The following is a 277,510-nucleotide window of genomic DNA, read 5'->3' on the forward strand; positions in this document are numbered from 1 at the left end:
TCCGGCGAGGGGTCGAAAATCTTCAAACGGTGATTTCTCCGCCGTCCGACCTCCGTTTTGCTCACCGTCGGTCCCGTTGGATTGCTCTCCTCACGATCTACAAATCTGCAAAATTTCACAGCAAACGGCCACCGTCGGAAATTACTGTTCCGGCGACGGTTGCCGGTGACGTGGCGGCCCGCCGGAAATTACTGTTCCGGCGAGTACCCCGAAAATTCCGGCCAGCTCCAGTCCGCAGTGTTCGACCTCCTGAACCCAAATCCGACTTCCGTTTCCACCAATTCGCGATGGTTTGGGAGAATTGCGGAGCCGAAACCCAAAAAGCTTCCCGATAAAATTCCGACCCCGTCGGGTACGATCATCGGAAATTAAGACCGGATCTGTGATTAGCATCACTCGAGCTTCGATTCGGTATATAATTCGTAAATTTTAGTTATCGTTTGTGTTTTGACCCCCCGGGTACCGGGTATTATTTACCCGAATAAAATATTAATTTATTTGACTGTCTGTGAATTTTGTTCTAGGAGCACCGGTGAGTCGTAGAATTGATCCCGTAGTGGATCATGGGTTAATTGCGTGCTCCAGGTGAGTGACCCACCTTCAAATTAATTTTGGGGAATTTAATTGATGAATATATTATGTGTGAATTAAATATTTGGAATTTAATTTCTATGTGCCAAATATTTATTGGATTTATTGTAGAATTATTTATGAATTTATTGGATTTAAGAAAATGTGAATTCTACAAATTTATGCCGTGTGGAATTATTTTATGGTTTTGAGGATTTTGAAATTGGTGTGGTTTTAATGGTAAATTGGGCACGATTTGATTTTCAAATATTTCAAGGAAAATATTTGGTTATGTTGGTGATTTCAATTTTTATGAAATATGCCCATAAAATATTATGGGATTTGATTATGATATTTCGAGAAATTATTTATGCTTGGAAAAAAAATGTGGATATTTGAATTGATGGATTTGGGAGTTGGTGGATTTGAAAATCATGGAATTTATGGTATGGATTATAAGGAAATTGTGGAGAATTTCCCGGTTCAAGCGGATGGATTATGCCCGCTATGCTTATGAAAAATGTGAAATTTGTTTTATGATTTAAATTTATGGATTTTATAATTTTTAGATGCACCGTGCACGTACTGGTGTTCTGATTATGTGATATGGTATATGTGATATGGTTAGTGTGCACACGGTTGTGATTAGCGCGCAGGTGGGTGTGAGTAGCGCGCGGTTGATATTATGAGGGTGTCCTGTGGATGCCATCGGAGAGGGCGGCCACCCCCCTTTGGCCGGGACACCAGGTTAGCAGCGGCGCTGTGGGACGCCACGCGACCGTATGCCGGTTTCTCTCTATAACCTCCTGTCTGGCGGTACCTTGGGACGCTGGGTACTGTTGGCGCCACTGGTATATAGTGGGTGCATCAAATGATTTTCAGAACTGTGTTTTAAAAATAAAATGTTTGGAAACTGAATTGGAATTAAAAATATAATTGTTACCGCTTCTGGTATTTAATTGATGTCTTGGTTTTCGGGGAATATGGATAAAGGGTTTTGTGAAATTGTTTTAAAAGGGGAACCTTTCCAACTGAGAGAATTGTAAGGGTTTTGAGAGAAAATATTATTTCCAAATAATTATTATTTATACTTATTACTGTGATAATATATGGTATAGTAGTAGGGTCGCTCACTGAGATGATTAGCATCTCACACTCTTAAATTCCGTTCCTCTAGGTACCAGGTTGTCGGTGTTCACTCGGAGCGGACTTGATCTTGCTCGCTGTTTTAGTTCGGCAGTACCCTGTTATTCTTTTATTGCAGTTGTAATATTTCTTTCACTCTTGTTGTATTTATTTTGCACTGGATTACTGTATTTATTTTTTTTAAGTACTGCAATTTGTGGAACCAATTTGTAGTTTGTGGGAGGAATAAGGGGATATTTTTGAAGTGTGTTTTCAGTGCAGGTAAATTTGTGGTAAGTAAATCCCTTAGGGGAGGTGCTGCCGGATTTTCCGTTGGAAGGTTCGGTGGTATTTCCTTGGGATCAGGGCTGTCTAGGGTTCCGGAGGAGGAATTCTGGACGGGTCCTGACACCATCTCTTCCCCCTTCAATTCTTCTCCCGGTCGACCAAACGCACAGCAAACACACACACAAACACACACACCCAAGACTCATAACACATGGAGTTAAAAAAAAAAAAATTTATTTGCCTTGCTAGCAAATTGACAGATGGTTAATGGTATTCAAGAAGGAAAGATCATAAACAAAAAGAGAAAAATTTAGCTAAACGGTGGTGGAATTGAACAAGTAGCACCAGGCTTCATAAACGATTGACTGCGTGCGTGAAGGGGAGATATGGGAGTAGCGTCGCTGGAATCGCTGCCTCTAGGTTTTAGATTCAGGCCCACCGACGAAGATTCATTCCGACGTCCAGGTTATCCCCGAAGTAGACGACTGCAAATGGGAGCCCTGGGTATTTCTCTTTCTCTCTGCTCTGCTCTTCTAACTTTTTAGTTTTCTTTATTTTTTCTGTATTTTTCTTCTACTATTTGGAAAATTGGATTGATTCTTTGTTTGCTGCATCAATTTCCCTTCATTCCCCCTGAACCGAATGAATTCTTCATTCCCAATCATTATTTTCTTTATTTTTTCTGTATTTTTCTTCTGCTGTTTGCTAAATTGGATTAATTCTTTGTTTGCTGCATCAATTTCCCTTTATTCCCCCCGAACCGAATGAATTCTTCATTCCCAGTCATTATTTTCTTTATTTTTTCTGTATTTTTCTTCTGCTGTTTGGTTAATTGGATTGATTCTTTGTTTGCTGCATCAATTTTCCTTTATTCCCCCCCGAACCGAATGAATTCTTCATTCCCAATCATTATTCTCATCTCATTTCATATGTAAATATAATTATCTTCGATTAGTAAAACTGTAAAGGTATGAACCAGTCCGGCCGATATATCCAGAAATTTCCACCTTTTCCCGTCGACAACCGGCCCGATCTTTCCACCTTATCCACCTAAAACCCGAAATCTTCACCGACAATGGACGATTCCGTCGACTTCCATCGATTTCGACGACAGATCGACGACACGCGTGCAAGAAACTTCTTCCCCCCCCGTCGGTGTCGGACAACATCGACAACGGAAACTGTCGTCGACATTTCCACTGTCTCGCCAATTTTTACTTCCCTGTGATTATCAACGGCACTATTATTAACATGGGTATCACTTATAAATTTTATTTAATTATGTATTAATTTTTTATTCTAAAAATCTAATTAAAAGAAAATTGAATAACTATTTAAATTGTAAAATACTTAATAATAGTTATTAAAATTGAGAAATAACATTTTTTTAAATTTTGAAGGTATTTGATTTCAATTTTATATAAAAAGTATGGACGTGTTAGTGGATACACCGTAAGTGGATATGAGCTGGTATCCATCGCTCAATCATTGAAAAATGTCTTTCAAATGTGTTGTGTTTGTATTGTTTATAAATAAAGTTTTTGAAGCTAATGAGGGCATCAAAGGAAAGTTTGTAGGTCCTAGCACTAATTTGTAACGGTCAAATTTCCCAAAAGTTGTGTAAAATGTTACAATCTTTCATTTTTACCCTAATTTGATTTCATTGTCCATGCAATTCCCATATGTGACCAAAACTAAAAATTTAGAAGAATATTAAATAAAAAAAAAAAAATGAAGCTACTTTAAATGGGCTAGCCAGACTAATTTTGGGCTAACGTTTTTCAGTCCAAGATCAAGCAAAAAATGTTGGCCAAATAAATTGGGCTCCAAATAGGCCCAATAAGGCCCACTATAAACCCTTACAGTGAGAGAGCGAACAAAACCTTACCCTATAATAGTAAAAGATAAAGTTGTGGCAATACACACACAAAACGCCTTTGCTTCTCTGAAACTCATCAAAACTTCGCTCCAAAATGTCACCGGCACCAGTCGTCGAGGCCGCCGAGGCCGAGCCTAAACTGGAGGAAATTCTTTACACCGACCAAACCCAGAAGAACCCTCCTCAGGTCTACTCCTCTATTTGCATTTCTCGCTGATTTTGTGTTTATTCAATATATATATATATATATGATTGTATATTTGGCAGGACAAAGAAGAGACTGTTGTGGTTGAGGACGTGAAGGACGACGACAAGGATGAAGACGAAGACGACGATGAAGACGATGATGAGGATGAGGACGATGATAAGGAAGAAGGGGCCCAAGGTTGTTCCCTTTTTTTTGCACTCTTCTTCATTTTTATTTATTTATTTAAATATTTTGGTATTATTTTTGTGGTTGTGGTATCAGTGTTATCTGTTTTGTGGTTTCTCTAATTATTATTGTGCTATCATTTTTTGCTTTTTATTTATTATTTATTTTTTTTTTAAAAGCCAAAAAAAATTTGTAGTTCAATATTAGGGTGATTCTAAGTGAGAATACAGAATGGAGAAAAGAATATTCCATTTTGTTCGGAAAAATAAAGAATACGAAAAGCAAGTAAAAGTAATTGAAGTTTTTTTTCATTTCCCCTTTGAATATATGAAACCAAACAAAAGGAGCACTCAAGCGCTGAAATGCTGGAAACCATCGTAATTTTCTTGAATTTGGAATAATTTCTTGGATTTGAATTTTTGTAAAAAAAAAAAAAAAAAAAAAAGAAAAAAAAAAAAAAGAAAGAATGAAAGAAAGAAAGAAAGAAGAGTGATGTTGTGTTTTAATCCATCACCTTGAAGATCATATTGTTTGATTTCTGACTTATTATCGGAAACAAATGTGATATAAGTGTCTTTCCTGATGTTTGTCAACATGCAATTGTATTCTCTTGCAATTTATGTAGTTTCTTGGTTCATGCCCTGTTGTCATGGTTGTAGCGCAACTGATGTGTCCTTAGACTCACTGGCACTTTTTCCTTGAGATGCATCATTCTGTTGAGTTGTTTGATTATGGTAAATATTCTCTATGCTGTTCTTCAGCAAGTAATGATTGAATAATGAATTGCAGGAACAAATGGGAGTTCCAAGCAGAGCAGAAGTGAGAAGAAAAGTCGCAAGGCAATGTTGAAACTGGGTATGAAACCGGTTACAGGTGTTAGCAGAGTCACCATCAAGAGAACCAAAAATGTAAGTTTTAAACGTTTAATTTTTCTGTTGACAAAACTTGGTTTTTCTTATCATTGCTGATCACCTGTTCACTGATGTATATTGTGGTATTTCAGATACTGTTTTTCATCTCGAAACCTGATGTTTTCAAGAGCCCGAATTCCGAAACCTATGTCATATTTGGAGAGGCAAAGATAGAGGATTTGAGCTCTCAGTTGCAGACACAAGCTGCCCAGCAGTTCAGGATGCCAGACATGTCTTCTGTGACAGCAAAACCTGACATTTCTGCAGCAGCTGCTGGAGTGCAGGCCGATGAAGAAGATGACGAAGTTGACGAAACAGGGGTGGAGCCTAGGGACATTGATTTGGTCATGACACAGGCTGGCGTGTCAAGGAACAAGGCTGTCAAGGCTCTTCAGACTCACAATGGGGACATTGTCAGTGCTATCATGGAGCTAACCACTTAAGTCATCCTCTACTTTGCAGTCCTGCTTTTCTGATGATGAGTTTTTTTGGTTTAGTTATCGTAGTTAAATTGTTTCCCATTTATGTGGTGGCTACAGAGTATGATTTTGATTCTGTTGGACCGAAGACTTTCAGTCACAGAGAGTATCTGTACTTTCTTCGGTTTCTTTTTCAATCCATCTTTTTCCTAGTTACAAGTCTTCTGCTACTCAGCTAGAATATCATCCTTTGCATAATTGATGAAAAGAACAAGAGTCCTATTTTTATCATGATTTTGGCTATCTAACCAATGATTGGCTCTCATGAACATTCCATCTTTTATCATTCTAGCTAGCTAAAATATTGGAACAACTATCTGCTTGTGTTTGGTAAATCCAAAGTCAATTATCAATGATAAACCTATCCACAAAAAGATGGCAGAGAGTTTTTGGATTGATGACAAATTTGGGGGTCAAATTCCCATGAAAACTAAGTGGTTTGTCTTGACTTGTTTTTCACTTCCTCAGATTATAACGTAGCAACCAATTGCAGAAGGTGACAAATTTTAGTGAAGAACAGTGAACAGAACGAGAAATGGAATGGAAGAACGTATTAAGCCATGAGCTTGAAGAATTTTATTATTATAATTCATTAACATTCCACTCTGTTATTTTAGTTGTTAATCAACCTGCAATTTGCTCGAATTTCTCTGTCATTTCCAGTAAGCACTTGAATTTGGCCCATCTTAACCATTGCAGCAGCAAAACTTCTCCGCTAAAGGAAGGAATTGCTAGCATATTGATTTAATTGGTAGGCTGTTTTTGAGCTTGTGAGGAGACTTTGATCCGATGTGAACAAGCCTCTGCTGTCTAGAACATCTAAATAGTAGCTCAGATCAAGGTAGCCAACGCTCTCTGGGTTCATTGGAACTGCCACACCTGAATCTGTTTTGCTGCCTTGAGGGCATTGCTGCTTCAACTGAGCTGCATATATGGGATATAAACTTCGATCCTGACCTGATGCTCCATTGAAGTTGTATAATCTATTACTGAAAGCACTGCAATGAGCTCGGCCGATGCTGTGTGTTCCTGTACATTATCAGTTCTATGTTAATTTTATTAAAATAGTGATAAATTAAGGTTTATGGAGCTTCTAGATTGGTTTTGTAATTAATTACCGGAAAGTGTAACCATTTCTTCTTGTGTTAAACCCTTGCTTGCAAAAGACTGAGTGAGCTGGTTGAGATTGAATGTTGGGGAAGGTATGTTTGTCAATGCCTCTGAAGCTAATGAAATCCTTTCATCTTTCCTTCCAGCAGGAACATCATAGGCAAGCCCTCCAGTGTACATGTCCATGGAGATTATGAAAACCTTCGAAAAATACTAAATAAATTAAGCAAAACGTGGGACTATTTTGGATAGTTCTTACTATTTGAACGCTATATCTTGCTGCAAATGCGACTATATCAGCACAGGAAACAACGCCTCGGCAAACAGCCTCTAGTCTTGCTTTGGCATTGTCAAGGACATCAAAACCTTTTAGACTTGGGTTATTTGGAGGAGAATCTTTCTCTGCTTTGTTTGTAGGAGTTGAGTCAATGAGCACTGATCCATCACAGCCCTATATTTTAGTAGCAAAACTTACACACTATTAATTACTCTTTGAAGCTTTCAAATATATTATACATACAATATATAAGAAGATATAGCTCCTACTAAGCTCCACAAACCCAAGCCTACTCGCTCATGAGTTTATACATGTTAGTATATCTTCATTACCATTCATTCAACTAAAATGTTTAGCAAAAAATGTCTCAGCACAACACTTAAGAGAAAAACATTGTTAAGATACTAGAAAAGCTCTATTAAAAAAAAAAAAAAAAAAGAAGGGAAAAAACTTAAAAAGAAGGGAAAAAACTTAAAAAGAAGTGAATGCATGGCCGCTTTGTATATATAAGCAGGTATAATTCGTCCAGCTCACTCTAACAAAGCAGTCATGAAAGTGCATTCTAAGAAGATCGGCCACCACTCCCTGATCCTTCCTATAAGCTTTTCGAACCTCATCTCTAACGATGAACTCAGCAAATCTGCATGAATTTCTATAGAACCCCACTTCAAGCTGAGAATGAACAGTACCATTCTGACATGAAAAAACCATGACCAGAAGTAGAGATAGGCAATAACATAGCTTCTTCAGACTCATTTTTCTTAATTTGTGCACACAAATGTATTGTTGTATTGATTCTGATCGAAGGTTTGCTTGAAGTTGTTAATATAGTATTATGCTTGAAAAGCCAAGAAGAACATCTATTTATATACAGTTGGAAGAAGCAGTACATAGCGTGCATACATGATATTCAGATATACTAAAATAATCGATATTATATTGTATAGTATGAGTATGTGAGAAAGCCACTATGCTAGAATATCTTTTTTTTGGTAGTTTTTGCAGCATTTGCTGCACTGCACTGCCACTCGAACTGGGGCAGGGAGGGGGCAGAAGCATGGACTACAACTGCACCCCTACTATGCTAGAATATCGTTGACAAAAGTAGAGGCAAAGCAAATGGAATGGTTTTGATGACGACTGAATCATAACCAATTAATCATTCTCCATATATACTGTCATTATTAATACTAAAATCTAAAGAACTTTTTTGCACGATATTTTTCAGCACTGGGACTTAATATCTAATTTGACTTGAAATCAACAATATCTGTCTGTATGTTCAATTGCATGCATGAATCCGGCGGTAGTTGCATTGAACATACAAAAACTTTTTCTTAGTGATAGAGAGCAAAGGACCTGCAAATGTATATAATATGAAGGATTCTTTAGGTTGTCAAAAAGTTCATGTACCATTCGATATCAAATGCATGAACGAGAATAACAAACACATCAAGTGTGACAATGGAAAAATCATACACAACAACGTATTGCACTTATTTTGGGTTTGAATTTTGAACCGGCTAGTTATTGAAGGCCAAGCAAACCAAGTGTTGTGGTTCTCTGACCACTTTAGAGAAGAAATATGAGAAGAAAAATAAAAAGAATTCTATTAATCTCTTAGAAATAGAATACAAAAATAAAAACTTCTCTCATGGAGGATTCTCACGTGGAACCTCTCTCTACACTCTCAAATTCTCTCTGGAATTGCTCACTCTTCTCTCAAGCTCTCTCTGGAACTTAAATACTCTCTCTCTCTCGGAGTTTTCTCTCAATATTCCTCACTTGGGATAATATTGAGCTTGCTCTCTTGGCTTGGCTTGCATACAACGGGATGGAGCCTATTTATAGGCTTACAAGGTCGGTTGCATGGCCACAATCTTCAACAGCCTCTGCAGAGCCCACAATTGTTGAACAATCCATTTTCGGTGCAGCAATGGCCATTGTCAAAAATGGTGGCTGTCGGTGCAGTGGTGTCAAAGATGGTGGCTGTGCAGTCTTCACACTGTCGGTGCAGTGGTGGTGCGGCTGGACTTCACAATTCTCCCCCTCCAGCCGCATTTAAAACTGATGGTCATCTACCATCTATTCCAGCTATGTCTCTGCATAGCTTCAGCTTCTCTTGAGCAACAACTTTTGTTAGCATATCTGCTGGATTCTCTTTTGTGTGGATCTTCATCAGTTTCAGCAACTGTTGATCTATTACTTCGCATATCCAATGATAGCGGATATCAATGTGCTTTGTATGGGAATGATACATTGAGTTTTTGCTCAAATCCATGGCACTTTGGTTATCACAATGTATCTTGTAGTCTTCTTGCTTGATGCCCAATTCTGTGAGAAAACGCTTTAACCACAACATTTCCTTACCCGCTTCTGCTGCGGCAATGTACTCTGCTTCACTAGTGGATAAAGCAACACACTTCTGCAATCTTGACTGCCATGACACAGCTCCCCCTGCAAAAGTGTAGAGATAACCTGATGTAGACTTTCTATTATCAGGGTCTCCGGCCATATCTGCATATGTATAGCCTTCTAAGATTGGATCACCTCCCCCGTAGCACAAGCACAGCTTCGATGTACCTTTAAGATACCTGAGAATCCATTTGACTGCTTCCCAGTGTTTCTTTCCAGGATTTGAAAGAAATCTGCTCACAACACCTACTGCATGAGCAATGTCTGGTTTGGTACACACCATTGCATACATCAGACTTCCTACCGCTGAAGAATATGGTACTGAAGCCATCTCCTCTATCTCTTCTTTTTATGAGGGGCACAATCTCTTACTCAACTTGAAATGATTTGCAAGTGGAATGCTGACCGGTTTGGCTTTATCCATGTTGAATCTCTTTATCACCCGTTCAACATACTTCTCTTGAGATAGCCATAACCTTCTATTCTTCCTGTCTCGGATTATTTGCATTCCCAAAATTTGTTGAGCTGGTCCTAAGTCTTTCATATCAAAGGACTTAGACAATTCTTTCTTCAGCTGACTAATCTTCATTGCATCTTGTCCAACGATCAACATGTCGTCCACATATAGCAAAAGTGCAATGAAGTTTCCACATGAAAATTTTTGAATATAAACACACTGGTCTGCTGCAGTCCTTTTATAACCTTGACTCACCATAAACGAGTCAAACTTCTTATACCATTGTCTTGGTGCTTGCTTGAGGCCATACAAGCTCTTCTTTAGCTTGCATACGAGGTTTTCTTTCCCTGAAACCTCAAATCCTTCTGGCTGCTCCATGTAGATTTCTTCATGTAAATCACCGTGAAGAAATGCTGTCTTCACATCCATCTGTTCAAGCTCTAGGTTTAGACTTGCTACTAAACCAAAAATGACTCGAATTGAAGTCATTTTTACCACTGGTGAAAAAATCTCATCAAAGTCAATTCCTTTCTTCTGAAGAAATCCTTTGACCACCAATCGGGCTTTGTGTTTCACCACCTTTCTGCTGCCATCTTTCTTGAGCTTGAACACCCATTTATTCTTTAGTGCCTTCTTTCCTGTTGGAAGCTCAACCAACTCATAAGTATGATTTTTCTGCAAGGATTCCATCTCATCTTGCATTGCTTGCAGCCACTTTTCCTTCTCTTGATGAGAAACAGCTTCCTGGAAACTCTCTGGCTCCCCCTCTTCAGTAAGCAGAATATACTCAGATTCTGGAAATCTCTTTGATGGAATTCGGCCTCGCTCAGATCTCCGAACTTGTAAACCACTGGTTTCAGGAGGTGTACCATCATCTGACCGCTGTGATGGCCCTGCAGCTGCTTGAGAGGATTGAGTCTCCCCCTGCTCAATATCCCCTTCTTCCTCCTGGTCTGCTTCTGGTATATCTTCATGCACCTCATTATCTTCTGTGGCTATTTGTGCTGGTGCTGGATTAGGACAAAAATTCTCGGCACTAGAACTACAATTAGGAGACATTTTGGGCTTTTCAATGTCTTCCATTTTCTGATTTTCATGGAATACTACATCCCTACTTCTAATAACCTTCTTTGTTTTCGGGTCCCATAACCTGTATCCGAATTCTTCATCTCCATATCCTATAAAGATGCATGGAGTAGATCTTGCATCGAGCTTCTGTCTGAGCTCCTTGGATACATGTACATAAGCTAAACAACCAAACACTCTTAAATGAGAGTAGGAGGGAATCTTACCCGACCACACTTTTTTCGGAATTTCAAAATTCAACGGTACTGACGGTGATCTGTTGATTAAATAGCATCTCCCCAGAATGGCTTTGGCAGCTTAGCCATACTGATCATACTTCTGACCTTTTCCATAATGGTTCGGTTCATTCTTTCGGCTATTCCATTATGTTGTGGGGTGCGAGGGACCGTCTTCTCATGTCGAATGCCGTGTCTTCTGCAGTAGGCATCGAACTCCTTGGAAGTATACTCGCCTCCATTATCTGAGCGGAGACATTTCAGCTTCTTTCCTGTTTCACGCTCTACCATGGTATGAAACAGTTTGAAGTAATCCAATACCTGGTCCTTTGTCTTCAAGAAATATACCTACACCTTCCGTGAAGCATCATCAATGAAGGTCAGGAAATACTTGTTGCCACCTAATGATTCCACCTCCATGGGACCACAAACATCAGAGTGCACCAGACTAAGCAACTCTGATCTTCTCGATGCAGAGGAACTGAAGGAGACTCTATGTTGCTTACCAAATAAGCAGTGACTACAAGGATCTAGTGCAGCATCCTTGCAAACAGTGATAAGTTTTTTCCTTGCCAAAGTGGACAATCCTTTTTCACTCATGTGACCGAGTCTCTGGTGCCACAGATTTTGAGACGTCTCTCCTTCTGCAATATTGAGGCTATCTGCACATATCTTCACATGAGTCTTGTACAGCGTTCCACAAATATGTCATCGGGCGACAACTATGGCACCTTTCGTCATTTTCCATGTGCCATTGCTGAAGTAGTTGTCATAGCCTTGCTTGTTTAAGGCTGCTCCCGAAAGTAGATTAAGCCGAAGGTCTGGAACATGACGGACATCCTTCAAAGTGATTGTACAACCAACATTCGTTTTTACCTGAATATCACCAGTTCCCATAATCTTTGCAAAACTGGAATTTTCCATCTTTACCGTACCAAAGTCTCCTGCTTTGTATGTTTTGAAGAAATCTCTGTGTGGAGTGACATGGTAGGATGCTGCAGTATCGACTACCCACTCAACATCTTGGGTTGATATATGAAGGCATGTCTCTTCTTCGGTGGAGCAGAGCGCCACTTCTCCTGTAACAGTGACTAGTGTCTCTCCATCCTTCTTCGGCTGATTACCTTGGAGTCTCTGCTCTCTCAACAACTTTCTTCAGTTCTTCTTCATGTGACCCTCCAGGCCACAATGATAGCACTTATATGATGATTTTCTGCCGTCTGTAGATCTGCCTCTGCTCTTGCTCCTGCCTCTCCCCCTATCTCGACTACCTCTTTGCTGTCTTCCTCTCTCTGTGACGAGCGCATGTGACTGATCCATGCCAATGTCTTTTCTCCTAGCCTCTTCATTAAATATGGCATCCTTAATCATAGACATAGTAAGTTTTCCATTCGGGGCCGAATTACTGAGAGAGACTACCAATGTCTCCCAATTGTCTGGAAGAGAACTTAGAAGTAGGAGGGCCTGATCCTCATCCCCTAGTTGGTAATCCACAGCAGATAGTTGATTTACCAAGCTCTGGAACTCACTGGTATGCTCGGCTACAGAAGTTCCACTCTGTAATTTTAGATTTACCAATCGCTTAAGCAACAGGGCTTTATTCCGAGCAGTCTTGGCCTGGTACATGTCCTCCAATTTTGTCCAGAGGGCATATGCATCCGTTTCCTTCGCTACATGATGGAAGACACTGTGATCGATCCATTGCCTGATTTGACCGATCGTTTTCTTGTTTAATTTCTTCCATTCTGCTACTTTGCTGGGATCGGGGTTTTCTCCTTTAGCTTCTATAGGATCAAACAGATCCTTACAATTGAGGAGATCTTCCATCCGAGGTCTCCAAAGTGTATAATTTGTGGCAGTGAGCTTAACCATAGCTCCCGAAGATGATTCTTCCATTGACATTATGGCTTGACCAAAAATGGAGCTGAATTTGGCAAAACGGAGTTAACCGTTGCGTCCGGAACGGCCGAAAATGGTGGACTTGACTCTTCTGGGGTCAAAATATAATTACCAGAAATTTTGGGGCAAAACTGTAATTTCACAAAATTTCTGGGTCAACCTACAAATACAGAAACTTCAGGGGTCAATCTGTAATTTCCAATAGTTCAGGGGCTGTTCCGTAATTACAAAAAATATTGATGACGTGGCAGATTGTGCTGACGTGTCAACACGTGGCAGATGACGTGTCGGCTGGCGTGGCAGATGACGTGGCAGCTTGGGCTGACGTGGTCGTCTTCAACCTCCAGACGGCGCGTGCGGCGCGTGACTTGTTGCAGAAAACTTCAGGCGGCGCGTGCGGGCGCGTGAGACGGTTTCTTTCTCTCCGGCGAACTTCGTTGTTCTCGTCTCGTCGGGTACTCTCACCTGGTATTGTAAAATTAATTATTTGAGCAACTTTTCGAAACACCAATTTGAAGAACAGTAGCTCTGTTTCTTCAAATTTTGAACCCAAGCTCTCGACCTGGAGCTCTGATACCATTTGTTGTGGTTCTCTGACCACTTTAGAGAAGAAATATGAGAAGAAAAATAAAAAGAATTCTATTAATCTCTTAGAAATAGAATACAAAAATAAAAACTTCTCTCATGGAGGATTCTCACGTGGAACCTCTCTCTACACTCTCAAATTCTCTCTGGAATTGCTCACTCTTCTCTCAAGCTCTCTCTGGAACTTAAACACTCTCTCTCTCGGAGTTTTCTCTCAATATTCCTCACTTGGGATAATATTGAGCTTGCTCTCTTGGCTTGGCTTGCATACAACGGGATGGAGCCTATTTATAGGCTTACAAGGTCGGTTGCATGGCCACAATCTTCAACAGCCTCTGCAGAGCCCACAATTGTTGAACAATCCATTTTCGGTGCAGCAATGGCCATTGTCAAAAATGGTGGCTGTCGGTGCAGTGGTGTCAAAGATGGTGGCTGTGCAGTCTTCACACTGTCGGTGCAGTGGTGGTGCGGCTGGACTTCACACCAAGCTATTTATATACACTATTGGACAAGCAGAGTAAACGAATATTGCATAATTTTAGCATTCAAAGTAAAACAAACAAATTTATAGCGCTAAGCTGGTAAGACGGTCGGCTGGAATATCTGCTCTGTAGTAGTTTCCATTTGTATATTGAGAAAGTAGAAGGAAATAATAATATAGGCCATTAGGCGTATAATAATGCCACAACCTATTAATGTAAATAAATACATTGAAAATAAAAATGCTGAATGGTTCAACATAAAACGAATTGATCGACTCCACCTTCTTCTGGAATGGATAAGATTGTTGTTTGCTTCTCCAAATTATAATCTGCCAAAGCCCAAATACATCCAAAAACTCACTAACTTGCATGGTTATATCCAAATTATAATGAATGGCTTCCATCAAATCTCTCCTCCCAAAAAGACAAAAAGAGAAGGTGTCACATCGATGTCTTGGAAAAACTTTCATTTGCAATTCTTTCTCCCATTTGTGGAATAGTGACTTAAAAACCTTAACTGGAAGCAACTATAACCATTATGGGTATTTTTAAACCTAATTAATATATCAATAATATGTTTATACAGCTTATTAACATATTCTCCCAAAAAAAGAAAAAAAGCTTTTTAACATATTCATTTGCCTATAATTACCTATATATATATATATATATATTCATTCGCCTATAATCTATTGGATAATAAAACTCACTCTTTCCACAAACATAACAAAAATTAAAAAATGACCACCCAACAAAATGCTCACATATTCCAACACCCCCCCCCCCCCCCCCCAAAAAAAAAAAAAAAACAAAACAAAAACAAAAAACACCAAAAAACAAAAAGACAAACTGCTTGCTTTTATTTTTTTATTTTTTATATTTTATATATATATATATATATATATCTGAATCATATTCCACGATATTATATTGGAACAAGCAAAATATATATGGAACTAATTTTTTATTTTTTTCTGCCTTGAGTCGTTTTAGAGCTTGTATTATAATTGCACAAATACAAGCAAAAGAAAACAAACTTAGAATTAGAAATTCCAACTATGAATATCCAGTTTGACCTTTCAATATAGCTACCATGATAATAAGAACACATAGCAATGTCAAGCCCCTTAATTCCCTCCTTTTAACTAATTAATGACCCTGCAATTTCCTCGAATCTCACCAGCACTGCCAGTGAGAACACCAAGTTGACCCATCTTAACCATTGCAGCAGCAAACTTGCTTCTCCAAAGGATAGGATTTCTAGCATTTTGATTCACTTGGTTTGCTGTTGCTGCATTTGAGAGGAGAGTTTGGTCTGATTCGAACAAGCCTCTCTTGGCTAGAATGTCAATGTAGTATCCTGTATCAGTGATAGTTGGAGAAGAAGGGTTCATCTGAACCACTAGATTTGGATTTGTGTTGCCTTGAGGGCACTGTAGCTTCAACTGAGCTGCATATATTGGATCTAAACTTGGGTCCTGATTTAATGTTGCATTGAAGTTGTACAATCTGCTGCTGAATGAAGTGCAATGTGACCTCCCAATTGTGTGTCCTCCTGCACAACAACATTGTCAACTCCTACATATTAATTTAATGATTAACATTATCAAAATCTCCATTATTCAATGTCACAATCGTAACATGATACCATATATGTATATGGATTAAGAAGACAGACCCAATATGTGAATTTTGAATTTTTAAGTCACATCAAGCAGAATTAATTACTGTTCCAAAGAACCAAACTTTCAAAAGATAGACTGGATGAGTCAATGATATATGTCTCGGTTGGTAGCCTTTGTCATCCATGTCAATTAATAAAATGACAAGAATTTGACAATGAACAGTCCATAACTAAGTCTCACCGGAGAGGGTAACCATTTCTTCTTGTGTAAAGCCCTTGTTTGCAAAAAATTGGGTGAGTTGGTTTACATTGAGTGTTGGACCAGGTAAGTTTGTATTGGCCTCCGAAGCTAATGATATTCTTCCATCTCTTCTTCCTGCAGGAACATCATAACCAAGCCCTCCAGTCTGCATTGCCATGGAGAGATTATAAGGAAGAAAATTGTATATTGAATTTGTCAAATAAATGACTTCAATAAACAAAAGTTCAAGAGCAAATATTTTTGCTTACCATCTCTATGCTATCCCTCGCTGCAAATGCAAGTATGTCAGCACACGAAACAACACCTTGACATAGAGCTTCAAGTCTAGCTTTGGCACTGTCAATGACTTCGAATCCTCGTAGACTTGGATTATTTGGAGGAGCATCTCTTTCTGCTGTGTTTGAGGCAGTGGAATCGATGAGCACTGAGGCATCACACCCCTGAAGTGGAAAACAACCAAAATTAATTATTCTCCAAAATGCAATCTTGAAGCAGCTTAACTATAATGGGAATGGAAACATTTTGTTCCAAGCCAACATGACCAATAGATTATTCTACCATAATATATACTAAGCTGTGATTGGTCGATGAAGGAATTTTATGAGAGGCTGTGATATATAAGGTAAGGACAAGAACTTCCTTACATGGAGAAAAATTTTAAAAAGCAAATCCTTACTCTAACAAAGCAGTCATGGAAGTGCATTCTCACAAGTCCAGCAGCCACTCCTGTATCCCTGATAAACCCTTTCCTAACCTCGTCTTCAACAATAAATTCAGCTAAACTACATGATCTACTATAAAAACCCACTTGAAGCTGAGAATAAACACTTTGACATGACAGAATTATCACAACCAGAACTACAGACGGACAACTTGACTTATTTGGACTCATTTTCTTTAGCTAGTTATTATTGCACTACTTTTGGTGTTTGAACTAGCTAGTTATTGCACTTGAAGGCCAAGAAAACCATGTTATTTATATACACTTGGACAAGCAGAGTTTACGAATATTTGCATAAGAATTTGTATCCGAAAGTAAAACATACAAACTTTTAGTGCTAAGTGAGAAGGCAGTTGGCTGGAATGTCTTTGTTACTTTTAATATAAGTATTTTTATATATAAATTGAGAAAGTATTAAGGAAATACAGCTGTGAAGTCGGTTTTGAAAAGACAGATTTATTTCACAATCCTATTGCATTATATTATTGGCCTCTTAGCAAGATTTACGCGTCGCCTTCCATCAATGATTTAGAATCGATCTAATTTTATTTGACTTGAGAGAGCAAGAAGATTATTCAATGCTATCCAATTGCTACATTTTTTACTTGCATGAATAAATCCAAGAAGTGGTTGTTAATAATATAACTTTTATATTGTATACCAGCATGATCGAGAGAGACAATTTATACTGTTAATCAGATTGTGCTTTTTGAAATATTGGATATTTTTAACGTGGATATCTATTAGGTCTGCTATTAATGTCATTTTCAGTATTAACTTCCATAAAGAAAGCCATCTGTTTCCAAAAAAAAACTTTGTAAAAAATAATACCATCTTTCAAGGAGCTAGAAAAGCAATAATGCAAGAACAATTTAAAAATATCTTTTTCCGACCTTCTCTTATTGTATTGATACTTCCACGGAGAAAAGCTCCCTAGACTACAAGGGTTAACCATGATGTATACTTCAGCAAGAAATATAGCTAATTTAGTAATTACCCTCCAGTTTGCAGACCGCTTCTCTAAAACCCTTTTTTTTTTTTTTTTTTTTTTTCCCTTTTGTCTGAAAATTTATATTATATATGTTGTCCAACAATATACTGGGAAAAAAAAAAAAAAAGTTCCATTTTCCAAAATTGTCTTCACATTTGTACAGAATCTGATACAGAATCAAGGGATGTATTTTACATGTCATTCGGACAATGCTATTCTGTGTTACTTGTGCTGCAGCACAGTACACGTAGGATGGATTTATCATTACGTTAAGCTTATACCTAGCTCGGAGTCTTGAACTCATGATTTTAAACTCATGATTTTCCAATCATAGATGTAAGTAATTGGTTTGATTTGTTGCCTGCACTGAACTTCTTGACTTTGATGCATGAGATATGGCATGTGAACACATACAGCAGAATAAGTAGTACGGAAAAAATATTTCCAAAATGAATCATCACCTGCATGCTATGGAGACATGGCAAAGATGACATTCGTGACAAATGAGAAGAGAGATACAACAAGAGCGATAACGGTGATATGTATAAGAAAACACTTCCAAGTTTTGGAAATCTTAAACATGTCCAAATGTACAAAAATATAGAGGTAAATATTATTTACAAGGATGGCTAATATATGTCTAGCAACAAGATAAGAGAAATTATTTCATCCCTCTGCAAGATTCAAAGTCTCAGCAACAGGTTCATCGATTCTTTCCTCCAAGCTCTTCCTTCATTACATGTTCCCAATCCCAACCTCCAAGTAGCTGATTCCCAGACCTATCGCTGCTGCTGCGAGATTGTACCAATGGATCTTCATCAACAAACAGATGGAATTCTTTCACTGTTAATTTGCCTTCGGTGCTGTTGCCAGAGTTATGCTGAATTATAGGATCCATTTTTAAATCGGACCTTCCCTCCTCTAATCTTCGGCCAATAACAGGCTTATGGTTTCTCTTACCAACATATCCAAGATCAACAACTTCTGGCACTTCTTGTGCTTCTGTACAAATGGAACTACTGTTGTCATCTCTGGATTTAAGGATATGGAATCTATCCATAACAGAAGCCTCAAAATCATTTGTGAAGTTCTTTGTGCCAAAGTTGATAGATTCCTGTATGGAACCATCAGACTTCAAGCTACCCTTTGCTTTCTGTTCTTCAAATGGTATTTTGTCAGCCTTATTGGGATCAGGAAAAATCTTTGAGCTTGATGGTTCATCCAGATTGGCAGCATTCAAGGAATCTGAGTTTTCAACCCGGCACCTCAAGATATGAAATCTGGCCATGACATCATCAGCTTGGCTAGTTATGTTTCTCATAGATGAGTACTGGGTTTCTTTGAGCAGATACTCCTCATCCTGAGGTGAGAACACGTCAACTGTGTTTGGATCAGAAGAAACCTCAGACCTAGATGACCCTGATGGTTTCTTCATAACCGTAGTATTTTCACACACATCTGGAATAGATGCAGATTAAATTGGAAAAATTCCACAATCAGATTTTGGACAAACCCTATTCTTCAGGGGAAGAAAGAAACCCAAATAAATAGTTTTCATATACAAATATTAACCTTCAGATTTGAGCAACTCAGACTTCTCCATTTCCATTTTCATGCGGTTGAAGCGAGCTTTGCAATTGATGGAACACAAGGTAGCTTCAGCTTCAAGCCATAAATTCTTATACAACAGAGTTTTAGACTCTGTTTCCTCCTCATCATAAAAATTCTCACTAAGAACCTTCTTTAAAGCCTATAAGATGAATATGTGAGACAAAAGAAGAAAGCAGAAATCCCATTACCCTTGATTATTCATTTTCTTATTTCATCAAAGAAAAAAAAAAAAAAATTGAAAAGAAACTAAACAAAGAAAGAGTACCTGAGTCATTTTCTCTTCTTTTACCATGTCAAGATCATCCCTTACAGCACAAGAATATGATTTCTTGTCATGTTTCTTACCAGAGACACAATGCCTGTTGCCCTGATGGTCACTCAGAAGATCAAGCTCATCCTGAAAGTCAATGTCCGTCATTTGGGACCCATCACTAATACTCTGAAGAAAACGTTATTCAGACTAAAGGATACTGCAGCTGAATTTAAACTACATTGCTTAGAAAGAAACATAAAAAAAATTATCCAAATTAGTATAATATAATATATGCTTGTCCATGAAGAATTATAATCAAACATCAGCATTATTGTATCTAGATCCTAGATATCCAAAAGATTTATCTTGTTCCCAGCTATTCTCAAAACCTATTCCAAAGTCCAAATTAAGTAACAGATATTGATTCAATTCAACGTATTCCAATTAGTAGTTATATGGTAGTTGGCAAGAAAGTACATGTTGCTGCAGTCAAATACACCTCTTCCAACATGATGCGAAGACTAAGATTGCTAAAGCATTTGTACACAAGGTCTAACACGAACATGAAAGAGACTTTGTTATTTACTTTTTAATTTTTTGAAAGTTACTCTTAAACTGAAAGGATCACTTTCTGATACGATTTGTAAATGCGGTCCTAAATTCCTTTCTTTCTACATACAGTATAGATATTTTTATTTGTTTGACCTATCTCCTATCAGCAGGAAAAGTCCATAAAAATTGAAATTTCTTATTTTTCAGAAAGACAAGTACTTCCAGATCGGCCATGTGAGTTTTATATAAATGGTAACTAGAACTAAAACTACCTACCTTGTGAACCTCATTTGATTCGGAAATGTTTTTCTGGGAAGAAGTTGAGTCATGTATCAGAGTTCCCTGCTCAACATTCTTTGACATGCACATACTGAGATTGTTTATCACACTCTTAACGGCCTCAAGGTCTTTTTGTTTCAATTCACACAAACCATTTGTACAATGTAACAGTAGCAACTCTGATAAGCTACACATTTTATTAACTAGCCCTGGGACATTAGTCGTTAGAGTTGGTTGTTCTCCATTTGATTTGGTAAGGTTGGTACCAGCATCTTCTACAGGAACAGAAGGGACCGTTTCCACAGCTTCATGAAAATGCAAAGGGGATGAATCATGTTCCAAGGTTCCATTGTTATTTTCTGACACCAATTCATCCTCAAGACCTTGTTGTGTAATTGGAGAATGTTTTAAGTCAGAACAACTTGACCTGCTTCCATGTCCATGGGCATCATCAGAATGTTGAAACTCTTTACCACATCTAGTTTCCAAATGGTAGCTGTTCTTCACAGTATCATCTGATATGTTGTCTTCAAATACTGAATTTGCAACTGAACGTATATTCATAGGAAATGTTGAACTATTTTCTGAACACCCAGATTCATGATACATCATGGTCTCACTTGGCTTCTGAGAGAAGACTTTATTGTCGGGACTGAGTGAGGAGACCTTTTTGGCCTGAACATTCAAACTATTGTCTAGATTCTTCATTTGTTGTGGTAAAACAGCAGGTGCCTCAAATGGAGAGAAACGAGAAAGTGAAGATCCTTTCCAGCATGGAGAATCCACAGAGGGGTTATACTGATCAACAGTTTCAGAAGAATCTTCGATAGAATTGATGGTATCAATAATATTAAGGTCCAAATTGAATCCATCAACAGTTAAATCAGAAATCTGAAGTCCAGATTTTGCTTTCAAAATATGATTCAATGAATCATTATTGATACTCTCTTTATTTACTATCTCTCTGGTTTTAGTCAAAGGCAATTCCCAAGAGACAGGATTATTTCTTTCTAGATGTATGCTGAGTTGGCTAGGATCGAAGAGAACTTTGCATTCCGAGACCATAGGGGAATGGATCTCTTTTATATTAAAGGAATTGCTTCTGTGAAGATCTGTCTCAGCATCACTTCCTAAATTCACAGTTTCAACTGGAGCAGCATTCAGTGCCAAGGAAGTGGGGACAAGAACTGGTGGCCTGACAACGGGGGCAGGGGAAGACTTTGAAATGGATATGCTATCATTTAGACTAGCATCATTTTGTCTCAAGTCTTTTTTTTCATGTAAAGTACCAAAGGGTATTTGACTATTCCTTGAACTGGGGAGGAATTCTAAAGATAGAGACTCATGGTGGGTCTCTGGAAATCCTGCAGGCGATTCCAAGAGAGATCTTGAATAGTCAACCGGGATGAAGTTGGGATCTTGCCCCAGGAAAGATTTACCTTCTAACTTTCCTGAATTCACAGGTCCACCAAGCATGCTGATGCCATGGGTTACTTCAGCACAGGTATTCAGGCTCTTCAGTGCATGAGCATCTGCATTATTAAATATTAAACAAGGAGAAGAAGTTTCAGGTTAGTATGCTATAAGCAAACAACATAAATCTGCATAATATAATATTCATGTCAGTAATGCTAAGCCAGCATGATATCCAATAAGGATAATGGAAGTTAGAAGAACCTAAAACTTAGCAAGCTAGAATGTGAAGTTTACCAAACTATTTAGAAAGTTAACTAGGAATCTGCATTTTCAAACAAAGATTTGAAAGTTTACAAACAATTCAGCATGGTCTCCATGAATTACCAAGCATATTTTGAGTTTATGCTTCTAAATTCCAAACTTTTGGCCAGGGCCAGGGTGAAGATAACCAACTTTGTAAAAGACTCATTACAGATCTGCAGAAGAATAAATTAAATCAAAAGATGCTTGGGCTAGCATCCATTTTAAAAGTTTGGATATATAAAAGCTTGCAACAGGCACAACCTGCATCAACTGACAAAAATACTAGTTGAGCCAATCATAAATATTTCAAAGAAATAACCTACTAAAAAAAAATTGGAAACTAACAAAGAGAAAAGAATAACAAGACATAATTACATCGTACTATAAGATGGAGAAGTAGCTTCAACAACAATGATTACCAAAATACACACCATCATATAAAGGTTTGAGCATAAATACCTTGGTTCATGTAATTCCTGTATACTGATGAAGCAGGTGAATCGGCACCCTTTGAGCATGCACTCCCATCAATTTCTTGCAGTTTTCCTTGGTCCCACTCCGCCAATCCATTCCACAAGCCACCCCACTGGGACACATACTTCGAACCAGATTGTCTTTGACTATAATCGTTATGAAAGGAACCATCCAAGGCGGGAACATTCGAAGAAGACAACCAATCATAAGTGGTTTGATCAGGAATCACCAGAGAACTATCATTTCTCATTGCAGGCGATAGAAAAGAGGGATAATATGGCTCTGCTTCAACGTAGCCAGTACCGACACTATCTGAGCATTGGCCATATGTAAATGCATTGGTAGCAGCTGGGGCAACTGTGTTCAAAGGAGGTAAATGGGAATTGGAGGATTCAGCGTTTCTCAATCCTCCATACTTATATGCATTTGTAGAAGGCACTGAACTAAATTCCAAGCTGGGGTTTGAAAATAGCTTGGAAGCCGAAGTGGGAGAGACAGTAGGGAGCCAATTATGCAGAGAAGAATTCAAAGGGGCAGCATAAGAGGGTTCGGTCAAATCCACAAGTGGGTTTGAAGGGGTTTTTGGAATCGACCGATCGACTGTAAAAGGTGGGGCTGAAGCCGATAAATTGGAAGAAGACGATGATGAATAAGATCCCCCATTACCATAAGCCCCAAATCCCATCATTTTGTTTCTCTAACACAAAAAAAGAGCAAATTGATCGAAACCCAGATAAATCGACATCAAATATAGCGCTTAGAAAGTGATAATCAGCTAATATATTGAAAATTGGAGTGGTAGGAATAAAGATTCATTGACAAAAATTTCATCAAAGAGCACAAATACCGTCAAAAATATGAAACCTATACAAAAGATGGAAAATTTTGCAAGGACTTATATGAAAAAGCGAAAGGAATGCGAAAATCATACCAGAAAAGCGAGCAGCAAGATTCAAACGCAGAAAGAGAGAGAGAGAGAGAGAGAGGGAGAGAGAGTGGTGGCAGTGTTTTTCTTCGTCTTCACCCGTTCACCGTCTGTGTGGGAATAAAGGAGTGGAAGAAGAAAGTCACTGTCTTTAGGCCTTCACTACGCGTTGATTTTGCATAAAAGCCCCTACGATTTGATTTAAATTATTTTTTTCCCTTATGTTTTCAGCATTTTGCTATTCACCTACAAACATCATATTTATTTTACATTTAAATTTGTTGTTATCGTTGTTGTTTTTGGTTGTTGTCGTTGTTGTTGTTTTTGTTTTTTTCTTTAAGATTTTGATGAAATTTTATTTGAATGTATTTGTCCCAAAAAAAAAAAATTGGTAATTTGATGCATTTTAATTGGATTTGAATTTTAAAAATAAATTCTGATAAGTAATACGATCACATTAAAAGATAACGTAGTTTTAGAAAATTTTAAAGATCTATTCTGGTAACACATTAATGGCAGTCAACAGTAGAGATTTTGACTGTCAAAAAAAAAAAAAAAAATAGTAGAGATTTTGTATCTACAAAAAAGGATAGAGATTTTAACCAATAAATCAAACATGGGTTTTCCTCTGTTACTTCTTTTTTTTTTTTTTTTTTAGAGTCTTCTTTTTTACTGAGATTATATATATTTCTGATTTGTGCTGTGTCTCTCTTTACATCCACTACTTTAACTAATTTTTAAATAACTCTCCGACCCACTAATGATTGATAATTATTCCATGTTTTCCAGAAAAAAATGAATTATAATAAATTGAGAAATTAGATCAGCAATATATTGTTGAAAGGAAACAATATTTTTTTAGGGAATGAGAATGAAAGAGAGAAAAGGGCCCATGCAATTTGTCACGTTGCCCAAAATGACAACAATTCAGGACATCCATCATAACTTCCCCCCATCATTGGCCTATTCACATTCACTGTATGTATCAATAATATTAATATATCTCCTCTTTCTTTTTTACTAATTGGGGTTGGTTCTTCTTGGATAAGGACATAAGGTTCAAATGAACCTCATGTCCATGATCATGAGCTACCTTTCTTGTACCTCTCTCTCTCTCTCTCTCTCTCTCTCTCTCTCTCTCTCTCTTGAATTAGGTTTAAGGAATTTCCATTTCAATATATTTAATTTCCTTCATTATAGTGTATAGGAGAGGAAATTGAAAAAGACCAAACTAGCTATAGAGGAGTTTATTTCAAAGAAAATCTTTTGCAAGTTCAATTTCTGAAAGAATAATGAATCTTACATATACATAATATTATACCCTCTCAAATATACAGCACATGATTCTTAATTTGATCACACTCAGCAAATTAACAATCAGAAAATGCAAAAACTAATTAAGAAATAATGAACAAAGGAATATATATACATATAGGACATATGAGTATATTATATAATGAAGAAATTCCAACTCCTTGATAATTCCTAGTAGTTTTAGAAGTAAAGGATAAAAGTGTCTTGAGGAGCAAAAGCAGTAGAAGAAGGCCTTGAGAAACCACGGAAACGGAAGCTACGACGTTGCCTTGGAGGTAAGAGACGCTGCGTGACCCTTGCAAGCGCTGCTGTGTATTCCCCAAGTAGCTCTGCAACAACAGCCACCATTATCATCTTCTTTCTTTCTTTTCTTAACTTTTCCCTTATTTCCTTTCTTTTCCTTTGTGTGGAAGAACAACTAGTTAGCAATGGCTTCGGAGAGATGGGTACTTGGATTTCTTCAGAAACTTGTTAAGGCTGTCGACCTTGTAAGCTTTACTTGTTGTAGCGGCAAAATGGATATCCATATTTATAAGCTAGCCAATTGTCTTCTGTTTTCTTTCTCCCTTTCAAAATAAATAAATAAATTTCTTTTTGGGGATCTATGAAGATTAGGTAGAGACAGTTTACATTTGAATATAAAAATCAACGAGGTAGAAAACGACTTATCTAGGCATATGCAGACAAGGGGTTCTTTTTTCTATGGTCATAAGCCTAATTACGCGTATGTGGTAATCATTGAAGACGAAGATAAATTTATTAAACCATGTTTCACACACGTATTTACTTTCCTTTGCCTTGTTCATGTTCTTTTACCATTTTTTTTTTTTTTCTTTTTGATCGGGTTACAATAGTATTTCTTTTAAAAAAAATGAGGGTAAACCCACAACTTAATGGAATGAATATAAAAGGTTTACCATTAATCAATCTCACTTTGTCGTGTTCAATTTTTGTAATCACATTTTAACTTTAATCACATGACAGTATGGACTTTTTGGAGGATTATGAACTTGCTTATTAATTTATATTTTCGTTTTAATGTTATATCATTGTTGTATGAATCAGAATGGATGCTTCGGAAGCATCAGACCAAATATATGAACACTTGAGAAAATGCCATGTGATCTGCCTAATTCCTGTGCATTCCACTTCGATTTTGGTAACGTGGAAAACAAAATTTCATATCATCGTATACTCTCTCTCCCTCTCCCACCGATTTTTCTTTTTCTTTATATATATATATATATAATTTGAAAAACAATAATGGTATAAAATAAATTCATCAGATAATTTATAACGTGGTATTGTCTTATTGGTTTGAATATTTAGTTACGTTTATCTTTTCAAAAGTTTAATAATTTATATCTAGATTTTTTATATTTGTTAACTAATAATATAATAACATATCATCTTTCCCACATCATTAATTAAATTATCTAGTGTACTTTTTTAGAGTCCGTTTGAAAAATATATCATCATCATCATGTACATGTATTTTGACAAAATTGAGCTTGAACATTATTTAGCCATTAGTCTAAACTAATTAATTAATGTTCTTAATACACATGACGATGAATAGAAAATAATACAGGAAAAGCTAGGCATTTTCATTTCAACCTCTCATATTTTCCTTGACTTGGGCCAGCATTTGTGCCTTTATATAGCTTGTCCTAAGAAATAATGGATGGACCCCAGAAGAATATATACAACTAGTTAACTTGTATTATCCAAACACGGAATTAGGACTTTTTGGAAGACCATATGAGTTTTCTTAACCTTGAAGCTTTTAAAGCGGCCGTAACAACCAAAACTTTATAGCATTATATCTTAGCAAGCAAAGTCTTTATATGTATGTATATATATATATATAATCAATGTTATATATATATGAACAGTATGAGGGAGTGGACTTGTGCACCAGTTATTACTGTTGAGGGTCTCATTCAAAGAATGAGGGATAAAAACTTGTTCAAATCATACCAACAAATTGCAAATATTGGGTAGAAATTGAACCGAAAGATAGGGTCATCATCAAATTTCTTTTGAAAAAACAGAGTCGAAATGCTTGAATTCCATTTAACCAAAATATTTACACTAGTACTCATTCATTCTCTGTCTAGTTCTGTATAGAATTAGGCAATTTTTTCTTCTTCATCTTCTTATTTGACATTTGGATAGACCAAACCTACATGCATGTATTCTGATCATGGTCAAAAGGAATAGGATCTGGTGAAAACCAGCTTCTTCCATGCTTTCATGCTTAATGATCGGACCTTAGTCAGAGCCAGAGAAGGCTTAGAAATGGAATAGGTGGAGAATGAATAGTCTTTTGGAGGAGGAGAAGAAGATGGCGGTTGTGATTGTTGATATGAAATGTTATCTTCAGGGTTCCAAAATCGAGCATCTTTTCTCTTGCTTCTTACGGTTGCTAATACATCATATTTGTTACATATTCCCCACACTGTTACCTTCTGTTGATGATATTCCACATTTACTGAGTATATCCCTGTCATACATACACATAAGTTAACCATGTAATATTAAAATCCCAATTTTTATTATTTTAAATTATGTTTAAGGATAAATAAAGAAAAAAAATACTATTCCTCACAAGAGAGCTATCTATGCATGAAATTCTCTCGCTCTATCTCTCTCTCTCTCTCTCTCTCTCTCTCTCTGTGTTGAAGTGCTATGCAAAACTTCATATTGGGATTTTAGTAATCATGTGGTTCCTCTGTCAAATTTTGGGTCTCATTGTTATCTATGTATATTTAAGCCCATGGCCGTGGATAATTATACCCCAGAAGTTTTGCACTTTATTTACCTGTGGACGTGGGCCTAGCTATCGTTATCCCACCACAACACAAGAGCGAAAGGAAAGTAGGAAACAAGAACTAATGGTTAAATAACAGTGAAAATGCATTTGAGTAAAGATTTAATACCTTTTAGATGGGAGAGAGTCTTCTTTACTTTCTTTTCACATCCATATGAGTATAGGGGAACCATCATTTCCACATGCTGTGCCTCCACATTTTTCCAGTTACCCGCTGGAACAATTTGCATATCCCCCATTACTAAATTCACTAAACTTATTCCCTACTTCGATCTTCTTCCTCTTCTTCTTGACAGTCTTCAACTATATGTTTATTTTGATGAAGTTGGTTTAATTTCAATTGTCATTCCGCGTTTGGATTTGTTACTAAGGCTTTATATAATATAGAGAATAAGAACAAGGCCTCCATGATCAGCTGCTATCCATTCCAAGATTCCCCAACCAAAAAGAAGACTTTTTCTTTTCTTTATCTTTACACTATCTTTGGCCAATGTCACTCATTTATGCTATGTCTTTTTATTTGCTCTTCCATTTACGGCGGATTCAATTTAATTGATTAAATATGAGAGGATTAAGTTCCTAAAGAGATTTGCTTTTGATTAAGGAAACAATATTAATCTTGGTTCTATGTATGAATATGGAGGAATATGCATATGGGCTATGACTTGGCCGAGTGCAAAGATGTGTCATCAAAATGTGTATTGGATAACCAAAAGTTCATTGAATTCTCTATTTTAGCAATTGGTTATGTAATCTTAGAATTTGGCTCCCATGTGGGTTGTTTTCCTTATCAAAGAAGTTGGCTTCTTGAAACATTGGAACTTGGAAAAATCTGGATAATATTTAAAAATTAAAGTATCATTTGATGATGTATTGATGTTTTGCTTTATTCATGTATGAAGTTTTATTAGTATTAATTAATTAATTATTATATATAAGCTGATGAAGTAGCACTCAAGGAATCATAATTTTGCTCCTCCTCATTGGCCATACAACCATGCACATGCACGCATCTTTTCCTTATTTCCACGAGACAATAATGCACCTTTATCTTTAAACAGTATACATATTCCAGTATAAGAAACACAAAATGCTTATTTTATTTTATTTTATTTTTGATTTTGCCTGCAAATAAATGATAAAGCTATCTATTTTGCAGAAACATATAGCTTTTTCTTCTTAAACTGTCATGTTCTCGAATTGGACTCAGAGTACTAACAGCAATGCATATGTAATTGGTTAATTTTCATCATGAAACAGCATACATTTAATTGAGGATTTATGCCATTAATTAAGGTTCTATATACAAAATTTTTTCCCACTTTTGGATATTAGATCAGCTCTGTTATTATTATATTACAAGAAACTAGATTCAAACTTCAAGTCTTATCGCCTCAAACAAAATTCAAGTCCTTTTTTTGGTTTTCCTCTCCCTTTTTCTTTTTCTTTACTTTGGAACTAGGCTATTAGTCAATAAAGGAGTCTGTTACTTTATTTTCCTTTGAGAATGGTCAAGAAAGTTGTATGCACGATTCGTTTTTGGTTTAAAAAAAAAAGAAAAAAAAAAGACAAAAGTTAGTGTACATAATGTACATAATCATATATTTTTTTTCCTAAAATCATTTTTGACCCTCCACAAATACTCTTTTCTTATATTGTTTGGTAAACTTGAATCCATTCAGAATATCATCATCTTATTCTTTCTACTTCTTTTCTGACTTGGATATACCATAATACATACATACATTGATACATAAGTCGGTTGTTTTTGTCGCTAATCCGAGTTTTTCTTTGGCTGATCACCTCACATTGTCTTCCACAGTTGAGAATCCAATGCTCATGGCCATATGGCGGGGTGGGTATGCCTGTGCCTGTTTTGTGGAGACAAAAAGACACGTATGATGGCAATCACACCCGCCGTTCTCTGCCACGTAATAGTGGGTCCAATTGATATGAACTTTTGATTGATCAATGACCCTTTTGGGCCTTTGGCTGATATAAGGTGACTCAGATCTCAAATACATAGGGGCCCCACCATGTGAAACCCACACCTCAAATTTTTCTCTGATCAGGGGAATCTCAATCCTCATTCAAGTGATGAAATGGTGTTCTAATGACATGTGACATGCACAGATTACATGTAAGAAAAATAGCTTTAATTGGCTTATCTTTTAATGACTATCTTTTGCCCACGTCTAAATTTTTCATAAAGCTGGATTTGTATGGGACAGAAGTATTAAAGTACATGCATGCATGGGTCAGTAATTCACCAAATAAGTGGGGTCCTTTTGGGTTTGCCTTTTTCTCTGTTTTTGTAATCCTTCTCACCGCCTAACATTATCTTATGCCACTCTTCCTTCTAATTGAAGTTCCTAGGTACCATAGAGAAAATGAAAGTAGGCGGTGTAAAAAATGAAGAAAAGGAGAAAGAAATGTTTTTGAAAACCCAACTTGAAGATCACTTTGAAAGCAGTAGATGAAAGCAAAAGGGGTGTGTGTTACATATATATTGAAATTAAGAAAAAGGGTGCTTTACAGATAGCTTAGCTAGGTCACGGTGATAATGAGGATGAAAGCAAAAGGTCAGAAACATGGGTGAAAAAATGAAGAAAAGGAGAAAGAAATGTTTTTGAAAACCCAACTTGAAAATCACTTTGAAAGCAGTAGATGAAAGCGAAAGAGGCGTGTGTTATATATATATATTGAAATTAAGAAAAAAGGGTCCTTTATAGATAGCTTAGCTAGGTCACGATGATAGTGAGTACGAAAGCAAAAGGTTAGAAACATGCATATATATATATATATGATGATGATGATGATGATGATGATGGTCTTAAATCTTAATTGATAGCTAAAATCATCAATCTGGCCTTTTTGATCCCCAATAATCCAGTGTATAACTTCACATAGATCATGGCCAAAGGGCAATAATAGTTACATTATTGAAAATGAAAAAGTTGTCCTCCTATGGAGTCCTAAAATGCACTTATAACCACTTGTCCTTTTCTCTATGTTTTTCCCTACAAATGGGCGTGAATTAAGCAAATTAAAGGATTTCTGCAAATCAGCATAGTATATATACTACTTAAAAACAGAAATGCAATGGGCATAACATCCTTTTTCATATCCATTAATTGTCGGCTTATATATATGTATACATACGCAATTAAGCAACCTTTTTTTTTTTTTTTTTTTTTGAGAATATGTAAGTAATCAACTTGATCATATTAATTTCTCTTTTCAACCGTACACCTATATTACCTGCTGGCCACAGTATTAATTGTTAATTATCTAGCTGCCCAATTAGTCTGTCGGTGAGTCTGTAACAAACTGCCTCCACACATAGAAACAAATTAAACATGCAATCGAATTAATTAATCAATATTAAATTATTCAAATGTTGTTCGTATATCTTAATCAGCAACATAATTTGCTCAACATATAATATTAAATTCCTTTGTTGTACGTAAAACATGCAAAAGAATTAAGAACAGGAATTTATATTAACAATATTACAGTAGTACTAGAAAGAAACATGTGATCATGTTTAATTACCCATATGTACATGTATGTATATATATATATATATATATATATATATATTTAATATGCAACTAATTAATTACATATATAGGATACAGAATGACTTGTATTATTAATTAACCAATCGATTTGGATGTAATTAAAATATTGCACTTTGAAAATATATGTGCAACAATTCCTCCACCAGACTTTCCTCCCTAAAATCCTTGTCACGAGTGGTGGTGGTATATATACTTTCTGAAAGGTTTAATTTTACATTAACATTTTGTTATTATCAAATATTATAACATTTTTGGATTTTTTTTTTTTTTTTTTTTTTTTTTTTTTTGGGTCTAATCATATTAGACAATGCAACAGGCATTAGGATTCTCATCGCTGAAGAGCTGTGGAGCTGGTGGGATACGTTCAATCACATATAGAGGCTGATAATTATACATCATCCTCTTCATATTTTCCTCGTCGATGGTGTTGCTGTTTCCATTTTCTCCTCCTTCTTTCTTAGCCTCTTCTTCTTTGTTTTCCTCAGCTTTCTCTTTCTTCTCACTTTCTCCACCATTACCCTCTTCTTTCTTTGGTTCCTCTGTTGGTTTTTCTTCCCCTTCTTTCTTTGGTTCTTCCACCTTTTTATCTTCTGGTTTTGCTTCTTCTGCAGCTGGTTTCTCTGCCTTTGGTTCTGGCTCTGGTTGTGGAACTATTTTGGCTTGCTTTTTGGTGCGTTTGTATACATAAGCTACTAGCTTATCTGCGTCCATGGTTCCTGTGACTGTCACTTTCTCGCTACCAAGCTCAGTCTCGACTGTTTGAACCCCTGAAATTTCAATGTCAAATAAACTATTTTCATTAATATATTACATACCCATTTTTTGGAAATATAAAAGCATCAACATGAGATTCCAATTGTATTTATATATGTAGATAATATATATATATATATATATATATATTAAATTTTCAGAGTTGAGAAATTTTTACTCAGTTTAGTTACCACCTTTTATCCCATTTATTAAACAAGATAGATATATATGATGGTTATTGAGAGGCCCCAAAAGCTACTCTGCGGTGATTCCTTCATGACTCTAAAAGTGCTCATCTGCCAAGCATTTCTTAACAAAAGTTTCTCTTTTGAGCCGATCGTTTTAGGGACAGTGCCTTTTAACTGACTGTAGCCTACATTTACAGGCATGGCATATATTTTAGGACCTCTAACCTACGAGGGAGAGACACACTAGCCTCCTTTACATGCCATTTTATCTGCATGCCACATCAGCATGGCCCGCCATCTGGTTTACTAGAAGCTGAATTGTCAAAATCTAAGTGGCCACTATAAAGTGAGCAAGAAATCCACTCCTTCTGAGATTCCGCTGTGGCAAAAATGTTATTGTTTCTGAATTTGGTCTGTCATAATCAAATAATTAAGTTGCTCCGAAATCATCTAATTTTGACAATAGAGATTACTTCCTAACTATCATATTATGGCACATGGAAGAAGAAGTTTGCAAAATATATGAACTTGAAAGCAAAGAAACTTTGTAAAAGACATTACTATAATTAGCTGTGGGTCTTAAAAAATAGTATAAAGTATATTACCTCTCATTTTGAGTATCTTTTTCTTAAGTTGCTGTGCACAAGCCTCACAGTGCATGTTAATATTGAGTTCCACAGTAACCAATCCGCTAACCTGGAATAATAACATGCCAGGTAGATTTGGGTTCAGTATTTTAACAAATTGAGATAATTTTCTTCTTGGTTAATTTAGGCTGTGAATGAGATGGACCTGTGAAGTTACTACTTCTGGAATAGGTTCACCCTCAGTTGCTGGCAATGGGGATAAGACTTTGGCTCTTCTCTTGGTCTTCTTCATGATTTTATTGCATATTGCTTGAGGCTCAATTATGCCTTTTATGGTCACTTCATTCTTAGCCATATCTATCACCACCCCTTCAACTCCTGCATTGTTTCAATCAAGTTTTGGTTAATTTTAAAAAAAATACTTCTCTCTCAAAATCATATACAAAGAGACAGAAAAAGAGAGAGAGAGAGAGAGAGAGAGAGAGAGAGACCTCTGATTGTCATAATGGACCTCTCAATTTTCTTTGCACATCCAACACAATGCAAGTCCACAAACAACACAAAAGGAGATGGTGGTTTAGGATCTTCCTTCTCCTCTGGTTTCTCTTCTTTCTTCTCCCCTGTTTTCTCTTCTTTCTTCTCTTCCTCTGTTTTCTCCTCCTTCTTCTCTTCTGGCTTAGCCTCTGCCTTAGCTTGTTCCTAACCAACAAAACGAAGACAAACAGTTAACAGGCATTCAAACTGAGAGGAAGAAAAATGATAACAATTAGAAAAACATGTTAAAAGACACTCACTTGCTTAGCTTCTTCACCCATTGTTTGTTTCAATTAGTGGTGACTGTAAAATCCAAGTTTACAACAACAAAATTATGAAAGAAGAATAAGAAGGAGAAGAAGAAGATGAAGAAAATATAAGAAAGAGGAGTTATATTATATAATGGGAGAGAAAGAGTGCAAAGGATGGACGGTGGGGTTGCTAACATATAAAGCAAAACTGTGTGATTCCTGAGCACATGCAGTGCCACTACTATACAAGTATTGCAAAGAAAGAACCTCTTCTTGTTTATTATTTCTTTTGGACTTCTTTTCAATCTCCAAGGCTAGCTCAAGAGGGAGCAAAAAAAGAGAGAGAGGGGGGAAAAACCTGTGGAGCAGGGTTGTCAGATTTATAGAAGAAGGGAGGTGAATTGGTGAGGCCAAGAAAAAAAAAAAAAAAAAAAAAAAAAAAAGCCAGATTGAAAAAGGATAATACTTCCACAACCCACCGACTTCCGATTTTCTTATGACAATATGCTTAGGTGTCGGACATGTGTAATCCTAGGTGGATACAATTTGGTCCAAAAATTTTTGTAATGAATAGGGTGCAGGAAATGTCCCATGCATCCTCACCATCTGACCCTTCAATCCTGTTAACTCATCATTGGCAATGGCACATGGCAATGCCTTAGTTAAAGATTATCAATCTTAGGTAGTTTGTGATTGTGGGTTTTGATCGTCTTGTCGATCATGATTAAATCTTCCTTAGTGGCCCTAAACTGCCATTGGAAGCTTTATCCTCTTAAAGGGATCGAAATTGAATCTAACAAAAGTTGAAAGGAAAGATAAGCCTTTTGTTTTGTGAATTACAAAAGTATGCATCTTTTAGTAAGTGATTGCAACCATGTCTACCATACACATGCTTTTTATCTTGATTTTTATTGTAAAAATTTCTTTGCTTGTTTGGTAATCAAACTTCATTAATATTATGCCTTTTGAATATCACTAAGCATTGACCTTCAACTGAACTTACACTTTCTTTTGTACTATGATATACAAAACAACTAATCTCCTCTAATTCAGTGAGTTAAAAGGGGATCATAAAACTTTCTTATATACATACATATATATATATATATAATTGCATCGTAAACAAATCACTTAGGAGGACTTTCCCTACAAGTAAAATGGATAAGCAAAGTATTTTCTCATTTTCATGACTAATGAGTTGGGATGGATGAAACGTGGGGATGTAAAAAATATACTGAGTTTTGCGTGTAAAGATCTGAAGATTAGAAAGTTGATCTCACGTGGGTATGCTGCCTCATTTCACAATTGCTTAAAACTCTCTCTCTCTCTCTCTCTTTTTTTAATTTTTCACTTTTTTCAAAAAAATTTCTTTTGCCGTTTTCCTGGGGTATCAAAAGAAAAACTCTATATTGGGGTTTGCCAATCCAGCTCTCTCTCACTTTCTCTTTTACCAAATTGCAGAAATAGGATGATATTTGGGTTTTGTTACATGTTACCTTCCATCCATCAAATCAAACCCAACCGCCCTTTTGAAAGAACCACTGAAAGATTAACCTATTTCCTCTTTGTTTTTTGTTTGCCTTTCCGAATTTTGAAGGGGAAACTTTGAGCAAAAGATTGAACTTTGTACCAAATTCAAAAAGAAGAGTAACATAGGCCCAACTTACTAAGCTTATAACACGTGGGAATGACTCAGCATGGGACACAAACACAAACCACAAAAATTGCAAAAAGAAAAAAAGGAAAAAAAAAGAAAAGGTTTTTGGTCTAAATACCATCTTTAAGTTCTCAACCACTCAGTCTGTTTCAAAGACAGACAATTTTCACCAACCAACATATAATCTGCCTGATGGCAAGGTTAGAGAGGATCCATCCAAAAAGAAGGCAGACCAAAGAAGAAAATAGGTTGACCTTGTTCATAATCTTTCTCCTTTTTCCCACTAAGAAAGAAAAATCAATGTTTTAGATTATGTGGATAAGAATTACTTAATAGTTTAAAATGTGTTGGTTTATTAGGAGATTCTAATTAAGGTTGTGGAGCCCCCTTCCTTTTGTTAGGATGGACGGTTGGAAGAATCTGGTTGATTAATTTGCCTATTGCCTCCTTGATAAAGTAATCATACTCAACCACCCATTACTTTTTAGCTTTGTTTTTCTCCTTCTCTACTAAACCACATGATTTCCTACCAAAAAAGAATATTAAGAATTAGGACACATGGTTTGCTGCTATTGGTTTTGGTGTCTCATTGTTTAGTAGGGTCTTAAGTGTTAGGACACATGGTTTACTGCTATTGGTTTTGGTGTTTCATTGTTTAGTGGGGTCTTACTTGGAAATAAAAATATAATTTTTGTTTTTCTTAAAAAAAAAAAAAGGAAAAAGAATCCGTTGTTTAGTCAAGTGTGGATGTCAAGAACTCAACCACATTCTCTGATTTCAGTTAGAAAGAGAGGAAATGATGAGAAAGCAATCAGCACTAATATGAAGCCCAACAAACTACCATTACAAGCATTATGTGTGATTTGGTTCTCTGCCAGTGATCTATTCCTTTTCATCACTAATACTTCAGTAGGAAATTGTTCTTTCATGTGGGAGATTATGACCATTTACTCATTTTGTTTCTCCATGATTTCATTAAGGAGATCTTCCAAAATCTCTTCTTTTAGTTGAGGATAAATGATTGTGCAATATACTTTGTAAGCTTGTGTTGCAGACAGATAAGCTTCAAGTAAATCTATTATATTTTTATATATAGCATAAAGATATTGGCATCAAAGAAGCAAAGGGAATATGAAGATCACAAGAGAGTATATATAAATCATTGAAAATTTTAACTCCTAGCCGTCCCTACTAACAAGCCACAAATTATTATCCTTGAAAATCAAAGAAAAACAGAACTGGGTCTTATAAAGAAGTTTTATCAAGATCTCAGAGTGGATGATGTCGTAACTTGTAACTTCTATGATATCGAAATTGTTAAAGCACCATTTTTAAGATCAAACTTGTGAAAGGCGAATGGAAAATGACTCATCTACTTTTAACAGAAGTGACTAACCGTTTTGATTTGGTTCAAGCCATAGACATAGTGGAAAAAATTACAAAAAAACAAAACTTTATTGAATGCTTCTTTCCCTCCATAAAAACTCAACTGAGAGAAAAGTTCAGCAAAATTGGAGATTTTAACTGTTATTAATTTGCCAATATAAATCCAGTCTTAATTGAAAATGCTTTTTTTTTTTTTTCCTTTGACTTGTACACTCAAACAGATACAAGATACGTTGCAGCAAATAAAAGATGAAAAATCTGAATACAAGTATGGGAGAAGGAGACAGAGAGAGAATGAACATTTAGAACATGCTTTATTATGTGTTCATGGGGTCAACATGCCTTTGATCTGTGCTGTGGGAGATCTTTATTATTATTTTTGGCCTAGGTCCTTTATTCTCTTTAATGAATGCATGCCTTGTGGTGTGTTTGTCTTTATGGTCAATTGTCTTTCTTGGTCCACATTATAGTATATTTTGACATGAAAAACATTGAAGGTTTGGGGAATATTGAAAAAGATAGCCAAAATTCTAAGGATGAAATGGATGATTAATGGTTTAGAATTTTGGTGCAATGCATGAATGGGAGGGCACATGTGAAGTGGGTCTTTTCCTCTTGTCCTATATGCAAGCTTTTCCTTACACAATGAACTAAGGATTTTTCCCTCTTCTTTTTATTTATTTATTTATTTTGTCTATGGTGGATCCAAAAAGGTAGAAGAAGAGCGATCTCCTATGGTTTTATTTCAATCTCTATCCCTTACAGATGGAGGTTTTAGTTGTAGGAAGCGAACTAGAGAATTTACAAAAGTTGTGATTGTTACCTTTTCTTTTTCTTTTTTTTTTTTCTTTTTTTTTTCTTTCCAAAACACGATTTCAATCATTAATTTAAAATTTATACCTGTATTTGTATTAAATACCATAAGTTTCCAAATTTAATTTTAGTTTAAATGTTTTTGCTAGAAAGCTTGTATGGTTTATGAAGTTTAGTTAGTTATAAATTTGGCAGCTTCTTACCTTGCATAAGAGTGGCTTTTTATCCCCTTTACCAGCATTACCGCACTAAAGTAGTAATGCTTTATGATAAATAACTCATATGTAAAAAATAAATCATTAGTTTATTTAGAAGAAAGATCTTGGCATTAAAGAAATAAAGCGAAAATGTCTCTTAAATTGTCCCCAACTATATTACAAGCCACAAAAATCAGGACGGCCAAGCAACTAGGCCTTCCAAGTACATAGTTATGAATAGCCTCCACTACTAGGAATTTGGGATTTAAGTTTTCCAGTCCTAAAGTAGGGTCATAATACCATTAAAGACCAAGAAAATCACAAAGAGATGTCCGCTAGATCAGGTTTAATCCCAAACATAGTTATTTTAGAGAACAAGGATCCTACAGTCCAGAATGACTATAACAAGCTCTAATTCTGCTTCCAATTCCCAGGATTATCTACATTTTCTGCTATTAGACATGCAGTTTTGACACAAACAGCATGCAGCATCATTTGCATTTCTCCGTAAGTCTAAAAGATTTAAACCAAAACCAATCTCTGAGATATTTATTGTACAATAATGTCGGAGTGTTGGTGTTGAGTCAGATATAACTCAGCCAGAGCAGTATGCAATGCAGCCCCAATTGGAAGCACATCCTCATCAAGGAAGAAGTGAGGAGAATGAGGTGGGTGAATGGAACCAACTTCGTCATTTCTAATTCCAATGCCAAACATTGCTCCGGGAATTTTTTCCTGATAGAAGGCAAAGTCATCGCCAGCCATAAACTTCCTGCCATCATGGACATTCTGATGACCAAGAAGAAGATTTCCAACCCTTTTCACATGCATATGCAAGCTTTCATCGTTTTCGACAGCAGGTATTGGTGGGAACTCTTCTAACTTAAAGTCTATATATGCACCGCATCTATGCACTGCAGCCTGTCCTTCAATAACCTATAAGCAGCATGTATTTGTTACTTCCTTTATATGTATCAACGAACTAAACTACTTCATTCATTTGGCTCTTTGTTCTTCCAAAACAAACAAGCTGGTAGCCTTCTATGCTAATTTCTGACTCTTGTATTTTAAGAATAAAGATTCCAGCAAGATTTTTAAGTTAAAAACCCAAAAGTCGAAAGGTCAAGGAATGGTACAAACCTCTTTTAATCTATGCATAAGTGTCTGCAAGCCTCCGGTTGTAAGGCTCCTCAAAGTTCCCCCAAATTCAACATGCGGTGGAATTATATTCATTGCATTCCCACCTTTGACATAAGTAACAGATAGGACCTTAAGGCCCCCACACCATTAAAAAAATAAATAAATAAATAAAAGAAAAATAAAAAATTAGCAAGATACTAGTGGTCAAAATTTTCGTTGGAAATGGTAAAATCTGCTATGATGTTGTTAGGTGAACCAAACAATACGGAAAAGACAAGAGAGGAAGCTAGGAGGGGTTGTGAAAAGTCTGTATATGGTTGTTTCAAAGATGTCAAGCAATTCAGTGCATAAGTTCAAGCACAAAGAGCAAGAAAATGGGAACATGAAGATAATGAAAATGGGGGTACCTGACTGTTGAGGGGATCAGTTTCTCTTGAGACGAGCTGTTGCAGTGCCAGAATGGAAAATGATGCAGCAAGTATTGGATCTATGTTATGATGGGGTGCTGCAGCGTGACCGCCTTTGCCTACTATTTTTGCTTCAAAAAAGCATACACCAGCCAACAATGGCCCTGCTCTTGATGCTATGCTACCTGTGGGTATCTCATAGGCAACATGCATTGCAAATATTGCTTCAACATTTCCAAGAGAACCTTCTTGTACCATGTGTGATGCACCAGCACCACCTTCCTCAGCAGGTTGAAAAATTAGTCTAGCAGTTCCCTTCAAAACGCAAATAAAGGAAAGAGATTTTTTTTTTCCCCCCAAATAACAGATTTGGAAATGGCTTTATCTACTTGCAAATATGTGAGTTCTATATAAACAAGTACCTAAAAGACAAAAAGAAAAGTTTGAACAACGGCTTAATTTGTTCTTCTAACTTCACACTATAATTGAAAAACAAAAATGTGCTCCTAAAGTCCATCCAAGGTTACCCATCCCTAGCTTTTTCTCTCTTTCGAAGATGCCATAAATATAAATCAAATTCCAAAACTTTTGCGGAGGCAATAAAAACAAACCTTGAGCTTATCCTTCCGTTGATTAAACAACTTGGCAGCGCCAAGAAGCATTGTGGTATGTGCATCATGACCGCATCCATGCATTTTACCATCTATCTTGCTCTTATGCTCCCAGTCAACAAGCTCCTATAAACACCATTCCACAAGCAAATCAATCATTCAGTATTTCCTACCATCTGCAAACAAACAAACTTCCCATGTATGCAACAGAGAAAACTTATTCTCATTACTTCATAAACAAAAGGGAAAAAAATTAAAATTATAACAAAATGACTTTTTTGCATTACTTGCAAAGGGAGGGCATCCATGTCAGCACGAAGAGCAACAACAGGGGGAGAACCGGTTCCAATTTGGGCAACAATGCCGGTTTTGGAAAGTGGGTATGAATAGGAGATGCCAAGTTTATCGAGTTCTCTACGGATAAGAGCACTGGTATTGTGCTCTTGAAATTTGAGTTCTGGGTTTTCATGAATTTGCCTTCTAATAGAGACCAGCCAAGCTTTCTCATGCCAGGATTCACTGAGAATCTCTTTTGCATAATGGGTCTGATCCAGATTGCAGAAAACGAAACAAACACAAAGGAGTGAAAGAATCAAAACAAGAAAAGAGTGGATGATTAGAGAAGAAGAACCCATTTTTATTTTATGGCTCAAAATTGGTAAAACATAGATTAGCCCCAGCATCACCAATATATGGAAAGGCCAAGTAGCGTGGTTGACTAAAAGTGGTCGATGCTGCTTTTGCTACGTTGACTTTCCAAGTAGGCTTAAACATATATAATAATAATAATAATAATAATAAAATGAAATTACTAGAAAATGGAAATTTCTGTATTAACGAAAAGGAAAATGGGGCAACATACCAACATTTTCCAATTTTTTTAACCACATTGGATTACTTCTTTGGAATATTAAAGCACTGCCTAAGTTGGCTTTATTACATTGTTTTCTACTTCTGATTGCAAATTTGCAAATGGCTATTGGGTAGATGATGAATGCTGTACAGAATTATCTACCATATATGCTTCTTGGAGAGCAATGGCTTTAGATGATTTTACCTCTTTTTATTGCATTTTGCAGATCACATTGGACTTTTATTTTTACCCATAAACGCAGTATTTCAAAAAAACTCACGCATTGAATAACTTATTAATTGTTAATTTCTTATTATTATCTAATGGTAGATACCTTTGAGGAAAAAAAAAATAAAAAATAAAAATCTAACACCGAAAGAAGCAAAGGAAGATTGAAGAGCCATAAAAAAAGGATTAATGAACTGCGTAGCAGAGAAAAATAGTACAGTTCATTCATTGACAAACGCTTTTTTTTTCTTTTTTCTTTTTTTATAATTATGATGGAATAATTTTTTGTCATTAGGCCATATGGCTGAACCCGAACAAAAACAAAAATAATACGTAAGAAAGTTATATCCTAACAACAACTAATAATATGTATTTTATAGGTATAAAAATAAAAATCCTAATAAATAAAATAATAAAATCCCATAAGTAAAAAGATTTCTAAACAAATATGAAACTGATTTGCGAAAGTAAGACTAAATTAGTTGATTTTTCTAAATTATTTAAAATTTATCCGGATTTGGAATGTTCAAATTGCTCCATGTAATTTGTTACCATGTGTACTGTATCATAATGGTGGGTTGTGGCAAGAAGACATTGATTGACCTGTATCCAGACTACATTGTTCGATTGGGTTATAATTGCGTCAATTGGCCCTAACACCTACAGGTCAACGCAATTTAAAGACAAATATATATATATATATTTGGCCTCAGCCTCCATGTGACAGAAGAAAGCATAGAGTGTAAAGTTGGAAAATTTTGTGCATCGAATCTATTGAAAAAAAAAATTAATAATTTTGGACAACATACCTCTGGAATGTGCCAAATTTGGTATTCCATCTCCCAAAAAAAAAAAAAAAAACTTAGACAAAATGAAATCCAAATTACTTTTGTATAACAAAGAGAGGAAATTAAAAAAAAATAAAAAAATAAAAAAAATAGTTGCAGGCATGCAAATGAAAAATATATATATATATATATATATAATAATCTGAGTATCTATAGTGGATGACATCCACATTTGAAGCTCAGATTAGAAGGTGGCCATCTATTTTGGATAACTTCCTCTAGTAATTGCAATGGCCAATGCTCATGAACTTGAGCTCCTCAATTTTAAAATGGTTGACAGACGCAAAGAAATCATGAAAAGCGTTCTTCAATCTCACAAGTCGTTAAATAAATATACAAAAAGCTTCTTCTTGACGTGTTCTTTAGTTTCAGATTAGAACATCAGTTATAAAACTGCCTGTTTGCAGTGACGGAGCCAAAAAAAATCACCCATGGGAGGCCAGGATATTTTTTTTTCCAAAAAAAAAAAAAAAAAAATTATTGAATAATACTATCTATTTATTATAAATAAGTAATATAAAATATTTATCATTTTAATATATGCACCATAAATAGATACATGCAACTCTATAGCTGCGTAACTACACCAAGTCATTAACTAAAATTAGAAGTTTACAACACAAGGAAGCAAAAGTCGACTTCTGTACAGAAATAGATATGAACACTGGTTCCTACCATAATGTACTGCTACAATTATATATATATAGATGTAGCTACGAATATTAACAAACCTAACAAAACTTATTTTATAAGCCTCGATTGAGCCCCCCCCATAGAATGTATCAGGGACTAATAATACACGCAGACAGGGACTCACAAGCATTTTTCAAAATTTAAGACATCTCCATAGGCTAGCAGAGACTGTGAACAAGACTACACACCCAACTACCCTAAACATAAATAACCAGATTGAGTAACCAGCAGGAGCCTTCCACAGTGCAGAATAGACCTTTTTGCCTGCCTTTGACATCCAGCTAGGTCTAATGGTCGTGACCAGCTCTTGAGATGTTTCACTGTTTCCTACTCTGCATTTGGAAAAAAGAGACAGCTTCTCGGGCTCATTCATACCACTTGCATGCTGTTCTGAAGCTTTTTCCTCCTGCTCTTGAGGTGTTTCGCTGTTTCCTACTCTGCATTTGGAAAAAAGAGACAGCTTCTCGGGTTCATCCATACCATTTGCATGCTGTTCTGAAGCTTTTTCCTCCTGCAATTAGAATTCAAATAATCTTCAGAATCCATGAGCTGATATCAGCAGATTTTACATGGTTGCAGTTAACAAACTTGTTACCTCTTTTACAGCTGGTTTTAATTCTTCTTCAGGTTTCCGGATCCTATGATCTCTGGCCATTGGACCGCAGCTAACTGATCCCACCTGAAGTTTACACTGGAAACGTATTCTTCTCGGTGCTTCACCCTGACGAAACACAGAGTTTTCATTGCTTGGTGGATTCGGCCATTGGCGAATCCTTCTCGTTATTCCAGTTACATTATCATCATTCAACTGATTGCCAGATGCCGCAGAAGCTTTGGGCAAAGACGAGGTTACTCCTGCTGCAGTAGAAACAAATTGGAAATCATTTTGTTTGCAAGATCCATTTTTAGCACTGAATGTACACATCTGCCATACTCTTGTTTTAACCAGAAAAAAGAAATGTATATATATATATATATATATATATGTATATATTAATGGCAGAAGAAATAGTACCATAATCTTCCAAAGTTTCCATGGAAGTAGGAGCCCTTTTGTTAATGAATCCCCAAGAATCTTGATATTCATGATCAAACTGTAAAACATGAGCAGATGGTAAGACTATAAGGGCTAATTCTCTCAAGAAATTTATGTGTTAGTACTCCAATAGACCATTATGAAAGAAGTGTACCAAAAATCACTTTTTGTGAAAAACTCAGAAGACCTAAGTAATTAAGGACTGAGGAGCTGGTACTCACCATTCCCTTGGCCACTCCACATTCTGCTTTTGCTTCAGCCTTAATACCAATTTCACCCATATTCAATTGACCATTGTCGCAGTCCTCTGGAACGTTAAGAATTGAGTCCAGGAACTTAGAAATTTCATCTGACTCATTGGTGCCATACGGAAACTGCACTCCAGTTTTACCACTGTTTGAGTCATTGACCACAGGACAATATCCAAGCTCTGCTTGCATCTGTGAGTGCAAAGGCGAAAAGATTTTGCAATCTAATTGTCCAAGTGGGGGGTCATAAAACATGTTTTCCAAGTCTTGTTGCAGCTGCAGATCAACATGCTGTAGGATGCATCAATGAAATGGAAACACTTAATTGCAATTCTTGTTTCCACAGGGGAAAAAAAAAAAAAAAAGGAGAGAGAGGATATGTAAAATAAAAGCTGAGTTATTTACTCACCTCAGCATCTGCTTCTTCCGTAGCTTGATCTTCTGCATCACAACCATACTCATGGGACACAACTACGTCAGATGCTGTTCCATCCGAATTTTCAGCTTGTCTTCCAGATGGAGATGCAGGAGGCACTACCAGCTCAGACTGTGGATCTTCAGGAGAAGATTTGGCAGGAGATGGAACAATTATTTCAGCTTCATCACAGTTTGAAATAGTGTCATCTTGTTTCTTGAACAATCGGCAAAGGACAAATGCATTCTGTAGATGGTGAGAAAAGAAAAATAATATTATAACAATAATAATCATAACCATCATGAGATAAGCACGAATGTGCACTAAGATACAAGAAATGCAACGTATGGCCTAACAAATTGAACATTAACAAAATTTCCATAAGAAAGTAGATCCTTGTCTTTATGCAAAAAGGACCAGGAGTATCAAAACAAACCGCAGCTACCACCCTGCTAATAGTGAAGATAGAAAAGTATGTTTAACAAAGCCAAATGATACGTAAATGGATGATTCTAGAAGAATATTTCTTATTAATGTAGAAAGAGGAAATTGGTAAAACTCAGGTAGGTTTATCTAAAGAAACCAAGAACAACAAAAAGAAATAAATTTCAATCCATGCTTCTTATTGCTAACCCTTGAAGGCTATGAGAAACTATATACGTTGTCAAACCAAGTCCTGTGTTTCTATATTACAACAAGAATGAAATTTGATGGCTACAATAATTTTCATGCATATAAAAACCACGATCTTCCAACCTCATAACGAATGATTTCTATCATGTTTAAACAACCTAAGAGTCTAAGACTAACCAATTCCTTCAAAAACTACACAAAATTTTGACATTCAAACTTAAAATTATTCATACACAAACAACTTATGCAGCTAAATGACAATAAATCAACATATAAGGAAGTCAGCAAAACACAAACTTGCACCAAACTAGGCCCCAAAAAACAAATTCTAGAGAAGCTAGAACATTATAAGCTTTACAAATCCAACTAAGAAGACAGTTAAGAAGCAAAAAGGAAGTGGATTACAACCTGACCAGGGTTCGTACCATCAAGCTCCTTCAAGGTAGGACGATACTCGTGCATTACCCAACTGGTCCTCTTACCCTTTGGAGCTCGTCCCGTGTAGAAGACCAGGGTCTTCTTCATTCCAATCAAGGTTGTACCAGACTTGATTTTTCGATCTTTACCCGTAGCCTTCCAATAACCTGCAGTCGTAGCCCTATTTAACCGATGCCCATTTGGGTACTTTCGGTCCTGTGGACAGAAGAAGAACCACTCCGGATCGTTTGTCTTTATCACGGATAAATCTACAACCAAATCATTAATAAAACATTGATCAGAAAATTTCGGATACCTGGGAAAATGAATTAATTTGCAGCCGAAGTAAACTCTGACATTAAACTAGCTTAAACAATTTGATCAATTACTAAATCTAAACCATGTATCAGAAAACCAATAATAAATAAATAAATACCAAATCGAATATACATAAGACATAAAAGAGCCAAAATAAAAGAATAGCCACGAATTAAACTTGCAAAGTTCCTACATTTACAACCAAAATCGAATCGATTTATTAAATTTCGCTACTTTCCATAAAAACCCATTAAAAATTAACCACGGAAAACCATAAAAACATAAACAAATTAAAGAAACAAGTAAATTTTTTACCGGGCAAATCCCAGGGCTCCCATTTACAAACATCAATTTCGCGTATAACAGTGACTTGTTTCTCATCCCCATTGATCTTCGAGCGCAAGTAATAGTCTACAAGTTCCTCATCCGTGGGTCGAAATCTAAAACCCAGAGGCAGAGAATTCAAGGACAAAACCGCTAACTCATCCACTGCCATGTCCAAGCTACAAACACCCCAGAGATTTTCAGAGAGAAATGATAGACAGAAAAAAAAAGAGAGGTTACAAGTGAGAAAGGAATAAAACCCTTTTTCCCATGAACCCTATAAAGACCCACCCCAAAGGGATCGCTGAGATTCTTGAAACCCAATTTCGTTTTTTTTTTTTTTTTTTTTCTTTTTTTTTAAAAAAGAGATGGACCCCAATGCAGAGCTCTTCTTCGAGCAGACAAAGCAAAAAGCTAAGAGTGGAAAACCAAAAAATAAAAGAAAACTAAAAGAGCTTACAGAGGGAGAGAGTGTGAGGAGCTTTGGTCCACGAGTCTATGTTTTTATGCATTTGGACCAATTCTCTGTCCCGCGTTCAAATCCCTCGTATATACCGCGTGCGGGTTTCCACCCTCATTTTAACTTCATATTTTCCAAAATACCACTCTGTTTGTTTCGTCAATAGGAAGAAGTATGTACTGTGCAAATGTGGATACGGTAATAGTGGTGGAATCGTAGGGGTATAATGGAAAGTTGAGACAGCGTCATGCCTAAGATAGAGAGAAAAGAAAATAAAAAAATAAAAAAAAGGTTGAGTTGTCTAACGAAGGAGATGTGGACACGCAAGCATATTGTGTCACCTGGAATTGTGGGACCCGCCTCTAATTATATTGTAATGAAACTGCCCGGAACCTACTACACCTTCCACCTCAGTCTCAGCGCGTTCCTTTGGGCATTTATTTTATTTTATTTATTCCTTTTTGGTAGGTATTATTATATATATATATATATATATATATGTATATATTTTGGGAAAGAATATTTATATGTTAATATTACTTTTTGCATTTTTCTTTTTAATTTTTTATGTATTATGCAATGTGGTGGATGGCCTTCTAAAGGTGAAACTGATGGTGATATATGCGACAATTTATTTACAACGTTAGGGGCTACACAGTATGTGATTGGCTTATTATTAAACCACGTTAGGTCCAAACTTTTTTTTTTCTTTTTTCTTTTTCTGCTTTTTAGTCTTTAGTACTATAAATTTAAAAAGCTTTAAGGTTAAGGAAAAAAAAAAAAAGTTTGTAACATTAGGGGTTCAAAATTAAGCAGTTGTATGAAATATAGCTGGAAAACAAAAATATAATTTTGAAAGAAACATTGAGCAAAGGGACAACACCATAACTTAACCATTTATATAATATGGTTCAGATTTTTTTTTAATTTTTTTTTTCTCTTTTACACCATGGTTTTATATTACTCTCTTTTTGGTATTTTCATTTCCTAGCAAAATATTGAATGTTTTGTAATTTTTTTTTCATCTGCGTCGCAAGCAAATTGGTACGTACACCTTTGATTTGACCCCATCCTTAACAGGTAGTGTGAATACAGAAAAAAGGTAAGCAATAAAAAAGAAAAAAAATATTGTTGAAAAGAAGAATCATAAAGCACATCAACTAAGTATCTTTATGGTTGCATATGGTTGTGGAAATTGATTTGGAAAATTTTTATAGAAAGTGACGAGCTACTACTATACACTTTTCTTTTCCCATATCCATAATACATCCACTCAAAAAAAATTTAAAAATAAATAAAACCCCATTTATTCTTAAACTCTTGTGCATATATACAATTGTTCTTTTTGAATGGCATATTGCAAAACCCAAAAGGGGTAAAAAGAAAGAAAAGGAGTGGAATTAATCATGAGAGAGAGAGAGAGAGAGAGAGAGAGAGCATGATGCAAAATTTTTATTGTATTTTTGTTATGGCAAAGCAACTTGGTATGAACTTTGGGCTTTTATTTATTTTTATTCTGAAGAAAACAAAAAGGAAAACAGGTTGAAAGTTGGCTTGACGAAATCGATCACCAACTGTATGTTAATTAGTCAGACACGCCACCTTTCATTTGGTGCATTAAATTTTTTTTTGGCAAAATATTTTCAATATGTTTCCACAATTATAGAGGTAATGGTTTTCCAAATCATCACCAAGAGTTTGCCATTGTTTTGGATCAACATCATGATGCATGTATTTTTTTGCATTACTTTTTTTCTCATTCCATCTTATTCTTCTCCAATTCTTACCCTTTCCTTCATTTTCTTTTACTGTTTTTTTCCTTAATAAATTCTAAACCTTTTAATCAAAAGAAAGCTTTATATTATATAGATTCTTGAGCTTTTGTAAAGATTAAAAGCTCCAACAAATAAAAAAAAAATCACTAGCATTAGAAGCAGCCTAAACATACTTCATTGTCTCATAGCGGTAAGAGTCAAGGTTTTAACGGAGCTTTTCACATGTTATTTGTTCGCGTTGTTCTTTTATGTGCTTTGTTTATTCCTTTTTATATGTTTTCTTTTTAACCTCATTTGACACTACTTGGACATTATCATAAATCAAGTTGAATATAATATAATTGTTGTCTTAGCTTTCCTAGTTCCACTCAAAAATCTGTGAAGCTTTAACGTTGATAAGAGGAACTTTATAAAATTAAGTAATATCTAATCCCATTTTATATCTAATTGTATTTTTTTCATGTTTTATCCATAATTCTGCTTCCACTAAGGATTTGTTCTGAGTATCCATGGACTGGTTTATAGGAACTAGAATGATAGTGTCAAAAAAGAGTCAATATGGATATTGCCATTTACTTCTCCAGTAATGCTACCTGGTTTTGTAAAGGCTCTTTCTTCTCTACTAGTCAGAAATAAGGAAACCTCCCTCTGAGAATAAAACTGTTTTCAGCATGTATTATTAATATAAGAAAGAATGCTCTAGAGACGGTCCCGGTTGTGTAATTTTTCAATTTTTTTCAATTTATTTCTATCATATTCGGTGTATATGAAGTCAAGCTGTGAGAGAAAACTTTTACAAGAAAGGTATGTAAAAAAAAGTAACCTGATTGCATTCCCAGTACAAAATCTCTAACATGGTTCATCTAAGTGATTTCACCCATGCTACAGGAAAGGTGAATTGCAGCCAGGCTACATCTATACGTGTAACTGTACAAATATATCACCTTCTTTTACCATTTTTTTCTTTTCTCCTCAATGAACAAACATGGTGGGAGGCACAACCGTACACTATGCATTGTGGAACGAATGGTATTCCACTTGTTGGCACAGATATGGGCGTTTTCACTACAAGAGCATTTACCTTTTGGTATAATTGGCCTTCTGCAGTGCAGGGCATTGACATTATTTTTTGGATGGTATAAAAGATATCATGTGGGAAAACTTAGATATCTCTCTGCCAAAGAGCATTTATTTGACACAGAAAACCAATCTGTATATCCCTCAATCTTCCTCCAATCAATCTCTCTGGTTCTTTATGTTGAACTCTTATACCTAAACCAAAAGCTGGTCAAGGTATTAGTTGAGAACATGGCATTCTGATCGGTGAGAAAACCACAGTGAGTCGTGCATGGTCTGAAAGAGAGTAATCATCAGGCCACCTTCCTTTCTCCACTTCTGGAGGGAAGAGAACCGCATTTTTAACGCTAAAACCAATTGTTTGTTGCTGACTACTCTTTGAATCACCATTTCGAACCTCATTGCCATACTCGTCTCGTTGCTCTGATCCTGTAGGATTCCAAATTCGCTGCTGCAATGCCATTTGTACACAACATGACTATCATATTTTTAACAGAGAAAATGTCTAAGGTGTTTTTATCTGTTTAACTGGATACATATGAAATGCCAAATTATAAGCAGAGACTTCGTTCATATTATTTCCAGCTAAAGCAACTATTTCATATTTATTTCTGCTCTATAACCATGAAATCATCAAATGTACGGACAATATTGACAGAGTAAGCTTTTGACTACATTCTCATCGAAAAAGCAAGATTCGAGGCATTGGGAGTGTCCTGATACTAAAGATAAAATATGACTAGGCAAGAAAGCTTTTTGTAAGAGAGTAATTTACCTGAAATTCTTTATAGTCAAGTACATTATTGCCATCTATATCTGCTTGAACCCACAAGTCCTTTGTCTCTTCGGCACTAAGTCCATGGTGATGGCCAATCAAATTAAGCTGAGAAAGTTGAGAGAACATAAGTAGGTGTATTTACTTATATATAAGATCCTTCAGTAATTCAAGCAAAAAAAAAAAAATTGATCCTTCAGTAATAAAATAAATAAAGTTTTCAACTTTTATTTGACAAGTATACCATACCTGTCGAAGTGCTCCACAGAAACCTGAGTAGGTAATGTAATCACCATGGCTATCAGCCTTGAGAAAGGCAAATGCTGATTCTTCTGTCAGTGAGGCTCTGCGTAGTAGACACTGAAAACAGAAGTTAAACTTTTAGAAACATAAACCAGAAGGCTGTTAAAACAGCATAGTTATGCTCCACAGAGCTTCTGAAGATAACCACTCACGGATTAGAACAGAGTTGGTACAAAAAATGAGAATAATCACGATATAGAATAGCACCAGTTTATAATTTTGTGAGATAAAACATAAACATATCTACACAATCAGGGTTGTAGATTATGAGATTAGGGAACATCCATAGAACAGTCAAACATATGCTGTTAGAATACTTTAGGAGAACAAGCTGACCTTGAACATAGAAAATACTGTTTCACTCCAACTTGTTTTTAGTAGTTTCCGATATCTATTAGGATTAAGAAGCCATATAAAATCAACACCACATATGTTCCCCCGATGGTTACGGTGACTAACCCACTGCGTAGAAAATATGAAAGGTATGAGTAACTGACAATAAGAAATTGAATTCTTAGTATAAAATAGCAAGTAAATTGACCTTATGTGCATCTGCATCAGTATATTGATGAGCTGTATCATAGGATGAGACAAACCCCTGCGACCTAAGGAACTTATAAACATGTCCGCGTTTGCTTCCATTCCAGTCACTGCAGAAAAGCAGAAATTGCAACACAGGCATTAAAAATGAATCATGAGGACAGTTGTATAACAGGGAATTGAAAATACAAGAAAGGGGCAAAAAAACTCTCAAATGAAGGAAATCAATGTTACCCGCAGAGTATGATAGGCATTGGATTTAATTTGTTTTCCTTTTGATACGACTCTACATGTTGCAGGATTTTGTAGACCTATAATATGACACAAACAAGCTTATTGTCAAAAAGACTCACTATGCAAAGATACACAGAGCTGCATGTAAAGATACAATAGAAAGAATGTTAAATTTTAGATGAAAAATGAAGTTACCTGATGCAACCTTACTAGACACAAAGTGGAATCGTGCGGAAATAACAAGTGTGTGTTTACAATGAGAATCTCCTGCTGAATATCTTTGTTTCGAAATTGAGAAATTGGGGTAGCTAATTCCACATGTAACAACTGAGCTACACGATCTCCGCAGTCATTGAAAAGCAACTCTCTGTAGTGAAGAACTCTAAAGTGGTCATTACGAACTGCGGTCAGTAAACCTGTGGAATCCAAATGAAACATCTTAACCTGAATAATAATGGTTTATGCTCAAAAGGATAAACAAAACGAAGATCCATTCCGCATTCCCATGTGAGTGTATAAATAAATAAATATTCTTTTTTCTTGAGAGTTTGAATATTTTAGACTCGAACACGGTTTTTAGCACATAGAACAGAAGAAAATGATATGAAAATTACGAAAACCACCATGTTGAGTTATTTCTTAAGAAAAGGGACTATCCCAGATCCTGCTCAAACTGGAAAGTTATACCGTCCCACCCATTCCCCATTTCTTCAATTCACAACTCAGCAAAATATTTTTTCCACAAAAAAAAAAAAAAAAAAAAGAAGCAAAATTTCAAGTCACACTGTAACAAAACAGAGTATTGCATCCTATTCTATCAATTCTTTTCCCAGATCTTTTTAACTGCTGAGCTACACGGTAATAGAGTTTTAACTGCTACAGAATTATAGCTTTCAGCAAGAAAAGTAATTTACGGGAGACCCTATAATCCTAAGTAATGAGTTCCCAAAATCCTTTTAGCTTTGAAATCACAAAGAAAGACGACCTACCATCACCGCGGTTGTTGGTTCGTGCAAGCTTGAAGCTGCTATAACCACCATCTTTAAGTCTCTTCTCATATATATTGACAAGCTCTTCATTTCCAACCCAGAATTCCTGTTGCCAAACAATATATACTCACCCTATGAGTACCGATTGAAACCCATTGTAGACAAGAAACAAAAGAAAGGGATGGGATTGGAAAGATTTTAACTTTGAAGCAATAACAAAAACCTGAAGGCAAATGATGGAAGATCTTTCATACAACAACCAATCCAATATCCTTTGGTTCCTGGTCAGCCAATAAGCTCTATAATCGCTTTCACGACAACTTGGATCCTGCTTCCAAACCCAATAAAATTTTTTTTAAAAAAATCAACATTAAATAGAAGAAAGTAATTGAATTTGAAGGCTGCCCAATGAAAATGATTTGACACATTATCAGAAGAGAGAAAAAGTTTGATAAAGTGAAAAAGAGTGGGTCAAGTTCTGATTGAGGAAGAAACTGAATGAGCCAAATGTTGTAGGAAAACTTTGACAAATCAAGCATTAACCAAAAACAAGAAAATGGGGAAATGGATAAGGAAATTAACCTCAAGGTTGATGCGCTTGTAGATAGGGGCAAGGATGTTGAAGGTGGTACACGTTATGCAAGGCTGTTGATGGTGGTCTCTAATGGAAGATGAAATTGCATAGCTCCCAATCCTTGATATTCTACTTCCCTTCATCTTTGTTGTCCTCCTTTCCTTTCTCATTCCTCACCACTCACCCCACCAAATTCCTATATTTATACCAATAAAACAAAAAATAAAATAGAAAAATAATAAAAAAGGACTATCTTTTTAGATGCAAAAACAATTGGCCCTGAAAACCAATGATTAAGCAGTAAGAAATGGAACAGGGAACAGATAAAAGAGAAAAAAACAAGAGACTTGCTTTATTGAAGGACAAATTGGTTTGCTTTGATTTGATTGATTTGATGAGAGAGAGAGAGAGAGATTAAATTCAAATGGGTAATGGAGTATATAAATGTATGTATATATTTATCTATATAACTGGTTGGAAAAACAAGAACAATAACGTGAAAATCTGGGGGTGCAGTTGGAAAGAGGGAAGGTTTTAACAGAAATACCGGTAGTGGTGGTGAGAATTTGTTCACCTCGAAAATCTAAAAGGAAAAAGAAGAAGAAGGAGGAGAAGAAGGTGAAGAAGAAGAAACACCACCAATACCAATACCAACGCCAAACCCAATACCACCCCCACAACCACCACCTTGTATGCAATGAAAGGACAACCTCATTTTTCTTGTCTTTCCTTTTTTTTTTTCCAACCTCTTCTTCTGCTACATCTGCTTGCACATAAACACAATATATATATATATATATATATATATAACTTTCACCCAAAAAAAAACAAATTATATAGATATATATATATATATAATATATGACAATATAGGGAATAAAAATATATACGCTTTTCTTTTGGCCATAGGTTGGCATATCTAAGAAAACACCAAATACAATTACCCTTAAAAAAAAAAAAAAAAAAAAAAAAAACACCAAATACTTAAAAAAAAAAAAATACATGCGCGATTCATTCGCACTCTCTGCAAATTGACCGTCTCTCTCCTTAATCCCCCTTAACTCCCAATTTTGGTCCTCTTTTGCTTTGCTTAAAAACCAACGCACCCTATTTTTATTTTGACTTACTAATTATCATCATAATTATTATGAATTAATTAACAAAAACCCATTACGCTGTAGACATTATTACGAACCTTCAGATGAGAATCTCTTATTTATAGGAAAAGAGAGAAAAAGTAGGAGGAGATAAAGTGAGTTGGAGATTAATTTGAGAAGTTATATATTGTCTATAAAAATATCAAAATATATACTCTCATTCGCCGAAAGTTGGAAAATTGCAATAAAGCTGAGGAATCATTGTTTGATTGAGTGAATATCTTACAAAGTATTTAGTAGTGGGTTCATGATTTTGTACCTTCTCAATTCCATGCACGCTTTATCAAAGTCAATCTTCATTGACTCTGGACCAAGCTCTTTCTCTCCTATAAATATTATGTATCTTCAATTTTGTAATTAATTTAATTAATCTTTATCTATTAAATTTTTGAAATTAACATTCTTTGGAATGGGAATCCTAATCAAGTAAAATGTAGTTTGTGGTTACATCCAAATCGAATTAGAACTCGCTCTTATTGGTTACCTATTATTAGCAGGAGTCTGTTGGATTTTAAATTGGAAAATTTTAAATTCTATTTTTTACTCTTTTTATGGGTTATTAATTTTGAGCTATTGAGAGCCGTATACATAAATATGTTGTTTGATTTCATGATGATGGAATAATTAATTTTATTTTATGTACCGAAAATCAATTTTAGTTATTCCATCACCAATTAATTTAAGGATATATTCTTTAAAAAAAGAAAAGAAAAAAGACATACATTCACCAATTAAAGGATATATTCTTTACAAAAAAAAAAAAAAAATTTGGGTAAATTCTTTACAAAAAGACTTACATATAAAATGTGTAAATCTAAATATTGTTTTCCCAGTAAAAAAAAAAAATTTAAACTTTAAATTAGAAAGAAAAAAGATAAATTACAGTCAACTTTTGTGGGGTACAGCAGCTACTTTTCAGCATGAGAGAGGCTATATACAATTCTATCAAAAAAAAGAGAGAGGCTATATACAAATATCTATGACAATACATATAAAAATCTGCACTTTACATTCATTACATATATATTTTTTTAAACAATTATAATACTTGAATGGTGTCATAAATATATATATATATATATATATATATATATATATATATTATGCGTACACATATTTAATGAAATTATTATTTTGTTAAATAAAAATATTTGAAATTGAAAGAGTCAGTGAAATATACTTTTCCCGAACATAGAACCTTCTATTAGAAAAATAAATATAAATAAGAAAACGTTGAACCTCCTGGTTTTATATTAATTACTCACAGTTAATGGACCAACACCTACATGTCTGCGAATGCGATGTGAAAATATTTGTAAACCTGGAAACTCAATTGATTGAAATATAGTCCACACACATCTTAATTTACCATAATATATACCATACAAGCTTCATTTTTTTGGCCCAACAAAAAAAAAAAAAAGAAAAAAATCAACCACTTATAATCATCTTTCTAGATGTGATAAAATGCCAAGAATATAATAATAATTTTTATAATTGTTTTTATTTTTAACGAGAATATTCGTATATGATAAAATGCAAGTTGAATGTTCTGAAATAAATAAGGGCATGGCATGGATACTCTGTCGCATTCAACTTTTTGGCCTCACACTGCCTGATGTGGAAAGCTCTTGACTCTTTTTCATTTTTTGAACCGACTTCCCCAAATAAAAATCCATCACTTTAGATTCTGTTTTCTAAACCTGACTTATAAGGATTCCAGCCTTACATTTCTCTGATTAAAAACAGTTTTTTTGTTCCCCCAGATTAGCCGCAACTAGTTTTGTGATCCACAACAATTTTATTCAGGATTCACTATTTCTGTTTTTCTTCACCCCCCACCCAAACACCAAAAAATAAAAAAAATAAAAAAATAAAAATAAAAAGAATCTAAATTCTGTTTGGTCATGTACTAATTGTTTATTTTTTAAAATCTTGTAAATCTTGTAATACGTGTAAACATAAAAGATTGAGTCTTCTGTATTTGTATTTGTATTTGGAAGCCAGATTTTGAGGCAACCCACAAACAAGGTGAGGGAGGGAAAGATTGAGAGTGGGATATAAAATGTTTAATTTGTTCATATTAATTAAAGATTGGATGTTTAACATCAAGGAGACATTAATACGTCACTCTCATCGAGCATGCTAGATATAAGAATATTATTATAATCTGGAGTAAACTTTCTAAATACATCATATATATATATATATATATAAGCCAGAGATTTATATGGAAATTGAATTCATTGAACTTTAATAATGTTGTGAAGACCCTTAACACCTATAGAGAGAAGGGGGGGAAAAAAAAAATGTTCAACAAAAAATGCCGTAATTAATATGAGAGGGCCAATGGGAGTAGGCCTGGTGTACTAAGTTGGCACAAGCTTTTTGGTCCAGGGAAATGGATGGCATAATTTTGCCTAAAACCAAATCCAGTTGCGGCTATGCAAGTTGGAAAAATTTTGTGTCATTTTCATCTGGAAAAACTAACGGCTTGGGCGGCTCACTTTATTTTTCAGATGTTATGGGCAAATGGGTTTCTACATTTTAGTGGTAGAGTATGACTTTTTTCAACCTAACATAAAGATCCTCACCGTTTTCTAAACCAGATAAATATGCTCATATTCCCCTCTATATTTATGTGGACTTCTGTAGCAACTGTTGACCGATGGATAATCTCGATTTGATTCTTGCATGATATAGACTTGGTGTTTTTTCTTGGTACCTAAGATGCCACGTAGCAGCTGTGCACTTGTACAATCTAATATGTAAATTTGTTTATTAACATAGAAATAATCCATGGTGAAAGTAATGTCGAACTTTGAATATCCATACAACTACTTCAATCATTTTTGGTATTTTAGATTTGGATAAAGTAATAATTAAAAAAAATTTAAAAGCTGTCATAAGTTTAAATAAGATTTATTAAAAACCTACCAAAAGTGCCGGGTGCCTGGCCTAAGGTCTAAACTGAGAAAAATAAATAAATGAACATTTGTGGGTCTTAGTGCTATCCTGATGCCGCTTTTCATAAAGATAATATCTTACAAATAGAATAAAGTTGATATCTCTACCTTCTTTCTAAGGTAGTTGAGGTCACGTCTAAATTTTTCCTATGTTTGATTATAATAATATAACTTTTCAGGATACCTAAAAAGAATATAAGAAAAATGATGTACTATGAGAAAACTTTTGATAAATTTTACCAATTAGGATTCTGCTTATTGTAATTGGATCTGACTACCAGTGTTAAACTATAATTGATGCATATAAAATTTTCAAATTAATCCTGTCTCAAAACTTTTTTAAGTGTTGCCAAACAGAAAAACCCATGTTTTTCCCAGGACAAGAATTTGAAAGACCCTAATCTCATTTACTAATAATAGTTGCAGGTAGTAAGTCACATGAGTCATATGGACATTCAATACTCTTTGATATCTGGATAGAAATTTGAACCCACAGTTTTTTGAATTTTGTGCCTTGCTGATCAATAAATATGATTTTAACAACCTTCACATGAACTTTCATGAGTTCCTCAAATTTATCTGTCTTCTTTGGCTGCATATTTACTATGCACTTGTTATATATGGAGAAAATTAACAGGCATAAATCTGAAGGATGAGCCATGGATGACACTAAGGAGCACTACAGGAATATCAGAGAGAAGAAAATATCAAAGAAGTGGAATAACAGAGTTAGCCTTTCAGCTAGCTTGCCTGATAATGTTTCTGGTGTATTTTCAAGCAGTATGTGCATGGTTAAATACACATCAGATCCCGTTTCAGATTTTAGAGATTCAATCATGGAGATGATCAATGATGTAGGTGTCTGTGATTGGGACCAAATGGAGGAGCTAATTTACTCTTATCTTGCTGTTAACTCACCAGAGGTTCATCAAGTTATTAGAGTTGCTTTTCTCAGTTTAAGGTCTTTTTACACATGATGGAATGCATATATTCACTAATCATTATTGTTGATTGTGCTCATTATGAAAGTTCTTTTATTAATTATGTTAAATGATTATCAATTGAAAGTTCCATGTCCATCGAATTATGTCAATTTGTTCCACTGTTCAAGTTATATCATTTTCTTATGGGGAATTTTTTTTCCATTTGGATATAAAAACCAGAAAATGATACCAACCCAAAGAGAAAAAGGCATATACATTAACAAATTTATTGGTTATATTAATTAACTGCTAGTCTTTATTACAGTAAAAAGATAAGCTAAATTTCTATAAGGTGCACCAATTAGTTGATAGATTACATGTAGCCCCTCAATAAATGGAACTGCCGACAACTATGCATGTAATCCATTAACTAATTGGTGCATCTTGCTAATAATACTTAAAAGTAATGGTTTTTACAGAAGCACTTGCCACAGCGGCAACATTCTGCTTACTTACATGGACAATCTCGAATAAAGGCGCTACTTATCCTTCCATGTTCAATCTGCTTACTCTAATTTTTGGCCTTATTAAAAGCTATCATACTAGGCCAAGCTATCAGAGTTGGAACGTATGTTTGCGTCTAATTTCCTTAGGATTCTATCCTTGCAGTTTGATAGGCATGGTTTTGATCGCAGCTGGTTTGTACTCCTACTTATGTGGCAGAACAAAGGAGCTGAAGATTTTGGCTCAGTTGAAAGTAGATGATGCAGAAAACCCAGTAAGCTCTAATGCTGACCCTGCAGGGTCACATGTACTGAAGATTTTGGCTCAGGTAGATAATGCAGAAAACCCATTAAGCTCTAATGCTGACCCTGCAGGGTCACATGTACTGAATTGAAAATACCAACCCAAAGATAATAAAAATAAATAAATAAATAAAATTATTGGTTTTATTGATTAACTGCTAGTCTTTATTACAGTAAAAAGATTAAGCTAAATTTCTACAAGGTGCACCAATTAGTAAATGGATTACATGTAACACTACTTTTCTATAACCTCGAGCCGATAACTACGTTTCTACTTTCTACCTACAGCTTTTTCAACATCAGGTGAGACACTTGGCATTACTATGGCCGTCAACTGCAACCCCGCAGGCTCAGCATTGGCACTTATTGGGTTTTCTGCATTATCTACTTTCAACTGAGCCAAAATCTCCAGCTCCTTTGTTCTGCCACATAAATAGGAGTACAACCCAGCTGCGATCAGAACCATGCCTATCAAACTGCAAGGATATTTTCAATTCAGTCCACGTGATAAAAGGGAAAGTTAGTGTTTTTTTTTTTTGTTTCTGTTTTTGTTTTTTTTTTTCCCAAAGGAAGTGAATATATTACTTATATGTAGTAGAATAACAAGGAAATTAAATGTAAACGTACGTTCCAACTCTGATAGCTTGGCCTAGTATGACAGCTTCTAATAAGGCCACAAAAATTAGAGTAAGCGGATTGAACATGGAAGGATAAGTAGCGCCTTTCTTCGAGATTGCCCATGTAAGCAAGCAGAATGTTGCAGCTGTGGCAAGTGCTCCCTGTAAAAACCATTGCGTGTTAAGCATTATAAGCAAGATGGAATAATTACTTTTTGATTGATATCTTCGAGTTTTTAACAGTTCAAATTATAAGCTTACCGAGTAAAGTATAGTAATGAGTTGCAGGTTCCATCCTAACCTCCAAACAGCTTTACGTCTGTCCAAACATAGGCCTATCGCTGCCGATTGCAAGGATGCAATAATACATGCTAACATCGTTGCAGTGTATCGAAATGGAAAGATTTTCATCAACTTAACCTGTATGTTATACAAAGAAAAGAAAATGGATCCTGTAAAAAGTCATGAAAAAATATTGGCTAGATTGATCATAGTCTTAAATCAATAATTCAATTGGATCCTTATATACTTGCACAATGAACCATGTAGCGTAGGAGATGCAGCTGCCAACCAGCATCAATGTGCCAATTACATAATTCTCATGAACTTCTTTGACATTGACAGTATTGTTAAAACTGTGATGAACAAGATGGAGTGCTTTCCCCTTGTAAAGACTAGTGGTTAGTGCTCCGGCCACACTCAATGTTGCCCCTAGAGTTTTGATTTTACCTGCCCTCGTATGCAGATTCAATTTCTCTATCCTGCAAAAGTTAAGGTTCTCTATATTCGTATGGTAATTATTAACAGAACATCGAATGCTATAATTTATATGTTTTCGTTAATATAATGTCCTATACCTGGTCACCGTGGATAATACAAAGGTGACAATGGGAATTAAGTTGAGGTAATTTGTAGCATATGTTGCTGTGGTGTCCCGGAGACCATAATAATACAGTGACATAGCCGATGTTATCCTGCATTTCATGTAACACATAAGGATTAGTTTCAAGAAGTCAGAAAGAATCTCTCAACTAAAAGTTGCAAAATCTCCCTCCCATTGAACCATGATCCTTCAGAAGGTAAGTATATATGTATATATATATATATATATAAACTAAGATGATTTTATCATTCTTAACTCTATAGCAAATCATAAAAGCATAAGATTGTTAAATCCTTTCAATTGTCGAAACTCGAATAGAATTCTTTTTGAGTACAATGCAAAACTGTTTACCCTGCATACCCTGTAGTCAGGTCCTCCATGCAAACGTGATGACATTTTCTGCCTTTCACAGTTCAATCCTTCGAAAACGGGCGATTTCATGTCATCACATTAACACTGAGCTAGGACTGATATACCAATAGCAACTTTGATGCATTTTTTACTGCTTTCAGATTTTAACATTGACAGAGTATTTTTTACATGACTTTCCTTAAACCTTTGCAAAACAACAACAGTAGGTGGGAAAATTTCCTTATTAGAATTCCACAATGTCAATTTATAAAACTCTCTTTTTGTTAAAGAGTAGCCATACGAATTAAGGTATATGGAAGGATTATAAATATCCTCCACCACGTAATTACATGCCCTTAAGTTGACAAATAAAAAGGAAAACCAAAAGGGTATTCACAACTAAACTAGTGCTAATAAAGATTCAAACATATATGAAATTTCTATCATTAAGTATGCCAGAACAAAATAATCACAACAAAGAGTAACATGCCAGAACAAAATAATCACAAGAAAGAGTAACAAGCAAGACATGCTTAGCAAAAAATGCAGAACCTGACAAACATGGCTTACCCGATTAAAGAATTGATGAAAAGCCACAGCCAAACAGTCCAACTCAATTTCTTCGGGTTCTTTCTGCAACAATGATGACAACATCACACGTATTCAACACAACGTACATAAAAAATTGTATCAAAAACCAAAACAAAATGAAAAAATGAAAAAAAAAAAAAAAGAAAGAAAAAGAAAATGAAAGGTGATTATTACCGTTCGAAAAAGAAAGCTAAAGGGGCAACACAAAGTGCTGCAACAACATGACGATAAGCCATGAGTGCAAATATAAAAGTCCCCTGTCCCAAAATCACTCTTGACAGAAGTTGAAGCCCTGTGGCAAACATCTGCACCATTAACATGGCCAACACTATCTGCGACCACTTGAACCATTTCTTCACAAATCCCATATCCATTTTTTTTTTCCTCAAACTTTTTTCTTTATTAGTTTCTACAATATAACATAAAACATATATATATATATCTATAAGAAAAAGTGGAGGAAGAAACAGTTTCTTCTCTGTTTCTCTTCTCTGTTTCTTTGTAGTATATGTGAAGGAAAAGAGAGAGAAAGAGAAAAGAGAGAAAGAAATGAATGCAGGTGTGCCTTGGCAAGTCCAACGGGGAAGAGAAGGCTATACAGATGCCATATATTTGTAGTTAGGAAATTCTCAATCTCTCTGTGTCAATCACTCAGCCCACTGCCACTCATATCTCTCCCTCCATTATGTCTCTCGCTCTCTCTCTCTCTCTCTTTTCTTTTCTATTTGACCCTATCGACTCTAATACTCTCATTAACTCTCTGTTTGCTAAATTCTTTCTCTGCTCATCTGTTTCGCAGTTGTTACTTTCTAACGCTACGAGAACCAGTTGTACCACTATTGTTGCTTAGTCTTTTTGAAAACAAAAAAACAAAAAAAAGATATACAAAGTCAAGCCCTACTTGGGACCCACTCAAAGACCACTCAAGTTAATGTCCACCATTGGAAGTTTTATTTTTTTGTTTTTGATTGGAAATCGGTGACATGATTTTGATGGACTTTTTTCTTTTTTTAAATACAACACTGAAAACCCAGCCTTTTATAGCTGAAAAAGAAAAAAAAAAAAAAAAATGAAAGAGGAAGAGTTTCGGAGGTCAAAATTTTATTCATAATTAAGCGCAAATGGAGGAAATGTAATACGTGTGAGCTTGGGAAGAATGATACGTATAATCATCCTTCTTGGACCTCTTCCAATTTGGTTTTTATTTTTATTTTCACATTTTCCAATTTTTCAGGCAATACAACATCTTTGATCTATATATATATATATATATATATAGATGCAAGAGATATTGATGTTTTCTAATACGACTCTAAAATCCTTTTTTTTTTTTTTCCTTATTGTTAGTATATATCATGTATATATATATATATATATATATATATATATCTAAATCCATTTTCAAATTAAGCTTGAAAGAAAAACAGCCTCTTTTATCTCAAACTCTTGGATTTTTTGTCCTTCTAAAAAAAACCAAAAAAAAAAAAAAAAAAAAAAAGCAGCTTCGATATTCATCACTAGTAGTACAAATGTCTTTTGGACTTGACAACTCGATTTCGATATTTCAATTACTCATGCTAATATTGTGGAAAACGACATACATACTTCATGATGCATGACAACGACTGTGCATTTTGAGGATATATATACACAAAATCCAAAAAATAAAATAAAATAAAATAAAATAAAAACAATGAATACACCTATACCTATATCATATATAATACTCTACATATAGTAGCATAGATATCCTATTTTACTAATAGGATTCATGTGTAATTCATGATAGTTTTTCTTAATATTTACTGAATTATCACATCATATTATTTATAAAAAAAAAAAAAAAAAAGGTAAAAATCCATACGGTATGTAATGGCTTAGAGCAACAATGCTCCATATTTTATTGAACATAATTCACAATATAAAGAGCGTCTTTAAAACCTTAAAAAAAAAAAAAAAAAAAGCGCTTCTTGAAAGATTTTATAAGATAGAGTACGACATTTTTTATGCTACTCCAATTTTATTTTTTATATTTATTATTTAGTTTACATTTTCTCATGAGCACTTATAATTTACCTATAATATATATGTATATATAAAAAAAAAATCCTTTTAAAAAAAATATAATTAAAAAATAAAAAATTAAATTTTGAATTACTGCATTTATGAGTTTACTCATTGTTCTTTTTCTTTTAGTGAAACTTAATATCATCATAAGTGATAAACAATTAATGTCACCAAGTGATATACGATAAAAGCTTAAGAAAACCGTTATATTATTCTCTCTATGTTTAATGTTTAAAATTATAATAATTTCTATTACTTATTTTATACCAATTGTTTTACTTAACTAACTTTGAGCGATATTTTATTAGAATTTTTCCGATCTCTTTTGAATTTAATATATGTTATTCTAATTATATAGTTCAATCTTTAAATTCTTATTTAATTTAATTAAAAATTTATTCTTCATAAGCTATTTAAACATCTCAAAATGTTGCTGCAGCTAGTAAACATTTGTAAGCAAATTAAATTATATAGTTTTTTTTAATAAACAAAACTAGGTTTCTTTTTTAATGTCATGAACTAAATTATATAGTTATTATGTAATTACTTTTTTGTTCCGTAAAACCTATGTTGTAATTGTTTTTGTATTGCCCATATTTAAATTTTATATTTTGCAAAAATTGTAATAATTTTTAATTTGCCCCCACTATTCCCAAATCCTAGCTCTGCCTTTGAGTATAAAACAAACTAAATAGAAGTATATATAATTTATATAGACATATATTGACTCTAACAAAGTTCTGTGCGTCTACAATATTACAAATATAGATCTCAAAGCAAAATACATATAAAGAAGGAAAAAAAAAAAACTTTATTAATGAAGATATTATTGAAAAGAAGCCGTACAAAAATGAAGCAAAAAACTAAACCACTTCCACAGCAAGGTCTTGTTTGATTATTCATCATATGCATATTTTTGAAGGAGGGCAAACATACCTAACGACTTTGCAAAACCATTTTCGAATCCCGCAGACTTTGCATGAATCTGTTTTGAATTTGTTGATTTACCCCCGAAGGTTATGGACAATAAGGTACATGGGATTTTCTTAAAAGTGTTTGGCTTGAGCAGGACTATACATATATATATTATAAGTAGATTTTAGAATAAAAAATCAACACTTAATTAAATGCTATTAATTAATAATATTCATATTCGCAGCAATGGTCATACGCGATGATAAAAACCCAAACTCACATATATAATACAAGCCCATGATATCAAACCCAAGTTATTCGTCAGTGGGCTTCCTACGGCCAGCAGGTCGGCCCATGACTGCCAATAGTTGGGCAGTGGCAGCGACGTAGTTTAAGACCTTGGAGATGAATTTGGTGCTGCTGTTTCCATAGGGATCCTCCCATGTCAAGCAGCCAAGTAAGCCTCATTTTCCACTACTATATATATATATATATATATATATAAGTATATATATATACAGAAATTCTATAGTGGGAACGTTCCGTATGATAACTATAGTATTAGTGATGGTTTTTTATAGTATTAACGACGGTTTTTTAGAAAATCATCACCAATACTATGAAAAATCGTCACCAATATTGTAGTCCGTATGAAAACCGTCTGCACCATAGACGAACTGTATATATATATATATATATATATAACAGTGCTCAGCTCACTGAATCACCTACTTTGCTTTCCACTCTACCTTCTTTGATTTCTAAATTAGGGTTCTGAGTTGCTGTTTTGCAACAAAACTCAAGCTTTTTAGCATTATTGCTTTGGAGTCATTGGAATTAAGGACACTGGGACAGAAGCCATATTTGCTTAAGTGTTAATGATATGTGACAGGACTCGGAAAAAGCCTTGTAAGTTTGCTTTGCAATGCCAAAACCACATATTTATAAGCATAGATTTTTTTTATTTTTTATTTTTTATTTTTTTGGGAATAAATATTTCACCTAAAGCAAATTTTCTAACTGTTTTCTAGCTATATTTATAAGCATAATTAAATCATGTGCTTCAGGTGAAATTCATTTTATAAAACCTAAAGAATACATCAATAGCATATAGATTAATACATCAATCATGAATATTTATTTTCCGATCTACATACATTTATACAACCTAAAGAAAAATGGTAATCTTAAGACAATTTTTTTTAAGTCCACCGGATATCCTAATTTGTAATTTCTCAGCACCAAATAAATAAATAAATAATAAAAACTGTACAATATATATATATATATATATATAGATATTAATGGGTTAACTACACTTTTGAGCCTTTTAATTTATTCCAATTTCAAAATGGCATATTTGTTTTAAATGTTTTAATTGTCTCTACTTTGCTTTTGATTTCAATTTAAGTAAATTAATAGCAGAGAATTAACAGATATTTTCCACATGATTCTTTCACCTCAAACTTCAACAATTATTTGCAATTTTAAGAGAAAAATACACTATGAAGAAACAACCGAGAGAGAGAGAGAGAGAGAGAGAGAGAGAGAGAGAGAGGGGGGCCTTTGAGATAGAAAGCGTATGGTGTGGTATGTTTCATTAGTTTCAATTGACAAACATTTGTTAACTGCCTGTTACTAATGAAATACCATAAAATGACAATATAAAAACATTAGTACTACAAGAATCAAAATATTAGCTTAAAATATTTACCAAATAATTATTAATATATTGATAATCAATATATTCATATAATTAAATATAAATAAATAATTTTTAAAATAGATTAAAAAAAAAAACTCATTAAATGTACAAGGAATAAAAAAATAATCAATTAAATATTATTATAATATTATTTGATAAATTATTTTAATAACTTTGACATTATAAATATAAAAACAGAAAAAGATATATAATTAATTGTTTAAAAAAAATCAAAATATGTATTTACTTTATATATATATATTAAAAAAAAATATTAATTCGTAGTTCGGTTTTTTAAATTTAAAACCCATTTATTTTGATTTTTGCCCACCGTAAATAACTCTAATATTAATATGCAACTACAAAGTGTTTATTTTTTAATTTTATTTTATTTGGTAAATAAATAAAATAATAACACAATCTTATATTTCTTTTTGTAAAAATAAACAAAAAATAAATAAATGGGCTCGGGGCAATGACTTCTAGGGTTGTTTATAAAATCATTATAAACATTTAGGGTTTTTGCGTCTCTCTGTACTCTTGGTTTCTTCAGAGGCAGCCGCTGGTCCAGTAGCACAGAGAGAAAGAGAAAGAGAGAGCGAGAAAGAGGTTCAGAAAATGAAGACAATTCTATCATCGGAGACGATGGACATCCCGGAGGGGGTGAAGATCAAGGTTAACGCCAAGATCATTGAGGTCGAAGGTCCCCGAGGTAAGCTTATCCGCAACTTCAAGCACCTCAACCTCGATTTCCAGCTCATCACCGACGAAGAAACCGGCAAACGCAAGCTCAAGATCGAAGCCTGGTTCGGTTCCCGCAAGACCAGCGCCGCCATCCGTACCGCTCTCAGCCACGTCGAGAATCTCATCACCGGCGTCACCAAGGGTTACCGCTACAAAATGAGGTTCGTCTACGCTCACTTTCCCATCAATGCCTCCATCACCAATGGCAACAAGAGCATCGAGATTCGCAACTTTTTGGGTGAAAAGAAGGTTCTTTTCTCTTTTTTTTTACTGATTTTTCTATTAGCTCTTGTTTTGATGTTTTTGGGTTATTTGTATGCTGGATTTGATCTGGGTATCTCATTTTAGTCGTGGTTTTGATTTGAAATTGTTTTTACCTATGTGATTCGGAAATATGGGATTAGTTGGAATCGATGTGTTAGGTGAGTGAGATGAAGTTTTAAATGGGATTTTGAAAACTGTTTGATGTTCAACAGATTACTGTGTAGAATTCTAAATTACTACTCTTGGAATCAGACCATGAAATTTCTTTTCACTGTTTATGCTGCTCGTGATGTGTTTTTATTTTGTGGTTTACTTTGTTTTATTATTATTATGTTCTCTAATAATTTAGTCGCTTTCTGATTAATGTTGAAATTAGTTGACTCATCCTGGTAGGCTAAATGGTTATCCTTAGGGAATGTAGTCGGGCTTGCATATAGAACAGTGTGACCATGAAAAAAGTTCATGGGATTTTGAAAACTGTTTGATATTTAACAGATTACTGTGTAGAATTCTAAATTACTACTCTTGGAATCAGACCATGCATAGATTGAGTTTTCTTTACTACTCTTGGAATCAGACCATGCATAGATTGAGTTTTCTTTTCTCTGTATATGCTGCTCGTGATGTGTTTTTCTTTTGTGGTTTACTTTGTTTTATTATGTTCTCTAATAATGTAAGTAGGAATTACATTTAGTTGCTTTCTGATTAATGTTGAAATTAGTTGACTCATCCTGGTAGGCTAAATGGTTATCCTTAGGGAATGTAGTCGGGCTTGCATATATAACAGTGTGACCATGAAAAAAATTCATCTTTTCTTGGTGAGACTAAAAAACTTGGTATAAGCCTAGGCTGTGATTTTCCTAATTACTTTAATTTTCTTGAATTTTGTGAATAAGATGGTTTTATCAATGACATATAGTATGAATATGCTATGTGTGATGGTCCGCACCTTTGGAATGGCCTAGTGGCATTTTCGTAAATATTTGAAGGTCGGGATCTTCGATCCCGGGCCGTGGGAAGTTCTTAAGAATGTCACTAGGATGGTGCATATCGAATGGCAAGCCAAGATGTGAAGGTTTGCTAGAGAAAACCCCATTATGATTCCTCGCACAAAGTGATATCTATGGGTGCCAGAAAGAAAATGGCTCAATAAGCTCTTTAGGGGGGTGGTCCGTGTTGGCTCTCCACGGCCCCCGGCTCCGGCTTCGAGCTTGGGCTAAGCGAGCTTCCCATGGGCGACGGCAAGCCATGGGGCGGACATAAAGTGCCACGGAGGTGGTCTTATGTCTCCGAGGGACAGGGAGTCCCGAGGACAGTACCGGTTGGCGCTGTGAGCTGGTATTGCGCGTCACTCCGGTGGGCGCGAGGCCATCGGGCTAGCTTGCTGAGCGACATGAGCCATGATGACTATGGGAACCTCATGAGCATACAATTGGTATCAGTTGGGTCGATATATGAACTCGGATAGTGAAAAGGCTGGCCATGACTGGAGAGTCTTGGCGCCGCACGGTCTATTCCGCTGCATAAAATGTAGGACCGTGACACTATGCATACAATTGTTGTAATTAAAGGCATGTTTATTCAAGTGATAATATGAAAACGGTTTAAGTGTAGGGTATCTAGACGTTGATGATAACAAATGTGCATTGTTTATGCTATTTCTGCTTGGTTGATAGATTGATAAATTTACCTTGTTATATTTCATAGATTGCTATTACTTTGGAGTAGTATTGTTACTGTTGATTTCAAGTGCTAAGCTTGGCTCATAATGCTTTGCCTTGTGCTATCAGGTGAGAAAGGTGGATATGCTTGAGGGAGTTACCATTCAACGGTCGGAGAAGGTTAAGGACGAACTTGCTTTGGATGGCAATGATATTGAACTCGTCTCTCGGTCCGCTGCTCTCATAAACCAGGTTTCATTCTTTTCTGTGGTTCTTTATATTCATATTTTATGTAGTGTCACCTAGTAATGGTTCAAATTTATAATCTGATGTTTTCAATTTGTTTTCTGTTTGGACAGAAATGCCATGTCAAGAACAAAGATATCCGGAAGTTCCTTGATGGTATTTATGTTAGCGAGAAGGGTACCATAGTGGAGGAAGAAAATTGATATGCTGTTACGCGAATATTCTTGGTTTTTTGAGAGTTAGTTTATTTTCTTTCTACAAGTTCGTTTGGAATGATAGATAATTTTGTATTGTGGAAGTTATCACAACTTTTTTGTTGGTTAAACTAAACGTGTTTGTCTTTTCCCTATGACTGCTTTCAAATGTTGTAGCATGCTTTACCATTAATTTTACAGACTCGATAATTTGCTCATTGCTGATCATAAACAACTTGGAACACACTAGATAAGTGATTAATTGGTTATTTAAAGGTAAATAAAGTTTTGAGTTAGCATGATGATGGTATAATGAAGAAATAAAACCAGATTTACCGATTGAAGTTCTTAATACTGATGAACTTAAACTTATTGTTTTGACTTCGTCTTCTGTTTTCCCTCATTCCTTTACCTCCATCCAAACAAAAAGAATTAAAATTCCTTAATTACTTTGTTTTGCTGGAAGAATTCATCTTCCTTTTATTCGCCCGAATAAAATAAATAAATAAAAACTTAATACGTAATTAAGCATCAACTATTTTTGTTTGATTCCAATAATGTGATGGAAGAATCGTGAAAGACATGTAAAACCTGGTGGGTAAGAAGAAATCTAAAATTTGATTCTGTGTCATTTTCCATTGGGGTTTTTGGTAAATTAGGTATTGCTTGTCGTATATCTCCACGCCGCTTGAAGCCAAAATGGTGGACCAAAGCCAACTGGTCTGGGAACTGATATGAGCCTCACCATTCTGATAATAATGCCCCAAAAAACATTTTATTAACCCAACTGTATCATAATAAGCACATGCATAGACCCACCTCCATCATTCATAAACGAATATGAGTGTGTTTCTTTCATGCTCATATGTGGACAAACCCGCCGTCTATCATCGTCATCTATCTTAATCATCCTAATATCGTTAGATTTTAAACCAGGAAATGAGTCCATGGAACCAGGAGGTTCTTCTCTGTAGCTTCCTGACATTATATTCTACAAAAACTCACAGAAAGAATTCCTTTTTCTTCTCTCAGATGGATTCCTCTTACTGGTTCATATGCTTAGTATATCTTCTGGCCCTGGTAGAACAACGAAGTCTGGTTTGTTCTTCTTCTGACAAAAAGTCTTCTAGCAATGGACCTCCAATCAACGTGACCAAGCATATCTTCTTCCCAGATTTTAGCTTCAACAACCCCAGGATCCTTGATGATGTTAAACTTCTGGGCAGTGCCATATTCTCAAAATCAAATGCTTCCCTTCAAATCCCCGATGAATCACAGGCCACTGATCTCAGACACCAAGCAGGTAGAGCCATCTATTCCTCTCCCATCCGACTCCTTGACCCTCTTGCTCAAACACCAGCTTCTTTTGAAACAACCTTCTCTTTTCAGTTCAACAATGCATCCATCGGTTTTGCTTCTGCTGATAGATTAACCGCTGGTTATGGGGCACACGGTGGCAGTGGCCTTACCTTCATCATCGTCCCCGACGAGTTCACTGTCGGTAGGCCAGGGCCATGGCTCGCCATGCTTAACGATGCATGTGAGGATGACTACAAATTTGTGGCAGTGGAGTTCGATACTCATCAGAACCCAGAATTTGGAGACCCAAATGATAACCATGTGGGGATCAATCTAGGGACCATTGTTTCCTCCGAAGCAATCAATGCTTCAGATATGGGTATCGTTCTCAGTGATGGTTCAGTTTACCGAGCTTGGATTTCCTATGATGGTCCACGCCGTTGGATGGATATTCGTCTGGGAAGAGAAGAAGCTAAGAAGTATCCATCAAAGGCAATCTTCTCTGGCCCTCTTGACCTCTCACCCTTTCTTAAAGAATATATGTTTGTGGGATTTTCAGCTTCTACAGGGAACTTCACGCAGATTCATAGGGTACTTTCCTGGAACTTCACGTCCAAAAGCCAAGCTTTTCTTCGTGTTCCTTCAAGTGAAACATGTGAGAGTAAGATCACCGTGGATAACAATGGGATCACTCATACAGAAACCCCTAGCAGTTTCTTAATCTTCATTGCAGTGGTTGTACTGGTTTTGGCTGTTATACTGAGTCTCTACTGTAATGGAAAACGAAAAGCTAATGAGAAATCTGATGCAGTTGTATTGCCGGAGAAGAAGCAAAGGCCAAGGCCTCCTAATAAGCCTCACCGCTTCACCGTTTCTGAGATTTCCTCTGCTACTAGAGGTTTCAGTGAGATAGAACTTTTGGGTAGTGATTCGAAAGGAGTTTACTTTAGAGGAAGGATCTCCAATGGTTGTCAAGTGGCTGTGAAACGATTCTCTATCCAGTATTTGAACTCCCAAGGATTAGATAGGCGGAGATTATTGAAGGAAATCGGGGCCATTAGCAGGGTTCGTCACCCGAATTTGGTTCCAATCCGTGGTTGGTGTCAGGATCGCCGCGAAACTATGGTTGTCTATGACTTTTTGCCCAATGGAAGCCTTGATAAATGGCTATTTGGGGTCGGAGTTCTTCCATGGACGCGGCGGTTCAAGGTTGTGAAAGATGTGGCTGAAGCTCTTGCTTTCTTGCATTCTAAGCAACTAGCCCATAAGAACTTGAAAACATCAAGTGTGTTTCTTGATGTTAGTTTCCGAGCAGTCCTTGGCGACTTTGGATTTATACTTTGTGTGGCAGAATCAAAGAGGTTCGAGTCAGCAGTGAGCCAAAGTGCAGATGTGTTTGAATTCGGACTCTTTGTGTTGGAAGTGGTTGCTGGGAGGAGAAGATTGGAGGCAGAAATGGTTGATTTGGATAAGAGGGATTTGTTGGATTTTGCTTGGAGAATGCATGGAAGTGATGAGAAAGTGAAAGTGGTGGATAGGAGAATGGGATCAGTGATGAACTTGGAGCAAGCAATTAGAGTTTTGGAAATTGGGTTGCTTTGCACACTGAATGAGAACAGAGGAAGGCCTTGTATGGAAGAAGTGGTTGAGTTTCTATGCATGGAGAGACCAATTCCTGAGTTGCCGCCGAGTCGACCAGTTGCTTTGTTCCCTTACAACAGCACCACAGGTCTTTGCACTGGCTATTCTTGTTCTCCCTTCAAATGAGTATAGATTCTTGAGGCTTGAGTTTAATCTTTTTCTTTGTAAGATACAGCAAGATTGGAAGCCAAGTGAAAGATCATTCCTTGTTTATAAGGTACATAAGGAATGGAATCCATGAGGAATTTGCATAAATTTTTTGTATATCTTATATCAAACTGTTTGAGAAAATTTAATGTTTAGATTAAGGGTGAGACAAATCCATATATCAAATATCAGCTGGAGTTAAAGAGTTGAGATACCATAATAAGCTTTTGGTGATTTCACACAACCACACAAATGCTTTCTGGCTCCAAAGAGTTTTAGACTTTTGAGCCACCATGTTGAGGAGAAGATATTAATAAAAAGTGGTCCACTGTTCTAATAAGCTTCTACATTTCGTTGCAGCTTTTAAGCATTAAAGGCAACAGCCATTTAGAATAGCTCTCTCTTTCTCTCCTTTTTTTTTTTTTTGGTTGAAACTGAAACAGATAAAATTTGCTGCTAATTAGTTTTGGACTTGTCCTAAGCTGAACACTAACATTTTTTTATAGAAATGTTCTACGTTGATAATCCATCTCAAATACTTTCCTAATTAAACCAAAGGAAAACCAGCAAATTGTCAAACCTCCCAAAATCCATAACTGACTCTCAATCAAAAGTCTTGAACCTTACCTACCAAAGTTAAAGAATCCAATTTTCATCATGAAAATATATGCAGACAAGAATTTGATTATTATAAAAGTATGTAGATCCAAAAATAAATCTTATTTTGTTATGTTTAACAATTATTATTTATGATATTATACTTTTACATTCAAATAAAAATATATCTTTATTAATTTTGATGTAACTATATTTGTAGATATAAAAATATTTAAAATATATTTAATTAAAAAAACTATATATATATATATATGCAAATACTTAATTTATTTGATAAATAAAATAAAATAAAATATTTTATTTATTTTAAATTTATTTCAAAATTATTATCTTATATCATTTTATTAATTGTTTGATAGTTATATTAAAAATTAATTTTATATATATATTTGACTATAAATAAATAAATAATAAATAAATTTAAAAAAATATTTTTGAAATTAATTTTAAAAAAATAATATATTGACACGTAATGCATATATTTTTTCTTTTATATGTTTATATAAACATATAGCATATAAATCACGCGATTAATATACTTCCAAATGCGTAATTATAAAAAAATGAATTGACTTTGATAGCTTATAAAAAACATATATACAATTTAAGAAATTAAAATATTATAACTTAAAACATTAAAAATAATAATAAATAAAAATTTAAACAATTACACGACAGAGGCGTGGGGTGGGGTTTAGGAAAGACCGGAATAGCGGTAAAAAAAACTAATTCTGTAAAAATAAATAAATAAATAAGATAAAAAGAAAAAAGAAAAAAAATTGCGGATCGCTTGCTTGGCAAGATAGAGAAGAAAAAACTTGTGGGAGGGGAAACGACAAAAGTCGTTTTTCAAAAATTGTAATTTAAGGAGCGCATTTTTTTTTAATCATATTTATCCAGTTTTGGAAAATTAAAAATATTTTATTAAACGAATAATTGAAAAACCCAAAACCCTCATCAGAGATAAAAGGAACGCCAAAAACCCAGAGGGAATAAAAAGCAAAGCAAAGAAGAGAGAAATAGAAAGCGGGAGAGAGAGAAAGAGAAGAAGAGTCAAAAGAGAAAAAAAAAAAAAAACCGAGAAATTTCAAAATATCTATGGCAAATCTGTTGAAACCCCATGCTCGAAATACCTTCCAATACCTCAAGCAGCACCATTCCGCCATTGCTACCAGCATCACCACAACCAACACCAGAGCTCTTTCCACTCGTCCTCTGTACTCCGCCAAAGTTGGATCGCTTGCTCCGGCCCCTCACTTCCTCACCGTCCGCAATCTTCGCACCGGTCGCGACTCTAGGTGATTTTTCTGCTTACTTTACTTGCTATAAACTATTCGTTTTTTGTTTTGTTTTTTTTGTGTTTTTTCGTTTTGTTTTCGCGAGTGGGTCAATAAGTTTGAATTTCTTGGTATGATGTTATAGAAACTATGAAATTGCGCCTCCTTTGAATTGGGGTATTCGTATTGTGCCCGAAAAGACTGCTTATGTGGTAGAGCGCTTTGGCAAGTACGTCAAGACCCTTCCATCTGGAATCCACTTTTTGATTCCATTTGTCGATCGGATTGCCTACGTGCATTCGTTGAAAGAGGAGGCCATACCAATTCCTGACCAGTCTGCTATCACTAAGGACAACGTTAGCATTGTGATTGATGGGGTGCTTTATGTCAAGGTAGATGATGGAATATTTTTTGTGGTTTTCTTGGTTGATATGTTCAAGTTTATTTGATTATTTGTTACCTGAGAGAGATTTTCTTTGATGGGTTGATGCAGATTGTGGATCCTAAGTTGGCTTCATATGGGGTTAATAATCCAATTTATGCGGTTATTCAGCTTGCCCAGACTACCATGCGTAGTGAGCTTGGGAAAATCACTCTCGACAAAACATTTGAGGAGAGAGATACCCTCAATGAAAAGATTGTTGTAAGCTTTTTGTTCGTGTTCATTCTTTTCCATGCAATGAATACCATCTGTAGACTTTATATTATTAGTTATGGTTATAGCAGAGAAAGAAACATGGGAATGTAATACATGATATGAGTAGTATTCACCTTTTGGGCTAAAGCTATCTGTCCTTGCATTTTGATGGTTTATAAGACACGGTTAGCTTGTTTGGATTTCACTATCTTTTTGTAGTTTACTCCTTAATTGGCTAATTTAAACATCTTGTTATTTGGGTTAGAAAAGCTTTAACTGTATATGGGCTACTCATTTTACCGTTTAAAAAAAATAATATTTGAAGAATGTTGAAAAGGTATGGCATCATGCTGCAGGAGTCCATCAACAAGGCTGCAAAAGAGTGGGGTCTAGAATGCCTTCGTTATGAAATAAGTAAGCCCCTCTTGGCTAATTTTCTCCTGTAGGCACTGTTATTAAATTCTCTGCTATTTTCTCTAGGGGATATATCTCCTCCTCGTGGAGTGAGGGCAGCTATGGAGTTGCAAGCAGAAGCAGAACGTAAAAGGAGAGCACAAGTTCTTGAGTCGGAAGGTATTAAAGTTTGTTCGTTATTCAATTATTTCTTCAAGGGGTAAATCTGCAATGTGGGTTATGTGGATAGTGTTTCTTCATCTGGAAACTTTCAGGGTAGGTATTTTGGGCTTTTGGATCCCTTTGTAAAATCGATGTCCTTCATCTTTTTGCAGGAGAAAGACAAGCCAATATCAATATTGCTGATGGAAAAAAGAGTTCTGTGATCTTAGCATCAGAAGCTGCAAGGATGGATCAGATTAACAGAGCTAACGGTAAGTTATGATATAGATAAGGGAGTTTGTATGCATTTCTCGACAAGAATTTGTGCTAGTTGATTGTATGTGAACTTTATGCAGCATATTTTTTAGAGGGTGCTTCTAACACTAAGCTGCATGTGACTTTGAGTTTGAGAAGACATCCTGTGGGGGAATGAAAAGCATTTCCTCATCAGAGAAAGGGGAGAATGAGTTTCAATATCTCTTCTTGGTCTTCTTACTAATTACACTGGATTACTTTTATGTTTATGCTCCTTGTTGGGGCAATTCTATCACTTCTCCAACTGACATCTTCATTTCTTCTCTCTTTACAATATATCTTCTCCAGGAGAAGCACAAGCTATTCTTGCCAAAGCAAAAGCAACTGCTGAAGGACTCGCTGTTGTGTCACAGGCTCTCAAGGATACTGGGGGAGTTGAGGTAGGTTTTCGATCCCCTTTACTGTATATTGGGTTACAATAATTTAGGTTCGTTAAAGATTATATGTTGTTCAGAAGGTTTACAGCAACCTTTTCTTTTCTATTTCCTTTGAATTTTACATCATCTCTGCTTATGCATGATATGTATGCTAGGTGCTGCCCATATTTACTGCATAAAGCTGTACCTGTATGATTGGGTTCTTCTGGGAAAAAATAGTTTTGATGATTTTGTTATTCTTCTTTGACAATAATGGCGTATGTGTCAGTTTGTTATGGCTTGTTATAACATAGTTGAATTTGCATCCTAATGCCTGAAGCCTTTTGACTTTGTGGGTATCCTAGCATTTGATATATTTTAGTGGTCCCCCTTGATAAATTCGAAATTTTAATGGCCTTGCAAGTGCTATGGCTGACTATACGGTTAGATCTTTCTCTGAGATGGTTACAATCATATAGTCTTATATTTTGTTCTTTCTCAGTAGGGAATGACAATATAATTCATATATAGATTGTTATGCATGTGAAGTTTTTTTTTTTTTTTTTTTTTTTTTTCCCCTCAAAATGTCTGTTAACTATGTGTAAACTTACTTCCAAATTTTTTGACCCCTTCTAGTCAGAAATTAGGATCTTGACAAACCTATCATACAAGTCCTATAACAAACAATTCCAGCACCACAAATATATTAAACTTCATGCGTCATTGCATAGATCCATCTTTGCTTGCTACCTGATTGGCTAAACTGATATATTGTAATTACAAGCTCTCTCTATCTTGCTTATTTTGATGTGTGGATCTGCAGGAAGTGATCAATATTCTGTTGTTGTAGTGTTCTCTTTCATAACCAGTATATTAAAATGTTCTGCTAAGTACCAATGGACATGAATATATTGATTTTTATTCCATCCTGTGATAGATGTGTGAATGTTTATTGAAAGTTAATGAAAACATTTTTTATGACCAACAATGTATATTCTGAGAGAAACTAACAATGCGGTCTGATTTGCAGGCAGCAAGTTTGAGAATCGCTGAACAATATATGCAAGCCTTCAGTAAAATTGCCAAGGAGGTGAATATCTTCTTTTATTTTTATTTAACATTTTATATGGAATTTTGACACAGTGCTGAATTGATTTAACAGCAATTTCTGCCTATTTGTCCTCCTCTTGTTATTGCAGGGGACTACAATTTTGCTTCCAAGCTCTGTTTCCAATCCCTCCAGCTTAATGGCCGAAGCTCTCGTCATGTACAAAAGCTTGGTTGGCAATGCTTCTGGTAATGTACTTCAAGAAACACCTCTTGGCATAACAGGGGCTGGAAAGGGTGCACACTCTGGAGAAACTGAAGTTAAGAGCACCAAGACAAATAAAGAAGCAAAAGACAGTCATTTTGAAGCAAAAAAGGGTCACTCTGAAGAACCAGAGTTCTCACTGCAGAGTCACAAAAAATTAGAATAGAGTAGGTTTATGCAACCGGATCTCTCACCGATTACCCACAAACATGTTATTGGGTTTTGATATATCTTTTTGTCATCTGAGTCTATTCCTTTGTTAGTTTCCGTAGAGAATGATGAAGATTTATTAAACTTTTTAGACTCTTCTTATTTTGTTATATTCACGGCAGAAGGATAGTATAATCATATGAGTTATATGATTTTTCAGTAACTGAACAAAATCATAATTGAAAATATCTCAGTATAATGACATTTTATTGTGTGTTTTTGCTTGGTTTTGCTTTGTCTTGCTTTTGGGTTGTAAATTGTGAATGGACCCGTCACCATAAAAGACTTATGAAAAAAAAATTTCATACTTAATTATGTATTCATTGATGTGAGTTATAAGTCTCTCGAAGTACAATAAACTGGTTACAAATTTCAGTTTAAAAAAATAAATAAATAAACTGGAAAGAATTTTATACTTATGTATTCTTTGATGTGATGGAAAGAATTTTATACGTAATTATTCTTTGATGCGAGTTATATAAGTTTCTCAAAGTACAATAAACTGGTTACAAGTTTCTTCTAAAAAAACCAAAAATAAACCGGTTACAAAATGCGAGCCTTGTTTGCATTGTCCAGCCCCAACAAAACAAGGAGAAAGAAGGAAAAGAACTTTTTACTTGTCAAATTATAAGATTTGAACTTCTTTTTATTTATTTATTTATTTATTTTTTTTTTTTTTAAATACTTGATAAAATATCATTCTGATTCTCAAAATCTTACAAGAAAATTCTTACGGTCAAGTAGAACTTCATACTCTCATCAATCCACTTCAACAAGTTTTACAACGTGGGTTCTTAAATCTCTAATAAGCATCGTTAAGAAACCTAGTATAAAGGTTAACTTTATAGCCATATTTCCCTTCTGCATCAAACTCTTACTTAAGACTCATAATCAGAATTTCTCAAGAGAACTTCAAGATTATATCCTATCAAAAAGTTGAAAAACCAATGCACCACCCTGTAATACTACTCAACAGCAAATGATTGAAGATCTACAGGCAAATACAAATTGAATCTAAACTTGATTGGTTGAATGTAGCATATCAGCACAAAGGTCTTTATCCTTTGGGGTTTCCAGGGAAGAGTTGCATCAAGGAAGAAAACATCCAATTTAGTGAGACAGAGAACTGAGAAACAGAGATCTTAAGAATATCTTCAATAGAGTTCTAGCATTCAATTTTGGTAAGCTGTACGAATCAGAAAGCAAGCACCTACTAAGATGTTTCATAGGGTATCAAGTCTTCATCTACAACTAAAATGAGCCATTCTTTACACACGGCCTCTTCAATACCTTGATTACCATTTACCACCCAAATGCTTCCATGCTATTTTGCTACCTACTCTTCAGTGTGCAGCCGATGGACCAAAGAGAAACCAAGGAAATCTTTAGTACACACTAAAGAATGCCGATTAAAAATGCTAAGAACCTTCCATAAAAGTGAGTAATGTTTTAATTGAGCTTTTATAAATCATGGCTACAAATGCCACCATGAACTTCAGCTGAACTTGCATAACCTCCATCCAAAATGGAAGACTGCATCAAGAACCAAAACAAACTAAGCAAATGCTAAGCAAAAGCATTCAGATGATATGTTAGGTTATGTGGAGCAGCACTGAGAAGACAGGAAAACCTTTCTATTGCATTCCAATCATTCTGTTCGATGCCTATATTCGACCTTGCGAACAAGAAACTTAGATGCTCACTTGACAACATGAAATTTTCCCTAGAAAATATGATATTCAAGTGAATACATGATTCTTGTTTCCTTACTTGACTAGGATTTATTCCCTTGTTAGTTCCATATTTTTAAATTGGTATATTTTCCGGTTATATTTTTCTTCTCGTAAGTATTCTTTAAAAAGCTAAAAAGGAATCAAGTATTTCCTTCTGCAATCATTTCTATACCTTTCATTATCAAAATCACAACTGACAAAGAAGAGAGGAAAAAAACATTTGAGTTGGGATGCAACGATCAAATCCTATAATGAAAAGACACTGATTTGTAGTAAGACCTAAAACCGATTAAAACTAAAACTTTCAAAATATTGGACAAACCCATAAGAGAAAAACTAAAAGAAAATTAAAATCCTGTTCTTCATCAGCAATGCAAAATATCCTACTTTCCAAGCGGGTTTGGATACCTTTTTCACACCTCTATCTATGGAAACAAATAAGTATTTCAGCTAACTCCATATTGGATTGATCAGATAAAACCTTACAAATTCGATTTCTATTTTTTTTTTTTTTTTCTCAGTTCTTGTCCACTTTGTGCCATCAATTACCCAACAGATATAGCAGAAACTGAAAATAAAAATGAAATTCAAACCCACATGCATCAATCATAGTCTTAATAGAATATTATTCACAAATAAAGAATAAGAAAATAAAATATATTTAACAAACATTAACATTTCAAAGAGAAAAAAAAAAGAAAAAAAGAAAAGCAGTAAAAAGCTCTTCCTTCATATACAATGGGGCAAAATATGCCAGTTCTCTCATAAAGAATGACCAACAACAAAGAAATCCCCCAAGAAAAATTGGGAAAGAAATAGAATTACAATGAATTACAATAATACCCCAAGAAGAAAAAAAAATCAATCAGAAAACGCCGAACAAGACGGAAAATCCGAGGACGATGAGCCAGACAATGTGCACCAAAAGGAGAGCCTGAGCAGAGAGAGGGGCAGAACCGCCATTACCTACCTCACAGAAACTCAATTTGGCAACTTTGGTGTTCGCACACCGCGCGTCCGCGCACCCACACCAGTAGGTGACGCCATCGACGCCGCAAACCGGGTCGGGTCGGAAGCATTTCACGGGGCAAGAAGAAGGGGGATCCGACGTCGAGAAGACGCCACAGACATCCTCATTATCGTCGACGTCATCAGAGGGAAACCGAAGGACGGAGGATTGGTACTCGGATCGGACGGTGGGGAAGGAGGAGAGGACGAAGAGGGCGAAGAGGGTGAAGAGGAGAAGGTAAGAACTTATGGGTTTAGGGTTGAATTGGTGCATGATTGAAGGCGAGCATCCAAAAGAGGAAGAAAGCTCGCCCCTTATGGGAAATTAGGGTTCTTGGAGAGGAAATTGAAGGAAAAAGTAAGGAATTTTGATGAGAAAATTCAAAGAACGCGTAACAAAAAGTTAGAACCTTGTTTGGACGGAGTCGTTTTATTTGGCTCATACAGAATTTACAGACGTCAAATGCTATGTGGAAAGGCTTTGGAGACGTTGGCCGGTGGCTGTTCGTGGGCCCCACTGAACGCTTTGTTGTTCACCAACTGTTTGAGCTGTATGTTTGATTTTTCTTTTACTAAAAAAATTATTAATTTTCTACTTCCTAATATTTAATATTAGGATGGACAAAAATCGAATCAGACCGATCAAACCGATCAAATTGATATATTTGATTTGATTTGGATTAGTTTTAATTTATTAATCGGTTTGATTCAGTTAAATATATAAAAAAAAATCGAAATGGTCGGTTCAAATTGTAAGTTGAATGAAATTTATCCAATCTAATCCGTACCAAACCGATCATCAATTAAACTAACATTTTATTTTACTTTTATATATAAATATAGTATATAATTATAAAATAAAACTATTATTTTATTTATTGTGAGAATGGCATTGAATTGTGTGGAAGAAGACTTTTTAAAATAATTTTTATTTTTATGGATTGTTAGTTTATTTAATTATAAGTTCATTTTAAAATTTAAGATTTCAAATATGAATTGTATTCTATTTTATAATTAATAATGGTTGTAGATTTATTATAAAATTTATTTGTTGGTGTATGATGTATTTGTATAATTAGGTTGTAGTTGTAGACTTATACTATAGTTATATGGTTTTATTTTGTATTATCTTACTTGTATTGTAGTTGTATGGTTTCATGTTGTATTGTAGTTAATAGTTATTTTATTTGGTATTTTTGCTAGTTGAATGTATATTAAAATTATTTAATTTAGATATTATTTAATTTAGATAATAGCTTGAAAAAGATGCTTAATTCAAAATATAATGCATGAATATGATTGAAGATTGATAATTAAAAAGGCCTAAAAAAAATTTATACAATTTTGAACCCAATGTGTACAATTTTTTATCTCAAAATAGCATAAATAAAAAAATTTGGACCGAGATCCAAACCGACCTAAACCATTAATCCAACCCAAACCGACCAATGATCATCGGTTTGGTTCGGTTCGGATTGAATATGATGGTCGGTTTGGTTTAGTTTCGTATCCAATCCAAACCGAATTGGTCGGTTTGGTTTAAAAAAATCTATAAAACCGAACCAAACCGCACCGAGCCCACCCCTAATAAATATAATTGGCATTTAATTTCAATCATAAGACTAGTGAGACAACATTTACCCACCAAAAAAAAAAAAAAAAGACTAGTGTGACACTTATAGAGTTAAATTTTATTTTATGAGATAAAAAAATTTGGGAGAAAGAAATAAAACACTTTAAAAGGGAAGATATATGCAGTTTAATTTATTCAAAGTTAGAAAAGAAAAATATATAGATATGCATAAACTGTTTGGTGGTGTTTTGTTTTGTAAAGTTAATTAACCTTAAATTATCGCCAAAAACAATCTAACGGTGGAATGAATAAATTTTATTTAGAATGGATGTTTTCAATTTAAAATTTGAAAGATTTCAAAAAATTTTAAAATTTAGAATATTTAATTTAAATTTTAAAAAATATTCAATTGACATTTTAATTTTAATATATTTTATAAAATCTTATTAAAATTTAAGTATTTTTTATTGAAATTTTATAAAAAAAAATTTAAAATAAAAAAGTATTTAAAAAGTTATTGAATGTAAAAGATTTTAAAAAGTAATTTTTTAAAAATATTTTATAGGATTTTAAAAGATAAAATATGAAAAAAAATGTTGATATGAAATCATATCTTAATTCAAAGGATTTTCTAAAATTCTTATAAATTCGTTTATAAAATTAGATAAAAACTATAAATTTTTTTAAAATTTATAATTAATTTTATTTAATAACATAGAGCCTTATGTAGTATTGAAATTTTTGTATTTTGTTATACCGGGAATGATGATGGGATGAAAGCTTGAAGATTTGGGAGGAAGTGACAATTGGACAGCAATCTCCCAATATCACTTATTTACCAAAAAATAATCTCCCAATATCACTTCAACAGATAATTTATAAATATTTTTTTTTCCCTTTGAAATTGAATTAACTCCTAAGTTTTTTATTTTTTTCCATTTAAAAAAAAAAATTGGAAGGAAAAAAATGCTTTATGGTGAGAGACAAGGATCTCCTCATACAAGAAAACTTATTTTTTGGTGAATAACAAGAAAACTTATTGGACAAAGTAAAAGACGAAACGATGATTTCTAAGAGTATCAAATATGAAAAATTCTTAATATCCAAAAAAAAAAAAAAAAAAAGAAATAAAATAAGATCTAAATGTCCAACTAGCTTACCAATTGTATTTATTTATTTATGCTGAAAACAAATTGCATTTTAAATTGCATCTCAAATTGATATACATATATGAACCTCTAATTATTGAAATCCAATCACATCAATATCATATTTTGTATGAGAAGAAATTCAAACCATATATAACTACAATGAACAAATCTATTAATATCAAAAGTTGAATCCATGCCATTCTCAAAAGGCTTAAAATCTTTTTAATGCAAAAATAGTTGGAATTATGATTGCAGAAAATAGATATTGGAAAGACAGGCCCGACCACAAAATTCCAAAAACAGGGCAAACATAACTAACTCCAACGGTTTTACAAACTCCAAAATGTCCCAACCAGAGAAAGTTGGCAGAGCAAAGAGTGTATTGGTGTCCATATGGAAAAAGTCAGAAAAATACAAGGCCAGGCCAGTTAAAAAAAAATTTCTCCACCACCAACTTGTCCTAAATCTTAGTTCCTTCAAAGCCTATATCACCCCATTTCCTACTCACATTGTTTTCCTCAGCCTCAAAATCTCCCTTTGTTCATACAAAAAAATCTCGTTTGGTCTCAACACCCACTTCTTTGTTTCAGCCCCCTCCCACCTCCCACAACCACCAACAGTCCCCCATTCAATTTTTCTATTTTTTTAACTAATAATGGGAGGCTGTGCGAGCAAACCTAAGGAGTCTGACCTCGTCGGCAACCAGCCGGCCCCCGCTGAGGCTCCTGCCCCTGCAGAACAGCCTGCAGGCGAGCCTGTTGCTCAGGTATCTACCATTTCCTCACCCCCATCACACTACATTGTTCTAACTCTTTTTGTATATTATTATTGTGTTACTGTAATGACTTCGGTGTTTTTTTCTTTTTAAATCATTTACAACAATTTTGCCTCCCTTTCAGTGTTTCAAACTCACAACTTTCCACATGTAGATGTGAGTAACATACCATTTGAGCTAACCTCATTTGATGTAATGACTTTGTTGTTTGGTTGTGATAAATGCAGGAGAAAAATGGAGGTGAGAGCTCGAAAGAAGAGCCTCCTTTGGTGGACCTCATCGAGACAAAGGAGGAGGTTGTAGTGGAATCGAAGGCTGTTGTCGATGCCCAAGTACCAGTGCCTGCTGCAGCAGCAGCTGCTGTTGATGAAACTGCCAAGCCAGCCCAGGACAAAGTCGAAGAAAAAGTTGAGACACCAAAGGAGAAGGTTGAGGCTGTTGTTAAAGAGGAGACCAAAGAACCAGCCAAGGAGCAAGTTGAAGCATCAGAGAAACCTCTTGTTGTTGCCTAGAAAATGATCCAGAGTTTCTTTTGAAAATTTTAAATTGTTTTCCAAATGAAAGAGAGAAAACGAAGCTTTTTAGTGCTACTATGTAATACAAGAGGACTGCATTTTTCAAATGATGAATTGTGTTGCTAAAAAAAACTTGTCTCTAAATTTGCTGGAACTTTGAAAGCATTGAATATCCTTTCTTATTTATATATAATTTAAAGCAATTATAGTATTTATATGTGTTGATTCATTTATTCAGTGATACTAGTTGTTATTTAAGGTTTCAAAATAATAGGGAAATAATTTTAGATTTCATGGCAGAGCTGCAGTTTCATGAAACTCTCTTACAAGCAATGACAATTTATAAATAATCTTTTCAAATATGCACGAAAGGCCAAGGAAACATTCATTATATGATAAATCCGACATTAAAGTGCTTACATGATATTTTGGCCTCATGGCAGTACGGCTTGGTGAAAAATGGCAAAAACATATTTACTTCACAAGGATTCACCTGCCACTTCATTTCTATTTTATGCACCTTAAATTTATTTCATGGTTTTCTATTGTCCTGAAACATTCAAGCAATGAAACAATCTTTGTTTAGAAAGATTCAGAGAACAAAAGAGACCACAGGATGAATGTTTAACATAGTGAAGGCGGGACAATAGCATCGATATTTAAAATTTTATAATAGTGGACTGTAAGTTTATAAAGTTGACATTTTGTTTTCACCGATATAATATACTTTTTGGTAAAATAGACTCTGGTTTCTTATTGAGATTGTGCTACTAATACAATATGGATCATAACAAATGTGCTTGTGACTTCAGGTAAGCTCTTTAACTCTGATAACTTCAACAAGCAATGCAATAGATCTTGTTTGAAATTTTTTTATTCCTATCCATTAATGCTTTGCACTTTGCCTAATGCACAAAATATAAATAATGTTGGCATCTGCAAAGCTAAAAACCTTTTTTTTTTTTTTTTTTTCCCCTCTATCAAGCCCAGTCAACAATCCTTCAGCTTACCACCAGATTCTTTTTGCATTATTTAATATGAAGTATTAATATTGATGCAGGCTCATACTTATTAGAAAATTCACCAGAGTCAAAAGAACTTTGGCTTTAAGTTTATGTAGTAAGTATATTATCAGAAGCAATATAGCAAAATGATGTTAGTTGGAGAAGTAAAATCATTATGCTCTTATTTTTGTGAAACAACTTATAAAATCTCTTAGGTAGAAGCAGGATCTATTGTCAGTGGTAAAAACATCCTTTTGATCGTGAATGGAATAAGGCCAAGGCTTATATTTTTATATATCTATAAGCCAGAACATGACCTCAAAATAAACTAAGAGCAAAAGTAGAATGAAAGGAGAACACTTTGCTTTGTTTTGTTTTCTAAATTTATGTTATTTTTATAATAGAGGAAGAATCAAAGAGTTTCTCTTGGGTAACATCCATATATCAAATGTCTTATTTCTCACCATGCAAAAACCAAAAAAGAATCCAGAGGCCTAGTTATGGTCAACAAGGATCATTCTGTAAAACCCCAATTATGTTGGATGCAATTTCAAATGGCAACAAAAGACAGGTCAGATTTGTATGCGCATTTTTTCTTACCATAAAAAAATAGTGAAAGCGATTCCTTTTGATCAAGCAGAAGAGGCCCACAAGGATTCTAAGTATTAGGCAAGAATGCAAATTTAACAGATAATATCAAAGAGCCTTGGAAACATTGGAATTCTTTTTTTTTTTTTAATAAGACTTTTGGCACTGTGAAAATGATAATATCAGTTGAGATTGAAAAATAAAGGAAAGATAATCACAGAACAAATGGTATTTAAATCAACTTGCTAAGACCATTATTAACCATTATTTGACAGAGGCAGGGTTAAATGATGAAGGAGTAGCCTCTTTGGCAGTTTCTTCTTCATCCTGGTTCTCATCCTTCACAGCAAACATGACCAAAACCACCAGTAATGGATAACTCGCTGTTGTAAGCGACCAATTAGTGATCAATTGGTGCATGAAGGATACCTTGCGAGAGTCAACTACCCAAGCAACAGCTGCACCTGCGCTCTGTATTCCCTTATAGAACCCAACATACCTGCAATCAATACACACAGCAGAAAAATTGTTAGCATCACAAAAAACTTAAATCAGAGAAAAAAATCCCATAAAAACTTTGACATTTCAACAACTATATATGGATAGACATCATTTATTTATTTATTTATTTATTTATTTTGTTACCTGCTAAGGATTTCAGAATCATCAGCCAAGGCTCCAATGATCCAGTAAACCATGCTTTGGAACATGGCATCCAGCAACCCAAAACTAAAATACAATACAAATGGTCCAGCAAAATCAACACCAGAATCCTTAAAATCCAACTTCTCATCTGGCAAATCATGGCGGGAGTACAAGAGCTGGTTGGCTAATCCACCAGCCCAAATACCAGTTCCAAGGAGACCAACCACTCCAATCCCAAAAAACCCTCTAGTCCTCCTACTCGTGAAACTGAAATCCATCAAGTGTCCAATAACAATAGACCCCAACATCTGAGCACCCCAATAGAACACATTGTTCAATCCTCTAGTCCTCAGATTAAACAACACCCCATTAACATTATTGAATTGGTAAGTGTAAAAGAAATTGCTGGACCAAGCTGCAGGGACTATAAGAAGCATTTTCCAATTCTTAAACAGCTTGGCAATCTCAACAATCTCTGTGGTCACTTTGGAGTACTTAATCTTCGTACACCTTGTCCCATCATCACGAACAACACGGCTAGGTGGCAAAATAGCCAGAGAAAGTAGAGCCCCAGCAAACATGAAGCACATGAAAGCAACATAAGTACCATCATTAACAGAAGCAGCTTTGGTTCTATGGTAATTGAGAATGAAAGGAATTAGGCCTCCAATGACACCACCCATGTTGAATATACTCCAGAAGATGGAAATATAAGTTCCTTTCCGATCAGGCGGTGGGTATGACGTCATGATAGCACCTTGTCCGGCCCACAAAAGCCCAGCTCCGATGCCGAGTATAGCTCCAGCGACAATGGCGAAAACCTGGTTGTGGTGGTGATTGTAGTAAAGGAAAGAGCCGGCGTAGAGGACGTAAGTCAAGCAAGCCGTGAGAAGCGTCAGATGGGGTCCGAGGACGTTGTAGATTCCGCCGCCGAGGATTCCGAAGACGGCGAAGGTGGTGTAGAGTGCGATGAGGGAGTTGTCGGAAGCCGTCGGGTCGACCTGACCACCGCCACCCATGCCGGAGAGAGCGTTGAACATTCCAGGACAGCAAAAGCAGACCAATCCGATAAGGATTACTTGGACCAGAGGCGAGTTGTATCTGAAAATTGAATTGTTTGGCACTTCTTGGATTGTGCCTGTTTCTTCATTCCCATCCAAACCCATGTCTCCAAAATGATGATTTTGATGATTTTCCTTGTCAAGTTTTGATTTTTATTTTTTTTTAAGAGAGAGGGAATGGAAAATATAAAAGAAAAAGATTGAATTTTGGGGATCAGATTCAGAGTGGAAAGATAATAGGGACGCGGATTTAAGGACTCTTTTAAGATTGAATTTTAGGATAAGCAATTCCACCACTGGACGATGACTGACATAACTCCTCCTTGCTCTATTTGTCTATATGGTACTGGTTTTAAGGAGATAGAAAGGAAGGAGTAAATTATTGACTGAAGGTTGGTTTTCCTTAGTTTTTAATTTGATTGGTCCATCGATTCCAACACTCGTGTTCTACCATACATATGATGAAACCAAATCGAGATTAGGTTAAAGTTATGTTACACTAAACAAACCGTTGTACAACAGGCAATCATCACGTACGAGATGTGGATTTTATAAAATAATTGTTTTATGAATGATTTATCGTACCAATTGGCCTGTAAAGCTGTCAATAATTTTTTTATTTTTTTTAATGAGATTCAAAACCTATTCGCGATCATTGACTTAACGTGAAATTTTGGATGTGACAATAAAGGAGAATCTCTGACTCTTCTTTCCAATTATTTGCAGGCTTGCTTGATCATTCCAAAAGTTTTAAAGTCTTCTTGTGAGTAGGATAATATGGTTCTGATACAAGATAATCGGACAGACTACATATTTAATGCAGGCCGTTAGTTTTTACCTTATTATATTTTATAATATTTACATGTTTACAAATAATACTATCATGTCGTGCTTCTAGATAAAGATAAAAATGTAAGATAGTTTTTAAATACCATTTTTGAGATTCATTTGAAAGGGAAGTTTTAAAGAAATTGCCTTTTTCTCAGAGTACATAGATTCCAACAAGCAATATATGGCTGTGGGTATTTATTTATCCTATGAATCATGTGAATCTGCTGTGCATAAAAATTATCTTCCCTATACTGGGTGTTTAGTTGGCCCATCAAGATTCACAATTCGGTTTCGGAAACTTGGAATGCTGCGTTTGTCTTCTTCAACTTGTTTGTTCTTTTCTGTAGGAAACCAATTTTATATGCTTGTTTTCAATGTAGCTCTCTAGTGCCCAAAAATCTTCCAATACGGAAGCTAGAAAGTGACAGGATAAGCACTGTACAACATAGTCTTTGTTATCTTTCCTAACTTACTTTCCTCTTGGCATTATTACTTTCATTTGAGAAAAGCCGGCAAAGCCGGCGAATATTTATTAAAAAAAAAAATGTCTTCTCTGATTCTGTCCCTATCAATATCTATTATATATCATATTAGTCTACCATAAAAGTAAAAAATACAATCTTTACTGGAAAAACCCTTTTGAAAGTTGTGAAAAATGTCACTTTCTCATCATTTTCTCTCTAAATTATGAGTTGGTCTAGGGGGAACAACGATTCACACTGTAGAATTCTGGTTTTTAATGGAAGGCTAGCTAGTTTGGTGTATTTTTACCATCTTTCAAATTTAGATCTTATTTTACTACCAGAAGTTATACTGCTAAGAGACACCTTTACTGACGCAAAACGAAGACAAAAAAGGCACTTGTTGTCATAAGCTGCATTGAACTCTCAAGTTCTTCAACTCTCTCTACGAAAAGGTAACTTTGGTTTTTGATCTGAGTGATCTTACCTGAACTGTATATTTCAAGACATTCACCTAACATCAAATGTGAGCCTGCAACCAAAATTATCCGGCATCCAACCTAAATGTTATGCATTATCAGAGTAATTAATCGGTTGGTTATCCACTAAACTCATCATAGGTAATTAGGCAATTAGCTATATTCCTGTTATGTTGGTATATTGTGCTTAGTGTGGTCATAACGTATGGTATTCATCCCAATAGCTTCATTCCATACTCATGTTTGTTTTCCGTTGGAATTTCTAAATTATTTAAAAAAAAAAAAAAAAAAAAAGAAAAACGAAAACCCCCAAAACTTGTATGCATGGAGATATCGTACATGAAGCCAAAGCAACATTGCCCTCTAGCCATTTTTTGGCCATGTCCTTAAACATTGTTTAAATTTTTAAAAAGAACAAATTGTTGTTGTTTGAAATGAAAAATTTTGGTTCTTTTAGAACCAAAAAATAATTCTTTAACTGGCACTTTGATCACGGTTACGAAAAGATGGGAATCTCTAGTTGAAGAATACAGTCAAGTGGTGCTAAATAGACACATCCCTAGTCCTTCTCCCAAAGAGGTCAGCTGGATCCCCCCCCAAAAGGCAAAATCTGCATAAACACAGATGCAGCATGTAGTCCAGGTAAAACTGGTTTAGCTTTTATAGCAAGGGATGACAAAGGTAAAGTCCTTCTGCTAGCTGCTAAACCAGCTACACCAATGGAAAGTGAACTTGCCGAAATAAAGGCCATCGAGTGGGCAATGGCCACAGCTGAGGAATCCAACTGGAAAGACATAGAATGGCTGAGTGACGCCCGTTCAGTGGTCAACCAGCTGCTTGACAGGGATGAGCCGTGTGCGTGGAGCTCTTGGGAGATCATTACGTCCATTAAGAAGACAATGAAAAACCACAACTGGAGAATTTCTTGGACTCCAAGACAAGCAAACAAGTGTGCTGATTTAGCAGCTAAAGAAGCAATGAAAAATAAGTTAACCATTTTTTGTTCGAGCTCTAATATGTTTAATTGTCCAGATACTATCCAAGAGCAAATCCTTTTGGAGGAGATCTCTTCTTGTACCTTGGGGTAACTGGGTTTCTTGTACCGGTGCCCCCCTCTTTTGTGCTTAATGCAGTACTATTTACCAAAAAAAAAAAATAATTCTTTAGTTCATGGCCAGACTAGTCAGTTCCAACAATGTCATTATTTGTCGAAACTTTGTAAATGACAGTCATTAAACAACTTCAGTATGTCTTCCAGTTAAAACAGCAAAAACTTTTTAAGTGCTATGTCCGACCAATTAAAAGCAACAAGATGAGGGGAAAAGAAAGTTAACACATAACTAACCTTGTCGTATAAGCTAAACCATAGCCATATTTAATTTGGCCAATGTCCTTAAATTTATGTTTTATAATGGATAGCCTCCAGTACATTGCTAGCCAGACAAATCCGTTTCTTATTCCAATAATGTGGTTATTTTGTCGGAATTTTCTAAAATACCTGTCATTAAACATCTTTAGTATGTCTTGAGTTCATACAGCAAAATTTTGGTATTACGCTTGACCAGCCAATAAAGCCCCTACAACAAGAAATGCTTTATCGTTCCCTGTTTGGAAATCCCTTCTCCATCTTGAAACTGCTCAGAATTTGAGCTTCAGATATTGATAGGGAAACAGGGTAGATCCTACTTGGAAGAAATGGGCCCCCTGGGTCCATTTCGCATTAAGGAGGCCCTTTAACATTTAATGGTCCAACTCACATAGTGCGATCATGGTCATATGTTTATGTTATGTAAATTTCTTGCAGTGTTTTTAAGTTTTATTGAGCCCTTTAACGTGCTCGAGATAGGATGATGATCACTCATACAATATTAATACTTGTAAATTATGATTAATACTTGTAAATTATGATTATCCAGTAAGGGATTTACTAGAGGGCCTCTTTGTTTTTTTCCCCTCTTATGTGTTATTATGACTTTTTGTTTTTTTTAAAAGTTATAAGACATATTATTTTTTGTTTATTTTTTTAGCTTAATGCCTAATTTAAGATGTTTTTATCTTAAATAAAAAAGCTAAAAAATTTTACTTTTCTCTTATTCGAAAAATGTATGACCGTGTTTTTCAAACTTTTTACCCAAAATTACCCCCCTCAAACTTTGAATTCGAAACCACTCCAACTCCTCTCTCGCTCGCTCTGTTCTCTCTCTGATTTGTTCTCTCCTCTCTGCCATTTAGCGTCACCAACTATTACAACCAACAAAATAACGATGAATCACCATAGCATTTACTAAGGAAAAGCTACGGTCTTGTTTTTTCTTTTCCTTCGTTTATTTTCTCAAATCGAGTATGTGTCTGTTTTCCTTGATTCTGAAAGAGGATTTCTTGAGCGCGAGAAAATTTGTTTTCCTGTTTTTTTCCCCCATAGTTTTTGGACTTGAAAATGGCAAAGTTTGAAGGTGGGAGAGTCAGAAGCACTGTTGCTGGAGATTATCAAAGGCCCAAGAAGAAATTGGGCATTCATTCGAAACTGTTGCTCGAGATTATCAAAGGTTAGAGCAGAAATTGTGCATTAGAAGACGGTCCACGCTTTTACGAAAGATCATATTATCTCCATCATCAATATGGCTCGTTAGATTAGATGACTTTCTCCAATGATTATTTTGCAATGAAAATTATAATAATTTCGCTTTTGCTTGTTTCCCTTTTTTTTTTTTATTTTTTTTTTCAATAAAACAAATAAATAAAACAGAATATACGATCACATCCTTTAAAGGCAATATTATATATTTCAAAAAAAAAAAAAAAAAAGGGCCAATATTGTAGAAAAAAGAGAGAGAAAAAGATAAAAAATAAAATTTAGGATAGTCTTTACTTCCATAAACACTTCAGATAAAATATCTCTTCGCTTAAAACAACAAAAATGGAATTAATATTCGATTCACCAGGTGAAAAAGAAAAAAAGAAAAAAAGAAAAAAGAAAAATGGAATTAATATTGCCCACAAAAGTTTAAATTATAGTTCATGGAAAAGTAATCTTCATTGGCTGTGAGCATCACCACGTCTTCAAGCACTCTAACCATTTACATCAATTTTGACATATATTCTCACCTGAAATCATTAAAAATAAACTAAAGAGTAAAAAACTTGCTAAATTTCATACCATACATAGAAACATAAGATCATGCAATGCACACGAATGTCGTTCGTAAGAAACAAATATTTCGTTTCTCAAACCAGGTACATACATACATATATATATATATATAGGGACAATAGGAGGAATATTGATCTTTAGGAAACTAGCTTCTCCCAAAATTAATAGGATACCTGGTGACATGACAAAATGTTAGAAACATAGTAAAAGCCATTTAAAACCATCTAAACAAAAGCATTGGAAAGTACTTGTACTACTTAAGCTTGATGCTTGTTGTCCACATCAGCTTAAACTCTTAAATTACAAGGAGAAGGCAAATGAGAAAAGCAATTTTGAAAGTTGGTAGAATATTGATTTATACGAAAACATTAGAAAGCTAGAAATTAAAATTCAGTAGCAATATTGAAACTGATGATTTATATATGAAAAATGGAACCTTGTACTTGATTCATGCAGACGGAAATTTTGTGTTGGGAAGGGTATACCCTCATCCTCTGAGAGCTGTGGGACTTAGAGATACAATGGATGAAGCCCTTGAAAGAATCTGATTACGTCCTGCAATAGTATTGCTTCCAACTCCAGTGATTTTGGCTTGCATTTCCCGTACGAGAACCAAGTTCTTCTTCATATCTCTTGCTGCCTGAACCTGTAGTATCTGAAGCAACCTACATAGAGTGTCATCCAATTCAAGCAACATCCCGGTGTAGTAAGGCTTTATGCATAACTTAAACCAATGAATCTTGGAGCACTTTCGAACTAGCGCTGTCCCCTTCTCCATTTCTAACATAATATCTGCCGCTTCACTTTCTGGCAGATCCAGTTCCCTGTCAACTCTTTGAATCTCCATGAGCAGTGGAGCCATAACTCGTAACCTGGCTTCGAGTTTATTGAGGATGGGTTTGAACATCAAAGCCTTGTCTTTAACTTCTCTAACCACATCAAATAATGTTCGGAATGGATGAGCAAGACGAATCCCTCCATGAAGTTCCACTGCCACATTATCTATTTCATTTAAAACCAAAATACCTAATGGATCATAGTGTATCCTATGTGTATAGTTATCTGTAACAACCTCCTTGTATTTGGATTTAGGTTGTATTATGTTTTTTAAGGTTTATATCTTGTGTATTTATACCGGTTTTGCTTGTTAATGAATATAGCTTCTTCCATATTGTCTGTTACACTTATACGGTACAGTGTTAAAAATTCTAGAAGTCACGCTGCAATCTATTTAGAAGAATTAATATTTTGACCTAAATAGTCTACAAATAAAAGAGAATGTTAGATATAACTAGATTTACAAATTTTGATAGATTTTGTATGATTGTTAAGAAAATATGGGAGGAAAAACAAAGAAAGTAATAAGTTTATAATTCTTTGATAATTTATCTTGTTCCTCTGTAATTTAGGAAAAAAACTAATTATGTAATATTGATTCAGTTTGTAAAGAATTCATGTTTATGATTGTTAAGAAAATAAGATGAGATGTTGTTTGCGCCTCTGATTTTGAGTGTTACAAACTGAAGCGAATTTTGGAAATTACCTTGGCCTTCATTAATATTTTGACTTTGACTTTTTCCCGGAGCAGATCCGTAATTATCAATATTGTTACTAACGTTTGAGTTGTTGTCTGAGAACGGCGGAGGCGGAGACGGAGGTGGAGGTGCCTTAACATTCGGCGGAGTTAGAGGTGGCGGAGGTGGAGGTGGAGGCAGGGGTTCCTTAGGCTTAGGCGGAGGCAGAGGTGGAGTACTAGTGTTACTGGAAAGCATTGATGTAACCCGATGAGATTCGGCAATATTAATGCCTTGGCTTCGCTGGATCATGTCAAAAATTTTGCGTAACAAATCCAACATCTCATTGGAATCCACTGCTGACAACCCAGAAGCTGGCAACAACTCCAATATTTTGTTTACCCCAATCAACGTCTCCTTGCAATCCCTTGCTGACGACAAAGATATTATCAACGACTTGAGGTTCTGATCCAATTCCAGCAGCTTGTTGGTGTAGTATGACTTGTTCAAAATGTTATACCGACCAACCCTGGAGCACTTGCGGATGTGCTTCTCCCCTTCCTTTATCTGAGACTCGTAATATGCTGATTCTTGTATTCGTTGAGTCAGTAATTCGTTTAACTGTTTCACCTCTTTCATCAGCGGTTTCAAAATTTCTAGCGTTGCCATGAGGCTCCTCAGGGACGGCTTGAACATTATGTTCTTTTTAGTCATTTCTTTTACCGCATCGTACAGCAATGTAATTGCTGCTCCAAGAGCAGCTCCTCCAACATCCACAATCATCAATTTTATATTTTCCTTTCCTAAACGCTCAAATCGGTTGAAAACTGATAACAAAATGAGAAGAAAAATAACCTAGCAAGTTCAAAGCTTTTCCGCAGACAAGATAACCTTAGGAAATAGTTGTCTTAGGGTCCAGGGAAATAGTCATCTAAAAAGTCTTCAAATGATTGTACAAAAAGACCCATTATTATTATTTCTTTTTAATGATATATATGTGTGTATATATATATATATATGACTAATACCGTTTTTTTTCTTTTTTTTTCTTTTTATTCCAGGGATCATTGACTTAAAAAGTCTATGGTTTATCCTAAGGATCACGACTCTAAAACTTGCAGGCTCTCATGGTGTTAGGTGAATATCTTGATATTTACATACAGTTGAGGTAAAATCACTTAGACCAAAAACCATACTTTCCTTTTCTTAGAGAGAGTTGAAGAACTTAGGAGTTCCATGCAGCTTATGACAACAAGTTCCGTGGCTGTTATCTCTCACAAATTTTAGCACCCTGAACATTTTCTCTTCTTTTTGCTTAGCAGCAGTAAAATAAGACAGAAATTAGAAAGATGGTAAAAATACACAAAAATGGTGAGAAAGTGACATTTTTCACAACTTTCAAAAGGGTTTTTCCAAGAAACATAGTATTTTGTACTCTTCTAGTAGATTGATATGATACATAATAAACATGAATAGGGACAGAATCAGAAGTCTTTTTTTATCTGTCGGCTTAGCTGGCTCTCCTCGAATGAAAGTAACACAGCCAAGAGGAAAGTAAGTAACGATAACAAAGACTATGTACAGTGCCATATCCCGTCACTTTCTTGTTTCTGTATTGGAAGACTTTTGGGCTACGCTTGAAAGCTAAATTTGAAACTAGCGTATAACATAGGATTCCTACAGAGAAAAAACTAGTTGAAGACAAATGCAGCATTCCAAGTTTCAAAACCTAATTGTGGACTTTTGTTGGTGGGCTAACCCAATACCCAGTGCAGGGAAGATAATTTTTATGCACAGCAAATTCACATGATTCATAGGATAATAAAATACCCACAGCTTATATTGCTAAGAAGGCAATTTCTTTAGACAACTATTTCCTTGGACCGTAAGACAACTATTTCCTTTGGTTATCTTGTCTGCGGAAAAGCTTTGAACTTGCTAGGTTATTTTTCTCCTCATTTTGTTATGAATGTTTAACCTATTTGAGTGTTTAGGAAAGGAAAATATACATTGATGATTGTGGATGTTGGAGAGCTACTTTTAGAGCAGCAATTGGAATGCTGTTTGATGTGGTAAACGAAATGACCAAAAAGAACATAATGTTCAAGCCGTCCCTGAAGAGCTTCATGACAACGCTAGAAATTTTGAAACCCTTGATGGAAGAGGTGAAACAGTAAAACGAATTACTGACTCAACGAATACAAGAATCAGCATATTATGAGTCTCAGATAAAGGAAGGGAAGAAGCACGTCCGCAAGTTCTACAAGGTTGGTCAGTATGACATTTTGAACATGTCACACACTACATCAACAAGCTGCTGGAATTGGATCAGAATCTAAAGTTGTTGACAATATCTTTGTCGTCAACAAGGGATTCTAACGAGATGTTTGTTGGGGGTAAACAAAATATTGTAGTTGTTGGCCCCAGCTTCTGATCGATTTCTGCACCACAAAATGAAGTTTTGCTTAGGTTCAGATTGAGATCATAAAAAGACAAACGAAGCGAGAATAGTTTTACATCCACACTTTTAGCTGCAACCAAAATTGTTTGGCCTCCAACCTAAAATGGATAGTTTTAAGTTTGGTTTTTGAAGCCAAACCATAGCCATATTTAATTTGACCATAAATTTTTGTTTTAAAATGGATAGTTTCCAGTGCAGGGCTAGCCAGACAAGTCAGTTTCTCATTCCGATAATGTGGTTATTTGTCGGAACTTTGTAAAATAACTGTCATTAAACATCTTTAGTATGTCCTGATTTCATGCAGCAAAATTTTGTTATTATGCTTGACCAACCAATAAAGCCCCTAGAAGAAGAAATTCTATCTTGTTCCCTGTTTGGGAAATCCCTTCTCCATAATGAAACTGCGAAGAATTGAATCAGAGAAGCAAGCTTCCTCAGAAACTAATCATCTTAACACTCAAGTTTTTTCTTAGTACATAATATGCAAAGAAAGTGTGTGTGCTGTAACAGGAAAAACTAAAATAATTTTGAACAGACCTACAAAGAAAGTCTATGAATTTGGCGAGAAAACTAATTGCCTAGTCTGAAAAGCAAGCATAGTAGTTACACCTTGGATTACAGCAGCACTGTAAATACTTATGCTGAGGATGGAATCTGCTATTCCAACATGCATGAAGGAGTTCATGGTGGATGGAGAAGAAGCAATGGCTGTTACATCTCCTACAATTGTTTTATAAGCTATGTACATAGAATAAAACAGAAGTTTTATGCCTCTCATTCAAATGGTGAGTACAACAGGGAAGGAAACCATTTAGATTTACATTTGTTTGTACCAAACTTGTTTAAGAGATGTTTGAGTGCGTTTAAGGCCTTATCATTTCAAGTTTTCACTAACCAATCTCTCTGTTCAATATTGTTCCTTCATTATCGAGAATTCTATTGATAGCCTTTTCAATCGTGATACTTTTTTCAATAATTATTTAGCAAATTTTCACTCGCCCAAAGTTTTCAGTTAGAAAAATCTTTAGCATACACCTTATGGAAATTTCTTGATATTAGCATGCAAAATATATGTACTACAAATAAAGGTATGAAATCGAGGTCACTTCTTGGTGATGATCAACCTTGAATTTTTAGAGCATAATGTAATACGTTTTGCACTTGCTATGAACTCAAATTTTGCATTTTTGGCAATGCAAAAAGACATTAATTCTCAGCATACATACAATCTCTTAAATTGGCATGACAAGCCCATCATTATTGTTAATTAACAGAATCAGGGTGGTTGGCAGATGGTGGAAGAGTAACCTCCTCTTTGGTTGTTCCTTCTTCAGTGTTATTGTCATCCTTCACAGCCAACATGACCAGGACTACTAGTAACGGATAACCCACCGTAGTGAGAGACCAATTCACAAGCAACTGGGACATGAAAGATACTTTCTTTGCATCAACTTGCCAAGCAACCGCTGCGCCAGCACTCTGCACTCCCTTAAAGAAGCCCGCATACCTGTAATTACACACACACACACAAAAACTAAGGTCATCAGCATAACAAAATACTGACTGATAATATACTTAACAAACAGGATCTGCAGCTCTGCTACCATTTAAGGGCATCGTCAACCTAGGAAACCTAAAGCTGAAACTACTATATATGTTACCTGCCAAGTGTTTCAGAGTCATTTGCCAAGCATCCAAGAATCCAGTAAACCAAGCTCTGGAACATGGCATCAAGCAAACCAAAACTGAAATACAACAGGAATGGTCCTGCAAAATCAACACCTGAACCTGCAAAATCGAGCTTCTTGTCCGGCAAATCATGGCGAGAATACCTTAGCTGGTTGGCAAATGCACCTCCCCAAATGGCAGTCCCAAGGAGAGAAACCACTCCAATCCCGACAAAACCCCTGGTCCTCCTACTCTTGAAACTGAAATCCATCAAATATCCAATCCCAACGGAGCCTAACATCTCAGCACCCCAGAAAACCAGGTTGTTCAATCCTCTAGTCCTCAAATTAAACAAAACCCCATTGACATTGTTGAACAGGTAAGTGTAGAAGAAAGTGCTAGACCAAGCTCCAGGGAATATGAGAAGCATCTTCCAATTCATAAACAGCTTGACAATCTCAACAGCTTCAGTGCACACATTGGAGTACTGGTTTTTATTAGTACATAAAGTCCCGTCGTCGCGAACCACCTTACCGGGAGGCAAAATCGCCAACGACAGAAGTGCTCCGGCCGACATGAGGCACATGAAACCAATATAAGTAGCATCATTAACAGAGGTAGCTCTGCTTCTGTGGAAGTTGAGAAAGAATGGAATCAAGCTACCAATAACACCTCCCAAGTTGAACAGACACCAGAAAATCGAGATATAAGTCCCCTTTCGATCAGGCGGCGGATACGACGTCACGATGGCGCCTTGAGCTGCCCAAAGAAGGCCTGCTCCGACACCGAGAATAGCTCCGGCGACAATGGCGAAGCCCTGTTTCTGCTGGTGGTTGTAGTAGAGGAAAGAGGCAACAAAGAGGACGTATGTTAGGCATGAAGAGAAGAGAGCGAGACGGGGACCGAGGATGTTGTTGATGCCGCCGCCAAGTACTCCGACGACAGCGAATGTAGCGAAGAGGGCAGTGAGGGAGTTGTTGGAGGCAGTGGGGTCAACCTGACCAAAGCCTCCGATGCCTGCGAGGGCGTTGTACATGCCGGGACAGCAAAAGCAGACCAACCCAATAACGACTACTTGAAACAGAGGAGAGTTGTGTCTGAAAGTAGATTTGTTGTTTGGTAGTTGCATAGGTTGTTGTTCTTGTTGGTCTGCATGGAAACTCATCATCTATCTCTGCTTTAGTGTGTTTGTTATTTGGATTGTTGTTTATTTATTTATTTATTTTCTCTGGTTTTCTGGTTGAGAGGCTTTTGGAGAAGAAAATGGGAGAATAAGGGTATTGGATTCGAGGTTGGATGGAATTTTGGGAAAGTGGTGGGTGATTGTAACAGTAAATGGATGTATGCTTGTGGAATCAATGGCTACAGCAGGATATGGCTGCTTGGAATTTAGCAGAGCAGGCTGACTTTGCTGGCAGTTGCTTGCTGTTGCTGATGGCATAATTAATTATAATCTTAATTTTATCAAAATAACTTTATTTTTGTTAGTTAAATTAAATAGAGTTTATATATATATATATATATATATTAAAAAAATGATAAAGTTCCAATATTTAAAATAGAAAAGTTCCAATTTTGGTAAGTAGTAAATATACGGATTCCAAATTGCGGGGCATTATCAATTTAGTTTTTCCATAGCAAAAAAGAATTAAAAGTACAAAACTCCTTATACATTGGCTAGCAAATAATTTAATTAGTTAACAGTAAAAGTTTTTATTCGTCAACCACAAAAGTTCATTTTCATGCTTTCTTCTTTTATTTTGCTGAGACATATTCAATTATTCATGCTTTCAACCAATAAAATATTGGGTGTAAAGAATTCACTGTCAGAATATGTAAATGTTCCTTAAAATAGAACGGATAATTTTTTATAATAATATATATACATATATGTATCCATTTGTTTTGGTTTTTGCCCAGTAGACTCTCGGGCCACTCAGCTTTCCTGATCCCCCTCGCTGACACTGCACCGTTGGTTTCCTTCTTCGCCTATAATCTAGTACCCTCCTACCGTTGGTTTCCTTCTTCGCCTAAAATCTAGTACCCTCCTACCTTATCCAACAGCCAAGATTCTCTATTTCCATGAACTTTCCGAATGATTACCCGGCAGTTATTAACCTCAAGTGACTGATTGAGTAGGATTTAGGAAAAACCATGCTCTCTTGGGCATTGTTTGGCAACCCCATCTCCATCTCCTTCCCTGCTCTTTCTTCTAGGCCTCAAACTGTTAGAGTTTGGTTCAAGCAACGAGCTTTCCTTCGACCCACATCGGCTTCGGCCAACCAATCTGTTTCTTTTCAAAACCAAACCAAGTCTTCGGTTCACCATGACAGTCTCAGAGTCTTGGAATGGGACAAGCTCTGCGACTGTGTTGCCTCTTTTGCCCGCACTACCTTGGGCCGTGAAGCCACTAAGGCAGGGACATTCTAATTCCTTTTCTCATATATGATTTTTTTTGCTTTCAAGTTTTGTTTTTGATTTGTTGGTATTGGTGTTATAGGCCCAGCTATGGTCTTTAAATCAGACTTATGAGGAAAGTTTGAGACTTTTGTGTGAAACCAATGCAGCCGTTGAGATGCACAAGCATGGTGGTTGCTCCTTGGATTTCAGCGGAATCAATGTCCTTCTGGTTAGTCCTAAAAACCCAGTTGGAGCTCGTTTGGCAATGAATTGGGGGAAAGAAAAATTTTGTGGTTTAAAAATACTACATTTTTTAAAGTTTTGTGTATTTGAAATCAGAAGATAGTTGTTTTCTTCATGGACAAACAAGGGTCAATTGATTTTTTTCAAATTAATTATGAATGTTTCACCGGTTTTAATGGAATATACGTTGTATTGATCGCTCAACTATGTTGATTATATACTGCTTCTGCTTTGCCCTGCAAGTGATTGAGTTTTTGCCCCTGAAGGTGAAATCCGCAATCCAACATGCTCGGAGGAGTTTACCGATGGAAGGAGATGAGGCAATGGCTGTTGTATGTCTCCTGCAGTTTGCTGAAACTCTGCAGGTTAGCTTAAAAGCTGCAGTAAAGGAAGATGCAGACTGGTATAGACGTTTCATGCCTCTTACAGAAGTGGTGAATATTCTATCATCATTTAGGTTCTAAACAAAGCATTACTTTTTACAATATGCTTGGATAGTTTTAAGTCCTTACTTGTCCTCACTTTGTGCAGATAATGGGATTCATCTTAAATCGGTCATTGGTGAAGTTGATAAAGCAAGTTATAGATGAAGATGGTTCTGTTAAAGATTCTGCGGTTTGTTACTGATAATTCTATTGGTTGCCTTTTCCAGTGACTGCTTTTTGCAGTTTATCAATATGTTTTTTTTCCTCCCATAAGCATTGCTAATGGTTAAAAAATTTTCAAAGCATATTTTAACATTGTGTGTTTTCATACAACTGTCTTTTCAATTCTTGTTCAGCTTGTCTCCAAGTTATTTGTTTGATCGTCCACTAAGTTGTTCAGTCCTTTACAAAATATTGTAAACTTTTATTTTTTATTAATTGATGTTCATCTTCTTATTCCTATTTAGAGTCCTACCCTGAAACGGTCACGCGATCAAGTTAGGACGCTTGAGAAGAAGGTAAATAACTGCTTTTTTCTTTCTTTTCCTTTTATGGTACTTCAACAGATGTTTGTTTGGGGGTTACTCATTATCTTGAATAAAAGTTCCAAGTTTTAGCTATTGTATAATGACAGATGTATTGAGACATAAGAAATAGTAGTCTAATAGCTTCATAATATCAATATTCACTTCCAGTGCTGAACATAAAAGTTTTTCTTTCATTAGCACTTAGATATATTCTATAGCCAAAATAAATAAATAAATAAATAAAATAAAAGATGAATAAGAAGAATGTGCGTCTAGTCTAGGTTGCTTTGAATGCTGACCTCTGGCAAGTGATTAGTATGATGACTTTCTAGTGCTTCCTCAGAATAGGATACTTTTTTGTTTTTCTTCTTCTGAAAAATCTTGCACAGACATTTGTACACACCATGAATCACCTGGTAATCCAATTAACTTGAGTTGCCAGCTTCTTCTCATTCTCTTCATCATTTGTTTACAACTTTACCTTTTTCCATAACGTTGCTTTTTCTGTTTTCTTCCCCCTTGGTTTAATTGTCTTATTGCTTTGTTCAGATATATCAATTAATGGACAGCCTAATTAGAAATGAAAGGAATGAAACATCCTCTATGGTAAGAACCTAAAGATCAGAGTTGCTTTGCTTTTCACCTTCTAGTTTATTTTCCTAATACTTCCTTTATCGGTCAGGAAGTGTATAACATTGATGGCAGGTGGTGCATAAGATCAAGTGCTGATAGGCTAACAAACTTTAAGGGCCTATTGTTGCCCAGGTCTGTGAAATTTCCTTTGTAACTTTGAAATGTTAAGTATGCATGCAAATAACTCTTTCAGTAATAACTATTCAACAAGTTTTAATCCATATATTTCCTTCTGTTTGACACAGCATAGCCGGATGAGTTTCATAAATTTGGAATCAAAATCTTGTACAAGTATTAATCTATGAAGATATTATTAATTCCTAACATTAATTGAACAATGAATAGGGACAAAAGCTGTAATTGTGATCACAGGCTAAATATAAGAAACATAGTAGCTGTTTTTCTCTTTCTTCCCATGATTTTCTCTTTGATGGGAGCTCAAATTTCTTGAATATTTTTTTCCTGAGAGGTAATATACTGTTATAGTAATTCAGGCATTGGAAGCATTGTCGAGCCGTTCTCTGCCGTCCCTTTGAATGATGAGTTGCAGCAAGCAAGGGCATCGGTGGCAAAGGCTGAGGCAGATGTGCTTTCCATGCTAACACTCAAGGTTTTTAGCTTAACTGGTGATATTTCTTTCACAGGAAATATATATTTTTTTTAAGCTCATGTTTTTTTAATTCTATGTTTTCTTCTCAGATGCAAATGGATCTTGATGACATTGAAATGCTTTTGAACAGTATCATCCAACTAGATGTGGTATGCATTTGTCACCATTTAAGCCTTCATTTACTCTCTCTATCTCTCTTCCTCCTTTAAAGGAAATAGAAACACAGTACTTATCATGTTTTGGATGCTTTCTTGATGTTAAATTATTTGATTATTCTAGTTTATCGCTACATAGTTGCTAACTTCATTACTCCTAACATTTAGGTCAATGCTCGTGCAACCTATAGTCTTTCTTTTGGTGGTACATGTCCCACTATATTTCTTCCAGCAGGGGATGACTTCTCAACTGCTGGTTCTAACATGTCAGGGAACGAAACTATGAACACACCACTCCCCAATAAGAAGGAATGGGTTCTGTATCTGCCAAAAGCTTATCATCCTCTATTACTTCATCATCATAGGCAAAATCTAAGGAAAGCCAGGAAGAATTTAAAGAATGCTTCTGCAGTAAGTCATACAGGACCAAAATGTATTGTATGAATTAGGATTCCCAAATTTAATTTGAAAGTAGCAAGATGGCTTTTTGAAATCATCTGATCATTAAATTGAAAGTCTTTTACTTCTTAATGTTTGTATTTCAGCAATCTTTTAAATTTGTTGTTTCTTTCTTCTCCTTAGGAAATCAGAAGCAATATTCCAGTGAAAAAAGGAGAAAAAGATGCGGAACTTTCATCCTTGAAAATGAAGGTTATTATTTAAATAATATCATCCAATTAAAGATATTTATTTGTTACTATGCATTACGAAGTTGAAATTAATTAGTTCTAATTGACAGGTTAGTGCACTTGAACAAGCTCATCCGGTTCCAGTTGATTTTTTTATAGCTCAGAAAACTCGAGTTTTGGTTATAACTGGCCCTAATACTGGGGGTAAAACAATTTGCTTGAAGACTGTTGGATTAACTGCTCTGATGGCAAAATCAGGTTCTATTAAGATTTCCTTCCTCTTCCAATGGTCCTTAGTCCCAACTAATTTAGAATATAGACCTATTATGATGCAGACTTTTGATTTCATGACGTGAATCATTTCTTAAACATTGCAGGCCTCCATGTTTTATCTTCGGAATCTGCACATATCCCTTGGTTTGATTCTGTCTTTGCTGACATTGGTGATGAACAGTCCTTGTCCCAATCTTTATCCACCTTCTCTGGCCATTTGAAACAGATAAGTGTAAGGGAAATATTTGTCTCACAAATTTGAGATTATTTGAGGAAATGCATTTGTGATGATAAACATGGAGACCCACTACAGCATTATAAACTTTTTACTAACTTCCCATGAAAATAAATATAGAAGGCCATTATACTTTACATTTAACCCAATATCATGATCATTCAAACTGGGTGCTCCATAAAATCAATAAATTCAAAAATAAATTTTACTGATTTTGCTTTGCGATGGTGATTTTCCTTTTTAATATATTAAAGATCCTTTATAACATGTTTCAGAATATCCAATTAGAGTCAACAAGTCTCTCCTTGGTGCTACTGGATGAGGTATGTAAAGCTAAACTGGACATATGGTTTACATATTATGAACATTAATCGCCAGGATAGGATAAGAGGGATATCGAATGTTAAAATTCTATTTTACATCTTTTAGGTTGGTGCTGGAACGAATCCTCTAGAGGGAGCAGCTCTGGGAATGTCAATACTTGAATATTTTGCAGAAACTGGGGCACTGTTAACTATAGCTACCACACATCATGGGGAGCTTAAAACCCTGAAATACAGGTATTAAAAAAGGAAATATATGGTTTCTGTTTTTTGCTCTCACTAATAAGTAGCTCAATTTTTTAAGTTCAAGCGAAAGCCAACTTATATCTTACCATCCTACTTGAAAAGGTTTCATGTTCTGAATCTTGGTTGCTTCTCTTTGACAGTAACGATGCATTTGAAAATGCATGTATGGAGTTTGATGAAGTTAACCTTAAGCCAACTTACAAGATTCTCTGGGGAGTACCAGGTTTTCACTTGGCCATGTCTAACATTGTTCGTTTCTTTACATTGATACTTGGAATCATTTTTTATTCTTGGCTTTATATATATGTGTCATAGGGCGTTCAAATGCAATAAACATAGCTGATAGATTAGGTCTGCCTGGTGTGGTGGTGGAAATGGCTCGTGAACTATATGGTGCAGCTAGTGCAGAGATAGATGAGGTAATTTACCAATATAAAAAGCTGTATTTTAAGTAAAACATAGTATTTTTTTTAATTCTTCTGTTGTACTGAATGCAGGTCATAATTGATATGGAAAGATTAAAGCAGGAATATCGAGAGCTTTTACATGATGCACAATATCATCTCATGTGAGTCTTGTTCTCAAATATTATAATTAGGTCCCCCCAAAAAAAAAAAAAAAAAAAAACTACTGTAATGTGCCATGAAAAGTTAAAGATAATCACTTTACATTTTAAATGTTTTATAATTTACCTTTATTTCATTCTGTTTGAGCGAAAATTTAGACTTTGTTGGGATGTCCCATTCTTTTTAAACTATAATTTATCGGATTAAAGTTTCTCATAAGGTTTAATGATCATAGGCTCTCAAAGGATCTGTATGAAAATCTATTAGTTGCCAAAAGAAAGATCGAGGAACATGCTTGTAATCAAAGATTCAGGAAAACAAGAGTAATATCTGAGACTGCTGCAATGGCACGCTCTACACTTCACAAGAAAGTTCGACAGCTTCGAGCATCAGCAGCACTTCAACCTTTGCAACCCACTACAGCAGATAAAAAAAGCAAGCAAAAAGTGGCCACAACTAACTCCCATCAGACCATCACTGACAACAGAACTGAATCTTCTATGGCGTATAGGAATATGCCCTCCACTGAGAACATCAACCGATCACCCTCAGGTATGTTATTAATTGTGAGAATCATCTTCTCTGACTCTGAAGATCTTTACTAAATAGGGATTGTTTTTCACCTAATCATCTTTCAGGAAAATCCGGGCTTCCAAAGGTTGGTGATGTGGTGCATATTTCTTCCCTTGGAAAGAAAGGAACAGTTCTAAAAGCCGATCCATTAAAAGAAGAAATTTTGGTTCAAGCTGGTATGATGAAGTTGAAAGTGAGACTCATTGATGTTGAGAGGTGACTGTTAACGGATCTTGTGGGGTTGTGCAAACTCATCAACCCATTTTCTACCTTTACACGGATTTCTTATTTCATGATGTTATGTGGTTATCAATCCAAATTGACATCCTGACATTGTAAAACGAAATTAAAAGCTATTGGTTTTATACAGTCATTGCCATTGATCATCAACTTTACTAATAGAAGTGGGAAAAGGACCATTAGCTTATCATTCACTAGTTTGTATATACGTCCAAAATGCTACGGAGAGGGTTTAATTTTAATTTTAATTTACTTATTTATTTATTTTGTCATTATAGTTTAGGTGAAACAGACAATGTAATCGTCCTCATTGGTAAAGTATATTTGTTTTATCAGTTAGCTCTTTTATTCAAATGTTGTTCACAGTTTCTTGAAAGTACATCTTAGAAACACCTAAAAAATGGTGTATTTGTCAGCTATATATTATAAATTTCGGTGTGATGGGTATTTTATTAATTTTACAATACTTATGAAACCTATAATATTAATTTAGGCACAAGAGGTCAGCTATCTAAAGTGGATGAATTCCTAAGGAGTTTAGATTTTTTATCGTCAGCCTGAGCGAAGCATATGTGAATTTACTACAGGACTGATTGATGCTAAACCATGTGAAACCTCACAACCATTTTGGAACTCGAGGGAAGCATAAACAGTCACTATCTTAATTGATTCAAGAGTCATGATTAAATCAAGCTAAAAAACCCGGAAAAAAAAAAAAAAAAGATAGGAGAGGGTCATCATCAAATTGCATAATGCATCAAACTAAAAGTGCTCTTCCTGGATTTTTCACAAGCAAGTTTCTTAAACAAAGTCATGCATAATAAGTGCACATGAACATGGGTCTGAGACGTAATAAAAAACTATTACTTGGGGTTTTGCCAAACGAAGTTTGGTAGCGTAAGGAAGCACTATCTTTTGTAATTGACTTTGCTTTGTCACAAAGTGGATGAATCTGAGGAAATTTGCACACTTTTCAGAAAAAAGTAATGATTTAACCCTTTGTTAACATTATATATGTGCCATGTTGTTACTTTCTTAGCCCTGTTGGACTACGAGTAATAGTTACCACTAATATATTCTTCAAGAATTTTCAATTTTCCTTCTTTTTTTTTTTTTTTAAATTTGTTTTACAACTATGTTTGGATTGGAAATCACTTGGAAACTTCGTAGTGTTTGGTATTTTTAATATCTAAGATGTATATTAACTTGCTATGGAATATCCAAGTGCTTTGGTATCTTTTTCTTTGTCTCCTAGAATATATATATATATATATATATATTATAACATTTGCCATCAACAACAGATAATATATTCTATTCCAATTGAAGTCAGCATCACAAAAACGAGTGAACAAGGAATCTGCATTTCTTGTTTTTTCTCATATACAACACATGTCCTTTTTTTAGTGCAAGAATGTACGTGTCTGATTGACAGAAGCCAATAGAGCAAGACTTTTTTCATCAAACACGCATTAAACAATTCACAACACATGCTAAGATGATCATTACATTTAATTCAAGATGTTTCGTAGTGCAACATAATTTCACCTAACAAGCAATTCATTTCGACTTCGATTGAATGTGAACTGCTTCGTCCCCTGTGATCCATGTTATGATTTGCTAGACTTTGCTATAAGCCTAAAATACTAGAACCATATTGTATTTGTTGGGGGAATATAAATCACTTATATCATATTAATAATTTTAGAAGACCTTTACATATAAATAGCATACTCACATGTTGCTACAGGCACCTAAGACATCCTAAACCGGGCCCACATTAGCTCACTACATTTGGACACCACTCACACAAATTAACTCTATCAAAACTTGCTCTCACTCACACTAACCGAGATACTCCTTGGAGCACACTTTTAGATACTCACACCAAAAGTTCTACCAAAACACTAACTGAAAGCCTCTTTGGAGCTCACTTAGGCAGCTCATATTACATGGCAGTCTAGCTGCCCTTTTTATAGCATGCCCATGTCGGTTTAACAACTCACTCAAAGCTTCTGGATTTCTCCTCAAAGTCGGTGCAAACCTTAGATATTTTTTTCACCAATTCCAAAGCTTTACTTGCCGTCCAATTATATAATTATAAAAACCAAAATCAATGTTGAATATCCTTCAGTATTAGCTGAATTGGTTACAGACACTGCTGGTTTTCACTTCCCGAGTTCCTTATCTTTGTGTTGGTCCTCATCACAAACCCTAATACCCCACCCAAATTCAAAAGTGGCGTCAAGGAAATAAAGCATGAAAAGCAAAACAAAGCAAGAAAATAACATGGGAATTGGCCCAAAGATCCAAAGAAACAAAGGGAAAGAGAAGTAGAAGGCACGCAGGCCAAGAGACCAGAAGTAGCTACCCCTGTTCACATTCCTTGCATCATATTCAACAGTGAGATGGTGATGATGTTAATCCTGAAGCATCTCCTTGAAAGGAACATTGATGAGGATGCTTGCATGGCTATAGTACCTAGTAGACTGCACGTTCAAAAGGAATGCCACCAAGAAACAAACCAATATGCAGAAGAATTTGATAGAGAAGCTAAAATCGCTTCTGTCACCAAATACAAAGAAAGTCGATCTGTCTTTGCTTCCACTTGTCATCAACACGGCAATGAGGAAACTAAGTATGATTGCTGTTGATGCCAATAGGGTCGATACCATTATGTTGTTTCTAAGCGTTTGGACTGCAAGAACACCAGTCTTTAGTGGATCCTGCAAAATGGAGAGAAAAAAATTAAAAAATGAATTAAAAAAAAAATATATGTATGTATATATATATATAAACAACAACAACTTAGATTTTTATTTTTTGTCAAAAACAGAGAAATAACAGAGTATCAAAGAAAATAAAGATTAAAGAATGGCGATTGAGGGATGCTTGGCTTCCGTATCGAATTGTGAAGCCACCAAGACTGTTGTTGGTGTCAATGCCATCAATCGCCGCTTGTGGGTTCGTGGTATGATGGAGGTAAAACACCCCTCAATCACCATTCTTTAATCTTTGTTTTCTTTGAATTTACTACAGGACTGATTGATGCTAAAGTCTAAACCATGTGAAACCTCACCACCTTTTTGGAACTCGAGGAAAGCATAAACAGTCACTATCTTAATTGATTCAAGTGTCATGATCAAATCAAGCTAAAAAACCGGAAAAAAAAAATAAAAGAAAAGAAAAGAAAATAGGGGAGGGTCATCATCAAATTGAATAATGCATCAAACTAAAAGTTCTCTTCCTGGATTTTTCACAAGCAAGTTTCGTAAACAAAGTCATGCATAATAAGTGCGCATGAACATGGGTCTGAGACGTAATTAAAAAAAAAAAAACTATTACTTGGGGTTTGCTAAACGAAGTTAGGCAGCGTAAGGAAGCACCATCTTTTGTAATTGACTTTGCTTTGTCACAAAGTGGATGAATCTGAGGAAATTTTCACACTTTTCAGAAAAAGTAATGGTTTAACCTTTTGTTAACGTTATTAATATGCCATGTTGTTACTTTTTCAGCCCTGTTGGACTAGGAGTAACAGTTACCACTAATATGTTCTTCAAGATTTTTCAATTTTCCTTTTTTTTTTTTTTTTTAAATTTGTTTTACAACTATGGTTGGATTTGAAATCACTTGGAAACTTCGTATAGTGTTTGGTATTTTCAATGGCTAAGATATATTTTAACCTGCTACGGAATATCCAAGTGCTTTGGTATCTTTTTCCTTGTATATATAACATTTGCCATCAACAACAGATAATATATTCTATTCCAATTGAAGTCAGCATCACAAAAAACGAATGAACAAGGAATCTGCATTTCTTGTCTTTTCTCATATACAACGCATGTCCTTTTTTAGTGCAAGAATGTACGTATCTGATTGACAAAAGCCGATAGAGCACGACTTTTTTCATCAAACACGCGTTAAACAATTCACAACACATGCTAAGATGATCACTACATTTAATTCAATATGTTTGGTACTGCAACATAATTTCACCTAACAAGCAATTCATTTCAACTTGGATTGAATGTGAACTGCTTCGTCTTTTGTGATCCATTTTATGATTTGCTACACTTTGGTATAAGCCTAAAATACTAAAACCATATTCTATTAGCTAGATTGGTTACAGATACTACTGGTTTTCACTTCCCGAGTTCCTCATCTTTGTATTGATCCTCATCTGAAACCCCAATACCCCACCCAAATTCAAAGGTGGCATCAAGGAAATAAAGCATGAAAACCAAAACAAAGCAAGAAAAGAACATGGGAATAAGCCCAAAGATCCAAAGAAACAAAGGGAAAGAGAAGTAGAAGGCACGCAATCCAAGAGACCAGAAGTAGCTACCCCTATTCACATTCCTTGCAACATATTCAACAGTGAGATGGTGATGATGTTGATCCTGAAGCATCTTCTTGAAAGGAACATTGATGAGGATGCTTGCATGGCTATAGTACCTAATAGACTGCACGTTCAAAAGGAATGCCACCAAGAAACAAACCAATATGCAGAAGAATTTGATAGAGAAGCTAAAATCGCTTCTGTCACCAAATACAAAGAAAGTCGATCTGTCTTTGCTTCCACTTGTCATCAACACGGCAATGAGGGAACTAAGCATGATTGCTGTTGATGCCAATAGGGTCGATGCCATTATGTTGTTTCTAAGCGTTTGGACTGCAAGAACACCAGTCTTTAGTGGATCCTGCAAAATGGAGAGAAAAAATAATAATAATAATTAAAAAAATTAAAAATAACAACAACAACAACAACAATTTAGATTTTTATTTTTGTCAAAAACAGACAAAATAACAAAGTATCAAAGAAAACAAAGATTAAAGAATGGTGATTGAGGGGGTGTTTTACCTCCATCATACCACTAACCCAGAAGCGGCGATTGATGGCATTGACACCAACAACAGTCTTGGTGGGTTGCTTGACAATTCGATACAGAAGCCAAACATGGTATGCAACCATGACAGAGAGCCCTGAAGGAACTAAAACGTAATCCAAAAGCCTCTTCTCCATTGATGATATGCAAAAAAAACCTTTCAATCCTATCAAGAACAAATCTCTTTTTATCTCCTTTCTTTGATGATAGAGAGAAAACAGAAAAGGAGAAAAGAGAGGAGAGAATCCAAGTGTAATACGGGTGTGGTATTTGTGTGTTTTGTGGTGGACTCAGTAAAAATATTTTGTGTGAATGGCACAGAGGAAATGAAAGGCCAGGCCTTTTTATAGCAAAACAAATACAAATTACACACTTAAAAAGTGGGACCTTTTGCCACTGGTTAATTGGATACACAGAAAGAGATAGAGAGAGAGAGAGAGATTAGGGTAAGACTTTGGAGCAAATGGAATTCACACGTGGAGAGAAAAGGAGGCTTTGATTGCTAAAACATCACGCACCCCCACCTCCATTCCCAACCCACCCACTGAGCTCACCCATAACCCATGACACTTTTTCTCTTTTCATTTGCCTCAATTTAACACTATAGTTATGAATCTGGTTGGAGCTGCCATTAAATTCTTCAGCTGTTTTTATTTTTTTTTATTTTTTTTTCTTTCTCCCTTCAACGAGGTCAACAACAAGCGCGGCCATTTACATTTTTCTTCTTGCTTTTTGTGGTTTCTCTTCTCTTTCTTCACTTTTGTCTACGGGATAAAATATTCACAATAAAAAAATAGAATGAATAATGATGTTGTTTGCTAGAGAATTTTATTTGTACTATTCTACCTTTTTGGCCATGTAGGTCTAGTTGGCCTGTGGATAGATATTTGCAGTTGGATTAGAATAGGCTATTAACCTTGTTAAAAGTTATAAGAATAAGTTTAAACATTAAGATATTTCAATCTTTATCCTATTCAAACTCATCTATTCTAATCTTTATCCTGTTCAATTAAACTATTTCGATCTATTTATTTGAACCGATCTATCTATTCCAACCCATGTTCTATTTAGCCTATGTCTAGATATTTGAAAGGATTAGTGTCTTCATGGTCAATGTAAACAATAAGGTAAAGTGTTTTAGCCTACTAAGATCTATTCATCCCTATGTGGTTGGAACCATCATTTACGGTTTGGCCCTGCTTGGTTGGAATCATCGTCACATAGTTGGATTCGATCTTATGAGGTTAAATTCTGCCTCACTCAGCCATGGGGGTGGAATCAGCTGCAAAAGCTAAAGTTTGTCCTACACGAGCAAGATGAATAAATATATATTCGGCTATCATAACCGTGGAATCGGCTTTACACGCCAAAGTTTGTCCTACACGTGCAAAATGAGTAAATATATATTCAGCTATCCTTACAATAATCGTTCATGAAGGGGGACTCAAATCAAGTAGGTAGGATTCATCTCTATTATTATAATAGGACAAATTGATAAGGCCAAATACTTCATTGCTTGGTCCGAAAGATCCATAATACTGTAAGAATCAAGGATACACACCAAGGAAAGATTGTTATATACCGTGAGTATTCTGGAGTAAGATACAACCTTACCTTGGGCGTCTAAGTAATTTAATTAAGGAAAAATTCCTCTTACCTCAATAATGGCAAATCTTGCATATCAAGGAAAAATCATAAAGATGAAAATAAAGATACTAAATTAAGGATACTTTCCTTAATTGAATGAAAAAGTATCTTTGTAGTCTAGTTCATTAGGGTTAGAAAATCTAGTTCAATTACACTTTATAAAAGCTCATCCCACAACCAGATCAAGGTATATGCGTATATAAGGTATCAACTTGGCAATTATCATACTAACTTGAACATCAAAATATCTGGCTGTACCACATGATATCCTAAAATTCTTCACATCTTCTATTTTTCTTCTTGCAAACACTCTCTCAAGAAGTTTCCTCTAATTTACATCAAGATCTCTAGGTTAGATTTGTGTATCAACATTTTGAAAATGCAAACGACATGGACAAAGCCGCTTCTTCTTAGATTATTATTATTATTATTTTATTTTATTTTGTCAAAATTGGAAGAGTTATTATATATTATAATTATTATCGTTTTCCATTAAAAAAAAAAAAAAAAAAACACACATCAAAATTCTATTTTAAGCAAAATTGTAAAAGTTGTTATGTTAACCAATGCGTTTAATATGTTAAAGGTTATACATCGAACACCTACCTTTATCATTAATTCTAATTCCATGTTCTACTCCTATGATACCTGCAAATTTTGTAACCTTGACAATGAAAAGGTCTTCTTTTTCGGATGGTGGTTATTGTCCTGCACTAAAACACTTATAGGAGGAAAAGAGTGGCTAGAGTTAGAATTAATGTTCATTTTGTTCGTGATAAGGTAATTCAAAAGAAATTGGAGATTCGTTATATGCCTAGTTCTGAACAAACTGCAGATGTCTTAACCAAAGTTCTTCTGTCATCACAATTCCTGCTGCTATGGTCCAAACTCAATCTGAAGGCATCCCCATTTCGCTTAAGGGGAGAATGATAAAATATCATAACAGATTTAGTTAAGATAAGTTATTATATTTGTTTAAATATTTAAACCTATTTAGTTAAGATAAGTTATTATATTTGTTTAAATATTTAAACCTCTTTGTTTATGTAAATCTATCTGTTTTTAATTTCTATATGACTTATCTCATAGTCATTGACTCTTGTATAAATATCATTACGTCAATAAAACATATTCATTCCAGCCATATTAATACAAAACCCGTTTACATTCAAAATGATCAAATTTGTGACTATTGACAAAGTTCTTTTATTTTTCTGTTTCTTCTCTTTTTCTACTTTGGATTTCCTTTGATTTTATATCTTGGTTAAAACAATGAATCAGATAACCAAGAATGGGAAAGGGACACCAAAAAACAAAACAAAAATGCAGTTGTGTACAAAACAAAAATGCAGTTGTGATTAAATGAAACAACTTTAAAGCAAGGAATAGAGGATTCCCAAGTTGAAAGAGTCGACTATTTTGCTGAATTTCTAGAGGCCCAAGTGTCATTGCCCAATTCCCTGCAAGATGATAACGGTAGGAGGAGATTACAATGACAGCATGAAGATGATAACCCGTCAGTCTTCTAATCGAACTTCAACCCTTCACCTTTAACGTTGTTCTTGTTGCTGAAGTAGTAGTGATCTCATTAACAATGTCCAAACTAACTACATGTGAAACTGTTTTCTATGCTTCTCTAGACTAGAGAGCCAGATCCATTATTGAAAATAGAGACCGAATAGAATAAAAAGGGCCAAGGTGGTTTTTTGTGAGTTAGCAACACACTCTGACACCCATAGTTTATGTGCAATTCGTGTTTTATTTTTATTTTTTTTATTAATTTATTTTACTAAATTTCAGATTTCAGCACGAAAATTCTAGTATAAAATTGTTGGGCTTTAATTAAAAGGTTTCAGAAACTTATATGTGTTTGTTATGATAAATAAACAGACAGGGAGTAGCTCCAGCTACAATTCTCGATTAAATACCCACCATTTTATAACAAGCTTCTATGCCCCCATTCAATATGTCACAAACTCACAATACAGCATGTAAAATGTCTTCAAGCCCAAAAATGTGCTGATCTGGGTCAGAAGCCCAAGAAATGCAGAAAAGAACAAAGCCCAAGAAACGACAAGTTGGGTTAGAGGTATAAGCCCAAAAGCTAAAGTTTTGGGCCAATCAAAGACCAAAGACGAATGTGAAGGTTGTTGTAACACGCGTCGAACGGCAATTGGCCTAAAAACGTGGTTAGATACATACAAAGTTTTATGAGGAGAAAGAAAGAAAGATAAGTAGAGAGAGAAAGAAAATGCGTTTGATGCGTTAAAATTAAAAAGAATAATAATTTCAAAGAGAAAGAACCGTTGCGATGGGACACGTGTGAGAAATTAAAAAAAAAAAACCAGGTTTTGTCAGTGGCTTCTTTTTATTTTTTTTATTTTTTTATTTTTTTCTTTTTGGTGGTAATTGTCAGTGGCTTTACCTAATAGTATAAAATAATGAAATATTAGGATTCGCAATTAAAGCTAGAAGAGAGAGAGAGAGAGAGAGAGAGAATAATACATGAGATTATCCAGACTTGTTGGTGGAGCAGCTACAAATGCAAAATACCGAAAGTCAAGGGACTTAAGCCCATTGGGTCCCACATTCACCAAAAATAAAAAGCAAATGAAAAAAAAGCCCATTGGGTCCCACAACTAAAGGACCTTCCTTCTAATTCACACCTGCAATTTCTCATGAAATTTCACCCTCTATTTCTCACATCCCATTTGTCGTTTCGTTTGGGAAATTCGTTGGGTTGTGGGTTTTGGGTAGGGGTGGGCTCGGTTCGGTTCGGTTCGGTTTTGTGATCTTTTTTAAACCGAACCGACCGGTTCGGTTTGGGTTGGGTACAAAACCGAACCGAACCGACCGTTACATTCAACCCAAACCGAACCGAACCGAATGAATATTTTTCGGTTTGGGTTGGGTTCACGGGTTGGGCTGGGTTGGGCTTTCTGATGGGCTTCGGCCCAAATTTTTTTATTTTTGGTTTAGGCCGGTTTGGGCCTTATGATGAACTTCACTTTCAGCCCAATTTTTTGTATTTTTGGTTTGGGCCAGTTTGGACCTCATGCATATTTCATGACTAAACCTTCACCTTTGGATTATTATGGGTCGGTTCGGTTTGGGTTGGGTAAATTTTCTACCCACCCGTAACCCGAACCGAAAACCACGGGTTCAATACATATGTAACCGAACCGACCCGTTTAACAGTTAAAAACCAACCCAAACCGACCCAAATAGTTCGGTTCGGGCGGGTTGGTCGGTTTGGGTCGGGTTTTGCCCAGCCCTAGTTTTGGGTTGAGAATTGCAGTGCAAATAATGTATAATCTGTCATTCAATTTTTCTGATGATAAAAACCCAAAACCGAAAACAAGTTCAACGTCAACTCCCACAGTTCCCAACCTCTATTTATCTATAAATACCCACTACCCTCCTTCTCCTTCCACGTTTTTTTGTGTTTGCTTTTTTTAGGCTTTGAGGATAGGGAGAGAGAAAGATAAAGGTTGAGTCTTTCAAGGGAGAGAGAAAGAGAGAGTTTCAAAGAGTTTGGTGGTGCGCTTGCGTTAGGGAGGTTCTCTGGAAGGCTCAAGCTCAGTTTTTTGTTTTTGTTTTTGTTTTGGGTGTTCTGTTTCTATAACTGCACAAGCACAAGTAAGTTTCATTTTTTTTTTTTTTCTTTTTTCCTTTTGGGTTTGTTTTAGATATTTTTGTTTATATTTGGTTATATTGTTATGAATTAGTTAACATCTGTTCGTAGACTTTTTCCTTATTTTTGTTGCTTAGTTATTTATTAAAAGAAAGTAGAAAAATCTTCTCTTTTTTGTCATAATTTTATTGTGGGTATACAGCCTTTCAATATTATGTCGCACATCCATTCTTCAAAATATGAGTTTGGGTCCAGATCTGTTGCAAAAATGGGTTTTTATCCGGATATGGTGACTGATTGTTGGAGGAAGTAAACCTTTTTCGGCTTCTTCTTTTCTTATGTTTATCTCATGTTTGATACACTAAAAATTTGCTCTTGGTGAGAAACCTATGTTCTGTTTTGAGCAAATAACACCGTACCATTTGGCTAAATTGATTCTTTGAGGAGAAAAAGTATGGAAAATTTGAAAGCAGGACCTTGATGTGTAGCCATGCTTTAAAGCAGTTTCCTTTTTCCTTGTAAAGAGGAACTTTGGTTGTAGGTATACAGGATATCATACATTTGTTTGAAATTCTGTATGTTAGCCTTGTTGGATTGATATTGTCAGAGCTTTACAGAAAGTTAGCTGTAATTACGAATAAATCCCATATAATATGCAGAGAACATAACACTCTCATCTCTGTATGGAAACATAGAGGTTCGACTTGTGTCAAAATTTGACCAATTTCTATATTGTGCTGCTGGGATCTGGAGAGCGGTTGAGGCAAAAGGCCTCTGAGTCTCAAATCTTGGAAATTGACTTTTAGAATTTGTCAATTTGCAGTAGCAATGGAGGTCTGTGGCAAATCTGGAGTAGCAGGGCCTGCTAAGGTTATTTTTCTGTCAACTATTCTGGGCCGTGACGGGTCAATTCCTGTTCACAAATGCGACTGGAAGTGTGAAAATGAACATGTCTGTGGTAATATGTATCGCTGCAAACTAACTGGACTCACTCACATCTGTGACAAGAACTGTAACCAGAGGATTCTGTATGACAACCACAGCTCACTCTGCCGGGCAAGTGGTCAAATTTTTCCCCTTTCAGCAGCTGAGGAGCAGGCAGTGAGAGGTGTCCGGAGGAAACTTGACTCGGAGAATTCACCTACTGATAGCTGTGGTTTTAAGCGCAGACGGGATGCACAGTACCATCCTTCTCCTTTCGAGAGATCCTTCTCTGCTGTCAGTCCAATCTGCAGCCAAGTTGGAGATGGCATGGATATGAGCTAGATTTATAGCATAAATGAAGGCTTCTATTGCTTATCTTAATCTTGTTCCCTTTCAAATCTTTCCTTTTCTATTCACGGACAAATTTGGACAGTAGAACTTATGTGAGTACGTAAAATGGTGGACCTAATGTGTCCTACCCGTCTGTAGGAACAATCTATATTTCTTGTTTTCTTCTTTTATGCAATTTAGAACTTCTATTAGCCTAAATATTGAACACAGGATGTTAATCGACACATGTTTAATTGCTTTTGAGACTTGCATTGAGTTATGTTCTTTTAACAGGAATCGGGCCATAATCAGTACAGGGTACTCTGGTTATTTTCAAGACTTGTTTGATGATTTTTTTAGGTTTGGCAACTTTAATTGTGTACTTATTTTTTGGGTAACCCTTGTTTTAATTCTTGTATATCTTAATCTCTCTTTCCCTGATTTGTATAATTATTTATTCTTTCTTTACTTTCATCACGTTCAGCCTATATTATTTTAAGTCCCTTACATAAAGGTTGATTTGAGTTGTTATTTGATGGAAACATAATGCAATTTATCTGTTTTGCATTTTCTGAGTTTGTTACAGGTTAAAGACGAATGATCCAGTCTCAATACTTCTATTGTTTGCATTGTTGTCTATTGTTTTTTTGCTTGGATTGATTTGATTGATGAATTTCTGAAGTGAATGTCAATTTTGCAGGGATTGAAGCATGTGCTATTGTGGAGAGATTAAATATTCTTGTTCTAAAAATAAATATTTTTTTGGTCTAGAAGTTTCCTGAGCTGGAATATGACGTTCTGATGTATATTCTTTTTCCTTCCATGTAGGTGAAATTATTATCTCTGGAAGATGAGAATGAAGATACACCTAGCAACACTGATGATGGTATGTTTCTAAACATTTGACATGTGTCAAGGATTTCATCTTATAGATATAGCTAGTTCATCAGCATCCTACTGAATTCAAATTTAACCTGATATTGTTATTCTTGTGTAGGCAATATGGTAATATTTTTCTGCATTAAAATTCTTCATTTTCCTCTTTACTGCTTGGTTGGAGGGAAGACAATCTACTTGTTTTCATATGCTCTATTGCCCATATGTTTTTATCTACTTGTTGGCATCTCTACGACTCTTGTCATACCAGAAGAGTTGATTTCAAATTTGCTTGAGCACGTTCTTCTATTCTTGCCTTGCTTTCGTGTCAATCCTTGATCTTCTCCTGGCAGCTTGGCAGCTTGGCAGCATCCAATTTTAAGGGAAGTTCAAACTAATTCTGGCACTTTTGTATACCGCCTTTGGTTGATATAGTTTGTACGGTATATGAGTTACGCTTTTATTCCTTTTTTCAGGGTGTCATTTTTGGAGATAGGTTGGTAAGACTTCAGCTGGCAAATCATCGTCTTGGCTGATGGTGAAAAGGAAAGAAATTATTAAAGTGATGGTTACAAACCTTGTGAACCTTGCTGATTGTGATCAAGTCCAGCTAATCTATTCATACAAAGCTGTAGTTTTATGTGAAAAGGATGTAATTCAACTTTGTGAACATTGATGGTTTACCTTATTAAGGTGTGGTAGCTAAAAACTTTTTTTATTTCTCTCTTTTGGTATACTGAGTTTTATGATGAGGTATTTACCAAAAAAGAGTTGCATGATGTGGTTTTAGATCCTTTCATTGGATATACGGCATGTGTATGGTCTTTGTAAACCTTGTAGCTCTTTTTTATTATTATTATTATTTTTTTTTTTGTGTTAAACTATGTTGTGTGTCATCATCTGGTCGTCAGAGTGACGTTTTCGCATTTGGTATTGTCCTGGTGTGAAAACAGCTTAAGATCCACTCCATTCATGATGTTGACATTTGGTATATGGTGGAGGTTTTATCATTTATGTTTTCGGGATTTCCACCTGAAAAAGGAGAAGGCAAAATAAAACAAATTCTCTTGGGAAAAAAAATAAATAAAAAAGGAGGTTAACTGGGGTTAAACTTGTTTACATGTTGGGGAGCATGTCGTATTATAGATAACAAGTGATGCGCATGGATATAAATATTTGTAAAGTAAAATGTCAAGCTAAATATAAACAAATAAAAGAGTTGGCCATTTTAGCATTCAAATTTTGTGTGAAACCCTTTTGTAACAAACAGTATAAAACCCACCGAAACATTTTGTCTGCCAGCAAAAGCTAAGTTTAAAATTCTTGGGTATCTAAAATCCTATGGTAATGGGACGATGTATATTTTCCCACTGAAATATTTACCCATCCAGCAAACGCCTCTACCAAAAGGTTTAATCAGTTTCTTTTACCCCAAAAAAAAAAAAAAAAAAAAAAATTGATTTAATCAGTTTCCTATAGGCATAGGTATTATACTTGTACCTAGTGCTAGGGGTGAACCTAGATAGCAAATTCTCGTCAAAAAAGAGATCTAACACATGATTTTAATTCCATCAATCTAGTCTTTCTTTTGCTACCAAGAATCCCACTTCTCTTTATCCGAGGGAAGTTCTCTGACTTTTGTATATCAGATGGGTCGGAGTGCATGACGATTTTGTTTGAAAGAAAATAAAAAAGAAAAAACCTTGGTTATGTAGCTTTCATGGTTGCATAATATGTTATATGTCCCATGCAATTGCAAAAGAAAGGAATTTCTTCTTAACGAGGCCATCCAGAATAAAAGAAATACTAAACCCAAAAACCTCATCTTGCGGCTGAAAATTTCCATCAAAGCAAACGTTAACTTGGTGGACTTGTATTGTATCTCCATGCTACACAATACCCTCCCTCCCTCCCTCATTCTTCAAATTACAAATATCCAATGATTTCTCCTTTGCCATTCTCACCACCATTTTCCGTACCATATTAGAGAAAAAGGCAAAAAATAAAACAAAAACAAAACTACCTGAATCCTACTTTACCCCATGCAGCTGATAACAACCCGACCTATCCCTTTTTTTTCATTATTCATTGCAATTTCATTCCTCTTCTCTTTTTCCTTGTCCTACTCTAACACTTTCACCATCATAAACAACTGCCCTCATACCATATGGCCTGGTACATTGGCTGGTTCAGGAACTCCTCAACTTCCAACAACTGGGCTTCAATTGGATTCAGGACAAAGTATCAGGATTCCTTCTGTTCCAGGTTGGTCAGGAAGAATATGGGCAAGAACTGGTTGCTCATTTGATGAGTCAGGGATAGGAAAATGCCAAACAGGTGATTGTGGAGGAAGGCTGCAATGTGATGGAAATGGAGCCACCCCACCTGCATCACTCTTTGAGATAACCCTTGGCAAAGGCACTGACAAAGATTTCTATGATGTCAGCCTCGTTGACGGCTACAATCTTCCCCTCATCGCCTCACCTCATGGCGCTCACGGTGTCTGCAATGTTACTGGCTGCGCTTTAGATATCAATACTGGTAAAGGATTTTTTTTCTTTTTTTCTTTTTTTTTTTGGCCCTCTTGCAAACAAGTTTTTGGGTGCTTTGTGGTCTTCTTTTTTCTTTTTTTTTTTTTGCCCTCTTGCAAACAAGTTTTTGGGTGCTTTGTGGTCTTCTTTTTTCTTTTTTCTTTTTTCTTTTTTTTCTTTTTTTTTTTCTTTTAACAAAACGAATTAGATGTGTTAAACAGGGTGCCCAAAAGAGCTTCAAGTGGTGGGTGGAGAAGGTGGAGATGGAGGGGGTGTGGTTGCTTGCAAGAGTGCTTGTGAGGCATTTGGGTTAGACCAGTATTGCTGCAGTGGGGAGTTTGCTAACCCAACGACTTGCAGGCCCTCTTTCTATTCAACTATTTTCAAGAGAGCCTGTCCAAGAGCTTATAGCTATGCTTATGATGATGGAACCAGCACTTTCACTTGCAAGGCTTATGAATATTCCCTTGTTTTCTGTCCTAAAGTTAATGGGTAATTACCCTTCTCTAAAGAAATACATTTTTTATCCCTGTTTCTTCACCATAAAACTTTTTGGATTTTTTCTGATATGACCTTGTGATTTCTTTTGGCAGTATAAGAAAACCTGATAGTACATTGTCTCCTCCAACAATACAAGAGCCTCCTCCAACTCCAATATTTCAAGAGCCTCCTCCAACTCCAACATACCAAGAGGCCCCTGCAACTCCAACATTTCAAGAGCCCCCTCCAACCCCAGCATTTCAAGAGCCCCCGGCAACTCCAACATTTCAAGAGCCCCCTCCAACCCCAACATTTCAAGAGCCCCCTCCAACTCCAGTATTCCAAGAACCCCCTCCAACCCCAGCATCTCAAGAGCCCCCTCCAACAATACCATTTGCCCCCAGAGGTGAGGAATATCTTGCAAATGTTTCCTCTTCTAGCATGCTCTTACCAGTTCCAACGCTGTTCATTCTTCTGATCCTCAACGTGATTTCTTCAGCATATCTGGCAAATCAGGAACCATGAACCTCAAATGGCTATGAAAAAGAGAACCTTACCATATGGCTTTGATGGATGGAAATCTTATTAGAGTTGATCTCCTTGGAAACAGGAGCAGCTAAGAACCAACAAGAAAGAAAACAGAGAGATTTATCTTGAAGAGGAATTGGAAATGTACTATTCCAAACACACAAAATTAACCACAGATGTGTGCTTCATCATTAAATTACTTAGTCATATATTCAACTTAGCATTATTCTGGTAGACAATGTAAATATTGCAAGTAATGCAAAGAACTAAAGATTATACACATACCATCTTCATGATCCAAAATTAAATCGAACTTGACCTTCTAATTAAATTCCAAGGTTGGCTTACTAATAATGAGAAATCAGTATAATTGTAGAGAAAGGAAAATTTATTTAAAAGAAAAATAATAAAACTTGATGAAGAAAGCAATCTTGTCTGTTTACATTGCAAGTATACTATTGCCTTGGAAGGTCAGTCGTATTCATTCCAAAGTTACAATCAGGAACTGGAGAAACCAGTTATAAAATGCATACCACTAAAAATGTGGCAATGTATGGCTGTTATTGTACTGAAATCTACAATTGAACTAACAAATCTCTAATTTATGTCCTACTCCTATCAACTATGAGACTCAAGACACATTTGTCTTATTTTTTGGTCTTGGCTTTCTTTGAAACTGGAGGTTTCTTCTTTGTTTTCTTCTGTGGCTGCGCCTTCCCACCTGCAGTTTTACCTCTTTTCCGTACAACCCCCTGTCATCCAGAAAACATACCAATATTTAACATAGGTTTGTTAATTCATTAAAAATATTCCAGATTATTGAAGGGTAGAAACATACTGATGTTTTATTAGCTTTCCCTTTTGTTTTTCCGTTGGTTTGTTCTTCAATATCTTCATTACCATCAGTTTGATGAGCAGCGGTTTTAGGCAGTTTGTCCCCCTCTTCCTCTGAATCAAATGAGAAACCATCCAGTGTTCCTGCACATACAAAATAATGAGATATGAAGGAAGAGTTAATGTTTAATGCTGTCAAAATATTACAAGGTCACATACGGACACAATCATCCCAGTTAAATGATAGACCCCTACCTTCGACCATGGTTTCAGCTTCATCAACATTTGACTGTGGTTTCAGCTGAATGAAATCATTCATGATAGCTTCTATCTGAACAAGGAACAAAGAACTAAGTATCAATCATCTAGGATGCTGCATTTTCTGCCTTTCTCAGATTCATACTACAATCAGGGACATTAGTGCTATTGGGGGGATAAAAAATAATAGGTGGATGAACAAATTCTTAAAGATAAGATTGAAGTCGAAAACATGAAAACCGAAAAGGTGGAAGGTCTACCAGATAAAGATTCAGATCCAGCAAAGAAGAAAAATCCAAGAGAGTAAACAAGAATTAACTAACCTTTGCCTCTGACTGAGCAAAGCTAACCTGGACAAGAAGATATCTATGTCATGTCAAAGCAATGCCATATCATGTAAGATTTTAAAACTAAATTCATAGGCAAATAACAAAATAGACTTCTGCTCTCCACAAAACACCAGTGCTAACATGATTTGAGGACATAATATCCATGAAGAATTTTCATTATGGAACCTCATGACTTACAACGCAAAAGGTCCTCGAAGGAACTATTGTTGTTTTGTATATAGTTCCTGAAATAGTAACCAAAATAAAACAAATTAGATGTACCCAGCTCTGTAAAGAAACAAGCAAAATATATAGGCTTGTAACTTGAAAATAGGGGACCAGTCAAAAGGCATTGATAATGACAAAGGAAAACATTGCAAAAAACAATAAAAGAAGCAAGGGGAGGTATTTGATAAAGTGTGATAGAAAATCCAACTTTTTCCCCGAATCTTGGCAGGACAATTTGTCAGCAGTTTTCCATTTCTGATCGCCATTTTATGTATCATAGAAATTATCATTGCTAGCAAGGTTTAGTTTACCCAATTTATATCATTAATCAAAGAAACATGTGAATTTAAACAAAACATACCTTTCAAATCCAAGAACATTTCATGATTTCCAGATGAGGAATCTGAAATTATAATTCGCCCTACAGCACCCATATCACCACTCAAATCTATGGAATCCCCTTCACACTCAACAAGTGCCTGCATAAAACAACAAAGCTTCTAGTTATTCAAGTGTTTACTTTGGGAATGGGGACACATCCGTCATCTTATCTCACAAGAAATGAATACAAGAATATTTCTTATAATCTCATGCTTAGACAGTGATACATCTATTATTTAAAATGTTCACAGTGACATATTTAAGTACTGAAATAACTCACAGTATGTGTAGTTATTTTCTGCGGATGTCAGTCATTTTTAAAGATTACCCTGGAAACTAGCCATAACCAAGGTATCAATTCCACCCTACCTTTGATCGTTGGACTTTCTCAGAAAGCATCAAAGGCAACCTTGACGAGGAGACCTGCAATATGCATATAGTCAAGGCAACTCGGTATGCCAAATTATGTAAGCAATTAATATACTTTTAGTCATTATTCTTACTTGAGGTTCAGCATGCTTGTCAAAGGCTTCTTCCTCTGTGATTTTGACATCAACACAGTTTCCTGTTCCATTATGACATATAAAATGCATAAAGAAAATTAAAAAATAAATTAAATTAAATTTAGAGAAGAAGAAAGGCATATCTTTTCATTCAATATGAAAAGGTTAAAGTCAGGCATTTAAGTTCTTTGAATTCATTATACTTTTACCACTTTTTATCTAATAAAATCGCATTCTCTCTAATCAACTAACCCTCGCCCTCATACCTTCTTTTTCCATGCTGCCTCTCTTTTTCTTCTCTTTCATAACTGCCTGACCATCAGCTTCTAGCCCCTTTTTTGGAGATTTTTCTTTTGAAGCCTTCTTAGATGGAGACTCTTCACTGCTGCCAATAAGAACTGCATCCCTGCCGCCCATTCCTCTCAATGGACGTTGAGAAGTTTTGTGGTCTGAAGATTCTCCATGTTCCACATGATTCTCCCTTTTAGGGCTACTGTTGGGACATAACTCAGAGCCTGATGATAATTCCCAAACTGAATTATTGAACTCCTGTTCAACATCAACTTATTTTGTCACCATGGTTGACATTATGAGAGAATAGAAAAGAAGGGTGGCAACAGATATTTTAAAACCACAACTTTTGGTGGTAGTAGTAAATGTGCTTTTAACTAAAGATCATTTCTGATCTGATTAAAAATGAATTTCAGTATACCCAGAGAAATGATGAGAAAATATTATGTAAATGATAAAAATAAACCCATTGCTCTATTCACTTATAAATATCTCAACATATTATCCTAATTAAAGCCTTCAAATTAACCCACTTTGAATCTATATTAAATATACATTAAAATAAGATGCAACAGGAATGTCACTGTTATGTATAGCAAATCCAGAGGAATTAAGTTATGAGCTTCTCCGATTGCTTTTTGGACCTCCTGGCTAGGTTGTTTTAGAAGCAAAGAATACTTATTCAGCAACAAGAACAGATTTACCAGAAGATAGATCTTAATGGTGATTAGAAACCTTTTTGAGTTTTTTTAAGCCTCTGACTTGGCAAGAGAAGCAGTATATGATAGTTGTATGAAATAATGATGGTATTATAGCTTCTTACACGGGATTCTATTGGACTCTCAGCCTTTTTCTTGGGAACCTTCTTGCTGCTACTATCCACTGTATATTAACAGAAAACATACGAAAATAGAATAGCTGAATAAGTCAAGACTAAAGAAATGATAAATACATACCAAAAGTCCATTGAAACTAAGGCTTATTACTTTTTTTTTCTTTTTTTTCTTTTTTTATAATTTTCTCTCTTAAACATTATTTGACAATCTCTTTATTACCTTTTTTTTTTTTTTTTTTTTTCTATCTTAAACATTATTTGATAAAGTCTCAAAATTTCAACTTGACAATCACATAGATCAATCCAAACCTTGTTATACCTTTCTTTTTCTTGTGGCTTCCTGATTTATTCTTCTCCAGCGGAACTTGATCTTCTACTTCACGCCCTTTCCCTTTCTCTGGAGACTTTAACCTTGACCTCTTACTAGATGGAGACTTAGCAATGTTGTTTTCACCATGAATTTTACCAACATTCTTGTCCTTGTCAGCAATTTTGGAAGATTTAAAAAAAGTTGGTTCTTCCCAACTAGATCTGTCTTCTTCTGGAGGGCTTCCATTTGGTGAAGGCTCAGAATCTGAGGATAATGAAATTGTTGAATGTGTTGGTGCCTGGTTAAAAAAAGTAAACATAATCATCATGGGTTGATCATGAAGAGGTAGAAAAAGACACATATGACTATTCGCTAAAGATAAAAGAACTTTTAAGTAGGTGATATCCTGCAAGAAACATTCACTAAACCATAGACTTTTTGCCCAAAAATATATATGCCAAATATGTAGCTCAAATTCGAATTTTGCAAATCATATACATGCAATGTCATGCAATTGGTATCCCATCTTAAATTAAGATTTAGAGTCTCCATTCTTTATCACAGATTAACTTTTTTTTTTTTTCCTTTTTGGCTTCCATTAATCAAATTCAAGTTCTGAGTTGCTTCTACAATGGAAAAACTTGAACAAAAACTGACAGACTTTAAAACAAAGATTGTTCGTCTCAAGACCTGGAAAGCTCGCAGCCAGTCAGGAGACTCCTCCCTGGAGCTGCTCATAATTTCCCTTGCTGATGTCTGTAGGAGTGCTTAAGAGTAACGCGCTCTGATCAAGTACCAACTTCCCAAAATCCTTCAAGCACAGGCTCTATTCCACTACTAGATACTGCAATTCATGCACTTCTCACGGTCAACAAGCTAACGGAGCAAAATTTAAGCCCTAAAATCTCTGAAAACGGTTAAAATGATGCATATCATATAGAGGAGCTAGCGATGCAAACCAAATGTTCGACGAAATGAAAGAGTGAAACAAAGAATGTTGTACCACTATACAGTGACCCACTGAGCACGCCAAAAGAACGATCTGAGGTCTCCGATTCCGGCTGACCTACGGAAAATCTCTGTAAAACCAAACGGGTTGAAGAGAATATAAGCGGGGATTGAAAAATGAAATTCAGTTTTTTACCGGTTTGGGCGCGCTTGTTACGGCGTGTTTGGTAGAACTAGTTGTATGTCTATTATGTGCTGCGACGACGTTATTTTCCGGAATTTTACGTGGAACAAAGAACTGTCGTTTATCTAAACTTGATGTCGTCATGGATCATAACAAACGGGTGTATGGGTCACCAGAGGACTTCTTTTTGGGCTTATAATGGGCTCGCCATAGCCCATTATGCAACAATTTAGGGTGTCTGGAGTTTGGATAAAAGTACTGAAAAGAAAAACTATATACACCACAAAATGAAACATTTTATTTTATTTTTTATTTTTTTAAGGTAAAATGAAACATTTAATTTTATTTTTTTTAATTTTGCTAACAACTTTTCGTATCATGTTTATTTATTTTGGTTCAGGGATGTAAGAGAAGTTATTCTTATAATTAATTTGAAAAACATAACTAAGAATTTATTTCATTTTTTTTTTTTTTGTTGTTAATAAGAATTTCAATCAATAGGACAATTGAACTTGTAAAAACTCATATAAATTTTAAATTCTATTTATATTTATATCTACATGCATTCCATTTTAGTGTTGCTGAATTGTGGATGCACTAAGATGTTTTTTCTTTTTTTTCCTTTTTCATTTCTTGATCAAAAATCAAGAAGACAAGTAAAAATTGGAACTTTGCTGCTTAGCTTACCACCATACAAAAAGTTTGTTGTATATATGTATATATATATATATATATATATTATTGAACATTCAAATAATTAAATTTTGATATTAAATTCACAATTTCATTGACAAATAATAAGTTCAAATGTGTTCCAATATTTTGATATTTAGACAAATTTTAAAAAAATAAAAGAAATTTTTAAATATTGTAAAATCACTGAAAACTAATTTTATCAGAGTACAACTGCGAGCTAAAAAGGTTAGGGTTAGGAGCGTTGGAACCCATTTTTGTAGTTTAGAGGGAAACCAAAAAAATAAGGGGAAAAAAAACCTCCTTGATTTTATCCTCACAGGGTCGCAAAATAGGCAAACAGAGGCATATGCTCTCGTGACACTGTCTTACGGAGCAATACCAAGGTTGGTTTGCAGAAGAAGATAAGGAGGAGAAACAAAAGAAAGGTTTTCAAATCTTGAATTGAGAAGAGAAAAAGGAGAAGATAAAAAATGGAGCAGGGAAAACAGGGAGTTATGGCGGCCCCCAAATTGATTGCTCAGCAGCAGAACCCAATAGAGCAATTGCAGGCTCGTTTCAAGGAGTTGGAAAGTGGGTTCAGGGCTTGGTTGGCAAAGCAGTCTTTGCCTGTCGAAGCCGCAATTGTCACCGCCACAAGCGCCGCTCAGGGTGCCGCCATAGGTGCTTTTATGGGTACTCTTACAAACGACGTCTCTTCCTCTCTTCCTAATCCTCCTCCTCAGGCTCCTTTGAATCCTCAAGCCATGGCTTCCTTCAAGCAAGCCCAGGTTCTTTCTCTTTAATTCCTTTTTTATTTTTTATTTTATTGCTTTGTTTTTGGTTTTTTAGTTTCTAATTGGCTTCTGCTTTGGTTTGAATTTTGGAGATAAATAGCAGAATTTGATAGAAAGGCTTTGAGATACCCACTTCAACCCAATTTCCCAATTTTGAATAGCGTAGGATTTCGATATTTAGTTCTTGTTTGAAGCAATTGTCAGTGTTTAAACAAACCCAACAACAAAAATCTTTCGCTGAAAATATGGTTTTGTTTTCTATCGAAAGGAATTATCTTTTTGTTCTTTTTATTTGCATACTGCAGCCACTCTCCGTGGTCAACTCTTATTGTTTTTAAGAAATTCAAATGTCAACCATTTTCTTCAGAATCTCAGTTGGTCAACTCATCTGACTTTGATCAATTATTTGGTTACATAAAGTTTTAACCTTAATACTCTCTAGTGAAGTTTAAACTTTTGTGCTCTTAGAATTTAAATTCCTAGTAACGTAAAACTTTAAATTCATTTTCTTCTGTTCAGTTGTTGTGCTCAACCTTGGAGATTTCCTTGGCATATAAGAAATGTTCTACTTTGATTGCAGGCTCTTTCAGGAGGTCCCATTGTCCAAGCTCGCAACTTTGCCGTGATGACAGGTGTTAATGCTGGTATTTCATGTGTCATGAAAAGATTGAGAGGCAAGGAGGATGTCCAGTCTAGGTAAGCTTACCCTGCTTTTTCTCTGTACTCTTTGTTATATGCCAACTACAATTGGCGGGTTCAAGGTTTTCCTCGGCCAAGCTGAACATACTTATATTGTTTAAGAAACCTCAATTGTTCTTATGTGGCATTTCAGCAGAACCTATTGTGCAAAGACTACCATGTTCTGACCTTGTATATGTATGTTCCTGGGAAATGCTCGTTGGCATTTTGTTTGGTGTGTATACCAAGTCTACCATCGATGTAAAATGATTTTTGTTTTGATACTCGTGATGTTTTGTTTTGTATGCACGTCTAGAGTACCTTTAGATGTAGTATGGAAACTTGTTCTATGTTAAAAAACATTCAATCTTTTGTCTTGACTCTTATTTTTGCCTTCCAAGTAGTTGAGGATTCCAGCCTTTTGTCTCTTATTGCTTCCTTCTGTGTAGTCTATACCTGTTCGCTGCATCGTTTTGTTGTCCATTGTTAATTTGTTTAGTTTGTTTGTTCACATACTTAAGCCTTGGAGCTCCTAATATCATGGTTTGGTTCAGTTGGATTTTAATTCGAGTTTCCCTTTTTCTTGTTTGAGCTTTTCCACTCTCCCCCTGCCAAATATAGAGGAACACGGACTTTAGTGGAATAGCTCCTATGATTTAAGTGGGAATGAAGCCTAATGCTGCTTTCTGGATTTCTATCATTTCCATAATCTTGGAGAGTCTGATTATGGTACTTTTTTGTGCTGTATGGTTAGATGGGAATTCCTACAAAGTGGATTCTAGCAGAATTCTGGAGATCATGTTATTACGATTGTGATTGCAATTTTGAAATTTTGGTGACAACTGAGCAGAAATGACTCGTCTTATGCTGAATTTTGGATGTTAAATGATTTAGTACATATTTATGTATAATTATTGCACTTTAGCTAGTATTTTGGAGGTCATATTGCTTAATGTCAGTTGATTCGGTATATTGGCTTGGAAATATTATGATTTTTATATCTGCATACTTGTTTGAGATTAGTAGCTTTGTATTGCAGTATGGTAGCAGCTTTTGGTTCTGGAGCCATGTTTTCATTGGTGAGCGGCATGGGTGGACCCAATCAAGCAGCCAACGCTATCACATCTGGACTTTTCTTTGCACTTGTTCAAGGTGGACTTTTCAAGGTGAGCTCACCAAAATTAGAATCTAGCATTGCAAGAGTAACCAAAATCTATCAACCTAGCACATGCTTATTCAAGTTCTTATCTGTATTTGATTGGACTTTACTATGACCGCTTGTGGGTACATGTTACATGTGCGTAAAATTTCATTTATAAATAATCTTTTTTGGAGGTTTCTTGATATCAATCTTGTACTCGGACAAATTTATCATAGAGGTTTTTGCGTTCCAAATCTATACATAATCACAAACATGCTGCACTTATAGGAGGTTGTAATCTGTTATAGTGGTGCTCATCTACACTTACAGCACATTCTTTTTGGGCTATGCAGTTCGGGCAGAAGTTTTCCCAACCACCAGCAGAAGATATTTACTATGCTAAAGCTAGAAGCATGTTGGATAACCTTGGCCTCCAGAACTATGAGAAGAATTTTAAGAAAGGCTTATTAACAGACAATACTTTGCCTTTGCTCAATGATAGGCAAGTACTTGGGGTTTTCAATTCTCATATCTGAATACATACTTTTTCCAATGTTCATCATCAGATGTTCTCTTGCTTTTTTCTTGGTATGTTTCAGTGCCCTTAGAGACGTGAAGATCCCACCTGGGCCAAGACTTCTCATTCTTGATCATATTCAAAAGTAAGACTCATGCTCCATTCTATAACCGGTTTTAGTGAACAGATTTGTTAATTTTTCTAACTCACGAATAACTTTTGGATTCAGGGACCCAGAGCTAAAAGGTAGGCGAGGAAGTTGAAACCGTAATGACAATCTAGTCTGCCTGCCAAACTACACTTTCTTTTGCCACGGTCAAGAAAGGGTTTGGAATCGATATGCCATTAGATATGTCAGTTTGTTCTTGCAAACCAGATTTTTACAATTTGTTTTAAGGGTAAATTCTTATGAAGTAATTTTGATTGCCATAGCACCGCTACATAAGGTGCAAATCTTGCAGGCTGCAATTTTGTTCGACTGTCTGATCTGGTTTTCTTAAGACAAACCTTGAGTAAATAATTTCTTGGTTGGAAAAAGTATATGCGCTTAAAGTATACATAAACATAGGACAGCATGCATCTTAACAACAGAGTTCAAATTGTGACAAAGAGGAGAGTTACAGAGGTCATAAACATACGAGGACTTTATATTCGGCCCAAAAACAATGGACGGCCTGATTTGTCTGCTTTTCCTAAACTGTCCATGGCATCGTCATCAAACAGAATCTATGATTTCGTGCCGTAATGGAAGGCAAGATTTAGAATCTGTTCTCTTTGTTTGCAAAGAATAAACTCAAAGCATTAAGCTAATTTTTAAAGGCACTCTTCTTGAATCCAATTTAATATTGATATGAGGTTGGATTAAACTAATTTTATAAGCACTATTAAAGGGGGTTGTAGCAAGTAAGAAATGCAACAAGCACTTTATGATGTGATTTGTAAACTCATCGATTAATAAACACGTATAGCATGAACATAAAATAAATAATACAAGCTCCGATTATTGACTCGTCGCAAAACGGTTTGTATGTAAACTTTTTCCACAAGTTGTTTAAGACTTAATATGCTATGGGGGGCCAGTTTATATAACATAAGCAGAAATGGAAACACGAAACATAAAACGTCAAAAGATCCAAATGGGATTTGAAATTTGAAAGCCAAATATGTCAAAATAATTGCTGTGGACCCCATGTGGCATCATATCAAGATTTTGTGGTGAGTTGGTCTTCACCTTTCAAGGTTGATGGACTACATGGCTCTCCTTATTGGCTTTAACATTATATCTTTTCAATCTTTGCTTTTTGCTGAGCTAATCTCCATCTTGTATTTCTGCATTGCTTGCCTAACCGCTTCTTCCTTGGGATTAGAGACTCTGCTTGCGTTTACATGCTGGTTGAATGTTTGTATCCTACTACAGAGTTTAGTTACGAAAAAAAGGCAAATCTTATTATTTAATTTTCCTTCGGTGGTTCATGTGGCAACATGTGGGGTTTAAAAACAAATTCAATACTATGAGTATCGCAGTGGAATGTGTTGTCTTTGCTTTATGCGTGTCCTTTGCCCTTCCCCAATGGACAATATGTGGATTGTGGAGGTACCTCTCAGTGATGTATTTTTAAAAAGTAAGAATCAAACAAAAAAAAATTAATATATATATGTATATATATATATATATATATATATAGAGCATTCATTAATGCAATGTGACTGTAGTCTCCAATTAACAAAGAGTTGTTTTTGTACCGCAATTAAAAAATATCTGCTTCAGCGGTTATACTATGTCAACACGTAACGATCAGTTATGCATGCAATGTAAATATAAATAAGAGTTAATATTGTATACATTCTTTTATGATTTACCCCTATTTCGAAAAGTATTTCGTAGTTTAAAACAATTCACAACTTCTGTCCAAAATTTTTTTTCTTTCTTACGTGACATCATGAAATTATTTAAATACCTTTGCAATTAAAAAAATAACTTGATAATTACTTTATACATTTAATATTATATACATACTTATATTTATTACTATTTTAACAATTACCATTATAATAAAAAAAATACTTATTTAATTTTATTACATTACTATTCTCTTATTTTGTTACAAAATTTTGCTTCAATTTTTTTCTTTTTAATTGTTATGTGCATAGATAAATTTAGATATGTAAAATTTGGCAAATAACTAAATATAACAATTAATTGTGTTATTTTATCATAAAAAAATAATTTTATTACTTTACCACAACAAAATTTGATTAAATATTTTTTTTAGTTCCTACTTTATATTTATATATATATATATATATATAATATTTTGAATTTGATTTATAACACAACTTTTTTATTTTTTAAACTACTTTTTTTTTCTATATTTACCAAAAGAAACTATTTTTTTTCTATTGATTTATAACTAAAATGTATTACGTACAAAATATAGAACAAAAAATGCATTTAAAAAAAAAAAAAGAAAAATGCAAATGTGTAACACCCCGTCCCAAATCGCACCGGAATCCGTGCACGTTGACCGTTGACCGTTGACCGAAGGGGTTAAAAGTTGACTTTTTGACTCGGTGGGAATTGCGAGATGACTAGGGTACCGTGGCGAAGTGCACGATGCCACGAGTTCGTAGACTGGTAGCACGTCGAAAACGGAGCTACGGTTTGAAAGTTATGGACGAAACAAGTTGCGGTCCAAACTGTCCAAGGGATGCCGGAGTTGACTTTTTGTTTATGGGGAATTGAGCTTTGACTCATGCATGGTTGTGAAGTGCTCGTCGATACGAGTTCACAGACTACTGGCACGCTCAAAACGGACATCCGGTTAAAAAGTTATGGACGTTTGAAGTTTACCGGATACCGTATTATTTTAATGTTTTTGGGTCGGTGAACAGTGAAATGCCACGTGTCAACTTCTGATTGGTCCACGTGTCATGAACAGTGTCACACAAGGGTTTTTATTTGTTAAAATTCTCGGGGAAGAGAGAGAGAGAGAGAGAGAGAAGAGAGAGAAAGAGAGAGAGGAGAGAGAAAGAGAGAGAGAGAGCCACCGCCGGCCACCGGAGTTTTCCACTGTTCCGGTCGAGTTACTGTACACGCGCCGGACAGAAAGCTTGCCCACCTCATTTCCGGCAAAACCTCCAAATTTCACGGCGAACGGCCGCCGGACGCGCCCGGATCGGACGTCCGAAGTTTGGCGGCGATTTTTCCCCTCCACCGCCGGCCACCGCGAATCGGCACTATTCCGACCGATATACAGTACACGCACCATACACCCATCATCCTCTCCTCAATTCCGGCCTACCCACCAAAAATCACGGCCATCGGACCACCGACGCGCCGGGATCGGAGCGTTTTCCGGCGAGGGGTCGAAAATCTTCAAACGGTGATTTCTGCGCCGTCCGACCTCCGTTTTGCTCACCGTCGGTCCCGTTGGATTGCTCTCCTCACGATCTACAAATCTGAAAAATTTCACAGCCAACGGCCACCGCCGGAAAATACTGTTCCGGTGACCGTTGCCGGTGACCGTGGCGGCTCGCCGGAAAATACTGTTCCGGCAAGTACCCGAAATTCCGGCCAGCTCCAGTCCGCAGTGTTCGACCTCCTGAATCCGAATCCGGCTTCCGTTTCCACCAATTCACGACGGTTTGGGAGAATTGCGGAGCCGAAACTCGAAAAGCTTTCCGGCGAGATTCCGACCCCGTCGGGTTCGATCACCGGAAAGTAAGACCGAATCCGTGATCCTCATCACGCGAGCTTCGATTCGGTATATAACTCGTAACCCTTAGATGTCGCTTGGTGTTCGCTCCCCGGGTATCTATTTGGGAATTACCCGAATAAAATATTAATATTTTTGGTTTGTGCACTGTGGTTGTTTAGGTGCACGCGCGAGTAGTGGAGTGGATCCCGAGGAGAATCTTAGTTGATTTGCGCTCTCCAGGTGAGTGACCCACCTTCAAAAATTATTTTGGGCAATTAATTAAATTTAATTGGTATTTAATTTAGTATTTAATTACGCTCATGTGGTGTGGTTTAATTATGGTTTTAATGCGGTTTAATTTAATTTATTTGTTATGCATGAGCAAGGTATGTTTCGGTATTAATTTTACGTGGTTTCAAATGTGATTTCTCGGGCATAATTGGGTTAAATATTTTGTGAAAATATTTGGTTAAATTTTATAAATTATGCCCGCGGTATTTTTATGGTTGCATTTTGTATTTCGAGAAAATTGTGGTTTGTTGTTATCGCTGTTTCGTACCGGGTGATTGGATAAAATATGTGGGATGGTGTTTTGTGAAATTTTGGTATACTTCCCACGGTGGTTTTTGGAAAAACGGTACGGTTGGTTGTTTATGTTTATTTTTGACGCACTCATACAGTATTGGTGTTCTGGTGTATGGTGTATGGACACGTGGTTTAGCACGCGGTTATTATATGGTTTAGCGTGCGGTTATTACTTCACCCGTGAGTTGCCATTGGACCGTGGGCAGGCAAGGTTATTGTTGCGCATAGCCGCCCCCCTCCTTGGCCGGGTGATGGTTTTTAGCAGTCGGTACTGTCGGGACGCCGAAGTGACCACTGCAGGTTTCTCTCTTTAACCTCCCGCCAGTCGGTGCTCGGGACGCTGGGTATCGGAGGGCATCACCGGTATATGGTGTGGTGCGTCAGGTGTAATTGTCGGTGTAATTGCAAATAATGGTTTAAACCCCAAAGGTGTTCAAAATTTATTTATTATAATTTATTATATTTTTATTATATATTTGGGGTATGTATTTATTTAATTGTTGTTGTTAAATTATTTAATCCCTTGGTTTTTGGGAGGTATGCACATTGGGTTTTGCGAAAAGGTTTTAAAAAGGGAACATTTCAAACGGAGCGATTGGTGAGAGTTTTGAGGGAAATCATTATTTTCCAAAGGTTATTATTATTTATTATTAATTGTTGGTATTTGTTCTACTCCTTAATTGTTATTATTTTATTATTATTATCAAAAGGTGTTCAGTAGTTCGGGTTACTCACGGAGATGATTAGCATCTCACACTCTTAAATTCCGTTCCCTTAGGTGCAAGTGGTGGTAGACGTTCTTCCGGAGCAAACCAAGTTTTCCGCTGCTGTTGTGTTTCGAGAAGTTTCTTTGTACTCTTTCATTTCAGTGTATTATTTCTTTTCAGCCTTGTTGTATTTCTGTTGTTTAGCACTTCTTAAAGCTCTGTATATTATTGGAATACTTCTGTTTTATTTATGCACTGGACTGTTGTTGCTTTGAGAAGTGCTGGAATTTGTGGAATCAGTTTGTAGTTTGTGGGAGGAATAAGGGGATGTTTTTAGAAGTGTGTTTTCAGTGCAGGTAATTTGTGGTCAGTAAATCCCTTAGGGGAGGCTCTGTCGGATTTTCCTTTGGAGGGTCCGGTAGGGTTTCCTTGGGATCAGGGCTGTCTAGGGTTCCGGGGAATTCTGGACGGGTCCTGACAAAATGAGCCTAAGTGTCAGCTTCTTCTTCTTCTCCTCGAAAAAAACCCTACTTTACTATTCCAAACTAATAAATTCATTGGTGTGTATTTTAGCAAAGAATTGTTTTTAGCGCGTTACTTGGATTGCAAGATTTTTCCAATATGGGGCTACTTGTTTGAGAAGAAGCCAAGTCCTTTGTCAACTTTGTGGAATTCCAATAGGGATCTCATGGTTTGAGATTTACAGATCAAAAATAAAAAATAAAAATAAATATATATATATATATATACATAGTATGAGTCCTTTTATGGTCAGGACCGATCTGACGAAAATGGTACGGTCAAAAAAAGTGAAAAAATCACCAACAATTAGATTTCAACTTATCCAATAAACGGCTCAGATATTTTCCTGACACACATGAGAAGATTGCAACTTTAAAAAAATTTCCTTCAACCTTCCCGCTTCAAAATATCATTTTCTTTCCCATTAGCACCACTGTTTCACACAGACTTTACCATTTTAAAATTCCCAAATAAAATCTTTCATCTCTTACCGTTTCAAAATTCCCAAATAAAATTTTCTATTTCTCACCATTTCAAAATTCTCAAATACAATCCACCATTTCAGCCCCAGATATTTTTCCATTGCTTCCACCGCCCGGCCGCGCAGGCCTTCTCCTCGACAATCCAAAATCCATTTAGAACTTGGTTTAAAGGTTAGCATTTGTGAGCCATTGTTTTTTTTTTTTGTTTTTTTTGTTTTTTTTGTTTTTTAAGTGTGAACAAAAAACCTAAAAAAAAAAAAAAAAATGACATCGATGACCTGCAAAACGTCACCGGCTTAGGTACCAAACAAGTGGGCATTTTCCTCCAGATTAAGGGCTGCTCTTTCTTAGTGGTCCAGAGTAGTCTTGACGTGGCTGAGAGCGCAGTCCCGATGGTGACTGTATCGCTGCCCAGAGCAGAAAGGGCGCCTACGACCTTGATAATTGACTCTCATTTGGTTGGATTCTTTTGAGTCTTGAGGCCCTGATCTTGATCGGACATGAGGCTGAGGAGGTCCTACTTGGAGAGTTTCAATTGAGCTATGAGGGATGAGTAGGCAATCATAGAGGAGTTAGAATGTGGGGTTTCAGAGAACAATAATTGAAATGGTGGTGTTGTGGATTGAATTGAATATTGGAAAGAAGGAGGTTTGAAGATGTAGAGTTCTAAAAATTTTTTTTTCTTAATTCCTTTGTAATTTTTTTATATTTTTGCAAGTATCATTCAAAATAATAAAATTCAAACTTATAAAAAAGAATTGAGAACTAATTGAAAATTACTAAATTGAAAAGATAATAAAAAAAAATTCGGGGGACCAAAGCCAACGCTATTACATTCCAGTAGCGTTGGCTTTGGTCCCTCAATTTTAAATTTTTTTTTTTAATTCCTTTATAATTTTTTTATATTTTTGCAAGTATCATTCAAAATAATAAAATTCAAACTTAACAAAAAAAATTGAAAACCAATTGAAAATTACAAAATTGAAAAGATAATAAAAAAAATTAGGGGACCAAAGCCAACGCTATTACATGCCAGCAGCATTGGCTTTAGTCCTCCAATTTTTTACTATTTTCTTTTTCTTTTTCTTTTTTTTTAATTCCTTTGTAATTTTTTTTTATATTTTTGCAAATATTATTCAAAATAATAAAATTCAAACTTAACAAAAAAAAATTGAAGACCAACTGAAAACTACAAAATTGAAAAGATAATAAAAAAAAATTTGGAGGACCAAAGCCAACTCTATTACATCCCAGCAGCATTAGCTTTGAACCCCCAATTTTTTAAATTTTTTTATTATTTTCTTTTTTATTTTTTTAATTTTTTCGTAATTTTTTTATATTTTTACAAGTATCATTCAAAATAATAAAATTCAAACTTAACAAAAAAAAATTGAGGATTAATTGAAAATTATAAAATTAAAAAGATAAAAAAAAATAGGGAACCAAAGCCAACGCTTTTACATCCTAAAGCCTTGACTTTGGTCCCCCAATTTTTAAAATTTTTTTATTATTTTCTTTTTTATTTCTTTTTTTAATTCTTTTGATGAAAATTGGACCAAAAAAAAAGGAAAAAACTTTTGATGAAAATATGATAATAAAAAAAAAAAAAAAGAGGGATTCTCTTTAAAATTGGACCCAAAAAAAAACAGGAAATTTTTTTTTTTTGATGAAAATATGATAATGAAAAAAAAAAAAAAGAGGGTTTGTGTTTAAAATTGGACTACAAAAAAATTAAAAAAAAAAAAGTAAGGAAAAAAAATTGTCACAAAAGGGAGCAAAGCCGACGCTATTTTCTCAATAAGTGTTGGCTTTGTACAAGCTTTAGCGATACTATTTTAAAATAGCATCGCTAAAAACCTAGTATATAAATTTATATATTTGGTTTTTAGCAACGCTATTTTTCAATATCGTCGCTAAAGCCTGTACAAAACCAATGCTTGTTAAAAAAATAGCGTCAGGTTTGCTCCCTTTTGTGATAGTTCTGTTTTTTTTCTCCTTTTTTTTCTTCTTTTCTAGTCCAAATTTAAACACAAATCCTCTTTTTGTTGTTCATTATCATATTTTCATCAACAAAAATTTCCTCTTTTTCTGGGTCCAATTTTGAAGACAAACCCTCATTTTTTTTTTTTTTGTTCATTATCATATTTTCATGAAAAAGTTTTTTTTCCCTCTTTTTTTGGTCCAATTTTAAACACAAGCCCTTTTTTTTTTTCATTATCATATTTTCATCAAAGAAATTAAAAAAAAATAACAATAAAAAATTCAAAAAATTGGAGGACCAAAGCCAAGGCTTTTAAGATGTAAAAGCATTGGCTTTGGTCCACCAATTTTTTTTTTAAAATTTTGTAATTTTGAATTAGTGCTCAAATTTTTTTGTTAAGTTTGAATTTTATTATTTTGAATGACACTTAAAAAAATATAAAAAAATTACAAAGCAATTAAAAAAAATAAGAAAAAAAGAAAAAAATTTAAAAACTTGGGGGACCAAAGCTAATGTTGCTAGGATGTAATAGCGTTGGCTTTGGTCCCCCAATTTTTTTTATTGTCTTTTCAATTTTGTGATTATCAATTAGTTTTTAATTTTTTTTGTTAAGTTTGAATTTTATTATTTTGAATGATACTTGCAAAAATATAAAATAAAAAATTACAAAAGGAATTAACAAAAGAAAAAAAAATTTAAAATTGAGGGACCAAAGCCAATGCTACTGGGATATAATAGCGATGGCTTTGGTTTTCCAATTCTTTTTATTATCTTTTCAATTTTGTAATTTTCAATTGGTTTTCAATTTTTTTAGTTAAGTTTAAATTTTATTATTTTAAATGATACTTGAAAAAATATAAAAAAATTACAAAAGAATTATAAAAAGAAAATAAAAAAAATTTAAAAATTGAGGGACCAAAGCCAATACTGCTGGGATGTAATAGTGTTGGCTTTAGTCTCCCAATTCTTTTTATTATCTTTTAAATTTTGTAATTTTCGGGATACTTGTAATAGCATTGGCTTTAGTCTAAAAATATTATAAAAGAATTAAAAAATTAAAAACAAAATGAAAAAATTGGGGATCGAAGCCAATGCTTTTAATTTTTCCCCCAACACTTTTTTGTTATGTTTTTAATTTTGTAATTTTCAAATGGTTTTCAATTTTTGTTGTAAAGTTTGAATTTTATTATTTTAAATGTTATTTGCAAAAATATAAAAAAAATTGGAAAGGAATTAAAAAAAAAAGGAAAATAATAAAAAATTTAAAAAAATTATGGGACAAAAGCCAATGCTACTGGAATGTAATAGCGTTGGTTTTGGTTTCCCAATTTATTTTTTATTATCTTTTCAATCCTGTAATTATCAATTGGTTTTTAATTTTTTTTGTTATATTTGAATTTTATTATTTTGAATGATACTTGTAAAATATAAAAAAATTACCAAAGAATTAAAAAATTGAAAATAATAAAAAAAATTTAAAAATTGGAGGAACAAATCCAACGCTATTACATCGTAATAGCGTTGGTTTTGGTCTCCCAATTTTTTTTATTACTTTTTTAATTTTGTAATTTTTAATTGGCCGTCAATCTTTTTTGTTAAGTTTGAATTTTATTATTTTGAATGATATATGCAAAAATATAAAAAAATTACAAAGAAATTAAAAATAAAATAAAATTAGGGGATCAAAGCCAATGCTGCTGGGATGTAATAGCATTGGCTTTCATCCTCCAACATTTTATTATTATCTTTTCAATTTTCTAATTTTCAATTGGTCCTCAATTTTTTTGTTAAGTTTGAATTTTATTATTTTGAATGATACCTGCAAAAATAAAATAAAAAATTATAAGAGAATTAAAAGAATTAAAAAAAATTAAAAATTGAGGGACCAAAGCCAATGCTGCTGAGATGTAATAGCATTGGCATTGGTCCCCCAATTTTTTTTTTAATTATCTTTTCAATTGGTCTTTAATTTTTTTGTTAAGTTTGAATTTTATAATTTTGAATGATACTTGTAAAAATATAAAAAAAAAAATTACAAAGTAATTAAAAAAATAATAATAATAATAAAATTTTAAAAATTGGAGGACCAAAGTCAACGCTGCTGGGATGTAATATCATTGGTTTTGGTCCCCCAATTTTTTTTTTTATTATCTTTTCAACTTTGTAATTTTCAATTGGTCCTCAAATTTTTTTTTTAAGTTTGAATTTTATGATTTTGAATGATACTTGCAAAACTATAAAAAAAAATTATAAAAGAATTAAAAAAGAAAAATAAAAAAAATTTAAAAATTGAGGGACAAAGCCAACGCTGGTGGGATGTAATAGCGTTGGCTTTGGTCCCCCAATTTTTTTTTAATTATCTTTTCAATTTTATAATTTTCAATTGGTTCTCAATTTTTTTTGTTAAGTTTGAATTTTATTATTTTGAATTTTAAATGATACTTACAAAAATATAAAAAAATTACAAAGGAATTAAAAAAAAAAATTCTAGAACTATACGTCCTCAAACCTCACTCTTTCCAATATTCAATTCAACCCACAACAGCACCATTTCAATTTTTGTTTTCTAAAACCCCACCACTCTAACTCCTCTATGATCGCCTGCTCGTCCCTCACAGCTTAATCAAAACTCTCCAAGTAGGAATTCATCAACGTCATATTCGATCAAGATTGGGGCCTTAAGACTCAAAAGAACCTAGCCAAACGAGACTCGATTATCCAGGCCATAGACGTCCTTTCTACTCTGGACAGCGATGCAGTCACTACTGGGACTTCACTCTTGGCCACGTCGATACTACTCTGGATCACTGAGAAAGAGCAGCTTTAATCTGAAGGAAAATGCCCACTTGTTTGGTACATAAGCCGGTGGCGTTTTGCAGGTTATCGATGTCATTTTTTATTTTTATTTTTGGTTTTTTGTTCACACTTAAAAAAAAAAAAAAAAAAAAAAAAAAAAAAAAAAAAAACACCAAAGACTCTAAAAAAAAAAAAAAGAAAAGCAAAAAAAAGCCAATGGCTCAAAAATACTAACCTTTGATCCAAGCTCTAAATGGATTTTGGATTGTCAAGGAGAAGACCCGGACGGTGGACGCAATAGAAGGATATCTGGGGTTGGAATGGTAGAGATGGTAGATTTTATTTGGGAATTTTGAAACGATGAGAGATGATAAATTTTATTTGGGAATTTTGAAATGGTAAAGTTTGGGTGAAACATTGGTGCGAACGGGAAAGGAAATGATATTTTAAAGCGAAAAGATTGAAAGAAATTTTTTTGAAGTTGCAATTTTCTCGCCTGTGACAAGAAAATATCTTAATCGTTCATTGAAAAAGTTAAAACCTAATGGCTAGTCATTTTTTCACGTTTTCGGCCCACACCATTTTTGGTCAGGTTGGACTTGACCATAGAATCTCGCTACATAGTATAAATAGCAACAAGAAAAAAAAAAAAAAACAAAAGCAAATAGCGCGTCGATTTGTAGATGAAAAAGAAAAAAAAAATCGTTTTCCATATCAAGATGGAAAAGCAAATAGCATTTACAATTTGTTTACTTCTTATTCACCAGTGATTGAAGAAGAATAAACTTAAAAAAAATAAAAAATAAAAAAATCCAACAAATATATATAAAAACAAAAATCCCACAAATAAAAGTCCATTCCACATGATTTTTATTTTGTTTTTATTTTTATTTTGTTGCTTTTTGATCTCCTTAGATTTGCAAATCAATGAAGCTTTTTTTTTTATCTTTCTTTCTTCTTGAATCGACTAGATCTACAAATCACAAAAGAAAAGAAAAAGGGGAAGAATAAAAAAGCTTTAATTTTTATTTTTTTCCTCTTTTTTTTGTTGCTTCATCCACAAATCAAGTAGAAGGAGAATTTGCCAAAATAAAAAATGTAGAAGAAAAAGAAGAGTGGGTCCAAGGTTTAAAATATCTGATAAAATTTAGGTTTAAAATAAAAATGAATAGAACTTTCATAATATCCATTAAAATTTTTAAAATTTTGCCAAAATTTCCATAGAAATTTCTATAAGATATCCACATCAAATTTTTAATGATTTTGTTAAAAAATTTAATTTCCATGGAAATTTTTGAAATTTCAAAAATATTCAGGAAATTTTTTAATTTCTTAAAAAAATTCATAAATATTATTGCTATTTAGTAAAAAAATTTATCAAATTAACTTCATTGATAATTTTTTTATCCTTTAATTGCTTTTAAGACATTTAGTGATATAAGCAAAATAGAATGAATTGAATTGAATAACATTAATAAATTCTACTTATTAAATATCGATAAAGCAAAAGTACAAAAATTATAGATTATATTTTTTAACATAACAAATTTTATTGTCGGGAATATCTACTTTACAAATATGGGTAAATAGATGATGAAATATATACATGTAAAATATTAATATTTGTTTGAAAAATAAAAAAAACTCCTGACAATTCACAAGTTTTTTTTTTTTTTTAATATTTTTGAAGAAGCTAGAAGAGGTAGTGGTCAAAGAGAATCACCAAGTCAAGAAGTTGGATTAAGTCCATTTACTGGTGAACAATATTACACACATACAATACAAGATAAAGATCATAAGAGTAGAGATACAGGTCAAGGATTTGATACCGTTGGAAAAGACTATATACGTAAAGAGAAATCTATAATAGATATGTCACAACAAGAAAATGTTTTGATTACTATGCATTTTAGATCTATGAGAGTTGGAAGTCATTTTCATAACCTTTATTCAATGGATATTTATGAAATGTCATCAAGTAGCAACTCATGCATACTATCTAAAACTCAACCATCAAAGAGTAGTAGTTATGCACATAGTCAACCAATAATACAAGATCCATATGGTTGGCATATTAATAATTATATGCAAAATTATCAGGGAGATACATTTTTTCATAACTACTTTTCACATTTCACATCTCAAAATCAAAATAAGGAAGAAACCGATGATTTTTAACCACTCAGAAGTTCTATGTGGTATTAAGATGACATTTATTTACTATAAGGTAATTGTAATAATTGTTTTATATATTTTAGTTAATAAATAATTTTATCATATATGTATTTTTGACATATTTTTGTTAATAATAATTCATCCATGGTCATTAACGCTTATCATAAATCAATTCACTGAAAAAAATATAACATTCATTCAATATTTTAGCAAGTTTTATAATTAATTTGATAATTGATAGATTAAATAAGCTAATTCTAAAGTTTTCAATAAAAATTTCCATTTTTTAAAACAAGTTTACATAATATTTTATAATTTTTTATCGATATACGATATTTTCTAATATTTTCATAAAAAATTTTGTATTTTAAACTTTCAATATTTCCATCGATATTGATTTTTTGAATCTTGAGTGGGTCTACGTGATAAAAGTTGTAAGAGTGGGTCTTCCACGAAATCTCTAAACTTTTTTTTTCTTTTGTCTTTTTTCTAACATTTTGGTAAAAGTGGGAAGGAAATTTTGGATGATATTACTATACTTAGGGGGGTGTATTCAATTTCTACTTTTAATGACTTTTAATAACTTTTTTTAAGTGATAGATTTTTATGGATTTGTTGGATTTTAATGGATTTAAATAGAGTTTATAAAAGTATGATAGACTTTCATAGATTTTCATTATAATGACTTTTAAAGACTTTTAGTGACTTTTAAAAATATTCATAATATAATCATATATTAAAAAGTATAATCTACTTAAAAATGAAAATGAGAAAATTATCAAAAATGAAACGAACAATCCATTACTACTAACAAATAATAAAAATATCTAATATTTATTTTTTTAAAACACCAACAATCTCATTGTTATGTGTAAAAAAAAGAATCTATTGTTCATTATCATTAAAATGCTCAACATCATTCCACATATGAGCAACTATAGCATCTCTTCATTGATTTGCATGCTCCCTTTGTTCTTCTTGAGTCTCAATAATTGATTCAGAATCATCCTCCTCATTAAGGTATTGCTGAAGATGATGAACCTTCATCATCTTGTTCTTCTGGAAACTCATCAAAACGACACTTTTTGCGCATAAAGTTATGTAATCCTGCACAAGCTAAAACTAATTCTCCTCGTGTATCAAATGGAAATGGAGGAGCTGTTTTGAAAATTGTAAACTGTGATTTAAATATACCAAATATTCTTTCAATTGTATTTCTCAGTGAAGCATGAAGATGACTGAATAATTCATTTGGAGTTTCAGGGTCACGACCTTGACCTAAAAAATCTTGAAGATGATGATAACAAATACCTCGAAAAGGAGCTAAAAATTGACATCGATTTGGAAATCCAGAATCCACCAAAAAAATTTACCTAACCATATAATACTTGTATAATTAGTAAGCAATACGTAACATGTATAATTAGAAAAAAAAAAGTAATAATAATAATAAATATATAAATACCTTGTGGTACTTTAAGTCCATTCCTCCTTGATAGAGCATCATTTAATACTTTTGAATCATGAGCAAATCCTTCCCACCCACTAAGCACATACATAAATTCTAAATCAAAGTTGCAAGCTGCTAAAACATTTTGTGAAATTATTCCATAACGATTACATTAACTGCTTATATCATGTCCTCGTACCATTGCGGGAATATGAATGCCGTCAATAGCTCCTATGCAATCCTATACTTATAAAAATAATATAGAATAGGTTATAAGAATTACAACAATTTAATAGTTAAAAAAAAAACAGCACTAACAATAATAATAATTAATACTAACAAAAAAATCATTTACTTTAAAGTAAGGGTAAAATCTTGTACTTTCTCTAATTTTTTCTGGCACTGTTACTCCAGGTTTAGCCATCAAATCTACTGTGCTTGTGTTCAACGCCCTCAAAATCTTGTTAAAACTTTGACTAGTGGTAAAATGTGACCGTTCAAATGTTTTACGAATCAAACAATGTCAAGAATTTTGGTCGACAATAAGTAAAAATGTTGCAAGCATCTCTTCAACACAAATAAATCTTGTATCATATAGTAATGTTTTTTCTCTAATGATGTTACATAACTTTAGAAACACATTAGGATACATTCTATAAACTTGCCGAAAGTTTGTCGGTTCCTCATTCAATATTTTGTGTATGTAGTCATATCCAATTAACGTTTTTGATCTTCTGGATAATGGACGTTGAGCATGATTACTATACATGTTAACTATGAGTTTATGTAGTACTTGGAGAATTGCTCTAATAGCTATCAAAGAATTTTTAACTTTTTCCCGCAGTTCTTCTTCATACTCTTCTTCTTCCATCTCTTCCTCTTCTATTTCTTCTTTGTCTATATTGGAATAAGACATTGTAAATGAAGCTTCCTGATCAAATTATTAAAAAAAAAAAAAGCAAAAAAAATTATTAAAAAATAAGCTCATTATTTTAGTACATGTGTTAAGCTTAATAATAACTCAAAAAATAATGAAAAAAATAATCATCCAATGATCAAAGATCTAAAAAAGAATTTAAATGCATATTCATAATAATAATATATATTAAAAAAAATAAAAATAAAAGTCAAACATATTCTATTACTATTTTATACTAATAAAAAAATAACATAATAAGTTAGACACTCAAAATAAAAATAACATCCTTAAAACAATACATTTTAAAATCACTCAATTTTGCAATTCAAAGTTAGTCCAATCAAAATGCTCTTGGAGTGTCATTTTGAAGAACTCGATCTTGTTTGCTCTAGTGTTTAACAATTTTGATGCCTTATACTTGCTTATCCAAGTTTGGAATCTCCTTGATAATATCCCAACAACTATAATCTCTAGTATCAATTGAATCAATACTTCAATTCAACTTTTTAATACTTTGATTAATCTTCTCCAAGACTGCTGCTTGTGACCTGTTAGTTTCAAAAGAACTAGATTTTCCATCAAAGTCCATTCTATTTCTTTTTCTCGTTGTTAGAGGAACTTCTGAACTCGTGTTCTGAAAAGGTAATGATGAAGTAAAATCACCTAAAGTTGACGATTGTAGTGAAGTTTCTTATATATCACTTGGTATGAATGTTTCAGTCGTGAGATCATATGTCAAGTTGTCTAAATCACATCTCTATTTTCTTCTAAGTCAAATATTCTTGCATCAGTTTCCTCTCCTAATCCAATTAAATGTCTCCCAGTTGCTGCTCCATTTCCAATTGTAATTCTCAAGTCTTCATAATCAACAAAAGTGTATGTACGATAACTTTTATGGATAGGATGAGACTAACAAAAAATAAAAGTACAATTAGCATTAGTATGTTATAGAAACAAGCAATAGACAATATATAAAAAATTCCTATTATTAATATTCATTATTTTTTTGTATATATATATATATTTTAAATAGAAGAAAGCTTACCTTAAAATAGTCCTCCCACACTTCTTCACTAGCAGTAAATTTTTTTGTTATAGGATCCCATCCAAATCCAGAGCTATGCCACATAAGTTGAAAATAGTTGGCATACTGTTGTTTAAACCATTTCAACCGACTTGTGTACTCCTTATAAGTCCATTCACTCCCAAATTTTGCATTAAGAATGAGAAGTATTCTTTTTTTTACAGTTTGCTTGCTTAATAAACCACTTTTATCACGCCATCCACGATTGGCAGCATTAACCATGAGTTTTAGTAACTCATTGCTCTTGTCCATTGACCATACTTTATATTTTTCTACACCTTTTTTTTTTCCTTTATGATCTCCTTATTGTGAATCCTCCATTAAAAATTACTATATTTTACATAAAATGCAATACATAATTTAAAAAATAAAAGAATAGTGTGCAGAATACTAATAAATCCGTGAAACTTTAAAAACAATATACAAAAAAACTTCCCCAAAAAAAAAAAAAAGCAGGAAATCACATGAATGCAGAATAGTGATCTACCAAATACTAATGCATGCCCTCCTGGATGTGACCAGTTAACCCAGAAATAATAGCCTTGATATTAAGGTGTCTAATTCGTAGCACAAATATACCAATTAAAATGGATACAGAAATTAAAATGGCATAAAAATTAGTCCATTTCCTTTTCGTTAACCACCAACAATATTTGTACATAAACTACTACATTGCCCATCAAGCATTAAAAAATAAAAATAAAAAATAAAAACTACTATATTCCTTATATCTATGTGTTCGTGTGTGTATTTGTATACATGAACAACATGTCTATAATGATTAAAATCAATTTTTCTGTTTTTCTTCTTTTTAAGAAAATGCGTCATCAATAACCTCTTAAAAAATAGGAAAAATGAGAGAAAGTGCACACAAAATTATGCTACAAAAAAACGATGCATAGCCACCAATTATATACCCAAAAAGAAATCAAGGTTTATTTACTAAAAAAACAAAAAAGAAAAAAAAGTCAAGATTTGCTTGTTACGTCTCCTACACTAGTACAATCATTATATTATACTTCTAATAAGACAAAAATGAACAGAAAAAAAAAAAGAAAAACAGTTTCTACTGTAAAAAAAATCACCATCATCACAAAAAAATCACCTTTTATATATATATATATATATATATATTTTATTGGTGAGAGATTTCTATTTATCAAAAAGTAATTTCAGTACAATAGTCAAAAGTCATATAAAATAATGGTAATCAAGAGTAACCGCACACTTCTCTATCACAAAATCCAAACCACGGATCAAAAAATATACAACATACTGGAAAGTTTTTTGAGATGATTGAGACAGAAGAATACCAAGCAGCTTCCCTTCAACGTGCAACAGCGTCTTTTCAGTGTCTTCTGTATTTTTTAGAAGTCGGTAAATTTCTTTGGGGTAGTTGGTGGAAAAATTGGAAAAGCTTCTATTTATATCTCTCACAAAAAAGTCAAGAAAAGTAATCAAAAGTCCAAATCTATAAACATTAAGTACAAATTGAATACATTTTTACTTTTAAAGATTTAAAAAAATCATAATTAAATATACTATAATTTTTATAGATTTTATCAAAATCTTTAAAAGTCAAGATTAAATACCTTTTTATTTTTAAAAGTAATTAAAAATTTATATTTAATACACCAATACTTTTAAAATCTATAAAAGTCATTAAAAGTTAAGATTAAATACACCCCCTATTGTTAAAACACTAATTAAAATACATTACTTATATATATTTTGGATCATATTACTATATTTAATGTTAAAACACTAATTCAAATACATTATATAGATATATATATATATATAAAAGATATTGCACTTTTTCAAAAATTTTCTAACTTTTTTCATATTTTTAACTATATTCAATTACCATTTTTTCTCTTTTCAATTAAATTTAATAAAAATTGACTAATGCAAAGGTATTTTTAAACTGTTTCAAATTATATAGTATTTTTTGAAATAAAACTAGACCATCAATTTTTAATTAAATTTAACAGAAATTAATTAACCGTAAAGATCTTTTTAAGATATTTTTAAATTGTTTCAAACAACAAAGTATTTTTTTTTAAATAAAGATAAATCACGCATATCTATATGATATTAACTATATAAATAATGATAATACTATGTCAAAAGTTTAACAATCAATTATGATTTGCAATGTAAATATAATATAAACGTGCAAGTACATGTGAAATGTAAATTTGGCATTTGAATCCGAGTAGATGGTCACCTACTCGCAATTGTTTGTCATGCTTTTCAAGTACGTTGCGTGAACGCAAGGGGTAACAGATAATTGGCACAAAAGGTTTATCCCAAAAAAAAAAAAGATAATTGGCACAAACGTTTACCACAGAAAATTTTAAAAAATAAAAATAAAAATAAGAAGATATGATAATTGGCAAAACTCAACAAGCTAAATTGTGTTCAAATAAGTCGATTAATATGCTCTAATCATACATATTTATCAACAATAATTTAGCACTATTTTTTCAGGATATACACACATGCCATGTACTATATTTTTATTTAACATTTAATAAGAGAGCATAATCGCTTAATTTTAAATGCAATTATTGAATTTTTATGAATATTAATCCTACAAAATGAACCCTTAAATTCAGTGTCATTTTAAAATTTTTGGAAAACTAATTTTATGTACTTTATTAAAAGATAATATATTCTCGATTTTCAAAACATAAATATAAATCTTAAATATCATTGTATTAACCAAATAGTCTAAAAAATAATTTATTAAAAATTAAATTTCAAAAAATTAATTCTAGGTAAATTAATTCTTGAAAATTGATTCCTTTTAAAATTTCAACACATTCACATTCCAAACAGAACTCAAGTATATATTAGTCATCATTTTAAAAATCCCTTATTATGAAGGACTAAAATGAAATTAGTGTAAATTTCAAAGATGGAATATTCCCTAAATCTGACAGCCATACATAAAACAACCTGTGTTACTTTTTATGGATTGTGAACGCCAAAATTAATTGGCGGAGGGGAACACTTTAATTTAAAGCTTAAATGAAATAAAATAAAATAAAAATGAGGACTTATTAGATTCGATTTCGTATAAAAGTAAATCGGTTGAATTTTTTTCTAGTACGGCAAAGAGGATGATTAATTTCTCATTGGAAACAATTTTCGTTCAAAGATTGGGCATTTGTATCCAAAGTCAAACCAAAATTTTCCCGAGAAACTATCACTAAAGGAAACCGTTTCACACAAAATCTGCTTCCAATCCAAAACTGATGTATCATACGCTAATCAGCAAGCAGAGTATGAGACCATAAACGATGACCAAAAAAGAAAAAGATATTAACAAAATTTCCTTCAAATCTTTCAGAATAGAAAACAGAGTATGAGACCATAAACGATGAAGAAAAGAAAAAAAAAAAAAAAAAGAAGGTATATTTCAGAATAGAAAACAGACCATATTATACAGACAATTACAACGAAGATCAAATGCACTACTCGTCCCAATTTCAAACCTAAAAGAGTAAAATTACAGATTCTGATCACACAGATTTACCAACAATTTGAATCATACAGAGGAAGCAGAGAACCGGAAAACCGAATTTCCAATAATCGAAGTCCAAACCCAAAAGAAAGGCTAAGATTCATCTATTCAGGTGGATCATGATCATGATCGCAACCGCAATTTATTGGAGGAATTAGTCTTGGAAATCGGCGAAGAAGCCTGAAGGAGTTGTTGAGCCTGTGAGAGCTGGTCCATAAGGGTGACGATTCGTCCATGGTAAGAACGAGCCTGATCGACGGATTCGGCTTCGAGCTCACCGAGCTGAGAACAGAGCCGTTCCTCTGCTTCCTCGGCGATCCGAAGACGATGCCAGGCTTTCTGCAACTCAGCTCTCATCTTTTCCTCCCTTTCCAGACTCTTCTTGAGCTCGCTCTCGAGCTCTTCGTTCCTCTTCCTCAGCTCTTCTCCATCAACATTTTGCTTGATCACCCCCATTAATGGTTTTCTTCGTCTGAACAGAAACGAATAAACTAATCTGAAAGGGAAAATCTGAAACACCAGCTGTGAAGAACAAATGCAGAGCTAAAAAGGGCCTTATATAAGGGGAAAAAGAAGTGAAGGTGTCCAGGTTCAATGAATCTAGCGGTCTATACTGTGGGATTTACAATTTCGCCTTTGCTTACGTCTTGTCTTTGCTTTGCTTAGTCGGTTGTACTGTACCGAATATAAATAAATAAATATTCACCGAAAAATATAAACCAAAAAAAAAAAAAAAATTAAATAAATAAGGTCGATTCGATTCGTTAATGTTTTGTTTGTATTATAAAGCGGGTAAAAATTAAACAGGCTCCGCATTTAATCGGGTCGCTTTCGCCACATGTTTACTGCGGATTTGCGCTGCGCCTCCGCCTTCTATTTTGGGAAAGTAATTAACTGCAGTCAGAGCTAACGGCTTTCAAACTCGCAGACGCGGTATTTTTTTTTGTTATGACTGTTAGATTTTTATTTATTTATTTTTTTAATTTTTATATGAGAATATAAATATTTATATTAAAATAAAATAATAATAATAATAATAATAATAAGATTTTGCTATGATTTGGTTGCATAAATAATTCGAAAGTTAATAGAAGGCCACGGTGGAGGTCATGTGCGGGTAAAACAAACGTGAAGCTTTTAATTTTTTAATTTTTTTTAATGAAAATACAATTAAAGTTCCAAAACAACATATAACAAACAATAAATGAGAGGAAACGCAACTTGGTGTATTAGGCAATAAAGGCATCTCTACATGTGTTGTCTTGGTCTGTTCTTTAATTTCTGAATTTGATGGATCAGGGTGTTTCCCCTCGAAACATTAATTTTTCTTTTTGTTTTAAGTTTTTAACCTTTTCATCAATGTTTTATATTAAAGAAAAAAAAAACCTTTTTTTTTTTTTTTCTTTTTCATTTTTCTGTTTTGTGACTTGTGATTTGTGTGAGAGCAGTAGCTGAATAGCCTTTTCACTTTTCTAAGGGGGGGAGGGGGGAAGAAAAACAGAAGCAAACTAATAAAACTTTATCTTATCCTAATTTTTCTTTTTCTCTTTTTTGGATCATTACCTTGTTATCTTAAGTTTATGTGGACCTAATATATTATATCATTCTTTAATGGTAGGAGTCAAATCCGTACGTCATAGCTAGCCAAACTCCTGGCCTATACTATTTACATTATTTTAGATTCCAATTTTAGGATGGTCCTTTGCTTGTTCTTTTCTTTGGATTATATACAGTACAAATTTAACACTTTTATCATTGATATATGGTGTCTGTTTTATTTTTTGTTTTTTTATTTTTTGTTTTTTTTGTTTTGTGTAATATAAAAAAATAACATAGAACGATTAATTTATGAATAAAATAAAAGCATACACTATTCTCCAATAATTCCATCCATTTTTTAATAAAAAGTGCAACTTTTATTCACCAATATATAGAAATTTTCATTAAAAAATTATTTTATCATATCACAAAGTCAAATTGAAGAGTAGAATTCAGGAAAATGTCAAAAATCTATACATTTTAAAAGTCTGTCTACGTCATTAATTTCTAAATAATAAACGTGTTCTGTTTTTATATTTGTTATTATTATTATTATTTGCAGGTTTATTTAAGGATTACGTGTGAATCGAAATTTATAATTTTTAGTGGGATTCTCAGGACAAAACACCAATTTCCATACACATAACGTTGGAAATTTCTTAAGAATTTGGCAGAAACCATTTTCCTCGGAGCCAAACATACCCTGTCTAGAATAAATCCATGGAAGGAACTTTCATCAACTCCAAAATCTTTCTGGAATATTGTTTTTGCTGGAGTTTTTACATTTCTTTGTTTTTTTTCCCTTTGAATTTTATTTTTCAACACGCTCTTTGTCAACAACAATTTCTTCCTTGAGTTGCATAAGACTTGTTCTTTCTTTGAAAAGGTCTTCAACTTCGGGTCAACAAACAAAGCTAGAAAAAGCCCACGCGTGAGTCAAAGTGGATCAAATAAAGTTGAGCCCATTTAATAATTGGGCCGGGTTGGTGAGAAGAAAATGGAAAGGATCCGGATTGAGGTCCGTAAAGTCAATTCGGGACTTCCGGTGCACCGCGAGAACATGATCGGACTCACAGTAACGCAATTCGAAATCGGAACTTTGGAAGAAGAAGAAGAAGATCGAATTGTCTTGAAAAGATTTGGGTATTCTTCGTCTTCTTGTTCTTTGTTATTGATCTTGATCTTGAAGGCTTCCGTTTTTATTGAAAGCCCAATCAAACAAGAATGGATTTGTTGCCTTGCCCGTTCTGCAACCTCAACGTTCCCTCCTCCCAACTCCAATGGTATCTTTATCTAACCATACATATACATACAGACACATTGTTTTTGCTTATCTTTAATAAATAAATAGTTTTTATAATGTTGGGTTCGATGAAAACTAAATGAATATATATATTATTATTAATTTTTTTTTTTTTTTCCCCGTCTCTCTCTCTCTCTCTCTGTGTGCTAATGATCGCTTTATATGCATTTTTTGCATTTTGGAGGCATGCAAACAACCACTTCGAGGATGAGCAGGAACAGCAGCAACTGGATACCGACTTGGAGTTGGCCCAACAACTTGCTTTGGCCTCTCCTTCACCCCCACCTCCATCTCAGGTAAATCTGTAACACCTTATAAATCCATTTACTTTGCTTTCTCTGTCAGTTCCATTTTTCTTTCTTTGGATGAGGAGGAACAGCAGCAACTGGATACCGACTTGGAGTTGGCCCAACAACTTGCTTTGGCCCCACCTTCACCCCCACCTCCATCTCAGGAAACTCTTACTAACACCTTATAAATCCATTTACTTTGCTTTCTCTGTCAGTTTCATTTTTCTTTCTTTGGATGAGCAGGAACAGCAGCAACTGGATACCGACTTGGAGTTGGCCCAACAACTTGCCTTGTCCCCTCCTTCACCCCCACCTCCATCTCAGGTAACTCTTACTAACACCTTATAAATCCATTTACTTTGCTTTCTCTGTCAGTTTCATTTTTCTTTCTTTTCCTTATAAATTAGTCTCAGTCTGTTATTAAAAGGACATAAATTTGGGTAGAGAAAATCATTTTAATATGGCTGGAGTAGCTACTAAAATCATGGGCTTGATCATATAGTATAACATATGAGGAGGAAGCAAATTTTGAAACTACCAACTTCATTCTTGCTTGCTTGATAGTCTAATATAAAACTTGGTTTTGGTAATTCCTCCTTATGCTAGTTTCTGTTTTTATTTTATTAGATGGACAGCCCCTATATTGTTTCTTGTTTATATCATCAGCAATTTGACTTCAGACTGTAGCTCAATCTGCTGAATTTGTACCTTCTTTTTTATGCTTCTGCAGAAAAGCCAAATGGTCAGTGACTTGCGATCCGAAATGGGTTGGTATGATGGAAACTGTGGTACTCATGAAAAGATAGCTTGCTTGATTGCTTTACAGACTAGAAGCAACTTTTACAGAATTGAAGGTGGTTTGATGACCTTGTTGAGAAACTGTTTGGAATTAGAAGCTGAAGATACAACCAGTATTTTATCGGGTTATGTTGACCATTTCCAGAGCATTGAATCTGAGGATGTTGGGTGGGGTTGTGGATGGCGTAACATCCAAATGCTTAGCTCACACCTGCTTATGCAAAGGCAAGAAGCTCGGGAGGTTTTGTTTGGTGGGTCTGGATTCATTCCTGATATTCCATCACTCCAGAGATGGCTTGAGATTGCTTGGGAAAAGGGCTTTGATGTGGCCGGCTCAGAGCAATTTGGTAACAGAATTTATGGTTTGAAAAAATGGATTGGAACTACTGAATGTGCTGCTCTATTCCGTTCTTTTGGGTTCCTAGCAGTGATAGTGGATTTTGGTCCTAAGGAATATGAATCACTCTATCCTTGTGATCCTAGTTCGAGTTCTGGGGCAGAGGTAAAGAGAATATATAATGGAGGGAAGAAGAAAGCCGTTAAGGTTCATGGACCAATGGATAGATATCTTTTGCAAAGGAATTGTGATATTGACCAAGCTTTTTCCTGTGGGAATGAAATGTCTACTTATTCTGGTAGGGGAAATACTTTACCAACAAAAAGTGAAGGCCAGCACGTTCTTACTGATTGGGTCTGGAACTACTTTTCTGATAAAAGCTCAGTAAAATCTTATAACCGTCATGTAATTTTGAGTGAGAAAACGTAGGTCTCTCTCTTGACTAGTTGCTATATATGGTATTACCTAAAGCGTATCATGTTTATAGAATGCAGAGATACATTTTGCTTACTATTTATTGACATACAAAAAGACTGTTCTCTATTGTGCTTTAATCTGTTTAATAGCTTTTATGAGCAGACCTTTGTACTTTCAACATGATGGACATTCTAGAACCATTGTGGGAATTCAAGTCAGACATCAACGAAATGGGATGCAGCAATACAGTCTCTTAGTTTTAGACCCGGGTCATGTAATTTTTCATTCTCTTAACTTTCTGAGTCCATCATGGAATATGTGATTTTATATTGCAATTGTGATGCATTATGCCTTAATGAAAGCATCTTAACTACTTCTGTATTGCAAATATATCAATATTTAATGCTAATAGAGAGTTTTATGGATTCATCTATTGTTCAGCATTAATCCTATTGAAACCAATATAAAAATTTGATGGCTTTGCAGTAGTTTATTTTATGATAAATGTCTCTTGAATTAATTTTAGGAGCTCACACAAATACTATATTCCTTCCATCGGGTTCAATATGCTTTGCAAGAAATATATTGTGCAGAAAGCATCACCATTCTTTAATTCCTGTGCCACATAATACAGAGAACAGTGACTCTGGAAAGATCACTTAGAGAAAAAGCAGGATGGCAGACGTATATAAAAAGAGGGGTTCACACACTGAGAAAGCAACAGTATCAGGTTTTGATTAATTTAAATAGAATTTATATTTGCCTAACTACTTTTTAAATATGGGCTTGATGTGATTATTTGGTTTCAGCTGTGTTATATTGATCCTGGAATTGCTAGTGGGAGAGATATTGAGCTGCTCAAGACAATTGATAGTGCCTTCATTGAACTTTAGTCGAACACTTCTGTGCTTCTAAAAGAAACTTTACAGTCCTTCCCAATATTGCCGAGCTCAGAGTACAAAATGCATGGCTGGCAGTTCATTTTGGAGGTCTATGAAAAGTTTCTGACAGGTTACTGCATTAAATTATGAATTGTATTGGAACTTGCTACATATATTAGAGAAATTAATCTAAAATCTTATAATATTTTTCTTTAAGGGCTTTTCTCATCATACTATCATAATGAAATTTGGATTCTGAGCTCATAAAAAGGTCATACCTTCTATATGGACAATGAATGCGCAGAAGATTATTACTAATACTAAGTTGATTATGATTAAATGCAGTAATTTAATTATTGTCAAATGAATTGTGAATGTGAAAGCAGGGATGGTTCAGTGTGGAATCCCCTCTTATTATTTATTCTACCGAAGCAGGGGTTTTTTGGGGATTTACTCTTTATTCATGCGTTATGGGTCTCTAACGATCAGTTGACAAGTTATTTGTGTATGCATGGAAGATTTGGCATCAAATGCACAACCAAGCAGTTTGGATGCTGTTCCCCTAAGCCTTGTATGGTTTATTTTCTTGGGCTGAAACAGTATAGAGTACTTCTGGAGGGCGTAGTGGAACCTGTACTGCTGCTGATACATGCACATTCTTATGTTTGTGCATGTCAATAGTGGAGGCAAAGGCTACTCCAAATCTTAGATTTCGTTGATTCTTTGTAAATAATCCATAGATGTATTTTGATTCATGTGAACGTAGTGTTTTTTTATATTCCCAGAGTAGTTGGCGGGTTTGTTTAGTTTTTATTTTTTTATTTTTTTATTTTTTAAAGACTAATCGGTTTTTGCTCCTTGGCATATATAAAGAATAGTAAATCTTGTTGAATTTCTCTTTTTTCTGCTTTTTACCAAATATAATCCTTCCTGTTTTTCTCCACTCTTACCAAACATAATCCTTCTTTTCATCACAAAAATTATTACAATACTATTGCTAAGCAAAAATAAAAATAAAATAAGAAACGAAACTATTATTTTAGGACCTAAAAATACAAGAGATGTGCAGGTGTTGCAACGTGCAAGTACCTTCCTTATGTACATAATTTGAAGCCAACTTGTACACAATTTGTCATTTTTCTGATAGGCTCTGTAGCTGGAACAATCTTGAATAAACTCCCTCAGATGATGCTATTAAGGTTGAGTGCGAACCCATTTCCACAATCTCACCTTTCTCCATCACAACAATGGTGTCTGAGTTTATTATTGTAGAAAGCCTATGTGCAACTGTGATCTGTGTTGTTCTGGACAGCAGGTCACTGTTACTATTCAGATTTATTGCTTCCAAAGCACTCACTATGGTTTTCTCAGACTCAGCATCAAGAGCACTTGTTGCTTCATCTAGAAGCAAAATTGCTGGCCTCTTTAGGAGGGTTCTAGCTATGGCTATTCTTTGTTTTTGTCCACCTGAAATTTGGCAACCCTTTTCCCCAACAACTGTATCATATCCATCAGGCAAACTACCTATAAATTCATGTAAGTTTGCTTCTTTTGATACCTCCACAATCTCAGTTTCTGAAGCCCCTTCATTTCCATAGCAAATGTTGTCTCTTATTGAGGAACTAAACAGAAGTGGCTCTTGTTGCACCAATCCTATTTGTGTCCTTAACCATCTCAAATTGTATTCCCTTATCTCCTTCTTGTCAATAAGTATCTTTCCATCAGTAGGATCATAGAATCTGAGCAAAAGGGCCAAGACGGAAGATTTTCCAGCCCCACTTGGTCCAACAAAAGCCATCTTTGTCCCGGCTTCGATTTGTAGACTGAAGTTGTTGAGAACAGTCACTTCTGGTCTTAGTGGGTAGTTAAATTTCACATTTTGAAATTCAATTCTCCCTTTGATCCTCTCAGGATCTGAAACTGCTGGTGTGTCTGGTTCAATCTCAGTTTTCCGGTCAAGGGTTTGAAATGCAGGTGTTAGTAAATTGATGGCTGAAATTACAGTAGGAATCAGTGTCCATAGTTCTGTGATTGAAGGCACTGTGAGAGAGAAAATCTGGTATGATCTTATGCCATTTTTGAAAGTTGCTTGCTTTCGGTCAATCAGAACTGTTGTGTACCACAATGCAACTGCATGTGCAATGTTCCATAAAAGAAGGGAGAATCCTTGAATTATTCCATACTTCAAACTCTCCTTCCTGCTCTTCCTCTTCGGTTTTTCCAGAGATATTTTGGCTTTCTTGAGTATATGATCTTCATGGCAAAAAGAAGCAATGGTTCTTATGTTGGTTGCAGATTCAGAAACAAGAGCAACAAGTTCATAATGGGAAGCAGCCGAGTCGCCTGAAAATCCTTTAGCAGACTTAGCTTGAATTAGACCACCAATGAAGTGGCAAGGCATCACAGCCCACGCAACCAGACTCATTCTCCAGTTAACAACCATGCTGACAATTGTTGCAATCAGTATGGAGGAGATGCATTGTACAATTACCGCCATTCGATCTGCAATTACTGTCTTGACCATTGATGTGTCACTGATGATCCGAGAAGTAAGTAATCCAATTCTGTTCTCTGGTTTCTCAAACCATGCTATCTCGTTGCATAGTACACCTGCAAGATTTTGATAAAATATATGTAAATTTGCAAATGGAGAAAAAAGATGTTTTATAGTTGACAGTTCTGTATTATACCTGAATATAGTGCTCTTCTGAGGTTAGTCATTGCCTTCTCTCCTACCACTCCAAAGAAGTAATGTTGCAAAGTGTGAGAGAATAATGAGAGCAATCCAATCATAGAAAAGATAATTGAATACAATCCAACCTCTCTCCTTGCATTGTTTCCATAATATGCCACTCCTATTGTGATAATGAAATACCCAAAAAAAGGCTTTGAGATTCCAGAGAAAGCTGCTGCAAATGAACCAAAAGCAATCTTTACAAGTTCCTTCTTTCTCATGGCAAACCAGATTCTGAACAATATAGCTGTTTTCCTTTGCCTTTCCTGCTTCTCTTGCTTTGGTTGCTTGGTAATGATTGTCTTTGCAGGATCTATGCTTTCCTTACTTTGTCCAATATCTTTCTCTGATGATACCTCATGTTGGCTATTTTCAGGTTCTTCAGATGGATTTGAAACTCTGCAATTCAGCCAACATCCTAAGCTGGTTAGATTTGGGGTTTCTGTTCTGATTATATTTCAGTGCTAATAAGAAACAGAAACTTCAGGCGTGGAAAATACCTTGTTTCACTAACTTGGTTCAGATTCTGCATGTTGAACAAGTTCTTGTAGAAAATGCTGGTTTCGAGCAGGTCGTGGTGTGTTCCAGTCTGTGTAACTTGTCCATTTTCAACAACTGCAATCATATCTGCATTGATAACGGTTGATAACCTGTGAGCAATCAAAATAACTGTTCTTCCCTGCATGGCCTTCTCAAGTGCATTTTGAACCAGCTTCTCTGACTCTGAATCAAGTGCACTTGTAGCTTCATCAAGAGTTAGGATTGGAGGGTTTTTGAGAATAGCTCTTGCTATGGCTATTCTCTGCTTTTGGCCTCCTGACAATTGGACTCCCCTTTGTCCTACCTACAGCACAATGTTACTCAAATGATGAAAGGATGAATGCTTACTATTGAATTTTGTAACTTTTTTCTTTCCTTTTTTTTTTATTTATTTTTTTTTTTTAAATTATTGCATTGTTAAGTGTTTAGGCTAAAATTCACACGCATGGTCAAGTTTTTAGGCTAAAATTCACACTTCCAGATGCTAGAAAAACAGAATCATACAAATTTGAAGGACTAGGTTATATAAACGAGGTAAGAAAAAAATAAATATCCGTTGACTTTCATAAAACACGTTTGATGAGAAACAAAAACAAAACCTTAAGCGAAGCTTTCTCTTTAATTTATTGTATTTGCAATAAAAATACCAATCAAGAAATAAAATATAAAAATCATAAGAAAAAAAAAGAGTGACAGCGCATAAGTTTTGGGATCAACACCAAAAAAACGTCCTGTCAAACAAAGTAAATGACAACGGCATAAAGACAGGTAATTTACATGAAATATTGATATTAGTCCGTGTATTTTCTTTTTGTTATTCTTTTATTTTATTTATATATATATATTTTTTTCTTATGTGAGTTGGGATTTGTAATGATATGGTTTAGAAGCTGACCTCTGTTGAGTACTGATCTGGAAGTTGTGATATAAAAGTATATGCATTTGCCATCTCAGCTGCTTCCTGAATCTGCTTGTCATCTGCATCCATATTTCCTACCTTCAAATTATCCTTAATAGTGCCTGAAAAAAGTGACGGTTCTTGGGAAACTGCTCCAATATTTTTCCTTACGAACTTCAAATCCAAATCCTTTATGTCATGGTTATCTATCAGAATTTTCCCTGCACGGTTTTACACTTCTAAATTAGGCTATGCAGGACCAACCAAAACATGAATCTGTAATATTATTATTTGGAACTTTATGACCAAAAAGAATTAGAAAGATACCTTTTGAGGGATCATAGAATCTGGCAACTAGTGAGATTATAGTACTCTTTCCACAACCACTGCTACCCACCAAAGCTACTGTCTTTCCGGCTGGAATCGATAACGAAAAGCTTTCAAGAACTGCTTTTCCTGGCCTTGATGGGTAGGAAAAGTAGATGTTTTGTATTTCAATGTTGCCTTCAACTCTCTCAATTGTTTTGCCTTGAGCTTCATAGCTTATAACTGGCTTCCTCTGAATCACTTTGAAAACTTCATTTCCAGCTGCTTTTGCCTGATTGAAGATTTGCAAATCTGGTGCAGCATAGGTGAGTGCTCTGAAAATCAAAACAAAGAGAGATTTAATACCTTTGGATTCAAGAAATTTTCCCTACTTTCCAATTTGTTGTGGAAACTAATGTTAATTCCTTACATAGCTCCAAAAAGAATGCTCATGACCGCGGCTAAGGTATCTCCTCCTTTTGCCCTCTTCTCAGTGACTAAAACAGCTCCAACCCATATGATTATAGCCCAAGAACAGAAAGTCACAGTTTGGAACATTCCTGTTCCAACTCCTTTTATTAGCGCCTCTACTCTGCTTAATGAAAACTGTTTCTCCATGCAGTGAGAGAAAGACTTTATTGCAGAATTTTCTCCAACAAAAGCATACACTGTTTTTATTTGAGAAATTGCCTGCCATGTAAGAAACAGATTTTAGAGATAGTAGACAATGATTGATTGGGCAGGCAGATAATATTGTTACAAAACTTGTTATACCTGCTCTACAATAAATGTAGCTTCTGACTGGTAGAGCATTTTGGCAGCTGAAATGGTGTTCATTTTCTTGGTGTAAGTTGCTCCAATTAGAAGAATCACTGGAACAACCAAGAAAGTAAGAAGAGCTACTTCCCAAGAGCATATGGCAGCAATCACAATCCCAGCAAAGAAAGTTGAAATGCTTGCCATAAAGTGGCCCAACTGTGAATATGAGTCAGCATTCATATATGTTATACTTCAGTGATAAAAACTGATGAGGTAAAATAACCAAATATTTATATATATATATATATACATATATATACACCTTCTCTCCTATAGCATCTTGTATGACACTCATGTGATTACTGACTCCACTAATGATTTTCCCACTTGTTAAATCAGTATCAAACGCTCCAATCTCCTGGCTAAGAACTGATCTTAGATATGCTAATCTTAGACGTACAAGTTGTCTTTCACTTGCATACATCCAGCATCCAATCTCTGATATTCGAGACAATTTATTAAATAATGAAGTCGAAAGGCAAAGTAATTCACAAGATTAAAAATGTAAAACTTGAAAGAAAATATACCAAGTACTCCAGCTGGGAATGTGGCAAAGGCCATGTACCATACATAAGGAACAACCTGAACAAGCAAAACAAAACCCATGAGCAGATCCAACTTAATATTTTTTGCAAAACTTTACACAAAATTAAGTAGATATATATTGGAAGTGAATAAGTTCATATAAAATTCACCAGGAAAAAAAAAAAAAAATTTCATATAAAGTTATACATATATATTATATACAGTTCTGTTACAATGGACGAATTTCCCTATTGAGTTGTAGCAACACACGTCACATCTACTCTTATGGGATGGGATGTAGAACAGAGAATTTACAAGACGCATATGTTCCACCGTAGTTGGTAGAAAGTGTGCAACAATGGGGACTTCAGACACAATAGCAAACATATGTATATATATATATATATATATATATATAGAGAGAGAGAGAGAGAGATGCATATGTATACCTTGTAGAGGGCATCAACCATGCCATCAGTGTTTTTGATATTGTCACCGTAGGCATCAAGTGCTTTGCCAAGCAAAAGATAACCAAGTGGGAGAGCCATGCCATGGACAACAGAACCCAACGTCCCTAATGCCATTAGAGTCCAATCAAATGCGTCTGCATAGCTCAGAAGCTTATGAAACGGCATAGTCTCCACTGTATTATTTAACTTTTTCTTCTTATCCTTGCTTACTTGTTTATCTTCTCCAACCTGCATCAGTTCATCTTGGGGTTTGGAACGTGTTAGCTCCATGATGGACAATGCCGTATGGTATGTTCATGTACTGTGACCTTGATCGGATTTTAATTACATAAATTTTATGTAAACAATGCAAAAAATGGAATATTTTGAGGATATGCTTGGGATTCTATAAAATAGTTGTTGAAATTTGGTTTTATACCTCTTGGCTTCTTATTGGTGTATCTTTCTTGCATGCATACATATTACGTTGGCTTTGACTGCATAAATACATGCAAAAAAAAGAATGTATAATTAGATAATTTAAATGCGTTTGGTTTTCATTTTTAAGTAATAAAAACTCGTATTTTCATGATAACTCACAACTCATTTTCAAAATGAATCAGCGAAAAATTAAAAATTAAAACTCTTTTTCAAATGACGATTCAGTCTGAATTACCTTTCTTTTTTTTTTTTTTTTCGAATCACAATATGAAGTGCTTTTTAAACCATGATCAGGAACATAAATGGGATCTTTACAAGTGCACCAATAATGTCTGCACATGTTTCTAGAGATTCCTAGTCATACGTAAATTAAAAATATCAGGAAAAAGCATAGCATTGGAACTGTTAGATTCTCAATTTATTATTATTATTTTATTTTATTTTTTATTAAAAGAATAGAAAATATTTGTGATAAAGAGGATGCCAATGAAGTAGAAAATTGGGACAAAAAATAAAATTTATGCGATGGGTCGTAATGAACTTGTGTGATTCGAATATTTATCATTTATATGATGCTAAAAAAGTAGGTTCAGGGTGAACATTTCAATACAAATTATGAGATAATCTCTTTATGAACTCATCGCTGACCAGTTTTTGCTTCGTGTTTTAGTGCTTTGGCTTATATTGAAGAAGATAATAAGACGGCGACAAGTCGTATGGAATTTTCTGTGTTATTATTTTTTAATCTAATAATATTATAATATCAATATAGTTTAGATTCGAAACTGCCCGATTCTGCCTCCTTCAGAGATCGGTTTTTATTTTCAATGACAGTGGGATTATATGATATATAACTTTGAAGCTATCAAAGATATGGAAATTACTTTCTTAGCAAAAAAATGTAGAAAAGACATATGTGAATATACTTCGAAGGGACTTTCAGACACCATTCATTAGTTGTTTGGTGAAGTGGAACACAGAATTTTTTTTTATATTTATTTATTTATTATTTTTTTTTTTTGTGTCTAATAGATTTAGAAGATTAACTTAGGAAGAAAATGGTAAGGATGTTCTTTTTCCTTCTTTCTTCTTTTTTTTTTTTTTTTTTTTTTTTTTTGATAACATTACAATCCAGGATATAGTTAATGCACGTTATAGTAGAAATTATTTTGTAGCATTCTTTTTTTTCTTTTTCTTAGCTTTCCTCTTTATCCTCTAAGCAATTCTGTCAATAAAGGATGGTGAACTATCTAATCAGTATATTATCCAAAAAAATAAAAAATAAAAATATCTAATCAGTAATAATTAAAGAAAAACCCAGCCTTTCTTTTTTATACCCCAAAAAACAAAGAAATAATAATAATAATAATAATAAATGGGGCTTAGTTTCATGCTCCTGATCTGGCATCTTTTAACTTTTAAAGAAGTTCAATTGCTTAGAACCGTGCATCCTATTTAAATTCAGTAATCAGTGTGGCCAAAAAATAAAAAAATAATAAAAAAACAAAACAAATAGGGGTCTGCTGCCAGGCCCATCCTCTTTAGATTCCGCAATTTCTTCTTTTTTAATTTTTATTCATTTACTTATTTTTTTGGTTGAGAGAGAGAGAAGGGGCACAAAACCACAAATTTCACCCCAAATACAAATCAAAATCTGACCTTGTTTTATGCTCCAAATGTGGTGTTATAACTTTTAACAAAGTTGCACAGCTAAGAACTTCACAACCATTTTGGATTTAGCAATTAAAAGCAGAGAGAGGAAAAAATAAAAATAAAAACAAAACCCACATAGAAAGAATAAAGGTCTATATCTAAAACTTTCACTCCAAATACACAACAGTAATGTAGATATCGAATGGCTCTAAAAATGTAGTTTACAGCTGTAGAAAATTAAAGAAACAAAAGCATATATACCCAAAAAGGTTAATGCTGCTACAATATACAATAACCAAATTGCTCAACACGCAATTTAAGTTTGTCATTAAAACCGCTAGCACATGAAAGTGCTATTTTTTTTTTTTCTTTTTTTTTTTCCCCCCAAAACTCTGGCACAACGTCAAAAGGACAATATAATTTCCATATTGATTTATTATACAACGAACACAAGAGGCTTCTACCGGAACGGCAACTGAATTGGATTGCACTGATAACTACTCCCATTCCATTTATAAGAATAGCAACTGCTTACAGGATGAGAATAAGATACTTGAAAATCACCTCAGTCGTGCAATTCATCCTCTCTACATTGGCTCAATGGTCCCACTTTTGAGTCTCTCCATCCGGGCCTGAAGGCCAGATAATGCCTTCTCATCCATAGGGAGGACCCCACTTTGAATGGGATTTTCAACATTCGCATTTTCTGTTGCACGATGAATCTGGACGGAGAGTCCTTGGTTTATATTGTCATTCATGTACATTAATGACCTACTTTCCGTATCCAAGTTCCCAGCAGCTGCTGCTAATTGCATGTTCTTCATCCTCTCTCTAATTGCGTCTAAAGTCCCACCAGTTACTGCAGTTACCATTAACAACTTCATCATTAGGACTTCCTTCACAGACAAAAAATAAGAAAGGTTATTAGACAAACAGCAAAAGAAACTTGCCTCCACTAATATATCTCTCATTTCTTTGGTCAACCATTGAGTTCTCTGTAGTCAGGCCTCTAGAAGTTACAACATTACTTGCTCTATTGTCTTCAGTAAATGATGGCGGTAGATTAAAGTTAGTGGGTTCGGATTTCATATTCAATGATTTTGCATCGTTTAAAGAATTAGTATGTACAGGGGACAGGGGTGCAAATTCTGGGGAAGAAATACTTAAGGAAGATGGAGGAGGGGTTGACAATGGCAAACTTGAAGGTGTCCTTCCAGCAGCTGCATTCTTCTCCATCTGAAATGAAAACCCAAAGCAATTTATTATACATTATTAACTAGATGATGATGTAAAATGATATTTATTCGTGATCATGATGATATTAAACCTGAGCTAAACCATCTCTGATATATGTGCGAAAAGCCTCACTAGCATTTTGGAGCTGAGAAAATATATCAACCTGAAAAAGATATTACGAACCAAATTTTCAAAAACAAACCCATATACAACCTATTCAAAGGAATAGGTGAAGCTAACTTTTAAAAGCCCTCTGGAAATGTAAATTATAGCAAGTCAAAACTTACTTTTGGGTATAGTTGAGTTATACGATACAGTTCATATAGACCAATTGTGCATGTCTGCTTGTCACCAATTTTCTTGAATATGGCAGCAAGTTCTTGCTGCAAGTCAAATAAAGTCAAGAACGTAACTTTTTAGTTATAGGTGAAAGAATGAAGGTGCTATGGGAATTCACAAACAAAATATTATAATTTTTTTATGGCTAAGGGCAATCACAAATAATTAAACTGAGGAACAATAAATGTAACCAAGTCACATTCACCTTCAATTGTGCGTCAGCAGAATGTGTGGCAGATGATGTATTGTTGGCCGCAGAGTCACCCCAATGAGTTTGGCCGCCTGGCCCAGTAGATGTTAACATTCTTGCCGCAGCTAAAGTCTGTCAAGTTGTAATCAAGGTAATGATAGTTTATCCAAAATCAATAATACTGGAAATTAAGTAGCTGAATTTAATACCTACCTCAAGATTTAGATCAATGTAGGCAAGGATAATCGGCTGAGGTTTCATGTCTATAGGAACCATAGAAAGGTGACCTTTAATCGCGGCTCCACGTAGTTTCACAAGTTCATGTAGAACAGTTTTTACCATGCGCAATGGTTTGTCATCAGCACCAGCTCTTTTGGATTCAATCCATGCAAAGAAGCAAGAAGAAAAATATAAATGGGATATACAAATGTGAAGTTACAAGCTATGATGCTCAGACTCGTAGAGATACAGATATAGGATACAGTTGGATACGCCACTTTCCAATAGAATATTTTAACATAGAAAAACACAATGGCTTATTTTTCGTAAACGTAACGCCGTGTGCCATATTTGAACTTTTTTTCTTGTGAGCAAAATATTTTATAGGATAATCATGTTACTGTTGCAAAAGTAGAAGTCTTTTAAAAAAGATGAGTTTCTTAAATCATATAAGATACTTAAACTAGAAACACATGCTTTACTTAAACTAGATAATAAACAAAAATTTAATTATATTAAATTAAATCCAAAAATACATGCATTAGCAGAAATAGAATCATGCATCCCAAAATAAAGAAACTGTCGTATCCTCATATCCATATCTAAATTTTGGATCCATTTTAGCCGTATCCCGTATCTCATATTTTAAATACCCATGTCTGATACCCCCACTCGAGTCTGAGCATCAAAGATTATAAATTCAAGCCCGTTTGGCAAATGTATTTATTAGAAAATAGATACCGTCTTCTAATTTCTTCCATCCCCAAGTCTTGCAGGTACAAATGTATGCTTTGAAGGATGCGATCAAGATCAACCTCGTATATAGTACTTTGAAGAACCTATTCGACAGGAAATAAGACATAAACATCCAAGACCAAGCAGGAGCTTCATAACATGCAATGCTTCAGAGGAAGTTAATCATTTTTGTAGCTATAGTTTGTCCATCCAAGAGCTTCCATTAAACTCTTCAGCATGTGCATGCACATGAGACACTTATTTGAAGATAACTAAAAGTTACCACGAAAAAATATACTACATAACAAGAATAAAATTTACCTTTGTAAGCTTGATTAAACATTTAACAACCAGATCAGAGAACTTCTGATTTCTGACAGCAAAGGTCTCATTTGTTGCAGGTGACGGCCATCTTGAGGGATCTAATGGACGTAAGAGATTAATGAGTACAACAAAGGAGGATGTTCGATCTGCATTATCCTGTATGTTAAAAACAAAGGGTTAAAATGAGAAAAATAGAGTGTTAAAAAACACGGGAAGCAATGCCACAGGAAGTAAATCTTACTAGAATCTTTAGCATTAAGACATTCAAAGCTTTCAGAAGCTGGCTGCCATCATCCATATGGGGAACCCTTTCATCCAAAAGCCATAGCAGGAGCTCAGTAATTAGACTGTCAAGAGTACTCTCCTTGACAGCATAAGCAAGTCTCTTGTTTTGAAAGGTCTGCAGCAAAGCATTAGCTTACAGCATAAGATTTATGTCAACTTAGAATAAACAAACTCAAAGAAATTCGATGGAAAATTTACCTGCATGAGGGTGTTTAAGACATATTTACACGACCTAGATGATGCTCCAGTCAAACTGAAATCAAAAGTCTTGGCTACCTATGTGTGGGGAAAAAGGAAAAGAAAAAAAGCAGGGAAGACTTGTAAATTATCATTACTCCCAGTGTTTAAAAGAACATATTTGATGTTTATATTTGTGAAAAATGTGGAAAAAGCTAAAGAAAGGGGGTAGAACAGAAAGGTAGCATTTATGATTATGATGAAAGCACTGTTGGTAATTGCCTTATTTGCCAAGCATGAGACAAGTCTATCTGCATCCTTCACAAGTTCATCCATTGCACTGCCTTCCGGATCACTGGTGGCCTGTGCCAACTCATGACATACAACCTTCATTCCCTCGACAGACTGGGGAAAAAAAAAGGGAACACCACTTTCAATCTTGAGATTGTTCTTCCTCAGTTTCTTTAGAAAAGAAAAGAAAAACAGAAGCCAACCTAGTCACCCATAGACAAACTATGCTTGCTTATGGTGAAGGCAAAAGGACAGAGCAACAATAGAGAGGCAACTTAAAATCATATCAAACCAATAATGGAAACTCAGTCACTGATTAACCAGGAAAGCTTCTAGAAGAAAAATAAAAAATTGGACAAACTTCCTTGGCCATTAAAATACCAAGGATGAAGTTTATCTAACTAATTAACCTTGTCTAACCCGGAAAGCCCGAACATATATAACATACATACCATATTTAAATTCTAAAGTATCTGCAAGATCTTCTGTTAAATATAATGGACAGATGATATATAGAAGAATTTGGAAGTGTATACTAAAGATTATTTACATAGTATGGAAAACTCAAAAAATTAAAAATCCATGTGAAACATACCAAGACAAGTCTCTATAGAACCATCAAATAATCCAAAGGAGCTCTCTATCCAACAAAATAAAGACAAACCACTTATACAGAATAACTTGAAGTTTCAAGCTAGACATACTGCCACCCATGATTGTAGAAGAAAATAATCAAAGAAAAATCCAAAGCAAAACAATAATATAAAAGAAACACTAAAAACAGGTTGGATACCTGCTCAGGAGAACCAAAGGAAATAATATCAAGAGCTTCATTCCAATCGGTAGGACCACTGCCACCAGCAAGGACACGAGGCATCAGTTGTCTATCCATATGGAGCTCAGGATGTCCATAATTCTTCCTGAAATTGAATGGATATCAACATCAAATAACAGAAATTAGGAGTATCACTAATTAAACTGATGGAAAACCACAATATAATATAGGTTGTAATACAAAACTTGAGAAATCAGAAGTCTATACCTGGCAAGGATGGGGCCAGAGACAGATCGAATGACCTCTCCACTCTGCTCTGCAATTTCAGACCTAAAACGAAAAAAGAAAAGATGTTCAAAGTTTTACACTATCATAATTTTGAATTAGATGTATTCACTCTTTCTAATGAACAATAAATGATCCCATATAAGAACCATAAAGTGACAAATATGATTCAATTTAACTTCTTTATGGTTGATCTTAAAAGAATAAGATGCCTATAAATTCAGCTTTACGTATAACACCAACATTCAAAATCAATGGATTGTTAATGCAGTAATAGAAAGAACCAGGTACAATCATTTTAATCTCAATTAGTGTAATGACAAGTGGGGCAAGAATGGAACGTAGTAGAAAATGTTCATTTTCTTATCTTATTTATTTAAAACCAAAAAAATAAAAATAAAAACATTATTAAATTTTAAGTTCTATCGAGGGACCAGTTACAAAAACAGAGAACCACCAGAAGCAAAATAAACAATTCACATACCTAACAGAGGATTAAAAATTTGACAGCCATAACAACTGTCAAGACCAAAGTCAAGAAAAGGAAAAAACCCAAAAATTAAGCAAAGAACAGATCAAAAGCACATACCCAATTTCCCTAACAGAACGCCTCAATGCCGCTCTAGCTTCACCAGGCTTCCCTTCTTTCCTTTTCTCCATCTCTCTCACCTGGCAAAAGAGCGGGAATGGAAAGATTATAGCACGAAACAGAATAACCTTCAACTTAAAGTTCTGAAAAGAAGTGTATGCTTGCCTTCCACTTAAACCTATCATCTAACATGCTTTTTTGTGCATCAGTTAGTTTTCCAACATATCTCCATATGTCCTCGCCTACAAAAAGTCAAACAAACCAAGTGTTGAGAAGAAAGAACACGCAAAAACCCTGAAGCAACACTTTCACAAAATCAAATTGTTGTGATGATATGACTAACGAATTTATAATGCTTCTTCTACGACATCATAACATACCAAGAATCTTATAACCAGTGGCTAGTGCATTTAAAGCAGCTTTTCTAGTCTCACCATCTCTCTCTGCAGTCAAGCTTGCAACAATTTGCAAGGATTTTAATTGTCCACTAATCTGTCAGTAAAGTGTATGTAAGTACACAATAGTACTCTATATAAATATAAAAGAAATGCAAAATAATGGTCTCTATTACTACCTCAGCACCATGATGATCAATTAAGTATCCAACAAGATCAGCACACTCAATTCGAGTACGGTTGTTTTTAGAACGCAAACCCTCCAAAATATACGGAAAACTCTTTGCAGCTGAATATGTCTGAACAATTTGTTTGGTCAACTCCCGCATCTTTTCTCTTACTTTCTCGATGTTATGGCCCAGCTGCAAGAAATGAAAAATTTTAGCATTTTTTGTCACAAGTGAAAAGCTAGTAGGAACTCAATATCCATAGAACAAAAATAATGTTATGCCACTTATGAAATGATAAAACAAGGATATGCATCATATCCATGCCACCAAGTTTTAAGAGAGAACCTTCTCTATCAAGCATGGAAAAAATATGGCTGCTTCTGATTCAGACAAAGAGTGTCCCTCATCCCTCAAGGTGTCAAAAAGTTCAGGAAGAAATTCCAGCACCTATTGTTCATCATAACAATGCAGTTACATATCAACACAATAATATAAAAACCCTTTAAAATGAAAAAAGAAAAGCAGAAAACACCTAAAAATAGAAAATAATAGTAGTAAAATATTATAATAAACTACACACCTTCAACAAGCATGTTGTGTTTGATTTACAGAATTGTAAAACAAACCACTTCAGTAGTATATCCAAAACTTCAACAATTTCCTTTCCAGTTGAAGGCAGTGCCTGGAATACATACAGAATATTCATGTAAAGGAGTGCATTGGCATTTTCAAAACCAACTTAACAACAGAGAATGCTTGAAAATGACCTTCTGCAGCATCTCAAGCCCATCAACTTGCTTTTTAAAATCTGTGCTTAAAAGTCGTCTATGCAAATCCTCTCTGAAGTATCTCATCATATCATTCTGCATGGTATGCACACTCATTAGATTTCACATAAAAGGAATACCATTTTTATGTCAATGAAGTTAAAAATTTATTTTAGTTTTATTTAAATCATTTCGTTCTGCATGATATGCACACACATATCATTCTATTTTATTCATTAGAGGATTTCTCATTCCCCTTGATACTTGGCATTTTCAGTTACTTTGATAAATTCCAGTTCTCCATGACATAACAAATTAGAATAGACTTAGGAAATTGTATAAACTAAGAAATAGTTCTGTGTGCTATCTATATAAAAAACCTCAAGATCTTGGATTTGTTCTATCCGTGGCTCTTCAAACTTAAATCTCCGAACTACCATTCTTTCTCTGTCGTCCTGCATATAAGACAGTTCAACTTAAAACTCAGCGACATTTCAAAATTGCGAACAAGCTTCAAAGTTGCTATGTCAAGCCAAGTATACCTTATTTGAGTCTTTAACATTAATCAAAGCCTGGGATTGGATAGCTATATCTTGAACAGACATTATCAATTCTGGCCTTGATGCCCTTGTTGCAGTGATTCTCTTTTCAAAATTAAACAAATAATCAATATTCTAGACAAATCATGAAAAGAATGTGGAGGAAACAAGCAAAACATACCGAAGATACAGCTTTGTTTCCATGCTTCAAGACACCATTGGAAGCAGCTGACTTCCCCCCCTTTGGAACGCTTCTGGATGTAGGGCCCATTGCAGTAGCTTTGGTGGATTCCAAGGATTCTAGAAGACAGAATACAAATTAGCATAAAGTATCAAGAAGAGTACAAGGGAGCCAAGTCATGAACAAAAGTACCTTGAAAAGCCCCATAAGGCTTCAACCGTTCAACAACAAGAGTTAAAGCTGGCCCGTGAATATCTTTTACCATCTTCTCAACCTGAATAAAAAAATGTAGAAAAAATGTTCAGGTACCAACCAAGCCATCAAATAAAACAGAATAGGAACCATAATTTGCTGACACTCTTACAGTTTCTTGCGCACTAACTCTCAAGATTTCTATAATGCACATCTCCGCTGCTTTACGAACGTCAGAGGATTTATCCTATAAAGATAGATTCCAAAAAGATTCATGTAACTTTAAATATCAACAGTCTCTGTAGCATTCTTAATCACAAGTATGCAAATATGCTTGTCTACATCTTCATATGCACATTATAGATGAAAACATTAATAAGAAAGGCAGGGGATACTAATTCCTACGATTTATAAATTACCGTCATAGCAGAGGAAGCTGGTTTCAGCAGATGTACAGCATCAGAAAAATCACTTAATCCAGAAAGTTGCCTCGACAACCACTCAAAAAGATCCTTACGCCCTTCTGCGCCAAGCTTGGTGTCTGTCAAAGCTGCCGCAATATAAGGAACCTACAAGAACTTTACTGTTATGACATTTGCCTCAATAACATTATATTTCCAAACAACGCAAGAAAATTACCATTTTATCAAGATGTACAGCAGAAAGCCACGAATCTAAAGTAGCCAAAGTGCATTCTCTCATATGCTTCTTATTGTCGCCCAGACATTTCAAAACATCTGATAGAATTCCCTGAAAACAACCATTTCATGCTTAACTTAAGCTTTTCTAAATAAAAAACAAATAAATTGTTATTTGGTAATTTCCACAAATTAGGAACAGTTAGCAACCTTGCTAGACTTCTCAACAGCTGCTCCCATTGCAGATGCAACATTACCAATAGTTGTCAAAGTCGCCATGACTAAATTTTTGTTGCTGTCATAGAGACGCCCCTTTAAGGCTCCAAATAACTCAACTGGAATTAAACAATAAAATGGAAATTAAAAAAAACCAAAGCTAGTATAACATGGAGAATTAACACATGGGCAACAATCATTAGCCCCTGACAACACCCTATTCCAATTTTTTCTTAAAATCAAATGAGAATTGCATAATAGACATTACCAGTTCCATTTGGTTGGATGCGCTTATTAGCCTCTTCCAAGATTTTATTCACAGCTTCAATTGACTCCAATCGAACCTGCAAAGTGGAATAATAACCGCATTCAATATGCTTCTGATAAATGAGAATATTCTCACATCAGTTACAAGAAAAATAAAGCCAAAAATAACAAATAAATCAGACAGCTTAATATTTGATTATAACCAGACCTTCCAATCTGGACTTTCCAAGCCTTTCAGCAGAGCAGGTGTTATCTTTCCACTAACATCTTCACGTGGCAGGCCATCCAGCCCACCAGCAGAGACTGATGATGTAGTTTCTGTAGCCCGAACTGTTTTCTTTGGAACAGCTGAAACCCCCTGAAAATTGACATAGGACCTCATATAGGGAACCATTTAACAGGGAAAAAATGTCACAAGCAACATGGATAAGGATCTTCATATACCTCAAATGGATTTTTTTCATACTCAGCATCCAGTGCACTAAGCAGTGCAGGTTTGACATCAGCAAGAAACCCTTTAATGTCTGCAAAATAGAAAAATCTTAGTAGGTTTAAGCTGAATAAAGGCATGTAGACTATTCAGACAAAAATGAAAAATCACCTGGACCAACAAATTTATGTAAAGCACCCAAAAGCTTGATAGTTGCATTTCGAGTCGCAGCTGCACTAGATTGCAGTCCAGTCTCTTTACAAAAGTCAATCAAATCCTGAAGAACAACAAATTATACCTTTGCACATATACTAAAAAGTAGCAAATTAATAAGCAAACTATTCAATAAGAAAACAAATCAAGAGGGTTAAGAGCTTTAAACACCTTAAGTTTCAAATGAGAGATGCCAAAGTCTTCTACTGCTGAAACCATCCATGATAGACCCTCACTTAGAACCTTAGGATTCTTGTGCTCTTTCATGATTTTGTATAGCTACAAGAAACAAAATTTGTATTACTTATTTGAGATTAGAATAAATCTAACGCAAACAAAAACGTGAATATTTGGTCCCTGCTGCAGAAGACACTAAATCCATACCGTCAAGAAAAAACACAAAGAACTACAGACAAAGTGTAATCTTCTCTACAAAAAATTAATTAAATGAACTACATAAAACTTACTCTATCAAAAATAAAGCCCGGGCCTACAGCTTCAGACAAAGTAGTGAGGCACTTCATGGCATGAATACGGGTCTTAATATCTGCAACCCGCTCACTTATACCTGTCAATTATACATTCAAAAATAAACCCCAAAAAAAAAAAATTTAAAAATCATTTAGTGCAAGAAATAAAATACCAAAAGATTTGTGTAACTGCCACAAAACTTATTTTAGAGAAGCAACCCTGTGATTGCTCTTTCATTCAATCAAAGAGAAGCTCTTACCCAGAAGGCAAAGCACAACACACTTCTTAGGGAATTTTGTTGCAGTAGAGGCTATGTACGTAACAACTTCAATAACCTGTTGTTGAACCTGCACTATTCAAGCTTCGATAGTTTAGCATGTTTTAACCATTAAAATATTCATCAAAGAAAACAAAGGCAGATTAATTAAACAAAGGAACTTCATATACCTGAACATTTTTCTCACTCCAACCAGGGACAGCACATAGTAATCGAATCAATAACTCAACTGACTGGTCAAGGCCCTGCAGACCTTCCACTTGTTGTTTAAATGAAGATATAGCTGCAACAAAAATTTTAAATCAAATATTCAATTAAAATGTTCAGCAGGCAACATGAGGAAGCCATCGTATCCCAACCAATCCTAAAGCATCCACAAACAAATTATAACCACAAAATACATTATGCTTCAGCATAAAAAGGTCCATCTACTAATAATTGTTGACAATCTATTATGTTAGCATGATATAGATAGTTATTCCACTACCAATCAGTTCAAACTTTGAGGAATGAAGGAAACTCCTACAACTATGAAATGTAAAATGTCATAATAATAGGTGTTGTTTAAGGAAACTAATACAATCATGAATCGTAAAATATCATAATCATAGATGTCAAAGCCTATAAAAAATCACTACTTTTTAAATTCTGTCAGCTTCCCCCTGTAACTACTTTACAACATGCACATAACATAAATAATAGAACAGCATTTGTATATTGCATGACTAATGCATCAATGATTTCTTCATCAAATACCTTCAAGCCGTTCTTTCCATGCAGTGCTCTTCAATTGGGAAATGGTATCCGCCTGTATAAGAGAACCTAATCTGCTTTCAATCTCTTCAAGACTCATTTCTGCTGGCTGCACATGTTAACCAGAGAAGATATAACAAACATATTGTGGAACAGTCCGGCCAAATGGACATAGGAAGGAAAATCCCACAGACAAGTAACTGGTTTACCTCAACATCTTCTGGTTGTTCAACAGATTTAGAAGTTTTCTGTTGTACAGGTGCTTCTCCTTTCTTGGTTGCACCTGTTTTAACAGAACCTGCTTTTTTGTTGGCAGGCTGAAAACATGATCATTGTATTGATTAGGAAACATCGTGATTATAGTAACTCCACATGAAATGTAAAATAGAATGTCGACAACAACAAATGGTATAAAAACTTACAGCGGCTTGAACCGGTCTTTTTCCACTAAGCATGCTTGCTGCTGACCTTCTAACAAATGAAACTTCTGAAGTCTGTATACAGTTAAACATGGTATAACACCACCTTTAGCACCAAAACATGTAGCATCTAAAATGCTTCTCTAATTAGCAAACCTAAATTTTGTTACCCTCCTCACAAAGGTGAGGAGCATCCTATGCCCAGGAGTTTTGCTCATGCTTGCAATGACACTCTCATATTCATATTTATGAATCCAAAGAATTGGATTTCATTTACTATACTAGGTTGATGAAAATGATTTAGAATAATAAGGAAGGATTTTTTATGAGAATATGACAAAATACAAAACAGTGCAAGATCTTAAAATAGAGAAGTAAACTCTCATATAACTCCACTAGAGCTTGAAAGCTGAAACTCATTAATTTCAAATATAGCAGAATATCAACTAGTACAGATATGCAGTTCAATAAATGATCATAAAACACCAAAAGCATTCCCCTCTACAACCCTCTATTTCCATAACAGTCAGTTATTAAGTAAAAAAGAAAGCAAGCTAGTGAATAAGAAGCCACTATGGAGGAGACAAATAGATATCTATGCATCCAGCTTGCTGCAAGTATTAAAATAATAACAAAAAGCCTGAAACTCAAATTAAAGGAAAAAATACTAACCTCCGAAGAGGGCACAGCCACACCAGAAGTTTGGACTGCAGCTGGCAGAATATCAAATATACAGAGAAAACTAGAAAATAAGAAATCAATAACAACTGAAGGAATAAAATGATGTTCTACCCACTAGAGGTTCATCTCACAAACCTGAGCTTGTAGTTGTACCGGTAGATGTACCACCTTCAGAACCCATAATCATGTCAGATAGCTTTTTTCTTCTCACATCATCAAGTTTCTCTAATGACCTCTCTAAAGGTCTCATACCAACCAACTACATGAAATGAAAAACATGAAAATCAAAAATTATGACGCCAGTAGTTAAAACTTAAGAATCAAATTTCAACCATATATCAGTTAGTTTAATTGAAAATAATACCTTAGCTATCGCTGCCAGAGCTGAAAAGGCTGCATCTCTCACTTCAGGGGTCCCATCATTGAGGCACTAGAAGGTCCAACTTAAATAATTAAAAAAATTGCATACACAAATGACAAAAAATGAAACAGAATCTATTTTTTTCTCCTTTTTTTTTTTTTTTTTTTGATGGGTAGTAAATCCAGATGCTAATGTGTAACTACGCATTTTGGTTGTGAGTCAGAGGAAGAGCAATCAATCAATGGAACAATTCACAGTCAGAAAGAGGTTTCAATCACATGATCACAACTGAACATTACTTCAAACCCTATGAACTATGCTTCCAAACTTGTTAAAAAAATAAATAAATAACAGAAGCTTTTGTTTCTAAGAATACAGAGCAAGCAGTGCTGAGCGCATGGGCAGCTTTAGGAATATCCAAATTACTTAAGCTTGTAGCAACAATAAAACAAATAAAACTGCAGGTATGATCATGCACTTACCTCCATAAGGATAGGAACATAATCCTTGTGCACTTTCAAAACAATGGCCTTGTTACTTGTTTCAATACAAAATGTTATCCAGTTCAAAGTTAAAGAACGCACAAGAGGAACTTTATTTTTCACTGCCGTTCTAACATCTGCAACAAACAGAATTCGTTACGTTGTATATAGGAAAAGACAAAACAAAATACATATGTATATATATACACGTGTATATATATATACACGTGTGTATATATATATATATATAAAATATTGATCAACAAGAAAAAAGACTTTGTGTCAAAACAAGTTATCTGGACTTCATGTTCTAGCATAAAAGAAAAGTTATACTTGCCTTCAACAATATCAACAAGACTTAAACAACCAGCCTTATGCATTGCTTGAAGTGTTTGAGTTAGTGCCTCGGCCAAAGCAGGTTTTTTCTCTTTCAATTTTTCCTACAAAAGGGGGGAAAAAATTAGACAGGCAAAAATTCAAAAAGGTTTTTCATGCAACAACTTAAACGTATAAGAAAATGAAAATGAAAAACACAATGCTGAAGTAGAGCATATGAAAAATACAGTCCCCTAGAATTCAGAACTTGGATTTATTAAATCAAGGTAATAAAATAAAATAAATAATATATTTAAAATGGTCAAAATTAATACTATGGAGTGCCTTTAAAAAATATGACTAATCTAAAAGTAAAAGCTAAGATTTGCATGTTTACTGCGAGTCAAAACCTCACTAGAATAGTGAATAATTACTATGAATAGCAATTGCAATTAATATGCCCAACCAAAACTACCAACATGCACAACTCTAATCACCTTCACTGCAAATTTGAAACTTTAGCTTTATACACTTTTAATCTGAATAAAATTTTGAAAATTTTTTTTCTTCTTGCCAATGAAGAAAAGTAGGCTTACAAGTAAAACTGGCAATAAGAAGCGTGAGCCCCCGGAGAAATGAGTTCTTAGACCCCGGGCAAGATTGCCAATAGCTTGGACAGCTTCAACTGCCACTGCAATGTTCACATCTGTTATAAGCTGCAGGAGAAAACAGTAAAACAAATCTTCATTCATATATTCAAATATCAACGGCATGAGAAACCATAAAATAACAAGAAACATATCCAAGTAAAACATTGAGAAAAACAAAGTCATGCGTTTCAGTGCACGATATTGAACACACAATTGGAACCCAGCTAAAATGCAGCAGGCTTTCTTGTAGTCCGATATAAACAAAACTGCTCCAAAGCTCAACATAAAACAATGAAATACCTTCTTTAATGTCCGACATATTTCAGTGAAGTCACCAGGTGCTATCTTTTTTGTTGAAGCAAGTTTAGTTAGCTCTGCAACAGCCTCTTTACGTTCTGACCACTTTGTGGCTTTCTAAAAACATGGACACAATGTTAGACAATTATTCTAGCAACAGAACAACACGCCATGTAAAATTATTTTTTTCCCCACAAAAACAATGTCAATTTTACTTCTACAACCAAACAAAAAAGGAAACAACTAAAAAGGTCCTTGAACCTTGAACTTAGAAAGGGATAAAAACTGACCACTCCATCCCAGAATCCAGTCTTCTCCAAAGGAGTCAATATATCAACAGGATCAATAAGCTCATACTCGTCTATTTCCTGAGGAGCTGACCATCAAGATACAATTAGATAAAGCATTGATAAATCGGTAAAAGGAATTAAATATTAATATTAACATATCTAAAGGAATAACAAACGCCCCCCCCCCCCCCCCAAAAAAAAAAAAAAAAAAACCTGCTATAAAGAGAAGAATAAGTTGATATAATCTAAAACATGGTTTGTAAATGTATACCAGTTCCCAAGTGTCAATCACATACCATCATCTGTTGATTCTTCAGAAGGGCCCGCACCAACAGCTTCAGACATGACTTCCTTTTCCGGCTCCTTGTCTTGTTCAGACCTAAAAGGATATTTGAAAATAAAATATATAAACAAGATCAAAACACCACGTAAAAGATTTAAGAAAAAAAATCCAACCACCTACACTCTTGCTCATTAAATTAATAAGCTAACTGAAAATAGTGTCTTCACCTTATTTTGCGAGTTGGCCTGGCTGTCCCTGTTACATTGACGAGCTCAGCCTCCAACTCTTTTTTCTTCAGGGGGGAAAAAAAAAAAAAAAAAAAAGGAGGAGACATTACTCAGTTATTTCCAATAGAAAGTAGACATACTTACCATGTATAAATATAAAGCTATTTAAACATACCATTGTGTCACGCATCTTCTCAAACAGTATTGATTTTACAGGGTCTTTCCCTATCCAACGGCAAAGCTCAAGGGTAAGTCCTTTAGAACATGCACGTACATTTTGATCTTGGTGATCAAAAAGTTCAGGAAGCATCTTCAAAATCCTCTTTGGAGGAAGGATTTTGGACCCAAATTCACTACGAAAACATAAAAATACCAAAAGTTAAGACATAAACTAAAACACTAGAGGAACAGTTTGCGCAGCAGAAATCTCAAGTGTACACCTTAAAGCTTGGAACATAACATCAACTGCAGGCACAACAGCTTTGGCAACTTTGTTTTTTATAGCTTTCTCCATTGCATCCTACAGAAAAACACAACCTTTGTGATGCTTCCCAAAACCTCTAGACCAACCACAGTGAAGTAGAATTTATAATGCCGATGGACCTCAAAATCATAAAAGTAGCACAGTTTACAGCAAACAGTAGTCAAAGAGGATAACAATTCCAATAACTAAACATACAGTAGAAAGAAGATATCACATCAGACTCATTTAATTAGGTTCATTAAAACATTTTAGAATTAAAGAGAATCAATTTAATTATCAACATAAATTTAAGAAATATATATGAAATTAATTAAAATATTAAAATACTAAAATGTAAATAACATTCACTTTTACATAAAAAATTTAGATAATAGTAAACCGTGATAAAGGTTTTAGTAGTAAACAACATTTTTTTTTTCTTTATCATCGAATCTAAGGTTCAAATTCTTCTAGTATTCAAGGCTATTTAATGTTTAAGCTTAAATCGAGCTTCTAAGTTCAAACTTGGACACATGTTTAAATATACGCTCCTCATGTAAGGAGTCAAGCTTTAGCCTAGCATGAATTTGAACAAAAAGCTTTAAACAAAGTCCAACCCCTCCTAAAATCCTTCAAGACAGCCCATTTGCATTCGTATTTGTAACCTGACGTATCCAAAAAAAAAAAAATCTTCTTTGTTGAAATTTAGCTTACTATATACATTCCAAAAGACAGCTTATACAAAGAATCCCACAATTGTGCAAAACCTAATCAATCTGACTCCATGCAGATTACAAATTTACAATGACTACCTACTTGGAGGGAACAACACGCATACTAAATTATCCATACCAAGTTAATTAGAGTTACGCAAACAATTAAATTAATCAGTGTTACATTTGCACGGAAAATATACAAAAGCCATGCAACCAATGACAAAGAAGAAAAAAGAAAGAGCATATAATGTCAATATAAGCACTTTAGAGAACCCAAAGGGGGAAAAAAAAAAAAAAAAAAAAACGCAAGAAAAACAGAAACACCGAAATGGATGACGTACCAAGAAAGCTTCAACAGCCTCCAATTCAACCCATAGCAAAAAAATAGCTTGAGCCTTCTCCACAGTCTTGGGCCTACCCGTGAGGCATTTCGCCACTACCGCATCACATACTTCCTTGGCATACCTATTACACAGTAACAAACACTTTACAATTGCACACTCAAAACATGTAAAAAATAATAATAGCTAAAAAAAACAAAAAACAAAAAACGCTGAAAATAAAACTCAAACCTCCCAGCATCAGCATCGGCGGCTCGTAAATAGGCAATTAATGCATCAAGCGCCTTCTCTTGCACCGGCGCATTGGAATCTGCCACCGTCTTCCTAAAAAAGGGACCTAAACAAACAAACAACAAAAACAACAACAAAAACCACAACCAATCAATCCGAAATGCACAGTAAACAAATCGACCTTCACAGCCAAAAATGAAAGCCCTACGCAGTGAACAGAAGTGAAAATAAATAAAATAAATAAATAAAAACCCTCCGGCTTACCAAATTCACGAAGCCGACCGTCTTTGGGATCGGTGATAGAGTCGCAGACGGAAGCCAAGTCAATGTTAGCCTCGTTCCTAACCTTCCAGTTCTTGTGAAATAACCGATCCTCCCATGGAAGTTTCTTCGCCTCCTTCAACAATTTCTCTTCCTCCGACATTTTTCAAACTATTTTTTTTTTCCTTCAAAATTCTTATATATAATATCTACACAGATAAAAAATTCTAACACCCTGCCGATCTGATCTCGGAAAATGGCAATGCCGAGAAAAAGAAAGCACTTCTCAGCCGGATCGAAAATAAGATCGAGAAGTTAGATCCGAAATGAAATTTCAAAAATTTAAACCTTTTTTTTTCCCCAAAAATATGGATTTTTTTATTTTTTTGGGGTTTATTTTGGTTTTATTACAAAACCAAAAAAAAAAGAAAGGGTGTGTGTTTGTGTGTATGTGTGTTTAGGGGGGGATGGAAGAGAGAGAAAGACAGAGAAGCCCAATCAAGAAGTGGCAGAAAAGGACGCACTGTTGGGTTTTAACTTTATTTAGACGGCAGATACACTACAATAGCCGGGTTTCCAATTTTTTTAAAAAAATTCTTTTTGTTCTTCACACGACGTCGTTTTGGCCCAGTGGTTTTGATTTTGCCCGTTGAGGTGTCGCAATCTCAGCCATTCATTTTCAAATTAAAGGCCGGCATTGCGGTGATCTCACGCTATGGATTTTAAGTGAAATCCAGCAGATACTCATCCGGAGCGTACAACGTCCTTGTCTTAGCCCTCCCACTAGTAAGAAAGGTGTAACAGTGTGAGACCGTGAGTTTGTGTTGTAATAATGGTCTATTGTTTGTTTTTAACTCATGGCATTCTTTTAAAATTTTTATGGTACTGAGTCTTGGAATTTTAGGGATTATTCAATCAAGATTTTAATTGATTTTGATCGACTTTCCAATTCCATATAGTTTTATGCGATTTTATTTTAGTTTTTTTTTTGTATTTTTTAACAATATTTTTATTAGATAAAATTACTTTACTTTTAAACAGTTCAATTCCAAATAAGGTTTCTTAGTAGACATGTGGCAAAATAAGGTGTCTCAGATTTGTAGGATGGAAAATTTAAAATATTTTCAGCAAAAAAAAAATATATATATATATATATATAGAAAGGAATTGGTCCGTAATTTGTTTTAATGATTTTTATTTTTGGATAAATGTACTTTATTTTAATGATACTTTTACCTTGTTTTTCTTTTTACATCAAAGATTTAATAAGTATTAATTTCAATTGATTTTTTCTTTTTTTTAATTGTTTGGCTCAATTTCAGGCAATGTTTAAGATTAAAATTTTAAGAAATAATGTTTTGACTAGTCTTAGGCAATAAGTGGCAATGAGGTGTCTCAAATTATTAGGATTAAACCAGGCCAACAAATTTACTCAGTCATTTGTTGTTCAGTTTTAAAAAAGTCATATGTTGTTCCAATGACAAATTTACCTTCTTTTTTTTTTTTTTTTTTGACCTACCAAAATTTTCAATTACTTGTGTATAATTTGGTGACATTGTAGGCAAATCTTAACTTGTTTATCATAAAATCATGCATTCATGTACTCTTGCAAAACATACTATCGCAACTAAAATTACATTTTTTTAATGTTTGAGTCTTTCATTACTTGGTGTTTAACTATGACCATTTAAATAATGCAATTGTTTACCCTTTTGACAGAGATTCAAATTATTATAGATATCCTATTTCCACTAAATTGAATGTTACATAGACAATTAATCAGTCAAGTATCCCAAAACTAAATGAAGAAGTTCAACTTCTTAATTAAATAAATAAATAAATACTTCGTTTTCCAAACCTTATTTGACATCATGTTACAAGTCACATGCACTTCAATACAGAGTTTGATCCATCTATCATCATATTCAACAAGCCTTCTGTCTGTCAAAATCCACTACACCAAAAAGAAATATTCCCTGGCTTCTTTACAAACTATAATTTTCACACGGTTTAGTAAATATTATTTACCAAAAAAAACAAAATCTATTATATATGCTGCATTAGGCTAGCCCTTTTTAACATTAATGATTCACAGCGTCAGCCTAGTTTACATGCACTATTTATATAGCTTGAAAACTATGTGGCTATACTATTACCAAAAAACAAAATGTTATGTAGCTATGCTATTACCCAAAAAAAAAAAAAAAAAAATGCTATGTAGCTATACTATTACCAAAAACAAGAAACCATATAGCTATACTATTATCAAAAATATTACCCTGGCTAAAGTTACCGAATGCTATGGCCTTTTGTTAGCTTTTATTTAGGTAATAATGGCTCCTAGTTAGCTTTGTGTTGTTTTTGTGTGGGGCATATGATTAGCTTGGAATATTATTTTGTAAGTTAATTTAAAGCCATCCCATATTCCTGTTTCTTGTATGTATTATGTTGAAGTATAGAGATCCTTTTAGCCGCTCAGCAAGAATAAATGATTAATTATGTTAAAAGAACCTAAGTCTCCCTTGCCATTTTCTTTTAATACCGATTATTGTACATTTTCTTTCAGTAATTTTTTAGTTTTAATTTTTGTTACTATTTGATCGGACAAAATTATATTTCATCTAACAAGTCTTGTGACGTAATTATTAATTCTTCAACATAAGCACGTAGACGTAAAAAAAGAAAACATAGTAAAAAGAGTTTGGGGCCATATATTGATTATGATGCACTTGACCAAAATTTTGGGAATTTTGGATTTTAGGAATATATTTTAACAATATTAAACTTTTCTAAACATTAACTTCAATAGTATAATCACCTTTATGTTTTTGAAGAAAATCTTTAGAATACTTTATATTGAAAATGGTTGAAAATACAGATTTTGGAACATTTGGACATTATGAACAAGTTTTGGCGATATTAAACTTTTATAAACATTTGCTTTACTTAAACTTTTATAAACATTAATTTTAAGACTCCAGTCACTTATTTTTTTTTATGAGTGAATTGTTATTTAATATTAACTTTTTACTTATTTAACATTAACTTTAACTTTTTTTAACCACAATAGTCAATATTTTGTTTTGTATGAATTGTTAAAGTCGTATACATAATGAGACTTGACTTTTGTTTTTTTTTTTTTTGGGTGAATAATGAGACTTGACTTGGGATACACTACCTAATGCTCAACATACCCCGCCAATTTTAGACCATGTAAATTAGAAACTTATTGCAGAGTTTCATTCATGTATTTATTTATTTTTAGATTGTTGAAGAACAAAGAAATTACACAATTTCCTATTTATATGTTAAAGAAATTATACAATTTCTTATAGTTCATCAACGTTTTACAAGCACAATTTTTTACATTTTATATGTCCATTATTATTTTTAAATTTGTTTTTTTGGTGAAAATATAGTCATGCTTTCTTGTTTGCCAAATAAATTATGGATGGTAATATATATATATATATATATATATATAATTTTTTGGTAATTGTATGGATTGTAATAGCTTTGTCTTAAAAGCTTATATAATTCTACATTCTAATTATTTTTTTGTATCACGTCAATTAATAAGGACATGTTTTGCACAAGTATTTGAATGACTGGCTCAACCGTTATTGATCTACGCATCTTTCATTCTCGTTCCGTTATTATATACAAAAAAACTCATTTAAAATAATACATATAGTTTTTATTGATTAAAATGTTGAAAGTGTTGTTTTAAATGTAATTTATATTGTAACTAACCGTTGAACTATTATAGAATCTAAAACCGAACAAAAATGAAATATAAAATGAATAATATTAGAGATGTCGAAATATCCACCATTATGGTGTTATTATATATATACATATATATATATATTTGATAAAAGATGGCATTATTAATTGATTGATTTATATTTAATTTTTGGTGAATTACATTTAGTTATACTAATTCATATTCAATCTATCAGCAATGTTACATGTTTTTAAAATATTTTAATCAGATTTATTTATTAATAATATGTATTAAGGTGTAATATGTTTATATAATATAAATATAAATAAATGAATTTTAAAATAAAAGAATAAATTAATAAAATAAGCCAATTCAATATAACATTATCTATTATATCATTTGATTAACAAATTTGATAAATTTAACATTATTTATAAACTATTAATTTTTTAACCAATATAATAATAAATGTAACTCTTGCCACATGATATCAATAAATATATGGGCAAACTCTTTGTCACATCTTGAATTACTAGGATAAAATAGGAAAATTTTTTAAAATAAAGTTTTATTCATGCAAAAATTACGAAAAAACGAGTGGCTCATGGGGAAGTTAGACGTAATTATGTCAAATTATAATATTATACTACAAGGTAAAACATTTATTATATACCTTGAATAAAAATAGTAATTTTTCAAAATAAATCAATTCAATTTTATTAAAATTTATGTCACAGCTCGCAACAAAGAAAACAAAAGCAACAGCAAAGTTAAAACCAAAGTGAAAAAAAGATGAACAAAAATGAAACAATATAATTATTTCCTTTTAAAAATGTAATATTATTTTTTGTTTAAACAGGGAATTGTTAGGATAAAACAAAACTAAAATGGGGGTGTTTGGGGAGGATAAGATATTCCAGATGGAGGAACTAAATAGCTAATCCGGGATTAAGTTATCTAGGGATATAAAAGGGGTTTTCAAAGTTCTTTTTCCTCATCATGCTGCTAAACCGAAAACCCCCAAAACCAAAAGCAAACCCAGAGAGAGAGAGAGAGAGAGAGATGCTGAGAGAGTAAACCAGTGAGCTCGTCTCTCAACCTTGCGGAGAGCCCCGTAAGCTTATTTTGTCCTTTCGTTTCGCATATAACTTTTTTATTTTCCGTCTAAGATTATACTTTTTTCTTCACTTCTCTCTGTGTCCCTCTATCCTTTACCTAGTACATAGATCAAGTAGAAATTCCCTAATCGCATTGTTTTTTTTTTTTTTTTTTTTTTTGTTCTTTTACTCAATTCGATGAATTTATTTTTCGTTTTTGCAGCGATAGCATTTTGACGGCTTTTTACTTTGCATTGTTTTCTTTTATATTTTTTTGGTTCCTCCAAAGCTTCCCTAACGCAGTTGACAATAATATGCAGATAGTGGATAGCTTTTTTTTTTTTTTTTTTTTTTTTTTTTTTTTTGTGGGGTTCCCCAGGGTTAGTCTGATCATGCTATGGTAGAGCCCAATTTATACTGGGGCTTCTGATATAAATATGCTTTGGTTTTTTTGGATTTATTTTTCGCCAATTGGTATAAAATTTGTAGTCTCTATTTTATGATTAAGACCTTTGATTATTGATATACGCTTTGATTGGTTGTTTATTTGTTTCTTCCTTGAACAATGCCTTATCAGTAAACAATGTGGTGTTTTCATGATTAAATTTTGGTTGATATACTTAAATTTTTTTTAAATAATTATAATTTTATTATTATTATTTTTTTCTATTGTTTTGTAATGGGATTTATATATTTAACTATAATTGATTTTTTAATTGTAAATTTGAATTCATTATTGTGTGGAAATCTGTAGTTTTTCAAGTTATGTTAATGCCCAATGCAAATTGCAATTGTTGATTCCTTCTTTTTTCTTTTCTTTTCATTTTTAGATTGGATAACGAAAGGTGTTGAGTTCGTGCACATAGCACTCTTCATAGTTGATCAGAAATGGCGAATTTAGCTATGACCGGAATACTGGAAAAGGTACATCTTTATGGGATTTTGTTTCCATTAACTAAACATGTCTTTTTCTGTTATGCTTGAGTTCTTTTGCAATGGAACATCGTGGAGTGCTGACCAATGCCCTTCTTGTTCCAGTTGTTGAGCTGTGGATTCCTATATGCCTGTGCTAGATGTCTTTAATGGTTTGTGCTTGTCTGCAGATGACGGGCAAGGATAAAGATTACAGATATATGGCGACCTCTGATCTTTTAAATGAGTTAAACAAAGATAGTTTTAAAGCTGATGCTGATCTAGAGATAAAATTGTCAAATATCATCATACAACAGCTTGATGATGTTGCTGGAGATGTCTCTGGATTAGCTGTGAAATGGTATGGGATTTCTCTCTTTATATACCATAGCATTATCAAAGGTCTTTTTTTATTTTAATTATTATTTTTTACCCCATTGGTTGGCCATAACTTCATTACGTTAATTGTATCTATTTTTTATATTTTGTTTTGTTATCATTAGTACAAAAGTTGTTATTGGTTGATTAGGTGGATATTTTTTATTTTGTTTCAATATGTTTTCATATCCTACATGTGTTTCTTGGGAATTCGCAATGTGCTTGTGTCAGTTTTGTATATTAGGCCATATATGCTGGTCAAGTTAGTGTTATGCTTTTGAACGTTGTGCATAAAAGAAAGATGGACCTATCATTATTGCTTTACATGATGCATGCATTTGTGTGGTTGCTTGCTGATGTATGCATCTAGTTGGAGATAAATTATTGTGCTCCAGCTTATTAAGCATGCAATGGGTGAAAACTTGGATTTTTGCCCTATTTACTTAACTCTGTTTGTCCTCTAAAGTTCAGTGCTATGTTGATATCTGGTAATCAGTTGCAAAAATACAAAATTGGTCTCGGTTTATATGATAGTAGATGGAAAGCATGAATTAAAACAGGGAAACACATATAAAAATGCTATATATGTTCTACCATTGTGCAGTCTTGCTCCATTAGTGAAGAAGGTCAGCGAGGCAAGAGTTGTGGAGATGACTAATAAACTCTGTGATAAATTGCTGAATGGGAAGGATCAGCATCGTGACATTGCAAGCATAGCCTTGAAGACTATTGTTGCTGAAATTGTCACTCAATCTCTTGCACAGTCAATACTACATTCTATTTTGCCACAGTTGATTAAAGGGATTACTGGGCCTGTGAGTCAATGAAACCTTTTTCTCTTTCTTTATCTAATATGACTTTTATAGCTTTAATATGTGGTGAGATATTTATGTAAATGGTAATTTGTTTAAATAGTTTTCAGATCTTCATGGTTAAAGTGTTAGTTGAAATGCAGAATGAAAGCAGAGACAAACTATAAATAATAAACTAATATTTTACACAGAACCAATGAACATAATTCGATTTGTTTGTGGCTGCATCTTGCATGCCCTTGGTATTTCTGTTTTCATTATGGCATTTTAAACCAACTCTACATACCATTTAACTTTTTCATCATGTCATTGCTGTTTTTAGTCATGTTATGAAGAATTATTGCTCATTATTTTTTCTGCACTTCTTTCTTTCTAGGGAACAAGCACGGAGATAAAATGTGAATGTCTTGATATCTTATGTGATGTCCTTCACAAATTTGGCAATCTAATGGCAACTGATCATGAGCAACTATTAGGTGCACTCTTGTCCCAGTTGAGTTCCAATCAAGCAAGTGTCAGAAAGAAAACTGTTTCATGTATTGGTAAGGTTTATTATTAGGCCTTGTGCACTAATTTCTTTTTATCTTAATATTACTTTAATGATTATTTGCTCAGTTTTGTTTTGGTTTGTATTAAAGGTTCTATATTGACGGAGCAGTAGGGTTATTAGATAATCTATGACATGTTTCTTGAGTTGGAGAGGTCATCTGGCTTATAAGCTTTTTGGTCTCTGATCATCAGTGAGAATTAGGTTCTGTTTTTTCAATATGAGTGGTATCTTAGAAATTGATTGTGCCTCAACAGCGAAGTAGTAAGTTAACTCATTGCCTATTTACAAATGCTGATGAAATAAGACTATAAAAAGCTTGCTTAGCACACACACAAACACACACACACACACACACACACACACACACACAAAAAAAAAAAAAAAAAAAAAAAAAACCCAAAAAAAAAAAATCGGTTAATTGGAAAATTTGAACTTTAGGATTAAGGGAATTGATGAAGTTGATATGATCATGCTTTATATTCCAAAAAATGAAACCTAACATATTACTCCCTGTCAGCATCTCTTGCTTCAAGCTTATCAGATGATTTGTTAGCAAAAGCAACAGTTGAAGTTGTACATAATTTGAGAAATAAAGGTGCAAAATCTGAAATGACCCGTACAAATATTCAGATGATTGGTGCTTTAAGGTGGGTTTTTGTAATTTTTACTATAGTCTATGGTTTTCTTTCAAGTTTATTGTTTGCTTGCTGTGGTCCAGTTAAACATTCTTGCTAATCAGTTTGATACCTTGATGTTTCAGTCGAGCTGTTGGATATCGGTTTGGGCCCCATCTTACGGACACTGTTCCTGTTCTAATAAATTACTGCACAAGTGCATCAGAGAATGATGAGGAGCTTCGTGAGTACAGCTTGCAGGTACTCAGTGTCGCTTCTTGTTACTCTCTCTCTCTCTCTCTCTCTCTCTCTCTCTTTCTTTAACTAATAGCTTAGTTTTTAAGATATGTTTCTCAAAATATTTGTCACTATGTCTTAGTTGAACCTTATATAAATTTTTTTGATAGCATTTGTTATATTCTGACTACAGGCACTAGAAAGCTTTCTCCTTAGATGCCCCAGGGATATATCTTCCTACTGTGATGAAATCCTTCATCTTAACTTGGAATATTTAAGCTATGACCCAAACTTCACTGATAACATGGAGGAGGATACTGATGATGAGAGTCATGAAGAGGAAGAAGATGAGTATGTTTTGGTTTATGCATGTGAGTGAATGATGCATGGAGTACATGGACCTGTTAATTTATTCCCAGCTGCTCTTTTTTTTTTTTTTTTTTTTTTTTTTAAATGGGTAGTGAAAGTGCAAATGAATATACGGATGATGAAGATGTCAGCTGGAAAGTACGAAGGGCAGCAGCTAAATGCTTAGCGGCATTAATTGTATCTCGTCCTGAGATGCTTGCAAAGTTGTATGAAGAGGTATCTTTTCAATAGCTTTGAATATTTTGATTCTGGAGTATGTGATGGATTTAAGACACTCATTGAATGTGTACTATTATCTGAGAAGTGGCACTTTGGTGTATTGAAATGTGCTGTTATACTATTCTTCAACATGCATGGCAAATTAATTTTGTTAGGTAATTCTTTTTGTTTTTTAATTTATGTGTTACTTGTTAAACGTGCTTTTCTTTTAAGTGCAGGCCTGCCCAAAATTGATTGATAGATTTAAAGAGAGAGAAGAAAATGTGAAGGCAAGCCTTAGTGGCATATATTTTCATCTTTTTATTACTATTTATGAATTTGGTTATAAGATATTGTTTTGCTGCAGATGGATGTATTCAATACATTCATTGAACTGTTGCGTCAAACCGGGAATGTTACGAAAGGACAAGCTGACATTAATGAGTTGAGGCAAGTTCTTAAGTTATTATAGTATCAATTCATGTTGAATCTGTTCTGCTTTGATGTTTTAAAATTATGCATTGGTCGACATGATTTTTGAATATTTCTAGTGAAACACAGCCTCGTTTAAGTTATGTATACTGCTTGCTTAGTGCGTTCAAATCTGTGGATGATAATTGTCAGCCTTGCTGCATTATAGTGGAGGAATGATGCTTAACCATTTCTGAGAAGCTGGGTGATTATATGGGTGTTTTATGTCAGCCTACTGTTTGCTTATTCAGAAGAACATCCGTCAATAATTTTTTTCTGGAATATGAAAATTTATTTCAAACTTTTAGTTTCTTTCCTTAAGTTTGTTTGTTTAACATGAGAAACCACTACTCAGTTTGATGTTATTGTCGAGCAAAGTCCTATTATTATAATGATTAGTTCACAGAAGTCACCCCTTCTCTTTCTATTGGTCTCATGGTCTTAATCAGTAGAAGTGATCTGAAATATCTACAAAAGAACAATCATTTTGACGGCACTTTTTTGGTTTTCCCTTTATTATTTTTCTGTTGTTCCATGTTTTGCACAATTTTCTTGTTGGAGACTGATGTTTTATCTTACTGACGCCAATATTTTTAAAATTCCAATTTTGTGCAGTCCAAGGTGGTTACTGAAGCAAGAAGTGCCAAAGATTGTTAAATCTATAAATAGGCAGCTACGAGAGAAATCTATTAAGACAAAGGTAGGAAATGCTTAAATCTTTTATGGAATATTGGTGCTAAATACGTATTTGATTTATGCATTCATGTATTTTCAGGTTGGTGCATTTTCTGTTTTGAAAGAACTTGTGGTTGTCTTGCCAGATTGCCTGGCAGATCATATTGGATCCCTCATTCCAGGAATTGAAAAAGCATTGAGTGTAAGTACACTTGTTTCTAGTTAAGGTTCATAATTTTTACAGACTTGTGTAATTTTCTTTGCAGTGTTTACATTTTCTCATTTTTCCATGTTGTTTGCAGGACAAATCCTCTACCTCAAATTTGAAGATTGAAGCTCTTATCTTTACAAGATTGGTCCTGGCTTCGCATTCTCCATCTGTTTTCCATCCTTACATCAAGGTACCATCACATCTATTCTTTTCTTAATTCAGCATATAGAATATAATTTGCAGGCCGAGTCCAGAAGGATATGGGTAGACTAGAATACAAATAGATGGATACAAAACTCCTTAGAAATTAACATACACTGGTGGCTGTGTGCTAGTGTAAACATATATTGCACATGATTATTATGATAGTCTACAGTTTATTTCTTATTACGTAAACTTTTCTAATTAGAATTATTCAGGATTATAACCGTTTCACTTCTTCTTCTTCTTCATTTTTTTTTCCCCCCTTTTCCATCCATTTTCCCTATACTTCATATTTTACATGTATTTATGCATGACTGTTCGTGGGTAACTGCACTTTGTCAAGTTCACAAAAAATGGGATAGAAGTGGTCTTTTAATTACTTTTAGTATTTTGCAACTAGAATCTTAGGTGGTTCTTCCATTTCTGAACCCATGACTCATATAGTCAAGTAGTAGCTGTAGTTGATACTCAGAAATAGGGTGAGATTGGGTATATAATATATTAAATGCTTAGATTTTTATTTTCTTTTTATTTTCATCTGCTTTATATTTATCTTAAGACTTTTCTTTGATACCTAGCATTGGTTGTGTAAGCTCTAATTTTGTTAAATTCTGTTCACACTTATAGCTTCAAGTTTATGGTCCTATAACATTTTATAATCATGTGTTTTATGAGGTTTTGCATGTTACAAAAGTGATATTTTGTAATTATTTCAGGCTCTTTCTAGTCCTGTTTTATCTGCTGTTGGTGAGCGCTATTATAAAGTTACAGCTGAGGCACTAAGAGTGTGTGGGGAGCTCGTGCGTGTTGTTCGTCCAAATATTGAGGTGAGTGTAGTGACACTTTGAAACTGAGATTATTTGTTACACTGAGACCACTGTTCTAATCATTTTAATGGTTTATGATATAGGGTGTGGGCTTTGACTTTAAGCCTTATGTTCATCCAATATATAATGCCATAATGTCACGCTTGACAAATCAAGATCAAGATCAGGTCAGCGGTATTTCTGTTAAAGTTCTCTTTATGTAGGTTTTTCTCTGTGGCTTACATTTCTTCTTACTTACCCAGGAGGTCAAGGAGTGTGCTATCTCTTGCATGGGCCTTGTTGTGTCAACATTTGGAGATAACCTCAAAGCAGAATTACCGGCATGTCTTCCTGTACTTGTTGATCGGATGGGGAATGAGATAACCCGTTTAACAGCTGTGAAGGTTGGTGTGTTGCATTTGTTGTTTATAGAGTTTGAAGGTTTTTATAGCCAGATTATGTGTGCATAAATGTGCATTGCCTTGTCTGTATGTTGCTGTCATTTTTCTCGAGCTTTATTTTTCATACAATTGTAAGATTGTTGTCTTTGGTCTGTCTAATTCATATAATTACTATCTAGCTTAGAGGGACAAGTTTGTGGTTTATGTGAACAATCGCCTTTTATTGATATCTATTAACAATTGTATAGTTTGTTTTAGTACATTTGGTTACGTCGAATGGGTTTTGTTTCCAGGCTTTTGCTGTCATCGCTGCCTCTCGACTTCAAATAGATCTATCTTGTGTTTTGGAGCAAGTAATCACAGAGTTGACTGCATTCTTAAGAAAGGTATGGTATTTATTTTATTTTCTGGATGATTACTAGTCTGATATATGCATTTCTTTTGATGATTTTATTGGAATCACTTGGAAGATGTTTCTGACGATTTCTGAACTTATTTTTCTTGGAATATAGGCTAATCGGGCTTTAAGGCAGGCTACTTTAGGGACCCTTAATTCTCTAATTGTAGCTTATGGTGATAAAATCGATTCTTCTGCTTATGAAGTTATCATCGTTGAACTTTCGACTCTTATAAGGTCTCCTCTTGTTACTTTATTTTGTTATTTTATATGCTTCTGTATTGTCTTCTATATTATATGGGTAGATTACTTCTGAAGACTAGTTCTTATTCGCTATCATTGTGACAGTGATTCGGACTTGCACATGACGGCACTTGCCTTGGAACTCTGCTGCACCCTAATGGCTGATAGGAGATCAAGCCCCGTTGTTGGTTTGGCTGTTAGGAACAAAGTTCTTCCTCAAGCACTAGCATTAATCAAAAGCTCGTTGCTGCAAGGGCAAGCCCTTTCGGTACATTTCATCTGCTCTTTACTTGCATTGTATTTTGATCTTCAAAATTTACATGTTTGAGAACCTCCTTTGATCCTGCAGGCCTTGCAAAAATTTTTTGCCGCCTTGGTGTATTCTGCAAACACAAGTTTTGATGCCTTACTGGATTCTCTTCTTTCAAGTGCCAAACCATCTCCCCAGTCAGGTGGTGTTGCAAAACAAGCATTGCATTCAATAGCACAATGCGTGGCTGTTCTTTGCCTTGCTGCTGGTGATCAGAAATGTTCATCAACAGTTAAAATGCTTACTGAAATCCTCAAAGCCGACACTGTTACAAATTCAGTAAGATCTCCCTCTAATAAAAATAGGAAAGGCTTTAAAGATGATGTGTTTTTTGTTACATGGTTAGGACTGTAAGAGAGCCCTAGTAGTACAAGGAGTAATTTACTCTGATGAAGTCTCTCTAATTCTCTCTCTCTCTCTCTCTCTCTCTCTCTCTATATATATATATATATATATAAATATACATGTGTGTGTGTGTGTGCGTGCGTGCGTGTGCAGGTGTGTGTATATGTGTTTGTACCTATGTATGTATTGTCTTGAGAATTATCAGCCTACTATTTTATTATTTAAGTTTCAAATTCTGATGTGTGTGTATGCTTTTACTGTCACGTTTTAGGCCAAACAGCACCTTTCTCTGCTATGTCTGGGGGAAATTGGGAGAAGGAAAGATCTAAGTTCACATACACATATAGAGAATATTGTTATTGAATCCTTTCAATCTCCTTTCGAAGAGATAAAGTCTGCAGCCTCCTATGCTCTTGGCAATATTGCCGTTGGTAATCTATCCAAGTATTTACCTTTCATCTTGGACCAGATTGACAATCAGCAGAAGAAACAATATCTCTTGCTTCATTCTTTGAAGGAGGTTTGTTATCTTGAATAATATGCCAATCTCAGAGCTTATTGTTATATCCTGATAGTGCCTGTCTGAATTAATTTCAATTTTTACTACCTTGCAGGTCATAGTAAGGCAGTCTGTAGATAAAGCAGAGTTCCAGGATTCTAGTGTGGAGAAGATACTTAAGTTACTATTTAATCACTGTGAAAGTGAGGAAGAGGGTGTCCGCAACGTTGTAGCCGAGTGTTTGGGCAAAGTTGCACTTATTGAACCGGCAAAACTTGTTCCAGCACTTAAGGTATTTTAAATAACATTCAATACTTTTTTTGCTTCAAGATATGAAGAGATCATTAAATGGGTTGCTACTCTTTATCTGGCGTTCCTCGATTACCAATAGGTAAGAACAACCAGCCCAGCTGCATTCACAAGGGCTACAGTTGTAATTGCAGTAAAGTACTCAGTAGTTGAGCGGCCAGAGAAAATAGATGAGATTATATATCCTGAAATCTCGTCATTCCTGATGCTAATAAAGGATCATGACCGGGTAAGCTTCAACTGTCTAATGCTTTGAAATTTTGCTCAATATATTTGTATCTAGGTTTGGTAGTATATATTTGTTTGAACTTTTAGGCCTTGTGGTGGTTGCTTATACAATATGGATTTCTGCAGCATGTAAGGCGTGCAGCTGTGTTGGCCTTAAGTACATTTGCTCACAACAAGCCAAACCTCATTAAGGCGCTTCTTCCAGAATTGTTGCCGCTCCTTTATGATCAAACAATGGTTAAGGTAGCTTAAGATTTTGAAATTAGCTATGTGATATGTAGCCAAGATGATCATAGCATATACTTCCCATGTAGATGCATCTTTTGGATACTGAACTTGAGGTAGATGCTCTTACCATTGTCACTTCTTAATGCGAATTGAATTTTGTGTGCAGAAAGACTTGATTAGGATAGTTGACCTTGGTCCCTTTAAGCACACTGTGGATGATGGGCTTGAGTTAAGGAAGGCTGCTTTTGAATGTGTGGACACATTGCTAGACAGCTGTCTTGATCAAGTGAACCCTTCGTCATTTATTGTTCCTTATCTTCAATCTGGTCTTGATGGTTAGTGTTTAAATTAAATATGCTTTTTCAGTAGCTTTTCTTTTTCTTTAGTTTTCCTTTTTTGCTGTTAAGGTTTCGTTGAGGGTTATTTTGATAGTTTTAACATCTTATAAGATTAGGTCCTTTGAGATTGTTACTAGATCCATTTATGTAGGAATGTTCAACTATTTTGTTTGTTTTCCTCATCCTATGCAATTATATGTTGAATGTACACACCCTCTAAATTTCTGATTTCTTCAAAATGAAGAAAAGAGAGGATTCATTTTCTTTCAATGGAAATTTATGTTTCCTTTTTTAATTTTTCCTTTTAAACAAAAAACTTCTTTGATACTTTCGAAGTTATATTTGAAATTTCCTAATCTATAGATGTGAATACCATGGTTGGTTGATGTACATTGTTGTTAATATATTCTGTGGCTGAATGTAGACAGTAAGTTTGTTTTCGTTGATGCAAATATTAAAAGGAATGATGAATATAATGGTGGTGGTTGATTTTGTTACCTTAGAAACTGATTCAGATTTTGGCTTTTCATGCACAGATCATTATGACGTAAAAATGCCTTGCCATCTTATCCTCTCAAAACTTGCAGACAAATGTCCTTCTGCTGTATTAGCAGGTTGGTGATTAACTTATTCTACTAGGATTCTGCTATGCTTGCAGGGTTATTGTTGATGCATATCTATGCTTTCTACAGTGCTGGACTCATTGGTGGATCCTCTCCAAAAAACCATTAATTTTAAGCCAAAGCAAGATGCTGTCAAGCAAGAAGTGGATCGAAATGAGGACATGATTCGCAGTGCGCTTAGAGCAATTGCATCTTTAAATCGCATTAGGTTTGGCCCCTAAACTGTATCTACATCAATCTTTGAATCTCTCTTCTGTTAATTCTATGCTTCTTTCAACATGTGGATTGGATTAACTAATTAATACTTACTTATGACTATGTTCAAACAGCTGAAAAAGCCTTTTGCCCACCCCATTCACTCCAAATTTTCCCTTTCAAAATTCCTTTCCCTTCACTGATTAACATAGAGCAGATACCTTTAGGTCTTCACCTAACAGACGGTGAAGAGGGTAAAAATTGCGGTATGTCTTAGTTCAATAAAACACCTTGACCCCAAATCCTTGCCTCACACTTCTCGAGCCCTTATTTATTATTATTTTTTTCTATTTTCCCACTTTTTTATTTTTAATTTTTAATTTTTTTTAATATGTATGACTTGTTTAGATAATAGATGTATCTTCTATTTATGTATTTCTTTGGTATTTGTCATTCTGTAGTGGTGGAGATTGCAGCCACAAGTTCAAGAACCTTATGAATGAAATATCGAAATCTCCAGCATTGTGGGAAAAGTATTATTCCATCCGAAATGAGTGATAAACTTTTTGAATTCCACCTGTCTTAATGGTTATGTTGGAAATTTTCCTGCAAAACATGAGAGAGTTGATCATCAATATATGATGTTCACAAGACAAGCTTGGCCAGAAAGCAACAAAAGTGGATGATGCTGTATCCATTGATTCATGTGTGAAAGCAGGCTTGAAAATGAAAAAATTGAACCTCACGGCTGGCCTAACTTTATTTGTGGCCTTGGGCGACAGAAAAAAAAATGTGGCAAGTATTTTTATATAAACAATGTTAATCAATTTATGTTTACAATATATAATATTTAAATTTATTTTCTCGATTTGCTTTGCATATAGCAAGAGTATTTGGCTTGAACGCTCTCTTTGCCTTATGCGAATTTTTTTTTTTCAGAAGGATGTGCATTAATTTTTTTAAATATATAAATAGATGTAGATGATCATTTTTTTAATGAAAAGAATACAGTATTTGGTAAAAATAGTGTTTACGTTGTTGAAGGTTTAAAATAGTCCTAGTGTTTTTGTGTAAATGCTGGAAGCCAAAGAACAAAGGAACAGCATTGTTTTGGTAACCCATAAACGAAAATCAACATAACTAAATTTTGGTTTGTTCGTTTGTCTTTTCAATGAGATTTTGCAGGTTCATTAATCCTGATCTGGTTGGTTAGTTAAAGGTTAACTAGCATTGCATATGCTTAGTGGTCAACTATTTGTTTGGCTGAGAAATGGATCTAATTGAAACCAAAAGAGGGCGTAAGTGGTAAAAACACAGGCACCAAAACACAATAGGCAAACATGGTAGGCAAGATAGAAGAGGCGAATTTGCTAGTTATGGAATCAAAATCAGTTCTACAAGTGGTTTTAGAATCTCTAAACCCAACTCACTCTTAACAACAAAAATAAAAAACAAGCCTAGAGGTGTTTGTAGATCTAAGAACCCAACTCCAATAACAAAAATAAAAAAGAAGTCGAGGTTTATGAACATTTTTGATATGGTAAGAAATTTATAAAAAAAGATGATAAAGGATAGTAATCTACGTTCATCAGATCTGCATAATTTGATTGATTTGTTGATTTGTTGATTATGGATGACTGTTCGTTACCGTTCTTTTTCATAAATTTCTCACTATATCAAACTCGAGTTTATAAATATTTTTAAACTTTCAACAAAGCTTTACAAAGAAAGATGATAATTGACCAATGGTTTTTTGGAAATTTTATCACCAATTGAGCATAAGGTGTACATTACCTACAAAGAGCAAGTTGAATTGCCATGGCTTCATCAACCTCGACATTATGAATCAACTAATAAAAAGAACTAATAATAATAATAATTATGGATTTCAATGAATTATAAAAGCAGTTTCCATTGGCACCTAAAGAGGAAGCTTTTGCCAAAGGCCACATGCTAGTGCATCAAAATTGTTACCTACAAGTTAAATATGGTAAACATGGAAACATGGATCCCTATGCATCCACAGCTTCCTATCTGCATTTGTATTTGTATTTCTATTTCTTGCATTGCATAAGATCCTAACCTTTGGACAGCAACAAGTGCCCGCGCTGTACCAACCCTGTTGACTCTATGTGGTTCCCTTGGCCCTTCCAAATCCTAATCTAATAGAAAGTCCCACCAGTCAATAACTGCACATGTTAGTATCAAAATTAGGTATTTTGAAGGTCTGTGAGTGACTGATTGTGATTATGATTTTGCCAACTACCATATATATAAATATATATATATATTTTAAATCTTTGAAATGCTTCTTAAGCTACCTAGATTTTGTTTCCTCCGTACATATGGTTTCACACACACATATAAAAATATACATACAAGTATAAATATAAAATATACTGCAAATAGGGCAGTATGTGTGACTGCCAAGGAAGTTGAATCGCATTATCTTCCAATGGAATATTATTCTAGGGAGTCACATTTTCTTTCTTTTGGAATGTGTAATGCAAATTACAAGATATGAACTTTTTATGGGTTTTAGATACATTCTACTTGAGGGAAAGGTCTTCTCCACTTTTGTTTAGAATAACCCATGAGCAAGGCTGCCTCGAGGACATCCAGGTGATGCGACCACAAAGGGCCCTATAATTTATATATATATATATATATATATATATATATTTGTTTTTAAAAGGGAGAAATTGGCACTACTTGATGGAACAGGTTTTTTTAGAATCAATTTATTTAAAAAGTTTTTTTTTTTAAGGAATTTATTTTTCTCAAAATTATGCTAAGGAATAAAATATAAGAAAAATGAATCATTAATCTTTTTCATTTGTTTGGTTACGTGAATGGATTAGATTTAATTATTAGCACAAACAGATAATTAACATTTATTTATATTTATGTTTATGTTCTTTATATTTTATTTAAATTTTATTTATGTTTAATTAAATGTATAACTTATTATATATATATATATATATTTATGTGATTTTTAAAATATTTTTTATTTACATATTTTAAAAAGATAATAAATCAAATTTAAGATTCTTAAGAATTATCAATTTTATATTTGCCATATTTGTATTACAAAATAAAAATTTCACCATAATTGGGTTAAAGAATGACTATTCCTAAAATTTTGATAGGGAATAAACATTTTTTTAAGGTGAGAGAATAATTAATTCCTAAAAAATATGTATTCCTTGATATAGAAACTAATCAAATGTGAGTATATTGAATCCTATGAATACATTCCTTTTTCCATTCAGCCTCACGAAACATGTCTTAAGGAATAAAATATGGGGATAAAGAGACCAAAAAAATTATAAATATTAGATGAATATATATATTTAAAAAAAGAGAGCATATTAAAGAATAGAATTATTTTTCATCATTCTGATAACTCATATCATAACTACAATTAAATATGGCTACACGATTAAGGCAAACTGTAATAAGTAATAATGGTAATTAATAAAAATATATGTATATAGTATTTTATAGAATGTGATGGGCTTAAAAAGGAAAATAAATATTTGATTTACATATAACTAATCTAACCTATTAGATCAAAATTAATAGATATTTATTTAGATTTAACTGGTCAAATGTAAAAGACAAAATTAATAACTTTTGAAAAATTTTCTCCTATTAAAAAAAATATAAAAAAAGGAAAACTTCACCTTCTATATAACTTTATAATTTACAATTTTGTTCATATACTTTTCCATAACCAAGATACAATTATAAAGCTTTTGCCACTGTGCTCTTCCATATGTATTTTACCATAAATCAGGTTTTATTCTTCCAATCTTCTCTATTAATTTTGTTTTGTTTTATTTACTTCTTGTTTCTTATGTTTTCTTTTCTTTTTTCTTTTTTCGGCCATAAAAAATTAAAATGCCTCCTAAAAACCATAACCATATGGATGCTAAAAACGAAATAAAAAAAGAAAAAGAAAAGTTGCAGAGCTAATATAATCTCAAATTGTGTTCTTGATATATTAATTTAGTTGAAAATTCAATGGAAAATTTAGCACTTTTTTAAACCGCGCGTGCTGCATATGGGTTCCTTTTCAACACTCATATAGATACCTCTTTGAGATTTCGTACTACAAACACCTTCCATGTTTCATTTTTGTTTTTGTTTTGTTTTTTAATCTTTCCCTAATGGGTATTATTTCTTCTAAGTCTATTGCCAGATTTGTAGTAATTAAGAAATCTGTCAAAAGCTGTGAGTTTATCACACTGAAGAAGTCTCATTTTGAATAATATCTGGTTTGTAACTCTTTTAATTTTTTTTATTTTTTCTGCTGTAATAACTTGGATTGGGTTCTAAAGCTAGACTGCCACAGGGAATACTAGTTCGGTATCAAATTAAATTTGGGTCAATTAAGAACTCACGTCTATTTTGTTTTTCTCTCACAGCATTAAAACTTGAATCACACATGAAGGAATTACCAGGGAAAGTTGCATCATCATGCAGAGTCTCCTTTAAAACTGGGCAACAATCAACTAATATAGTGAGCCTATTACATAAATAAGCTAAACAAGCATTTGATTGAATTTTCATTTATTACTTTTTCACATTCTTAGTGCTTCCACAATTTGTTTCCCTCTTGAAATTTTGTTTAGAATGGAAAGTTGGAGTCTTGTACCAGATCAGATAATTGCCTACTTGGTAAAGATAGAGCCTCTTGTTGCTCATGCTGGTATTGCTTTTCCTTGGAGATTCCTCGAAGTCCTATCAATGCCATGGAATTCCTGTCTCGTTCATGGAGTCCATCTTCCTTTGACTTCCAACAGATGTTTACATCAAGGGTACTGAAAATCAAATAACTATAGATGGGGAAAAAAAAAAAAAAAAAAATCAACATTAGCATATAGCATGTCTTGAAAAGCATTATGCGTATGTCCTAGATTTATATATAATTGATAGTGGTTTGGCTGTTTGTTTTGACTCCACGTTTCTCAGTTTTGATTACATGAATAATCTTCATGTCAGCTCAAGGGACTAACACTAGTCGTTGTTCTAGCAGAACAAGGTGTTGACACATAACCAGCCTAATTCAGATGTTGAGAATGAAGAAGACGCGTACGACAAGTCGAGTTCACAGGTTCGAGAAGAGAAGCTAGAGATAGAGGAAGTAAATGAGTTTTCACCCCAAAGAAGCAGTACCATCAGCAGAGCGGATGATATGTTATGGGTAATGGCTCTCACTCTCTCCGTGTGTCCCTGTCTATATTAGATGGTAATACAGCACGTTAATTCAATTTTAGTACCCCTTTTTTTTTTTTTTTTTTTTTGGCTTTCTTCCAATTCATTATAAAACATTGCTCTTTGAATTTTAATTTCTTTAATTTATTTTGTTAAAGATGGGAAATTATCCGTGTCTAATCGTGTTTGCAAGTTTATGGGGGAAAAAAATAGTAATAGTTCTTGTGCATGTCTTTATAAAGATGGATTACAGACAGACATTGAGAGCATAATCTTTTTAAAAAATGAATAATACCTATAAATTCTCTCTAAAACAGCATGGTCTTAATATGTTATTTTAGATGAACACGAAGAACAAAAAGGGGTGGTTAAGAGGCAAAACTTTAGCTAGCTTATTAAGACACCTCAGAGCTAAGAATAAAGAAGAAATTCGACTCCATAGAGCCAATGTTCATGCTGCCATTTCTGTGACACAATTGGCTGCAGCAATTGCTGGATATGCTGCCAATGGCTGCATGGGAGGAGCAAAAGATGATATTCCCACCATCAGTGAAGGTTCAGTAATTGAGGTCAATAACATGGATAATATCATGGCTTCTGCATCAGCTCTATTGGCCACAGTATGTGCTGAAAGTGCCGAGTCAGTGGGTGCACACAAAAACCATGTTGCTTCAGCTATTAACTCAGGCCTTGCCTGCCAAACCACAGCTGATATGATGACTCTTATGGCTGCTACTGCAACATGTAATGCTCTCTCTACACCTTTTCGTTAACACTTCCAATTTACTGCCATTGAAAACGAACAAACATTAACAAAAATGAAGGAAGCTTGTATATGTGCAGGTTTAAGAGGAGCTTCAACACTCAAATCAAGAGCTATAGCCAATACAAAATTTCCCAAGAAACAAGAGCTGATTGAAGTGAAAGCCCAGCTATCAGTAATCACTCCTTCTGGTAAAGATATATTACAAGGCCATGGCTTTCTTATAGTTCACCTTCAGTGGTTCTAAATGATTTAAGTACTATCTCATCCATGCAAACAGGACATAGAAGACACACTTGGGTTTCGATTTATTCGAGGCATAATCAGCTTACATTAAGCCTTCAGATAAAGTATTTGGGTGTCATACCAAAAACTAGGGAATGTAAGATATAATCTTCTCTGAATAACACTCAAAATATGGGTATTTTTCTTAGTTAGAATTGTTAAGAACAATTTGACACTTTGCAGATAAGATTTTGCATGTGATGGAGAAGATGATGGAATCTCAAGGTCACTACTCAATCACCTTAAAAAGCAATGAGGGTAATATCAAGCTAGTCTTTAAAGATGAAAACCAATCATTTCTCTGGACATCAAACATTTCTAATCTCTTAAAGATGCATAACTGAAGTTATCGAGTATTCGACAGTTTTCATTGTGTTTGTTTCACACCGTGCTGAAAATGCCTTGAATTCTTCTTGCTCTTGGAATATTGATTTTTGAATACCAAGAATTAAGCTTATTTGATAGTGACTTTCTTTCATTTATAAAATCTTGTTAGCAATTACTAATTGCATTTCTAAATGACTTTGATAATATACAAACAAAATTATCAACCAAATGATTTGTTTTTTTATCCAATTGCAAAAGAGAGTTTGAAAACTGTATGGGATACTAAAATTACAAATATTCAATAGCTTAATAAACATAATTTTGAATAAAATTATCTCCTGTTATTCGGACAAATAATTTATCATAACTTCAAATGTTTTATATCGATATCTTTATATCATTTTATTTATTTTCTTCCTCCATTATTTTCTTTATTTCTAGCAAGGTCCTATCTTCTACAGGGAATAAACTTCCACAAATTATTAACTTCTTCACTTCTATCCTTCAATTTAAACATTTGCTCTAGTGCTTCAAACATTGCATCTACATTTTTCAATAAATATATAAATTATCACAAAAAAAGAAAAGGTGATTATCAACATCCCTTGATAAAAAAGACAATTAATCAACATCCCTTACATTCCTTTGACAAAAGTGTACAGTCGACATAAGAAAGAAAAGCAAGAAAAACAAAATTTAAATGAAATATACTATTAACATAAAATGATCAACAACTATTTATACAGAAATAATACAAATTTTTTTCAGCAAAAAGAAAAAAAAAAAAATACTACATATTTAAATGACCCCCTTTTTTTTCTTTTTCCCTGCAAGTTGGGCAGGCCATGCTCACTGTTTTCTGTGTGTGACATGAAATCCCTATGTCAGTTTTGATATCTCACTCATTTCTCCTCAAACTCAACATCAATAACTTGAGGGTCGGACTTTGAAGTAGGGCCTTTGTTATCTCTTGAGAAGAAGTCCCCTTTCGGTTGCCACACAATGTTTCCACAGCCTGCACAGCGAATTATTTGGTTTTTGTATCCAACAAATTGCCTCTTGCAAGCTGGGCAATCCCCCTATACAAGTTAAGCACAAAAAGAGACATTGAGCCATTTGGTCATTTCAGTTTTCAAGCCAATAACAATTTTAAAAGCCTTTGTGGCTTCATCTAAACATTATTTGACAAGCACAGACACAAATTCAACGTTCAGTTTTTATTTATTTATTTATTTTTATTTTTTAACTGAGATTCAGGGCATGAGAATATGTTACAGAAAACGAGTTCAGAAATTGAGAGCAACAATAGCAATGACATAGGCTGCATATCTATTTACCATGTACGTTTGAACTACATTCAGTGCAAAGAAAAAAGTGTCTTGTAGTAGTTATGCAGATTAATATGCAAAGTAGCGGTGGACGAGCCGAGTAATACCTTTATAACAAGGTTGTTGGCCACAGTTCCAATGAGAAGAGGGGCAGCAAATGGCAGTACCCAAGTTGCAAATATCAAAATCCGGAAAAGCCATCCAGATAGTGCAAACCAGAGGAAGAAAATTGTCTGTAAATGAAGGGGAAAAATGGAGGTGAGCTAATATAAAGTTCAAATAATCCCAAAAAAAAAAAAAAAAAAAAGCTTAAAAATGGGTTTTGCTTTTTCTTTTTCTTTTTCCTCCTTCCATGCCACATGATTAATCACATACATAAAAAATAATCACTACTCTGTAACTTTTAACAATCAATCTGATTTTTAATTTTACTAGCCTTTTATTCTTACTCAAAGTCTCACTAAACCTTTAATCTTACGGTTTTAGTCGAGCTCTAGTTCAGTGGTTATTAATTAAATTAACCAAACTAACAAATACATAATCTGCCCCAAATGTGCAAGAGAAAACTCAACCAAACCAAGTTGTATTAATTATACAAACCCATATTCATAATTTTATTTCAGACAATTTACTAAACATGTCAATTAGGGTCATGAAAAAAGCTAATAGTTTTATGCAAATAACATCATACAAATGCCAAAAATCTCATCCTTATACAATCATGAATAAGACAAAGCGCAATAAAAATTGGGGTTATACACTAATTTAATTACTCACCGCAAAACCCCTTCCTAATGGAGTATCCAAAAAATCATTGATCTGCTTCCTGTACTGCACAGACAACAACCAAACAAAAAATTGCTCAAGAAATCGTAAATAAGCACAGAACAGTAAGAAACCCTCAATTTTCAATCTAAGAGAGAAAGAGACAGCAGAACAAACCCTAGGCCAGTTTCTACTGAAGTCCACAGAGAAAGCGCGCCATCGCGAGCTAATCTCAAGCTCCCTATCAATTTCTCGAGCTCGAGCAGCGGCGGATTGGGTGGCGGAGCTGAGCTTGCGCGACAAGGCGTATCGGCGGTCTAAGCGCTCGGCGGTCTTTCTGGCTTCGAAGACGAAGCGCTCAAAGCCATCATTCGCGCTGCGCCAGGCGTCCCTCCAGGCTTCACCGGAAGCCATGCGCTTAGCGAAGCCATCGATGTCGCTCCGCCGGAAAGCTTGTACGGTGGTGGCTACGTGGCGCGCCGACGTTGGGAACTTATTTAGAGGCTTGGCTCTCGCCGGAAGTGGGACTGCTTGTGCTTGTGGGTGCCATTGCAGAGTCGTGGCCATTCCCATTCGTATGGGAAAATCAAAATTGGGGCTTTCTGAATAATGTATTTACCTATAAATAATTATAGAAAAATAACAATATTAAAAATGTTAAGTTTTTTAATTAAAATTATTGAAAATGCATATAATCTACTTATAAAACATCTAGCATATATTATCATGAAAATTTATTTGTTTATTTATTTTTATTATGGATGTCATAAAAATTTATTGCTACAACTTTTTTTTTTTTTTTTTTATAAAAAAAATTGAATGGTGTTAATAATTATATCAAAGTAATAATAGAAAAAAGATGATTTATGGTGCAATTAGAGTTTTTAAAATTCGAGGGTAATGTGAAAAACAATGCCTATTTGGGAAGCAGAAAGTGTAATTAGTCCTATTTTATTTTATGGTATTAATTTTATTTTGTGGAGCTTTTATGGGCTGGTTGTTTTTTTTAGGTGTACAGTCCGAGCCCAGTCTTAATACAGGATTAAGTTGGGTTAATCTTTGGTTAACCTTGCCGTTCATATAGGCCTACGCTGCCTGTTCGGGCTTGTGCGTGTTTCTAAGTGCAGAGCCCAGTTTCATGTGATTTCGTTGGGCTTAGCCTTGTGTTTGTCTCGAGTCTCTACATAATTTAAAATAATAATAATAATAATAATAAAAAATTCATAACAAATAAAAATTGGCAGTATTTGGCGTAACTAATTTGTTTTAACCAACGTTGTCTATTCTATTCAAAAGAAATGAAATCCATTCCTAAAACCAAACAGAATAATAAATTGGTAGAATAATTCATGCATCCAATAGTTTTACTCGATAAAAGTATTTTGTGCACCAGAGCATGATCTTTTTTCCATTTACTTTATTCAGTTTTGGTTCTGGTAACGTAAAGAGGTTCATCTTTAAAATATGCAAAAAATCATAGTATTTTTTTCCTCTTATGTATCATTATAATTCACATTAAAAATAGATATATTTCACATTATTTGGCTACCTTACTTATCTAGCATATTACTACAAAATTTTACACCATACCATAGGTGGTACGGCGTTTTCCAGACATGCAAAAATGTTTTGGTCAGTAGAAGAGTAAGCTGAGTATATGTATAAACTTGGAGATGGGAAGAGTTCAAATTTGAAACCTTGGGCAAAAGACAGGCAGCGTGTGTATTGAGGATTAATTTATAAATTGCGCGGTTTCACCATACAGGGTCCACACTGTAAACTTGTTTTTTCAATATCCATGCCAAGTTATCTCGATTTCTTTTTCTGGTGACATATGTGGCAATCTTGTATGCCGATGGAAAGTGAGTTTTTTTATTTTATTTATATTTTTTTTTAATATTTTTTTTCATATGTAGGTTTTTTTTTTTGAATTTTTTTTTTGAATCTTTAATTATTTGGTAAAATTGTTGAGTTTTGAATTCGGATTTTTTAAATTTCTAGTTTTAATACCATGTTGAAATACCATTTATTTTAAAAACTTAGAATAAATAGTATTTCAACTTATGCACATTAAAATTACAGTCTTTTGTATGCAATATACTCTGTTTATTTTATTTTATTTTTCATTTCAACCCTCTTAAGTTGGGTTTCTTACTTTTCGTATTTGTATTTTCGGGCCAAAAAAGAAAAAAAAAGAAAAAAAAAAAAAGGAAGATTACAACCCATTTTGTTTTTGATTTCAAAAGGCCAAAAGCTATGTACAAAAATTTTCGGTTTTTCTTAACAATGTCGACTATTTATTTAATTCTTCGATTAGCACCACTTAAAATCTTCAACAAATTGGAAATTCTCGTATTCCATTGTATCTTTAGCGATGACTATTCATTTGAGTAGACGATCGGTCTCCATGAAGATTTCAAAGCTTTATAAATAACAACCAAAGCTTAATGGCTGCACTGCATCAATGGGTTATCTTCCACAACCTTGTTAATTCGAAGAAGAACGAAGAAGTTGAAGTGGCCGGTTTGACGTGGATATGTAATGCCTCCATAGATACTTTGTGCTCTTTGGGCAATGGAGCTTGTTTGGCAATGAGTTTGGACTATTTATTTGTGTTGCTTTAAATCACATATGAATTAATGTCCTTTAATGAAAAGGGATTGTTTTCTTTTAACTAGTTGGTTTTCGGTTAAATTATCTAGATTGACATGGTTTGAACTAATCCAAAAATTTGACAACTTTACAAGGCAAGTTTATCTTAAATTTGTTTACTTTTGTCAAACCAAACTTAATATTTATACTCATTATCTCCTACATAGATTTTTCAGTCTATGGTTTGGATAAAGTTGGGAGGTCGACCAAGTCAACAATCACTTGTGCATGTATGGGACTATGAGTACTTAGGCAAGGAAAAAATTATATAACCAAAGGGGAATTTAAAAGAGAAACGGAGATAGATATAAACAGGTTTCTGATGAGGGCAAAGAAATGAAATTGCGTATACTGAAGACATTCGAAGCCGGGTTTACAATGCCTGTAAGGTGCGAAGACCAAGACACTTTGAGAAAGGGTTGCCAATTTTATATAATCAAACGTCTTTCCAAGTGTTTGTGATAGCAGATTTCATAGCCTTCTACTGCTCGGCTGCCTCAGTTTTGTTACAATTTTGCGGTTCCGCAGAGTATGGCTATCATCTTCTTCTGTTGTTTTACAAGAGTTGCAGCAGCTCTCACTTACATTTCTAGCCTTGGATTGGTAGTGGCTTTTACTTCGCCATGTGCAGTTAATGCCAAATTACTCAAAGCTAGCAGATCATATTTTTGTTTCTGGTAACTGCTGTGTTTTTGCCTATATCTGCGGCTCTTTGTAGATGTCGGCAATCAGAAAAAAAAAAAAAAAAAAATCAAGCTGTTAATAATATTGGCAGCGATGCATAAGTTGTCAGAATAGGCAGTTTCATGTGGCAGTGCCTGAGCTAGCCAGCTTACGGCCATAACATAGCATAAATCATGAACGCTTTATGAAGATCATAAATTGTGCAATATTAATTTGATTCAAATGCACTGAACTTTTTTCCCCCTCGAAAGGCTAGTTCTTTTCTTTATTATGAAGATTGGACAAATTCTTCTTTTACTACCTAGAGGGTATTAATTACTTTATCTTTAGGCTTTAAGCATGTTACTATTATCCTTCAATTCAACTGCACCATAGAGTTTTCTTTGCTGTAGAGGTAAAGATCAACTTGGTTTTTTGATCTCCAGTTGCTCTACTGGCTCTTTACAAGCATTGATCTTAGACTGATTACTAATAAACTCAAGTAAATCATATTAACACCAACAAGATGCTGGCTGAATTGGTTAGTAGATTGTAACCCTAAAAATTTTATTTGGTCAAAGGTTAAGGATTCAATCATCTAGATGATACTGTTTTACTCATCCGGATTATATGATTATAACCCTCCATATTATATATTTTTTCTCCTTTTGGATTTCATGTTTCTAATCCTTTCTCTAAACCATTTTTACCCTACCAATTTTACTTCAATTATGAAATTATGTTAATGGATGTTCATGTATATTATTTTGACATTTATTTTTCTTATATGTAAAAGAGTATTAATCCCGATGTGATCAATATATCACTTTATGCTAGATCTCCTTGCTCTTTTGAGATGGAATTTTTTTTGGTGTGTGACTAGATGCATTATTAAGAGGTTGTTGGAGAGCACCTAACTGTTGGATTTACCACTTAAAGAATCCAAGGGTCAATTTTGGTATGTGTGAGAGGACTACGAGAGAAATGGAAAATTCCCATATATAAATATTATATTGCCAAGAAAGAAATGGAAAGTAAAAACAATTCAAGCATTTATGCAAGGAAGAGGAAGAAACACAAATAAACAAAAAGGGAAATAAAATTAGGAATTGAACAGTAGAAAAAATAAATATTAAAAGGAAAAAATAATTTAGAAGGAAAAAAAAAACAAAGATAAAATAAATAAAAAAATAACGAAATAAAAAAATAAGAAGAAAAAAAAAAAGAGAGGGAAAAAAAAAAACTGCAAAGGAAGATAGAAAGATTAAAAAAATGAAAGAAAATGGAAGAAGAAGAAGAAGAAAAAAAAAAAAAAACTGATGATGCAAAAAAAAGGAAGCCAAAGATAAATTAAAAAAAAAATATGTTTATTGTTATTTAGGGACCAAACAAAAAAAAAAAAAAAAGGAAGAACATCCAGATATGAGAATAATATAAAGAAAAAAAATAACAAGATATGAGAATATTTATTATTTTTTAATGAAATAGGATTCAAAATTTTGTTTAAAAAATAAAAAGAAATAGAACATTTCCTTGGTAGGACAAGTAAAAAGAGAAAAAGAAAGGTGGTGGTGGAGAACCAAAAACATCGGTCCAACATTTCCCCACATGAGCCGATTTTCCAGATGAAAACGATTCGTCAACACGAACCTTGGATCAATTTATGTCCTGTCCTGTCCCCTTTTAGTCCGGCGTCTCAAACACCCAGGAAGCAGAGGTTCTTCACAAAAGCATTCTGAAAAAGTTTTCAATCACATAATTAACTCCTGTTTGCCTATATGTGTACTACTACAGGGGTATTCAAAATGAATTTTAAGAGATTTTTATGGACCATTTTTTTTTTTTTTTTTTTAAGAATAGAGACAATAGAGGGAATAGAAAAAAATATATATTAAAATCTTTTGTTTCCATAGTTAAAATAGGATGGAAAGAGACAAAAAAAAAAAAAAAGTAAAAAATTTGATCCTTTTATTTTTCCGTGTTATGTTTTCCATCAAAACTAACAGGAAGCGAATAGAAATGAAAATGTTTTAATAAATTTTTTGAATATTTCAAAATTACTTTAGTAATTATTGTATGAAAATATTTATTGATTAACTTTAGTATAGTTCATAAATTTTGATGGATTTTTTATAGAGTTAATAAAAGTTATGAAAGATGCTTATAGATTTTTATAAATTTCGTAAAGATTTTTTATTTTTATTTTTATAGTTTACATAATTATGATAGATATTTTGTTACACTTTTATAAATTTTCATTTTAAAAGATTAATAAATTTTTATTAACTTTTAAATATAATATTGACTCCATGCTAGCATAAATATATTTCTCATATCAATAAAATGTTTTTAAAAAATAAAAATAAATTACCTTGATAAAAAAAAATTATTTATAAAAATTAGTTAGGAAAATTCATAATTATTCTATATGTAATAAAATAAGAGAGAGAAAAAAAAATCCTAAAACAATATATATATATATATATATTTTTTTTTTTGGTAAGGCTTTGGTTTTCTAACAGAGAGGGAGATGGAGGGTGAGTAAAAGAGGGACGGAAGAAGGGGCTCGAAAAATGGGTACCGATATTTCCTCCCATGTGTTAATCTTATCCGGACTGTATATTCCTCCTCGTGGGTAGTCTTCTTTTTATCCGGACAAAATTGATTGGTCAAACACCAACCTAGCACTATTTTATGTCCTGTCCTACTTTATAGTCCAGCGTGTCAAACACGCAGGCATCTGAAAAAACAAAGGAAGCAGAGGCTCTTCACGAAAGAGCTTTCACTTCCTTTTGTTACCAAAGTACAAGAACAACTTCAAACCCCTAAAAGCGTTTAATTAATTCCTGTTTTCCTATACATGCACCACATTAATTAACCGTGTACTTTAAGAGACTTCAAAATTGATAATATTCGTTTCTTCTTTTTTATTTTTTTATTTTTTATTTTTAATTTTTGATTATATTAATTAGCGGTTTACTTTTAATTTGTTTCTTTGGTCTATAAATAAGCAGGCTAGCAGCAGCAGCAGCTTTGCATAGCATCCATATCACAACACAGTCCTTGGAAAGTTAGTCTTTGAAAAGCGAGAGATATAGAAAAGGAGTTGGTATGGGATTCATTTCGAACAGAATTAGAAGGGACAAGCTGCAATCAGGAGATCATATTTACTGCTACAGAGCTCTACACACGTATTCCCACCATGGTAATTGTATTGTTCCCCATTAAATCTCAATTCTTAGCTTCAAGTGAAACATACATGCATATGACAACAGTCTCTCTTATACTTTTATACTAATTGCTTTTTTGGTTAAAAGTTATATATATATATATATAATGAAGCTTTTATCAAGTCAATTTGATGATTTATCATAAGAATTTTTCTTTTTAATTTTTAAACCACTCCAAGGATTGAGATTAAAAATTCATCAACTAGTAGTTACAAAATTCATTTTGCCTTAAAAAAAAAAAAAATTAACATATCAAACGCATACATTTAATGAAAAACCTAATATTAAAACCATTATATCAAATTCAAATATATTTTTTATTCATTGTAATTAATTAATTTCCATATATTAATACTAATAATGTAATTTAATTATTTAATTGTTTGTCTATTTATTTATTATTATTATTTATTCTATAAATATATTTTTCAATTATAAGATAAATTATTTATGAAATCCAAATTATAAAATATTTATTTTAATTTTTTCCATATATAAAATTAAAATTAAAATTCAAATGAATTAATAATTTGTTTCAGATATAAATATTATTTTGCCATGTTTAACAACTATTATTTATGATATTTTTTATATATAAAAAAAGATATTTTTATTAATTTCTATATTTTTTTAATTTTCATAAACTATATTTTTATATGTAAAAATATTTAAAATATATTTAATTAAAAAAATACATTTTATGTATTTGACTTATTTGGTAAATAAAATATTTTATTTATTTAAAATTTATTTTAAAATAAAAATTAATTTTATATATAATTAGGTACAACCATAAAAGATAAGATATTAAATAAATAAATAAAATAAAAAAGATGCTTTTTAAAGGAATTTGATAAAAAAAGTATGCTGACATGTGACACATTTCTTCTTCTTCTTCTTCTTTTATATATTATATATATAAATACATTTTGAGCATTTTTTAAAAAATATAGAAAAATATATTATTCATTTTAAATTTATGATAAAAAAAATCAATTTTATTATTAATTATTATATATTAGTCTTATTATTTTATAATAAAATTACATTTATTGTATATTTATATATAAATATGTATTAGTATATAGAATTTTTATATAAAATATCTTTAATAATAAAAATATATAGATTCTCGTTTTGAATAAAAAAAAGACTATAAAATATAAAAATAATTAAAAAAATATCTGATAAAATGTACTGACATATTTTTATGCAATATGAAATTATTATAAACATAATGATACATAAAAACTTAATATTTAATAGAAAATAAATCAATAAAGATTGTTTGAGTGAAAAGAACTTTGACTATTGATTTTATTTTTTATATATGGAATTAAAAAAAAAGAAAAAAATAATGTTTTTCGAGCATGAAATAGTGTTTTCGATGGTATATAATTTGATTGAACACTATAAATAGAAAAATACATAGAGCAGAAAGGATAGGCTGAAAAAATATTGGCTTATTTTTTTAGGAAAAAAATATAGATAATTATCCTTTTTTTTTCTTTTTGATATTTTAATTATTTAGGAGTGTTATAAGTATTGATTTAATTTGGTTCAAAAGAATAATATTACTGTTGCAATACATTCAAACATTTAGACCATATAATGCAATTGAGTGTTTGAGAGCAAAGTTTCCAACCGAAAGAGCCAACTAACCATTTTTTTTCCCATCACAATAAGCTGGTGAAATAATAATGAGTTCAATACAGAAAAAACTTTAAGAGGAACTTCTTAAAATGTCAATAATAGAAAATAATATTAATAATAAATAAAATAAATATGCTCCAGAGAGAGAGATAGATGTTCTAGAGAACCTCATCATAGATCTTGGCACGTTTTGATACATAATACCTCAATCTTGGTATTGAACTCTACATGCCTTCTATCATATTATTCTTTTTTTACTCATCAGTCACACATTGTTTGGAAGCTGGTAGCACATTTTTGATGTACTAAGGGAAAAACATTAAAAAAAAAATAAAAATGCATTTTTTTAAATAAAGACGATTTAAAATATGGAAATCATAGTTAATAAAGCAGGTTTACATGTACCTTATATAGCACTCCATGGTTAGCTTTAACAGACTGTAAATTTGATTTCTATATATAATATTATTCAGTTATAGAATTTAAATTCAAAAATATTTGCATTTTTATTTTTTCCATTTATGGAATTTTTCTCTCTAATTTTTTCTATCTGTGAAATTTAAATTTAAATTCAAATGCATTTATATACTTTAATTTAAATTCAAATGTTTTCCATTTATAGAATTCAAATTTAAATTCAAATATTTTTTTGATTCTTTGTAAATAATTAATTTCTATATATTAAATAGTCATAATGTAATTTATTATTATTATTATTATAAATTATAGCCGACTTTGAGACAATCAAGTTTCATTAAACGGTGGTTAAATATATAATACGATAACTATAATTTTTCATAGAATGATAACAAATCAATCTATGTAATGATCTAAAAATTTAAATTAAAAACTTACTATTATAATAATGACCTCTTTATAAATTATATAATATAGTATAATATAATATTTATAATAGTAATAATGCTAATAATAAAAATATATGTATCATTAAAAAAGGGTAAAAATATATATTTGGTAAATAAAATAAAATTAAATATTTTATTTATTTTAAATTTATTTAAAGATTATTACCATATATAATTTTATCAATTGTTTAATAATTATGAATAGTTATATCAAAAATTAATTTTATATATATTTGGTTATATCATAAAAGATAATATAATGAATAATAAATAATAAATAAAAAATAAAATAAAAATAAAAAATATACTTTTGGAGGAAATTTAGAAAAAGTCTATGCTGGCATATGATGCATACTATATTTCTTTTATATATTATATAGATAGATTATATAGATAGATGTCTGCCCAGTCTTGCTACAGTATGCACCGTATTATAAAATGTGTGCCACTAGTCTTTTATTAACAATAAACTTGAAAATCAATTTATTGCCGTCAAAAAACTGATGACACACCTCTTATGCTACAGGATTGATATGTTTTTTAACAAAATTTTATATCTAACAACCTAAAAGATTAATGTTAATTTTAATCTAAATTTATGTATACAGGAATATACGTGAAGGAAAACAACAAAGCTAGAGTGATCCACCTCAGCATAAAACCTAAAACATGCGAAAACTGCCGTGGGGAACAACAAGCAGAGGAGAAGAAAGGGGAAGGAATAGTGGTGAAAACCTGCCTTGCCTGCTTTCTGGATGGTCACGGCCTTTTTCGCTATGAATACGAAGTGTCTATATCAAACTTCTTGCTACAAGTCCCAGGTACATGCACCACACGCCCTGCCGATGAGCGCCGCACGGTTATCGATCGCGCCTATAAGATGCACAAAACCAATGGTTTCGGCGCTTACCATCTTCTTAACAACAACTGTGAGACCTTCGCAGTTTACTGCAAGACTGGAATCCCTTACAGCGTGCAAGTCATGTTTGTGGAAATCACTCTAAAAACTACTCTTGCAGACTTGGGACAACCCCAATCCGTCATGACCTTACTGGCAAAGATCGCAGTGGCAAATAGAATGGAAGTCATGCTACAGGTGAATAAATTAATCTGTGGGCTTTCAAAGGACAAAAGAGTAGTGGAAAGCTGGTCTTCAAAGGACAAGGTGGTGGTGGAGAATGGTAATTGATAATTGATATTATTACCATTATCGTTATCATAAATACATAGAATTCCTAGTAATTCCCTCAATAAAATAATACCACACAATGGTTGCAGTTTGTGCTCCTTGTTATGTTGGGATCTCTGTTTGTTTGTGTGTTATGTTAGGATCCACTGCTTGTTATTTAGTTTCCCAAAATGCATATGCTGTAACTTTTATATATAGACATAAAATAATGTGTCTGCGTGTTTGTACTTTGTATGTATAAATATATTGTTGAAAATTCTTGATCATTGGTGATCATGATCAGAGACCTACATGTTCAATATTTTGCTATTTAGTTTGGAAAAAAAAAAAGAAGATACTATACTGTTTTTTTCATGGCGAGGCTGCAAAAGTGGATTAGAATGATACTAAGTAGAGAAATGTCATCTGATCAGAACCTTTTTTTTTTTTTTTTTTTGGGTGAATATAGAACTTTTGAGCAGCTAAACTCATAATTAATATTAATGATGACAATAACTCTTCAAAGTCCCTACCTCCATCATCAATCAAGTAACCTTCTCTGTCTAGTGTCTACTTCTCAAAGACTTTGTGTATATGACGTCTTCTTATCTAGCTATAAAACATTTTAGTACTTTTCAAAATTTTTTTTCCCCTTCTCTTTTCTTTCTTAAAACAGTAATTTTCAACTAGAATTCTAAGGTTTTTCGATCCTTGAAATACCATATATTATTGTCCTTGTATACCTTAGCAATATTGAATAGGAAGCTGCTTACTGATGGCCGGCAAAACTAGGATTATAAGTTTCTCTTTGGTTAAAATATTGGGGGTGATATAAGAAATTTTTAAATTTTTTTTTTTGGGGAAATTAAAGTATTATGCATTTTGGTAAAATTTTTGTAAATAGAAAATATAGCCTCACATGGAATGATAGAAGGCAAGAACGTGCTCACATATCATGGTTTAGGTAAGTGGCAACCTTTAGCACCTGCCAGATTCTCAACATAAAGCGGAAACTTTTGGCAACAAATCAAAATCCTACATATGTATATATATATATATATATATTTATATGCATGATATCTATAAGTTAGAAATCTAAGACAGCCCAAAAACCTTTTGGCCGCTCATTCCACTCAAATAAAGATATCAAAGAAAGCGAGGCAATGGACAGGACAGTGTTGAAAGCTGCAGAATCAGGTGACGAATTCCTTTTCAGGGACGAGAGAACATAAGTTTGATCAAGTAACACCTCCGAAGAACACTATTCTTCATATAGCTGTGAGATTCAATCAAATGGATATTACAAATCTTCTGCTATATCCACGTCTTCTTCACCAAGCTCATGCATATGGTGAAAGCCCTTTATACGTAGCAGCAAAAATGGGGAATGAAAAAATGGTTTTGCTTCTCATTGGTGGAAATTCAAAGGACATTTTAAGCTAGCAAGATTATATATAAGGATGAAAGCTTGAATGACAATGACACACAGCCTTACATGTTACAGAGAAAAATGGTTACTCTGATGTAGCAAAGCACTGCTGATGGAAAAAGATGCTGCACTGTTGGATTTGGTGAACTGTGCTAATGAATCTCCACTTTTTCTTTCTGTGGAGGGAGGCTCTCTCAATATTTCAGAATAAACTTTACAACATTTTCCTTCAACTTTTTTCTGTGGCTCCAATGGGATGAATGCTTTGCATGCAGCACTGCTTTGTGTCCGTCATGGTGATCATATATATATATATATATATATACATATGCCATACATGATGATGATAGAATTCCTAATTAATCTCATGATTCTTTTCATGTTCTCCAAAAGACTCAAATAATTAATGTTTGTTGCAGCTCGAGTGGCAGATTATAGGACGCCCGACTTGTCCAGGGAATTTTCAGCCCTGTCAAGAGTCAGGCGGCTTCAAAGAGACTTGCTTTTGCACGTAGCAGATCAATGCTTTAATAGAGAACAATATAAGGATTGCCGGAAAACAGAAATGGGTAATCTTTGTATAAGACTACTGTAATCAACTTGCTGAAAAATTAAATATTTGATCTTACGTCTGCTTGCAATGTGTAATAACATTTTCTTTTCTTCTGGATGGTTATATATATGTAAATACTAATCACAAATAATTTTGTAGATAGTATGAAAAAACTGCTTGAAAAAGAAGAGGGGCTTGCAGAAGGAAAGGATGTACTTGAATGGACACCTCTTCACTGTGCAGCATATCTTGGTCATCTTGAAGCAACTCAACTACTTTTACTTCAAAATCCTTCTACTTGTATTGCTTACTTCCAGGACTAGAAGGGCGGGTCTGCTTTGCATATATTGCTGCTAAACAAGGCCATGTCAATGTAATGGAAGAAATTATTTGTCACAGTCCAGATGTTTGTTGTGACGAATTTAGGCATAGTTCAATCATATTTCCTTAAAAGGGTCACCGATTTTTTTCTTTTCTTTTTTTTTTCCCAGGAAAAAAGGGTCATTAATTAACTGGCTCACCAAATTTAGGCATAATTCAATCTCCATGACCATTTGGAATTGGTTCTATGATCTTTGGTTTCTTTTTGGTGACCAGTAAGTGATATGTTAATCAATTTTTAGATAATTTTGCATTTGACTTTCACATGTTCTAAAGCAATATAGCCTTTTTGCCTATCTTTTTATATAATATATGTATAATGACATGATTATAAATTGTGAAAAAAAAATTGGGAATAGTTTCTTTATAGCCTGAATTCAAATACATCTTGGAAGAAAAAATAAAAGAAAAAACAGTTTGAGCACATAATTTCCCTCTTCACGGATGTTGGTATTGTACTGGTGGTTGGAGTGGTGAGCTTTTTCTGCACCATTTCTTCTTCTCCACTCTGCTTCCATAATCGTAGTAGTGCTAAAACAGAAAATGAAAACAAAAGTATTTTTCTAACAGCTATCAAACTAAACTCACCAACCGCCCCCCAAAAACAAACCAACAAAAAAAAAAAAAAAAAAAAAAAAAACAAAAGAGGCTATTAATCTATTGAACTCAGGGCATCTCATAAGATGGAATGCGGACATTGGCACTACGCTATCCCTATAGGAACACTTCGATACAGTGCTTATTACATATCGAAAGTACATGTTATAAATATATGTAACATTCAGATCTCCTATTCCATCTCATAACTAATAAAATATGTTAGTATTAGTGTAACTAATTTCTTTTAACCAACATTGTCTATTCTATTAAAAATAAATGAAATCCATTTTCTAAAACCAAATACAATGATTAAAATACTAGCACAAAGTGTAGGTATTAAAAAATTGGTAGAATAAATCATGGAATTTTACTCAATAAAAATACTATAGGTTCATCGATGTTCATGTTTGTTTTGGTTTTCAAATTATTTTGTGCGTTGGAGCATCATCTATTTTTCATTTACCTTGAAAAAGGAAAGGGGCTTACAGAAGGAAAGGATATATCTGAATAGACTCCTCTTCACAGTGCTACATATCCTGGTCATCTCTTGCAGCAACTCAACTGCTTTTACTTCGAAATCCTTCTAATTGTATTGCTTACTTCCAGGACATGAAAGGCAGGTCTGCTTTGCATATATTGCTGCTAAACAACGTCATGTCAATGGAATGGCAGAAATGATTCGTCATGGTCCTTATGCTTGTGATGAATTTAGGCATAGTTCAATCATATTTCTTTAAAAGGTCATTGATTATTATTATTTTTTTAAATTCAGGAAAAAAGGGTTATTAATTAACTGGCTCACCGAATTTAGGCATAGTTCAATCTCCATGACCATTTGGAATTGGTTCTATGATCTTTGGTTTCTTTTTGGTGAACCAGTAAGTGACATCTTAATCAATTTTAGATAATTTTGCATTTGACTTTCACATGTTCTAAAACAATATAGCCTTTTTTGCAAATCTTTATGGATATATACATATGCACATAGATGTACATATATATATATATTTATATATATAATGACATGATTCTTAATTATGAAAAAAAGAATTGTTTCTTTATTTGCTTGAATTCAAATGCATCTTGGCAGTAAAAATAAAAGAAAAATCTTTTTGAGCACATAATTTCCCTCATCACAGGTGCTGGTAATATATTGGTAATGTATTGATAATGCATGTAAGAATAGATATACTAAACATTATTTGCCTTCCTTACTTAGCCAGTGTATTACTACAAAATTTTACACCACACCACATGTGGTAGGACGTATTCCCTGTCAGAAATGTCCAGGATAGTATAAAAACTACATATATATATATATATATGTATGTATATTTAAGCTTGGAGATAGGAAGTGTTCAAATTTGAAACCTTGGATGAGTCACAGGTAGAGTGTGTTTTATGGATTAATTTATAAATTACGAGGTTTAGCAGTTGAGAATTCTGTAAACTTGTTTTTTTAATATCCAATTGAAATTACTTTAGTTTCTCTTGCCGGTGACATGTATAAGTTTGCATGCATATACAGAATTACAGTCTCTTGTATGCAATATACTCTGTTTAATTTCTTGTTCTAGCCCCCTTAAATTGGATTTATTGCTTCTAGTGTTTAACATTTTTGGACAAAGGAGGAAAAAAAAAAAAAAAAAAAAAGAAAAAAAAACGAGAGTAGTTTTCTAGTCCCATTCTAAATTTTACTCGGCCCATTTTTTCACTCAAATCCTCAAGAAATAGATCAGAGTGAGACAAGGAAGATGATGGACAGGACAGTGCTGGAAGCCGCAGCATCAGGAAAAGAAAGCCTTATTCAGGAAATGGAGGAACATAATATTGATCCTCCCCAAGTCACAACCCAGCTCATGAACACCATTCTTCACGTTTCTGTGAGTTTCGAAAGGAGTTCTTCGCTAAAGGGGGGTCCTTAACTTAAGTCCAGGATAGGAAAAAAATTACCTCCCCACTAAAACGATTGAGAGTGGATTTCAGGTTCGATAGTGTCGAGAAGGTATTCGACACCAATGACCGTACTCTCGGAAAAGCCCTATTGGGTGGCGGTCCCTCTCTCTCTTTTTTTTTTTTTTTTTTTTTGTGTTGAACCTCGAAAAAGAAAAATCGATGTCCATTTCTCAATTACCAAGCAAATTCTAATGGCGACACTCCTTTGCATATAGCAGAAAAAATTGGGAGCCTAAAAATGGTTGAACTTCTTCTCACAGGAGTTTCCATTAATGACATTGAAAGCCAATTACAAGCTGATCTTGTAAGGATGAAGAACTTGAACCAGAGAGATGCTGCTTTACATGCTGCCATGAAAAAAGGCCACATTGCTGTTGCAAAGCTGCTGACAGAAAAATATGCAGGACTTTTGGATTTGGAGAATGGAGCTAATGAAGCTCCACTTTTTTCTTGCTAATGAAGGAGGTTTTCTAGAAGTTGCACAACACATTTTACAACATTTTCCTTCAGCTCCTCGCTATGGCTCCAATGGAATGAATGCTTTGCGTGCTGCAGTGATTCATACCCATTATGGTGACTATATTATACACCATTAATTTTCTATATGTCAGGGGAAATGAATCACTTCTATTGTACTAATGACTTATACAAAACAAATACATAGACACAACATAAAACATTCAAACGTTCAGCGGAATCCACACATATTATAGCAAATTGAGACTAATTCACACATAAGAACCTAGCATTCTTTACTAACACTAACATGAAAAGCTCTCTCTCTAGGAGCCTACTCCACTCAATTGAGTAGCTCACATTACATGGCAGCCTGTCTTCCCTTTTATAGCCTGCATATGTCGGTTGCTAAACTTACTCAAAGCTTCTGGATTTCTCTTCAAAGTCGGTGCTCCACATTGCAAGCTTAGATTTTTTTTCACCAATTCCAAAACTTTACTTGCAGTCCATGTATATCAAATATACTAGATAATTTTAGAAACCCAAGTCAATGTTGGATATCCTTCACTATATATATGCTGAGTTCATAACTAATCTCACTTCCTCTGAAATGTTGGAGGTCAAGTGTTTGAATATCGAGCTCCTGACTTATCTCTGGATAAACTCAGGCAGCAGCTAAGTGGCTTTCTTTTGCATGCAGGAGATCAATGTATTAATAGAGGATATAAGGCTTATCACCAGCCAACACAAATGGGTAAATTAAAAAAAAAAAAAAAAAAAAAATTCAAACTGGTAATAATATTATTGGCAATGATTCATAAGTTTTCCAAATAGGCAATTTAGTGTGGTAGTGCCTGAGCTAGCTGGCTTCTGTTACATAGCTATAAAATAGCATAAATCATGCACAGTTTATAGAGATCATGAATAATCATTGTATGTGCAACATCAATTTGATTCAAATGCGCTGAACTTTATTTTTTCTTTCTTGAAATACTAGTTTTTTCCCTTATTATATGAAGATGGACAAATTCTTCTTTTACTACCTAGAGGGTAATAATAACTTTATCTTTACGCATGTTACTTTTATCCTTCAACTGCACCACAGATTTTTCTTTGTTTTAGATATGAAGATCGACTTAGTTCGTTGGTTTTGATCTCCAATTGCTTTAGTTGGCTTTTTACAAGCATTCAGCTTAGGTAGATTATGAAAATACTGACTGATTACTAATAAACTATCTGAAGTTAATCTCGTTAACTTAAAAATGGTCATTAATTAACTTGACAGATTGTAGGTTTGCTTAGAATAAGATTAATTAGAATTAGAGGAGTAGATTTTACACATTTATTCGGAGGAAAGAAGGGAAAAGCACGTACGAGTAAATCAGTCATTTATTAGGAGAAAGTAGTTCAATCATATTTTCTTAACATGGCCATTAGTACTTTATAAGGAAAAAAGTGTCATTAATTAACTGGCTCACCAAATGGTAGATTATAAGTATTATTCTACTTGGCCATAATTATTTCTCCTTTTGGAATGCTATATTTATTCGTCATATGTATAGTTAGGTATTTAGTTTAGGTATTTTTATTTGGGTTATTTGTATGTACATTAATAAATATATGTTATTTTTGTTCAACCAAATGATATTGTTTTACCACCTGAATTATTTTATTTTAATCCTTCCAGATTATACAATTTCTTGTTTCCTTTTTGAATTACGCATTACTACTCATTTTACCATTTTCTTTACCAATTTTGCTTCGTTTATGAAATTATGTTGATGCTTCGTTTATGAAATTATGTTGACAAATGTTCATGTCTACAATTTCCTACATACTATAACATTTATTATTCATATATGTAAAAAAGTATAAGTTCGTCCGCACTTAATACACTACTTTATGCTAACTCATTCCACTTGAGAGCTTTTTGTTATTTTGGATTGGTATATTCTTATAGTTTGTGTCTATGACTTGGTTCCACCACTCAAAGAATCCAGTGGTCCATTTGAATACATGGGAGGACCACCATAACAAACTCAGACACATGTGTAAAGTCCAAATATGCACGAAGCCTAGAAATCACATTTTAACCCCAACAAAGCCCAACAAACATAAAACAAAAAACAAAAAAGAAAAAAAAAATTCCCATATATAACATAACTATTATATTGCCAAAAGAAAAAAAAAAAAGAAGGAAAAAACAAAACAATTCAAGCCCTTGTGCAAGGGAGAGGATGAAACCAAGATAAGCAAAAATGGGAGATAAAATTGGAAATTGAAAGAGGAGAACAAACGAATATGAAAAGAAAAAGAAAAATAAATAATTCAGAAGAAAAAAACAAAGATAAAATAAATAAATAAAATAAAGAAATGAAAAAAAAAATGAAAGATAAGAGGAAAGAGAAATTTAAAACCAAAAATTGACGCAAAAACAAAAAATGGAAGATAAAAAGATTAAAAAATAAACAAGATGGAAGAAACTGATGATACGAAAAAGAGGCAGTTGGGTATTATAAAACACAAATATTATATATATATTTATATTATTTAGGAATAAAAAAAAGAACATCCTCATATGAAAATATTTATTATTATTTTATAATGAAATAGCCAAATTTTTGTTAAAAAATAACAATAATAATAATAATAATAATAAAAAATAGAAGATTTCATGGGTAAGAAAGGTCAAAAGTCAAAAGAGAAAGGAAAAAGTTGGGATGGATACCAAAAAGGGACAGTATACCGTATATGGGTACAGAATTCCTCCCATGTGGTATCTTATCCGGAATGAATATTCCTCCTCATGGGTTATTTCATCCGGATAAAATTGATTGGTCAAACATCAACCTAGCACTAATTTTTGTCCTGTCCTTCTTTATAGTCCAGCGTGTCAAACACGCAAGTATCTAAACAAAAGGAAGCAGAGGTTCTTCACGAAAGAGCTTTCTTCTCCTTTTTGTTACCGAAGTACAAGAACAACTTAAAACCCCTAAAAACGTTTTAATTATTCCCGTTTTCCTATATATGCACTATATTAATTAACCGTGTATTTTAAGAGACTTCAAAATTGATTAATATTCGATTCTTCTTCTTTTTTTTTTTTTTTAAATTTTTTTTGTTTAATTATATTAATTAACAGTTTACTTTTAATTTGTTTCTTTGGTCTATAAATAAGCAGGCTAGCAGCAGCAGCTTTGCATAGCATCCATATCACAACAAAGACCTTGGAAAGTTAGTCTTTGAAAAGTGAGAGATATAGAAAAGGAGTTGATATGGGTTACATTTCGAACAGAATTAGCAAGGAAAAGCTGCAATCAGGAGATCATATTTACTGCTACAGATATCTACACACGTATTCTCACCATGGTAATTGTATTGTTCCCCATCAAATCTAAACTAGCACTTTAATTTGTTAATTTCCTGATTATTATTTCTTAAATTCAAATGATACATGCATGCATATGACTGCAGTCTCTCTTACACTTTTATACTAATTGCTTTTTTGGTTAAAAATTACATATATATATATATATATATATGTATAATCAAGCTTTTGTCAAATCAACTTGATGATTTATCATAAATTTTTTTTTAAAATTTTTAAATCACTTCAAAAGATTGAGATTAAAAATTCATTATTTAATACTCGCACAATTTATTTTGCCTAAAAAAAAATTTAACATATCAAACACATATATTTAATGAAAAACCTTATATTAAAATTATCATATCAGTTTCAATATGAGTTTAATTATATATCTATATATATCTACCCAGTTTTGGTACAGTGTGCACAGCAGTATTATAAGAGGTGTGCCACTAATCTTTTATTAACAGTAAAATTGAAAATCAATTTATTATCGTTAAAAAACTGATGACACACAGGAATGATGTGTTTTTTAACAAAATTTTATATCTATCAACCTAAAGGATTAATGTTAATTTTAATGTAAATTTATATATACAGGAATATACGTGAAGGAAAACAACAAAGATAGAGTGATCCACCTCAATACAAAACCTAAAACATGCAAAAACTGCCGCGGGGAACAACAAGCAGAGGAGAAGAAAGGGGGAGGAATAGTGGTGAAAACCTGCCTTGACTGCTTCCTGGACGGTCACGGTCTTTTTCTCTATGAATACCAAGTATCTGTACCAAACTTCTTGGTACAAGTCCCAGGTACATGCACCACGGGCCCTGCCGATGATCCCCGCACGGTCGTCGATCGCGCCTATAAGATGCACAAAACCAATGGTTTCGGCGCCTACGATCTTCTGAACAACAACTGTGAGACCTTCGCAGTTTACTGCAAGACTGGAATCCCTTACAGCGTGCAAGCCATGCATATGGAAATCGCTACAAAAACTACTCTTGCAGAATGGGGAAAACCCCAATCCTTCATGACCGCACTGGCAGATAAATTGGAACTCATGTTTCAGGTGAAGAAAAAGGACAAGAGACTGGTTGAAAGCGGGTCTTCAAAGTACAAGATGGTGGTGGAGAATGGTAATGGGTAATTGATATCATTACCATTATCGTTATCATAAATGCATAGAATTCCTAGTAATTTCCTCAATAAAATAATAGCCCGCAATGATTGCAGTTTGTACTCCTTGTTATGTTGGTATTCTCTGTCTGTTTGTTTGTTATGTTAGGGTCCACTGCTTGTTATTTAATTTCACAAAATGCGTACGCTGTAACTTTTATATATAGACATAAAATAATGCTGCACATATATATATATATATATGTCTGCGTGTTTGTGTGTGTTTGTACTTTGTATGTATAAATATATTGTTCAATAATTCTTGATCATTGGTGATCGTGATCAGAGACCTACATGTTCAATATTTTGCTATTTATTTTGAAAAAAAAAAAAAAAACACTACAGTTTTTTTTTTATGGCGAGGCTGCAATAGTGGATTAGAATGATACAAAGTAGTAAGTACAGAAAGGTCATAACTTTTTTTTCCGGTGAATATAAAACTTTTGAGCAGCTAAACTCATAATTAATATTAATGATGACAATGACTTTTCAAAGTCCCTCCCTCCATCATCAATCAAGTAACCTTCTCTGTCTAGTCTCTCTACTTCTCAAAGACTTTGTATATATGATGACGTTTTCTCATCTAGCTATAACAAATTTTAGTACTTTTCTATTTTTTTTTTCCTGCTCTTTTCTTGCATAAAACAGTAATTTTCAACTAAAATTCTAAAGTTTTTCGATCTTTGAAATACCATATATTATTGTCCTCGTATACCTTAGCAATGTTGATCAAGACATAGGAAGCTGCTTAGTGATGGCCGGCAAAACTAGGATTATAATAAGTTTCTCTTTGGTTAAAATATTGGTGGTGATATAAGATTTTTCTTTTTTTTTCTTTTTTTTTGTTTTTTTGGGAAAAGTGAAGTATTATGCATTTTGGTAAAATTTTTGTGAATAGAAAATATAGACTCACATGGAATGATAGAACGTGAGAACGTGCTCACATATCATGGTCTGGGTATGTGGCAACCTTTGGAACCTACCAGATTCTCAACATAAAACGGAAACTTTTAGCAACTAATCAAAATCCTACACATGTAGATATATATACATGCATGTATATACATATACATATATATATATATATATATATATATATATATGTGCATGATATCTTTAAGTTAGAAATCTAAGACAGCCCGAAAACTTTTTGGCCCCTCATTCAACTCAAATAAAGATATTAAAGAAAGCGAGGCAATGGATAGGATAGTGTTCAAAGCTGCAGAATCAGGAGACAAATTCCTTTTCCAGGGACCAGAAGAACATAAGTTTGATCAAGTAACACCTTAGAAGAACAATATTCTTCACAGAGCTGTGAGATTCAATCAAATGGATATTACAAATCTTCTCCTATGTCCACGTCTTCTTTCACCAAGCTAATGCACATGGTGAAAGCCCATTATATGTAGCAGCAAAAATGGGGAATGAAAAAATGGTTGGGCTTCCCATTGGTGGAAATTCATGTTGAAGTATAACCCCTGTGCTGACGTGGAGACAGGGTCTGATATGGATAAGTGAACTGCATAGGTGTATTTCCACTTTGGCTCATATGCCAGGTGTCATTATGAATTGTAAAAGAGTGTGTGCATGCATGAAAGTGTGAGTGAGAGAATCTTTTTTTTATAACATAAATGTAATGATCACTTTTTTGGATGATGTAAGCATTTTTGGATAAATACTGTTATATTGAATGAAAAAGTGTAGCTGAGCTCACACATAAAATTTTTCCTCTCTAGCTTTTCTTCTTTTCTTTCTAAAATGTTCATTGTTTCTGCATAATATAGAAATATTACAGAGCTCTAAAACCATTAACATGGTATCAGAGCCTCTCGGTCAAATATGAGACGGGGATAAACACTGTGAGGTAAAAAAAAAAAAAAAATTGAAATACTGGTTTCTTGTGTTGTAAGATCAGCAAAACAATGGCTGGATCTGAAATGAGAGCTCCAATATTCTCAGGTGAGAATTATGATTTTTGGAGAATTAAAATGGTGACCATCTTCAAATCTTATGGGCTTTGGAGATTCGTGGATAAAGGAATTCCAATTCCTGATAAAAAGCTGAAGGGGAAAATTGCAGAAGCTAAGGGAAGCTTGGCAGTGGAAGATGATGAATAGATGATGGAGTTCTACATGAAGGATGCAAAGGCTTTGGGCATTATCCAAGGTGCTGTTTCAGATCAGAACTTTCCAATGATAGTAAATGCAGAAACCTCGAAAGAAGCTTGGGAGCTGCTGTACAAGGAATTTTATGGTGGTGAACAGGTGAGATTTGTGAAACTACAGAGTCTAAGAAGGGAATTTGAATATACTAAAATGAAAGAAGATGAAACATTATCTAGTTATTTTACTAGATTGAATGATTTGATAAATCACATGAAAACCTTCGGAGAGAGCTTATCTAACGAGTGGTTGGTTCAAAAGGTTTTAATTAGTTTGTCTAAAGCTTATGAGCCTATATGCTTGGTAATAGAAAATACTAAGGATATGGAATCAGTAGAGTTTCAAGAAGTGGTTGCAATTCTGCCAAGAACAGAGACTTGACTTGCAAGTCACTGATTTCACAGAGAAAGCTTTCTCTCCCTTATCTGTGAACAGCCATGCTGCGATCTCTAAAACAAAAAACAAGGGAGTAACACACTCCAATGCAGCTAAACTCCAAAAGACTTGGACCCCAAGGGAGAAGAAGTGGGAACCGAAGCAGAGATTTCACCAAAGATTTCATGGAAATCAAGCTCATTCTGTGAATACTATTCACGGTGGAAATAGATGGCAGGTTGGAGGTCACCAAGAAAGTTCAAAACCACAGTGTAGAACATGTGGCAAATACCATTTTGGAGAGTGCAGATTCAAAGGGAAACCAAAGTGCTATAATTGTGACAGATTTGGGCATTGGACAAGAGAGTGTCCAAATGGGAAGAATATGCAGAAAGCAAATTGCACAAATCAAATGGAGCTAATAGGCAACATGTTTTATGCAGCTAGTGAGTTTGAAAAGTCGAGTAAGGGCAGTGAATGGTATATAGACAGTGGATGTAGCAATCATATGACAGGGAATATGGATCTTTTGATTGATATTAAAAGGAATATATATGGTAGAGTTCAAATGCCCAATGGTACACTAGAAAGCATAGCTGGGAAAGGTACATTGGTGATTGATACAGACAGAGGCAAGAAGCATATTAAAGAGGTGATGTATTTACCTGGTTTGAAAGAGAATTTGCTTAGTGTTGGTCAAATGGATGAGCATGGCTATTATCTAGTGTTTAGTGGAGGAATGTGTTGTGCATATGATGGACCTGCATTAGAAAATTTGGTAGTGAAGGTTAAAGAAAAGACAAACCGGTGTTATCCTCTAACTATGACATCAAGTGAACAGCTTACTCTAAGGGCTCAAACAGATTTTAGTGTGGAAACTTGGCATAAAAGGATGGGACACTTACACTTAAATGCATTGCTAGAGTTAAAGAAGAGGGACATGGTTTTGGGACTACCAAAACTTGAGGAAACCATGAAAATATGTGAAGGATGCCAATTTGGAAAGCAGCATAGAGAAGTCTTTCAAAAGAATAAGGCCTGGAGAGCAAGTCAGCTACTACAATTGGTCCATACTGACTTGTGTGGTCCAATCCAGACAGAAACTCTTGCTGGAAATAGATAATTTATGCTTCTAGTAGATGATTATACACGTATGGTTTGGGTATACTTTCTGAGAAATAAATCTGAAGCTTTTACCTGTTTCAAGAAATTTAAATCCATGGTTGAATTTCAAAGTGGTTTTAAGATCAAATGTGTGAGAAGTGATAGAGGAGGGGAGTTCATATCTGCTGAGTTTGTTAAATTCTATGAATTTGAAGGTATTCAAAGACAAATGACAGTAGCATACACTCCACAACAGAATAGAGTGGTTGAAAGGAAGAAGAGAGTCGTTGTTGAAATGGATAAGGCTATGTTGCATGATAAACAAGTGCCTTATTACCTGTGGGGAGAAGCTGTTCATACAACCGTATACCTGCTTAACAGGTGTCCTGCTAAAGCACTTGATGGAATAACACCTTTTGAAGCCTATAGTGGAAGAAAACCAGGAATTGCACACTTGAAAATTTTTGGTTCTCTATGTTATGTCCATGTTCCAACTGAGACAAGATAGAAATTGGATCCTAAAAGCATAAAAGGAGTCTTTGTAGGACATGGAGCTTGTAAGAAGGGTTATAGGGTGTTTGATCCTATAACTAAGAAGCTGATTCTGTCTAGAGATGTTGTATTTGATGAAGAAAATTCATGGAATTGGAAGGAAAATGCACAAAATGGGTGTCAAAATGTAACATCTGCAGAAATTGATAAGTGCAAGGTCTCAAGAAGGGATCCAGTGCTTGAAGATATTCAACATACCCCAGAAAAGTCAGGACAAGAAGTCTTTGGTTCAAAAGAAGCTACAAGCAGCAGGAATGGTATGTCAAATGTGTATGGAAGTTCAGGTATGAGTTCTGTTCATTCAGAAATTGATAAATTGCATGCTGGTTTTGATCATACACCAGTAAAATGGAGAAGTCTTACTGATATTTTGGCTAAATGCAATAATTGTATCATTGAGCCTGAAAATTATGAGGAGGCAGCTCAAAGGATGAACTGGAGATGATTGAGAAAAACAATACATGGGAGCTGGTGAACAGACCGAAAGATAAACCTGTGATTGGTGTTAAATGGGTTTACAAGACAAAATTCAATTTAGATGGTTCAATTCAAAAGAATAAAGCCAGATTAGTAGTTAAGGGGTATGCACAAAAACCAGGTGTGGATTTCAATGAAACCTTTGCCCCGGTTGCAAGACTTGATACCATTAGAACGTTAATTGGTTTAGCAGCTCACAAAAGATGGAGATTGTATCAGCTTGATGTTAAATCAGTATTTTTGAATGGTGTGCTGCAAGAAGAGGTTTATGTAGAACAACCAGATGGATTTATGATTAAAGGGCATGAGGATAAAGTATACAAATTTCACAAGGCTCTATATGGTTTGAAATAGGCTCCTCGAACCTGGTACAGTGAGATAGATGCCTACTTCTGTGAGAGTGGATTCCAAAAGAGTCAAAGTGAAGCCACCCTTTATACAAAGACCAGGGAAGAAAAGGCATATTGATTGTTGCTATATATGTTGATGACATAGTGTATACAAGAAATGATAGTGAAATGCTTCACTGGTTTAAAGAAAACATGATGAAAAGGTATGAAATGACAGATTTAGGATTGCTGCATCATTTTCTTGGTATGGAAGTAGTACAAAGAGCTTTGAGTATTTTTGTGCATCAGAAGAAATATGCTTCCACATTACTAAACAAATTTGGTTTAACAAATTGCAATCCAGTTCTCACACCATTGATTGCAAATGAGAAGTTTAGCAAAGAAGATGGAAGTGGAGCTACAGATGAAGAGCTTTATCGGAAAATTGTGGGAAGCGTACTATATCTTACAGCTACAAGACTAGATGTCATGTATGCAGCAAGTCTCCTAGCCAGGTTTATGCATTGTCCTACAAATAAACATCTTGGCATAGCAAAGAGAGTACTAAGATACATCAAAGGTACCTTAGATTATGGTTTGGAATATGTTAAAGGAAAACAGACTGTTTTAGTAGGATATTTTGACAGTGATTGGAGTGGATCTGTGGATGATATGAGGAGCACATCTGGATATGCTTTCAATTTTGGAAGTGGAGTGTTTTCTTGGGCCTCAGTCAAACAAAGCTGTGTTGCACTCTCCACTGCAGAGGCAGAGTATATCAGTGCATCAGAAGCAACTGCACAAGCAATATGGCTTCGGTTTGTACTTGAGGATTTTGGTGAAATGCAAGTTGAAGCCACTCCTCTACATTGTAACAGTACATCAGCTATTGCCATCGCTAAGAATCCAGTTTTCCACCAGAAAACCAAGCACATTGATAGAAGGTATCATTTTATCAAAGAAGCTTTACAAGATGGGATGATTGACTTGACATATTGTTCTTTTGAAGAACAAGTTGCAGACATATTTACTAAGCCTTTATCAAGGGATCATTTTAATTTCTTGAGAGAAAAGTTAGGAGTTGTTTCATCACAGAGGTTACAAGGGAGTGTTGAAGTATAACCCCTGTGCTGACGTGGAGATAGGGTCTGACATGGATAAGTGAACTGCATAGGTGTATTTCCACTTTGGCTCATATGCCAGGTGTCATTATGAATTGTAAAAGAGTGTGTGCGTGCATGAAAGTGTGAGTGAGAGAATCTTTTTTTTTTTTATAACAGAAATGTAATGATCACTTTTTTGGATGATGTAATCATTTTTAGATAAATATTGTTATATTGAATGAAAAAGTGTAGCTGAGCTCACACACAAAATTTTTCCTTTCTAGCTTCTCTTCTTTTCTCTCTAGAATGTTCATTGTTTCTGCATAATACAGAAATATTACAGAGCTTTAAAACCATTAACAATTCAAAGGACATTTTAAGCTAGCAAGATCATATATAAGGATGAAAGCTTGATGACGATGACACACAGACTTACATGTTACGGAGAAAAATGGTTACTCTGATGTAGCAAAGCACTGTTAATGGAAAAAGATGCTGCATTGTTGGTGAACTATGCTAATGAATCTCCACTTTTTCTTTCTGTGGAGGGAAGCTCTCTCAATATTTTAGAATAAACTTTACAACATTTTCCTTCAACTTTTTGCTGTGGCTCCAATGGCATGAATGCTTTGCATGCAGCAGTGCTTTGTGTCCGTCATGGTGTGCTAAGTTTCGAGATTTGTTGTGTTTGCACGAAAGAAAAACAGAAAAGAAAATAGAAAGAATAGAGAAAAATAACGAAGAAGTTTTAGGAACTTTCTAAAATCTGTTATTAACCACTAACTGAGACAGCTTTACATCGTTATTTATACTAACACAATATAAAGGACTCTAATACAATACAACCAGTCACATATTAGTTTTGTTACAACTGAAACATAATAGCAATCCTAGTTTGCCACGTGTCTAAAACAATACAAAACTCTAACATGGTGATCATATTATATAAACACATATGCCATACATGCTGATGACAGAATTCTTAATTAATCTCATGATTCATTTCATGTCCTCTAGAAGACTAGTATAATTAATGATTGTTGCAGCTCGAGTGGCAGATTAAAGGATGCTCGACTTGTCCAGGGAATTTTCTTCCCTGTCAAGAGTCAGGCCACTTTAAAGAGGCTTTCTTTTGCATGTGGGAGATTAATGCTTTAAGAGAGAACAATATGAGGATTGCCAGAAAACATAAATGCGTAATCTTTCTATAAGACTACTGCAATCAACTTGCTGAAAAAAATATTTGATCTTCGGTCTGCTTGCAATTTGTAATAACATTTTCTTTTCTTCTGGCTGGTTATATAAATGTAAATACTAATTACAAATAATTTTGTAGATATTATGAAAAAACGGCTTGAAAAAGAAGAGGGGCTTACAGAAGGAAAGGATGTACTTGAATGGACACCTCCTCACTGTGCGGCATATTCTGGTCATCTTGAAAGCAACTCAAATACTTTTACTTCAAAATCCCTCTACTTGTATTTCTTACTTCCAGGACAAGAAAGGCGGGTCTGCTTTGCATCTATTGCTCCTCAACAAGGACATGTCAATGTAATGGAAGAAATTATTCGTCATAGTCCAGATGTTTGTGACGAATTTAGGCATAGTTCACTCATATTTTCTTAAAAGGGACTTTTTTTTTTCTTTTTTCTAGGAAAAAAGGGTCATTAATTAACTGGCTCACCAAATTTAGGCATAGTTCAATCTCCATGACCATTTGGAATTGGTTCTATGATCTTTGATTTCTTTTTGGCAAACCATCAAGTGATATCTTAATCAATTTTTAAATAATGTTGCATTTGACTTTCACATGTTCTAAAGCAATATAACCCTTTTTTGCCAATCTTTATATATGATATATGTATAATGACATGATTATAAATTGTGAAAAAAAAGAAGAAAAAGGAATAGCTTGAATTCAAATACATCTTGGAAGTAACAATAGAAGAAAAAACTTTTTGAGCACATTATTTCCCTCTTCACAGGTGTTGGTAATGTATTGGTGGTTGGAGTGGTGAGCTTTCTCTGCTCCATTTCTTCTTCTCCACTCTACTTCCATAATCGTAGGAGCGCTAAAATAGAAAATGAAAACAAAAGCAGTTTTCTAACAGCTATTAAACTAAACCAAATACAACGATTAAAATACTAGCACAAAGTGTAGGTATTAAAAAATTGGTAGAATAATTCATGGAGTTTTACTCAATAAAAATATTAAAGGTTCGCAGATGTTCATTCTTGTTTCGGTTTTCAAATTATTTTGTGCTTTAGACCATCATCTATTTTCCATTTACCTTGTTTGGTTTTGGTTCTAGTAACTTACAGGGTCATCTTTAAAATATCTGAAAAACGACATTTTTTTTTTCTCTACGTATCATGATAATGCATGTAAAAATAGATATACTAAACATTAATTGCCTACCTTACTTACATAGGATACTACTGTCAAGACCCGTCCAAAATTCCTCACCGGAACCCTAGGCAAGCCTTGATCCCAGGGAAACCCTACCGGACCCTCTAATGGAAAATCCGGCAGAACCTCCCCTAAGGGATGGACTTACCACAAATTTCCTGCATTGAAAACACACTTCTATATTCATCCCCTTATTCCTCCCACATTACTACAATGTGATTCCACAAATTTCAGCACTTCAAAATAAATAACAGTAACTCAGTGCATAATTAATACATTTATGTCCGAGACAGTATACAGAGCTTCATGAAGTACTACTAAGTATAGAATACAACAAGAGTGAAAGAAGTATTACAACTGCAATAAAAGAAGGCAAATGTTCTTCTCGAACTAAGACAGCGAGGAAGATCAAGTCCGCTCCGGATGAATACCGACAAACCTGGTACTTAGAGGAACGGAATTTAAAAAATATGAGATGCTAATCATCTCAGTGAGTGACCCTATCTACTATACAATTATAATTCCACGATAATTAAGTAGATAAATAATAATTAATTGAAAATAATATTTTCTCTCAAAACCCTTACAATTCTCTCGGTTGGAAAAGTTTCCCTTTTAAAACATTTCCACAAAACCCGTTATTCATAATCCCCGAAAACCAAGAATTCAATTTATTCAACTAAATATCAAATAAAATAATAATAATCAAGCATTCCAAATTTATAATTAAAAAGAAATTAATTTATTGAATAATTAAGTAAAGGGAAAATTAAATCAATTTAAAATCCCCATTCAATTAAATAATAAAAACAGCATTAATCATATTCTTAACTCCAATGCAATTTCAAAATATTTATTTTAAAATCCCAGTTCTGAAAATCACTTGATGCACCCACTATATACCAGTGGCGCCAATAGTACCCAGCGTCCCAAGGTACCGCCAGACAGGAGATTATAGAGAGAAACCGGCATATGGTCGCGTGGCGTCCCAACTCACCGCTGCAAACAGGTGTCCCGGCCATGGAGGGGCGGCCTACCCTCATCCGATGGCAAACATAGGACAACCCCACAAAATCACCTGCGCGCTACTCACACCCACCTGCGCGCTAATCACATCCGTGTGCACACTAACCATATCACATATAAACAGAACACCAGTATGTGTATGGTGCATCTAAAAATCATAAAATCCACATATTTATTTTATATCTCAAAATCTCAAATTTTCTATAACATACCGGGTTTATTCCATCCAATTAAACCCATAAATTTCCCACAATTCCTTTATAATCATCGTCATAAATTCATCGCATAAATTCAAAAATTTTCAAATCTACCAGCTCTCAAATCCACCCATTTAAATATTCAAATTTTTCCAATAGCATAAATATTTTTGAAATATAATAAATTAAATCACATAATATTCCAGAGGCATACTTATAAAAATTGAAGTCACCAACATAAATAAATATTTTCCTTGAAATATTTGAAAATCAAATCATGCCCAAAATAATGTTAAAACCACAAGAATTTCATATATAATTAAATTCCACAATTCTCAATACCATAAAATAATTTTCACATGGCATAAATTTATATAATGCATATTTTCTTTAATCAAAATAAATCCACCAATAATTTTCACAATAAATCAATTAAATAATTGATACATAGAATATAAATTTCAAACAGTCAATCCACACAGAATATTCACAAATTTAATTCCCGAAACTAATTTGAAGGTGGGTCACTCACCTTAAGCACGTATCTCAATCAAGATCCTCCGCAGGATCGACTCCACTACTCGCACGTGCACCTGAAACATCCACAATACACCAAACCAAATATATTAATATTTTAATCGGATAACTCCCAAATGGGTACCCGGGGAGCGAACACAACGACAACCACAGTTGACGAGTAATATACCGAATCGAAGCTTGAGGGACGAGGATTACAAATCCAGTCTTACTTCCCGGAGATTGGCCGGAATCTCGCCGGAAAGCTTTCAGGATTCAACTCTTTGATCCTCTCAATTCATCACGAATTGGCGGAAAAGGACCCTGGATTTGGATTCAGGGGGTTGGAATCAGTGGAGAGGGACTGGCGGTGCAACTGGGTACTCGCCCGAACAGTGACTTCTGGCGAGCTGCAGCGGTCACCGGCAACCGTCGCCGGCGGCGGCGCGTGTAGTGGCCATTGGCTGAGATTTTTGGGGGTTTTGTAGATCGAGGGGAGAGGATTCCAACGGGACCGGTGGTGAGGCAAACGGAGGCCGGACGGCGAAGAAATCGGGGTTTGAAGGTTTTCGACGCCTTGCCGGAAAACGCTCTGATCCCGGCACGTCGGAGGTCCGGTGGCCGTGAAATTTGGTGGGCTGGCCGGAAATGAGGAGGTGGTGAGGGGTGGCTGGCGCGTGTGGCTTGAAAATGGCCGAAAAGGGGTTAAATGGCGGTGGAGGGGAAAATCGCCGTCGACCTTCGCCTGCTCGATCTGGGCGCATCCGGCGACCGGCGGTCATGAGATTTTGGGGTTTGGCCGGAAATGGGGAGGGGCTCCCGTCTGGCCGGTGCGTGTAGCAAGGGTCGGCAGGAAAATTTGTCGATTCCAGCGGCCGGTCGTTTCTCTCTTTCTCTCTCCTCCCCGATGTTTTTGCCAAATAAAAGCCACCGTGGGTGACACTGTTCACCCACGTGGACCAATCAGGTGACGACACGTGGCATTACTGTGCACTTAAGCCAGATATAATAAAATATTACGATATCCGGCAAACTTCACACGTCTATAACTTTTTAACCAGATGTCCGATTTAAGCGTGCCGCTAGTCTATGGACTCGTATCGACGAGTACTTTACAACCATACAAAAGTCAAAGCAAAATTATACAACGATAAAAAGTAAACTCCCGGCACCTTTTGGACAGTTTGCACCTCGACTTGTTTTGCCCATAACTTTCAAACCGTAGCCCCATTTTCAACGTGCTACTAGTCTACGAACTCGTGCCAACGTGTACTTCGTAACGATACCTCAGTCAACCTAGAATTCCAACCGGAACAAAAAGTTAACTTTTGACCCCTTCGGTCAACGGTCACCTTTGGTCAAATTTGAGAAAATTCCGGTGTACTTCGGGACGGGGTGTTACAACTACTACAAAATTTTACACCACACCACATGTGGTAGGACATTTTCCTAGTCACAAATGTCTAGGATAGTATAAGAGCTATATATATAGAGTCCGGCTACCATCCAGACCATCCGCATGCGGACTAAGAGAAAAGATGATAATTTTTGAAAAAATCGTCATTCTTTCTCTTATACAGATAGTGAAAAGATGACAATTTTTCTCTTGATCTGGATGCAGACAGTCCAGATGTACAATTACACTTTAAACTTGGAGATGGAAGAGTTCAAATTTGAAAACTTGGATGAGTCACAGGCAGAGTGTGTATTGAGGATCAATTTATAAATATCCATCGAGAGTCTACACTGTAAACTTGTTTTTTTTCAATATCCAATCCAAGTTACCTCAGTTTCTCTTCCCGGTGACATATGTAGCAACCTTGTATCAATATACATAATTACGGAGTCTCTTGGTGTGCAATATCCTCTGCTTATTTTTTTTGTTTTAACCCCCATATAAGAAAGGAGATTACTTATTTAGTCTCAATCCAAATTTTACTTGCCCATTTTGGCACTCAAATCCTTAAGAAATAGATCATAGTTAGTAAGTAAGACCAAGGAAGAAGATGGACAAGACAGTGTTGGAAGCTGCACCATCATGAGATGAAAGCCAAAGTGAAAGGGCAAAGAAAAAACTTCCTTCCATATTTTGATTTCCCGAGCTAATTAAATATTTATATATTTCTTTCCATATCTTCATAACTCCAAAGTGAAAGGGCAAAGAAAAAATTTCTACAAGAAAAAAACATTATTTAGAAAACAATCCAAGAACATTTGGTCAGAGCATATTTTACTTACAAATTAGTCAATGGAATATAGGCCTGGTTTTACTCAAGATGTACATCAATTAGCTTAACTTGGTTTTCCCAGCTAATTAAACATATATATATATATATATATATATATCCTTCCATATCTTCATATATAAATCCAAAGTGTTTTTAAGGCGAAGAAAATATTTCGTACAAGAAGAAAACATGATTTAGAAAACGATCGAAAAACATTGTAGTCAAAGCATATTTTTTCTTATAAATAATGAAATTAATTAGTAATTTACAAGGAGAAGATGAATCACATGTATACGCACACACGCACTATACATATATACACACACATATATAAACCCGTGAAGTATTTTAAACTATCTAGTTATGGGAAAAAGTTCTTTTTGGTGAATGCTTAAAATATTGGGTCCAATTATTTGTAACATATTCTTATAAAAAACGTGAATATAGTAAATAGATCATGACACGCATGCATAATTATATACGAAACCCCTGTATAATACAATACAAGTTGCAATTAAAGGATGAGAACGAATAAATTTGAAGTCTGAAATCTAGTTAAGCGACACCTCCAATAAACTATTAATACCTCTTGATTCAAATCCTAGATCATGCTTGCCTTCATTTATCTTTTAACTTTTAATAAGCTAGAAATGTCACACTGGTTGGCTGCATTATTATGGTGGTCCTGATCTTATTAATAATGATAATATAGTTTCATATTGCGAGGTCCAAAGTAAATGCTTTCTAATTATGTATTTTTTTGCTTAAAGCTTTTTATTTTTATTTTTATATAAATGCTTTTTAATTATATATAGTTACTACTTTTCGAGGTTAATTGATTAACAATTATAAAGGAAAAAACTGCCGAGAGACAGGAATCTAGGAATATTAATTCATTAATTAGTTTTATTAACAGGCAAATTGTATTAGTTAATTTAGAAGGCAACCTCATCCTATGTATGCACATGTTCACACAGACACAGCCATTAGTTGATATTCTAATATATATTAAAACTCTTCTCTATTTCCTTTACCTACTCTACGTTTTTTATCCCTGTCAATTTTTTATGTGCATTGACCAGGTAAACGCCCACATGCAAAAGTCGTCAGTTTAGAAAGGAAAAAACATCACACACACTTATTAAAAAAAAAAAAAAAAAGACTGTTGGCGATGCGCATGCGCCACTATAAAAATAGAGCACTACTTATGCTTATATACAACGAAACTACCTGAAAGGCTGAAACATTTTATATTATATAAAGATTCACAATAAATATTTGCTCAGCTAGTGTATTTGATGTGTAATTGAAAAATATTATAGGTTCATAAATGTTCATGCTTGTTTTGGTTCATAGATGTTCATGTATGTTTTGGTTTTCAAATTATTTTGTGCACTGGGGCATCATCTAGTTTCCGTTTACCTTTTTGGGTTTTGCTTCTGGTAAGTTAGAGGTTCATCTTTAAAATATCTGAAAAACGACAAATTATTATTATTTTTTTTTTTTCTCTATGTATCATGATAATGCATGTAAAAATAGATATACTAAACATTAATTGCCTACCTTGCCTAGTATATTACTACAAAATTTCACACCACACCACATGTGGTAGGACATTTTCCAAGTCACAAATGTCTAGGATAGTATAAAAGCTACATATATAAATATATATTTTTAAATTACGAGGTTTAGCCATCGAGAGTCTACACTGTAAACTTTTCTCAGTTTCTCTTCCCGGTGACATATGTAGCAATCTTGTATGCATATACAGAATAACAGAGTCTCTTGCACGCAATATACACTGTTTATTTTTTTGTTTTGACCCCCATACAAGAAAAGATGTTACTCATCTAGTCCGATTCTAAATTTTACTTGGCCCATTTTGGCACTCAAATCCTTAAGAAATAGATCAGAGTAAGTAAGACCGACCAAGGAAGAAGATGGACAAGACAGTTTTGGAAGCCGCAAAATCAGGAGATGAAAGCCTTATTCAAGAACTAAAGGAACATAAGATTGATCCTCACCAAGTCACAACCCAGATTATGAACACCATTCTTCACATTTCTGTGAGTTTCAATCAAACGGGAGTTTCAAAAGGAGTTCTTCGCTTATGTCCATTTCTCCTTTACCAAGCAAATTCTAATGGCGACACTCCTTTGCATATAGCAGCAAAAGTTGGGAGCCTAGAAATGGTTGAACTTCTTGTCATGGGAGTATCCAATAATGACATGGAAAGCCAGTTACACGCTGATCTTTTAAGGATGAAGAACTTGAACCAAAGAGACACCGCTTTACATGTTGCTGTGAAAAACGGCAACTTTGCTGTTGCAAAGCTGCTGATGGAAAAAGATGCAGGGCTGTTGGATTTGGTGAATGGAGCTAATGAATCTCCACTTTTCCTTGCTGTTGAAGGGTCTTTTCTAGACATTGCACAACACATTTTACAACATTTTCCTTCAGCTCCTTGCTGTGGCTCCAATGGAATGAATGCTTTGCATGCTGCAGTGATTCGTACCCATCATGGTGACCATATTATGCACCATCAATTTGTTATATATATGCTGAGTTGAAAACTGATCTCCCTTCCCCTGAAATGTTGCAGGTCAAGTGTTTGAATATCGAGCTCCTGCCTTATCTCTGGAGAAACTTAGGAGGCAGCTAAGTGGCTTTCTTTTGCGTGCAGGAGATCAGTGCGTTCACACAGGAGATAAGGCTTACCTCCAGCTAACACAAATAGGTTAATTAATTGTCCGAAGTGCTAAAACATTGTGTATAATTTCCCTGATCAAGACCGTTTTCCCATATGCAGAATTAGTACTATTTGGTTCCGGTTTTTATTTTCTAGCGAAAAGGTACTATACTAATCTCCATGAATATTTGGCAGACATAATGAAGAAACTGCTTGAAAATAGAAGAGAGCTTGCAGAAGAAAAAGATGAATTTGACTGGACTCCTCTTCACTGTGCAGCACATCTTGGTCACGTTGGAGCAGCTCAACTTTTACTTTCAAATTCTTCTACTTGCATTGCATACTTTCAGGACAAGGAAGGCATGTCTGCTTTGCACATTGCAGCCATGGAAGGCCATGTCAATTTAATGGAAGAAATTTTGCATCACTGTCCAGATGCTTTTGACATGGTTGACGAAAGAGGCTGGACTCCTCTTCATGTAGCAGTTGCAAACAAAAAGCTTAGCGTGGTTCAGTATATACTGAAGAGTCCTTTTCTTAAGAACCTCATCAATGTAGCTGATAAAGAAGGGAATACTCCACTGCATCTGGCTGCTGGAGGTGACAAGTACAGCATTATAAAAATCCTTGCGGATGATATCATGGTTTTCAAGAAGGCTCAAAATCTTAATTTTCAAAAGCCTATTGACTTGATTCGAACTAATCCGAATATGGGTGAACTTCGTAAGGCATGTGGCTGAAGTTATTAACTAATCCAAAGAAGAAATTTTTTTTTAGTGAACCATCTTTTTTAGTTATAATTTGAAACTAGTTCCTTCTTTCATTAAACCAATTGAATTAATACTCCTCTCCCCTGTAAATTTTTTCAGTCTTTGATCGCAAAGAAGTTGGAGAAACAGGGCGGCCGACCAAGTCTGCGATCACTTGTCCATGGAAAGGAATATGGGAACGTAATAAAGAAGAAATTCAAAAACATAGTGGGATATAAAAGAGCAACACATGATGATCATGATCAGGCAGAAGAAGTTGGTCGTGAACATCAGGACAAAGACATGAAATCTTATAGACTGAAGAATATATCCAGCATTCATCTACTGGTAGCGTCTCTTATTGCAACAGTAACTTTCACAGCAGGTTTTACAATGCCTGGAGGGTATGAAGATCAAGACCCTTTGAAAAAAGGCATGGCATTGTTATCTAACCAGACATCTTTCCAATTGTTTGTGATAGCAGATTCCATAGCCTTTTACTGCTCATCTGCGTCGGTTTTCTTACAATTTTGTGGTGCCGTAGAACATGACTATTATCTTCTTTTGCGTTTTACGAGGGTTGCAGCAACTCTCACTTATATTTCTAGCCTTGGAATGGTAGTGGCTTTTACTTCGGCAATGTATGCAGTTATGCCGCACTCAAAGCTAGCCGATTATACTTTGGTTTCGGGCATCTGCTGTGTATTTGTATATATCTTTGGGTTTTTGTAGATGTAAAAAAGACAAATTGTTTGAGTTGTGTTTATGGTTAAATGAAGTTAATCAGTGGAATATAGGCTTGGTTTTACTTAAGATGTACATCATTTAACTTATCTTGGTTTTTCCAGCTGATTAAACATATATATATTTCCTTCAATATATTCATAAATCCAAAGTGAAAGGGTGAAGAAAAAATTTTCTGAAGTGAATGAATTAGAAAGAATGAAGAAGTAAGGAAATGAGATGACTCTTTCTTGAACTATATCATAAACAGATCTTCCCCTCCACACCAATCACGAGTTTTTCCCCGCGACCCCGTTCTAATCGGCAGGCTATCTTTTTTATCAATTCCCTTTCCCTTAGGTTAAAACAACTGAAGAAAACGATCCAAAAACATTGTGGTCAAAGCATAGTTTTCTTACAAATTAGTCAATGGAATATAGGCATGGTTTTACTCAAGATGTATATCAATTAACTTAACTTGGTTTTCCCAGGTAGTTAAACATATATATATATTTCCTTCCATATCTTCATAAATCCAAATTGAAAAGGCAAAGAAAACATTTGTACAAGAAGATAACATGATTTGGAAAACGATCGAAAAACATTGTGGTCAAAGCATATGTTTTCTTACAAATAATGAAATCAATTAGTAGTTTACAAGAAGAAGCTGAATCACATGTATACACACATACGCATTATACATGTACATATATAAACCCATGAGTACAGGAAGAAAACATGATTTAGAAAACGATCGAAAACATTATGGTCAAAGCATATTTTTCTTACAAATAATGAAATTAATTAGTAATTTACAAGAAGAACGTGAATCACATGTATACTCATATACGCACTATACATATACATATATAAACCCATGAAGTATTTTAAATTATTTGGTTATGGGAAAAGGTTCTTTTTGGTGAATGCTTAAATTATTGGGTCCAATTATTTGTAACATATTCTCATAATAAACTTGAATATAGTAAATCGATCATGACACGCATGTATAATTATATACATACAAGTTGCAATTAAAGGATAAGAACGAATAACTTTGAAATCTAGTTAAGCGATACCTCCAATAAACTATTAATACCTTTCGATTCAAATCCTATATCATGCTTGCCTTCATTTATCTTTTAACTTTCAATAAGCTAGAAATGTCACACTGGCTGGCTGCATTATTATGGTGGTCCTGATCTTATTAATAATTTAATAATGATAGTTTAGTTTCATATTGCGTGGTCCAAAGTAAATGCTTTTTAATTATATATAGTTACTACATTTCGAGGTTAATTAATTAACAATGATAAAGGAAAAACTCTCGAGAGACCGGAATTTAGGAATATTAATTCATTAATTAGTTTTATTAAGAGCAAATTGTATTAGTTAATTTAGAAGGCAACCTCATCCTATGTATGCACATGTTCACACGGACACAGCCATTGGTTGATATTCTACTATGTATTAAAAATCTTGGGATTCAGAATTTTTTTTGTCTCCATTTCCTTTTCCTACTCTCTACGTTTTTTTATCCGTGTCAATTTTTTTATGTACATTGACCAGGTAAACGCCCACATGCAAAAGTCGTCAGTTTAGAAAGGAAAAAACATCACACACAATTAAAAAAAAAGAAAAAAAAAAGAAAAAAAAAAAAAAAGTGAATACAAACATAAGACTGTTGGGGATGCGCATGCGCCACTATAGAAATAGAGCACTACTTATTCTTAGGCAAATACAACGAAACTGCCTGAAAGGCTGAAACATTTTATGTTATATAAAGTTTCAGAATGAATATTTGCTCAGCTAGTGTATTAGATGTGTAATTGTAAAATGAAAAACAAATTTATAATACTTTGTCCACCAATTATGTTTGATAAACTTTTGGTATAATGCTTGTTAATATTTTTTTTAAATTAAAAAAAAGGATAAATTTTAGCTTCCTCTTTTCCCCACTTTTAATTTCACAATCTTTAGAAATTTGTATTCTTTAGATTTAAACAAAACCTTTCATGAGTCAAATAAAATATTACAAAAAAGTTGTTTTCGGATCCTGAATCAAACACAATCTGGTTAATTAATTAGTATTCAATACTTCAATTAATAAGATCGGAATTCTTTTGGTCTACAAATAACAATTTGATCATATATATATATATATATATGTATGCCTTAGCGTCATGGCAGAAGCAGTCCTTTGGTGTTGTCTCTGAAGAGTGAAGAGGAGTAGCTCTTTAGGGAAAAGCATATATATAGAGAGAGAGAGAGAGAGAGAGAGAGCGAGGGCCAAAGATAAATAGAAGAAGATCATGGGTTTGATTTCAAACAGGGTACTTTTCAAGAAGATGCTCCAACCAGGAGATCATATTTACTGCTATAGAAACGCTCACTCTTACTCCCACCACGGTTAATTTTACTTTCTCTATTAGCTTCCTCATATTAATTAATTTCTCAGCATCAACATGCTTCTTGAAATTCCTCAATGGTTAACAACATGATCACAACTTGTTTTCTTCTTCTGCAGGAATATTTGTGGAAGAAGATACAGTGATCCACTTCACAAGAACAGACGAAGAACCTGACTTGAAACCAAAACCCAAATGCAGAATCTGCGGCTACCATCCAAACGAGCATCGAGGAGTCGTCAAAACTTGTCTCAAATGCTTCCTCGACGGCAACAGTCTCTTCCGCTACGAATACGAAGTTTCCAAAGCTCGGTTCGTGGTGCAAACAGCAGGAGCATGCAGCACAGGGACAGCAGACAAGCACAGCGAAGTTATCAAACGGGCCACTGAGATGCTGGAAACCAATGGTTTCGGAAAGTATGTCCTTTTGGAGAATAACTGCGAGACCTTCGCGGTTTACTGCAAGACAGGCAAAAGATCAAGCATGCAGGCTGTCTCTCTGAAAGCTTCCGGCGAGATTGCTTCGAAAAACTTGACGGAGAAATCGTTTTCTGTAATGAATGTTGCTAAGACTGGGATGAAAGTTTTGGCGCTGGAGAGGAAGTTGGACACCTTGCTTGAAGATTTGTCGGTGCATGATAATCTGCAGAACAAGGGGAAAGAGGTGGTAGCAGCAGTGGAGGGTAATTATGATGAGATTGAGGAGTGCAAGAATGTGAGCAAGGACATTGGCCAAGAAGAAGAACTATTTACCACTACTCCTTGATATAAAAATGGAAGTTCAATTATGGATGTTGAAAGCAAATTAATCTACTGTGTTACTCTTTTATTCTAGGTGTGTCTTAATACTAATCCAATCTCTTTCTCTCCCTTTCTAAGTATTTGATCGTGTACTTTTCTTCTAAAGCAATATATAATTTCCATTTCTTATACCGAAAGCAATTCCCTTAATTTATTTATGAACAAATTTCAGTTTAGACCCGTAATTACACTTTGATTTCATATTTTAATTTCCCTTTAGTATTCTATATCATCAAAATAGATCTATTTATAAGTTCTTACCATTTACTTTTAACCGTTTAAGGGGAAAAAAAAGAAAGAAAAAGAAGAAAAAGGCAGTTAACAACCAATATTTTATGATTACATAATATTGTGAAAATCTAATTACGATCTAAAGCTATTAAAATTAATGGGTAAAAACTAACTGATGAGTCTGAATGATGATTTTCAAAAAAACATGAAATTTAAAGTGTAACTAAAATAAAAAGGAAGAGGTTTAAATGGGATTTTCCTTTATTTATTTAGTATCAAAAGTGATTGGAATTATGTAAAGATTCTATCATGATAGGGGACAAAAATTTTGTTTATGATCAAATTTTATTAGACAAGTCGTTTTACTAGTAATAAGTGACTTATTGCTGGAAAATCCACCGAAAAGGAAAAAAAAAAAAAAAAAAAAGTGACTCATTGCTGGAAATAACTCGATCCTGAAGAAATACTAACAAATATTTTAAAGATAAAAGATTCGTTATGTGATGTTTATACAAAAATACTAATATACATATCTATAATCTATAATGTAATTAAAGGAGGTTTTTTTATTTATTTTTCTTTTCGTTTTTGAATTAGGGTTAATTATCCTTTAGTACCCTATGGTTTAGAAAAATTGCATTTAAAACATTCAGATATAAAATGTTATAATTTGAACGTTCAAGTTTTAATTTGTTGCATTTTATTCCAATTAGATTATATACTTCGTTGAATTTAATATTACCTCTAGTTTTAATTTGTTACAATTTCAATTAGTTATTTTTTTTATAAAAAAAAATGCATTTAATACCCTTAAACCATTAACCGTCATTTGTCAAAAATTAAACTAAATCAAAATACAACAAATTGAAATTTAAAAAGTCAAAATCGAAAATATATTACATTTTTAAAGCTAAAACATAATTTTTTAAACTAGGATTAAAATGCAATTAATATTTTGAAAAGATGCAGATGTTCTGTTCTCTCCTCTGTCCTTTTTTCTGTCTCCCAATGAGGGATTGCCACTTTATTTAAAATTTTTTTAGAGAATAGTATTTCCTCACTATCATTTTCTCTGTTTTCTCTTCCGTTCAACCTCTGCATTGTTTCTTTATGATACCCACAATAGTTTGCTTCTAACTCCTAGCTTTTTGATTCTCACGATTGAATCTGCAAGTTACTCTAACTGTATTTGCAAATCGTTTACGTTCTTTCTGTTGGAAATAATGTATGAATATATATATGTAAATACATGTGGATACAACATAATAATATAAATAAAATTACATAGATATTCAGAGAATTTAGAACTTGTATTTCCTTAATTGATCTGCTTTTTGGAAGTTTAATCGAGGCATGTGTGATACCACAGTATCTTTAAGATGTTTTACGCCCACCGGTGCAGAAGTTTTGTGACAAACGTCTCCCAGGATACAATGGTTGCAAAAACTTTCAGATCTAGCATTTCCGAAGCTTTTCTCTTCGAACTTTCAGCATACCTTCACTATACCATTGTCACTGTTTTCTCTCTGTTTTTCACGTATTTCTCAAAAATCTATTTTTTCTCTGTAAAACTTCAAAAATAAGTATTGTTTTATCAAAACTCAACCAACCGAAAAAGGACCCAAAGCCCAAATCATTCACACATATGGGCCTGGGCCCAAACTCTAACAATCCCTGTAACATCCCGTCCCAAAGTACAACCGAAATTTTTCAACTTTGACAGAGGTTGACCGTTGACCATTGACCGTTGACTTTGACTTTGATCGTTGACCCAAGGGGTCAAAAGTTGATTTTTTGACTCGGATGGAATTCTAGGTTGACTGAGGTACCGTTACGAAGTACACGTTGGCACGAGTTCGTAGACTAGTAGCACGTCGAAAACAGAGCTACGGTTTGAAAGTTATGAGCAAAACAAGTTGAGATCCAAACTGTCCAAGGGATGCCTAAGTTGACTTTTTATTCATGCAAAGTTGGGCTTTGACTTATGTATGGTTGTGAAGTACTCGTTGATACGAGTTCGTAGACTAGCGGTATGTCCGATTTGGACATGTGGTTTGAAAGTTATGGACCTGTAGAGTTTTTCGAATACCGTATTATTTTAATATTATTTTTGAACGTGTAACAATGTGCCACGTGTGACTTAATAAATGTGACCATGTGTCACCATGATAAGATGCCACATGTCAACCATGCTTAATACTATATTATTTTATTATTGTTATTTTATATAATAATATTATTTAATTATTTTATTTTATTTTATTTTTATTTCTTTTCTTTTTTCTTTTTTTCTTTTCCCCCACGTGGGAAAAAAGGGCCACGGGCCCCTTCTTCTTCTTCTTCTTCTTCTTCTCCCTCCTTCTTCTTCCTTTCCTTTCCTTCCTCCTCTCGGGTTCTTGCCCTTTTTTTTTTATTTCTAGCCACCACCTTGCTGCACGCGCCGGCCAGAGAGGAGCGGGGGACGGAGACGAGCTCAGCTGCAAAATTTCACGGCCACCGGTAGCCGGACGCGCCCAGATCGAGCCGGCGAAGCTCGACGGCCGTAGTTTTTCTCTCTCCTCGATATGTGTGTTTTTCGGCCAACCCAGCTTACCCCATGCCTCTATCCCACTATTTTTGACCCTTCTGAGTCCATTTCCGGGGTTAGATTGCCCAAAATCCCCACCGTTTGAGAGATCCCTCAAGTTTAAACTCGGCCGAAGCTTTCTGGCCAAATTCCGGCCACCGCCGGTTGAATTGAGCTCAATGGAGGTCGGTAATGTGATCCTCATCTTACAAGCTTTCCATAGACATATAATTTGTCAATTTTGATTAACATTTGTGTTAGACCCCCCGGATACCGGGTATTATTTACCCGAATAAAATATTAATTTATTTAAGATGTGTAATGTTGTTGTTCTAGGAGCACGGGTGAGTCGTGAAATTGGTCCCATGGAAGATCTTAGATTAATTGCGTGTTCCGGGTGAGTGACCCACCTTTAAAAATATTTTGGGATAATTAATTATATTTATTTGGTGTTAAATTGATATCCAGAATTATGCTCATGTGGTGGAAATTTAATTATAATTGTGCAAAAAATATTATTTTATAAGTACGTGTATGTTTATTGCTGCTAAATGAAAATTTGGTTTATTAATGGAGTTTTGATCATTATCGTGATTTAATTGTATTTATTACACATGAGCTAAGTATTTTCATTAATTAATTGTGTTTGGATTTTTATATTATTTTTGGGGCATAATTGGTTTAAATATTTCAAAGAAAATATTTGTTTAAATTGGTGGTTTCGAATTTCATAATTATGCCGGTGGAATATTATTTGATGGACTTTGTGATACGAGAAAAATTATTTGTATATCGTTATCGATGCTTTCGTACCGGAAATGTTAAAGGAAAATGTGGGATGGTGAATTTGAAAACTAATATATTTCCCACGGTAATTTTTGAAAAATCGGTACGGTAATAAGAAATTTAATAATTATTTTAGACGCACTCATACAGTATTGGTGTTCTGGTTGTATATGTGGATTAGCGTGCAAGTATTATGTCTCCCGTGAGTTGCCATTGGACCGAGGGCAGGCAAGTCTTATATATTGCGCATCAGCCGCCTCCCTCCTTGGCCGGGATGACGGTTTCGGCAGCGGTGCTGTCGGGACGCCGAAGCGCCGTATGCAAGTTTCTCTCTTTAACCTCCCCACCAGTCGGTGCTCGGGACGCTGGATATCGGAGGGCATCACTGGTATATGGTGTGGTGCGTCAAGTATAACTTTTCAGATAGAAGTTTCAAACCCAAAGTGTTCAAAAATTATTTATTATATTTTATTACATTTTATTTATAATTGGGTTATTTAATTATTATTTATTAAATTAATTGATCCCTTGGTTTTCGGGAAGTACGAATAATCGGGTTTTGCGAAAATGTTTTAAAAGAGGAACATTTCCAACGGAGTGTATAGTGAGGGTTTTGAGAGAAATTATTACTTTCAAATTTTTATGATTTATTTATTATTTAATTGTTGGTATTAATTAAATTTTCTTATTTGTTATATTATTAATATTAAAGGTGTACAGTAGATAGGGTCACTCACTGAGATGATTAACATCTCATATTTTTAAATTCCGTTCCACTAGGTCCAGGTTGGGAGACGTTGATTGTCCGGGGCGAGCCCGACGTCTCAGTTTATTGCCGAAAGTCCAAGAAGCATTTCCTCCCTTTTTCCTCTCCATCTTGTATTGTTTCATCTGACATTGTATTAATTCCACATTTATTTGTATAATGCTCTGTATACGGTATTGGATATTTAGTTATTAATTATGCACTGATTATTGTTATTCATTTGGAGTGTTGCAAATTTGTGGAATCATATTGTAGTAATGTGGGAGGAATAAGGGGATGAATATAGAAGTGTGTTTTCAGTGCAGGAAATTTGTAGTAAGTCCAACCCTTAGGGGAGGTTCTGCCGGATTTTCCATTGGAGGGTCCGTTAGGGTTTCCTTGGGATCAGGCCTTGTCTAGGGTTCCGGTGAGGAATTTTGGACGAGTCTGACAATCCCCCACATGAATGATTTGATTTCTAAAACAAACATGACTCTGGTGGTAAAGCTCTGCAGTTGAAACTTGCATAGGATAGGTAGATGTTACTCTTTGAACTTTCCCTTGTGAGACTACATCTTCTTTACTGACTTATGGTAGATGCGATATCTTTGAACCATTTCATCTTTTGTGTAAATGACAACATAGCCCACACATAATTCCTTCCTGGTACACTTCAGTTCTCATTGTTGTGTTCATTTTGGTCCTGAACACCTCCCTGGTTCTGTGAAAGTTTCTAAAGAATTGCGTCCTTAACAATTCTCTTATGAAACGGCCACTCTTCTGTCTCACATAGGTGATTCCTACTCCTAATCTAATCAGCATAACTATGCATAAATTACTACACACTTATAGGAATAATTAAAAGCATACTTTATGCTTAACCTTTTTCTATTACTATTTGTCATAGGAATGGATGGAGGATTAATCCCCACGGTGATCCATACCAGTCTTTACAATTGCATTGCCTCATTGGACCTAGATCTTGGGATCTCCAGTTAACTAGGTTGGGTTTCCGTCGTATCGTCTTTATTCACGGGCTTCAATATCATTCCCTTCGATGACTTCTCAACTAATTCTCTATTTAATCCTTTGGTTAGCGGATCCGCAATATTATCTTTTGACTTTTCATAGTCTATTGAGATAACTCCAGTTGAGATTAACTGTCTGATGGAATTGTGTCTACGACGAATGTGTCTAGACTTTCCATTATACATAATATTTTGTGCCCTGCCAATCGCAGATTGACTATCACAATGTTAACTTATTACTGGCACATGTTTAGGCCACCTCGGAATGTCCTCTAAAAATTGGCGTAGCCATTCTACCTCTTCACCACATTTATCTAATGCGATAAACTCAGATTCCATTATGGATCGAGCTATCACAGTTTGTTTTGAGGACTTCCATGTTATGGCTGCATCCGCTAATGTGAACACATATCCACGAGTGGATTTTGAATCCTTTATATCTGATATCCAATTTGCGTCACTATATCCTTCTAATACAGTAGGATATCTTGTATAATGCAGTCCATATTCATGAGTATATCGTAATTACGTAAGTACTCTAACGATTCCTTTCCAATGATTATCATTTGGAGTACTTATGTATCTACTCAGTCTACTTATAGCGTAGGCTAAGTCTGATCTGGTGCAACTCATCAAGTACATCAGACTTCCAATTACCCTAGTGTATTCCACTTGAGATACACTTTCCCCTTTATTTTTGGATAAGTATAAACTCAAATCTATGGGTGTTCTGACTATATTAGTATCATTATTACTAAATTTAGCCAGTATTTTATCTACATAATGAGTTTAACTAAGAATGATTTCATTCGAAGTCTTCGTGATTTTCATACCTAAAATCACATCTGCAAGCCCCATATCTTTCATGTCAAATTTAGAATTTAACATGGCTTTTATAGTTCGGACCATATTGTCGTCACTACCTACTATAAGTATGTCATCTACATACAAATATAGAATGACATATCCATTCTCTGTATCTTTTACATAGATACATTTATCACATTCATTTATTTTAAATCCATCTTTTAGCATGGCATTATCAAATTTTTAATGCTATTGCTTTGGAGCTTGTTTAAGTCCATATAAGAACTTTACCAATCTATAGACTTTCTTTTCTTGTCCTGGAGCGGTGAAACCCTCAGGTTGCTCCATGCAGATCTCTTTATCTAGATCTCCATTCAGAAATGCTGTTTTCACATCCATTTAATGCATTTCAAGATCCTGTAAAGCAACAATCGCCAGTACCATCCTTATGGAATTTATTCTCGTTACTGGAGAATAAGTGTCAAAATAATCAAGGCCTTCTTTTTGCTTGTATCCTTTAATTACAAGTCTTGTCTTGTATTTATCTATTGTTCCATCTGCTTTCATCTTCCTTTTAAAGATCCATTTGTAACCTAAAGGTTTACAACCTAGAGGAAGATCTACTAATTTCCAAGTGTGATTCTGCAAGATGGAATCAATCTCACTTTTTACAGCTTCTTTCCATAAATTCCTTTCTGGAGAATTTACAGCTTCTTGGAAGCTTTGAGGTTCACTTTCTAACATATAAGTAAGAAAATCCAGACCGTAGGATTTTTCAGTTCTTACTCTTTTACTACGTCTAATCTCATCATCAGTCTCATCTTCATTCTCTTACTCTTGATCACTATCAGTATTATCATCATCACTGATAGCATTGTAAGTTCGTTTAGATGAATTCGGTCCTTCTTTCACTTTATACAGAAAAATATGTTCGAAAAATGATGCATTTCTCGATTCCATTATTGTGTTCTTGTGAATATCAAAAATTTCTAACCTATACACAAGAAACCGATACGCATTACTATTCTATGCATATCCTATGAAAATGCAATCAACAGTTTTGGGACCTATCTTCACCTTTTTAGGTGTAGGTACCACTACTTTGGCTAGACACCTCCACACTCGTAAATATTTGTAGGAGGGTTGTCTTCCTTTTCACAACATATAGGGTGTCTTTACCTGATCTTTCCAGGGCACCTTATTTAAAAGGTCGTTCGTCGATAAAATGGCTTCCCTCCACAAGTTCTGAGGTACTCCAGAACCTATCAGCATTGCATTCATTATTTCTTTTAAAGTTCTATTTTTCTATTCAGCCACACCATTTGATTGTGGCAAATATAGTGGAGTAACTTCATGTATTATACCTTACTGAGCACAATACTCTCCAAATGGAGTCACATACTCCCCACCACGATCAGTTCTGATCACTTTAACCTTTTTGTTAAGTTGATTCTCAACTTCCATTTTATAGAGAATAAATTTCTCTATAGCCTTATCCTTACTCTTTAGCAGGTATACATAGTAATATTTTGTGCTATCATCAATAAAGGTGATAAAATATTTATTACCGCCTCTAGTAGGTGCGAATTTCAAATCATATACATCACTATGTATTAAATCCAAAGGTTCATTATTTCTATCAATTGTTTGATATGATGACCTTATTGATTTTGCTTCCACACAAGTTTCACACTTATGATTGCAATCAATTTCAAATGTGGGAATATGATTTAAGTTAATTAACCTCCACAGAGAATTAAAATTAACATGTCCTGGTCTACCATGCCACAAAATGGAAGACTCAAGCAAGTAAACAGAAGAAGTACTAGCTTTATTCATTTCTTTAGGCTTTATAGTCATTACATTGAGCTTAAATAAACCATTGACTACATAGTCCTTTCCCACAAACATCCTAAATTTGGACAAAATAATCTTATCTAACTCAAACACTAAGCGAAAACCATGTGTGCTCAGCAGCGATCCAGATACCAGATTCTTGCGAATGTCTGGAACATATAGTACGTTATTCAGAGTCAGCTTTTTTCCCCGAGGTCATCTTCAGGATTACTTTGCCCTCACCTTGGATTTCTAAGGTAGCAGAGTTCCCCATGAACAACTTCTCCCCATTCTTCTTGGGTTCGAAGGAAGTAAACAAACTCCTATCTGAACACATATGGCGGGCCGCACCAGTATCTACCCACAACTCTCTGGGATTGGATCCCACCAAGTTCACCTCAGAGATCACAGCACTAAGGTCAATGTCATCAACATCTCGAGTGATGTCCTCCATCACTTGTGCCTGGTTCCTCTTTCTCTTTGGTAGCCTGCATTCCGTAGCTCTGTGACCCATCTTGTCACAGTTAAAGCATCTGCCTTGAAACTTGGCCTTCTTGGAGATTCTTCCTTTAGGCCCCAACTTGGTAGCTTTTCCAATCTTCTTCTTGTTATTGGAGCTTTGACCATGCTCCACAACATTAGCCTTTAATCTGGCCTTCAAAGCTTTCTTATTAGACTTTCTGTTGTCATCTTCAATGCAAAGCTTGCCAATAAGAGCCTTCATATCTGTCTTCTTTCTTTTATGCTTCAGATAATTCCTAAAGTCACTCCAACTTGGAGGTAGCTTCTCAATCATAAAAGCCACTTGTAAGGCTTCATTCATGATCATTCCTTCAGCAAGCATTTTCTGAATCAACACTTGCAACTCATGTACTTGATTCATTAATGGCTTTGTATCTACCATCATGTAGTCCAAGAATCGTCCTGTAATAAACTTTTCAGACCCAGCATTCTCAGTCTTGTACTTGCGGTTCAGTGTTTCTTATAGCTCCTTAGCTGACTTTATGACACAGTGTACTCCGTACAGGGCATCAGAAATGCCATTCAAGACATAATTCTGACATAGATAATCAGAATTATTCCATGCATCCTACCGCCATGAGTGTCTTCCTATCACTCTCTTCATCATTGGGTGGTGCATCTTCAGTTAAGTACTTCGCAAGTCCCAGGGTGGTCATGTAAAATAGCATCTTCTGCTGCCATCTCTTGAACTTTGCTCCATTAAACTTTTCAGGCTTTTCTGCATGACTTGCCGAAGGAGGCATCTGAATCCCAAATGCCAGGACCCATCCAAAATTACTCACCAGAACCCTAGACAAGCACTGATCCCAGGGAAACCCTACCGGACCCTCCAATGGAAAATCCGGCATAACCTCCCCTAAGGGTTGGACTTACCACAAATTTTCTGCACTGAAAACACACTTCTATATTTATCCCCTTATTCTCCCACAATACTACAATTTGATTCCACAAATTTACAGCACTCCAAATGAATCACAATAATCTAGTGCATCATTAATACATAAATGTCCGAGATAGTATATAGAGTTTTATTAAGTACTATTAAGTATAGAAATTATACAACAAGGATGAAAGAAATATTATAATAAAAATAAATGAAGACAAGGAGAATTTCTCGAATTACGACAGCCATGAAAATCAAGTTCGCTTCGGATGAACGCCGACAAAACCTGGTACCTAGAGGAACGGAATTTAAAAATATGAGATGCTAATCATCTCAGTGAGTGACCCACACTGTAACAGCCCAGTACCACCCGCATCAAGATATTGTCCTCTTTGGCCCAGAGTTCACTCCTTCTCTCCCCCCTGGCCTCAAGGTTTTGTCAAAATGTGTCTTGAAGGGAGAGGTATCCACAGCCTTATAAAGACCGCTTCGTGCCCCTTTCTAACCGATGTGGGGTGTTACAATCCTCCCCCCTTGGGGCCCAGCGTCCTCGCTGGCACACTGATCCGGGTCCGGCTCTGATACCACTGTAACAGCCCAGTACCACCCGCATTAAGATATTGTCCTCCTTGGCCCAGGGTTCACTCCCTCTCTCCCCCCTGGCCTCAAGGTTTTGTTAAAACGCGTCTTGAAGGGAGAGGTATCCACAGCCTTATAAAGACCGCTTCGTGCCCCTCTCCAACCGATGTGGGATGTTACACAAAAGTCTGAGTAGGCACAGTCCTATTATCTCCACTTGCCATTTCTGTAACATCACAAAATAGAAATCAATTAGTTGTTATTTTTTATCCCAACAAACTAATTATAAGCAATTTCCAAAAGGAAAACACACAAAAATGTGATTTTTAGGGTTTCTAAATACACTACAAAAATTACTATATATACCTTAAAATACTGTTCACGTGTCAATGTTCACTAACACGTAGCACTATGCTGACGTGGCATGTTGCCACATGGAAACCTAGCTAATGTGGCACGTGGCCACGTCATCATTTGGCTGACATAGCATGTTGCCACATCATCATCTTGTTGACGTGGCATGCTACGTGGCAGGCAGCTCCCACTGTTGTCCAACACATGTCATGACCAGAGACTGACACGTGTCACATGTATTAGGTTGACACGTGGCGCTACGCGAGATCAACACGTTTTGTCAGGACCCGTCCAGAATTCCTTCCCCGGAACCCTAGACAAGCCCTGATCCCAGGGAAGTACCACCGAACCTTCCAACGGAAAATCCGGCAGCACCTCCCCTAAGGGATTTACTTACCACAAATTACCTGCACTGAAAACACACTTCTAAAAACATCCCCTTATTCCTCCCACATTACTACAGATTGGATCCACAAATTTCAGCACTTCAAAATAAAACAACAGCAGCAACCCAGTGCAATAAATAACAACCACACGTCTAATACAGTATACAGAGCATTATACAATTAACTGTGGAATTTATAAAATGACAGATAAAGAAACAATACAAGTTCAAGAGGAAAAAGGGAAGAAAAATTTCTTGAACCTTCGGCAACGAACTGAGACGTTGGGCTCGCCCCGGACACAACGTCTCCAACCTGGACCTAAGGGAACGGAATTTAAGAGTGTGAGATGCTAAACATCTCAGTGAGTGACCCTATCTACTATACAATATAATACCACGGTAATACAGTAGATAGATAATAATTAATTGAAAAATAATAATTTCTCTCAAAATCCTTACAATTCTCTCAGTTGGAAAAGTTCCCATTTTAAAACATTTTCACAAAACCCTTGTACGTACTTTCCAAAAACCAAGGAACCAAACAAATTAATAAACAACAAATAAACAAATAAATACCCCAAATATAAATAAACTGTAATAAATTATAATAAATAATTTCTGAACACCTTTGGGGTTTCAAACATTATTTGCAATTTACACCGACGCACCACACCATATACCGGTGATGCCCTCCGATACCCAGCGTCCTAAGCACCGACTGGCGGGGGGGTTAAAGAGAGAAACCTGCAACGGTCACTTCGGCGTCCCGACAGTACCGCTGCTAAAACCATCAACCCGGCCAAGGAGGGGGGCGGCTGTGCACAACAATAACCTTGCCTGCCCACGGTCCAATGGCAACTCACGGGTGAAGTAATAACCGCATGCTAAACCACATAATAACCGCGTGCTACCACGTGTCCATACACCATACACCAGAACACCAATACTGTATGAGTGCGTCTAAAAAATAAACATTAATAACCAACCGTACCGTTTTTCCAAAATTTTCACAAAACACCATCCCACATATTTTTATTTAATAACCCGGTATGAAACATTGATAACCAGCAAACCACAATTTTCTCAAAGTACGAGATGCAACCATAAAAATACAGGGGGCATAATTTATAAAATTCAAACCAATATTTTCGTAAAATATTTAACTCAATTATGCCCGGAAAATCAAATTTAAAACCACGTACAAATACTACCAAAATTCACTTTGCTCATGCATAATAAATTAAACCACAATAAACCATAATTAAATCATACAACATGAGCATAATTTAAATACCAAATTAAATACCAATTAAATATAATTAATTGCTCAAAAATGATATAAAATCCAGACACAATTAATTTCTAAAAAATACTAGCTCATGTGTAATAAATACCATTTAATCACGATAAAATAATAATCGGAAATTTTCTAATAACCCCAAAATTTCATTTAGCACCAATGGGTAAATATATATATAAAATACTATTTTTCCCCATTGTATTTAAAATACACCATATGAGCACAATTTTACAGATACCAAATTAATACCACATAAATACAATTAATTACCCTGAAAATATTTTTAAAGGTGGGTCACTCACCTGGAGCACGCAATTAACCCATGATCCACCACGGGATCGATTTCACGACTCACCGGTGCTCCTAGAACAAAATTCACAGACAGTCAAATAAATTAATATTTTAATCGGGTAAATAATACCCGGTACCCGGGGGGTCAAACACAAACTTTAACCAAAATAGGCGAATGATATACCGAATCGAAGCTCGTGGGACGAGAATCACAAATCCGGTCTCCATCGACCCCAATTCTGCCGGAGGTGGCCGGAATTTGGTCGGGAAGCTTCGGTCGGTTTTCAATCCCTCGTATCTCGCACACCACTTCGAATTTTTGAGATTGGAGGCCATTTTTGAACTCAGGGGACCCAAAATAGGGGGAGAGGAGGCTTAATTGGGACTGGACTGGCCGGAAAACACAAGAAAAGAGGAGAGAGAAATTTTGCCGGCCGGCGGCTTCTCCGGCCCGATCGGCGCGCGTCCGGCGGCCGGTCACCGTGAAAATTGGCGGCTGAGCTCGCATCCTCCCTCCGCTCATCACTGGCCGGTGCGTGTACTGTATGGGTGGCCGAAATTTGAAAAATACGGTGAGAGAGAGGGACGGCTGATGGGAGAAAAAAAACAACTGTGCGTGTTTTGGTTGAGCTCAGGGAAGAAGAAGGAAAAAAAAGAAAAGAAAAGGAAAAGAAAAAAAGAAAAACACAGGTGTTTTCCCCACGTGGGGAAAAGAAAAGAAAAAGAAAAAGAAATAAAATAAAAATGATTAAATAATATTAATAATAATATTATTATTTAAAATAATAATAAAAATAATTTGATTTTACACATGGTTGACATGTGGCATTTCACCATGGTGACACATGGCCACCTTCATTGAGTCACACGTGGCACATCGTTATGCGTTTAAAAATAATATTAAAATAATATAGTATTTGAAAAACTTTACAGGTCCATAATTTTCAAACCACATGTCCAAATCGGACGTGCCGCTAGTCTACGGACTCGTATCGACGAGCACTTCACAACCATACATGAGTCAACACTCAACCTTGCATGAATAAAAAGTCAACTCCGGCACTCTTTGGACAATTTGGACCTCAACTTGTTTTGCTTATAACTTTCAAACCGTAGCTCCGTTTTCAACGTGCTACCAGTCTACGAACTCGTGCCAACGTGTACTTCGTAACGGTACCTCAGTCAACCTAGAATTCCAACCGGGTCAAAAAGTCAACTTTTGACCCCTTCGGTCAACGGTCAACCTCGATCAACGTGCAAAAATTTCCGACATGGTTCGGGACGGGGTGTTACATGTTTCACCTGTAATAGGTCGACACGTGGCCTCAAGACTGTGCAACATGTGGGCTCGCCACGGATGCCACATCGCCTTGCCACTGTACGCCATTTGTTGACATTTCATCTCGACACATGGCAATTTTCCGTCGCAACATGTGGCTAGCTCATTTGCAATCGGGCCGTTTCTCTTGGGCCTGGGTCTGCATCGGGCCTGGTTATTGGACTGAATAGTAGCCTATTCTAACCGCGGGCTGGGCTGTGAAACTGGGCCAGGCCCAACAGAATTTAAAATTCTACCCCACTGATCCAGATTCTTATCCAAAGCCATTTACCCGAATTTCGATCCGTCTTCAACCTCCAATCGTGTTTTCTGGACCCATTTTACTGGTAAACTGGTTTTTCTGATCCGGTTCAATTTTCTGATCAAAATCTACTATTTTAGCGACCAAAAAATTCCAAAAAACTCACGAAAAAGTTTAGAAATTCATGGACAAATCAATTTTGGAAACAATATTTATTTTAAAACAAAATTTAATAATTGCCCAAAAATTTGTAAACCTCATGGGTTTGATGATTTTTTTTTTTTCCTTCTTCAAAAACCAAAGCACACAGACATAAAATAACATATAGAAGAAATAGAAACAAGCATGTAACTGTTTGGGTAAATCAATTTTGATTAAAAATATATATATATATATATATATATGTATTATATACATGCCCAAACATAAACAATACATGGGTATGAACCTTTTTTTTTTTTCCAACGGAAAATGCACAATAAATACAAAATAAAATTTCCACATATATATACATATATAAAAATCTGTAAAACGTCTTAAGATTGTTGGAAATAATGTATGAATATATATGTAAATACATGTGGATACAACATAATAATGTAAAATAAAATTACGTAGATATTCAGAAAATTTAGAACCTGTATTTCCTTAATTGATCTGCTTTTTGGAAGTTTAACCGAGGCCTGTATGATAACACAGTGTCCTTAAGACGTTTTATGACCACCGACGCAGGAATTTTGTGACGAACGTCTCCCAGCATATAATGGTTGCAAAAGCTTTCAGGTCTAGCACTTCCGAAGCTTTTCTCTTCAAACTTTCAGTGTACCTTCACTATACCACTGTCACTGTTTTCTCTATGTTTTTTATGTATTTCTCAAAGATCTATTATTTCTCTGTAAAACTTTAAAAAACTGAAAAGAACGTTTTCAAGTACGTGCAAACTTCAAACTCTCACCAAAAGAGTTGTGTCCCCATAATACTCTCTCCCACTAATTTCAAAATATTATTTTATTTATTAATTAAAATAAATATTATTTTATCAAAACTCAACCAACTGAAAAAGGACTCAAACCCCAAATCATTCACACATTTTCTGTATTGCATACCCATGCCTTTTTCTTCTTCTTTTTTTAATCACATGATTCGCACCCATCCTTCAAGGTTAAAATGGTTGAGGTTCTCATTGGTGGAAATTCAAAGGACAATTTAAGCTAGCAAGATCATATATAAGGTTGAAAACTTGAATGACAATGACACACAGCCTTACAAGTTACAGAGACAAATGGTTGCACTGACGTAGCAAAGCATTGCTGATGGAAAAAGAAGCTGCACTATTGGATTTGGTGAACTGTGCTATTGAATCTCCACTTTTTCTTTTTGTGGAGGGAGGCTCTCTCAATATTTCAGAATAAACTTTACAACATTTTCATTCAACTTTTTGCTGTGGCTCCGATGCCATGAATGCTTTGCATGTAGCAGTGCTTTAATTGTGTCCGTCATGGTGATCATATTATATATACACATATACTATACATGATTATGATAGAGTTCCTAATTGATCTCATGATTCTTTTCATGTCCTTTAAAAGACTAAAATAATTAATGTTTGTTAAAGCTCGAGTGGCAGATTATAGGACGCCCGACTTGTCCAGGGAATTTTCATCCTTGTCAAGAGTCAGGCGGCTTTAAAAGAGGCTTTCTTTTGCATGTAGGAGATCAATGCTTTAATAGAGAAAAATATATAATATAATATTTATAATAGTAATAATGCTAGTAATAAAAATATATGTATCATTAAAAAAGGGTAAAAATATATATTTGGTAAATAAGATAAAATTAAATATTTTATTTATTTTAAATTTATTTAAAGATTATTACCATATATAATTTTATCAATTGTTTAATAGTTATGAATAGTTATATCAAAAATTAATTTTATATATATTTGGTTATATCATAAAAGATGATATAATGAATAATAAATAATAAATAATAAATAAAATAAAAATAAAAAATATGCTTTTGAAGGAAATTTAGAAAAAATCTAATGCATACGATATTTATATATATAGATAGATTATATAGATAGATGTCTGCCCAGTCTTGCTACAGTATGCACCGTATTATAAAATGTGTGCCACTAGTCTTTTATTAACAATAAACTTGAAAATCAATTTATTGCCGTCAAAAAACTGATGACACACCTCTTATGCTACAGGATTGATATGTTTTTTAACAAAATTTTATATCTAACAACCTAAAAGATTAATGTTAATTTTAATCTAAATTTATGTATACAGGAATATACGTGAAGGAAAACAACAAAGCTAGAGTGATCCACCTCAGCAGAAAACCTAAAACATGCGAAAACTGCCGTGGGGAACAACAAGCAGAGGAGAAGAAAGGGGAAGGAATAGTGGTGAAAACCTGCCTTGCCTGCTTTCTGGATGGTCACGGCCTTTTTCGCTATGAATACGAAGTGTCTATATCAAACTTCTTGCTACAAGTCCCAGGTACATGCACCACACGCCCTGCCGATGAGCGCCGCACGGTTATCGATCGCGCCTATAAGATGCACAAAACCAATGGTTTCGGCGCTTACCATCTTCTTAACAACAACTGTGAGACCTTCGCAGTTTACTGCAAGACTGGAATCCCTTACAGCGTGCAAGTCATGTTTGTGGAAATCACTCTAAAAACTACTCTTGCAGACTTGGGACAACCCCAATCCGTCATGACCTTACTGGCAAAGATCGCAGTGGCAAATAGAATGGAAGTCATGCTACAGGTGAATAAATTAATCTGTGGGCTTTCAAAGGACAAAAGAGTAGTGGAAAGCTGGTCTTCAAAGGACAAGGTGGTGGTGGAGAATGGTAATTGATAATTGATATTATTACCATTATCGTTATCATAAATACATAGAATTCCTAGTAATTCCCTCAATAAAATAATACCACACAATGGTTGCAGTTTGTACTCCTTGTTATGTTGGGATTCTCTGTTTGTTTGTGTGTTATGTTAGGATCCACTGCTTGTTATTTAGTTTCCCAAAATGCATATGCTGTAACTTTTATATATAGACATAAAATAATGTGTCTGCGTGTTTTTACTTTCTATGTATAAATATATTGTTGAATAATTCTTGATCATTGGTGATCATGATCAGAGACCTACATGTTCAATATTTTGCTATTTAGTTTGGAAAAAAAAAAAAAAGATACTATACTGTTTTTTTCATGGCGAGGCTGCAAAAGTGGATTAGAATGATACTAAGTAGAGAAATGTCATCTGATCAGAACCTTTTTTTTTTTTTTTTTTTTTTGGTGAATATAGAACTTTTGAGCAGCTAAACTCATAATTAATATTAATGATACAATAACTTTTCAAAGTCCCTCCCTCCATCATCAATCAAGTAACCTTTTCTGTCTAGTGTCTACTTCTCAAAGACTTTGTGTATATGACGTCTTCTTATCTAGCTATAAAACATTTTAGTACTTTTCAAAATTTATTTTCCCCTTCTCTTTTCTTTCTTAAAACAGTAATTTTCAACTAGAATTCTAAGGTTTTTCGATCCTTGAAATACCATATATTATTGTCCTTGTATACCTTAGCAATATTGAATAGGAAGCTGCTTACTGATGGCCGGCAAAACTAGGATTATAAGTTTCTTTTTGGTTAAAATATTGGGGGTGATATAAGAAATTTTTTTTTTTTTTTTTTTGGGGAAATTAAAGTATTATGCATTTTGGTAAAATTTTTGTAAATAGAAAATATAGCCTCACATGGAATGATAGAAGGCAAGAACGTGCTCACATATCATGGTTTAGGTAAGTGGCAACCTTTAGCACCTGCCAGATTCTCAACATAAAGCGGAAACTTTTGGCAACAAATCAAAATCCTACATATGTATATATATATATATATATATATATTTATATGCATGATATCTATAAGTTAGAAATCTAAGACAGCCCAAAAACCTTTTGGCCGCTCATTCCACTCAAATATAGATATCAAAGAAAGCGAGGCAATGGACAGGACAGTGTTCAAAGCTGCAGAATCAGGTGACGAATTCCTTTTCAGGGACGAGAGAACATAAGTTTGATCAAGTAACACCTCAGAAGAACACTATTCTTCATATAGCTGTGAGATTCAATCAAATGGATATCACAAATCTTCTCCTATATCCACGTCTTCTTCACCAAGCTCATGCATATGGTGAAAGCCCTTTATACGTAGCAGCAAAAATGGGGAATGAAAAAATGGTTTTGCTTCTCATTGGTGGAAATTCAAAGGACATTTTAAGCTAGCAAGATTATATATAAGGATGAAAGCTTGAATGACAATGACACACAGCCTTACATGTTACAGAGAAAAATGGTTACTCTGATGTAGCAAAGCACTGCTGATGGAAAAAGATGCTGCACTGTTGGATTTGGTGAACTGTGCTAATGAATCTCCACTTTTTCTTTCTGTGGAGGGAGGCTCTCTCAATATTTCAGAATAAACTTTACAACATTTTCCTTCAACTTTTTTCTGTGGCTCCAATGGGATGAATGCTTTGCATGCAGCACTGCTTTGTGTCCGTCATGGTGATCATATATATATATATATATATACATATGCCATACATGATGATGATAGAATTCCTAATTAATCTCATGATTCTTTTCATGTTCTCCAAAAGACTCAAATAATTAATGTTTGTTGCAGCTCGAGTGGCAGATTATAGGACGCCCGACTTGTCCAGGGAATTTTCATCCCTGTCAAGAGTCAGGCGGCTTTAAAAGAGGCTTTCTTTTGCATGTAGGAGATCAATGCTTTAATAGAGAAAAATATAAGCATTGCCAGAAAACAGAAATGGGTAATCTTTCTATAAGACTACTGTAATCAACTTGCTGAAAAATTAAATATTTGATCTTCGATCTGCTTGCAATTTGTCATAACATTTTTCTTCTTCTGGCTGGTTATATGAATGTAAATACTAATTACAAATACTTTTGTAGATATTATGAAAAAAGTGCTTGAAAAAGAAGAGGGGCTTGCAGAAGGGAAGGATGTAATTGAATGGACACCTCTTCACTGTGCAGCATATCTTGATCATCTTGAAGTAACTCAACTACTTTTACTTGAAAATCCTTCTGCGTGTATTGCTTACTTCCAGGACAAGAAAGGGAGGTCTGCTTTGCATATATTGCTGCTAAACAAGGCCATGTCAATGTAATGGAAGAAATTATTTGTCACAGTCCAGATGCTTGTGACGAATTTAGGCATAGTTCAATCATATTTTCTTAAAAGGGTCACTGATTTTTTTCTTTTTTATTTCTTTTAAGGAAAAAAGGGTCATTAATTAACTGGCTCACCAAATTTAGGCATAATTCAATCTCCATGACCATTTGGAATTGGTTCTATGATCTTTGGTTTCTTTTTGGTGAACCAGTAAGTGATGTCTTATTAAATTTTTAGATAATTTTGCATTTGACTTTCACATGTTCTAAAGCAATATAGCCTTTTTTGCCAATCTTTTTATATAATATATGTATAATGACATGATTCTAAATTGTGAAAGGGAAAAAAAAAAAAAAGGAATAGATTCTTTATAGCTTGAATTCAAATACATCTTGGAAGAAAAAATAAAAGAAAAAACTGTTTGAGCACATAATTTCCCTCTTCACAGATGTTGGTATTGTATTGGTGGTTGGAGTGGTGAGCTTTCTCCGCTCCATTTCTTCTTCTCCACTCTGCTAAAATAAATTAATTAATTAATTAAAGCTATTAATCTATTGAACCCAGGGCATCACCTAAGTTGGAATGTGGACATTGCCACTATGCTATCCCTATAGGAACACTTCGATACAGTGCTTATTACATATTGAACGTACATGTTATAAATATATGTAACACTTCAGATCTACTATTCCATCTCATAACTAATAAAATATGTTAGTATTAGTGTAACTGATTTCTTTTAACCAACATTGTCTATTCTATTAAAGGTAAATGAAATGCATTTCTAAAACCAAATACAATAATTAAAATACTAGCACAAAGTGTAGGTATTAAAAAATTGGTAGAATAATTTCATGGAGTTTTACTCAATACAAATATTATAGATTCATAGATGCTCATGCTTGTTTTGGTTTTCAAATTATTTTGTGCGTTGGAGCATCATCTATTTTCCATTTACCTTATTTGGTTTTGGTTCTAGTAACTTAGAGGTTCATCTTTAAAATATTTGAAAAATGACTATTTTTTTTTTTTATTCTCTCTATATATCATGATAACGCATGTAAAAATAGATATACTAAACATTAATTGCCTACCTCACTTCCTCTGAAATGTTGCAGGTCAAGTGTTTGAATATCGAGCTCCTGACTTATCTCTGGAGAAACTCCGGCGGCAGCTAAGTGGCTTTCTTTTGCATGCAGGAGATCAATGCGTTAACAGAGGGTATAGGGCTCACCTCCAGCCAACACAAATGGGTACACAAATTGTCTGAAGTGCTAAAATATGGTGTATAATATCGTGACCATTCTCCCATAGGCAGAATTAGTACTATTTGCGTCCGGGTTATATTTTCTAGCTAAAAGGTACTATACTAATCTCCATGAATATTTGACAGACATAATGAAGAAACTGCTTGAAAATAGAAGAGGGCTTGCAGAAGAAAAAGATGAATTTGACTGGACTTCTCTTCACTGTGCAGCACATCTTGGTCACTTTGGAGCAGCTCAACTTTTACTTTCAAATTCTTCTACTTGCATTGCATACTTTCAGGACAAGGAAGGCATGTCTGCTTTGCACATTGCAGCCATGGAAGGCCATGTCAATGTAATGGAAGAAATTTTGCATCACTGTCTAGATGCTTTTGACATGGTTGACGAAAGAGGCTGGACTCGTCTTCATGTAGCAGTTGCAAACAAAAAGCTTAACGTGGTTCAGTATATACTGAAGAGTCCTTTTCTTAAGAACATCATCAATGTAGCTGATAAAGAAAGGAATACTTGTTACATCTGGCTACTGGAGGTGACAAGTATGGCATTATAAAGACCCTTGCGGATGATAGCAGAGTTTTCAAGGAGGCTCAAAATCTCAATTTTCAAAAGCCTATTGACTTGATTCGAACTAATTCGAATATTGGTGAACTTTATAAGGCATGTAGATGAAGTTATTAACTAATCCAAAGAAGAAATTTTTTTAATTGAACCATCATTTTTTAGTTATAATTTTAAATTAATTCTTTCTTTCATTAAACCAATTGAATTAATACGCCTCTCCCCTGTAAACTTTTTCAGTCTGTGATTGCAAAGAAGCTGGAGAAACAGGGCGGCCGACCAAGTCTGCGATCACTTGTCCATGGAAGGGAATATGGGAACGTAATAAAGGAGAAATTCATAAACAAAGTGGGATATAAAACAGCAAAACATGATGATCATGATCAGGCAGAAGAAGTTGGTCATGAACATCAGGACAAAGAAATGAAATCTTATAGACTGAAGAACATATCAAACATTCATCTACTGGTAGCATCTCTTATTGCAACAGTAACTTTCGCAGCAGGTTTTACAATGCCTGGAGGGTATGAAGATCGAGACCCTTTGAAAAAAGGCATGGCATTGTTATCTAACAAGACATCTTTCCAATTGTTTGTGATAGCAGATTCCATAGCCTTTTACTGCTCATCTGCATCGGTTTTCTTACAATTTTGTGGTTCCGTAGAACATAACTATCATCTTCTTGTGTGTTTTACGAGAGTTGCAGCAACTCTCACTTATATTTCTAGCCTTGGAATGGTAGTGTCTTTTTCTTCTGCTATGTATGCAGTTATGCCGAACTCAAAGCTAGCCGATTATACTTTCATTTCGGGTATCTGTTGTGTATTTGCATATATCTTTGGTTTTCTGTAGATGTAAAAAAGACAAATTGTTTTGAGTTGTGATTATGGTTAAATGAAGTTAATCAATGGGATGTGGGCTTGGTTTTACTCAAGATGTACATTAATTAACTTAACTTGGTTTTCCCAACTAATTAAACATATATATATATATATATATATATATATATTTCCTTCTATATCTTCATAAATCCGAAGTGAAAAGGCAAAGAAGAAAACATGATTTAAAAAAATGATCGAAAAACATTGTGGTCAAAGCATATTTTTCTTACAAATAATGAAATTAATTACTAATTTACAAGAAGGACATGAATCACATATATAAGCACATACACACGAATACATATACATATATAAACCCATGAAGTATTTTAAACTATCTAGCTATGGGAAAAGGTTCTTTTTGGTGGACGTTTAAATTATTGGGTCCAATTATCAGTAATATCCTTTGTCTATACTATAAAGGAGAAGAGAGCAGCGGTTTTTTGTCCTTTTTTACTATTCATTTTGGTTCAAAAACGGCACTCTCCTATGCGTTTTTGCCCCCCTTATTTCCATGTGTCAAAGGGATGATTGCTCAATCTCAACATAATCTAAACAACTGGTTTCTTCTAGACATGAAGTGGTAGGAAATCACTGAAGGCTTTCCCTTCCTCGACTCCGTGAAAAGGTTGATAAGACACGGTAGCTGTTGGCACTGTTGGTTGCTGTTGCCATGAGCTGGTCATTGTTGTTGGTAGCTATTAGTAGTTGTTGTTGCTATTGGTAGCTGTTGGAAACTGTTGCTGCTGTTGTGTGTAAAATAGTCAACAGGAAGAGTCACTGGTGCAAAGAGGCACAAGAATAAATGAAGAGATGTGTAAGTTTTTTAAATAAAAAAACAACATTGTTCAAAGGTCTTCTTCAAACTGTTATTCTCATCAAAGGCATCCCTCGTCTCCCCTTTTGCAGACATTATACCTGGCAATTCGGGTTGGTGGGTCGTGTTCGTGTCAACCCGTTTAATAATCGTGTAAAAAATGCCTAACCCGAACACGACCCATTTATTAATCGTGTCAGGTACCTAAAACACTAACCCGACCTGTTTATAAATAGGTCAACACGACACGACCCGTTTAACACGATTATTTTAACGGGTCGTATTGACCTATTAACCCGTTAACCTGAAATTGACCTATTAACCCGAAAACTAACCTATTAACCCGTTAACCCGAAAATTAACCTATTAACCCAAAAAAAGTTTTTATTTTATTTTTATTTTTATGTTTTTGTTTTATTAAAGATGTATTTTTTGTTTTTAAAAAATTAGTAATAGAAAATTATTTTTATAAAATTTTTAATTTATAATATTTTTTAGTTATTAAATATTATATTAGTAATAAAATATTAATTTAAAATTAAATTTAAATGGGTTGTAATAGGTATATAATCGTGTCGGGTTGAAACTGACACGTTTAATAAATGGGTCGTAACGGGTCAATTTCGAGTTAAACAAGTCAACCCGAAAATGACACGATTAATAATTGTGTTAAACGGGTTGACCCGATTATGATCCGAACCCATTTATAATAAACCCAAACCCATTTATTCCGTGTCGTTTTCGAGTCGTGTCGCCGTGTCATGATCCAAATTGCCAGGTCTAGCAGACATATAAATGACATTTCCGCAACTGTGACTTTGAATTTGTCGAGGACTTGGCCAATATATATAAGTGGGTTTGGCATCTAATTTCTCCAACGAAGAGATTTGAAGCCTTCACGAACTGGGTCTTCATTTTCCAACCAAAGCTTCTGTCGGTACGGCAAATCTTCTGGCTTATTTCCTTTGTTTGACGGTGACTGTTATTCTTATTTAATTTCTCATCCATTTTTCCTTTTTTAACTATTATTGATTTAGCTTTTGGCTATTTTATGATTATGATCAATCAAGATTTTCTTTTTATTGTTGTAGAACTTTATTTTATCTGAAAAAATTATCAATTGAACTATAAATGGTTAAAAATTACTAGAGAAAGTATATTGTGCTGCCAGAAATCTATAACCTGAAAAATAAAGTAAAAAAGTGATGGGTTCTGTGTTTGTGAAATTGTCTTAGTGAACAAGGAAATGGATTTTAGTGTTTGTTATGAATTGTTTTATTTGTCAACCAACAATTTAACAAACTACTTGAACTATAATTGTAAACCAACCTGAGAACTGCCTCTTCCAATTTTCCGAGGGTTAAAGGACATTTGATTATAATTATTACTCTTTTTCTTTTGACAAATCAAGCTCTACTCGGGAGCTTATTCAAATAGATACATATAAAGAAATTAGTAAAACAATCACTTTTTTTTTATATAATTGGAAAAGATGATTAGTTTAAGACTTGAAATCTCCAAAAAACTAGCTGCTTGATAATTTAGTGAATTGGCCAACAAGTTGACCCACTGCACCAGATGCATCTAATATAAACACCTTTTCTCCTTTCTTAAGATTAAACTCCTTGGAGAATCCAACATGAGCAGACAAGCTGGGCATACCTATATATATACCAGTAATCCATAATATATATTAATAGCTAATTGATTTGGAAAACTAAATAATTAATAATTAATGAATGGAAATGGAAGAAATTGGGCATGTACCAAGAATTTCAAGAATTCCAGCAAAGTAAGAAAGAGGCACATTAGTATGGTGGATCTTGATGACGTTTTCAAGTCTCTCGATAAGACTATATTCTTCCCACCTTGTTGTTCCCCGAAATAAGTCACCATCTTTGTAGTCTGGATGTCCAGCATCCAACACTCTAGACACTTAGAACCCACTTAATAGCTGCATATGCATATATGTGCAATGATTAAGTAGTTTTCAATATTAGTTAATATTATCAAGATTAAACTATTATGTCTCCAAATATATATGTGTATATATATATATATGTAAAATAAATAACCGTAACATTATTGTTTAAATTTAATAATTGGTAATATATAGGTTGAACATGTAAGAAAGAAAATAAAAATAAAAATAGGGAAACATATAGAGGCAGGAGTATAATTGGGTCGACCATCTATTGGCTTTGCATAATAAGTCATTGAAAAGGATTGTAGGACAAGTAGAGGTTCTTCACAAGAATGTCAGTGTAAGCATGTGGAAGCTTAAGCTTAAAGTAGCTTCAGAGGTCACATGCATATAATCTTTGTCAGGACCCGTCCAGAATTCCTCCTCCGGAACCCTAGACAGCCCTGATCCCAGAGAAATACCACCGAACCTTCCAACGGAAAATCCGGCAGCACCTCCCCTAAGGGATTTACTTACCACAAATTTACCTGCACTGAAAACACACTTCAAAAATATCCCCTTATTCCTCCCACAAACTACAAATTGGTTCCACAAATTTCAGCACTTCAAAACAAAAATACAGTAATCCAGTGCAAGATAAATACAACAAGAGTGAAAGAAATAGTACAACTGCAATAAAGAAGAACAGGGTACTTCACGAAGTAAAACAGCGATGAAGATCGAGTCCGCTCCGAATGAACACCGACAACCTGGTACCTAGAGGAACGGAATTTAAGAGTGTGAGATGCTAATCATCTCAGTGAGCGACCCTATCTACTATACATATAATATCACAGTAATAAGTATAAATAATAATTATTTGGAAATAATAATTTCTCTCAAAACCCTTACAATTCTCTCAGTTGAAAAGGTTCCCCTTTTAAAACATTTTCACAAAACCCTTTATTCATATTCCCCGAAAACCAAGACATCAATTAAATACCAGAAGCGGTAACAATTATATTTTTAATTCCAATTCAGTTTCCAAACATTTTATTTTTAAAACACAGTTCTGAAAATCATTTGATGCACCCACTATATACCAGTGGCGCCAACAGTACCCAGCGTCCCAAGGTACCGCCAGACAGGAGGTTATAGAAAGAAACCGGCATACGGTCGCGTGGCGTCCCACAGCGCCGCTGCTAACCTGGTGTCCCGGCCAAAGGGGGGTGGCCGCCCTCTCCGATGGCATCCACAGGACACCCTCATAATATCAACCGCGCGCTACTCACACCCACCTGCGCGCTAATCACAACCGTGTGCACACTAACCATATCACATATACCATATCACATAATCAGAACACCAGTACGTGCACGGTGCATCTAAAAATCATAAAATCCACAATTTAAATTATAAAACAAATTTCACATTTTTCATAAACATAGCGGGCATAATCCATCCGCTTGAACCGGGAAATTCTCCACAATTTCCTTATAATTAATACCATAAATCCCATGATTTTCAAATCCACCAACTCCCAAATCCATCAATTCAAATATCCACATTTTTTCCAAGCATAAATAATTTCTCGAAATATCATAATCAAATCCCATAATATTTTATGGGCATATTTCATAAAAATTGAAATCACCAACATAACCAAATATTTTCCTTGAAATATTTGAAAATCAAATCGTGCCCAATTTACCATTAAAACCACACCAATTTCAAAATCCTCAAAACCATAAAATAATTCCACACGGCATAAATTTGTAGAATTCGCATTTTCTTAAATCCAATAAATTCATAAATAATTCTACAATAAATCCAATAAATATTTGGCACATAGAAATTAAATTCCAAATATTTAATTCACACATAATATATTCATCAATTAAATTCCCCAAAATTAATTTGAAGGTGGGTCACTCACCTGGAGCACGCAATTAACCCATGATCCACTACGGGATCAATTCTACGACTCACCGGTGCTCCTAGAACAAAATTCACAGACAGTCAAATAAATTAATATTTTATTCGGGTAAATAATACCCGGTACCCGGGGGGTCAAAACACAAACGATAACTAAAATTTACGAATCATATACCGAATCGAAGCTCGAGTGATGCTAATCACAGATCCGGTCTTAATTTTCGATGATCGTACCCGACGGGGTTTGAATTTCGTCGGGAAGCTTTCCGGGTTTCGGCTCCGCAATTCTCCCAAACCGTCGCGAATTGGCGGAAACGGAAGTCGGATTTGGGTTCAGGAGGTCGAACACTGCGGACTGGAGCTGGCCGGAATTTTCGGGTACTTGCCGGAACAGTATTTTCCGGCGGGCCGCCACGTCACCGGCAACCGTCGCCGGAACAGTATTTTCCGGCGGTGGCCGTTTGCTGTGAAATTTTGCAGATTTGTAGATCGTGAGGAGAGCAATCCAACGGGACCGACGGTGAGCAAAACGGAGGTCGGACGGCGGAGAAATCACCGTTTGAAGATTTTCGACCCCTCGTCGGAAAACGCTCCGATCCCGGCGCGTCGGTGGTCCGATGGCCGTGATTTTTGGTGGGTAGGCCGGACTTGAGGAGAGGATCAAGGCTGTCAGGCGCGTGTGGCCGGAAAATGGCCGGAACAGTGCCGATTCGCGGTGGCCGGCGGTGGAGGGGAAAAATCGCCGCCAAACTTCGGACGTCCGATCCGGGCGCGTCCGGCGGCCGTTCGCCGTGAAATTTGGAGGTTTTGCCGGAAATGAGGTGGGCAATCTGGCTGGCCGGCGCGTGTACAGTAACTAGGCCGGAAAAACGTGAAAATGACCGGCGGCCGGCGGGTCCTCTCTCTCTCTTTCTCTCTCCTCTCTCTCTTTCTCTCTCTTCTCTCTCTTCCCCGAGAGTTTTTCAAAATTAAAACCCTGCGTGACACTGTTCATGCCACGTGGACCACTCAGAAGCTGACACGTGGCATTTCACTGTTCACGACCCAAAAACATTAAAATAATACGGTATCCGGTAAACTTCAAACGTCCATAACTTTTTAACCACATGCCCGATTTAAGCGTGCCGCTAGTCTATGAACTCGTATCGACGAGTACTTTACAACCATACAAGAGTCAACTCACAATTACATCACAAGAAAAAGTCAACTCCCGGCACCTTTTAGACAGTTTACACTTCAACTTGTTTTGCCCATAACTTTCAAACCGTAGCTCCGTTTTCGACGTGCTACTAGTCTACGAACTCAGGGCGTCATGCACTTCGCCACGGTACCCTGGTCAACTCGAAATTCCCACCGAGTCAAAAGTCAACTTTTGACCCCTTCGGTCAACGGTCAACGGTCAACCTCGGTCAACGTGCACGGATTCCGGTGCGATTCGGGACGGGGTGTTACAGCCTTCCCCCCTTACAAAAATTTCGTCCTCGAAATTTCCGCACGTCACTGGAACAGATACGGGTACTGCTCACGCATCTGTGCTTCGGGTTCCCACGTTGCTTCCTCGACTAAGTAGTTCCTTGCCAACCAATCCATGCCCAACACTACTTCAAGTCCGGATAGATCCAACAGGATCAGGTCTGCTTCCATCCCTTGATCTGTGAAATCGTCGGGCGTAGTCCTGGCTCCCTGCTGCGTCATAGCAAACACCCGGCCTTGACTTGTCTGCTGGGGTCTCCTTCCTCTACCTCGACTCGATCCTGCAGACGGCTGGACTGATCCCGAAGAAACTCCTACTGGCTGACTCCCCTGGGAACTCTGTCCTGGAAATATCCCCGTATGCTGTGTCTGTCGACCTGCTTCTAGCACACTGCTGCTACCATAAGGGCAATCCCTCCTTGTGTGGCCTGGCTGCCCACACCGAAAGCATAAACCATCCATCTGACACTGCCCAGAATGATTCCCCCTACAAAGTGGACAAATCCACGGAGAACTAATGCGTGACTGCTGATATGAGCTTGCATCCACACTGATCGAATGGCGAGCTGGCTGGGGCATGCGATAACTATCTCTCCTCTGGAATCTGCCTCGTGAGCTTAACCCATCACTGTCTGAGCATGAGCTATGGCTTTTCTTGGCTGCCCCCTGTCGAGGTACTCCGCTATACGAACCTTCGAATGATCTGCGCCTCGAGGGTCTGTGTATCTCCTCCTGTCTCTCTAGCTCGAGCGCTGCATCCCTGGCGGACTGATACGTGGGATGTACTGATCCAGAAAGGGTGTAGCCGATGCTCTCTTTCAATCCGTCTATGAACCTCACCTTCTTCGTGTGATCGTCGGGAATCAGGTGCATGCAGAATTCTGATAGTTCTCGGAATCTCCTCTCGTACTCGGTCACTGTCATGTTCCCCTGTCGCAGTTCCTCGAACTCTCTCCTTCTCGCCTCACGGTACGCAGGAGGACAAAACTCTATCAATGGCAGTTGTTCATCCCAGCTACCACGAAACTGCATGATGCAAGACCTTAGCAGGTCTTCTAATGTCTGAATTGTGCACTCTGCTTGTCCATCAGATTGCGAGTGAAAAGCGGTGCTGTAGTTAAGTCTTGCTCCTAGTGCATCAGCCAACTTCCGCCATAGTCGTGAAGTAAAGCGCGGATCTCGATCGGAGACGATGGCTAACGGTACTCCATGAAGACTTACAATGCGTTGCACGAACAACTAAGCTAACTTCTCGGGTGAAAAATGTTCTCGTACCGGTAGGAAGTGTGCTGACTTGGTGAGACGATCAATGATTACCCAAATGCCGTCGTACCTTCTAGGTGTGGAAGGAAGCTTGAATACGAAGTCCATGTTGAGTTCTTCCCACTTCCACACGGGAATCGGTAAAGGTTGGAGTAGTCCCGAAGGCTTCTGTCTTTCTGCTTTCACTTGTTGACAAATCAAACACTTTAATACGAAGTCTGCCACTTCTCTCTTCATACCAATCCACCAATAATACTTAACAAGCGTCCGGTACATCTTGGTACTTCCCGGATGCATCGCATACATCGAGCTATGCGCCTCCTCCAAAATCTCCTTCTTGAGTCCTGGGATATCCGGAACGCAAAGTCGTCCTTTATACACGAGGGCTCCATCCCTCCTTATGGAAAATTCCGGATCAAGACCTTCTTGTACCTTGCCCTTAATTGTCCTCAACTTAGGATCTTCCATTTGGGTCTTTACTATACGATCCACCAACACCGGTCGTACCTGGAAGCTAGCCATGAGAACTCCTGAAGGATGCATATGCATTAACACCCCCATCTTCTTCAACTCCACCATGAGAGGTAGTTGGATGACTTGGATGTGAGCAAGGGATCCAGTAGCCTTCCTACTCAAAGCATCTGCCACTACATTCGCCTAATAGTGACTTTAACTTCCCTCTTGTGCAACTTTCCTTCTCATGCCCACTAATTAAGGATAGTCAAATTGGTCCACGAGAACACGATCTACAAGTCTTGGTCATAGTCGAACGCTAACCATAAGGTGCTTCTAAAGCATGCATCCTTAAACCAACAACCAACTCTCGTGACTCGATCAGCACTTTAAAAGGTTAGATTAGAACTTAAGTCTAATTTCCTCAAATACTGGTATCACCAAGTTAAGGTTGAGATTAATTCACTTATCTTCGATTACCCTCCTAGTACTTACAATTATAAAACCCTTGCTCCTCATTGATTAACCAATAGTCTTAACCTCGACAAACATCAATCTTTCTTTTAACTAAATTCATCAAGGTCATGAATAAAATTCTCAACATCCAAATATCATTCTTGAAAACCCTAAGTTTCCCTTATTTCAAATAAATTCCATGAATCCACACCTCAAGCAATAAGAAATTTAAATCTTAATTCTAGCATCACCACCAATACTATGAACAAATCACTAGATCCTTAACCCAATAAAGTATTCCACACTTCTTAAATTCTAACTCCGTCCCAAAAATCATACTCCTGATCATTGTAAATTATCACCAACAATATCAACCACCTTGAATCGATAAAGCACCACCAATACGAACCTTAAATCTCCAAGGAAATAAGATATCAAGATCTTAGCTTCTAGAATGAAAAATAACCATGCTTAAACATCCAACCATGCCTAAGGAATCATCCTCATCTCATTAACCTCATCAACCACCAAGTAGAACTTTAGTCGCTATCCGGATCTTGCTTGATTCTCTAAACGCTGTCGTACCTTCTCTTTGTGAATGATAGTTTAAGCACGAAATCCATATTTACATCTCCCTACTTTTACTTATCGGTGACCTAAGTACCTTTATTCGGATCTTGCAACTTCCTTTATCGTGCCAAACCACCATGTCATCCAGTGAGCATTCCATACGTCTTGGTACCCTTGGGGTGTATCGCATACTTTGAATCACGTGCTTCCTTTAAGATCTCCTTTTTGAACTCAACGATACCCTGCTTTGGATTCTTAATTGGCGATACTTAACCTTAAGTCGCTTTTGGAAAAACCATAACAATAAACAAATAATAAAATATATTTTTCAAATATACCTAACTTGCATAGGCAATTGTTAAAACTCCACATTGAAATTCATATCTTAAAATCCATAGCATAAAATAAAATATGCACGCTTGTAATGGAGGTACGTACAACACCTTCTACATGTTACGTAATCCATGATTCCAACTGTCGCCGACACTCTGCTACCAATACAAACCAGGGTGGTTGCCTATATTGGCCGTCCAATTCCCCGGGCTCGTAGGCAACATGATCATGGGGCTAGCTCTACATGGACCACATTGGTTCGCCGCCTCCATATGGTGCAGTATAATATCAAACAATATAACATACAGATACATGTATGAACACAAACCAAAAATACTTGAATAAAACACCTTGAAAAGCATTTAAATTTTGATAATCGATCGGGAAAATATTTTGACGCCTTGAAATCGATCGACACACATCCTTAGGCAATCATCATTCTTCTCCATGAACGAAACGGATACCATTCACGATGATAAGCTTGACCTTCAAAAAGAAAACTCATCCTCGACCATCGACTAGGCCATAGGAATTTCCCGTTAGGCTAGATGATCCTAATTGTCACCCTCGAAGATTAGAGTTATTCAAACTCGAGCAACGAATTTACTTCGAGACAAACAGAAAGAACGCTTTCACACGGGTAAAACGAGAGATTAAACACGGATAGGATGCACAACAATGCACAGTCCCTTAGGAATACTAGAACCTAGAGCTCTGATACCAACTGTCAGGACCCGTCCAGAATTCCTCCTCCGGAACCCTAGACAGCCCTGATCCCAGGGAAATACCACCGAACCTTCCAACGGAAAATCCGGCAGCACCTCCCCTAAGGGATTTACTTACCACAAATTTACCTGCACTGAAAACACACTTCAAAAATATCCCCTTATTCCTCCCACAAACTACAAATTGGTTCCACAAATTTCAGCACTTCAAAACAAAAATACAGTAATCCAGTGCAAGATAAATACAACAAGAGTGAAAGAAATAGTACAACTGCAATAAAGAAGAACAGGGTACTTCACGAAGTAAAACAGCGATGAAGATCGAGTCCGCTCCGAATGAACACCGACAACCTGGTACCTAGAGGAACGGAATTTAAGAGTGTGAGATGCTAATC

At 34.5% G+C, this 277,510-nt stretch overlaps 36 protein-coding genes and 1 pseudogene across 65 annotated transcripts; 16 read left to right on the forward strand and 21 right to left on the reverse strand.

Moving 5' to 3' along the window:
* Positions 1 to 3,886: 3,886 nt before the first annotated feature.
* Positions 3,887 to 5,856, forward strand: LOC107407048 (nascent polypeptide-associated complex subunit alpha-like protein 2). The gene is made up of 4 exons (XM_048470574.2): positions 3,887 to 4,049; positions 4,130 to 4,247; positions 5,025 to 5,143; positions 5,239 to 5,856. The coding sequence occupies exons 1-4, from the start codon at positions 3,957 to 3,959 to the stop codon at positions 5,587 to 5,589; spliced, it is 681 nt and encodes a 226-aa protein (XP_048326531.1). The 5' UTR covers positions 3,887 to 3,956; the 3' UTR covers positions 5,590 to 5,856.
* An 860-nt stretch (positions 5,857 to 6,716) lies between these two features.
* On the reverse strand, positions 6,717 to 7,768 carry LOC125421463 (peroxidase 5). The gene is made up of 3 exons (XM_060819900.1): positions 7,547 to 7,768; positions 6,995 to 7,186; positions 6,717 to 6,936 (listed from the first exon to the last, which is right to left on the reverse strand). Exons 1-3 carry the CDS (start codon positions 7,766 to 7,768, stop codon positions 6,736 to 6,738), a joined length of 615 nt encoding a protein of 204 aa, XP_060675883.1. The 3' UTR covers positions 6,717 to 6,735.
* A 7,273-nt stretch (positions 7,769 to 15,041) lies between these two features.
* On the reverse strand, positions 15,042 to 17,091 carry LOC107414954 (peroxidase 5). The gene is made up of 4 exons (XM_016023173.4): positions 16,714 to 17,091; positions 16,286 to 16,477; positions 16,017 to 16,182; positions 15,042 to 15,706 (listed from the first exon to the last, which is right to left on the reverse strand). The coding sequence occupies exons 1-4, from the start codon at positions 16,927 to 16,929 to the stop codon at positions 15,297 to 15,299; spliced, it is 984 nt and encodes a 327-aa protein (XP_015878659.1). The 5' UTR covers positions 16,930 to 17,091; the 3' UTR covers positions 15,042 to 15,296.
* A 1,174-nt stretch (positions 17,092 to 18,265) lies between these two features.
* On the reverse strand, positions 18,266 to 23,729 carry LOC107414988 (uncharacterized). Of its 2 annotated transcripts, none has more exons than XM_016023218.4 (6): positions 23,569 to 23,729; positions 22,623 to 23,334; positions 20,442 to 21,976; positions 19,626 to 19,799; positions 19,322 to 19,499; positions 18,266 to 19,207 (listed from the first exon to the last, which is right to left on the reverse strand). In XM_016023218.4, the coding sequence occupies exons 2-6, from the start codon at positions 23,323 to 23,325 to the stop codon at positions 18,453 to 18,455; spliced, it is 3,345 nt and encodes a 1,114-aa protein (XP_015878704.1). In that variant the 5' UTR covers positions 23,326 to 23,334; positions 23,569 to 23,729; the 3' UTR covers positions 18,266 to 18,452. The 2 variants fall into 2 exon arrangements, with proteins under 2 accessions (XP_015878704.1, XP_015878705.1); XM_016023219.4 differs by having other exon boundaries at positions 19,626 to 19,757; positions 23,569 to 23,727.
* Positions 23,730 to 26,759: 3,030 nt separating this feature from the next.
* LOC107414956 (heavy metal-associated isoprenylated plant protein 6) lies at positions 26,760 to 28,219 on the reverse strand. The gene is made up of 2 exons (XM_016023176.4): positions 27,819 to 28,219; positions 26,760 to 27,382 (listed from the first exon to the last, which is right to left on the reverse strand). The coding sequence occupies exons 1-2, from the start codon at positions 27,946 to 27,948 to the stop codon at positions 27,087 to 27,089; spliced, it is 426 nt and encodes a 141-aa protein (XP_015878662.1). The 5' UTR covers positions 27,949 to 28,219; the 3' UTR covers positions 26,760 to 27,086.
* A 3,322-nt stretch (positions 28,220 to 31,541) lies between these two features.
* On the reverse strand, positions 31,542 to 33,974 carry LOC107414936 (heavy metal-associated isoprenylated plant protein 9). 2 transcript variants are annotated; one of them, XM_060819337.1, is made up of 6 exons: positions 33,802 to 33,974; positions 33,616 to 33,658; positions 33,313 to 33,520; positions 33,027 to 33,199; positions 32,840 to 32,930; positions 31,542 to 32,060 (listed from the first exon to the last, which is right to left on the reverse strand). In XM_060819337.1, the coding sequence occupies exons 2-6, from the start codon at positions 33,634 to 33,636 to the stop codon at positions 31,594 to 31,596; spliced, it is 960 nt and encodes a 319-aa protein (XP_060675320.1). In that variant the 5' UTR covers positions 33,637 to 33,658; positions 33,802 to 33,974; the 3' UTR covers positions 31,542 to 31,593. The 2 variants fall into 2 exon arrangements, with proteins under 2 accessions (XP_060675320.1, XP_015878635.1); XM_016023149.4 differs by having other exon boundaries at positions 33,616 to 33,973.
* Positions 33,975 to 37,747: 3,773 nt separating this feature from the next.
* On the reverse strand, positions 37,748 to 40,494 carry LOC107414918 (IAA-amino acid hydrolase ILR1-like 5). The gene is made up of 5 exons (XM_016023127.4): positions 40,105 to 40,494; positions 39,818 to 39,943; positions 39,207 to 39,521; positions 38,800 to 38,928; positions 37,748 to 38,595 (listed from the first exon to the last, which is right to left on the reverse strand). Exons 1-5 carry the CDS (start codon positions 40,450 to 40,452, stop codon positions 38,209 to 38,211), a joined length of 1,305 nt encoding a protein of 434 aa, XP_015878613.4. The 5' UTR covers positions 40,453 to 40,494; the 3' UTR covers positions 37,748 to 38,208.
* A 1,764-nt stretch (positions 40,495 to 42,258) lies between these two features.
* On the reverse strand, positions 42,259 to 46,306 carry LOC107414992 (NAC domain-containing protein 91). Of its 2 annotated transcripts, none has more exons than XM_016023228.3 (7): positions 45,822 to 46,306; positions 45,180 to 45,457; positions 44,133 to 44,384; positions 43,697 to 44,014; positions 43,455 to 43,533; positions 43,035 to 43,294; positions 42,259 to 42,950 (listed from the first exon to the last, which is right to left on the reverse strand). In XM_016023228.3, exons 1-7 carry the CDS (start codon positions 46,000 to 46,002, stop codon positions 42,573 to 42,575), a joined length of 1,746 nt encoding a protein of 581 aa, XP_015878714.1. In that variant the 5' UTR covers positions 46,003 to 46,306; the 3' UTR covers positions 42,259 to 42,572. The 2 variants fall into 2 exon arrangements, with proteins under 2 accessions (XP_015878714.1, XP_015878713.1); XM_016023227.4 differs by having other exon boundaries at positions 43,035 to 43,297.
* Positions 46,307 to 48,780: 2,474 nt separating this feature from the next.
* Positions 48,781 to 53,354, reverse strand: LOC107415004 (uncharacterized calcium-binding protein At1g02270). Of its 3 annotated transcripts, XM_060819919.1 has the most exons (11): positions 53,268 to 53,287; positions 52,566 to 52,753; positions 52,207 to 52,311; positions 51,984 to 52,089; positions 51,190 to 51,410; positions 50,995 to 51,071; positions 50,762 to 50,870; positions 50,557 to 50,682; positions 50,167 to 50,277; positions 49,918 to 50,025; positions 48,781 to 49,593 (listed from the first exon to the last, which is right to left on the reverse strand). In XM_060819919.1, exons 2-11 carry the CDS (start codon positions 52,725 to 52,727, stop codon positions 49,354 to 49,356), a joined length of 1,365 nt encoding a protein of 454 aa, XP_060675902.1. In that variant the 5' UTR covers positions 52,728 to 52,753; positions 53,268 to 53,287; the 3' UTR covers positions 48,781 to 49,353. The 3 variants fall into 3 exon arrangements, with proteins under 3 accessions (XP_060675902.1, XP_015878739.1, XP_015878735.1); XM_016023253.4 differs by having other exon boundaries at positions 48,781 to 49,590; positions 52,566 to 53,354; XM_016023249.4 differs by having other exon boundaries at positions 52,566 to 53,345.
* A 5,167-nt stretch (positions 53,355 to 58,521) lies between these two features.
* Positions 58,522 to 61,847, reverse strand: LOC107414950 (WAT1-related protein At1g43650). The gene is made up of 7 exons (XM_016023170.4): positions 61,026 to 61,847; positions 60,831 to 60,893; positions 59,884 to 60,000; positions 59,556 to 59,787; positions 59,288 to 59,446; positions 59,037 to 59,188; positions 58,522 to 58,885 (listed from the first exon to the last, which is right to left on the reverse strand). Exons 1-7 carry the CDS (start codon positions 61,223 to 61,225, stop codon positions 58,681 to 58,683), a joined length of 1,128 nt encoding a protein of 375 aa, XP_015878656.1. The 5' UTR covers positions 61,226 to 61,847; the 3' UTR covers positions 58,522 to 58,680.
* Positions 61,848 to 66,034: 4,187 nt separating this feature from the next.
* Positions 66,035 to 68,865, forward strand: LOC107415002 (large ribosomal subunit protein uL6). The gene is made up of 3 exons (XM_016023246.4): positions 66,035 to 66,531; positions 68,337 to 68,459; positions 68,567 to 68,865. Exons 1-3 carry the CDS (start codon positions 66,157 to 66,159, stop codon positions 68,654 to 68,656), a joined length of 588 nt encoding a protein of 195 aa, XP_015878732.1. The 5' UTR covers positions 66,035 to 66,156; the 3' UTR covers positions 68,657 to 68,865.
* Positions 68,866 to 69,222: 357 nt separating this feature from the next.
* LOC107415000 (probable L-type lectin-domain containing receptor kinase S.7) lies at positions 69,223 to 72,074 on the forward strand. Its single transcript, XM_016023242.4, has one exon. The coding sequence runs from the start codon at positions 69,587 to 69,589 to the stop codon at positions 71,711 to 71,713; it is 2,127 nt and encodes a 708-aa protein (XP_015878728.1). The 5' UTR covers positions 69,223 to 69,586; the 3' UTR covers positions 71,714 to 72,074.
* Positions 72,075 to 73,298: 1,224 nt separating this feature from the next.
* LOC107414923 (uncharacterized) lies at positions 73,299 to 77,244 on the forward strand. The gene is made up of 9 exons (XM_016023131.4): positions 73,299 to 73,650; positions 73,775 to 74,021; positions 74,123 to 74,272; positions 74,623 to 74,680; positions 74,747 to 74,839; positions 74,995 to 75,093; positions 75,425 to 75,516; positions 76,523 to 76,582; positions 76,692 to 77,244. The coding sequence occupies exons 1-9, from the start codon at positions 73,451 to 73,453 to the stop codon at positions 76,968 to 76,970; spliced, it is 1,278 nt and encodes a 425-aa protein (XP_015878617.1). The 5' UTR covers positions 73,299 to 73,450; the 3' UTR covers positions 76,971 to 77,244.
* Positions 77,245 to 79,390: 2,146 nt separating this feature from the next.
* On the reverse strand, positions 79,391 to 80,217 carry LOC107414942 (uncharacterized). The gene has a single exon (XM_016023159.4). It carries the CDS (start codon positions 80,027 to 80,029, stop codon positions 79,613 to 79,615), a length of 417 nt encoding a protein of 138 aa, XP_015878645.3. The 5' UTR covers positions 80,030 to 80,217; the 3' UTR covers positions 79,391 to 79,612.
* A 2,768-nt stretch (positions 80,218 to 82,985) lies between these two features.
* Positions 82,986 to 83,984, forward strand: LOC107414961 (uncharacterized). Its single transcript, XM_016023178.4, has 2 exons — positions 82,986 to 83,245; positions 83,482 to 83,984. The coding sequence occupies exons 1-2, from the start codon at positions 83,135 to 83,137 to the stop codon at positions 83,764 to 83,766; spliced, it is 396 nt and encodes a 131-aa protein (XP_015878664.3). The 5' UTR covers positions 82,986 to 83,134; the 3' UTR covers positions 83,767 to 83,984.
* Positions 83,985 to 85,484: 1,500 nt separating this feature from the next.
* Positions 85,485 to 87,603, reverse strand: LOC107414921 (UNC93-like protein 1). Its single transcript, XM_016023129.4, has 2 exons — positions 86,007 to 87,603; positions 85,485 to 85,860 (listed from the first exon to the last, which is right to left on the reverse strand). Exons 1-2 carry the CDS (start codon positions 87,170 to 87,172, stop codon positions 85,626 to 85,628), a joined length of 1,401 nt encoding a protein of 466 aa, XP_015878615.1. The 5' UTR covers positions 87,173 to 87,603; the 3' UTR covers positions 85,485 to 85,625.
* A 4,075-nt stretch (positions 87,604 to 91,678) lies between these two features.
* LOC107414943 (uncharacterized) lies at positions 91,679 to 94,428 on the reverse strand. Of its 8 annotated transcripts, none has more exons than XR_009640442.1 (4): positions 93,533 to 94,428; positions 92,475 to 92,991; positions 92,085 to 92,162; positions 91,679 to 91,943 (listed from the first exon to the last, which is right to left on the reverse strand). XR_009640442.1 is itself a non-coding variant. In XM_025071387.3 (3 exons), the coding sequence occupies exons 1-2, from the start codon at positions 94,284 to 94,286 to the stop codon at positions 92,477 to 92,479; spliced, it is 1,269 nt and encodes a 422-aa protein (XP_024927155.3). In that variant the 5' UTR covers positions 94,287 to 94,428; the 3' UTR covers positions 91,679 to 91,943; positions 92,475 to 92,476. The 8 variants fall into 8 exon arrangements, 2 of the variants coding, with proteins under 2 accessions (XP_024927155.3, XP_048325473.2); XR_009640440.1 differs by having other exon boundaries at positions 92,426 to 92,991; positions 93,533 to 94,426; XR_009640439.1 differs by having other exon boundaries at positions 92,238 to 92,991; positions 93,533 to 94,426.
* A 2,625-nt stretch (positions 94,429 to 97,053) lies between these two features.
* Positions 97,054 to 99,013, reverse strand: LOC125421647 (UNC93-like protein 1). Its single transcript, XM_048470912.2, has 2 exons — positions 97,626 to 99,013; positions 97,054 to 97,471 (listed from the first exon to the last, which is right to left on the reverse strand). The coding sequence occupies exons 1-2, from the start codon at positions 98,798 to 98,800 to the stop codon at positions 97,228 to 97,230; spliced, it is 1,419 nt and encodes a 472-aa protein (XP_048326869.1). The 5' UTR covers positions 98,801 to 99,013; the 3' UTR covers positions 97,054 to 97,227.
* A 520-nt stretch (positions 99,014 to 99,533) lies between these two features.
* LOC107414924 (uncharacterized) lies at positions 99,534 to 106,056 on the forward strand. Its single transcript, XM_016023133.4, has 20 exons — positions 99,534 to 100,047; positions 100,133 to 100,261; positions 100,542 to 100,709; positions 100,807 to 100,890; positions 101,168 to 101,218; positions 101,777 to 101,833; positions 101,910 to 101,992; positions 102,347 to 102,470; positions 102,560 to 102,619; positions 102,794 to 103,036; positions 103,208 to 103,276; positions 103,365 to 103,512; positions 103,632 to 103,759; positions 104,038 to 104,085; positions 104,192 to 104,322; positions 104,472 to 104,554; positions 104,647 to 104,750; positions 104,829 to 104,899; positions 105,133 to 105,449; positions 105,536 to 106,056. The coding sequence occupies exons 1-20, from the start codon at positions 99,787 to 99,789 to the stop codon at positions 105,688 to 105,690; spliced, it is 2,514 nt and encodes an 837-aa protein (XP_015878619.3). The 5' UTR covers positions 99,534 to 99,786; the 3' UTR covers positions 105,691 to 106,056.
* Positions 106,057 to 107,381: 1,325 nt separating this feature from the next.
* On the reverse strand, positions 107,382 to 108,850 carry LOC125421636 (uncharacterized; annotated as a pseudogene).
* Positions 108,851 to 109,496: 646 nt separating this feature from the next.
* LOC107414953 (uncharacterized) lies at positions 109,497 to 111,009 on the reverse strand. The gene is made up of 2 exons (XM_048470137.2): positions 110,572 to 111,009; positions 109,497 to 110,410 (listed from the first exon to the last, which is right to left on the reverse strand). Exons 1-2 carry the CDS (start codon positions 110,731 to 110,733, stop codon positions 109,853 to 109,855), a joined length of 720 nt encoding a protein of 239 aa, XP_048326094.2. The 5' UTR covers positions 110,734 to 111,009; the 3' UTR covers positions 109,497 to 109,852.
* A 4,732-nt stretch (positions 111,010 to 115,741) lies between these two features.
* Positions 115,742 to 118,725, forward strand: LOC107414917 (uncharacterized). 3 transcript variants are annotated; one of them, XR_009640323.1, is made up of 5 exons: positions 115,742 to 115,882; positions 116,701 to 117,244; positions 117,426 to 117,491; positions 117,960 to 118,017; positions 118,129 to 118,725. XR_009640323.1 is itself a non-coding variant. In XM_016023126.4 (2 exons), the coding sequence occupies exon 2, from the start codon at positions 116,706 to 116,708 to the stop codon at positions 117,141 to 117,143; it is 438 nt and encodes a 145-aa protein (XP_015878612.1). In that variant the 5' UTR covers positions 115,742 to 115,882; positions 116,701 to 116,705; the 3' UTR covers positions 117,144 to 117,397. The 3 variants fall into 3 exon arrangements, 1 of the variants encoding a protein (XP_015878612.1); XR_003055228.3 differs by lacking the exon at positions 117,426 to 117,491; XM_016023126.4 differs by lacking the exons at positions 117,426 to 117,491; positions 117,960 to 118,017; positions 118,129 to 118,725 and having other exon boundaries at positions 116,701 to 117,397.
* A 138-nt stretch (positions 118,726 to 118,863) lies between these two features.
* On the forward strand, positions 118,864 to 121,826 carry LOC107414980 (pathogenesis-related thaumatin-like protein 3.5). 2 transcript variants are annotated; one of them, XM_016023210.4, is made up of 4 exons: positions 118,864 to 120,548; positions 120,760 to 121,030; positions 121,132 to 121,424; positions 121,518 to 121,826. In XM_016023210.4, exons 1-4 carry the CDS (start codon positions 120,050 to 120,052, stop codon positions 121,541 to 121,543), a joined length of 1,089 nt encoding a protein of 362 aa, XP_015878696.3. In that variant the 5' UTR covers positions 118,864 to 120,049; the 3' UTR covers positions 121,544 to 121,826. The 2 variants fall into 2 exon arrangements, with proteins under 2 accessions (XP_015878696.3, XP_015878694.3); XM_016023208.4 differs by having other exon boundaries at positions 121,132 to 121,826.
* A 133-nt stretch (positions 121,827 to 121,959) lies between these two features.
* Positions 121,960 to 126,744, reverse strand: LOC107414901 (DNA-binding protein BIN4). 5 transcript variants are annotated; one of them, XM_016023112.4, is made up of 14 exons: positions 126,660 to 126,744; positions 126,519 to 126,576; positions 126,206 to 126,359; positions 125,525 to 125,813; positions 125,194 to 125,252; positions 124,346 to 124,628; positions 124,080 to 124,141; positions 123,946 to 123,999; positions 123,557 to 123,674; positions 123,166 to 123,212; positions 122,962 to 122,988; positions 122,636 to 122,711; positions 122,385 to 122,524; positions 121,960 to 122,298 (listed from the first exon to the last, which is right to left on the reverse strand). In XM_016023112.4, exons 3-14 carry the CDS (start codon positions 126,251 to 126,253, stop codon positions 122,194 to 122,196), a joined length of 1,308 nt encoding a protein of 435 aa, XP_015878598.3. In that variant the 5' UTR covers positions 126,254 to 126,359; positions 126,519 to 126,576; positions 126,660 to 126,744; the 3' UTR covers positions 121,960 to 122,193. The 5 variants fall into 5 exon arrangements, with proteins under 5 accessions (XP_015878598.3, XP_015878600.3, XP_048326876.2 ...); XM_016023114.4 differs by having other exon boundaries at positions 126,519 to 126,581; positions 126,660 to 126,735; XM_048470919.2 differs by having other exon boundaries at positions 126,522 to 126,715.
* An 821-nt stretch (positions 126,745 to 127,565) lies between these two features.
* LOC107414926 (chloroplastic import inner membrane translocase subunit HP30-2) lies at positions 127,566 to 130,927 on the forward strand. Its single transcript, XM_016023136.4, has 6 exons — positions 127,566 to 128,110; positions 128,697 to 128,812; positions 129,834 to 129,960; positions 130,289 to 130,437; positions 130,535 to 130,597; positions 130,682 to 130,927. The coding sequence occupies exons 1-6, from the start codon at positions 127,814 to 127,816 to the stop codon at positions 130,713 to 130,715; spliced, it is 786 nt and encodes a 261-aa protein (XP_015878622.1). The 5' UTR covers positions 127,566 to 127,813; the 3' UTR covers positions 130,716 to 130,927.
* A 14,930-nt stretch (positions 130,928 to 145,857) lies between these two features.
* LOC107412085 (uncharacterized protein At2g29880-like) lies at positions 145,858 to 148,426 on the reverse strand. Its single transcript, XM_048470630.2, has 2 exons — positions 146,813 to 148,426; positions 145,858 to 146,676 (listed from the first exon to the last, which is right to left on the reverse strand). The coding sequence occupies exons 1-2, from the start codon at positions 147,101 to 147,103 to the stop codon at positions 146,512 to 146,514; spliced, it is 456 nt and encodes a 151-aa protein (XP_048326587.2). The 5' UTR covers positions 147,104 to 148,426; the 3' UTR covers positions 145,858 to 146,511.
* Positions 148,427 to 150,255: 1,829 nt separating this feature from the next.
* Positions 150,256 to 150,921, reverse strand: LOC107414934 (protein RESPONSE TO LOW SULFUR 3). The gene has a single exon (XM_016023144.4). The coding sequence runs from the start codon at positions 150,837 to 150,839 to the stop codon at positions 150,507 to 150,509; it is 333 nt and encodes a 110-aa protein (XP_015878630.1). The 5' UTR covers positions 150,840 to 150,921; the 3' UTR covers positions 150,256 to 150,506.
* A 1,692-nt stretch (positions 150,922 to 152,613) lies between these two features.
* LOC107414927 (uncharacterized) lies at positions 152,614 to 156,840 on the forward strand. Of its 7 annotated transcripts, none has more exons than XR_009640419.1 (8): positions 152,620 to 153,205; positions 153,410 to 153,521; positions 153,759 to 153,839; positions 154,246 to 155,075; positions 155,230 to 155,341; positions 155,702 to 155,797; positions 155,877 to 156,078; positions 156,335 to 156,840. XR_009640419.1 is itself a non-coding variant. In XM_016023137.4 (7 exons), the coding sequence occupies exons 1-7, from the start codon at positions 153,147 to 153,149 to the stop codon at positions 155,958 to 155,960; spliced, it is 1,374 nt and encodes a 457-aa protein (XP_015878623.1). In that variant the 5' UTR covers positions 152,620 to 153,146; the 3' UTR covers positions 155,961 to 156,164. The 7 variants fall into 7 exon arrangements, 2 of the variants coding, with proteins under 2 accessions (XP_060675717.1, XP_015878623.1); XR_009640420.1 differs by having other exon boundaries at positions 156,467 to 156,840; XR_009640421.1 differs by lacking the exon at positions 156,335 to 156,840 and having other exon boundaries at positions 152,614 to 153,205; positions 155,594 to 155,797; positions 155,877 to 155,929.
* A 138-nt stretch (positions 156,841 to 156,978) lies between these two features.
* On the reverse strand, positions 156,979 to 162,510 carry LOC107414909 (ABC transporter B family member 19). The gene is made up of 10 exons (XM_060819901.1): positions 162,220 to 162,510; positions 161,773 to 161,827; positions 161,508 to 161,683; positions 161,201 to 161,401; positions 160,857 to 161,119; positions 160,448 to 160,761; positions 160,118 to 160,341; positions 159,183 to 159,526; positions 158,639 to 159,081; positions 156,979 to 158,558 (listed from the first exon to the last, which is right to left on the reverse strand). Exons 1-10 carry the CDS (start codon positions 162,508 to 162,510, stop codon positions 157,081 to 157,083), a joined length of 3,789 nt encoding a protein of 1,262 aa, XP_060675884.1. The 3' UTR covers positions 156,979 to 157,080.
* Positions 162,511 to 164,451: 1,941 nt separating this feature from the next.
* Positions 164,452 to 181,758, reverse strand: LOC107414974 (protein MOR1). Of its 3 annotated transcripts, none has more exons than XM_016023203.4 (54): positions 181,288 to 181,758; positions 181,024 to 181,129; positions 180,793 to 180,916; positions 179,713 to 179,792; positions 179,448 to 179,625; positions 179,273 to 179,337; positions 179,059 to 179,141; positions 178,763 to 178,848; positions 178,476 to 178,589; positions 178,122 to 178,241; positions 177,548 to 177,650; positions 177,211 to 177,347; positions 176,732 to 176,797; positions 176,503 to 176,626; positions 176,359 to 176,393; positions 175,690 to 175,761; positions 175,477 to 175,584; positions 175,271 to 175,376; positions 174,685 to 174,797; positions 174,497 to 174,584; positions 174,234 to 174,334; positions 173,938 to 174,045; positions 173,725 to 173,830; positions 173,568 to 173,647; positions 173,332 to 173,481; positions 173,125 to 173,200; positions 172,851 to 172,975; positions 172,642 to 172,752; positions 172,422 to 172,571; positions 172,175 to 172,249; positions 172,003 to 172,084; positions 171,811 to 171,929; positions 171,633 to 171,734; positions 171,471 to 171,545; positions 171,091 to 171,186; positions 170,904 to 171,005; positions 170,669 to 170,770; positions 170,333 to 170,515; positions 170,139 to 170,250; positions 169,924 to 170,000; positions 169,759 to 169,838; positions 169,152 to 169,214; positions 168,903 to 169,029; positions 168,101 to 168,223; positions 167,840 to 167,917; positions 167,598 to 167,756; positions 167,354 to 167,512; positions 167,039 to 167,136; positions 166,292 to 166,448; positions 166,094 to 166,210; positions 165,837 to 165,932; positions 165,641 to 165,712; positions 165,264 to 165,549; positions 164,452 to 165,172 (listed from the first exon to the last, which is right to left on the reverse strand). In XM_016023203.4, the coding sequence occupies exons 1-54, from the start codon at positions 181,445 to 181,447 to the stop codon at positions 164,901 to 164,903; spliced, it is 6,087 nt and encodes a 2,028-aa protein (XP_015878689.2). In that variant the 5' UTR covers positions 181,448 to 181,758; the 3' UTR covers positions 164,452 to 164,900. The 3 variants fall into 3 exon arrangements, with proteins under 3 accessions (XP_015878689.2, XP_015878687.2, XP_024927390.2); XM_016023201.4 differs by having other exon boundaries at positions 176,359 to 176,399; XM_025071622.3 differs by lacking the exons at positions 179,448 to 179,625; positions 179,713 to 179,792; positions 180,793 to 180,916; positions 181,024 to 181,129; positions 181,288 to 181,758 and having other exon boundaries at positions 176,359 to 176,399; positions 178,763 to 178,840.
* Positions 181,759 to 185,967: 4,209 nt separating this feature from the next.
* LOC107414983 (cullin-associated NEDD8-dissociated protein 1) lies at positions 185,968 to 197,529 on the forward strand. Of its 2 annotated transcripts, XM_016023213.4 has the most exons (29): positions 185,968 to 186,125; positions 186,939 to 187,032; positions 187,212 to 187,381; positions 188,003 to 188,213; positions 188,587 to 188,752; positions 189,278 to 189,407; positions 189,521 to 189,635; positions 189,805 to 189,962; positions 190,073 to 190,196; positions 190,418 to 190,468; positions 190,546 to 190,628; positions 191,265 to 191,349; positions 191,425 to 191,526; positions 191,627 to 191,725; positions 192,456 to 192,566; positions 192,650 to 192,733; positions 192,809 to 192,949; positions 193,240 to 193,332; positions 193,459 to 193,580; positions 193,692 to 193,854; positions 193,936 to 194,175; positions 194,513 to 194,761; positions 194,856 to 195,032; positions 195,132 to 195,278; positions 195,404 to 195,520; positions 195,672 to 195,840; positions 196,380 to 196,457; positions 196,536 to 196,674; positions 197,123 to 197,529. In XM_016023213.4, the coding sequence occupies exons 2-29, from the start codon at positions 186,997 to 186,999 to the stop codon at positions 197,217 to 197,219; spliced, it is 3,657 nt and encodes a 1,218-aa protein (XP_015878699.3). In that variant the 5' UTR covers positions 185,968 to 186,125; positions 186,939 to 186,996; the 3' UTR covers positions 197,220 to 197,529. The 2 variants fall into 2 exon arrangements, 1 of the variants encoding a protein (XP_015878699.3); XR_003055154.3 differs by lacking the exon at positions 196,380 to 196,457 and having other exon boundaries at positions 196,502 to 196,674.
* A 2,901-nt stretch (positions 197,530 to 200,430) lies between these two features.
* Positions 200,431 to 203,714, forward strand: LOC107414910 (VAN3-binding protein-like). Of its 2 annotated transcripts, XM_060820029.1 has the most exons (8): positions 200,431 to 200,944; positions 201,095 to 201,189; positions 201,302 to 201,487; positions 201,706 to 201,873; positions 202,226 to 202,628; positions 202,728 to 202,838; positions 202,928 to 203,029; positions 203,116 to 203,714. In XM_060820029.1, the coding sequence occupies exons 2-8, from the start codon at positions 201,115 to 201,117 to the stop codon at positions 203,274 to 203,276; spliced, it is 1,206 nt and encodes a 401-aa protein (XP_060676012.1). In that variant the 5' UTR covers positions 200,431 to 200,944; positions 201,095 to 201,114; the 3' UTR covers positions 203,277 to 203,714. The 2 variants fall into 2 exon arrangements, with proteins under 2 accessions (XP_060676012.1, XP_048326872.1); XM_048470915.2 differs by having other exon boundaries at positions 200,431 to 201,189.
* A 134-nt stretch (positions 203,715 to 203,848) lies between these two features.
* LOC107414937 (uncharacterized) lies at positions 203,849 to 205,955 on the reverse strand. Its single transcript, XM_016023153.4, has 4 exons — positions 205,530 to 205,955; positions 205,365 to 205,418; positions 204,695 to 204,820; positions 203,849 to 204,338 (listed from the first exon to the last, which is right to left on the reverse strand). Exons 1-4 carry the CDS (start codon positions 205,923 to 205,925, stop codon positions 204,162 to 204,164), a joined length of 753 nt encoding a protein of 250 aa, XP_015878639.1. The 5' UTR covers positions 205,926 to 205,955; the 3' UTR covers positions 203,849 to 204,161.
* A 5,750-nt stretch (positions 205,956 to 211,705) lies between these two features.
* LOC107414958 (protein LEAD-SENSITIVE 1) lies at positions 211,706 to 215,866 on the forward strand. Its single transcript, XM_048470887.2, has 2 exons — positions 211,706 to 211,872; positions 215,025 to 215,866. Exons 1-2 carry the CDS (start codon positions 211,779 to 211,781, stop codon positions 215,603 to 215,605), a joined length of 675 nt encoding a protein of 224 aa, XP_048326844.2. The 5' UTR covers positions 211,706 to 211,778; the 3' UTR covers positions 215,606 to 215,866.
* Positions 215,867 to 224,138: 8,272 nt separating this feature from the next.
* On the forward strand, positions 224,139 to 225,796 carry LOC107414940 (protein LEAD-SENSITIVE 1). The gene is made up of 2 exons (XM_016023157.4): positions 224,139 to 224,328; positions 224,930 to 225,796. Exons 1-2 carry the CDS (start codon positions 224,235 to 224,237, stop codon positions 225,478 to 225,480), a joined length of 645 nt encoding a protein of 214 aa, XP_015878643.1. The 5' UTR covers positions 224,139 to 224,234; the 3' UTR covers positions 225,481 to 225,796.
* A 13,847-nt stretch (positions 225,797 to 239,643) lies between these two features.
* LOC125421638 (uncharacterized) lies at positions 239,644 to 242,158 on the forward strand. The gene is made up of 4 exons (XM_060819902.1): positions 239,644 to 240,511; positions 240,591 to 240,725; positions 240,873 to 241,405; positions 241,547 to 242,158. Exons 1-4 carry the CDS (start codon positions 239,929 to 239,931, stop codon positions 242,156 to 242,158), a joined length of 1,863 nt encoding a protein of 620 aa, XP_060675885.1. The 5' UTR covers positions 239,644 to 239,928.
* Positions 242,159 to 243,976: 1,818 nt separating this feature from the next.
* LOC107414939 (protein LEAD-SENSITIVE 1-like) lies at positions 243,977 to 245,487 on the forward strand. The gene is made up of 2 exons (XM_016023155.4): positions 243,977 to 244,558; positions 244,677 to 245,487. Exons 1-2 carry the CDS (start codon positions 244,462 to 244,464, stop codon positions 245,321 to 245,323), a joined length of 744 nt encoding a protein of 247 aa, XP_015878641.1. The 5' UTR covers positions 243,977 to 244,461; the 3' UTR covers positions 245,324 to 245,487.
* Positions 245,488 to 277,510: the final 32,023 nt, after the last annotated feature.

This window comes from Ziziphus jujuba, chromosome 8 (genome assembly GCF_031755915.1).
Source record: "Ziziphus jujuba cultivar Dongzao chromosome 8, ASM3175591v1".
NCBI classification, from domain to species: Eukaryota; Viridiplantae; Streptophyta; class Magnoliopsida; order Rosales; family Rhamnaceae; genus Ziziphus; species Ziziphus jujuba.

Excerpts from the sequence above, each read along its gene's own strand:
- LOC107407048 (XM_048470574.2), top strand. The coding sequence starts at position 3,957 with ATGTCACCGGCACCAGTCGTCGAGGCCGCCGAGGCCGAGCCTAAACTG. Across the intron at positions 4,050-4,129 it reads CCCAGAAGAACCCTCCTCAG|GACAAAGAAGAGACTGTTGT; the intron begins GTCTACTCCTCT and ends TATATTTGGCAG. Across the intron at positions 4,248-5,024 it reads TAAGGAAGAAGGGGCCCAAG|GAACAAATGGGAGTTCCAAG; the intron begins GTTGTTCCCTTT and ends AATGAATTGCAG.
- LOC125421463 (XM_060819900.1), bottom strand. The coding sequence starts at position 7,768 with ATGAGTCTGAAGAAGCTATGTTATTGCCTATCTCTACTTCTGGTCATG. Across the intron at positions 7,187-7,546 it reads TTCATGACTGCTTTGTTAGA|GGCTGTGATGGATCAGTGCT; the intron begins GTGAGCTGGACG and ends ACTAAAATATAG. Across the intron at positions 6,937-6,994 it reads CAAGATATAGCGTTCAAATA|GTTTTCATAATCTCCATGGA; the intron begins GTAAGAACTATC and ends TATTTTTCGAAG.
- LOC107414954 (XM_016023173.4), bottom strand. The coding sequence starts at position 16,929 with ATGAGTCCAAATAAGTCAAGTTGTCCGTCTGTAGTTCTGGTTGTGATA. Across the intron at positions 16,478-16,713 it reads TCCATGACTGCTTTGTTAGA|GGGTGTGATGCCTCAGTGCT; the intron begins GTAAGGATTTGC and ends TTTCCACTTCAG. Across the intron at positions 16,183-16,285 it reads CGAGGGATAGCATAGAGATG|ACTGGAGGGCTTGGTTATGA; the intron begins GTAAGCAAAAAT and ends ATGGCAATGCAG.
- LOC107414988 (XM_016023218.4), bottom strand. The coding sequence starts at position 23,325 with ATGATGGGATTTGGGGCTTATGGTAATGGGGGATCTTATTCATCATCG. Across the intron at positions 21,977-22,622 it reads CAGGAATTACATGAACCAAG|ATGCTCATGCACTGAAGAGC; the intron begins GTATTTATGCTC and ends TTAATAATGCAG. Across the intron at positions 19,800-20,441 it reads AATCAAATGAGGTTCACAAG|AGTATTAGTGATGGGTCCCA; the intron begins GTAGGTAGTTTT and ends CGTTTTCTTCAG.
- LOC107414956 (XM_016023176.4), bottom strand. The coding sequence starts at position 27,948 with ATGGGGGATATGCAAATTGTTCCAGCGGGTAACTGGAAAAATGTGGAG. Across the intron at positions 27,383-27,818 it reads GACTCTCTCCCATCTAAAAG|GGATATACTCAGTAAATGTG; the intron begins GTATTAAATCTT and ends TATGTATGACAG.
- LOC107414936 (XM_060819337.1), bottom strand. The coding sequence starts at position 33,636 with ATGGGTGAAGAAGCTAAGCAA. Across the intron at positions 33,521-33,615 it reads TGGGTGAAGAAGCTAAGCAA|GAACAAGCTAAGGCAGAGGC; the intron begins GTGAGTGTCTTT and ends TTTGTTGGTTAG. Across the intron at positions 32,931-33,026 it reads CAGAAGTAGTAACTTCACAG|GTTAGCGGATTGGTTACTGT; the intron begins GTCCATCTCATT and ends TTATTATTCCAG.
- LOC107414918 (XM_016023127.4), bottom strand. The coding sequence starts at position 40,452 with ATGGGTTCTTCTTCTCTAATCATCCACTCTTTTCTTGTTTTGATTCTT. Across the intron at positions 39,944-40,104 it reads TGGATGCCCTCCCTTTGCAA|GAGCTTGTTGACTGGGAGCA; the intron begins GTAATGCAAAAA and ends TGGTGTTTATAG. Across the intron at positions 38,596-38,799 it reads TTATGCATAGATTAAAAGAG|GTTATTGAAGGACAGGCTGC; the intron begins GTTTGTACCATT and ends TGCTGCTTATAG.
- LOC107414992 (XM_016023227.4), bottom strand. The coding sequence starts at position 46,002 with ATGGCAGTGGATGAGTTAGCGGTTTTGTCCTTGAATTCTCTGCCTCTG. Across the intron at positions 44,385-45,179 it reads ATGGTACGAACCCTGGTCAG|AATGCATTTGTCCTTTGCCG; the intron begins GTTGTAATCCAC and ends CACCATCTACAG. Across the intron at positions 43,298-43,454 it reads GGAAACTTTGGAAGATTATG|CAGGAGTAACCTCGTCTTTG; the intron begins GTACTATTTCTT and ends TTTCTACTGCAG.
- LOC107415004 (XM_016023249.4), bottom strand. The coding sequence starts at position 52,727 with ATGAGAAAGGAAAGGAGGACAACAAAGATGAAGGGAAGTAGAATATCA. Across the intron at positions 52,312-52,565 it reads ACAAGCGCATCAACCTTGAG|GATCCAAGTTGTCGTGAAAG; the intron begins GTTAATTTCCTT and ends GTTTGGAAGCAG. Across the intron at positions 51,072-51,189 it reads GTCTAGTAAGGTTGCATCAG|GTCTACAAAATCCTGCAACA; the intron begins GTAACTTCATTT and ends GTCATATTATAG.
- LOC107414950 (XM_016023170.4), bottom strand. The coding sequence starts at position 61,225 with ATGGATATGGGATTTGTGAAGAAATGGTTCAAGTGGTCGCAGATAGTG. Across the intron at positions 60,001-60,830 it reads TTCATCAATTCTTTAATCGG|GATAACATCGGCTATGTCAC; the intron begins GTAAGCCATGTT and ends CATGAAATGCAG. Across the intron at positions 59,447-59,555 it reads CTACATGGTTCATTGTGCAA|GTTAAGTTGATGAAAATCTT; the intron begins GTATATAAGGAT and ends TATAACATACAG.
- LOC107415002 (XM_016023246.4), top strand. The coding sequence starts at position 66,157 with ATGAAGACAATTCTATCATCGGAGACGATGGACATCCCGGAGGGGGTG. Across the intron at positions 66,532-68,336 it reads ACTTTTTGGGTGAAAAGAAG|GTGAGAAAGGTGGATATGCT; the intron begins GTTCTTTTCTCT and ends TTGTGCTATCAG. Across the intron at positions 68,460-68,566 it reads CCGCTGCTCTCATAAACCAG|AAATGCCATGTCAAGAACAA; the intron begins GTTTCATTCTTT and ends CTGTTTGGACAG.
- LOC107415000 (XM_016023242.4), top strand. The coding sequence starts at position 69,587 with ATGAGTCCATGGAACCAGGAGGTTCTTCTCTGTAGCTTCCTGACATTA.
- LOC107414923 (XM_016023131.4), top strand. The coding sequence starts at position 73,451 with ATGGCAAATCTGTTGAAACCCCATGCTCGAAATACCTTCCAATACCTC. Across the intron at positions 74,681-74,746 it reads ATGCCTTCGTTATGAAATAA|GGGATATATCTCCTCCTCGT; the intron begins GTAAGCCCCTCT and ends TATTTTCTCTAG. Across the intron at positions 74,840-74,994 it reads ACAAGTTCTTGAGTCGGAAG|GAGAAAGACAAGCCAATATC; the intron begins GTATTAAAGTTT and ends ATCTTTTTGCAG.
- LOC107414942 (XM_016023159.4), bottom strand. The coding sequence starts at position 80,029 with ATGCACCAATTCAACCCTAAACCCATAAGTTCTTACCTTCTCCTCTTC.
- LOC107414961 (XM_016023178.4), top strand. The coding sequence starts at position 83,135 with ATGGGAGGCTGTGCGAGCAAACCTAAGGAGTCTGACCTCGTCGGCAAC. Across the intron at positions 83,246-83,481 it reads CAGGCGAGCCTGTTGCTCAG|GAGAAAAATGGAGGTGAGAG; the intron begins GTATCTACCATT and ends TGATAAATGCAG.
- LOC107414921 (XM_016023129.4), bottom strand. The coding sequence starts at position 87,172 with ATGGGTTTGGATGGGAATGAAGAAACAGGCACAATCCAAGAAGTGCCA. Across the intron at positions 85,861-86,006 it reads GATTCTGAAATCCTTAGCAG|GTATGTTGGGTTCTATAAGG; the intron begins GTAACAAAATAA and ends TATTGATTGCAG.
- LOC107414943 (XM_025071387.3), bottom strand. The coding sequence starts at position 94,286 with ATGATTGTGGATGTTGGAGGAGCTGCTCTTGGAGCAGCAATTACATTG. Across the intron at positions 92,992-93,532 it reads AAATATTAATGAAGGCCAAG|ATAATGTGGCAGTGGAACTT; the intron begins GTAATTTCCAAA and ends TAAATGAAATAG.
- LOC125421647 (XM_048470912.2), bottom strand. The coding sequence starts at position 98,800 with ATGATGAGTTTCCATGCAGACCAACAAGAACAACAACCTATGCAACTA. Across the intron at positions 97,472-97,625 it reads GACTCTGAAACACTTGGCAG|GTATGCGGGCTTCTTTAAGG; the intron begins GTAACATATATA and ends GTGTAATTACAG.
- LOC107414924 (XM_016023133.4), top strand. The coding sequence starts at position 99,787 with ATGCTCTCTTGGGCATTGTTTGGCAACCCCATCTCCATCTCCTTCCCT. Across the intron at positions 100,891-101,167 it reads GTTCTGTTAAAGATTCTGCG|AGTCCTACCCTGAAACGGTC; the intron begins GTTTGTTACTGA and ends ATTCCTATTTAG. Across the intron at positions 103,513-103,631 it reads TGCTCTGATGGCAAAATCAG|GCCTCCATGTTTTATCTTCG; the intron begins GTTCTATTAAGA and ends TAAACATTGCAG.
- LOC107414953 (XM_048470137.2), bottom strand. The coding sequence starts at position 110,733 with ATGGAGAAGAGGCTTTTGGATTACGTTTTAGTTCCTTCAGGGCTCTCT. Across the intron at positions 110,411-110,571 it reads GGGTTAGTGGTATGATGGAG|GATCCACTAAAGACTGGTGT; the intron begins GTAAAACACCCC and ends TCCATTTTGCAG.
- LOC107414917 (XM_016023126.4), top strand. The coding sequence starts at position 116,706 with ATGGAGGTCTGTGGCAAATCTGGAGTAGCAGGGCCTGCTAAGGTTATT.
- LOC107414980 (XM_016023208.4), top strand. The coding sequence starts at position 120,050 with ATGCAGCTGATAACAACCCGACCTATCCCTTTTTTTTCATTATTCATT. Across the intron at positions 120,549-120,759 it reads CGCTTTAGATATCAATACTG|GGTGCCCAAAAGAGCTTCAA; the intron begins GTAAAGGATTTT and ends TGTGTTAAACAG. Across the intron at positions 121,031-121,131 it reads TTCTGTCCTAAAGTTAATGG|TATAAGAAAACCTGATAGTA; the intron begins GTAATTACCCTT and ends TTCTTTTGGCAG.
- LOC107414901 (XM_016023112.4), bottom strand. The coding sequence starts at position 126,253 with ATGAGCAGCTCCAGGGAGGAGTCTCCTGACTGGCTGCGAGCTTTCCAG. Across the intron at positions 123,213-123,556 it reads AATGTTCTTGGATTTGAAAG|GAACTATATACAAAACAACA; the intron begins GTATGTTTTGTT and ends TTACTATTTCAG. Across the intron at positions 122,989-123,165 it reads CTTCGAGGACCTTTTGCGTT|GTTAGCTTTGCTCAGTCAGA; the intron begins GTAAGTCATGAG and ends CTTCTTGTCCAG.
- LOC107414926 (XM_016023136.4), top strand. The coding sequence starts at position 127,814 with ATGGAGCAGGGAAAACAGGGAGTTATGGCGGCCCCCAAATTGATTGCT. Across the intron at positions 130,438-130,534 it reads TTGCCTTTGCTCAATGATAG|TGCCCTTAGAGACGTGAAGA; the intron begins GCAAGTACTTGG and ends GGTATGTTTCAG. Across the intron at positions 130,598-130,681 it reads ATTCTTGATCATATTCAAAA|GGACCCAGAGCTAAAAGGTA; the intron begins GTAAGACTCATG and ends TTTTGGATTCAG.
- LOC107412085 (XM_048470630.2), bottom strand. The coding sequence starts at position 147,103 with ATGGACAAGAGCAATGAGTTACTAAAACTCATGGTTAATGCTGCCAAT. Across the intron at positions 146,677-146,812 it reads TGTGGGAGGACTATTTTAAG|TCTCATCCTATCCATAAAAG; the intron begins GTAAGCTTTCTT and ends ATTTTTTGTTAG.
- LOC107414934 (XM_016023144.4), bottom strand. The coding sequence starts at position 150,839 with ATGGGGGTGATCAAGCAAAATGTTGATGGAGAAGAGCTGAGGAAGAGG.
- LOC107414927 (XM_016023137.4), top strand. The coding sequence starts at position 153,147 with ATGGATTTGTTGCCTTGCCCGTTCTGCAACCTCAACGTTCCCTCCTCC. Across the intron at positions 155,076-155,229 it reads GTAATTTTGAGTGAGAAAAC|ACCTTTGTACTTTCAACATG; the intron begins GTAGGTCTCTCT and ends TTTTATGAGCAG. Across the intron at positions 155,342-155,701 it reads TAGTTTTAGACCCGGGTCAT|AGAACAGTGACTCTGGAAAG; the intron begins GTAATTTTTCAT and ends CACATAATACAG.
- LOC107414909 (XM_060819901.1), bottom strand. The coding sequence starts at position 162,510 with ATGGAGCTAACACGTTCCAAACCCCAAGATGAACTGATGCAGGTTGGA. Across the intron at positions 161,828-162,219 it reads TGGTTGATGCCCTCTACAAG|GTTGTTCCTTATGTATGGTA; the intron begins GTATACATATGC and ends TTGCTTGTTCAG. Across the intron at positions 158,559-158,638 it reads CAGAAGAGCACTATATTCAG|GTGTACTATGCAACGAGATA; the intron begins GTATAATACAGA and ends AAAATCTTGCAG.
- LOC107414974 (XM_016023201.4), bottom strand. The coding sequence starts at position 181,447 with ATGTCGGAGGAAGAGAAATTGTTGAAGGAGGCGAAGAAACTTCCATGG. Across the intron at positions 174,046-174,233 it reads CGGGCTTTATTTTTGATAGA|CTATACAAAATCATGAAAGA; the intron begins GTAAGTTTTATG and ends TGTTTCTTGTAG. Across the intron at positions 173,201-173,331 it reads TGGAAAGTCCAGATTGGAAG|GTTCGATTGGAGTCAATTGA; the intron begins GTCTGGTTATAA and ends TCCACTTTGCAG.
- LOC107414983 (XM_016023213.4), top strand. The coding sequence starts at position 186,997 with ATGGCGAATTTAGCTATGACCGGAATACTGGAAAAG. Across the intron at positions 189,963-190,072 it reads CATGAAGAGGAAGAAGATGA|TGAAAGTGCAAATGAATATA; the intron begins GTATGTTTTGGT and ends TTAAATGGGTAG. Across the intron at positions 191,350-191,424 it reads AGAAATCTATTAAGACAAAG|GTTGGTGCATTTTCTGTTTT; the intron begins GTAGGAAATGCT and ends ATGTATTTTCAG.
- LOC107414910 (XM_048470915.2), top strand. The coding sequence starts at position 201,115 with ATGAAGGAATTACCAGGGAAAGTTGCATCATCATGCAGAGTCTCCTTT. Across the intron at positions 202,629-202,727 it reads TATGGCTGCTACTGCAACAT|GTTTAAGAGGAGCTTCAACA; the intron begins GTAATGCTCTCT and ends GTATATGTGCAG. Across the intron at positions 202,839-202,927 it reads ATCAGTAATCACTCCTTCTG|GACATAGAAGACACACTTGG; the intron begins GTAAAGATATAT and ends CCATGCAAACAG.
- LOC107414937 (XM_016023153.4), bottom strand. The coding sequence starts at position 205,925 with ATGGGAATGGCCACGACTCTGCAATGGCACCCACAAGCACAAGCAGTC. Across the intron at positions 204,821-205,364 it reads CATTAGGAAGGGGTTTTGCG|ACAATTTTCTTCCTCTGGTT; the intron begins GTGAGTAATTAA and ends CTTCATTTACAG. Across the intron at positions 204,339-204,694 it reads CCAACAACCTTGTTATAAAG|GGGGATTGCCCAGCTTGCAA; the intron begins GTATTACTCGGC and ends TAACTTGTATAG.
- LOC107414958 (XM_048470887.2), top strand. The coding sequence starts at position 211,779 with ATGGGATTCATTTCGAACAGAATTAGAAGGGACAAGCTGCAATCAGGA. Across the intron at positions 211,873-215,024 it reads ACACACGTATTCCCACCATG|GAATATACGTGAAGGAAAAC; the intron begins GTAATTGTATTG and ends TTATGTATACAG.
- LOC107414940 (XM_016023157.4), top strand. The coding sequence starts at position 224,235 with ATGGGTTACATTTCGAACAGAATTAGCAAGGAAAAGCTGCAATCAGGA. Across the intron at positions 224,329-224,929 it reads ACACACGTATTCTCACCATG|GAATATACGTGAAGGAAAAC; the intron begins GTAATTGTATTG and ends TTATATATACAG.
- LOC125421638 (XM_060819902.1), top strand. The coding sequence starts at position 239,929 with ATGGACAAGACAGTTTTGGAAGCCGCAAAATCAGGAGATGAAAGCCTT. Across the intron at positions 240,726-240,872 it reads CCTCCAGCTAACACAAATAG|ACATAATGAAGAAACTGCTT; the intron begins GTTAATTAATTG and ends AATATTTGGCAG. Across the intron at positions 241,406-241,546 it reads ATATGGGTGAACTTCGTAAG|TCTTTGATCGCAAAGAAGTT; the intron begins GCATGTGGCTGA and ends AAATTTTTTCAG.
- LOC107414939 (XM_016023155.4), top strand. The coding sequence starts at position 244,462 with ATGGGTTTGATTTCAAACAGGGTACTTTTCAAGAAGATGCTCCAACCA. Across the intron at positions 244,559-244,676 it reads TCACTCTTACTCCCACCACG|GAATATTTGTGGAAGAAGAT; the intron begins GTTAATTTTACT and ends CTTCTTCTGCAG.